At 38.3% G+C, this 288,358-nt stretch overlaps 8 protein-coding genes across 21 annotated transcripts; 5 read left to right on the top strand and 3 right to left on the bottom strand.

The window, feature by feature from the left end:
• Window positions 1–30,810: 30,810 nt before the first annotated feature.
• LOC139749806 (procollagen-lysine,2-oxoglutarate 5-dioxygenase 2-like) lies at window positions 30,811–55,179 on the top strand. The gene is made up of 14 exons (XM_071664078.1): window positions 30,811–30,977; window positions 37,542–37,867; window positions 39,566–39,639; window positions 40,511–40,605; window positions 41,528–41,896; window positions 42,899–43,044; window positions 43,842–43,966; window positions 47,099–47,221; window positions 47,777–47,887; window positions 48,775–49,111; window positions 49,745–49,849; window positions 51,436–51,582; window positions 53,136–53,258; window positions 53,570–55,179. Exons 1-14 carry the CDS (start codon window positions 30,911–30,913, stop codon window positions 53,744–53,746), a joined length of 2,325 nt encoding a protein of 774 aa, XP_071520179.1. The 5' UTR covers window positions 30,811–30,910; the 3' UTR covers window positions 53,747–55,179.
• Window positions 55,180–56,462: 1,283 nt separating this feature from the next.
• On the bottom strand, window positions 56,463–80,346 carry Dph5 (diphthine methyl ester synthase). The gene is made up of 7 exons (XM_071664079.1): window positions 80,296–80,346; window positions 77,204–77,350; window positions 75,466–75,648; window positions 72,691–72,862; window positions 71,228–71,482; window positions 69,742–69,927; window positions 56,463–65,916 (listed from the first exon to the last, which is right to left on the bottom strand). Exons 2-7 carry the CDS (start codon window positions 77,339–77,341, stop codon window positions 65,138–65,140), a joined length of 1,713 nt encoding a protein of 570 aa, XP_071520180.1. The 5' UTR covers window positions 77,342–77,350; window positions 80,296–80,346; the 3' UTR covers window positions 56,463–65,137.
• A 4,855-nt stretch (window positions 80,347–85,201) lies between these two features.
• LOC139749805 (cyclin-dependent kinases regulatory subunit-like) lies at window positions 85,202–98,579 on the top strand. Its single transcript, XM_071664077.1, has 3 exons — window positions 85,202–85,396; window positions 89,488–89,615; window positions 92,245–98,579. Exons 1-3 carry the CDS (start codon window positions 85,338–85,340, stop codon window positions 92,316–92,318), a joined length of 261 nt encoding a protein of 86 aa, XP_071520178.1. The 5' UTR covers window positions 85,202–85,337; the 3' UTR covers window positions 92,319–98,579.
• A 2,761-nt stretch (window positions 98,580–101,340) lies between these two features.
• On the top strand, window positions 101,341–127,759 carry LOC139749804 (enoyl-CoA delta isomerase 2-like). 2 transcript variants are annotated; one of them, XM_071664074.1, is made up of 9 exons: window positions 101,341–101,847; window positions 105,013–105,155; window positions 105,420–105,613; window positions 112,158–112,283; window positions 112,471–112,649; window positions 115,813–115,930; window positions 118,451–118,570; window positions 121,381–121,551; window positions 125,845–127,759. In XM_071664074.1, exons 1-9 carry the CDS (start codon window positions 101,804–101,806, stop codon window positions 125,935–125,937), a joined length of 1,188 nt encoding a protein of 395 aa, XP_071520175.1. In that variant the 5' UTR covers window positions 101,341–101,803; the 3' UTR covers window positions 125,938–127,759. The 2 variants fall into 2 exon arrangements, with proteins under 2 accessions (XP_071520175.1, XP_071520176.1); XM_071664075.1 differs by having other exon boundaries at window positions 101,664–101,847; window positions 105,477–105,613.
• Window positions 127,760–133,162: 5,403 nt separating this feature from the next.
• LOC139749803 (uncharacterized) lies at window positions 133,163–142,012 on the bottom strand. Of its 2 annotated transcripts, none has more exons than XM_071664072.1 (5): window positions 140,624–142,012; window positions 138,603–138,852; window positions 137,242–137,362; window positions 136,255–136,374; window positions 133,163–134,880 (listed from the first exon to the last, which is right to left on the bottom strand). In XM_071664072.1, exons 1-5 carry the CDS (start codon window positions 140,724–140,726, stop codon window positions 134,539–134,541), a joined length of 936 nt encoding a protein of 311 aa, XP_071520173.1. In that variant the 5' UTR covers window positions 140,727–142,012; the 3' UTR covers window positions 133,163–134,538. The 2 variants fall into 2 exon arrangements, with proteins under 2 accessions (XP_071520173.1, XP_071520174.1); XM_071664073.1 differs by lacking the exon at window positions 140,624–142,012 and adding an exon at window positions 139,019–139,157.
• Window positions 142,013–148,621: 6,609 nt separating this feature from the next.
• LOC139749802 (enoyl-CoA delta isomerase 2-like) lies at window positions 148,622–180,028 on the top strand. Of its 4 annotated transcripts, none has more exons than XM_071664070.1 (8): window positions 148,622–148,678; window positions 151,278–151,380; window positions 154,063–154,321; window positions 157,758–157,915; window positions 160,926–161,043; window positions 172,302–172,421; window positions 172,614–172,784; window positions 176,522–180,028. In XM_071664070.1, exons 2-8 carry the CDS (start codon window positions 151,331–151,333, stop codon window positions 176,621–176,623), a joined length of 978 nt encoding a protein of 325 aa, XP_071520171.1. In that variant the 5' UTR covers window positions 148,622–148,678; window positions 151,278–151,330; the 3' UTR covers window positions 176,624–180,028. The 4 variants fall into 4 exon arrangements, with proteins under 4 accessions (XP_071520171.1, XP_071520172.1, XP_071520169.1 ...); XM_071664071.1 differs by having other exon boundaries at window positions 148,675–148,724; XM_071664068.1 differs by lacking the exon at window positions 148,622–148,678 and adding an exon at window positions 148,711–148,787.
• A 2,714-nt stretch (window positions 180,029–182,742) lies between these two features.
• On the top strand, window positions 182,743–257,590 carry Smyd5 (SET and MYND domain containing, class 5). 5 transcript variants are annotated; one of them, XM_071664060.1, is made up of 11 exons: window positions 182,743–182,852; window positions 186,374–186,488; window positions 191,295–191,422; window positions 196,142–196,262; window positions 199,633–199,754; window positions 210,987–211,064; window positions 212,337–212,574; window positions 216,478–216,655; window positions 221,339–221,561; window positions 247,032–247,143; window positions 256,094–257,590. In XM_071664060.1, the coding sequence occupies exons 2-10, from the start codon at window positions 186,420–186,422 to the stop codon at window positions 247,132–247,134; spliced, it is 1,260 nt and encodes a 419-aa protein (XP_071520161.1). In that variant the 5' UTR covers window positions 182,743–182,852; window positions 186,374–186,419; the 3' UTR covers window positions 247,135–247,143; window positions 256,094–257,590. The 5 variants fall into 5 exon arrangements, with proteins under 5 accessions (XP_071520161.1, XP_071520164.1, XP_071520163.1 ...); XM_071664062.1 differs by having other exon boundaries at window positions 182,744–182,852; window positions 186,378–186,488; XM_071664061.1 differs by lacking the exon at window positions 182,743–182,852 and adding an exon at window positions 182,863–183,146.
• Window positions 257,591–261,660: 4,070 nt separating this feature from the next.
• Window positions 261,661–282,616, bottom strand: LOC139749801 (uncharacterized). 5 transcript variants are annotated; one of them, XM_071664065.1, is made up of 4 exons: window positions 281,849–282,616; window positions 273,668–273,903; window positions 266,633–266,713; window positions 261,661–261,870 (listed from the first exon to the last, which is right to left on the bottom strand). In XM_071664065.1, exons 2-4 carry the CDS (start codon window positions 273,875–273,877, stop codon window positions 261,808–261,810), a joined length of 354 nt encoding a protein of 117 aa, XP_071520166.1. In that variant the 5' UTR covers window positions 273,878–273,903; window positions 281,849–282,616; the 3' UTR covers window positions 261,661–261,807. The 5 variants fall into 5 exon arrangements, 1 of the variants encoding a protein (XP_071520166.1); XR_011713038.1 differs by lacking the exon at window positions 261,661–261,870 and having other exon boundaries at window positions 263,961–266,713; window positions 281,849–281,953; window positions 282,397–282,616; XR_011713040.1 differs by lacking the exon at window positions 273,668–273,903.
• Window positions 282,617–288,358: the final 5,742 nt, after the last annotated feature.

The raw sequence follows: 288,358 nt of genomic DNA, 5'->3' as shown, positions 1-288,358 counted from the left end.
TCTTCCCTTGAAATCTGTGCCACACGCAGCTCTCGAAGCAAAGCCTTCGTCCAGACAATGGACACGTGTGTACGTGTGTCTCTCAATCGTCCAAGTCAAAATGCCCAAAACGACGTCGAGCGAGACTCGTCCCTCTCTGATGTGCACGTCGCAGTCACTACTCGCTGTTACCATCTGGTCATTCTGTGCAGAGTTCTTGCATCAGTCCACATCATCAGGCGAGGACCACACCAGGCAGGTTCCTCTAGTGTAACTCCCTTCTGGACAATATCTCCAGTTTCAAAGTTGTCACCTCGACTGAGTAAACGTAGGAATTACAGCACACCATATCTATCTCCCTATCTATCTATCTATCTATCTATCTATCTATCTAGCTATCTATCTATCTATATATATATATATATATATATATATATATATATATATATATATATATATATATATCGTCGCCTATGCTAGGTATCAAATTCATCGACTAACTCTTGAGGAAGGATGAACAGCTGGCTTCACTTTGGACCGACTGTAACAACCAGCATTCGAACCTTTGCCCTCAAACACAGGCAGGCCCGGGGATGCACCACAGTCGGTGACGCTAACCACAACGCTGAGGAGGTCCCATAACTTCATCTCTTAAAGTCTCACACCACCATACTGTTGTACTACGGGGGAGGGCCTCCCACTGTGTGTCTTGCAGGAGGGCCGTTCTCGTTCGGTAAAGAAAGATAATCCCGCAGGTGTCTCGGTGGCCTGGGGGCAGAGGGCTCAAGCGTCGTGGTGCAGGGGTCGTGAATGACCGAGTTGTGAAGGTACTCGACCCTCGGCTTCGGGACACAGTACAACCACAGTGGTGTCAAGACGATAGGTAGAGAGAGAGACCCCTCAGGGTGGACTTAACACATTTTCTCTTTTTTCCTCTTCTTTGAATTTTCTTCGACAGGTCTTTATTTGTTTGTCACTGTTAACGTTCGTAAACAGTAGTAGTTTGTTTGTTTGTTTGTTTGTTTGTTTCTTTTAACCTTTTAAACCCTTGTTCCCCTTCCCCACGTTCGCGAGGTGGCGCCAGGAACAGACGAAGAATGGCCTGCATCCGCTCACACCCATTCTCTCGCTGTCATGTGCAACACAGCGAAACCCCAGTTCCCTATCCACAACCAGGCCCCCTCTGACATTTCCCTGGAGGGATTAGCTCGCAAGGTTCAGGGGATAAGGGGAAAGGAAAAGGACCTCCTTTCACTGCACATGAAAGGCCAGCAGGTACTGGAGTAGCCGGTATTGTAGGCGAGACCAGAGACTGTAGTGGAAGTAACAGGAAAACAGAGCGACTGAAGCCTTACTGCCACCCCGTCCGTGTCTGACTCTATTCCTCCTTGTCAGAGTCAGGTACTTACGATCCTCCATACCCAAGGATATATATATATATATTTATCTATATATATATATATATCTATATATTTATATATATATTTATTTATATATATATATCTATATATATATATATTTATTTATATATATATATTTATATACATATTTATATATATTTATATATATATATATATATATATATATAAATATATATATATATATATATATATATATATATATATATATATATATATATATATATATATATATATATATATATATATGATGTCGCAAGAGCACCGCCCCTTCCAGTAAATGTATATATAAAGACATTTTAGAAATCGAGGAATTGTTCAACAAAGAACTGATGACGTGGCAGACAGTGCAGCAGCGTCGGCAGAAGGTCACTACTGACCAGTATCAGATATTAACAAGGGGAACGACTCTAGCTGTACCAGGGGAGGAGAGGGTGCTGAGCCCCCTTGGGGAAAGGGGGAGGAATATGTGAGGAGGTAGGAAGGTCACACGGGTGTTGTAGCCGGAGGGGAAGGTAAGAACCAAGTCTTATGCAACGCTTCGTGTGGTTGCTCGGAGGAGCGGGACGACACTGCGACAGATCCCTCCCCCAAACTCTTGGTAAGTCCTCGCTGATAACCCGGCTTGGAAAGTCACACTGCAGCGAACGCGGTGCTTTGCAGGGGAAAAGCAATAGAACATATTCGTCATTTCTCTCCCAACAAGGATATTCTTTTCAGAGAATAAAGAACTTTTATTTGTGAATCAATAAGGATTAGCTCTTCTGGGAAAAACCTATGGTGATACAAATGACACCGCAACCAATACACGATCGGATTATACTCGTAATGATATACGATACCAACAAAAGACAACCTTGTAAAAAGGACACTGCGTTTGATTAGTGGCTCCGCGTTCTCATGCCTCTGCCTGCAACGCTCACCGACCCGCTAAGGCTGGCTGACCTCCGGGTCAGACGGACTCAGGACCGTACTCGTCAGCAGAAACTGTCACCCTCTGACCTCACCATCTCGACATCACACACCAACAATATGCACATAATCCATGCGGGTTCAGAGCAGCTCTGGCGCTACCCCTCGCAAATCCCCTTGCTCTCTCTCGTCTGCCTGACCGGCTGACAGCGATCCACTGACAACGTCTCCGAGGGACGGCATTACACAACCCTGGAGAACACCTTCTGTCTTGTTAAGATGACAGCCCAGACTCACACACGGGTCGTCCCACAGAGAGAGAGACAAAAACAATGTCACCTCGTCCATCTGCCGCACTAACTCCGTCACTACGGCTGTAGGAGCCTTGGATAATGACGGCCTGGCCTTTGACTTGACCTCAGAGGATCGAGTCAAAGGACACGCCATTATGACCAGGGGTCACACCGTCGTGTTAATGGGAGACAATCCAGCAAAAAAGGTTCCCTTGTGAGTGCCAACAAAGTTTCTCTATCCCGACCGACGTCGATGAGTGTGTAGTAAGGATGAGGAGAGTATAAGGTATAAGACGCCTCTAATACCATCAGAACCACTATTTAGCCTAAGAGACTAAGATTAGAATTCTTACTCGATTTTCCTCGCATAACCAACACTTAAAACGTAATTCTGGTGGAGATCTAACAGAATACACCCTCACAGCTGACGTGTGTTCCAGAGATACATTCTACAGACGTTCTTGGTTGATTACCCGTAAAACCGAGATAAGCGATATCTATCAAGTACCTTGGTCACCAGTGTGTGTGTGTGTGTGTGGGTGGGTGGAGGTAAGGCTCGAACTGCGCATGATAGTCGACGAGGAATGCACTTCCAACAGTCACCACGTTCGTCAACATTTCGTTTTGGCTCGTGTCCACAGAGAACGCTGACGGAAGCTCTCGTTGAATCTCTTTACTACGGCTTGCTGAAGTCATGAGAAATACATTAGAGATGGTTCTCTTTGAGTACATTCCCATTTTCTTCGCAAGGGAGTTCTTGAAGGCGAAGATTATAATGGGGAAAGGCTCGAGCGCGCATAAGTTCGACGTACCGGTTAAATGTCATTTTCAGTGAGTCATTTCTTTACACCACCACACAGCCAGCCCGTGTCCCCCTCTAGTGGTTTACTGGTCCTTCCTGCACAGTTCTGGGAACGCGAAGCTTCAGTACATTTTGTCGACCCGTCGGTCAACAGTCGCTTCCCACAAGGACTCTGAAACAAATCGATGAAACACACACACACACACACACACACACACACACACACACACACACACACACACACACACACACATCTACCTTCTTTCAAACTCTCTCTCTCTCTCTCTCTCTCTCTCTCTCTCTCTCTCTCTCTCTCTCTCTCTCTCTCTCTCTCTCTCTCTCTCTCTCTCTCTCTCTCTCTCTTCTTGACGGGCCAACTAATCTAGGATTAACACCACTTTTCATCATCTTACTTGATACAAGGGAGACCCGAAGAAATCTGGAGGAGAAGACCTCCACGGAAATACATATTTTCTAACGCACATCCCCAAGACCCCTCCTGACACAGATGTGGTACCAGGGTGATAGATCCATAGGAGGATCCATTTAAGGGTTAAGGGAGCTTCTAGGCTGCGCTGCATTCGGTAACAGGGAAAGCACGGATTTCCCTTTAGGCGAGAAGTCCCTTGACCAGACGGTAACCTTCGCCAACTGACCACGTCAAAGCCTCGCCAAAGATGACGCGAAATCATTTACACAGCATTTTCAAGTGTAAAGTTTAACAGTTGCGCCCATGACGCACGGCAATAACCACCCAATTTCACAAGCCATTTTTCTTTTATTCTCTCATGTTGTCTTTCCGTCTTAGCACCTCATTTCCTCTGAGTTCAAACAACTCCACCACCTGAGACTATTTCCTCTGTAACACCTTCCTCGAAATCTACTCGGTCTGGTCCCTTCATTTGCATCTCCAAAGCATCCATTTAAGTTACGTCACCAGTCCTCTCTATAATGACCGGTGGAGTCGCCCAGAACCCACCGGGGAGAGAGAGAGAGAGAGAGAGAGAGAGAGAGAGAGAGAGAGAGAGAGAGAGAGAGAGAGAGAGAAGAGAGAGAGAGAAGAACGCCCTGGAGTATCCGATGGAAGGCGCCCAAGTCTAACCAGAACTGAAGTGAAGGGAGCGGGAGGCGGATTTCCTAACCTACCCTAACTTATAATCTAAGACTTTCTTGGGTGTCTTCCGATGCTATTTATTCCCCCTTCCTCCTCTCTCCCTCCCGTAACTACAGTTTCCTCCTCAGGCTGCTGGCTGTGCTGCACCCGGCTTGACATTTCCCGCCCAAAGAGCCGTTTTCTCATAGGATGAACTAAAACTCTGATCAAATTACTCCAGTGTGGACGTCCAGGTGTGGAAGGAAAAAAAAAAGATCGCTACAATCTGTACAAGTAACGAGTCACGAGCAACACGCTTCGAGAGAGAGAGAGAGAGAGAGAGAGAGAGAGAGAGAGAGAGAGAGAGAGAGAGAGAGAGAGAGAGAGAGAGAGAGAGAGAGAGAGAGATTTCGGAGTCCAAAAATTCTATTTGCAAGGCTGCTGATAACCATAATGGAGCGTTAGGCCTCTACCAACAGGAAGCTGAGTGGACGTTCTTAGGTCGACTGTGTTGCTGAGGTCTGCAGGATACACACACACACACACACACACTCACACACACACACACACACACACACACACACACACACACACACACACACACACACACTCACACACACACACACACACACACACACACACACACACACAGACAACAGAGGGTGGAAACGGGCACCAGCTGTGGTGACCACGAGACACCGAATGGCGACACTGACGGTGAAATGGTGGTGACATAGGCAACGAATGATGACGCAAGTAATCGTGAATACGGTGTCACAGACAACGGATGGTGACACAGATACTAAAGGGAAGAGAGAGAGAGAGAGAGAGAGAGAGAGAGAGAGAGAGAGAGAGAGAGAGAGAGAGAGAGAGAGAGAGGTTAATGTGTGTGTGTGTGTGTGTGTGTGTGTGTGTGTGTGTGTGTGTGTGAGTGTAAGCCCCAAACATAAACCATTCCCCTAGGATCGGGTTAACGGCAATAGGTCATCACTCGTTTAAAGTCTACAGGTCTGCCCTCCTCGGTACCAACTGTGTAGGGTTGGGCGTCGGCAGCAGGAGTGTCCACCAGCACAAATCAACACCACGAACCGAAGAGTTCAAGTGACTGGGAAGGTGATAAATCAGTAAACATCAACGAGAGCGAGTCATTACAGCAGGACTTGGTCACTGGCTTGATATAGGAGTTCCCGAGACGTGAGTAGTTTACTGTAGTGGCGGAGGAGGAGGATAAAGGCACACGTGTGGGTGTGGCTCATCCAATCTTATATAATCTCATGATATATTCACATCAAGAAATGAATAATTTCTACAGTTCTTAAGATTCTTATATATATATATATATATATATATATATATATATATATATATATATATATATATATATATATATATATATATATATATATATATACACATATATATATATACACACACACACACACACACACACACACATATATATATATATATATATATATATATATATATATACATATATATATATTTATATATATATTTTTTTTTTTTTTTTTTTTTGCTTTGTCGCTGTCTCCCGCGTTTGCGAGGTAGCGCAAGGAAACAGACGAAAGAAATGGCCCAACCCACCCCCATACACATGTATATACATACATCCACACACGCAAATATACATACCTACACAGCTTTCCATGGTTTACCCCAGACGCTTCACATGCCTTGATTCAATCCACTGACAGCACGTCAACCCCGGTATACCATATCGCTCCAATTCACTCTATTCCTTGCCCTCCTTTCACCCTCCTGCATGTTCAGGCCCCGATCACACAAAATCTTTTTCACTCCATCTTTCCACCTCCAATTTGGTCTCCCTCTTCTCCTCGTTCCCTCCACCTCCGACACATATATCCTCTTGGTCAATCTTTCCTCACTCATTCTCTCCATGTGCCCAAACCATTTCAAAACACCCTCTTCTGCTCTCTCAACCACGCTCTTTTTATTTCCACACATCTCTCTTACCCTTTTTGCTTTGTCGCTCACATACTTAGTAGCTCCTTCGTCCCTTACAATCTGATATTTACCAAAGTTATTCTAACTTTATTCATCAGTTGCAAAACTTCTTCAGGAACACATCGGCGGAATCTCTTCAGGGAAGTGGAATCATACACGCCCTGTCCTTCATCACTGAAGACTTGTGTTAATCATCAGTTTTCTGCCACGGTGGATGGGTTGGCTGTTTGGGCTTTAAGACCCAATCAGCGACCAGGCTCGTTAAGGCCATCAGCCACCAAGAGAAACATTCTTTAACATCTTCATCGTTTTAAGAATGAATTTAAGGTTGATTAACATGTAACTCTTACAGTGAATGTGGCCCATCTTGCTCACATGCACTTCTGAACTGCTATGTCTCATTTCCCATCGCCACGTATTTTCTAATCACGCATACGTTTCGTATTTCCATTCCGTACTTCATTCTCCCGTTGATCGCGCTCCAATCAGTCAAGGTCTATATCATCCTTTATCTTCAGTGACGTCTGCATATCAGCCAGTCCCTCCTCCAGCAGTCCCAGCCGTACACTCGTAGCCACATTATGTAGGCGGGAGGGAGGGAGTAACACAGAAGCCCGGAGGAGATTTCTGATGTAAATCCTGACAGATCTGGAGCAAAGGTTCGAACATTTGCATCACGCTGGTCTGAGCCGAAGCATCGCACAACACGGGATATCGGTACATCGAAGGACCAAAAACATGTGATTATCTGTAACGAATTTTTTTTGTCCCCTGTTCAACTTCCCTCAAATAAACACCCATTTATGACAGGCTGTTATCAAAGCCATTAAAACTATTTTTCAAAAGTTGTTATAACGTCATAGCGTTCTTTTTTTATGTTATATTTGCATTTTCAAAATTAGAATCTCGATTATCTTATAGAATTACAATGATGCCCAGGGAATTGCAGAGAACCTGCCGTACTTTGAGAGCCTGTGAGGACCAGAATATTAGACCACCTTCTCTCGACCCCTGCCCACGGTAATCCTTACCCTACCATCTTCCAAATCCTTTTTCCAGATCTAAACCCCAAATGCTTTTATATAAATAATCGATTGTTTATCATATATGTGGGGAAAAATTATTTGATATCTGCAATGTAGGATAAAGAATCACGCACACATACACAAAAGGAGGGAGGGAGTGTGTGTGGTGCGTTCCGTGGCAGAGCCACCGTGACACTGGAGGTGCGGGCTGGGAGACCCTCCCTTCTAGTGAAGTTTAGGTCCTTCCCTCCTCCCACACAGGCATCCTCTAACGCAAGCCACGTCTGCCCAACAAACTCATGCGGCACAGCGGGAAGGCAGCGCTCCGCACTCGGTGAACAGATAACCTGCAAATTTGCTGTCTTTGTCCTCGCGAATGATGATGCAATCTTCTTCAGCTACAACTAACATGGCTGGGTTGGTGAGGCGAGAAAGAAAAAGGGGAGGTGACCCTTACAGAGTCGGAGAGCCATACGTCTCCTCAGTATGACCTGTGCTGCGTGTTATCCTCCATAGCTTTCGTTTCGTTGAGCCAAACTGACACATGTAGGAACGTTATCTCGATCAGTATTCGAAGGCACGTCCCATGAGAGCGGATTTACGTACTTATTGCTGTTGCTACACTCTCTAGGAGCGTATTTCAGCGGCTAATAGTTCATATTGTAAACTAATTTCCCTTGAAAAATGGACGATCCAATTCCAGTATGTGACCACGAGATATTCGAGAACCGTCCAGAAACTTTTTTCGTGGACTTGAATCATATCTCCTCTCAATCTTCTGTCCTTTAGGGTTCGAGTCCCTAAATATTTACATCTTTATATTCTAAATCAGCGATCTCTGGAACCAGTTTAGTATCTATACGTTGAATCTTTATAAAGAATCTCTTTCATGATCTACATTATTTTCTCTAATTCTTCTTAGGCGTTATTGATTTGAAATTAGTTGCGTAACCATGTTCACTTTCGAATCATTATTGTGAATTATACACAAAGGAATACAGACAGCAACAAACCGCTGGGTCCTCTCGGCACACTCGATCTATATTCCTTCTCGAGCAATTACGCCAGTCACCCAGAGCGTCGGCCCACTCTCTCGTACATGTAACCATCAGGCTGGCTAATTACCTTGTCTTGTGTGAGACGACGACATCACGCGATATGGCGTCTTGTCTGATATCTTAACTACCCCGGCGGCTGTTGGTGCGACACATTTATCTTCGGTGGGGGCATCGAATGTCCTACGACCTTTGAATGGGGTGCACAGGCTGTCAGGAACTGCGCCCCTGAGGCATTCCTTCAGGTGTTCCACTGTCGGTATGGACAAGCAATACTTAAAATTCACGTGTCCTCATTGGTAGCAACACTAATCCTGACAAATGATAATGATACTACTACTACTACTACTACTACTACTACTACTACTACTACTAATAATAATAATAATAATAATAATAATAATAATAATAATAATGATAATAATAATAATATAATGATAACAATGATAATGATAATAATTATCATTATCATTAATATAATAATAATAATAATAATAAAGATAATGATAATAATGATAATAATAATTGTGTGGTGGATAAGGAAAAGGACCAGGCGTGGGAGGAACGCGTGAGTTTGGGAAGACTGGAAGTCGTGTTGTTGGTGTGACTTAGTGCAGGGAGTTCAGGCGTCGCAAGTTGACGAAGAATGTGGCGTTTGATGATGGTGTTTGTTATTGACTTGTTCCCTCAAGCTTACGTTCGTCACCAAAAGTGACCCCTCCAAGAAACTCGTTGGACTTCACAGCCTGAAGGAGTTTTTCATAGAAACTTTCTGATGTATCAGATGGGCTATTTGTTATATGATGATGATCGTCGGAATGAAAGCTATTTGATCTTTATAATTTTTCTTCAACGGTGCGGAGGGAGACTTTGTATCGTGCGTCTGGCATCCAGCTCCGAGACCATCACAGATACAGTAAGGGGTCTGACTCCCGCCTACCGTGGCTCACTCATTTAATCAACCTTACAGTCTCCTCCATTCTTAGATTTTTTGCAAAAGTGCCTTGTTTGTTACTTTGTATTTACCCGTAAGCTTTCTACAGCTTACATTCTTTTTGTAATAATTATACTTCCATATACACGCTTTTTTTGACGAAAGGGAAGTTCTCTTTCTTGCAGTCTTTTTTTCTTTTCAATTTATACCTTTTAGGATTTAAGAGGTAAGTCGATAAAGTTTTCACAGAGGGAAGTTTTGATCTGTCAGTCTGTTTTTCTTAAAAACAGTTTTTCTTCTCAGCAGAACCTTGTTCGAATATATTGTTCTGGGGACTTTATATTATGACTTTCAAAAGGAAGTTGATAAATTGGATGAAAATAGATTTTTTCCTTTTTCTTTCTCAAATGGTTCGTAAAACACGTGCTGAAGCACCTCTCTCCAAATGCTGGCGGTACTGCTGGGTATCTGGGTTAGAAAAAAAAAAAGGTATATTTCTATAAATAAGAACATTACGAATTCTTCCTTCAATTCAGAGCTTGTTGTTCCTCCTCTAGAATATACAAGATGATATATTCTTCCGGGCCGAACATTCCCTCTCTGCTCTACAGAGTTAGAGCGACGCACAGGTTTTTCTCGTGGCTTTAGTTACTTGGAACTCTTCCTGGTCCTAATTAGCCAAGCCACGCTGTGGTTCAGCTGGTTGCAATCAAGTAAAGTTAACCGCCGGTAGAGTTGGAAAGTTTTTTTTTTTCACTTCTCAAGATACAACTCTACCGGCCAGACCCGACGGTGTAGTGTTGCGAAGTACATAACGTCTCGTGGTCTCGGGGTGACATTCATTACTCTTGCTCCTCCTCCTACGGTCTCCAACCGAAGGCCTCTTCAGTAACCAGGACCAATGTGAAGAGACAAAGCTCATGCTGTCATTCCAGACTTCAGAGCACAGAAAAGAGTTTTTAAGCCTCTGGTTTGGTTCCAAGATTCCAAAGGCCACACACCATTTTTTTTTTTTTCATATATCAGTTCTCAAGAGAGAGAGAGAGAGAGAGAGAGAGAGAGAGAGAGAGAGAGAGAGAGAGAGAGAGAGAGAGAGAGAGAGAGAGAGAGGCGTGCAACATTTCTGAAGTGCTTGGAAAGATTCTCTATCTTCCTAATTCCCTTGAGGTAGAGAAAGGAGCCACATCTAAATGGCTGTACAGTTCTCAGGATACGCATCTGCATGTCTCACTCCAACGACGATTTAGGAAACATTTTACGTTTCCCGTCGAGGGAAAAAGCGTTTGTCTTCGCATGCCTTCTGGTCCTTCTCCAATTTCATCTGTTCATATAATGGGACAAATCACAAGGAAATGGGATAAGCACAGAGTACCTATCTAACATCTGTATGGACGATACTATTGTTCCTATCTGGGTAGAGAAAATGTACGTATCACCCTTTGTATACAAAATTTTGTCAGAAAACTGGTCCAATCAGATGGATGTAGAGTGGAAGTGTGGGCTTCGCGAGTCTTTCTCTGGGCATCACGCAGAGGGCACAGACGATTGGGGTTTGAACACGTGAATGGCTAGCATGTGCCTTTCTGTTTGATAAGGGAGAGAGAATCATTGGCAGGATTCGAACAATCTTGTGGTATCAACCCTTTCTTTTGGAAAGTTTACAGTGGCTTAAATTAATCTCGTATCAAATTGCTGGACTTCACTTTTTAAGTTCGGGATATCTTAATTCTCCTGCTGATCTTCTTATGTACTTAGTCGGATCTGCTCTTCGTTGCTTCTTCACTGCCAGCAAACTCTCCTTCACTCTTCCTTAAGCTCATAACAACAATGTTGGGATGTATAGCTTCAACCTCACTTTGTGCGGGGAATCCGTGATCCTCTTTGGCAATGTTGTTATCGTTTTGAACTTAGAACTGAAAGACGGTCAACGAGCCAACCAGGGTCTCACTCTCGAGAAGTGAAAGGCGGTCAACGAGCTGCTCAGTTGCTTCACTCCCAAGAGTTTAGAGACATTCAGCGAGCTACTTAGTGCTTCACTCCAACCGAGAACTGAAAGGACGTTCAACGAGCCGCTCAGCGCTTCACTTCCGAGAACTGAGAAGTTCAACGAGCCTCTCAGTGTTCCGCTCCGGTTTTTGAATCGGTCGGTACAGTTGTAAGTTCAACAAGATCTTCTTCCTCTGCCCCTCTCCACTGGGACAGATTCTTAGACGATTTTTACGATACGGAACTTGTTTCACCGTACGACCGGTGCATCCTTGAGGGTGCAGGACGACAGACAGACTCTCCTGGATATCCTAAAAGAATGGATGCTTGACCATCGGCAACCTAACACGTTGTTGTCCACTGAAGTCTCATAGTCAGTTTCTTTGCAACCAGAGATATACACCAACTCCCCGTTTTTGTTCCTACCTTTCCAGACCCTGTAGCGACAGAGGTACAACATAGATTGGAATATGTAGGGAGTTTATCGTATTCTTCCTTACTTACCTTCGACTCGAACTACCTTCAAGTTCCATCTTTAACCATGGTCGTAGTATCAGAAATGCTTTATATAAAGGGTTTTCTACCATAAAGAGTTCTCGAAAGAATTCCCAGTCCCTCCCTCATCTCAGAAGTCTACCAGGTAATTCTCAGTCGCCCCAGGGACTATGAAATTATACGTTTGGGTAATTTCATCACGTTTGTTCGAGACGCTGGATTTTCGGAACGTGGCGTGTTTATATAATCCCAAAGGCTCAACTTCGAGAAAAATCTGAATTAATTTCGGGCAGAATCGACGAGAATGTTAAGTGTATGTCGCAACGAGTCCCCCAGAAGTAACAGGGACACTGTTTGCAGTGTTTCTCTTCGTTCTCTTCGTTTTCAATATTTCCAGGAGAAAGTCTCGTACACTTTCAGAATATTGAGTCACTCTTGGACTCTTCCTCTAATTATCCTGAACGTGACGATTCAGTAGCTTCAGATCTCCGTGTCGGGGAAGAAAGACCTCAACTCAAAACCTTCCAGTTAAGAGATAAGCCTTTCCTGGATGGTCCCTCCCTCCGTGGTTCCCGAAGCTTCCTTCTCTTCGAATTCCTTCTTCCTCGTCTTCTTTTTTTTTCATCCTCATTCTTTCTCTTCCCCTCTCTTTTCTACAATATTTCCTTCAATTCTCCCTTCGCATCATCTCTCTTCCTTTTTCCTCTTTTTCTCAAGTTCTCCCTTCTCTACACTCCTTCCTTCCTTCCTCCGCCACCTCTTCCCTCCTTTCTTCCTCCTTCCCCCCACACCGCCTCGCTGGTCACATGCCCAGAAAGTAACAGAGGCATGGATTTTGTGGTGTATACAGTCTTTGACGAGAAAGGCTGCTGCTACGGCCCTTGTTGCCAGGCTGCACGGCTCGGTGAGAGAGAGAGAGAGAGAGAGAGAGAGAGAGAGAGAGAGAGAGAGAGAGAGAGAGAGAGAGAGAGAGAGAGAGAGCCTCTGCGTCCCTCTACACACTCGCAGACCACTTCTCCATCACTAAGGGTCATCAAAGAGAACCACACCCACTCCCTCCTCCCTTCCCTCAGGTGGGTCGGGACGCTGGCGAGGCAGGTAACACACTTCAAAATAAACTTTTTGGCTTCTGGGAAATAAACAGAAAATGTACGTCTCTGGCTCAGTATGTGAAGCGGGTCTGGACGTGTGTGTGTGTGTGTGAGAGAGAGAGAGAGAGAGAGAGAGAGAGAGAGAGAGAGAGAGAGAGAGAGAGAGAGAGAGAGAGAGAGAGAGAGAGAGAGATCGCGATAGAATGATTAGTCGTAGTGGGACTTTGATGATGTCAAATTCACACGACCATATATTAAGAAATTGCATATGTTATGTAACTCAGCCCCCCATATATATATATATATATATATATATATATATATATATATATATATATATATATATATATATATATATACTTACTGGCCGCAGGAGTCCCCTCTATCCTCATCAGACCCTTGCAGGAATCTTCTCGGCCTCCCCTCTTATAGCTAGGCATGGCGTTCGCCCTTCTCCACTCCCTTGGCACTCTGACTTTATCCGGCGGCATATTGAGCAGTATTTCAAGGGGATAATCTAGCGCATCTGCGCACATATGGTGAAATTTTATCGGGACCATAAGTCCTGTTATGAGTCAACCTTCTGACTATTTTCTTAACGTCTTTCCCCGATACCTTACCGCTTTCTGAAACCTTCTTCCCACTGCATCTCACTGGCGGTGGGGCTGTGGGTTCTTCCACTGTGAAAACACTTTTGGACTAGGTATTCAGTTCCTTTCACATATCCTTACAGCATCATCCTCTGTAGTTCTTCCCTCTGATATCTCGTAGACTGAGAAGCTGCTCTGTGATTTAACTGCGAATTTACTCCCTCAATTCCCCCGATGAATGAAGGTAAAATTTCTGGATTATCACCCGCCTTGTTCATAATCATCTTTCCACATTTTCTTCAAGAGGACTGTTATGTTGGGCATCGTGGAGAAACCTTTAACGATGGTTTTAGTTTGTATATTGTCTTATTTACTGGTGTTTACTTTACCTTATAAGTCATAATAATATCTTTTTTTAACCTAGGTAGTTGTATCGACCCCTAGGCATAGGGTAGTGGGGAAAAAAATTTACTTAGGTTTCTCTTGTGAATCGGTATGATAAAATGTCACCTTGTGTGCACAGTATCTCACTATCGCCGCTGCCAGACATACCTTACGCTGTTGCCAGACGTACGATACCTTAGCTTTCGTAGCCACACAGTACACTGGCGAGGTTTACGACCTACGATTTATGCATTCATTCCAGTCTTGGCCAGGTCCCTCGCCAGCTAATAGTCTCGTAAGGGTCCTTAGGGCCGCCTAACGACGTAGTTCTCCCACCCTTCGTAAAACCTTTTGAGTCTTATGATGCTTATATAAGTAAAACGTTCCTGCCTGAGTGAATTTACTTTTTTATTTTCCCTTGTCTCTCCACTAGTTTTCGCCTCGATTCATAATACTATACATACTTGTTTAATATCTTTGTCTTGGAATACTAGAATTTCATCCTTAGTTGCATAATAGTAAGGCACATACGTCTAGTAACATAAATCATTTCCATTATCGTCATCTACCTGTCTTTCTCTCTTTTGGGAAATGAAATTAGGATTAGATGATAAAGAAACGAGTTAATGACGGAGGAACCCTTAGAAAATATAGACACAGAATGGTAACTATTGTTCCCACGATTAAACCTCGTATTCTAACAACTGATGTTGATAATGAGGTCAGAGAATGTTACTTCCTTTGATGTTTAAGACCACACTCTTCCATCAGTGCTCTGTCGTGTTTCTTCTTTTATATTCGTCTTCCTCCTTATTTTCAGCATGGTATCACCCCTCCCAGGAGTGTGGCAGCGACCCGCGGTCACCATCCAATATTGCCGCCTTGGTTGCTCCACATCAGCCATACATAGATAGACCTTCCTCCTGCCTCAGTCCTCTCTCGTTCCCAACCTCACTCCTCCTTCCTCTCTTTCCTTTCCCTTAAGTTTCCCTCATCTGCCCTCTCATTTCCTTTCCTTCCTGCCTCACCTATCTCATTTGTAGCATCTCTTCCTCGTTCCTTTCCCTTCAGTTTTCCTTACTTACCCCTCTCATTTCCTCTGCTATTCTCTCACACTTTTCAGCTCTCCAATCCACTCCTAGGCATTCTCACCCCGCTCCTGCCTCTGCCGCGGGCAACCACTAACTTTTCTTCCCCTCCTGTATACCTTTACTCCCATACGTTCCTCCTTTTCCCTCTCCACCCAGCTCCCACCTCTTGCCCCCCTCGTCCTTCCTCACTCTTCTCCGGTCCCCCGTCCCCTCCTCCGCTGCTTCCTCCCACACCCCCTCCTCCCGTCCCTGCTCTCCCCGCGACCTGTCTCACTTAAATAATGACATCCGCCAAATTACCCTCAGCTTCCCACCCCTCTTCCTCCACCGCTCACTCACTCCCCTACTCTCTCTCTCTCTCTCTCTCTCTCTCTCTCTCTCTCTCTCTCTCTCTCTCTCTCTCTCTCTCTCTCTTTGGACCCTTCACAGGCGAGACAAATGGTCCCTCATAATCACTGTGTCTTGATACGCGTGGCGCTGTGGTGTCGGCAATTGTCATTTTTTTTTTTTTCCACGACGAGGAACCTGTGGTTCGTCTCCTCCTTCAAAATCACTCAGTGTGACGCGCGTGGTTGGTTCGCTGGTATAGGTATTGAACTATCGTAATGGAAAAAAAAAAAAATGAGACAGCCTTGGTTCGTCTCTCTTCACAGGCAAGTCGTCGGCTTGATGGTCTCGGCGCTGATGTACGGGGACAAGGGAGACTCTCCTAGTCGACTCCTCTTGACTCTAGTCGACCATCAACAAGGGACGGTCTCTCTCTCTCTCTCTCTCTCTCTCTCTCTCTCTCTCTCTCTCTCTCTCTCTCTCTCTCTCTCTCTCTCTCTCTCTCTCTCTCTCTCTCTCCCAACACCAACAAGGTGTCTGGATATCAGGCTAACGTTACAGAGGTGTCGTTGAAGGGAACCCTTCCCCTTCACGCCCTGATGCTGGACGAGTCGCCCTCCTAACCCCTGACCCTCAATGGGTGTGTCACCCGACCCCTGGCTGTGGACGGGAGTGGCCTCTGAACTACTCATTAATCAGCCTGGACTTGTTAATGGCCGACCAGGACTCTGATGGCCAGGGAGTTCCCGTCTTAAAGTGGGTGTGGGGAGCAGACTCGGGCCTGCCTGACTGATTTTTGGCTAACCTTTGCTTTCATTATTTTCAAATCATGACGTAAATTTGAGAGACTTTGTAGATATGTTTTGGAACTGACTCCTCAGGTAAATCTTTACTGAATCTGGACTCTTACCTGTTTTCTCAGACCTTAAGCTCACGTGGCTATGCCTCATATAGAATACACATACAACTGCACCTGCACACAGTAAGAAACTACACAAGACGATCTATCATCCAGATGACGACCACTCTTATCATACGCTGTTCACTCCTGGCCACCACACTTTACTAGCGACGAAGGAAACTAGAACGAATACAAAGATACCAGCAAAACCAATTCTGTCACTAAAGAAATAAACTTTAGGAAGAAAGACTCAGATATCTAAAATTATATATATAATCTCAGATATATAATTTCTGCACTTCAAAAATGAATCTTACGGCCAGAAATAACGACACGAAGTTAAAGGGAAGGAGATGTGATGATATAAACATGGGCACAATCATTTTTCATAAGTTATGGATAACACTGGAATTAAGCGCCACCAAATAACACGGCATAGAATATCAATACACTTAAAATCACCACAGCTTGACGAATACGTCAGTGATATATATTCATTCCCGTTAAGCAAGCCTTCTCAGGAATGAGAGTAAAACATGCACGTAATTCAATGATTCTTCTGTACGGGTTAGGGGCTTAGCTAACGTACATCCCTCCCGCCAGGTCTGTCCTACAGCTGAAGTTACATCGGAATATACATCAGTCATGTAATGATACACATCACCAATCTTCAGTATCAGACTATCAGGGATAAGGGCTGCTGTGGCGCGATGAAGGAGCAATACCTCCTTCGTCAGTGATAAGGAGCAATATCCTCATAGCTTGTAAGGAGCAATATCTTTATACCTTATAAGGAGCAATATCCTCATAGCTTATAAGGCGCAATATCTTTATACCTTATAAGGCGCAATATCCTCATACCTTACAAGGAGCAATATCTTTATACCTTATAAGGCGCAATATCCTCATACCTTACAAGGAGCAATATCTTTATACCTTATAAGGCGCAATATCCTCATACCTTACAAGGAGCAGTATCTTTATACCTTATAAGGCGCAATATCCTCATACCTTACAAGGAGCAATATCCTCATAGCTTATAAGGCGCAATATCTTTATACCTTATAAGGAGCAATATCCTCATAGCTTATAAGGAGCATATCTTCATCGGTCATTAGGAGCAATACCCTCATAGCTTAAGAGGAGCAATATCCTCATCGGTCATAGGGAGCAATACCCTCATAGCTTATAAGGAGCAATTTCCTCTTGGCTTATAAGGAGCAATAGCCTCATCGATCATGAGGAGAAATACCCTCATCAGTTAACAGCTTGCTGGTAAGAACTCAGCACCTCATCGTAAGACAATTCAGCCTGGATGATAAATGTCCAGGCAACAGATCTATACACATTATATCTGTCTCGCTAGCTTGATATATCTTTGCACTCGAAGACCAGCACAATCACCAGAGACACTGGGAAGTAACTTTTTCATGTCCGCCCTTAAAAGTCCACATGCAAGACAGACCTTTACTGAAACATACGAAAGGATCGAGGAAGAAGAAGAAGAAGAAGAAGAAGAAGAAGAAGAAGAAGAAGAAGAAGAAGAAGAAGAACAACAACAACAACAACAACAACAACAACAACAACAACAACTACAATAGGGGAAGAAGAATAATCTAACCGCTTTTTGAAGGAGGTGGAAACCCTGCCGTACGTGACAAAGAGCGTGTCAAGGCACAGACGCCTTGACGGTCTTGTGTTAAGTGCGAAACGTAGCGAGGCTTGGGGTTAAAAGAATTCGAAATCGAGTATATGAGTGGGAAATAAAATGTTCGAGGACTACATGTAGTGTGAGGAGGGGTGATCGGGAGCGAAATGACAGGGTGAGATGGGTGTGGTATTAAGAGAAGTGTGACTGAGAGCTGAAGAGGGTGTGCTGAAATGGAATGGACACATGGAGAGGGTGAGTGAGGAGAGGTTGACCATGAGGGTATATATGTCAGAAGTGGAGGTAAACAAGAGGGGGAAGACTAAATTTGAGATGGAAGGATGAAGTGAAAGATGCATTCAGTGATCGGTACCTAAAGAAGCAGGAGGGTGCGAGGCTTGCTCTGCACCGGATAAAGCGATTTAGATTGATGTTGTATACCGAGGGCGACGTATTGTCAAAGGAGTGAATATGGGCGTATGAAGCGGTCAGGCAAACCACAGGATTATATATATATATATATATACATATATATATATATATATATATATATATATATATATATATATATATATATATATATATATATATATATATATATATACGATTAAAGTGTATATGAACTTTGTATGATATATATATATATATATATATATATATATATATATATATATATATATATATATATATATATATATACTATATCTGCAGTAACAGATCAAATTTATTCACATCTGTAGCATGAGATGATCGATTCTCGCAAGCGCTCATCGGTGGCAAGGAAACGAAGTACACGCGTGATGCGACTGGCTCTTCCAATGGCAGAGCCACACAAACACACACACACACACACACACACACACACACACAAACACCAGCGCCTGCCGAGTAACTGTGGCTGCTGCTGCTTGACACCAACAACAAAGAATTCATGAACAAGCTCTTCCCTCACTGGCAACGAAGAACTCATAACTGTTAAGAAGCTTTTTTTATCGTTTACCCTTCCAAACTTTCTTACAAAGTTCCCACAGCAACAGAGTTCCTTCACATTGCATGGTGTTTCTTCTCATGCCGGCAGTTGAGCCGGAATGAGAGGTGCGCGTGGAGTGGGGGGTCTACACTCGCGTCTTACTGTCCTGCTGCCACCACACCTACAGATAACCTCGTCATGGACCATCAGCAGGTCTCCGGTTATCTGTCATTCCAATATACTCCCGCATACACCTCTGCAGTGGACCACTGATGTTCGTCGCCACGCGGAACCATTTCATACAAGATCAAAGCTCTCTGTGTACTTTTAAGAACCATTCCCATCCACTGAGATGAGGTACCTGAAGAGAGAAAGGTAGTACATGTACACACGTCTCACTGTTGTCCACGTCGCGCGGCGGGAGGCCCACGTATATACCGAAGTCTTGGCAGGAGAAAGAAGGATGTCCTAACATTCTGCCTCCACAAGCGTGGAAGGTGAGGCCCAGGCCCACACAACACCACACTCTCTCCCTTAATGACGAGGGAGTCACGTACAGAGCCAGACGTGACTCAGAAGCAACATTGGAACACACGAGCAAGATGCTTTACCTTGACGTCTTGTGTTACCCGGGCGATGGTGGCGCCTCTAGCGGGCGAGCGTGGTCCTCAGGTGGTGAAAGGTTGGAAATTTTCCCCTCCCTCTCAGGCATAAGGATACTACTCAGTGAAGTTACCACTACAATATCTACTTGATATATATTCTACATATATATTGTTTAAAGTACTGAACCTGGAAATGGTTTATCATATAAGAAAAGACAATCCATGTGGACAGCCGTGGTCTAGTGGTTAGCGTTCTTAACCATATCATAATAAGCCCAGTGTCGAGCACAAAGGCTCGAATCCTGGTTGCGGCAGTCCGTCCACATTCAACCCAGCTGTTCATCCACCCCTAAGGGGTTGGTCTATAAAATGGCCTTAATTGGAACCTCAGTTGACCTTGCCATCTCAGCTAACATAAAACACCGCACATTCTAAATCCATTTCCTATTGCGATTCTAAGATGCTTTCCAAAAATCTGTTGATGTTCTTCATCTACGGTTGGCTTTTGCCTATTGTATTAAACGTAGAGGAGAACAAAGCTCCCAGTTTCTCTCTTAAGCTACAGGAATCTCTTTTCTCTAGCAGATATATGTAAAGGAATGCTGTAAAATAGTTTAAGTCGATGTTCACATAACCTTTAGTCGGAAAGTCGGAGACAAAAAATACACGACAGGTATGGAAAATACCAACGAAAAGAAATATTCTCATCTGTCGTCATACATTTGCTATTCCTGAGAGATGTCCAAAAAGCTTAACCTCACACTCAATGGACTGTAAAGCTTTTGTGGGGGGGGGGGGGGGGCAGCCAAAGAGGCTGAATGTTCATTCTTCTCTCGAGTCCACTCCGATATCTGTCATCAACAAATAACAACTAACTCTACTCCCCGGGACCCACGCCCGCACACAATACAAGAATACTTATCCATCGCGTATATTCCCAGTCCATCTATAACTGTCAAATGAATTTCTTTTGACATTCCATCCTCCATATCTAGAGAATCACTTTCGTAGATCGTCTTCAAAAATACATTGTGCGTCTGGCAGCGGTGTGCGTCTGGCAGCGCTGCCAGGCAAGCCACAACGATCACCTCCCGAGGTCGGACAGACAGACGAAGGCAACGTTGTTCTCACCAAACACTCGCCAGAGACGTGGGAGCATTACTATTCGTATTAAATATCCTCTGATACTGCTATGGACAGTTATGGTGCCACCCTCGACGCACTCCACGATGAGAATCTAACCTCCTGCAGTCGACGTTTAAGGGCCTTACGTCTGAATATCGCGGCGGAACTGCACCTTAAATATTCTCACAACGCTGCCATAGGGAGTGTAAACTCTAACACCAGCAATTACTATAAAGAACGCGGTCATTATGTATACTTAATACTCTGCATTAAGTATCAGACTTTGCGTATATTCATGCGTTATTATTACATTCCACAACACTAGAAACCCTTCTCTAAGGCATCCTGCAGCTCGAAGACTGCATTGCAGTCAGTAGCAGAGATAGAGAAATGATGCATTCTTGGGGAGCGAGTTCTCAGGCGAAATTGCAATACGACACAACCTCGTCAAGGGTGACTTTTCACTGGTAGTGTAGTAGCACCCAGGCACAGCACGGCAACACCATTCATGCAGCATATATATATATATATATATATATATATATATATATATATATATATATATATATATATATATATATATATATATATATATATATGTATATATATATATATATATATATATATATATATTTTTTTTTTTTTCATACGATTCGCCATTTCCCGCATTTGCGAGGTAGCGTTAAGAACAGAGGACTGGGCCTTAGAGGGAAAATCCTCACCTGGCCCCCTTCTCTGTTCCTTCTTTTGGAAAATTAAAAAAAAAAACGAGAGGGGAGGATTTCCAGCCACCCGCTCCCTCCCCTTTTAGTCGCCTTCTACGACACGCAGGGAATACGTGGGAAGTATTCTTTCTCCCCTATCCCCAGGGATATATATATACATATATATATATATATATATATATATATATATATATATATATATATACCCTATGACCAATTTCAAGGGGTTCCTGCAGCTCAGAGGAAGCATTGCAGGCAGAAGCAGGGAAATTATGAACTCCTTTGGAACGAGAAGCTCCTCAATGAGACTGTATTCCTTTTCCGTGCATTGACGATGGTACAGCCTTTCTGAAAGTGCGGTATTTCCCCCTGCCTGGGTGTCGGGAATAGTGACACCGGCTCTGGAGGCAAACTGGAACTCACTCCACAAACACAGGCTTTCTATTTCTTATAGAAACACTTGACAACACGTAATTCACACGCGGTTCTTCGACCGAATTCACAATTGTCCTTTATCCCTGGGAACAGAAGAGTTAGAAAACTACCCACGTATCTCCTGTGTGTTGAGAGAGGCAATTAACAAAGGCTGAAGCGGGGACGTGGAAAAACCGCTCCTTGCATTATTATCATTTCCCAAAAATAAGAATGGAAGAAATCAGTGAATTTTTGTTCTCGAAAGCTCATTTGGGGTGTTTGAATTTGCGTGGATGTAACAGTGACGAAAAGAAAGGTGAGACAAATCGTATGTTCCAACTACTACCTCGCTAAGACAGGAAGAGCAATGAAAATTTGTTTCACCTTTGGCAGGATTAATGTCATCTTCCGGTGTAAAAAATCAACACCAACTTAAGACGTTCTTAAACTCTGGTCCAACCCTTTTGCCAAGCCAAGTCCTGCAGCTCTGATTCTACGACCTCCATATTTCGCCGTTCATGAACTGAACCTTACCGCTCCAGATTTTGGTAAACCTTCAAGAGAATCGTCGATATACTTCCCAAATCGTTCGTTCGGTCTCTGACTGCACATTAATCATTATGTCCTTTCGTTTCACTGTCCCCAGCTCTCTGATCCCTGACATGAATCAACACCCTTTGTTTCTGACGCTCCTCCCCAGTATGTGTGTGCGTGTGTGTACAGAACTTCATCCCAAACGATTAAACCAAGACTCCTCATCCGCGTAACTGCACCACAATGGGCACTGTTCAGTCATAGTGATCTGCAGATGGCAACATTGCCTGCGTCGCTCCGCCCTCCGGCTCTCCACTCACGCCGAGACAACCCAAATACTGGTCAGTAAAACTTTTCATGTAATTTCTAAAGTTCCTGTACTTTTATATCCTAGAGTTTTACAAATAATTGTACTGGACGCTGGCCTGGCCCCATGAGGTCTAACTTTAAAGCCAAGTTCAAAACTGCGAGACTCAAGTTCGTATTATACCCTGTCAGGAACAGTCTGGAAAGATGGAAACAATATTATTCTGAAGAAATTTCGACGTCACGGCTTGCACTGCATAACTCTCCTTTGGTCCCCGTTGCAATTAAGACATTCTAATCTCTTAGAACATGTTTTATTACCAGTTTAGGAAATAGCGTAGTTATAACTGAAGGCGATGAACGTACAGAACTCTCTCTCTCTCTCTCTCTCTCTCTCTCTCTCTCTCTCTCTCTCTCTCTCTCTCTCTCTCTCTCTCTCTCTCTACTAATACACACACACACATACACACACACACACACACACATGTAGACGAACAGAGCCAGAGAACGTTGACGAAATTACATATCAATACCACATGCGGCTCCTATCCAGACACTCCTATGGTTGTATCTCGTCAAACTCAGATGGTGGTGTAAATTGACAACGCTGTCAAGCATCTACGCCGAGACCGATGACCCGAGCCGAGAACATCCATAACGCTAGACAGGCGATGTTGAAGCTGACACATCAGCTCGGCTTGTGTTAAAGGGTGAACGCCAGAGAGTAGGTTTGGTGGAGTAATTGCTTTTGTTCTCTCGTCAACACGAAACTGCTTAAGGAAAAGTCAGCAACAGTAGAGAAAATATTTGATAAAAAACAATAGTTTTATTGAGATAATAATAATAATAATAATAATAGTAATAAGAATGATAATAATAATAATAATGATGATAATAATAATATGTTAAAGTAGAAATCCAGTCCACAGCATAAACATCACATCGACGAACCCACCTCTCCGTCCCTTTGTGTTCCACTTGAACTACTTAGCTAACTTCAAAGCTCCTCGATATGATTGTCAGACGAAAGGATTCATTACATATTGATTGACATTTGGAGAAATGCCGACAGCGGTGTAATAGATAAGTCCTCGTTTAAAGTGTGAGTGAAATACGATATCTAATTAACAACTTTATATATATCCATTTGAGTAGCTTTAGAAATACGTGAATCATAAAAATATTCAGGTTCACATTTTTCAATTTTTGTGACAAAAAAAACACGCTCCTTGATACTTCTTATGGCGTTTACGTGTTCACGAGAAGTTTCTCCCAACTGTTGCCCTCAAATGGCAAAAAGAATTTGGTACTAGCAGCCTCGCCGACATAATGCTCTCAAAGTAGTCCTCTTCAACTTAAGCCTACTTACTGAGTGGCCTTGATTTTTTTTTTCTTCTTAACCTAATGATCATCCTTAAAAAAAACTGGCTTTTATTTACGTTTGCCCCTTACCATTTCAAGGAACGCTTACTTAGTGGTGCCCCATTCACCTAAAACTAGTATCCTCGCTGAGTGGCTTCGTAAAGCTTAATTTCTCCCGTAATGCTCTCTGAGTGGCTGTGTCTAGGCATAGCTTGCCGAGTCCTATTTGTCGCGGGAACATCCAGTCAGCGCTGCTTGGTGTTGATGGTCACCTCCATAAACTAATAATTGCGCGCCATTAGCACGCTCTACTGCCAGTTTCCTTAGTTGTAGACCCAATACGTAAGAATCATTCATTCCTTATAGAATTCCTGTCTTTTGCATTCATTGAAGTAAAGAGGTAAATGGCCAGTCATTAAAGAAGGATTGTGAAAGAAGGCTGAGTGGTGATGCTACGAAGCGGAGAAGTGACAGAGGGAAAATTAATGATATCTAGGAAGAATAATAATCACAATATTGAGACGGAGGAACTAGAGACAAGTAGATATTGAAATGCAGATAGAATATTCTTCAAACTAGGCTAGGTTTGTGTTATTGTGTGTCGTCGTCGGATAAATCAGACATTACCTAAGCCATTGTTGGTCCTTCAGATTAATATAGCTATCCTAACAAGCAACTTCTTCCCTTAAATAATGATACTCTATCACATTTTTAGAGCGTAAATATAAGTCGAACGTCTCGGGAAAGACAATCTTATCATTCTTATATGAATCTAAGTCGATCTTTGATGATGGTGTGAGAATCATTAGTTTTGCCTTCCTAGCGTTGACAATGAGTGTTGAGTAAATGGCACGTCCAGTGCCTCGCCGCACCCACCAGAACGTTCTTCAGCAGTGTGCAGGAGGTCCACAAGTGTGAAACAGTGCTAAGACTCTCCATTTCTCTCTCCAACCCTACGGTGTAACGACGTGAAGCGTCTTAGCCTCTCAGGAACTCACGTGAGTGACCATGTAACAACAGCTAATGGGTAGAGAAAACAATTTGAAAATAAGGACAGATAGATGGTAAGAGAAAAGTATAGATGTGAGAAAAGTGGAATGTAAGAAGATGGGGAGGACGACGAAAAAGTACAAAAAGAGAAGAGGAATCAGGATACGGTGTGGCGAGGTCGTGGTGTGCGGGTGGAGGAAGCTGGTCACCTACACGGGTTTGGTAGTGGTGTGAGGGAGGAGAGACATCAAGGGGATATGATGGTGGATACTAAAGTAAATCACTGTACAGGGAGGAGCCACATTGCCCGAACATCGGGAGGTCTACGACGAGGCTACCTTTTGAAGGGCAGTACCAGTATCCTACACTCCTGTTTACATGGAGACTTGAGGTCGTGTATCAGATGGCTCTTCCCCCACCCACTACTCACTCCGACTTATCAGCCAGCGGGAAAATGGTTAGGAAGGAACACTATGTATAACAGAGAGAATGTTGATATGAACATTCCACAGTAGAGAATGAATGTTTAAACGCATTCTTGCGTAATTTAAGCCACCGATTACGCTAGATAAAAGGGACTATGACTAGAAAGAATGCAATGCGAGCATAATACAATGTCATTCTTGGAAGAAAAAGAAATAAGAATATATTCCCTGGTAATAAATATCATTAAAGTATGTGTCCAGCAATGTTTTATGTGTGCTAATAAACTGTCGTACTTACGTTCTATAACGGTATTTTACCCCAGTGTTTTGTGAATTTGTTGCTGACGAAACTTATGCCCGCGTTCGTCATCATCATTCCAAGGACTTTTTATTCCCCATCTTTCAGATAATGGCTTACAAATATATCACATTCGAGCTAAATGTAAAATGTATTACCTTGAATCTCTCTACATTTAAGTCCCATTACCCATGACCTTCACCACTTCAACAGAATTTCTGAATCTCTTTGTATCATTATAAATTCATTCTTTGTTTGGGTTTTAATCCCTTAATTCCGTGTCGTCGGGAAATGGTGAGATGTTAGTGGTGACTAAATAATCAAAGGCATGCATGCAGCCTGGAGCTGAGGACTAGGGTATTCTCCGATGCTCTCTGTTTATTAATACCAGATCGCCAGATCCTCATCCGTGCTCAATTCATTATGACGCATGAGTTAAACTGTCAACGATTATCACATAATCCTTTTAAGGGATGTGTGGATACTGGACGACAAGTTATGTGGAGTTAAATGTTTACATACGGCGACGCAACCTGACTCGCCACGTTCAACGTAATACAACGCAACCTGACTCGCCACGTTCAACGTAATACAACGCAACCTGACTCGCCACGTTCAACGTAACACAACGCAACCTGACTCGCCACGTTCAATGCAACGAGTGCTCTCCCAGGTGGTAAAACTAGGTCCTCTTCGCTTTTCAGTGCCACCGGTTATTGACTTCTCTGTAAGAATACTTTCCATAAAATCTTCCTGAAACGACGCAGCAGTTAATCAATGGCATCACAACACAGAGTTGTGATCATAGCAAGTAATGTGACGAGAAGAGAGAGAGAAAAAAAACCATAACCTTTGCAACTGACATTCTATCTAGGGCTATAAGTAATACAGCTTCTTATGTGTTCTAAGCCATCACAATCACGTCGAAATCAACGATGCAGTATTCAGGAGTCTGTGTACAGCCTATTAAGTTCCACATGTCATGGAAGAATAAATCGGAAAGCTTTGAAAGCGTATTATCACGACAGTGGACACAAATCGAAGTTTCCCCTATATCAGCGAACGAACGTTTTCTGAACCTTTATGAAACAACGATCGTTTCCAATGCCTTCCCCAACAAAAAAAAAAAGTTCGTTTTCTATATATCTTTTACCAAACAATGAAAATATACTTTGATTTCCTTGAAAAATCCCAGCCTGTAATTTTGAAATATACGAAACATATATATGTGAAATTGATATCGGAAAGGGTTGGACTCGACTCTGATGGACCATTGTTTGCGTTTTGTCAGTTCTATAAAGGCTCTTTGTTGCGTTTGACAGAGAGATAATTGAATAGTATTAATTTTACCTGTGGACGCCAGAGTTGATTTTTGCTCCGCCAGCGATCGTATGGGGGGGGAGGGAAAAGAGAGGACAACTCTCCCTACACATTGCATTTCTCTCTCTCTCTCTCTCTCTCTCTCTCTCTCTCTCTCTCTCTCTCTCTCTCTCTCTCTCTCTCTCTCTCTCTCTCTCTCTCTCGTAAACTTTTTTCCACTCTCCTTCCCATACATCGTCCTCCCAACTCTCCCTTCCTCTTCCTTACAAGGAATGACCAGGAAGTTATCAGGTACGCTAATGGCCCCCTTTAATCTTAAGGACCGTCGGCACCTGTGCACCGATGGAATCACCACTACCGCCGTCAGCACCTGAACACCACTGGAACCACCCATACAGTCAGCAACACTACCACTTGGAATCATAGCAATTCCAGGGAGTATTTCTCTCCCCACCCCCTACCCCGAATTATCATACAGCCAGGTATCTATAGTTTCTAATGCTTGCAAAAAAAAATGGAAATTAATTTACAGGAGGAAAGCGAGACAGAGATGGTGTGTGATAGAGAAAAGGAGAGTAAGGCTAGTGAGTGGAGAGAAAGAAGAGTGGGTGAGGGATATGAATGAGGAACAGATGAGAAGAAGCTAGGGAAGATACAGAGAGAGAGAGAGAGAGAGAGAGAGAGAGAGAGAGAGAGAGAGAGAGAGAGAGAGAGAGAGAGAGAGAGAGAGTTAAGAGTATGGGGAGAAGAGAGTGAGGGGAAACAAAATGGAAGGGGAAGGAAGGGAGAAAAATGAAAAAAGAATGTAAAGGAGACAAGAGGGTAAAGGGAAAGGTTATTTAAGTAGTGGAGGAGTGCAGGAAGAGACCGGGAGAGTAAAGGAAGAGGCCGAGAAGGCCAGGAGAGTATATGAAGAGGCCGAGAGGACACACAAGGAGGTAGCAAGAGCATAGCAAAGGCTGAGAGAGAAGGAGAGGCCGGGAAAGTAGAGGGAGAGTCTGTGAGAGCAAAGAGGTGACCTGGAGAGTAAAAAGAGATGTCAAGAAAGTAGGGAGAGAAGGAGAATGGAGGAAGAGTATTGGAAAAGGCCGGGAGAGTGAAGGGAGAGGCCAAAAGAGCACATGAAGAGGTCGAAAGAGAAGAGCAGATGCTGGAAGAGTTGAGGGAGAGGGCGGGAAAGTACTACAAGAAGTGGCCAGGAGACTTTAGAGGAAAGAGCCGGGAGAGTTGAGGGAGAGGCTGGGAGTGTACAGGGTGGGGTTGGGAGAATAGAAGTGGGAAAGTGTGGGGAGAGTTTTACTCTTTTGTCCCCCCTACAATTGCTAGCAGAGCAAAAGTCAGCTCCAGTGTCCGAGCAAAATCAAAACTATTCATTTCTTTGTTGTCAAACACACAACAAAGAACTTTTAAAAATTCTTTCAAATATCAGTTTCATGTTTAAAACACTAGCTAAGATCTCCAAAAACAAAACACATATATTCACACTGGTTAAATACAGATATATAAAACGATCAGTAGTTAAAAGAAAAAAAATTCGGGAACGGTCATTGGTATATATATATATATATATATATATATATATATATATATACAGAAAACGATGACCAATAAATAAACGCATGTAAAACGAATCATTGATTAACAGAGATATATTAAACGATTAATAATTGGTTAAAATAAAACGGAGAACGATAATGATTAGCCTATACAGAAATCAAGAGTATGAATTTAAAAAAAAAAAAAATAATGGATCGAAACAAATAAATGTTATTAGATAAACACGAACAGAAAACTAGCAGTTACTGGAAACAAGGAGAATTTCGAATAAACAAAACAAATGTTAACAAATCAAAGAAAATTACGGGCACAAACAGCCATAAAAAAGTTAATTCGAACACATAAATACGGAAAATTGCACCAGGTGCACCCCATAAAAAAAATCCAGGCACCTAATGCACTCCATAAAAAAGCCATGTCCGTTTTTTTTTTCCACAAAATTAAGCGTATGATGTTTCATGAACGTTAAACCCTTACAGAAAAATGCCATCTGTAAAAAATTCTTTCGCGATGTAATGAAATCATTTTGATGTACATCAACGCTATACCCACATATGAAAATGAAATGGAAAGCGTAAAATACTAGTTTTTCTTGTATTGGTTTACGCGCCACTTTTTATTATTAAATGATTTTGTGATGTATTTTTCTTGACATTATAACACTGTGTTGTTAAATTCGGTCGTTCGTTTGGTAAAAGCCGAACTACGTACGGGCTTGCCCTGAGTTAAGGCTGTGTTCAGACTCGGACGTGAGTTATGGACTAAATGTAGTTTCCGAATCAAAGATCATCTTTCATTGAAGAGGTGACGTGTGAAGTAAAGACAAATATTGGTTCACCTTTAGTTCTGAATTGCTGGCAATGTCAGTTTTTTTTTTCTAATCAGATGAGCCCCTTGATTCGCTTGGCTTTGTCATATGGATGTATTGCAACAACACTTGTATTCTTGCTTCTATCCATTTACCGGCGCGAGCTTTGATTAGCGTCTAACTTTGAATCAAGGGTGAGTTCTGATGGCGTTTGCTCTGAATTAGAAGTGAGCAATGAGTCAGCTTTAAACCAAAGGAGAACTGATCAAAAGTTAGGCGAGATCCACACTCTATTTTGAATTAGAAGTGGGTGCTGCTTTACGCTTTACGTGAGCGGTTTGCTTTGACTTAGAACTGAGTTATAGTTTAGATCCAGTTTGAACTGTGAGTGAGTGAGCTTTGAGTTACAAGTGAGTGCTTTCTGAGGGTGAGTTTTTCACAGGAAGTTCGTTCTGAATCATGATTAAATCTTAATAAATACCCCTCTGATCAAAGAAGACTTTTCGTTTGGAGATGATTCTTGCACCGATCACCAGCTGAAAGAGTTTTTGAGGAGAAAAAAAAATGGTGACCTTGCATACTAAATGTACTTTCACTGGTTATGAATGACCAAAATCAAATCTGAGTCGGTTCTCAGATGTGTTCAGTAGTGTATTCAGCAGTCCGTGAGGGACGACGGGTGAGAGTGACTGTGGGTGAGTAAGCTAGGCTTGTGTTTATGGCTGGCGAGGTAGTCGCGCCCCGAGGCGTGACGGATTGCGTCGGCTGCTGAGGTGGCGCCTGGTTTTTGTCTCCTTTTCCTCTTCCTCCGCTGCTGCTGCAGTGACGTCAGCTTGGAATGAAAGGTGCGATTTTTGTCTCGCCACAAATTCTAATGGCATTTTACGCGGCCACGATGGGCGGAAAAGAATTTTCTTTATTGTTGAAACCCGCATAACACAGTCTCGTGAATTGTGGGTTTAAATTATACTCCGTTTGATATGTCGACAACACAGTAAATCGTTCTCAAAAGACATAATATATTAATCCTGTCATCAAATAACAGAAATTTAGTGAATGTTCAACACTGTTTTACTATGTATATATGATAACAGGATTCGCCCGGCAAATGTTCGTTTCTCTAAAGAATATTTGCGCAAAATGAGCATAGGATTCTGTTTACGATCCGCTTTCATTCAGTCTCAGGATGATATATCTGATGCTCTGATAAGATCACTTTTGACCAAAAACAAAAAAAAAAGTTAAATTAAATGAACATAAAACCCAATCAGTTATAATATCACACATGCCAAAATACCGGAAAATAACATCAGGAAAACTTGGAAATAATCTCGCGGACACCGTGCACTGCACCAGCTGACGTTTCAGTTGCACGGCGCACACTCCTGCTGTGTTGGCGCTGTGTGGTGGTGGTGGGCGTCCGGCGGGAAAACAGTGTGTGGTCACAACGGTGAGGGGGAAATGATGAAGGCGATGTGGGTGTTGTTACTGTGGGTGGCGACGGCTGCTGGTGACATCCTGATGTCAGGTGAGTTGAGTGATAGGGGTCTGTTTAGCGGGGGCTGGTTTCGTGCGCTCTCTCTCTCTCTCTCTCTCTCTCTCTCTCTCTCTCTCTCTCTCTCTCTCTCTCTCTCTCTCTCTCTCTCTCTCTCTCTCTCTCATACATAGACACAACATGGAAAATCACCCTCAACATGATTCGCGAGACTCGTTCTCTCGTAACTCCGTATCTTCCTGAGGTGGATGGGTGAAGCACTACGCACTAACCCCCCCCCCCCCCCTCCCTGCCTTTCGACAAAATGCCGTCGTAAGCACTCCCTCATCCCCCTCCACATCGTCCCAATTCATTTCATCTCAACCATTTCATTCTTCCTCCGCATGGATAATACCTCATAACGCATAAAACCACACGAACATGGCCCCCTTCTCTGTTCATTCTTTTGGAAAAATTAAAACGCGAGGGGAGGATTTCCAGCCCCCCCCCCCCCCATATGATAAACTCTACTAATGTGCAATTATGCATTTTCACTACACTACCCACCCATCATGACTGAGGTTTGTATCATCCTACCAATATCATAAACTCCACTAATGTGCAATTGTGCATCTTCACTACACTACCCACCCATCATGACTGAGGTTTGTATCATCCTACTAATATCATAAACTCCACTAATGTGCAGTTGCGTATCTTCACTACACTACCCACCCATCATGACTGAGGTTTGTATCATCCTACCAATATCATAAGCTCCACTAATGTGCAATTGTGTATCTTCACTACACTACCCACCCATCATAACTGCGGTTTGTATCATCCTACCAATATCATAAACTCCACTAATGTGCAATTGTGCATCTTCACTACACTACCCACCCATCATGACTGAGGTTTGTATCATCCTACCAATATCATAAACTCCACTAATGTGCAATTGTGCATCTTCACTACACTACCCACCCATCATGACTGAGGTTTGTATCATCCTACCAATATCATAACCTTCACTAATGTGCAGTTGTGTATCTTCACTACACTACCCACCCATCATGACTGAGGTTTGTATCATCCTACCAATATCATAACCTTCACTAATGTGCAGTTGTGTATCTTCACTACACTACCCACCCATCATGACTGAGGTTTGTATCATCCTACCAATATCATAACCTTCACTAATGTGCAGTTGCGTATCTTCACTACACTACCCACCCATCTTCATTTCCACTCTTTCTAACCGCCTTTGTACGCTATCTGTCTACCTGAATTATTCAGCACCACCATGGGTTTGTAACCTTCCACCCAGTCTGCCCGTCTGCATTATATGCATTTAGATGACTGTCTTCATCATGCGCCCTCATACACTGTTGTAGTCATTAAAAACCCTAACTACTCTCTTACCCCTTAGTCATTAAGAAACCTAGCTACTCTATAACCTTGTGCTCATTAAGAACCTTAACTACTCTGTTACCCGGTAGTTATCAAAAACCCTAACTACTCTCCTACCCCATAGTCATTAAGAAACCTAACTACTCGGTTCTACTGAGTAATTAAGAACCTTAACTACTCTTGTTACCTCGTAGTCATTAAAAACCCTCACTACTCTGTTAGCCCAAAGTCATTAAAAATCATAACTACTCTGTTACCCAGTAATCATTAAGAACCCTAACTACTCTGTTACCTCGCAGTCATTAAAAACCCTAACTACTCTGGTAGCCCAAAGTCACTAAAAAAACCCTAACGACTCATTCCGTAGTCATTAAAAACCCTAACTACTCCTTAGCCCGCAGTTATTAAGAGCCCTAACTACTCCTTACCCCGTAGTAACTGAGAAACCATAACTGCTCAGTTACCCCATAGTTATTCAAAACACTAACCACTCTCTTACCCCTTAGTCATTAAGAAGCCCTAACTACTCTTTGACCCCTAAGTCATTAAGAAACCCTCGCTACTCAGCCTGAAGTCATTAACAACCCTAACTACTCTGTCAGCCCCTTATATACACTTACACTACATTGCATAACAGTACTCTATTCCTGCTCATATACCCTGCAGCATCGTGGATCACGCCATGACTAACTTTACTCTTATTATCTGTTAGTATCTGATCTATTTATCACAACAACTCTGTAGAATGACATGTGCATAAGTAAGTTGTGAACAAGAAACCGACCCCAAGATGAATACTACCATGTCTACTCCAATCAAGAAGAGGAAACTCGGGATTCAGGGCGAAGGAAATACCGTACAAGGGATAGTGGCCAAGCGAGCAAGACTAGACTAATGTCAACATAGTGAAGCGCTGACTCAAGGACCTTCCAACCTCTTATATCAAGGCAGATAAGAGGAACATCACCTCGTTGAGATGTTCAGACCAGGAAAACAGGGGATCTCTATGGGACAATAGAAACGTTAGCGTGAAGAAGAATATTAGCTGGTTCACATGTGCAAACGACAAAGACTAGGGATGTTTATGGCGCAATTGAAATGTTAACGTGAAGCAGTAGATCACCAGGTTGAGATGCATACGAGGCAAAACCTGGGAATGCTTGGGGGTAAATGTAAACGTAAGCTTGAAGAACAATATGACCAGCTTCACATGTGCAAACGACTAAGACTGGGGATGTTTATGCCGTAATAGAAATGTTAAAGTGAAGTAGATCACCAGGTTGAGATGCATACGAGGCAAAACCTGGGAATGCTTGGGGGTAAATGTAAACGTAAGCTTGAAGAACAATATGACCAGCTTCACATGTGCAAACGACTAAGACTGGGGATGTTTATGCCGTAATAGAAATGTTAAAGTGAAGTAGATCACCAGGTTGAGATGCATACGAGGCAAAACCTGGGAATGTCTAGGGGTGAATATAAACGTAAGCTTGAAGAACAATATGACCAGCTTCACATGTGCAAACGACAAAGACTAGGGATGTTTATGGCGCAATAGAAATGTTAACGTGAAGCAGAAGATCACCAAGTTGAGATGCATACGAGGCAAAACCTGGGAATGCTTAGGGGTAAATGTAAACGTTAGCTTGAAGAGTAACATCACCAGCTTCAGATGAATAAGAGGTAAAAACTGGCAATGACTATGGATGAATCTAACAGGGAAGAGAGAATACTTCAGCACGGGTTTGTGAATCCACCAGTAGTGAGGGGTGATTTAGGAACAAATGACGTCGCCTCTGATGAAGACATACTGCATTTCTCAGAACCTTTCTTAAGTGAGTCTTAGTCAGAAGAAATTACACCTGTGCAATCATAGAGAGTCAGTGGATAATATCCATATCACATGACCATATTTCCCGACGAAGAATCTGAAACCTGCCAGTCCAACTCTGACGAATCTGTAACATCTTGCGACTCTTCATCTGACGATGAATCTTCTGACGATGATGACTCTTCTAACTATGAATCGTCTGACGATGAATCGTCTGACGAAGAATCGTCTGACGATGAATCGTCTGACGAAGAATCGTCTGACGATGAATCGTCTGACGAAGAATAGTCTGACGATGAATCGTCTGACGAAGAATAGTCTGACGATGAATCGTCTGACGAAGAATCGTCTGACGATGAATCGTCTGACGAAGAATCGTCTGACGATGAATCGTCTGACGAAGAATCGTCTGACGATGAATCGTCTGACGATGAATCGTCTGACGATGACTCTTGTCAGTATTCTGAGGTAGAGGGTATTGGCAGACGCTGTAGTAGGAATCCATGGGACACAAGTCGGTCATCTGAAGATTGTTCGTCAGAGAAGATTAATGATTCTTCTTATGAATCCTCCGACTCCAACGTCGACAACTCTCATTTTCAGGGACTTGGGGACGATGATGACATTTCACACACTGATGGTGTACCTTCTTCCTTTCTAAACTGTGGACCACCACTCCATATGATGGGAGGTTCAGTTCATCTCCAGTCACAGCAATACGGAAGAGCTTACACTGTAACACGGTATGATCCAATAAGAAAAATAGTGTAGAAACAGCAGGTATTGTAGGGTATGACTGTGAGAAGAGTACAGATGAATATCAACGGTGCTATGCACACAATGTAGATTGCACATCGTGTTGAGGGTGGAAACTGCAAAACTATCCGTTTGCCACGTCACTTGCACTCGCCAGACAACTCCTCCACGACAAATCATCGTTTCCCGTGAAGGGACAGGAGGCATTACTGGCCGGAGGAGCGGCTGAGTCGTGAACATAATAGGTGGGCAATCTGAGGGATTTTAGTGATAACATGCATATGAACTGGATCTTCTAGTGATAGGAGATCGAATTTCTGTATTATATATATACAAAAAATATAAGTTTTTCTTCGAAATTATAACATAAGGAAATGCCTTTGTACTTGAAATAATCAAGGATAATATTTCACAATGCTCTCTCCCATGCCGACAGATTCTCAATAGATACAAAACGGAAAATCACAAAATATTTTCATAATGTAAGCAATAAATTTACTGGGCATAATGTCCCCAAATAATATTTGATTAGGGCAGATTCGTCGTACTGAACATGGAACATAGTCCTTATACTGTTTTCAAACAGATCTGTATTACCCTCAAAAGAATACCGAAAAAAAAATTGCAGGTAATAATAGTTCAGGGTATTTTTTTCAGCCCCCTTGAAAAAAAAAAAACTTTTTGTTCAAAAAAATTGAATTTAACAATGAAACGTTTCTATACCTGAAATACCCATTGGGAAATGTCTCTTACTGCTGCCCCCTAGCCGCAAGATACACAATGAATATGTAATATGTAATGATTTACTTATAACGCTTAATATCCCCATAGAATATTTCAATCCCAAATTCTTATTCAACATTGAATAATCAATATTCCTCATACTGAGGTTTACAAGCAAATCTATCTATTACCCTGGGGAAAAATACCGAAAAATAATTGCAAGTTATAGTTCAGGTTATTACTTAGCCCAAAAGATCCTCTCGCTGTAAAACTGTAATATAACATAATGGAACGCTAACTTTGTTACTCCATCCTTCCAAACTTTTGGTCCTTGTACCGCCGTCTCATTCTCTCCACCGACGCACACCCTCGCTTGGATACACCCTCGCTTGGATACACCCTCGCTTGGATACACCCTCGCTTGGATACACCCTCGCTTGGATACACCCTCGCTTGGATACACCCTCGCTTGGATACACCCTCGCTTGGATACACCCTTGCTTGGATACACCCTCGCTTGGATACACCCTTGCTTGGATACACCCTTGCTTGGATACACCCTTGCTTGGATACACCTTCGCTTGGTTCCTTTTGCTCTTCCTACTGTAAGAAAAGGATGGATACCGAAGGCAAGGATTTCCTAGTCCCCTGCTCTCGCCCAACTTATGTCGCACAAGATACATGGATAGTATTCGTTCTCCCTTGTCCCTCGGGATAATAATATTAATAATAATTATAATAATGATAATTATTATTATCATTATTATTATCAATTATTATTATTATTATTATTATTATCATTATTATTATCATTATTATTATCATTACTATTATTATCAATATTGATAATGTGATCATCATCATCATTTGTAGTAATAATAGTAGAAATAATAATATTATAAAGATGTGATGTGATGTGATGATGAACCTTGCAGTTGTGTGGGTGTTCTTGAGTTCACGAAGAACGAAGAGACGAGATAGGTGGGTTTGATGACGGTCCTAACATGTTCTTTCCAGCTTAGTTTGTCTTTCTTTTTTTTCATACTATTCGCTATCTCCCTGCGTCAGCGAGGTAGCGTTAAGAACAGAGGACTGAGCCTTTGAGGGAAATCCTCACTTGGCCCCCTTCTCTTGTGAACAATTAACTAAGGAAGCAGAAGAGTGTAAGGATTTAGGGCAACAATGTTTGAGTGTGTGCGTAAAGTGTGTGGGGTGTGAATGTAAAATGTGATGCATGTTAGAGTGTAAGTAAGCAGAGTCTAGTTTCCGTGCGTCATACACTGAGACCCAGACAGAAAATGTGTGCAAATGAGGCCGTAATTCTTCTCTTCCTGACGCTATCTAGCGAAGGCAGGAGAGGCAATTAGGAAGAACAAGCAAATGTATATACATACATTCATTTACCAGTCCATTTAGTTGGTGATTTTTGCAGAGACTTGACTGGTGGTTCTTAATCTAAGCTCTCAAAAATAAACACTTGTTTTGTTTGAAAAAAGTTAGTAAGACGCCGTCGCTAACTCTGTGAGTTTAGCTAGGCTATGGGGACAGTATAGTGCGGGTATCATACACATAAATTCGATTACTGAAGAGAGTGACGATGAAGATCTATTTCTAAAAATGGAAACAAAAGATAGCACACCGTAAAGTGAGCCGGTTTGGTAGTCGCAGTGAGTCACAGGAAGGGCGACCTCAATGTAAAAGACCCGAGATATTTCATAGGTTGCGCGCCACACTCCCCTACACCACAGACATATAAACTCGGTCTCGTCGCCAGGATGGAGCCGCAACTTGCACCGTCTTAATGACCCTGGTCGCCTTATCCGGCATTACGACTCATCTAACTGTAGGAACGAGAGGGAAATTGCTGCCATATGTCAGATTCTCTTCGACAGACAACGCAGCGGAAGGTGAAGATAAGGTAAACGTGAAGGGAGAAGCCATCTTGGGCGAAGAAAGCTATCGTGTCGGCGAGGAAGTAACTGAGGCAGCGAGAGGCACGGGAGATGATAGCCGCCTCGGCGAGGGAGCTAAGGAACCTGGAGGATGGGAGGAAGAAGACCTAGATACGAAGAGCAATGGTGGAGATGGAGGAGAGGAGGGAGACGGACGAGCCGTGAGGGTCCAGGTGGTGGTGGGCGTGGAGGCCGGCTGGGCGCGGGGTAGGGTAGAGGAGGAGCAACTCCTGGCCTCCGCCCACGCCTTCGACTACAACATCCAGGTGAGTCTACGACCGTATACATGATAGCTACGATATTCCAGGGTGGTCCTACACGAGTGGCTACAACGTCCATTGATTCTACACTATAATCTACAATCTACGGTGACTTGGTAAGTCTACAGAAGTGTCCTTTATATCTTACGATATCCAGGTGAGTTTAAATAAGTTTTTAGAAGAGCTTTAGTTATATATGCGACATATAACATCCTTCTGATGACCGTGCGACAGTCTTCAACCCTGTCTACAACTGACCGTTACCCACAGGGGCCACAACATCCATATACGGCTACAACACTAGCTCTATCTCTAGTTGTGAGATGTAAAATCAAACGAACTCCAATCGTTCCTACAGCAAATATAACCTCCATTTCAGTTTGCAATCCTCCCCTCCCCTCCCCAAAAATAATTACAACCTATATATATATATATATATATATATATATATATATATATATATATATATATATATATATATATATCTTTTCTTTCTTTTAAACTATTCGCCATTTCCCGCGTTAGCGAGGTAGCGTTAAGAACAGAGGACTGAGCCTTTTTAGGAATATCCTCACCTGGCCCCCTCTGTTCCTTCTTTTGGAAAATTGAAAAAAAAAAAAAAAAAAAACGAGAGGGGAGGATTTCCAGCCACCCGCTCCCTCCCCTTTTAGTCGCCTTCTACGACACGCAGGGAATACGTGGGAAGTATTCTTAATCCCCTATCCCCAGGGATAGTATATATATATGGCAGCTACACCAGTGACGAACGATACGAGGAAGAAATCATAAAAAGCTTCTTGCATTCTTGTGTCGAGAAACAGTTCGAAAATAGATGGACAGTCCGTCTCTTGAAATCTATATTATAACTTAGTGATGCTAAGGAGGTAGCAGCCCCTCGAACATATACGACCCAGCTTGGCTCATCGTTCCAAGACGAGGTACGTCAAGCGCCTGATTCGAGTCGGCTAGACCGGACGAACATGAGCTACTGTTGCTGTGTGGTACAGTACATGAGCTACTGTTGCTGTGTGGTACAGTACATGAGCTACTGTTGCTGTGTGGTACAGTACATGAGCTACTGTTGCTGTGTGGTACAGTACATGAGCTACTGTTGCTGTGTGGTACAGTACATGAGCTACTGTTGCTGTGTGGTACAGTACATGAGCTACTGTTGCTGTGTGGTACAGTACATGAGCTACTGTTGCTGTGTGGTACAGTACATGAGCTACTGTTGCTGTGTGGTACAGTACCCCCATTTCGTCAGAGTGCCACAATTATGAATCCCATAGTGACAGTGCCACAGTTACTGATCCTATATTGACAGTGCCACAGTTACCAAGACCATACTGACATACTGCCACAGTTACCAACCCCATATAGACATACTGCCACAGTTATCAACCCCATATTGACATAGTGCCACAGTTATTAACCCCATAACGTCAGTGTCACTTATTTATCCCATATTGAGAGTGCCACAGTTATTAACCCCATAACGTCAGTGTCACTTTTATCAACCCCATACTGAGAGAGTGCCACAGTAATTAACTCCATAACGTTAAAGTGTCCCTGTTATTAACCCCATATTGAGTGCCACAGTTATTAACCTCATAACGACAGAGTGCCACTATATCTGCCACAATAATGATAACACCCCCATGAGGCCAGAGTGCTGTGTTGCTGACATCTCATCCCCCACCTCAGGTACAACAGAAGGAGGAAGGACCCAGCTGCGGAGAAGATGAGAAAGACGACCACATACTCGTATTTCTCCCCAGGTGAGAATCATTCCCACCTCCCATTCCCTCACCATTTTCCCCTCTTCTCTGTCTTCCTCGCGCCTTCTGGAACTGTTTGAGAAGAACCCCCCCAAGTTCCCGGCGCTTGTTTTCGGTCTTCGTTGCTAACTTTAACCGTATAGGGTAAGTGTTTGTGAAGAGAGGGGCCAGACTGGTGGACACAAGCATATTTACTGAATATATTCAGTGACTAGTATTAAGGGGCTCCGCTTGCAAGTGGTTAACAATGCGAGTGAGAAATAGCCTTGAGCAAGGCCTCATCTTCATCTGTGGAGGGGAAGGATCTTAACTAAGTCTCATCGGGCACACCTTCTCGTTCCAAAGGAGCCTGCTCCTGAATGGAGTGCAGTCCCAACTGGTCCAGAAGCCCAGTGAAATGTGTCGAGTGGTTTAATGATAATACCATCATAGGTCTATTTATTGCGTGGATGAACAATAAATTCACGTGACAAAGAGAATGACATCAGTGTTATGAAAAACACCTCTTTTTTTATCCTAAAAATCTAATACCATTGTAAAGAATATATGAAGATAGTGTATGGTGGATACGCTTCTATGTATGAATCTGATGAGGTTATTCATCATAAAAACCTGTAACTTGTTCGCCAGTACCGTGTTATACGCGTAGTTCGGCGAAGAGCCGTTCTAAACTGCATTGAATAGCCCATTTAAAAACACATGTTCAAATCACGTTTAAGAAAACGAGTTTATTTCATTTTATAGGATACTTAGAGGGAAAGCATGACTCCCCTCCCCCCATGTTCATTTAGACGTACTTATCCCCTCCCTTCTGCAGCCCCCTATTTATCTTCCACTCCCCACTCTACTAACCTCCTCCCACCCCACTCAGGGCGGAGGGCTTGCTGCAGGCAGAGGGGAGCGCCGTAGCTGCAGCCCTGCGGGACGTGGGAGCAGACATTCTCCTCCCGGACCACCGCCTCACAGGTACAGTGCCTCTCTCTCTCTCTCTCTCTCTCTCTCTCTCTCTCTCTCTCTCTCTCTCTCTCTCCCCATCCACCACTCTCGGCACACCGGTTCGTTCCTAACCCATTAAAAGGTGCTCGAGCTTTGTTACTTAAGGTGTTTCATTTTGGGTTAGCTCAACCTTGTGTCCTGATGTGTCACGTTTCACCGTGGTGTAATACTGTGTTGGGTGAGAGGTCTAGTTTGGTCTGTCGTATGAGTTCGCGCGAGTGTGTTGTGTTTCTAGAGGTGTTTTCGTTGCAGGATTCGTTCTTATCTAGTGATGCTAAGTTGGATGTGCGTGAGCTGGTAGGGGTAGGTGTCGGTGTAGGGTGCATGTGCACGGACAGTAGTGGAAATGGGAGGTATGGTGGACCGGGGTGGAAAAGGTGGTGTTAATGGCGCAGAGGGGGGAAGCATCCACAGGTACAAAATCTATGATATTTCATTTGTGAGAGGCTGGAGTACTGTAGTGCAGGTGTACATGTACATGACATACGTGTGAGTCTGGGTTAGCGTCTGTGTTCCCAGTCGGGAGTAGCGGTGGTGACTGGCACGTCATAACACACAAGAGGAATAACGGATCATCTTCTATTCTTTGCAAGCCAAAGTTCATACCATATATCCAATATGTACGTCCAGGGTAACTTGGAATGCATGCTAGGATGCAGACGCTGGGAGCTGTTGTGACTTAATCTTGCGCCACCTGTTACTGTTCAGTCCGTTAGAGGAAGGTTTTAAAGTATTCCGTTGATAATTCGGTGAGCGTTACATCGAACTGTTCTAGAATCTTCGGTGTACGTGATGACCCTTATGTATCAACGATGTATATTTTTGCTAATGATATTCTTACCCGGGTCTTTGAGGTCACACTCAAACACCTTGTGACTCATCCCTCCACCAGCCTTGGCAGGGTGGGCGCGGACGGTGCGGGAGGCTACGCGGGACGCAGGCGCGACGTCCTTGGCGCAGCTGGCCGAACGACTGCGCCGGGATGACGAACTGCGCCAACGACACCGCGCCCAGTTGGACACCGAGAGCCGCGCGTTCCTCGTCCTGGACGACACGTCCAGCGTGGGTGAGGACGAAGGACGACTGCTCCTCAGCGTGGCGGACGGGGGACGGTACGAGCTGCAGGTGGACGGCCGCGCCCCTCCTATTCTCCTGGCTGGGCCTTCCAGCGCCCACGGCCGCGCCCTTCTCCTGGCCCTCTCTGACTACCTGACGGGGGCCCACCACCCCGAGCACGGCTGCGTCTCCTGCATCACACCCGGTCAGTGCTAGATCCTCTCACTCAGTGTAGAGAGAGAGAGAGAGAGAGAGAGAGAGAGAGAGAGAGAGAGAGAGCCTGGTGGGTCTCTACTTAACAAGGACATTTAGTCGCCATCTCTGTGTCTCTGAATGTCTTTCCTGAGCTTGTGTCTTAATATGATCCATCTGTCTTTATAAGTCATGCCTGTGTGTGTCATCCCTGTGTGTCCCGTGTTTTCATTATTCCTCCATCTCTCCTTAGCTGTCACTCTCTAGCCTTTGACTATCCTTCTTTAGAAGAGTAGGATGCCGTTCCTATATTCTTTACCTATCCTTTCCAAAATCTTTGGCTGTCATGCCTATAACCTAACCCATCCTTCCTGTAGTAGCCCAGTTTAACTGTTGCTGTCTTTTGCTAACTTCTCTCTAATCTCTAGCTGTCTACCTACAGCCTGTAGTTATCCCTACATCCCTATAGTCTTTGCCAATCTTTCCTTTATCTTCCATTTCCTGTTTCCAAATTCAATCATATCTTTCTCGTTGTCATTTATGCCATCTCTTTTTGACTTGAGCAGCTCATTGATGAATTTTCAACCTTTGCCTCTCCTGTGTATCTGAGTTGCATATGAGAAGTAAAAACAGATGAAAATGATATAATTCCGGTTAATCTAAAGTAACGCTTCCAAACTCCAAGGATTCACAATAATGTATCGCAAAGATTCGAAACTCCTGGGACTCACAACAATAACGTAACCAAAAACTTCGAAACTCCTGGGAGTCACAATAATAATTCATCACAAAGCTTCGAAGTTCCTGGAATTCACAACAACACTATCCTAAAGCTTACAAAACTTCTGGGACCTACAACACTAATCGCTCCTCTGATTTACAGTTAAATTCACGAGCTTCTATTTATCAAAACGATGCCCAATTATCCTTCATATCCATCAAGATGTTCATGTGGATACAGTAGAGCTAGTTTCTTTCACGAGGACCGTACCCGACCCTCTCTTGCTCGCCGCAGACGACCAGACCGTGCTGAACGTGACGCATGAGGTGGTGGTGGGGGTGTTCGTCCTCAGACCACAGCCGTTCCTGAACGAAAGCCTGACCTCCCTCCTGCTCCACGGCCTCCATCCCAACCGCACGCACTTCTTCCTCTACAACCAGGTCAGTCCGCTTCGAGCGAGTCGCTCCTGTTTCCCCCCACCCCACACACACACACACACACTCGCCCTCCACAGCCAAGTTCATTCCAACACCCTCAGCCGCTTCGAGAATCTCAGGCCCATAAGCTATGGCCTGTCCCACCCCACAACAACCATACAATCCTACTCCCAGTCAACCCCACTCCCACAACCTGTTCAGTTCTATTCCCGCAACCTAGGCAGCAGACCCACTCCCACAAACTGGTCATTCCCATTCCTATACAACCTGGTCAGCCCCTATCCCACAAACTGGTTAGACCCATTCCCACAACCTGACGAGTCTCACTCCCACAACCTGGGCAGACCCACTCCCACAACCTTAACAGCCCCACTCCCACATCCTGAACAGCCCCACTCCCACATCCTGAACAGCCCCCCTTCCACAACCTGACCAGCCCCACTCCTACAACCCGATCAGCCCCACTCCCACGACCTGACCAGCCCCTCTTCCACAATCTGACCAATCCCACTCTCATAATCTTGTTATCTCCACTCCCACAACCAGTCCCACTCCTACAACTTGGCTAGCTCTTCTCCCACTAGCGAGTCCTCTCCCACACTGAGGCTTGTCCTCCTTCAGTCTTGAGTGTTTCTTTTACCAAATTTCTTTTATTCTCTCGGCAACACTTGGTCCTACAAAGTACTTTTAATGAACTGATCCCCACAGGATGATGAAATGTAAGGCCAGCAGCGCATGCCATACAGGTAAGCATGTACCAGTAACCGAGTAAATCAAAGGTCTCCCCTCCCATCACCCAGGTGGAGCAATACAGCGGGGTGGTGGAGGATTTCGCGTCGCGCCTGCGTCAGACAGCGAGAAAAGTCACTCTCCTCCAGCCTACAGGGGATATAAAGGATGAGGCCGACGCCAAGAACATGATCCTGTGAGTGTACACGTCGCAGTGGCATATACATGCCATGTATCATGTTGATCACTTCCACTACTACTACTACTGCTACTACTCACTTCAAAGGAGTCCAACGTTTCCCTGCTACTGGAAGCTGCGGGACATGAAAGGAGCAGGAACCCCATAACAGTTGGGTCCTTGGGTTTACATATGGCATATGTGTCTGCCACACTGTCTTCCAAGTAATTCTTTAAAATACCTTTATAGAAACATCCTTACACAATGGAAAGCGCAGTGCTTTTAAAACCAGATTTATCTCTTAAGGAAACTTACCCCATAATGAATATGTAAATGGAGAAACTGGCTCCCACGTCTCGTTGCTTTCAAAATCTTTTTACGATTCTTTCAAGATAAGTTGAAAACTGAATAAGTCTTTCGCCCTCCAGAAGAATGATTCTCTCATCACAGAATTTTTCTGACTGTCATATACTATTTAACTCACAAAGAGTATCTTAATACTTATGTAAATCAGTTACCATTTGATTGAATAGCGTGACTTGACTCATTGTTCGGGATAATATCAATTTAACTTCTGACTCAAAATTGTTGACAAGTGGGTTTAGTCAAACATGTCTGTCTTTCAATGTGTTCATTTGTCCTTTATTTAATCACATTGTGAGGAGACTTTACCTTAACTGTGTTAGATTTTCTTTATCTCGGAACAATTCGAAATATCTTTAAACTCATAATTTTAGGCATAAGCTTATGCTAATAATGAGAATTCTCTTAAGAAAAAGATACTTTAGGTAGCCACCATGAGGTATCAAAATCTATAAATATATATCAAAAGTGTTTCAAAGTTAAGCAAAAAAAAATTATACATTTATCATTTACTGTTCACGGTGTGATTCGCTCTAAACACTAGTCAGATAAAAAGAACGAATATTAACATAATTATTCTGAAAACGGACAGAAAAAAAAGTATTGCTATCACGAAAAGACATGCACACCAACAGTCATTTTCGATTTACGCAAAACATCAAACTGAACATCATCATCGCTGACCCACCTCTAAACTTAACCAAGATAATCCAATTTGACCTCAATACACTCGGCGGAGCTGAGGTAGCTCAAGACCAACTCCCTTAACAAGTTTAAGCCTGCTGAAAGTATCCATCCCTGTCGCATGATTCTGTAAAGACATACAGACAAACAACGGAACCTTTAACCGAGGCGTCGCGGAGGTGTCATAATGCCTCCCATTCAGCCACTGAGGACCTTATATTCCAGAGCCAACAAGAGTAAACTTAAACATTAATTGGCGCAGGTCCCAGACTGCTTGGCTCCTACCTACCTCCTCAGTGATACTGAGTCTCGATATGCTGGCGCCAAACATGTCCACATCTTTCGTTCTAAAATGTGTAGTAAATGAAACTAATACTTTTTCCTTTCATCACACTGATACTGAGCAGCTCATCTAAAGTTTCTTTCGATATATATATATATATATATATATATATATATATATATATATATATATATATATATATATATATATATTCCTATGAGTCCACGGGAATAAATGAAACACGACTCAGGAATGTCGTGATCACGCGTAAAATTGTGATCCTTTCCAATATATATATATATATATATATATATATATATATATATATATATATATATATATATATATATATATATATATATAAAGAATCACGGTGATAAAGATATTATCTAACATTCATATCTAGAATTGTACAGTTTATACATATACAGAAAACAAATATTCACCCGTACTGTCCATACTATAATCACATTCAAAGCATAGATACAGACATGAGGATAAGTCAGCGATAGCGTCAAACAGTCCAATTATTTCAACGAGAAACTACTTACCTTATCAAGGTCATCTAACATTCTCAGCGTGACTTCTTTATCCATACGGATTACGCTGATTTATTTCAAATGCTTTATCAAAAGTGGCGATCGCTTGGGATCCTTATCAACAACTGATTGTTTACAGTTGTTTTTTTGATATATTTACAACACATCGAGATACTTAAGAAGTATCAACCACTGCTATCTTACTAGCTTTTACTTGTTTACAGTTTTCTAAAGTAACCGTGACGTAACACTGCCAAAAATGGCTTATAACAGTTGCACAAACACACGCTTGTTACACCTTCAGGCGATGGTGGTGAGTGAGCAAAACAAAGTTGGAACAAGAAGACTGTAATTAGCAAGTGTAATTATCCTCGAGTACTTGTATTTTAGAAGAGATGTCATTAGTGCCATGTAGAGGAAGTTAAAACTTAGCTAACTCGTGACATATCACGGAAAATTTACATAGAGGATCAAGGATTTGTCCAATTTTGATAACTGTTTGAAGAAGTATGTAAAAGACTTCTAAAAGCTACTGTGACCATAATCTCTTCACCTTTTGGAATCTTCTGGAAATCCGTGGAACTTCAGATGATTACGATTCTATATTTGTTTTCAGTAGACTAAGCAGGTCTTCCATCCACGTGGACCTATGTCTTCATATGTGCCACCAACTTCTTATGCCGAAATAATCAGGTCAATGTGTCATTAGAGCAGACGCCATGTACACAATAGCCGTTTGTTTTGGCGCAGTCTAACCACTAAGGTAGAAATTGAAATAGATTAATTGCCTCATTAATCACACTCTGAGTAAAGAGAGCTATATAAGTCATACGATTGTCAAATAAAGATGGGAAAACTACGATAAGGACTAGCCAACGAGAGCACGTACACTATATAACCTCACATATTTAGGAACATGAACTTCAGTGCAAAATGTTAGTACTGAACATTTGTTGATGAAATCGATCTCAGTCAGCATTTCAAATGTTATATTTACATTACCACATCATTTGTGATAGTCGGGCTGTACAACTTCTGCAGCACGATAGAAGTGGACCATTGATTAATGTATTTGAAAATGATGTTAAAGGTACGGATGTGAACGAGGTAGGAAATGAACATCGATTTGAAAACCAATACGTTACTGTAACTCGAACAAATTTTGACCTGAATATCTCATCTCATAATCATTCTTATCGTTATCTCGACAATCATTATGTTATCATTACTGTGATGTGACTAACATTATATCATTATCATTACTGTTATATCCACGAGCAGGAAAGAATGTATGCGGCTCGGGTGTAAATGGTTCCTCCACATCGACTCTGACGTCTTCCTCAACCCTGAGATCCCTGCCCTCCTGCTGAGCCTGGGACATCCCGTCCTGGCTCCCGCGCTCAGGTAACCCTCTATCAGTATATTATCATCATTAATGCCTCTAGGATTGATTTACCTTGAGGGTAAACATTCAACTTTTCCTCTTGGGCCTTGCCCATTATTATGAGCTAACCTTGGGTAGCATAAGTCAGACACCAGCGTACTGCGACCATTCAGCACTCAAGGCCTTTAAGATATTGAGTACGGTGTCATCAAAGCCAGATCTTTGAACGTTGAACCTTGGTAAGTGTACAAAACCACTCTGAAGTATCGAAACCTGACAATATTATATTGTATTGGGATGTTTCTTTGAAGTTTATTCTGTATAGAATATCATCACTATTTATAGATGTTATCATCATTTACTTAATAAATGTATTTTCTTTAAAAAGAATTTCTCAGCTGCAAACTTTATGGACATCCTTTAGTTTTCAGAGGCTGGATACCATTGTCTGTGAAAACTATCGATTGATATAAAGTTAAGCTTTTTTTCCTTTGTTTTTGTCCACAATACACAAGTATTGAAAGATTCCCCCCTCCCTCCCCTCACCAAAGTGAGTTTCATCGCGTATTCCTCAGAATCCAAAAAGGGACCGAAGCATCCTTCTGGCGAGACATTGACCCAACGACCTTGAACCCCACCCACTCCTGGGACCACGCCCACCTCTTAAGTGGACAGCATAGTGCAAGGTCAGTAACACAAATACACACAGTGAAGGTCATCTGATTACTTTCCTTTCACTGGTAAGTAAGAAAAGCATATCACTTTGAAATGGAACAGAGTATCTTATCTAGTTCGATGTATGCCTTACAGGTCAAAAAATCTGCAGTGTACGCAAAAAAATACCTTGTCCACCTCCCAGTACATTTTCAAAGGCGATGTCACACTATATTTCAGTGCTTTGTTATCTCCCCTTGGCCTTAGTTACCATCTACAGACGTCCAGGCATAGAATTGGCAAGGTTCCTGAAGGATTCAACATCCATAGAGTCTTGATCTAAACAAGGTGAGCACTTTTCAGGTGTTGCAGGAAGCAGATGCCTGATCGTGCATTCTGAGCAATCAGTGCCCCAAGAAATTACACGAGCCCACATTTTCTTGCTTCCAGGTGAGAATTCAGCCTTTCTTCCCCTTAGAATGGTAAAGCCAACCATCCTGAATTACTGGTGGAAGAATTACAGCACCCAGAAGTAAAATTTCCACAATGAAGTGGCAGCCAAGGAAGAGTAAATTAAGAACACTAACCAATCAAGACACACTAAGGCAGGTTGCTGATACTCAGGCTGCGAGAAACACTAGTCTCTGCAATCAGATCAATGATAACTTCATTCAGAAATTGTCATATGCTTGTACGTGCAAGAAACCTTACATGCATATCATCTTTGAAAATAATGGGAGGCAGAAAATGTGTTTAGTAGTCTCTGTATAATAAGGATATATAAATCTTTGTTGCAAGGTAATGTTATATCATTGTGTATTGCTGTTTGAAGGAAAACATGCTGGGAATACAAGGGTATCATTCTTTCTCCTATATCCTAAAAGATATATATATGATATATGCATGTTTCTCATGACAGAGGATATTGGCATGCCTCCTGTGTGTGCGGTGTGTATGCCATCCGACATGACATTTTGGCGCAGCTCACTTCACCCTATACCTACACTCCGCCCAGGACCCATCAACACCTTGACCCTACTGACATGGCCTTCTGTGGTGCTCTTTGGGATGCCGGTGTGCCCATGGTGGTGACGACAGCCACACCCAACCTTGGAGTCATGTTGAACACCACCCATTATGACCTCAGTACCCCTGACTTAACCTCTTACTTTTCCAACCCCTTCCTGTGGAACCTCATGTACCTCACATCTACCTGGAATGATGTCATGCATGGCCAATTTTCCAAGGTTATAAGGGTGAGTAATAAGGACATCAGTAAATTATGAGTGATACTTTTGCTAGGGTTGAAGCAGATGTCAGAGAAAGACTATGAGTGGGATGTTGTGGGTGACGTGGTTATAAGGAAGAAACCCTGACTGTATCAGGGTTTCTACTAACCTATGCTGTGAGTGGATATCAGGAAAGGAAACTTACATGTGTCTGGTTTTCTCCTGTTCTGTGAGGTGGTATGCATATCAAGAAGAAGCTGTGAATTAGTGGTGTTCTACCAAAGAGAATGAGTGAGATGAGTGTGGAGGAGGCACCATCAGTGAGCAAGATTTTCTCCATTTTTGAGATTTACTTGATTATGGATGGGCTGTATTGAGGAAAACTCTTTAAGGCTTTTTAAAAATTCCTAGTTTACTCCATATATTACCTTGATGCTATCTCTAGCAGGGCTATTTCAACAAATAGACAGCCATTCTTTCAAGCAGGTCGGTGGTGTAACACAGCAAAGCTTGGTATGATCTACACAGAATAGATGAAAGTATTGTTCTTGGTCCATAGATGATTTCAAAGGTTGAACTACAGTTTATCTGCTAATAATAGTATACAACTGACTAAATATGGCAGTTAGCAAACGTGTATAATGTGTGCTGTTCTGACAGCCTTGTGATGAGGTGTACCAGTACCCAACCTTCACCCCACGCTTCGCCCAAGACCTCCTCCGCCTGGCCTACCAGCATGACCAGTGGTCCCCTGCTCTGCCCCAGGTGAGTACAGTACCTCCTTGCTCGGCCTGTGATGCTGGCAAGCTTCTATGCCCAGGCCGTCACATCTACTTCATGTAAGGTTTGTACATTTTCAGTTCAAACTGAGAATTCTCAGTGAACATCACTGGGAATTAGGAAATATTTGCAGTGTTTCTACTCTCCTATGCCAGTCTTGCTGTCCTTTCCTATGTAAGGCTATCACATTACAGGAACTTTTGTCAGCCACGTGAACAGCTGACAGTCAGTCATGATGCTATAAAGTCTTCTCGAGTCCTCCCATAAGCCTCTGACACTCCTCCTATCCCTTCATTATATCATTGGATTCAAGATCGTTCAAATCCACATTCAGAATAACATGTTTTAGAAAAGGAAAGTTCATAATTATAGTTAAAATTCCCTAAATGAATGCTAGTCAGTCATAGAAGGGAATGTGTATAATCGTTTTAGGGAATAAGTTAGTTGCCAATGATCTTCATGTGTTTGTAAATGATTTTTAATCCTTTTATGCTTGTGCTCACCTCTCTAATATTAGTTTTTAGTCATTATGAAATTATTCTGTTTTGAATCTAGTGCAACTGTAAGTTCATACTCTTTGTTATTCTTTACTCTGTGCCTTTAATAATTTTTTATGTATCAAGAGACCACATTGGAAATAGATTTGTTCGATCCATGTTAATATATTTAAAAAGGTTCACTATTTATGAATTATGCCAAACTTAATGAATCATTTTACTTATACCATCCTTCTGCCTCTCACTCCTGATGCCACACGAGATGGCAACCATGAGAAAATGATTTGAAAACAGGATTCCCAGCCATATTTGCTGCTCCTACTCACTAAGTTTGAGCCCTATGTGTCAGGGTAGCAATAGGTGTCTTTTAAGAGTTCTTTTTTTTTTCCTATCCTTCATACTGTGTGGGTTGGACTTGTTATTCTGTAGGTCTTCCTCTATATGGCATCAAGATACACTGAACTGTAGCTACACTTGTTTACTTACACCATCAGTGTATGTAGCCAGCAAATATGGCTGGGACACATGCTTTTAATTAAAGCATTTCTCACGTTCACCAGTTCAAGTGTAGCATCAGGATCAAGAGGTAGGAGTAGCAAGATGATGGTATAGGTAAGCATCAATAATTGAATGATTGCATTTATTTTGGGAAAATACATAGTAAACATATTTACATATCGTACTAAGTATACAACATGAATTATCAACAAATTCTAATTTCCATGACTGTAGGCAAGTTGGGTATCTTTAGATAGTGCAAATAGATTTTCAATTTTCCTTTTTTAACTCTGTTTCTCTGTGGATTCCTTGTTAGTTTTTAATCGATTCTTTGTTTTATTATGCATCAGTTTGAATTCATTATCTTTGCAGAATCCTTTTTCTTTATTCAAATTAATCTCTTATTAATCTGACTCTGGGCCTAAATAAAAGAGGAAATGAACAAGCCACCCCTACAGCAGCCCCCACTACATAATCCTAAGCATCATACAAATACACACACTTACACCATGCCACACACCCTACAACCTCATCCTATCCCCTTAACACTCATCACTTCTTTGGACCTCCTGACAGGACAAGAGGAAGTTGGTGACAGGGATGGAAGCAGTGCCTACTGTGGACCAGTGGACCTCTCAGCTGGGGTTGGACCACCTGATGGACACCATCTTCAATGAGGTCCTCAAGAACCAGCAGCTTATTGCCTTCCCATACTCTCTGCCAGTAAGTTACCTGCCACTGGTAGTCTATCAAAGGTGTGTAATTACATTTTTGTACAGAACAGAGAGGAAGTTCTTCACTCACAAGGCTACAAAACTTCAAATATATAAACTGTCCATAATCACAATTTTACCACTTAGTTTATTCCTTTCATCAATCACACATACAAGAAAGTTACTTCTTCATATTTAACAAGCTTTTTGCTTTATATCAGGTTATGGCCTATGTTTGTTCTAATTTTGCATCTTTTGAAGTGTGTGTCACTTCACATTGTCAAAATTGACTAAAACTTAAAAGTTTAAGATCATGTTACCTCTTACTCTCCTTCCTTCTGTGTTGGAAAAATTTAGTGCTGTTAACCTCTCATCATAACTCAGCTCTTTCAATTCTTGTATCATCTTTGTACCCTCCTTTGGGCCTTCTCCAGAAGTTCTTTGTGCTTCATGAAGTGCAGTGACCAAATTTGAAAATTGTACTCCAGTTCTGGCCTTTCAGTCTTGATTCTTGTAAATTTTCCCCAGTATGATGGTGGCAATTTAGTCTGCTTACTCCCTTTCTCATCTTCAATAGTTCATATTTCCTGTGCTTAAACTTCACTGGACAGATTCTAACCACTGCTGCATTTTTTGTTTTCTTTGCCTTTCATATGATTTTCTGCTCTTTGTGAAACTGGTTCATACATTTTAATCTTATGATAAGGTCTCCACTTATTCTTCTCTTTTCTGTAAAGGGCAGTTTTACAGCCTTTAACTCAGTTTACATCAGATACTAAGTTGCCTCCTCAGAACCTTTTCTGTTAAATCTTCATGTTTCTTTAAAAGCAAAGTCACCAAGCTTGAGATACATGTCTCACTCAAGTCTATCATATATAGTTTAAGGAACATCTTATCTGTTTACATAAATGCGATTCTATTATCAGTCAGTACTCACTTTGCCTCCCTAACAATTCTTGTAACATGGTGGTCTGACAAGAGGTTGGATACAATATCAACCCCCATGTCCCTTTCACACAGATTCATGCAGCATGTTTCCTACAAGATTAAAACCATGTCAAGGTTTACTTCCACCATGTCTCATCTTCTTAACAATACATTCCCCTGTTTGAACTTAACTACGGTGTATCAGACCATCTCTGAAATTCATAAGTTGATGGAATCCTTGTCTTCCTTACATCTCCCATGGTCTTAGCATCATCTGCAGATATATTCAGGTATGAATCCTTTCTCTATGGGAGGTTATTTACAAAGATTAAGAATAGCACTGGTCTCAAGAACCAGCCCTGCAGCACAACACCTGAAAGAGAAAAGGCTCTTCTTATGTATCACCTCTGTTCCCTTCATCTAAAGTAATTTCAAATCCACCAAAGGTATCTCTCTTAAACCTATCTGAAAGGCCCGCTTTTGCCTCATATAAGGGACAGTGTCAAATACTTTCAGTGTGAATGAATGTGGCCTTTTTTGTGTTTTCCTGGCACTACCTCACGAATGCAGGGGATGGTGATGCTGTTTCCTGTGGGGCATCACAAAGGTTCAAATCCAGGCTCTTTTGCCTTGCAGGATGAAGTGGTGCACTCCATAGTGGCTCGGTTTCATCCTGATGAGGTGGCAGGCATGCCCAACCACCATGATGCTTCCACCATCTCCTTCCACATTCACCTCACACCCACTAAACACTATCAGGTACAGACGGCTATGGTATTATGTGAGTTGCACCAGTATTTTTGAACAATTAAAACGAATATTGACATACATTGCTGCTGCAAGTCAGAGACATTTATTTGCATAGCACTTTTCAAGGTTAATTTCTCTAGTCAAGACCAGATGTTTAGGCAAGTCCTTGAATGAACTATAAACAAGAGCAAAACAGAGAAAAAAGAAGAATCTTAGTTAAGAAAAATGTGGACACAAACAATGCATATAACAGCATAAACATAAAACTGGAACTACCTTGTTAAAAGAAGCACAGTATTTTGACCAATGTATCTCCACAGGGTGGTGAGTTGGAATTCCCCAAACAGAAGTGCCTTTTGAAGCCAGAGATGGGTGACGTCGTGGTATTCCCTGGACGTCTCACCCATCCAAAAGTCCTGCACAATGTCACCAGTGGTATCCTTCACAAAATGATTATTCACATTGATGCAACTGAAATTACACATAGACATTACTGATCAACATTTTGAGGCTTCATGAAGTTTATACTACCAATAACCAATGATAGCTTATGAGTTATAATTTTTTAAGTTTCTTGACTAAGATGTCTTCGCTTCCATCTTGAGGTTCTGGCACATGTCAAGTTTTGCTAATGGGAATGCAGATACATACCTGATGTTTGAAGTCTTTAATAGGATTCTGCAAACGATTACTACCTAATAACGATTACTACCTAATTTACCCCATATTGTTAAGTGTTGGGATCAAATTTTGCTTGCAGTGCTGGTTTTAGCAATATTTTCACTATTTCTGTTCTGGGTGATGTTTTTCCTCTATTAGTAACTATCCATAAGTTATAAGTTGTCCTAAGAAGGAAATGCCAGCATTCTTGCTTGGAATCATGAAAATAAATCTAAAAGCAAGATTTCAAAATGTACTGGCAGGACCAAGTTTGCCATTAGGATACCTTATTTCTTCTTTCCTTCCAACATCATTACTCCCACAAAGCTGGATCTGGTCATCTTGAAAAGACTAGTATGGCAACTGATAATGTGATGAAGCATGAGATGCTGAAAAACCTATCCCTAGCAAATAACAGCTAAGCAAAGATGAATGAGGTAACATCATGAGCAGGAAATTATGGGAACAGGTTATTGAGCAATTACTGATTAGTTTTTGTATACAAATTCACACACAACTCTCAAGACACGTTCTGTGTGCAGTTATATTTATCATACAGCCCAAGAGCACTTCCATGGGGTTTCCTGCAGCTTCAATATACTACAATCAGTAGCAGGGAAATGGTGAACTCCTCTTGGGTGAGATCTTTGGCAAGACTACACTCTTTTTCATCCACTGACGATTATACATCATTGCTGAAGGTGACTTTTTGCTCATGGCACAGTGTTATGCTGTTGGAGTCCAGTAATATACGGGCATTTAAAATTAAATCTGGCATTGTCATGAGCTCATCTGCCTTGCTGACTACATTAAATGGATTAGCTGGTCATCTTCATGATACAAATAGACACAACAGATGAGCTCAAAAATTATTGTAAAAAATAATGAACAATAAGATACATGATAAGATTGTGATCGGTAAGTTCAGAGGTGAAGAATAAGGTTGATTTAGGAAGAGAAAAAGGAGTGAGTAAAATGTGTACAAGATTTTCACACTTATACATACAGGTAGGGAAAACAGTTCTAGAGAAAAAGAGGACAAGCAACATTTATGAATTCAGAAAACACATATAGCATGAAAGCTATCTGAAAATTTTTATGGTGTTCAGAGGACACTTCTGAGTAATGTGAGGAGTACCTGTATGTCACTTGTATATCAGTAAAGAAACATGAATGTAACAAGAAACATGAATGTAAAGAAACATGAATGTAACAGAAACATGAATGTAAAGAAACATGAATGTAACAGTGCACTAAAACTATAACATCATGGTTGTTTAATATTTTCGCTGATGGGGAATTGAAAGAAGAATGAGGTCAGGTAACAGCAATCTACTGCTGAACCATAGTGGAACAAATTTGATTTTACTACAGTTGTATGCAGATAGTACAGTTCTCTCAATCAGAAGAGAAGTTGGACAGATTGATAGGTCACTCTTATGATGTGTTTAGTAAATAATGAGAATAAAATCAATATTGTTCTGAATGGTGAGAACCTGAATGCTGTGGTCGAATTTAGGTTTTTGGAAGTGAGATCAGTAGTGAATGTAATGGGAAAGCTGAGGGCGAGGGCACAGTCTTGGAAGGGAGATAAATTAGAGATGAAGTGAAAGTTCTGATGAATAGCAAGAATTTAATGTAGGATGCACAGGAAGCCTGCTTGATGGAATTCTTGTGCCAACTCTGATGTATGGATGTGAAACTATAGTTTCCATAATCAGGATGAATAAAAAGTAAGAGCAGTAGAAAATGATAACTTACATGATATACTTAGATATGGATAAACAGTATACACAAACCGATATCGAGTTAAAAATCATTAGAAGGGCAAATGGATCAACATCTTTCAAGAAAATATAGTAATGCAAAGTATGTGCTAGTTAAAACATGGGTTAAGGATATAAAAAGAAGTATGACAGGGTAAATGGAGAAAGGGTATACCAGAGAAAGGATTCACATGAGGTTGGCAAAGGAATAATTTTGTGGGTGAAGGTGGATGTATGAACAGAGACTTTGATCTCATATGATGAATTAAGGAAACAGAATAAAAAAAAAATGCTTCAGTTAGAATTGATGTTTGCATATTATTTCATTCCAGCACTCTTGACACATGATGAGAATGTACATGAGTAAACTGAGAGGCTATATGGTACTGATCCATCCTATTTGAATAGGGGTAAAGATAAGTGATTAAAAGTTACCTAAACTGATAGATATTCAATTCAATTTCAATATGGCAAACAGAAAATGGAACAAGCAGTGCCAAATTTACTTCAACATGGCAAACAGAAAATGGAACAAGCAGTGTAACTAACAATAATGCACATTTATTTTTTTCACTTGTATTCAACACAATTAAAAGCTATCAAAAATGTGTAATTAAATTATGCAAAAAATATGCAGTAACTGGAGCATCTTAAGATTCCAGTTGGAAAAAGTGATTCTCAAAATCCTGACTAGAAGATTTATTGTGCTGTGATTAGTATAACAAAGGACAACTTGACATGACCAAATAAAAAAAAAGGAAAAAGGTTACCTACAATAATAAATTCCTTTCTTTAAACCATATATTTCTTTGCATTTGAGAAGGTTATGTATAAAACATTTACAAAATGGACTTTCATTCTCAATTTGAGAAATTTCCTACAATGAAATGTTCAAAAACATTCATTTAAATATTCCCTGAACTCCAAACATAAATTTTCAATTACATTCTAACTAATTCCTCTTTCAAAAATATATTTCACACATGCACACTTTACATAATCTATGGAATGCGATACTGAATATCACATGTAAAACCTTAATCCAAGAATTCTATCATAAACTCTATCCCATTTACCTACAATAAAATGATACCAAAAAGGAGAGCAAATAAGGATATACAAAAGACGGGATATGGGGTAAATAATCAAAAAGTATATTCAAGCACAACTGAGATGAACTACCATTCATCTCAGAGGAATTACAGGGAACAATAAAAAAAAGATAAAGAAAAGGTTAACATGTGGACCTATCTACTGACAAAACACTACAGGATTATTGCACACAAAAGTCTTTCATAGAGCAGACAAAAGGACTAAGGAATAGCTTCATGAAATAACAACTTTTGTTAGTACTGCACCTTAATACAGATCTTTAATGTTACTCCACAAGAAAAATTTTCTTGTGGCTGGATATGCTACATACAATGTCTTAACCAAAAAAATGCTACATCTCTATATTTAGAGTCTTTTACAAAATACTATCAAACTACTACAATTACATACATCTCAAGCAACCATTTTTGAAAGGCAAAGCTTATCATAAATTAGTAAAATTGACTTTTTTTTTTTAGTAAAATAACAAATAATATAACAATAAAAAATAGAGGAGTAACAACTCAATAATCCCACTTTTGCTTATCATACAATGCACAATGTACTTTACAGTAATAAAACACTGAAAAAGTGTTTACATCAAAATGAAATGAATGGATGCCCCAGTGAGCAATTCTTGGAAAAAAACTCCAGTACATACATATGAACATCCATAAGCAAAGTCTTCAAGCATCAGTCAAGCAGTGATGAAATAAGTAGTTTAGCAAACTTGATCAATTTCATAACTAACAGACAGTAGCTGTGAATGGAAAGTGGAGTCTAGAAGATATGTATTACCAAGTGTATGAATACATTATCCACCTTTGCCATTGAATCTAAGTACTCTCATGTCTAATAAATAAACAATGAAATATTCTAATTCTAGGAATCATACAAATGAACAAAAGTAACATAATATACATGCACTTATGAAATGGGAAGAAACAAATAACTGAATTCTGTGTGATAGGGGACATGTTCAACTAACAGTAAATATAATAAAATCTTTAAATAAGCTACATCTAATCAAAATATTACCAAACATTCTAATGTACTGATAATCCAATATGGAAAATTGTTTGGCATCAATAAAATCAATATTACTTTCTGGAAGGCAAACACTACATATTAAGCAGGATGACATATTCTACAGGCTAGCATACTCCTGATGCATGAAATCATTTAATCAACCTGATTTATCAAAATGTCTATAATGTATTTTAATTCAAGAAGCTGAAAAAGGTACTTCCAATCAACAGAAATCTATTTTTTGCACTGATGAATAAAACATCATTACAATACACAGAAAGTGTGTTGGCTGTACTTTAAGCTGCTGCTTAAGAACCACCTTGAAGAAGTTTTCTAACCTCATAATATCAAAATTTTTACAGTAATAAAGACCTTCATGTCTAAGAAAAAGTTGAAAATGTATCAGGTCAAGCTACAGCTTAATTCACTGCAATAAAGCTGGAGTCAATAAATTCTTGTGCAATGCATACATTATCATGATGGATCAAAATACTGTCTAGCCTTTCAAGACATACTAATTTTACTGTTATTCTAAAATACATCATTCTAATCATTTTGAAGAATCATTACAGTCTGTTCTTACTAAAGCTTAAACAAATTAGTGGACTCTTGAAAGGCATTTCATTACTTAGGTATAAGATCCAACCATATAAGCACTTTGACCAGTTAAATAGCATTCTTTCTGAACTTAAATAGATTATAAACTATATTGACATTAACCTTGCTAACTTTCATAATGGCACTTGGATGCTTTTCTTGAAGAAAAAAATATACATTCGGCTAATCCTTCTATTTCACATGGAAACTCCCTCTAACCATTCCCTGGTTACATCAGTCTACACTAGAATCAAAAGGAGGTATGAAAAAAATATCTTACAAGTAAATAAGCTATTGTCAAACAAGACATATGAAGCACAGGATCTTATGACATGTAAATACACTATCATCTGTATTCATCAATTACCATACAATTCCATTAATACTTTGAGAACTAAAGAATCCTCATAATCATTCAATTCAAACATTAAATTTCTCTCAAAGACCTTCATAACACAAAGTCCAAGTCCTTGAATTCAACCTCTTCAAACTTAAACAGCTCAATTCTCCAGACAGTTTTGTGCAATCAAAAACTGAATATTTTCACTTTTAAAGTTTATTTTTCATTGCCTTACCCAAATGAGGACATCAGTCCACAACTAAAGCCTTTGATAAGATTCAACTTTGCATTATCAAGCCCACATATCTTTCCAGTATGTCCAGGTGGCTTATAAGTGCATCTTCATGTCCTTTCATCTGTAAAAGACATTCAGTCTGTCAGTACCATTGTGGTACTATCATTCAACCAACCCTGACTAACATGAGAGAATCATAGATAGATAAAAGCCTATTTTGCCAAACTAACTTCCTCTCTACCTGGCTTATGGGTTCAGGATATGTATTAGTGACACTTCAGAAACTGTATATACTTGATCCAATACTTGGACTGGGAATGGAGCTAGTGATGATATATGGATAAGACTGCTTCTCTTGGCTGCTACTCCTTTATTTAGTTTTAAATGTGAGGTTCATCAGCAAGAAGTTTAATCTTCTTTTCAGTGTTTCTGTAGCCAATCCACGCATGCTTCTTTCTCCTATTACTATAATGAATAACCTTTCAAGCTTATTTGAAAGATATCTTTCTTACCACATTCCCAGGAAATCCTCCTAATTCATCATTCTGAATCTTCCTCACCGAAACTACTCTTCTTTTTTCTAAAGTCCAAAGCTCAAGCTCTTTCAGCATCCCACAGTACTTCATATGCTCTTGTAGTAGCGTGCGCAGTGTGCACCTTTTATGATGATATGTAAGGATGACTGGCATGTGATCTTTTCCAGCAATGGTGGGAGAATGTCCATGACATCTAGGGGTAAGTGGTGATATCAAACAGTTAAAATTTCAAATAAGGGCAGGAGTACTGAGGATAGCACAATTTTTTTCCTTGCCTTCCAGGAGATGAATGGTTACTAATGGTACAACAAATTAGCTGGATATCTTAAGAGGCAACAGAAAACCAGTCAAAGCTTCTCTAGCTGTTAACCAAGTTAATGAACAAATGTCAATCTAAATTTTTGCAAAGAAGAGGTCAAATTCTAGTCCATAAACTCCTCTTAACAGTTCTGATAGTCAAACTAGTTTCAATAGCCAAACAACATTCAGCATGGTATGAATCAGATACATACTGAAAACCAAGTGAAGCTTCAACAGAGCACTGAAAATGAATACTACTCTGTGACAAAGTTAACAAATCTTATGCTGACTCAGTAATGAAAAGAAGCCAAAGAATACTGAAATTATACATGAAATGCAAGTTCATTCAAAACTGTTTTACCCTCCACAGCCTTTCCATTACAGTTCTTTCACATGAAAATTCTCAATCTCACATTCCACTAATGTCATAGTCTATCATGCATCTGACTTTCAAGCTCCAAAATAGTTGTCTTCCATAATAATTATGCCGTTAAGCAGGTCTGTGAATAGGTCAAATCTGAAAAGCAATGGGTAAGGAGTCTAAAGCTTCATGAGATGCCAAGTAATACAAGTAACATTTGTCATTAAGCTCTGGTATTCTTGTTTCTTACAGTTCAACTGATATTTTCAAACTCTTCAATATAGAGCTCTGGGCAACTCAATAATTGAAAACATGAATTCATTCTCACTTTGTTTTGAAAGTTTGGCTTCTGCCTGAAAAGGTTTCCAAGATGCATTTACCATGAACAGTTAAAAGGACAGTAATGTCGTGTTTCAAATCTCAAGTAAAAAATCAAAGCAATTTTGCCTTAATGAATAATAACTGCACCAATGAATAATTTCATAACAAACTTGTACACCATAACTAGAAAGGAGGTAGGATATCACTCTGAATATATCATCAATAGTTATGAACTGAATTACATCTCATAACCTCCAAACTGCAAACCTTACTTCTCACAATCATGATATTCAAATAATGAGACAAAACACAAAGAACAACTATAAACTTATACTACAGAAAAAATAATAAAAACTCAAGCTTCTAAAATTTGCAGTTTTCCAAAAGCCATGGTTCAGCAACTTAACGTTTACCACTAACCTGCAGCATACCTGGCTGCTGTGTTTACCATGAGCCAGCATAACCCACACAACTACTTGATCATTGTGCTCTCTCTGAATGCATGGCAGTATAGCTCTGTGCTTTTCTTGCATATGGTTATTCTAATACATTCTGCCCTTAAAATGACATCTAAAAAACATTCATGTGATAGTGTTGAGTGTCATATTGCAAAGTCAAAGCAGTGGAGTTAATATTATGCCAAAAATGTGGGAATCTTACAAAAGTAAGATGACCAGGCATCAGTATGTTACAAGAGTTAGTGTACTTTATACAATATAAAATATCAAGTGGCAGTATGAAAAAAAACCCTCAAAGCCTGCACTGAAAGTGAAAACCTAATCACAAATCAATGTATGAGGCTAGATCATCCAACCATAGTAGGCTTGTGTGTAAGTGGTTTATACAATAGCACAATGAAGGTGTGCCTATCCCTGGGCCACTTTTATGTGAAAAAGTGAAATAGCATTAGGAATTACAAATAAATGAGTCATGTGACTTTACAGCCAAATGAATGCGATTTTAAGTCACATGCAAAAAGCTATACGAGAAACTCTCAGCTGACAAACAGGCCATGGAAAAGTATATTGGTAAGTTTTCAATTACTGAAAAATGAAACCTCACTCCAGAACAGATTTATGATTAACAATACAGATGAGACCCAATCCTTCTGTTACCACTTTCGAAGAAACAAATCTGCTGCAGTAGGTGAACGTTCAGTGTCTGGCATGAAGGAAATGGAGGAGAGTGACAGGCATGAGTGTTGCCTATGAATTACAGATATTATATATGAGCTTGGATCACTAATCAACTGACCATTGAGTGGTTTGAAAATTATTCTAAGGTAAAGGCTCAGCAACCCTGTCATAAGATTGGGCTGCCTCAGGACTGCAGTACATACTGTCTTCCTTCAATTCATCTGCTGGTGTGCTTGAAACATTCAGGATAAAGCACCAAAAATAGCGATCACATACTTGCATGAGCATGGAAGACCACAGACACAGACAACACAGTAAAATGCATGACAAGTTTGTATATAATACAATATGACAGTACTTATAATTTACAAGTAATCATTTTTGAAAATACATAAGACACCAAACAAATACCAGCACAGGTATTTGTAAGACTCTCCTGCCAAAAAAGACCAAATGTGCTTGACCCACATTCTCTTAAGCATGGACTCACGAAGAAACAACTTCACACTGTTTAACAGACTATGGGCCAAAATTTTATCACTCAGGTCAAGCACTTCATAGGAAAAGAAAGCGAATATACATGTTGGAGGCCAATACGGGAGAAAATGAACCAACAGTTTGAGACTTATAGATGTTCTACAACGTCTTATGTATCATTGTCAGCAACCTATTTTCACACACACTCCACCTAGTGTGAATGATCTTGCACACTTCATCCTGTGTATAGGGAAAGCATGAGAAGTTGTGCATCACATTTGGTAAGTCAGAGCACCAAACGCTGTATAGCACTTTCTCTTTAATGTCTTTCCAGCTTTTCTCAATATTGTTAAGGTATAACTGGTCAACAGCTACCTCATCACTCTCACTAAGTAAGGTTCAGCAATGGTAGAAGAGGAAGATGAATAGAAAGTCACAAAAGCTCCTCAGCAGCTTACAGTTATACAGTTGGGTGAAATATTGAGGAAAGTAAGTGAAGCCCAGAGTTTGCTACAGAGGCAGGTGCATGTCTGGAACACAGGCTTAAGCTTAGAGATGCATAGATAAATTCCTAGCTTACCTTTATGTAGCTATATCAACTGAAGCAATAATCTACAGACAACCTACAATCGCCAGCTTCTCTAAGTCTGCCCAAGCCACCACAACTGCCACTACCACAAACACAACAGCAATAAGCTCCAACACCATGTTTTTTATCACTGTTGCTGCTGTGGCTTACACCATTATCACCACCTTCAATGCATGCCAAAGCCCTTTCTCCCTTATCCTCCATCAAAGAAATGTCAGACATTGAGATTATGGACTAAAAGGCAACACCATTCCTGCAACAAAAGCAAGGTCAGGGGTATGTACACCCAGCCTCTGGACACAAAGTGTTGAAGATGGATGATTGGCCAAATAGTGAGGACTTGACATTATTCATTAGTTCTAAAGTACATTCCTAGGGAGGTGTTTACTTGATTAATGTCAACAGTTTTCAAAAAATCTGTTTACTGGCCTTAAAAATGTATATCTAATTGTCCCTAAGGAAGTTGATTTCCCTTTAGAGATATTTTTGGCAGAAGAATACCCTACACATATGAAGTGTTTACTTATTAAAGCAAAAGCCAGATGTCTGCTGTCAGTATGGTGTCACAGTCTAGCTACATCATGTGAAGGTACGGTTTTTAGATTTATATGAAAGATAATCAAAACGTTTGGGTCAGCTGTACATATCTAGTCCTGATAAGCCAACTACAACTGGTGTAGTATTTGGCTGATGGCTCAGAAAATAATCACATGGGCTTGAGATAACCAACTAATTATGTCGAATTTGTAAAGCACTAGAACCTAATGATTGATCAGTGTTTTTCAATACAAAAAAGATATCTAAAAACTTTGAACTAGTTACAATTACATGTTTTGGCCTCCCATGAAAGATATCTAAAACCTTAAAACTGTTTATAATCAATTTTTGGCTTCCTTCAAAAAATTCATCAGTCTGCTTACATTCAAATTACTGTTTAAAATTTCTCCAATACTCAAATTCCCTCCATTGTTATCTTACAACTCATTTATGACTCTGAGGCTCCTATATTCCAGATATTCATAAGTAAATGTTCAACAGTAACACTGCAGTTGCACGTAGCATACATTGGGGCAGGTCTCCTCTTCATTTAGTGATCATGGGTCAAAACTGTATGAGCAAACCTCAGTTTACAACTGCATGAACTATCCATGGTATATGAAGACCTGTCTCATAATGGTGATTCTTGGAGAAGGAGGGATGCTGTACTTCAACACCTTTCTTTATCCTTTTAAGATTCCAAGTTCCATCTTGCATGCCACATACATCTAACACAATTATTCATTTTCCTCAGAAAATCACTGTAAAACATAAATATAGGTGCTTTAGCCTAAGCATCTGCTATATCCTTATGGTTTATACCAGCATGTCCATGATACCAACAGAATTCTACTCCTATTTATGAGTGGATTCTTATAATCCAATCTTAGGATTTCTGATCGGAGCATACATACATACATCTAACATAATTATTCATTTTCCTTATAAAATCATTGTAAGATATAATCCTCATGTACAGATTGCTTGATACGGATACTTTAGCCAAAGCATCTGATATTTCGTCACTGCTGATACCATCATGTCTATGTCACCATGAGAATTCTAATCTTATGCTGTGAAAGGATTCTTATGATCCAATCTTGGTCTTTCTGATTGGATTATAGTAAAATGACTTCAAATGCACACTGGAAACTGGAGTGGATTGTATACATTTCCATTTTGCAAACTGCTCAATTAATCTAAGTGCAGCCTGAGTACCAATGAGTTCTGCAGTGAACATGGATTGCATAAAAGTTGCACACTAACCTAAATCATCCCCGTGGGCATTCTGAGTGGTTATGTTCACTTAATCTGGTTCCTGTGAATAAACATCAGGTAATATGCCAGAGTGTAAGCCAGGAACTCAAAAACCCCTAACTGCTTAATCTCTTCTCTTATGACTGACTAACCTATGAATAACAGCTGACTGTAAGTCAGAGATACTCTGTTAAGGTAGTTGGACTTTTTATGTCAAGGCTAAGCTGCTTTTATTGAATACGAGTGCCTAACATACATCCCTCAAACTCCAACAAGTGATGAAAGAGGCTTCATGTCCTTGAACTAACAGAAAATTCTAACCTGCACCCATGCATAAGACAGGCTTCACATCTAGGCAAAGAGAAGTAGCTTTTTGACTTAAACATAGGTCACAATGAAGCTTCATGCCTATCACCCTAAACAATGGCACAAATTACTCCCTCATTCCCTGAGCATGAATAGCACACAAATTCTGAATAAGGGCAATATATAGAATCCATGCTCTGGTCACAGACAGAGTAGCTCCATTCCCTGTCCAAGAAACCTAGTACAGTAGTTTATTGATCCTGTACACATGCTAGATTTACATGAGAATTAGAGGCTAATTCTTTCAGTACAATAATCTTTACATTTGAACATACATAAAAGGCAGTTTCTATGACCTGTACATGTCGATAAACTCATCTTCTATAGGGTGTGTTTCTCCAACTACCACTAATGAATGTAAGGGGTCACCGAGGTTGACCTCAACCATCTCTTCCAATGTACAAGCTTTCAACTGCTGAGTGTTTGTGCCAACCCTTGCCATTCCGATTACCAACTGATCTGGAGTTACAGGGGTTGGCCTCCCTTGCGCTGCTCTATTTTTTATGATTTCTAATATCTGTGTAGCAGCCTGTGCTGCAGTCATGAATCTTGGGGGTTCATATATCTTACGACCTTTAACTAAGTTTTCCACACTTTGTTCCTTTACCTTAATGTCTAGTAAGCACAAGGTATGCCAGCCATTCTCCATGTTACTGCAAATTTTGTCATAGTAACTGTCTGGGTGCCATCCATCTTGCCAGAAAGGTATGGACACTGCTTCCCCAAAAGAATATAACTGGAGCCCACAACAGCCTACAGCATTCAAAATAGATGCATTGTGAATAATATTAACAGGAATATTTTCATCTAAGGCACGAACAATCAGATCTGTGTGAGTAGTTGCACTAAACGGATCCCCAATGACCAAGAATGCAACGTCTCCATCTCTAGTATACTGTAGAATCTCCTCTGATTTCTGCTCTACTAATTCTCTATCTGCCACAAAAATTTCCCTGCCATACTGTGCTTCCATGGCCTCAACACCACCAGTCATGAGAGATGTGTAACCCTCAAGGAAAATCCGTGAAGACTTTCTGATGACATCAAGACCTTTCACTGTCACATCACCTGGTAATACAAAAACATTTGAAGATGTAAGATCAAATATAAAATATCTATCATTCAAATATATAAGCAAGGAATACATTTCTTCTCTATGAAAGGACAGGTTCTGAACTTGAAAAGTTTTTCTTCCTACAAAGGAGACAAGTGAGCAAGGAAGATGAGACACCTCCACTCTCTGAGAATTACCAGTATGCAGCATTATCCTACACTTCTGTGGGTAAACACACATTCTGTCCCTTCCAAAAAACAAGATACCCGTAACAGGTATTATTATCCTCAGTTAAAAGTCATAAACCTTAAGTAACTGATTTCTTCTAATAACAATCATTCTGCTTTAAGTCAAGTGGTTGTTCTTCATTCTGATCAAGTTAGAAAGTTTAGTTAGTAAGTGAGCCAAGCAGGTCAAAACTGTCAAACAGAAGTGGTTGTGGAGGTCAAAAATTTTATGATTTTATGCAAGCTGATATCTATGTCCTACAATTTAACTGTATTAACTGTACTCTTTCCAAGCTCATTAGTACTAGTAATACTGTGCATTTTCTAGCACTCCTACCAATGCAAATATACTGATTTTGAAAATTAGTGCTTCCTTGTAATATGTGTTACATCTCCATGTGGTGCATCCTTTATTTGATTCAGCTTCTTGGCATGGTTTTGTCCACAACCATCTGCACTAGTAGGTTTTACTAAGAATATTTTCCAGCTGCAGGACCCTTTAACTGTCTGTGATGTTAGAAACCTTGCAACTAAGTTGCTACTTAGTATTTTTATAGTGTGCATGCAAGTATATTCTTCTCTTCATCTTGCATTTTCCATAAACTACAAATATTTTTCTCCCGTTTCCATAGCCTTGGAATGCTTGAATGTACCATTTACCCTGAGATCGATATTTACAATTCTCTTGGTTACTAGTTCATGGGACATAAACCGTCTCGATAACTATTACAGTGCCAGACTGCTTACTTAACTTTGGTGAAATGAAAAGTGGGATCACTATTTCCTGATTTATAATGAGGGTTAGGTCCTAGAAATCCTGTTGCAAGTCAGGTTGTCATAAATCAATCCAATGAAAGTTATAATTATAAGCTGTGTTACATTCCTGAGCAAAACCTTTCTGTATCTACCTTTAAAACATCGAATACACATATGAAGCAGCTTATGAACACGAAACCAAATTCTCTAATAATTTATTTCAGACAATATTTAACGCTTTCATCTTGGAAGAATATGTTAAATCAAACCAAATAACAACCATTCAAATATACTAAATGTAGGCACATGTTACATCTAATCAGAAAATGCACTAAATCTTGATGCAAGAGTTGGAGATAGGCGCCTTTCTTTAGTACTTTGTTACCTAAGTTTTCAAAAAACAATCACCTAGAAATTCACAAAATAGACACAGAAAAAAGGTGATAGAAATCAAACTGCCATCTAATGCAGAAATGCTAATGAGCACAAGAAAGCTTATGGTAAACTGTATTTTCTATTGATTTTTTACACAGTTCTCTTCAGTAGGCTATTACCTAACTCATTAACCAATTACTAGTAATCATCCAAGGAATAACCAATTACTAGTAATCATCCAAAGAATAGAAACTGTTCTTTGGATGATTACAAGTTATTGGTTAATGAGTTTTTATGTCTAAAGAGTCCTGCAGCCCAAGGATTCACAATTTACAGTGGCATGGAAAAGTAATTTCCTTTGATGTAAGATCTTTAACAAGACTGTACTCCCAAAGATGCAACTATGCTAAAGGTAACTTTTTATGCATGGTGTAACCTCCAGCAGGCAGAGTCCGGTAGTACTGGAACTTATTTGTATATTCACAAAAAAATGAAAATTATGTGTTGTAGAGATCAAAAAACTATCAAGCATAGAAATATTAGCAAGCCCAGTAAAGCCAGCATCCAAAGGAATATGTTCAATAACTGGTACACAATACATTAAACTGCATTTCTTATATATTTTCTAAACGCTGCTCTTCTATAGGTTTTAACCCATATCATGGACTAATAATAATTCATATATTCAGAAAACAGCTGAAAAAATGGGTGGCAGAGATCAAATGCCGATTAAATGAAGGAATGCTTATGATCCCAGGGATGCTACAACTAGCAACAAAACATTCAACTGATACTCGGTAATATTCTTCTTATTTTTTCATTTCATACAATTACAAGGTAACACCAGGAATGGATGAAGAACGGCCTCAATTGCACACTTTCACCTGCTAGCTGTTATGCATAATGCACCAAAATAAGACCCTCCATCCACTGGGTTTTTACCTAAATCATGAACTAACAACTATTTAGATCTTCACAAACATATTTAAGAAAATGGGTGTTAGAGATCAAGCAGCCATCAAGAGCTAGAACAGTTATAATTGCTATCTATCTATATCTCTAATGTCTGTTCCAATTGGAACACCCTCAAGGGGGTGGCTGCGGCAATAGAGGCTCTATAACTAGTGAACTCCAGTGCATAATGCAAGCAGGCATGAGAAAGCTAGTAACCATAACAAATTGCTCAAAATAAACTCATTAAATAATAGAGTAAAATGTATCTCATGTAATAATTCTCTTCAGTAAGTTGTTACCTACATCATAAACTAATAATTCTTCAGACATTCATAAAAATAACAGAGAAAATGGAGGAAAAACAAACTAATACAGCAAGATGCCTCCCATCTGCCATGCATTTAAAGAAATAATGCTGTCAGATCTATATGACTCAAAATGTTGATGAAAATTTCATAGAAAATGAGGAATAGATGGCCTGAAGTGGTGGGGGAGTGAGACTGGGTGGAATAAGGCCCACATGGAAGAGATAGAGAGGCACCAGGCTTGTCAACCCCGAATTGTCTGATTCAGCAACATTGGCAGATCACAGGCAAAGCAGACTTTACATAACCCTGGGATTTTATGAATTAAAAGCTAACAAGGGCTTAAGTTCGGTATCTCCCTCAGCATCCCCCCCCCCCCCACATATAAATGCTAACACTTTCTGTACTTTTCCTTTTTCAGTATATGTAATGTACAAGCAAGTGCACATGAGAAATGAAATGTAGCTTATGTAGTTATGCTTGCCAAACAAGAATAAAAAATCGTAATAACTGACTAGTAAGGGATCGCCAAACAGCGGGTTAATTCTCTCTGCCATCACTAGCTGGTACTACAACTGAGCTCGATGTCAGCTGCACCATTAAAAGTGAGAAACTATGTACATCATAATAACAGTCTAAGAATGATACTAAAGGTAAAAAAGAAAAAAATCACAAAAACCATCTGTTGCATTACTGCATGAAACCAACAGGAACATAAGACAAATTTCACAACTTATAAAAAACCCTAAAGCAAGTGGGTCCCTCACATGTATAACACCCTAACTGAAGCAAATATTCTTCCCATACACATCCAACACAAAAATGAAATAACAAAAGAATATAAATCCTGTCCACAGAGCTAGTCTGATGAAGGTCATAAAGGAAAATAAAATGTATGCAATGAGGCTAGATACTCATGTAATCATAGAGCAAAAAGTGAAGTTGTGTTTGTTCCTGTGCATTTCAATATGAACTCATGGCATCACCTTAGGGACAGAAGAGGGTCTTTGCAACAAAATAGTATGGGATAATGCTACATAATTCTTAGTGAAAGTGGGGCTCTCATCTCCCATGCTCACTGGCCAACTCTTGTTAGGAATAACTTTCCTAAGGTTGGCTATACTATCAACGCAAAAGAAAATACGGTAACTTTATCAAACAACAGACAAATGTGTCAAGATTTATCAAGAATTAGCAACTAAAAAGTACTTTCATAACTAACCTGGCTGACCAAGACCAAGGCCAACTATGTGAAAAACACCTCGTTTGCTGATACAGTTTTGGGAATCATTTTGCTGTCCATTAAAATATACTGCCAGCTTAGTTAGGGCTTCCTCTTCCATGGGGTGACATTCCCCACATACAATTAAAGAATGAAGTGGTTCACCAAGGTTAGATTCTGCTAGTTCTGTAATGAAATAATGATGAAAAACAGAATAAGGTGTGCCACAAAAAGGTATATGTATCTAAGAAAATATATGTTTTACAAAGAAACCCATTTCTAACAGGAAAGAGATATTTACATCTTGCATGACCAACTAACTCTCAAATCAGACCATGTATTTTAGGAATACCCTACAAAATATCAATAGAAAGGTTAGCAAACTTACAATATAATCATACGATAGTTGTTAGCAACTAACTCCTGACATGTCAAACAAGCACTGAATGCCTCCAGCAGTTGTCTGTGAGTGTGCCACATACAGTCTTGGGCATTTAAAAATCCCAAATATGGTACTCAAGACAGTGAGTAAGGAAGCAACTTCTAATAACTCAGACAATGTTTCCACATCCTTCACTCTTATTTTTTCATCTCAATTGGTCAATAACAGTAAATATCCCACGTGGCACTGCAAATAATTTTTGCATTAACCAGACTGCAAAGAAAAATAAATACTCATTTATTGAAATAATAATATTACATAAATAATGTTATCCCTGGGAATAGGGGAAAAAGAATACTTTCCATGTATTCCCAGCATGTCATAAAAGGCGACTAAAAGGGAAGGGAGTGGGGAGCTGGATATCATCACCTCCCAATTTTTTAATTTTCCTACAGAAGGAACAGAGAAGGAGGCCAAGTGAGGATATTCCTGTAAGGCTCAGTCCTCTGTTCTTAACGCTACCTCGCTAATGCAGGAAATGGTGAATGTGTATGGAAATGAAATGAAAAGAAAATAAATAAAGTATATTTATGTACATAATTCAAGGAACACTTATTACTGACATTCTTTATAAACTACGTTCAACCAAAATTGTCCCAGATGCATGAGGAACATTCCATATAAGGATATATGCTTTGTATAATCAGAACAACTGTTCAGAAGAGGATTTTCGAGCACCTGAATGAGATGCTCAGTTTCTTTGAGGCAGACTTAGCCATTTTGTGTCATCTGGGATGCCTACAACATATCAGATGATACTGCTAAATATGTTCAACGAATACAGAATTTACTGTGGCATGAAGAAAATGTGAGAAGTTCTAGATTAAGACAGAGGAAGAAACCTGGTTTTAAAGGCAATAAATTCAACCAGGATGATCTATACAAATGAGATATCTATTCAAATGAGGGCTTAAAGAGAATCTGTGATGAGACAGATTTATCAAGAAAAGATAAGGCAGATTTGAAATACATATGGAAATGCAGTGTCATCAGTATAAATTTACATTAGGAATGTGTAATTGTAAATCAACGTTACTTTCCTACCTTTCAGCTTTCCCCTCTTAATCTGTTGTGAACTTGTCCCAACTCTTGCAATGCCCACACACTGTGTGTCCTCTGTCAAAAGCCACTCACTGTTGACCTCTGGACCCCTACTACTGTCTGGCTGGCTTGCATTATGTCTCTGGAGAACAGTCAAGAGCTGTTGGGCTGCTTGATGGACAGGCATGTAACGTGGTGGATCAAAAATTTTCCTTCCCCTCAAAAGATTTTCTAAACTCTGTTCTTTCACTTTAATATCTGAAAAAAAAAATCAGGTCTTATGTCACACACTTTCTTCAGATTCTTCAACAATATAGGGATATATCTCAGGAATGAAATACTTCACCTATTTTAGCACTTTCACGCTAAAGATAAATTATCTATGTAACCAAAAACAATTAGTAATTATTTTTCATACATGCTCACCATGTATGTATGTATATGTTCATATGTATATGTATGTATATGTATATCCCTGGGGATAGGGGAGAAAGAATACTTCCCACATACTCCCTGCGTGTCGTAGAAGGCAACTAAAAGGAGAGGGAGTGGGGCTGGAAATCCTTCCCTCTCATTCTTTAATTTTCTGTTCTTTACATTATCTTGCTAACACAGGAAATGGCGAATAATGTGAAAAAAATATATGTATGTATATGTGTGTATGGAGGGTGGATGTTGGAAATGAGATGTTTGAGGAAAATATATGGTGTGAGGTGGTTTGATCGAGTAAGTAATGAAAGGGTAAGAGAGATGTGCGGTAATAAAAAGAGCATGGTTGAGAGAGCAGAAGAGGGTGTTTTGAACTGGTTTGGTCTCATGGAGAGAATGAGTGAGGAAAGATTGACAAAGAGGATATAAGTGTCAGAGGTGGAGGGAACGAGGAGAAGTGAGAGACCAAACTGGAGGTGGAAGGATGGAGCGAAAAAGATTTTGAGCGATCAGGGCTTGAACATGCAGTAGGGTGAAAGGCATGCAAGGAACAGAGTGAACTGGAACAATGTGGTATACGGTCGATATGCTGTCAATGGATTGAACCAGGGCATGTGAAGCATCTGGGGTAAACCATGGAAAGTTTTGTGGGGCCTGGATGTGGTTTCGGTGCATTATTACATGACAGCAAGAGACTAAATGTGAACAAATGGGGCCTTTGTTGTCTTTTCCACGCACACATGAGGGGGGAGGGGGTTGTTATTCCATGTGTGGCGAGGTGGAGATGGAAATAAATAAAGGCAGACAGTATGAATTATGTACATGTGTATGTATATGTGTGTGTGTGTATATATATGTATACATTGAGATGTATAGGTTGTATAGTATGTATATTTGCGTGTGTGGACGTGTATGTATATACATGTGTATGTGGGTGGGTTGGGCCATTCTTTCGTCTGTTTCCTTGCACTACCTTACTAACACGGAAGACAGCGATGAAGCAAAATAGATAAATAAAAATATAATTATTTACATACCTAATAAGCAGAGGGTGTGCAGTTTCTTTCGCAGGTTTCGATTAATCTTATCACAGAAACTAACTGGTTCCCAACCATCTTGCCAAAATGGAATAGATACAGTTTCTCCAAAGTGATACAGCTGCAGTCCAGAGCAACCTACTGCATTCATAATGGAAGCATTACTCAATACCTGAAAAATCATTATGATATTTAAACAATTATATTAAAAAAGTTTTAAAGTCAAATTAAGACTTCTTTCTATACTTGCAAAGAGTAGCAGAGACATTAGTCTTTAACTTATCTTGATAATGACAGCAAGGATACTATCAAACTATTAGTCATACACTGTAATTACCTTCTAACTAGCCTTCCATCAACTGCAAGCTCAGATGACTTGCATTTTTAAATACTGTACTGGCATGACTTGAAAATAATGAACTTCAACCCCCTATATGTCTCCACAAGTCTTACATTCCTTAGATATACACATTCAACTTCAATACTGGTACAACACAGACAGGAGCCTATAATCACTCTGGAAACCAGTCTTTATAAGTAAACAAATTTGTATCACTCTTCAAGCACTATGTCCTGGATATCAAAATGAAAACCATATAAAAATTAAACATACATTCAAACATATCCCAGTTCTGAGATGAGAAAAATGGCCAAAATAATACCTGTAATGAGAAAGAGAAACAATTTCACAGCAGACAGAAGGGGACAGAAGGTGAAAGGTGTTGGCAGGAATGTTAATAAGGCAGAAGGTTTCTCATATGTTTGTTTGTGAAGTTTCCAAATATTATGCAGAATATGAATATACCTAACATGTTAAAGGTACTGCATGGAAGTACTTTATTGCTTTGAAATTCAACAGTTTGAAATAAATGTTTTAAATAGACATTTTGTACAGCTGAATTTACCCAAGTTAATGCTCCTCATTCTAAGACTCTGAACAGGTTGAAGAGAACATATATGTTTAATGCAAGAAAAAGAAAAAGCATTGGTTTGAGGATAGGAGTGAAATGAGTTGGCATTAAAGCGAGTGGGATTAGAGTGAAGAAAAAAATGATCATGCAGAGAAGAAAGAGATTGGGAAATAGGACAAAACCCTAAGGGACACTACTGCTGACTGGTTACGAACAAGTTGCTTCATCAACAACCACAACAATGAAACAAATGAATAAGAAATATACATTACAGATACAAGCAAAATAGAGAAGGGGAAACTCTTTCATTTCTTTTTTCAGAAAATGAAATGCATTCGTATGCTGATTACTCAACACTGCATTCCTCCACATCCTTCAAATCTGCTCCCTCTTCTCTCACTCAATATGCATCTTATCTCAACACATCCTCAATAAATTCAAACTTAAACAGGATATTTCATTGGGGTATATGAAATTTGATTAAGTTAAATAAGTCCAAGACCCAATTTCAGCCCATCTCTATCTAAAATTCCCCAAAACTTTCCTATTTCCTTTGACAGATCTATAAATCCACCTTTTGACTCAATAACCATATTTGGTACACCTGTAACATCTAGACTATCTTGGAAACCTCACATTATGAAAAAAGCTAAGTTTGCCTCTATGAAACTGGCAGTCCTGTTTAAGCATCAAAATTTCTTGTTCTCCAAACAGTTGCTCCAATTATACAAAGGACTGATCTTCCCTTGTATGGAGTACTGCTCTAATCTCTAGGGTGGTTCTACCTCTAAATCTTACTTGACAGAGTTGAGCAAAAGCAGTACGACTTATCAATTCTCTCACGCTAATTTCAAAACGTAACCCACTTGTCCTACGCCAAAATGTTGGTTCACTTTTCCTCTTCTACAGGCATTTCTTTGGATTTTGCTCCTATGAGCTGGCTGCTTTTGTGCCCCATCATAAGCTGGACCATTCAATACTCAGCAAGCTGCTATATCAAGTGAATAATAAGCTGCTGTTAACAACTCATGGGTGGGCCATTTTGATAGCTGTTCTTTCCCTATACTTCGAAGATTTGGGACTCTCTAACCTCCCATGTCTTTCCCAATAACTAATGGCACTTCTGAAAAGACAGATTTTTCACTTCATACTGAATTTGTAAATACTTTTCTTTGTCCCTTCATTTCCCCCATCACTAACCTATTCATATTTCAACTAAGGCACACCCTAATGTAGACTTTTGTCCATGAGTGGAGCCTCCAATGGGGTGAAAATAAAAAGGCAAACACTGTGGAGATGCTGAGGGCCATGAAAAAAGATCTAACAAAATCCCAGAAAGATGAGAACCTGAAGTGGGTCTCATAGGACAGAAGAGTACCAGTAATCCTTTCACCACAAATGCCATAATGATGATCTAAAGAAAGGGAAAAAGATTCAATATGTATAAATAATAACTTATGGAGAGCTTCAAAGACAGCATACAAAGCATTAGCAAGATTAATGGGGCAATAGTTAGAAGGGGTTAGAACAGTTTTCTTTCTTAGGGATGGATTGAACAAAGGCATATTTCCAATGAGAAAGAAAGATTTAGGATTTTATTTACACAAAGACAAAGTAGATGAGGAAAGATTAGACCTAGCTCACAGACACTTCTTTATTATACAAGGAGTTATGCTATCTAGTCCATACCCCTTACCCACTTACATCTGGAAGAGAATGTAGAAGACAATGCACAAGGGAAATACATTAAGAGGGCACAAGTTCACCAGAAGGAGGCAGGACAGAGGATAGATGTGCAATCATTATCATTACCATGTATGTGGCATGATTCTGGTACAAATTCAAAAAAACATTTAGGCCTTACCTCAAACGGAATGCCTAACTGGTGTGCACGAAGCATAAGGTCAGTGTGCGTGGTAGCCCCAAGAGGATCTCCAACAACAAGAAGGGCTACATCAACTGACCCTGCACCCACAAACAAGTCATCTGATGCCTGCTCTACTTGCTCTCGATCTGCTAAAATTACTTGACGACCATAAAACTTTTCCTGAAATTTGTAATGGGATAATTTGACAACTATTATGTTATCTATTCATTCTGTTTATTGATTCATATTCTATTAAGATGGTTGCCACAGCTAAAAATATAAAAGCAAACGCCAAATCTTCTCCATATGCCCTCTAACATGGTACAGTCACTGACTAAAGTCTTGAAATTCCACTAGCAAGCTCATAACTCAGGTAAGAAAAGTACCCCAAGTCTAAATGAGGATGTTAAATCTTCTCTCCAAAGTAAAATGATGACTATACACAAACACTTCTAATGTTTGATAATTGTACTGAGTGAAGGCCCTACATGGCCCTACATTTGGAATTTATGAGTAAACTGCTTCATACACCTCCATATTCATATGCACTATCAAGAGGGATGGAAAGGGGCAAGTTACTATGCTAATATTCTCCATGCCTTCATTCATGCAAACACAATATGGCATCAATTAGTATAACATACAAGCAACAAAAATAAAAATCTTAAAACTAAGGATTGTAATCACTAACATATCATACAATTTGGCATTTCACATTGTCATGAGAACCTCATGACTCAATGAACTGTTTCCTGTTGATGAGAAAGATGTTTGCAAATCTGTGTAACAGGAGCAAGCAAAATAACAGCTATAATCTGATCCATCCTTAATGGATTAAGTATTACAGTATGAAAAAAGATGCAATATAAGAATTGGTATACCACAAAAATAGCAAAGCTATGAAATATCTTTAATTTCTGTTATGAGGGAAGGTATCCACCTCATCAACGGAATCTTCATCTCATACTCTACTTATTTGGTTGATATGTTAGGTTTCTAAGGTCTATATTCCTTATTCTTACCTAAAATTTTCTCTTGGCATCATTGCCCTTCTAACTTTGCTCATACGTAATCAACCATGAGTAAACACTGTTTTATTCCTAAGTATTCTGGAAAAATGAATAATTCCACTGATATGATTATCATTCATTTCCATAGGTTATATTTACCATGTTGCTAAAGTTAACATTTTACTCAAATAACTACAGGTGTAATATTGTTTAAAACTTATCTGAACTTACATTTTTTTCATACCTACTTGCCTTCACTTTTACGAAATGTATTTTTGTTTCATATATTTCAAGTAGCTGCACACTGTTGCATACAAGTAATACCAAGCCTATATGCATACTTCAACATACATTTTGAGCATGGTTGTTGAGTTTCTGATGCAAATAGAACAGCACAGTAATCAAATGTTTGCTAGGTTTGCTACAGATTCTGAATGCATTTGTTGTTAACTAAAATCAAACATAGTGCATCCAATATACAAAGGAAAAGAAGTTATGAGTAAAAGAAAAACTGAAGTACGAGACAAAATTGTAGGAAATCAGGGTGTTCACATCCTTTAATGTGTGAACAATCCTACAATAGACACAAAAGTAATCAAAAATGAACACAAAGATCATTTCAATTTAGCTACAATATTAAGCTTGTTTTCAGAACACCACTCTGTTTAATCCAATCGCATTATATTCTAATAATTCAAGCTAATATGAAACAACTCATAACGTACCAATCCTTCCTTTCCACCACTTATAACTGATGTGTATGCCTCCAAATAAACCCGTTCACACTTCTTGATAACTTCCAGCCCTCGTACAGTCACATCCCGAGGGTCACCCAGCCCCAGACCAACAAGGTAAAACACCATACCTGCTACCTGTAAAACCAAGGGGGATAATACTAACTAAGTTTGTAAGAGAATATTTGAATTTAATAAACTAGGTAAACACATTAACATGTCAATGTGATATCATTATACCTTAGGTATATCTGATATCAAGATCATTGCAGCTCTTACTGGCATTTACACCAGAGCAAGATTCTGATCAAAACACATCGTAATATATCAGTTTCTCTGACACTCTATTATATCAAAAATCTCTTACAGTAGTTTCATCCATCATGAAACAGTATTACATAGTAACTGCAAAACATATGGAAATCAAGTCCTTTTTCCTCAACAGTGTAATGCTTTCAGTAACAAATATCTGTAACTTGTTTTAAGAGCATGACAGTCCAGCATTTAGAATTTTCTTAATCATCAGCAAACCTCAGACCTTATCATGATATCAGTGTTGTACAAATTAAGGTGCATCATGTGTGATTCTGAAATTAATTCAGTCTAAAAGCAATGTATAGTACATCAAAAAACTAACCTACATTCTAAAAATTTATAATCATTGTCAAAAACAACTGAAAGATAAAAAACACAGCAGAAGATATATGGAACTACCCAACTATAATAAAATCCTGAGGTTTATCTTGTAAAATTACCTAAGCAGTTATCATATTTTAACAAAAGCACCATTTGACAGCAGTTTGGACAACAAAGATTACTGCGTTACTGTGTACACTTTTCTTTTTTCAAGGATAATATCAGCATCAATAAAATTCTGTATACTATGTTATTAAAATGCCAATATGTTAACAGTCTTATAAACACACCTACATCTTGATGTATGATAGTGTAGCATCCACTGAATGACTTTTCACCTCAACAAGGATATAAAATTATTCAAACCAAATGTGGCCAAAGTCATGCAACAATTTGAAGCAAATCAAAAGACTGCCTTTAATGCCACCAGTGGCTCTCTTCTAGCAGCTCACAGTGCAGCATACACTCTCAAGCTCTAATTCACCCTTCTGGCATTACCATTTCCTGATTTCACTGTCTAATGTTTTCCCTTATTCCTAATTTACCAAGCTTCTCTTCTACAATTTTTCCTGTTTATACTACCTGTTGTCATTTCACTTTTATTTTTGATTTTATTCTAATTTGCTTAAACCTTAAAGGGTGATCTACATCAATTACTGTACTCCAAGAAAACAGTAGCGAAAAATAATTCTGGTGCTGACTTTACCTGCTTCAGGTTAAACTTACAATTGACTTAATATACCAGTATCAAACCTAATTAGGTCTCTTCCACTGCTGAGCAGATACAGCAAAAAATTCTGCTATTCTAAGTAATCACACAACCATTATTAAAAGTGCACAGGCATCCACCAGAAGATGATATCTGCATCGTGACTTCACAGAAAATAAATAAAATAGATAAAAAAAAAACATGTGCTATCTAGCACAATCCTGAAAGAAGTGCTGCCAGTAAATTCATGTTCATGTAAGATATTGTGCAACAATTAACACAAATCTTCTCTATATGTAATCCCATGAGCTATCTAGCATAATCATGAAAGAAGTGCTGCCAGTAAATTCATGCTTGTGTAAGATATTATGTAATAATTAACACTAATTTTCTCTTTATATGAAATCCCAGGATAATGGAGGACTTTGGCAATAGATGATACATGCAAAAGTAGAAAATTTTCAAAAGAAACACATCCAATATCCTCCACATATGTGCCAACCACTTGATTTCTTCACACTCATATGTAGCAAAGATGTAATATTTCTAAATATATTCAGTTACTAACCATGAATAATTTTTATGTATAATGAATAAAAGTATGTATGAAATAACAGTATGTACTGAGTAAAACTAGAGTTTTCAATATTACATAAATACTTTAACATCTTCACACCAGCCAGTCACTTTCCTTCACACTAATTTTAGTGCAACATATTTCTAAATATGTTCACACTAATCACAACTAATGTTGTTCCTGTACACAACTAAACTCCCTAAAATTTGAGTACCGTTGAATACCACCAAAACTCAAGAGGATCACAGTAGAGTTACTGAGATACATCTATAATACTGTAGGGCACCCAGTCAGGATATGAAAATTATGTTTATATCAACAGATCATAACTTTCTGAATATTTCTGGTATTCAGTGATCATTATGAAAACCTTCATTGTAGCCATTTCATCAAATTTCATAAGGAAAATATTTAATTCTACAAACCAGGTTGCATGTCTACACCATTCTTACTAAGTATATATAAGGTGTCCAGCGAAAAACATTCAAATCCACATGGTACTTTTGTGGTGCCCCTAAACTTAAACTTTAGTGGTTAAAAAGGTTCGGGTGTGAACACGATATCATTTACAACAATTGAGCTTATCTAAAAATCGGAGTGAACTCAAGTCAAAAGAAAAGTTGGTGCCACAGGCAGACAAATTCTTCTACTGTCAACCATGTCTGGTGATTAAAAGTTACCTGATCCCTACATAAATAAAATCTTCCAAAAACTAATGAGAAAAATATAAAAGTATGTGACTCATTTCACTAGTGACTCAGTAAATAATCACTTCCTTCTGATTATTAATATCTAATATCTTCCTTGGTAACATGTCTCGCATTTTAACAGAAATGCGAGAATTTAACTGTCAAAAGCAATATATACTGTGCTATGTTAGATACTTTTTAATAATCTTCAACGTCTACATGAGTGCATGAGTATTTCTGAAATAAAATAAAATTCAGAGGCATATATCACCAGGGGTTCAATAATCCCACACAGTAATGTTCCATGGACAGGATGGTACCCTTCACTTGTACACGCTTGATATCTTTCCTATTTCCTCTTTTGCCGAAGGAAAAATTCACTATAAAATTCAGCTAAAAATAAACTTCATTATTTCCTCTATATATCATCATGTGAAACACATAATGTCAACCTAAATGACGAGTGTAGTACCGTAATTATGAAATTGGATCGGTTCCACAACACAAGCAGCGTTCTCTCTCGCCCGCGGGTATAAACATTACCTGACCGTGGACACAAGACGTACGTTTAAGAATTATATATGTCAAATATTGACAAAATAGATATGAAAGTATGAAAGTTATTTATAAACAATATAATAGAAATAATAATGAATACCTTAGATGATGAACCAGTTGATTATTGTGATTTTTCACTACATTTATTTATTCCAATCAAATGCATTAAAAGAACATACTATTTCTAGAAAAACATCATCACATTTCAAGGTTATATCTTTTGTTGATACAGATGAGATGCAGATGGCTGCTACAGAATACTACTATATAAGCGAAAAAATACTTAAACTGCTGATGGACGTGTGTATATACGCATGGTATGTAAAGGAAAAGATGTGTTCAATTTTGATCAGTATGGGTGGATGTTGCTGTAGTAAAAGAATATAGAGGTACAAATAAAGGTGCGCTTCGAACATTAATCCGGATCACGATAGTAGAGTCCTCAAAAAAATATATATGTATATAAGATTTAAATTCCATCACAAACAAATAAAAGTGGGTAAAATAATTTGCATACCACTTAGATGAGACCTGATTGAATTTCTAAATTAGTGTGATGATATCGACAATGAAGAGCCCTTCGCTTCGAGGCGCGCACCGGACAACCTGAGGCTGCAGACAGAATTCAAAAGTTTGAAACATTCAGAAAGTAGTAGAAAAGTACTGTTAGATATAATATCTAGATGTGTGGATGAATGGAAAAGCAAAGTGCTGGAAATGCGAATATTCACGGCATGCAAAAATTTAAAAGTGTGTGACAGTAGAGAAAGTTCAAAACATGACAAAACCCCAAGATGTGCCGTCATTCGGTGAAATACACCAGAACTTCAAGTCTATAACATTTAGATTGCTATGCTTAAATGAGGTGATCGAAATATATTGAAATCTATTTATAATAGTGTAACCGCGCTGGAGGCAAGAAACGGGCTATCTAATGCTTTTAGAATATTGAAGCTTCTCGAACAGTGCAGCTGAAATGGTAAGGAAACTGACAAGTAGTGATCTGGTCAAAGTTAATTTGACGAATCAAGTTGCAGATCATCTGGAATTAAAAACGTTCCATTCATATAATTTTGAGGTTTCCACTCCGGTGACTATGAATTCATGCAGAGGGGAAATCTTGTGTCTTGATGTCATGGACGTGAGTAAGGACGATATTGTGAAGGCACTTGCAGACGAGGAAGTGATCGCGACTTGATTTATCACCAAAATTATCAACGGCGAGCGACGCAGAGCTCCCGTCCCCCATCATTCTAACATTTGGAAAATCGAGATTTCCGAAAGATATTGCCATAGGTTATTCTTAGGTATCTGTAAGACCCTATATAACAAACCCTTTGCGACGTTTTAATGGAAAGTCTGCCAGCGAGGACCATTGTTGCTTTGCGTTACCTGTGGGGGTAACCACCCAAGCTTGTACCGAGAATGTCCTCGGTACAAGTTTGAGAAGGAAGTCTGCGCAGTTAAGGCAAAAGAAAAATAAAAGAACATTTCAAATGGTGAAGCAAGGAAGAGGGGCGAAGGATGCACACGAGACTCCCGTACCCAATGAATCTTATGCTTCGCCACTGACGCTGGCTCTTACGTTACTCCCAACAGATGTTTGTGCTCCAAAGCCACCAAAAAGGCGAAAGGGGACGAGATTGAATAAACAAAACCAACAAAAGATACTAGGTGGCACGTCGTCGTTCTTGTGGTTCCAATGAAGGAAGCTACTCTAACCAAGTCTTCCTCAGTGGAGTCTGTGTAAACAGTGGGCAATAATACCGTCGTCCCTTCCAAGGGCCGATCCCGTTTCCCTGAGGACTCGCCAAGTCCATAAAAGAAAAAAAAAAGCCTCACAAGGCTGGTCGGCTGAATAAATCTTAAAACAAAGCACTTGATATCATTCAGTGAAACTGTAAAGTCTTAGGAATGAGCAAGCACAACTTTCACTGTTGCTTCCAATGTATATAGACCATCTGTTATTTGTCTACAAGAGACTAATCTAAACAGCGTGGTGGAAGGCAGTGTTATTTTGAATAATCACCCGTGCAGAAGAAATTCGCTGGAGAGTGAGGTACGCCAGCTATTTCGTAGGTTCATTATAGACCATTTGTCATATGTACTCTTCTACACAGATGGCTCCAAGGCAGATGAATATGCAGGTGCAAGCGTGTGGTCGAATAAATATTCTCTGAGCTACAGTTAATGGGCGTAAATATTTGCCATTGATAAAGCCATAGATTATATAATTGATTCAATTTATCTCAAATTAGTAATTTTTACCGATTCGTTATCAGTTCTGAAAGTTACTGACTGGTTACAGACTCAAATGAAATTCAGGGCCTGGTCATTGCAACATTCATGGCAATGAACAGGCTGACCGGTTGGCTATGTCTTGGGAAAGTCGTTCCGATCCCTCGTGAGCTGAGGTCCAGAGGGAGCCTATCTCTCGTGGGAGATGGTTGGGATACCTAGCCCTAACCCCCTAAGCCCTGTGCTTAGTTCCCTCTCCTCCAGCTGGCCGCCCGTAAACATAGGGCCCGCACCTCCTGAGTTGTAGGGAAGTATAATCTCAACAGCCGAGGTCTCCTGCCTTTCCTTGGGAAAAAGATCAATACTTTTGTGGTAGAATTAGGAAATACAAGCCGGAAGTAGCTGACTGGCCAACCCCATACAGGAGGAATAGAAGAGATGAAGTCGTGCTAGCCCTTTCACGTTTCAAGTGCACATAGTGAACCCATTTTATGGTCATACATCAGAAATTTTCCATATAGATGTCCAGTATGTTCAACCATTCTAACAATAGACCATATAGTTATTCAGTGCAATAGATATAACGAACCAAGAAAAAAAATTAGAAAATTATTATTATTATTATTATTATTATTATTATTATTATTATTATCGCAGGGGCTACGAGAGAAAGAATACTACCCACATATCTCATCTTTTAGGCAACTAAAATATGCTGAAGCGAGTGGCAAGGAAATCCTCTCCTTCTGTTTTATCAGTTGCTAAAAAGTCAGAGCAGAGGATGGAGTTGAGAGAGGATTTTTCAGGAAAGAATAAGAGTTGACGAAGTCCCTTTCTCCTGGAGAGAGGAGCAGCTGACAAAGTGCTGTGGCTGTGGTTTGGAAAGAGGGAGTCGCTGCCGTAGACTCACGGTTGTGCAGTACAGGTGCGAGAACACAGTGTTGCTGGGGTCCCGTGACTGTTTTGCAGATACCTGGAGGTATTGCCAAGGTTCAGTGGCTGTGCCGCAGAAAGAGGAAGTTGTCGAAGTCCTGTGGTGGTGGAACTGCCTGAGGAAGGAGACTGTCGATTTCCTTTGTTGGCGCTGCTTCTGAAGGGAAGTGCTGTTGTTGGAGCATTAAGGCCTAGCTGGGGCCACACTGCTTATCATATTTTGTGGCGTTTTTATTTTTTGAATCCTGAAGCCGATTAGCTGACCGACTGTCACTAGGAGCCGTAGCTAGGCTTTAAATAAAGACCCACAGAACAATGCTTGTGATCCAAGGCCACCAAGAGCCTAAGGGATAGTATTTACCCCCCACCCCACCCCCCAAAAAAAAATACGGTAAGACGGCAACAAATAATAGTATCTATAAACGTTTATGTTTATTACTTAGGTATTCTGTAATTCAATCTGTTGTTTTATTTATATTGTTAGACCATCTCCAGTCTTCCAGACCCTCTAGAGGATCGGTCCCCGGGGATTTTACCCCGGTATCCCAGTCCTCCCGTTGAACCTCAGGTGTGACATTCACAATGGAATGTGAATCATGAGTGCAGGCAAAAGAGACATAAAAGCGACGCATCACTTGGGTGTGAATTATAACTGCGGACAAGAACGGCTTTATAATGACACGGGGAAATAGAGGCTTCTTTTAATATGCTAACTGGACATTTGTCCTAATGGAACCTATTGCCTCTCCAGCGCTGAAAGGAAAATCTTCAAATGCACCCCCAATGGACAATGATAAACTGATCCCTGTCCCAAAGTCTTAGGAATTTAAGTGGACTATGAATACGGACGAGAAGCGACGCAGGGGTTAATATATATTACATAAATGAGAAAAAAAGTCAATGCATTCAGGATGTAGATATTTTCCTTCATACACTTCATCAAAGTGCAGATGCTTTTCTTAGAGTAGAACTTGTTGCGAGCAGAGTTTTAGTATACAGTACCGAAATTTGAGCTGATAACAGTTATGTGTATTGAGACTAGACTCACTTCAAAGTATAACTAAAACTGACAGGGAGTATCGCCATCCAATTTTGCGTATACGTTCTGTGGTTACATAACGCCTAATGCTCTGCGTTACAAATTATTTTACAGGCAGAGTTCCTTTTACAAGTAACAAAACAATCATTCCCTTAAGACAACTGTACTTCGTTGTATAATACATAGACGAAGTGATACAAATCAAGACTTATTGCCCAGGATATAAAGAAATTGCATAAACATCTTGAATCCTTGGGATGTCCTTGCTCCTTTCTCGATCAAGTCTGTCCTCCTCCTCCAGATTTAACGCGCTATATGATGACGGTGGTTAACGAAGAAAAATGAGAGTGAATAGTATAGTAGCCCAAGATTTAAGGACGTTTCAGAGCCTTGTGCTACATTTGAGCACAAGTGAATATGATGATCTCAACAGCGTCACATCAGTAATTGTTTCAGGATGGGAAAATATGACGTCACGTTTTCTTTATATGAAAATGCAGGACTTTTCTGTGGTTTATCTTGTTTAGGGAAAACAGAGTTGTTATTTAAGAAGTTCAATTTTTTCTCAGAAGTATTTTTAGAAGGTTATGCAACCCACAGTTTATTAGATAAGTTAGGAGGACGGGATGTTTCGTTCCTGAATCAACACCTGCAAGGACTCTGGTAGCCAATCAGGTGGCAGAAGACGGATAGACATTTTAGTGGTACAATTTTCAAGTGACACGGTGACCCAGCTTACCCGAATCATGAAAACGGATCAGATTCAGTACTCGGAGAAATACAACGACGACAAGTATGAGTACAGGTGAGCTTGATTATATGTAGAATCTGTGCCTTTAAATGATTGGCTTTGTGACGTGAGCAAACAAACGCACATGGTGGATGTAAATAAACAAGGGCTCACAAAGCCCGGGTGCCTTTCCGATTTTCCCCATCTTGGTTCTGTGATTCATAATGCATTATCTGACAATATTCACATTATATCATGTATCGTTGACCCTCATGCTGAATTGCGAGAGATTAGATTATCATCAGTATGAAAAACTTGAAGTTTTGAGGTTAGGTTGGTATGAGTTTTTTATTATTATTGTTAATATTATTATTATTATTATTATTATTATTATTATTATTATTATTGATTCTTGACCTTGTGAAATAGGAAAACTAGAAGTACTGATTCATTATTAGAATTTAAGTATAGGTATTGAGGTGCATAAATGTGAATTTCTGATTCTTTATCATAGAGGCGAGGTGATTAGAAGTCTTACTTAGCTACCGGTATATGTTGAATCATATACCCTTGGCATGAGAAAATGTATGCTACTGCCTCCCTTTAGTTTATTATTACCCTCAGGGGCAGGGAGGGGAGGAATGTTTGCACAACATTTGAGGCACTAGCTGCAAGGTCAGTTGACCTAACCTGTCTCCTTATTATAATACTAGAGTAACATAACTTTAGATAATCATTGTAGCTAAAGTCTACCTCATCAAGGTTCCATATGCCTCATGATTCAAGATATGCTACTCTTTTTAATGATTACAGTAATTGCTTTTTTGTATCACAGCAGCATGACTGAGTTAGCTTCTAGTGGCTAAGCAGTATTGTCTATTTCTTGACGTTGTGTAATAGATAAGTGATTTAGCTATGTGGTGCAAGTATCCTTGGATTCTGAATGATTTTGTCTTTCAGTGGTAGTGTTTAGAGAATAAGATATGACTGGCAAGCATGATTAGGAGCATTTCCTGTTCTGTGATACTGAGTAAGGCAATAGTGATGAGTGTTATGGAGCATAGTAAATTTTGGTGTTGATTAACGTGCAAGTATTGGAAAAACAAGTATTGAAAAATCGACAGAACCTAATGTAACCTTGTGTAACCTCCCATGGCACTACTTCTGTAGCCAGAAAGCAATTTTTTTTGTAAGGACCATTGCTACTCAAAAGAGAAATGTAGTTACTGTAGAAATTACTATAGAAATGCTTATGTAGAAGCCAGCATTCCATGAATTTATCCATGATAAATTTTACAATTCATACTCAATTTAAGCAGTGCAACGTGGTTCAGTAATTTTTCTTTTTTTAACAATACTGAGACATGAAGTTAGGGGACACTGTGTAATTTGTCTTATAAACCATCCCAGGCTAACTTCCAAACTTGACCCCCTTGCCCTGTACCGCAATGTTGGTTCACTTACCCTCTTCTGTAGGTATTACCTTGGTTTTTGCTCCTGAGAACTGGCTGCTTGTGTGCCTACACCGCTATCTAGACCTCGCAATACTCGGTAAACTGCTGTGTCACATGATTATTGTGTGGCCATCAGCAACTCAAGGGTGGGCCATTTTGATGCCTGCTTCTTTCCCTATACATTGAAGCTTTGGAACTCTCAACCATCTCGTATCTTTCCCTATAACTATAACCTGGCACATTTCAAAAGACAGGTTTTTCTATTTCTCAAAAATTAGTAAATGCTTTCCCTTGTCTTTTCTTTTTCCATTTCATAATTCTCCCTATATTTCAATGAGGGCCTGGCCTTGAAGTTGACTTTTGTTCGTGACCGGAGCCTTTAACGTAAAAATACTATTACTGGGCATAATGATGTGTATTTCAATCATTCTTTACTGTAGGTGTACAGCAGCTAGAGTACTGGGTGAAGATCTTTTTAGGAGAGACAAAGGCCATTCTTTGATCTTCCAGACTGCTTTTTTTGTATGGAGAATTTTCTGGCTAATCTTGAGATATTCAAGGGTGCTGACAACATAGAATCCATCCTTAAGTGACATAAAATTTTTATAGTCCCTTTTTTGTGAATGAAAATGCTCATTCTGTCTCGAACCTTATCCAGAGCAGCTCCATACATGAAGGATAAGCCTGTCATATGAATTCTCTTCCTTCCTGCTGATCATTGTGGAAATCTCAACCTCTTTGCAGCTAATTTTGTTCTTCGTGAATTGTGTCCCTCCCTGTTTGATCATTCATATAACTTCTTGTTTGAGCTGCATTACTTCTAGCTAAAATTGCACATCCTTCATAACAATGCAATGTATTTACACATCACGGTATGCAGTCATTATTGTGTGCAATAGTATGTGTTCCATTATTTATGTACATCTTTATACATTATTTATGTAAATCTACGGCCATATAATCGATGAAAATGGCATGGACGTAGCTTGGAAAAGCTTCACAGAAAACCTTAAAGCAGCAGAGGGAGTATATATATCAGTGCGCAGTAGATGGTCTATTTCTAAAACAAAACCAAGGTGGAGGAACAGTGAAAGAAAAAAATTGCCTGTTGTCTGAGAAAGTAGCCTATAAGAAACTCAGAGAATTCAGTAACCAGCATGATGGAGTAAGATATATAAATTTGTAAAGAGAAAGTAAGAGTCATATGACAAAGTAAATGTCACTATGAAGTGCATATTGCTGAAACTAGCTGAAGAAACTCTAAGAAATTTTGTAAATACTTTCATTTTTTTAATTTGTTTATGGATTGGGTTATTAGGGAGGTGATTGCAAGAGTTTTGGAGAGAGGGGCAAGTATGCAGTCTGTTGTGGGTGAGAGGGCTTGGGAAGTGAGTCTGTTGTTGTTTGCTGATGATATAGTGCTGGTGGCTGATTCAGGTGAGAAACTGCGGAAGCTGGTGACTGAGTTTGGTAGAGTGTGTGAAAGAAGAAATCTGAGAGTAAATGTGAATAAGAGCAAGGTAATTAGATACAGTAGGGTTGAGGGACAAGTCAATTGGGAGGTAAGTTTGAATGGAGAAAAACTGGAGGAAGTAAATTGTTTTAGATATCTGGGAGTGGATTTGGCAGTGGATGGAACCATGGAAGTGGAAGTGAGTCACAGGGTGGGGGAGGGGGTGAAGGTTCTTGGAGCATTGAAGAATATGTGGAAGGCGAGAATGTTATCTCGGAGAGCAAAAATGGGTACGTTTGAAGGAATAGTGGTTCCAACAGTGTTATATGGTTGCAAGGCATTGGCTATAGATAGGGTTACGCGGAGGGTGGATGTGTTGGAAATAAGATGTTTGAGGACAGTATGTGGTGTGAGGTGGTTTGATCGAGTAAGTGATGAAAGGGTAAGAGAGATGTGTGGTAATAAAAAGAGTGTGGTTAAGAGAGCAGAAGAGGGTGAATTCTAATGGTTTGGTCATGTGTAGAGAATGAGTGAGGAAAGATTGACGAAGAGGATATGTGTGTCAGAGGTGGGGGGAACGAGGAGAAGTGGGTGATGAAATTGGAAGTGGAAGGATAGAGTGAAAAAGATTTTGAGCGATCTGGGCCTAAACATGCTGGAGGATGAAAGGTGTGCCAGGAATAGAGTGAATTGGAATGATGTGGTATACCGAGGTCGACGTGCTGTCAATGGATTGAACCTGGGCATGTGAAGCATCTGGGGTAAACCATGGAAAGTTTTATGGAGCCTGGATGTGGAAAGGAAGCTGTGGTTTCGGTGTAGTGTACATGACAGCTAGGACTGAGTGTGAATGCATGTGGCCTTTGTTGTCTTTTACTAGCGCTACCTTGCGTACATGCAGGGGAGGGGGTGTCATTTCATGTGTGGCAGGGTGGTGACGGGAGTGAGTAAGGGCAGCAAGTATGAATTATGTACATGTGTATATATGTAAATGTCAGTGTATGTTGAAATGTATAGGTATGTATATGTGCGTGTGTGGACGTGTATGTATATACATGTGTATGTGGGTGGGTTGGGCCATTCTTTTATCTGTTTCCTTGCGCTGCCTCGCTAATGCGGGAGACAGCGACAAAGTATAGTAAATAAAGAATAACTTTCCTTTGTCTCTTCTTTTTCTCTTTCATAATCCCCTGTATATTTTGAATAAGACACCGTCTTGGTGTACTGGGTCATTTTGTGATTGCTACGTCTCCTTATAGACATGTGACTCTACCAAGTGACGTGGCAAAGTTAGTGCCTAAAACTCATTTGATGACGGAATCAGAATGGCGCAACCTTGGAGTACAGCAATCTCCTGGTTGGGTCCACTACCTTGTTCATAGCCCAGGTATGTTTCTCTGTTATTATTGTTTAACTCTTCTGTAAATTCTTCTTTATGTGTATGGGTAGGGAGCTTTATGCTCATAGGTACCCACAATGTATTCTTGGTTTTCATTTGATAGGCCTTGAGATTTCTGTTGCTGTTCAGTTTTACTTCCTTTTTGCTTATCTTGATCCATGGTTACTATGTTGCTAAAGAAATGCTTCTTTCCTGCAATTCCATACTTTTGCCTAACTTCCAAATAACCCTCATGTTCTGACCCAAGAGAACTGTTCTCTGTTGATACTATTATGGCTTTACACATAATTATCTATTTGCACAGGATGAGAATAGAGTTCTGTACTTGTAAGCCCCATGTAATGAACTTCTCTTTACTTGTAATAACATTCTGCCATTAGGCACAGCAATCACATATATATTTGTTATAACCATAACCTGTTGTGCATTTGAAAATGGAGATTTATCCTCAACAATTAGGTTTTTGCATATTCCAGTGCTATTCATATTTACTTCCTCTTTGTTTTGCATGCTTCAGATGTCACGATTCAGTTCCTTAAGAAATTCTTCCATATACATCCCTACACACTTTACCTGTATTACTTCCACTTATGTTTACCAATACTCTGGAAGGAGATATAGTAAATTTCACGCGAATTCCCAACACAAAAGCTTCACTTATGTTGTAAATATTTTAGGCAGTTTCTGTTGAACCACGTATCTACAATTCATGCCTCCTAGTATAAAGTCCTATTATACCTGTGTTCTGACTCCTTCACAGTAGACTTCTCAGAACTTTTTTGTTTTTTGCATTGATCTATATTCTTGTTGTGGAACTACCTTTTCCCATTCTTTACTATCAAAGAACTTGATCTCTATATAGTTGCTTTGATTGTATTTCCTCTTATGGTCCTTTGCTCACTGATCCCCCTCCATCTTGTTTCCTACACCAGTCAAAAAAAAGCACTACAGGACCACTTTTTCAAGAAGTGCATTGTATTCACTTTCTTTTGTTTCTGTGCAATTTTGAGTAAAGAAAAGCAAAGCAGAGACAGTGCATCATTTCCCTAGATCTTATGTGCTCCATGGTTTGCTGATAAAGGAAGTTCTTTATACATTCAAGAAACTTTTGTCTTTAGGACAATCTGAAGTTTTCCCCAGGCTATTTCCCTTTAACTGAAATCCCCTCATATCAATACTTTATTATCTTTTAGGAGGGAGTTTGTCATTGCATCTTTCACTATCCTGATTTATTCCTTCATTTGTTTTCAGTTTACATCTCTGGGTCACTGCAGTTCCTGAAGAGTTGTAGACTAACAACACCACTATACACTTCCTTCCCACCATAATTTTACCCATTGTGTGTTGTTTGAAGGTTCTAGCTATTGATACTTATTAGAATTTGATATTGTCTTATATTGATATGATCTTTATCTCCACTGTCCCTACCTGACATTGTGAACACTCTAAGGCAGATGAGCTTAAACCTTAGTTATTTTATTATATTTGTCTCCACTCATACAATACTGGTATTGCTTTCTTAGATGTGGTCTTTGAATTGCAGTTCCTTGCCATTTACCACCAGCCCTCTTGGACTTACTTGTTTATAGAACCATTAGCTTTAGCTTAATGCATTTGGTACCAGTTAGTTCTAGCCCCCTTGAGCTAGAATTGGAATTGTTGTTCCTCCCTCTGACCTGATCCATCTCTCTCTCTCTCTCTCTCTCTCTCTCTCTCTCTCTCTCTCTCTCTCTCTCTCTGATTTGTAACTTTTGAATGATATTCCTTTGATCCCCTCTTTTTGGGCACTTTATTTGCTTATGCAAATTTTGAAATAAATAAGGGGATGTATTAAAGATGTGGTATGGCTGGGAATGCACAGGGAATGAGTGGTAGAGTGGGTGAAATATAATACTTTGAGGTGGTTTATTCATGTGGAAAGAATGCAAGATGGGGAATTTACAAGGAGAGTGTATGACCACATGATTAAAGGGGTTGGTGTGACGGGAAGACCACCGATGACATGGGAAATGTATTAGAGTGGGAGAGTACTGGAGGAAGAGAAATGTTGGAAGAATGTGTGGAATGGTGTATGCGATGGAGGTATGTAAGGACTAGGATAAATGGAGACTCTTGCTGTGGCCACCCCCTTGATCGAAGTTCCCACAGGGAACAGGCATCAGATATATAGATAGATAGCAAATATTGAATGTTACTCTTAGTGGCCCTCTTCTAGTGTCTTGCCTGTATTTTCCCATTATCTTTATTACTTTTATGTGACTTGTATTTATCAAGTCCACCATACAAATAGCATTTTGACATGCTTCCCATCTTTGGCTTTCTTTCCATCTTGTTTAGATGGTCTTCATCCATTGTAAAGATCGCCACAGACTTACACTTGAGAAGCTTCTTCTACACAACTTCCCTCATTTGTGCAATACCTTCTTTTCTGATATTGCCTATAGTTTTCCTATGCCCTCTTTACTTTTTATCTGAAATCATCAATCATCCATGCATTCTCTTACCTCCTTGCTGTTGTGCTTTCTTTTGTTTATCATATAACGACTGGTTGACTTTGCAGGTACCACTATTTATTTATTACGTGCACTTAGTCATAACTTGATATGTTTACCAACAGAGCCTCACATCTTACTGTTCAGGCGACCCCGTACAGATGTGGAAAAAGTGCAGAAGACTGAAAAGATGTCATAATATCGTGGATCTTGTTTTCAAAGGAGTTATTTTTTTGCGGAGTATTTCTTACAAATCTTCACCATGATAAGTCCTTTAGTCAAGACTCAATAGAGTCACCTGAAGCACTAGGTGAAAAATATTCTGTCAGCTTTAGGTTTTCATACAGGTAGAGTAGTTTATATCTTTAACGTGTTACTTTCCTCAGTTACTCTTTATGCTGAGATTTCATTTGTTCACTTATTTTTGGAAAGAGCCTGTGTTAAAAGGAAATATTCAGCAGGAACAAGAATGTATTAAATGTTTGAAAATAAGACCTTTCAATTGATAAGGTTAATGAATAGTACAAATAATTTTTGTCCTTTCTATTTAGAGAAATGCTAAACTGTTCTTCTGTATGTTATAAGATTTATATGTTTCTGTTATCAGATTCAGAATGAAAAAATTTATGAGTGGATATAAGATGTTTATTTTTGTATAGATTAGGATATTAAGTAAAAGATTGTTGTTCCTACATAGAGCTAACCCTATGAGCAGTTTTGTAATGAAATTTCTTCTTGATTTCTGCTGAAGTATTATGTAAGACCATATGCTAAATAAATTCTTATTATTGAAGAGCAAATGTAACAGTTGTAAGATATTGGTTTTACATTGCAACAACTGAAAGCTCCCAGGTCTCGCATGCTTGTGGACTGGAAGCGATTTTTTTAATTGAGAATTTGGTAACCCAGGGCTGTGATTCAGATGCACAGAGTTTTGATATGGTTGCCCCAAATTCTAGTCAGGTACTGCTTGCAGTTTAATAAGTTCCTGCATATTATTTATGTTTTACTGTAAACCTTTTAATAGTTTATTGTCAGCATCATTCAAAAGATATACAGATTTTTTCACATCTTTCCAAAGAACATCATTAAGTTAAGTTGTCATTATTAGAAACAGCTATTGCAGTTAAAAAGTTTTTCAAAAGAAAGATCCTTAAGAGTTTTGAGGTTGATGAAGAGCATAAACATCTTACGATTTTTATTAAAATCACTTACAATAAATGAGGCATGATGGCATGTCTTTGGGGCAACCCTTTTGATCTGTCTTGATTATTAGTCTCATTTTAGCAGTTCTATATGGTCATACTTACATAAAGACAGATACGCTACAACAGTATTCATCTTGTCTGGGCCTTATGTAAAAGAATGATTAACCTTCCATGCTTAGAAAAGGAGAGTCAGTGTTATGTTTTCATTCTGAGCTTCTTTGGCCTTTAAGTAAAGTTAGAAAGAGCATTGCAGTAAAATTTCCTTTTCTTTTCTTGATTTTCAAAACTATAACAGATAACCTGAAAATTTGGGCCTTGGAAAATACAAAAGAATTTCTGTATTTCTGGTACTACCAAACCCATTGAACATCATGGCTTCAAGCATTCCAGCTTAGCAATGCAAACACTGTGTGTACTGAAATGTAACTTCAGGTTCTGTAAACAGTTATTGTGCTGGATTAATGTCATAAGCTTGCAGATCTAAGCTGCTTTGTTTTCCAAAAAAATGACCAAGGTTCCTGATCAGAATATGCTAGGAAGCTTGTTATGCTTCATTCTCTAGGTGGCCTAGCTGGTACAGACACTCAGCACCAAAATAATGATACAAAGGTTCTCACAGTACAGATTTCACCTTATTATGGAACTCAGTTTGTTGCAATGGCACTACACATTTCTCATCCAAACCACTCCAACCACCAAGCCCCAAGTAGAAATATAAAGCTATCCCTTGCCTCACACTTCAACAACCTGTACACACACACACACACACACACACACAATAATGACAAAACATAAAAAGTGAATTGGTCTTACAGCTGCCTTCCCAGCAACTCTTAATCTTCATCCCACCAGACTTACACCCATACAAAACTACACTCCTGAGACATTAAACTGGGATATTTCTTCTGCTTTTTGAACACCACCCATTCCTGCAGCATTGTATATAAATGGCAGTTCAACATATCACATGACCTTTCATGCCTGAGATGCAGCTTCCATAGAGAAGATGCTGCACACTAACTTCTGAATTGTGTTGTACCCACCTCGTACTGACATGCACACGTCACTTCACTCCTTGAACTGTGGTAATGCTTGATGGACATAGTTGGCTTCCTAAGCACTGCAGGAGCCATGTAGAAGGAGTTCCTTGGGCAAGATGGGAAATGTAAAGTTTGCCCACTTTTCCAAGAATTTTATTTTTGTTTTCTTCTGAGCAAACCCCTTAGCTCCTCCAGATATAGATATATACAAGGTAAACAACTCATGTAAGTGTAATACTTCACATCAGTATTCATTTCTGTTTCATAGCCACTCACTGAACATGTGTGTTTGCTGTGTTAATGGTGCATGATAATGTCATACCAATTGGTCAGCCTCTAACCATACCAAAGACAGCACATTCCCATGAATTTTCTTGAAAAGAAATTCCATGGCTTTAGGAAGCCATGATGCATTCATGGGCCTTCCAGGGTGGAGTACATACGTTCAAATCCTGGTTGCGGCAGTCACTTCACAGTCCACCCAGCTGTTCTTTTACCCTTAGGTGTTGGTTAATAAGATGGGTACTTCGCTCAGGTTAGGGTATATATTTGAATATATATAGCGTTAATGGGACAGCCTTGATTAGGGCCTCAGCTGTGGGTGCCATCTCAGCTAACAGAACATAAATAAAAGATATAGAGTACCAGACAGATGATCCTAAATTACTTGAAGATCTGGCTTCAGGTTGCTTAGAGAATGTTTTCATGAACACTGACCTCTCCATGTAGTGCTTTGTGCTTACAGAATTACAAAACTTGTACAGTATAAGTTGAGTGACTAGTGGACAAAATATATTTCTAAAGTAATCATTTCAATATCATATGAATTTTTTTTAATTTGTATGGTGGAATACATCTTTTACAACCTGAAAAACATTTAATTCTCAGGGTTTGAAAGGAAACCTAACTGAGGTAAGGAGTTATTCCCCCTTGCCTTTATATAAGGGCACTATACATGTTCTTTGCTAATTTCCAGGCACTATACATGTTCTTTGCTAGTTTTCAGGCACTGTACCTTGGGCCAAACAAACTTTGAATAGGTGATCAGATTAAAATGTGTTTGCAGTTAGGAAGGGAGGAAGCTGAATGGTTCTAAGCAAAGGTGCATCTGTTCCAAGAATGTTTTATGTCACCATGTTTGTTTATTTTGTTTTTGGACAGGGTGGTATGGAAGGTAAATGCAAGGGTATTAGAGTGAGGGTTGGGTCTATGGGAGATGAATTGTTTACTTTTTTGTAGATGATAAATCTCTTGTGGCAGACTCCAGAGAGAAGCCTCCAGTAGCTGATGATAGAGTTGGGGAGTTTGTGTGAAAGTAAGTTGAGAGTAAATGTGAAAAAAAGTAAGATAATGAGGAACAGCAGGGCAGCAAGACAGAATGTTTAAAGTGTAAGTTGGAATGGAAAGGACTTGGAGCACCTTAGGCACCTGGGAGTGGATGTGTGATAGTGGTTGGAATAATAGGGTGGGAATGACCCATAATGTGGAAGTGCAGGTGAAGGTCCTGGGTACATAAAGGAGTGTGTGGCAAAGATGATAATATTTGAGTGTAAGGCCATGAATCCAAAAGAAACAAAATGGATGAATGTGACCGGAATGAAATAGCACAAGGTAATATGCATTATGAGGTGAAGTGATCATGTATGGAATTATAGTGAAAGAAAGAGGTGTGATATTAAGTGTAGTATGAATGAAAGCAGATCAGAATGTGCTGGAATTGTTCAGAAATTTGTAGAGGATTCATGATGAAAGATTGACCAAGAGGATCTACATCTATGAAGTGTAGGGAGCAAGGGGAGAGAGGGAAGGGATGGAAGAATGCAGTGAAGAAAGTATGGAATAGTAGGGGTTGAACATACAGTTGGGTGTGAGACAATAAATTGGATCGTTGCAATATATGGAGGTGTGTCTTGCCATTGGGCTGAATGAATATGAAGTAGTCAAGATGATGTACTCTGTGGGGTTATGGATTGTAGGTTTTGGTTTTGGTATATCTTATGACTGCTAGGGTGTGGATGTTTGTAACTGTCTGTTTTTTTATGTTCACGATGCTACCTCAATAAGACTGGAAAAGTAAATAAATATCAGAAATATTATTATTATTTTTTCATATGTGTCCACCATTTACTGCATTAGCAAGGTAGCATCAAGAACAAGCAAAGAAATTGCTTAATTCACTCACATCCTCTCTCTAGTGGTCATGTATGATGCACTGAAGCCAGAGCTCCCACTCCGCAATTTGGTTCCACAGACCTTACTATTGTCATTATTATTATTTTCTTTTTAATCCATACACAGTTACTATTTCCTGTGTGAGCAAGGTAGCATCCAGAGCCAAAGAGGAAAAAAGATCCTCATCTGACTCTTTATTCTGTACCTTCTTTTGGAAAGTAACACAAGAAGGGAGGATTTCCAGCCCCCTGCTCTCACCCTTCTTAATCACCTTCTGCAACACACAAGAGATGAGTAGGCAGTATTCTTTTGCCCCCATTATTTTTGTTATTATGATCCATATTATTATTATTATTGTATTTAATATTATCAGTTTTATTACTCATATGATACCTGGGTGCTTTAATGTTGAAACAGTCACTCTAGAATGCTTGAGCCCATGTACATCAGTATTGTGTACTATCTAGCTATACCTTCCTCTTTAGGTATTAAAGTTTTCCCCAAAGCAACATGTGTAAAGGTTGCTGATCACTTTATGTTATTTTTGTAATTCAAAATTTACCTGTTTGACACATGTAAAGGTTGTTTATCACTATTTTACTCTTGTAATTTAAAATTTACTCATCACTTTTAAATCAGTAAATGAATATGCTTTAGTTATTAAAGCAGTGTAAAGAAGTTAGAAAATCAGAGTTAATTTGGCCTTGGTTGATTGATTTAACACTGCATAGGTAATATGTTATTACATGAATGTTAATAATATACCATCCATCCATGGCCTTTTCTAACACAAAAGGTAATCAAATTCTTTGTTAATTTATTTACATGGAATAAGAATTCTCATATATACCCCCTTGTATGAACTTAGCATATGTATACCAATGAAACAATCCAAGTAGTTTTTTTATATTTCCTCATTGATGTTTCTGGCAAATCCAAAAGTTGTCCACTTCATGCACATGGATAATTATTTGAGGATGCAGATTATTATTCTCATCACCAGTTAATGAAATGTACAGCACAGCTTTTTGGATCAGAATCTTTATAATTTCAAAACTGATTAGGGTTTTGGATGATGAGCGATGTACTTTTATAGATTCTGTGAGCAGGGCTGCATCTGCATTTAGGGATCAGAGTCATCAGATTGCTCGAGAGAGACAATGCCACAGAGGGACAGTATCTTATTTTTGATTAAATAAAAATTTTGTCTTCTGTGAAGCTGACTTTATGCTTAGATATGAACGAAGAAAAGTAGTAGTATTAATATTCATATTCCTGGTGTTTTCTTCATCCTGTTTTATGAGGAAAATTTGATCATTGATTTTTATTACATAGATACACATTCAGTTGGTAAAATGTTACATTTTAAGTATAGAAGTTTGGTTCATATGTTAGAACTAGGCACTGACATATTTTCTTTGCTATATGGAGCTGATGATTTTATCTTTTCCCTGCAAGGATCTTGGTAGCTGGGTAAGAAATGTTTCAGTTTCAGTTAAATGCAAATTTTTATCTTATACGAAGCTGACTGAAGTAGCTTGGATAGCCATTTGTATGGTGTTATTATTTGATTAGTAGAAATAGGTAACTGTTTTCTGTTTTTAAGAGGTATGTAATAGTACATTTTAAATTCAGAAGCCACGTTTATTTGTTTAGGCATCACTGTTCTTTCATGGATGTGTGGAGATTATCGTTTCATTATTTATCCTAGCAGGGTCTGAGTAAGTCTAATCAGAGTAATAATTCCCTTGTTCAGTTAGATTGATGATTTTTTGGATTGTCCTATTTTGAGGAAAGTTTATGTATATTCCATATAAGATTAAGGTTCAATAATTCCCATTAGGTGTATTTTCCTATTACCTGTACTATTCATTAATTTGTGTGAAGAAGCTGTTATCTGTATCTTGACTACCACAGGCTTTGGTATTTTTTATTCTACCCATTTTATATTACTAGTACTGCCTTTTGTCCTATGTAAACAAATTAGGAACAGGATATTTTTTACTTTTGTAACTTGGCTAATTAAAATTGAAGATGTGATGTATTGTTTAGTACCTACTTCACTTTTTTTTTTTGTTCCTTCTTTTGGAAAAAAAGTATTACAGTGAGTCTTCTTTTACAACATGCAGGGAATACATATGCAATATTCTCTCACTCATCCCATGCTTGCTATTTCCATGCGAGTGAGGTAATGTCCAGAACAAAAGACTGAGCCTTAAAGGATAAAAGATCTTCATTTGGCTTTTTCCTCTGTTGTTTATTTTGGAAAGTAACACTGGAAGGGTAAGATTTCTGTCCCCCCCTACAACTGCTCCTCTTAGTTGCCTTCTATGACAAGCAGGAGGTTTATGTGTGGAAAGAGAGAGCTATCTTGGAGAGCAAAAATGGGTACATTTGAAGGAATAGTAGCTCCACAATATATGGTTGCGAGGCATAGGCTATAGATAGGGTTGTACAGAGAAGGGTGGATGTGTTGGAAATGAAATGTTTGAGGACAATGTCTGGTGTAAGGTGGTTTGATTAAGTAATGAAAGGGTAAGAGATGTGTAGTATAAAAAGAGTGTGGTTGAGAAAGCAGAAGAGGATGTGTTGAAATGGTTTGGACATATGGAAAGAATGAATGAGGAAAGTTTGACAAAGAGGATATATTTGTCAGAGGTGGAGGGAACAAGGAAAAGTGGGAGATGAAATTGGAGGTGGAAGGATGGGGTGAAAAAGATTTTGAGTGATTGGGGAGAGGCTTGCAAGGAATAGAGTGAATTGGAACGATGTGGTATACTGAAGTTGACGTGCTGTCAATGGACTGAACCAGGGCACGTGATACCTCTGGGGTAAACCATGGAAAGGTCTGTGAGGCCTAGATGTGGATAGGGAGCTGTGGTTTCAGTTCATTACACATGACAGCTACAGACTGACTGTGAATGAATGTATGTATATGATTTTTGTTGGTTACATCCTGTTTTAGGAAGGTTTGTGCTGGGAACAGATGAAGAAAAGGCCTCATTTGCTTATGTCCATTCTCTACCTGTCATGTGTAGTGCACCAAAACCACAGCTTACGTTTTACAGCCTGGCCCCACAAACCTTTCCATGGTTACTCCCAGCTGCTTCATATGCCCAGATTCAGTCCATCAAAAGCATGTAGTCTTTTTACACTGCAGTCACTCTAATGCATGCCTTTCATCCTCTTATATGTTTAGGCCCCAACCACTCAAAATGTTTTTCACTCCATTCTTCCATTTCCAAATTGGTCCCCCCTTCCCTTCTATTTATCCCCTCCACTTTTGACATCTCTCTCTCTCTCTCTGTCCATGTCCAAATCTTTTCAGCTCTGTCAACCATACTCTTCTTATTACCATACCTGTCTTACTCTATCATTATTTACTCCATCAACATCCCTCATACCTTTATTGCCCTCATACATTTCATATCCAACACATCCAGCTTTTTCTATTCATTCTCATATATATCACCTAACTCGCATCTAAACAATATTATTGGGAGTACCATACCTTCAAACATGCCCATTTTTGCTATACCAGATAGTGACCCCCAAACATTCCTCATTGCTCCCAGAACCTTTGTCCCTTCACCCACCCTTTGACTCACCTTTAAAGTGGTTCTATTCCTTGCCATGTCCACTTCCAGGTACTTACCTTACAATGTTTCTCTTCAAAGTTACAACCCCCCCCCCCCCCCCCCCGAAAAGAAAAAAACTGCTAAACCTCGTAACTTTGCTTTTATTCATGTTTACTCCCAACTTCCTGTTTTTTTTCACACTCCCAAACTAACACCAAGTTCGTATATATATGCACCTGACCTAGACAAGTGATGAGAAGCGTGTTTTGAGAGTAGAAGAGTGTGTGTGCCAGTAGTTTTGATGCAAGATTCCGGATGTTGGTGATGAATGGTAAAATGCGTGAGTCATGTGGCATTGAGGGTATAATTAGGGGATACAATGAACATAGGAATAAACATTTTGGGCTACAATGAAAATAGCTGTACAAATCACGAACAAGGTCTGCCATCTCTCTAGCTTGTAAACTTGCATAGGATGCACCAAATGCGAAAGAGTGACATATGCCTTTCAAAATAAACAGTCCTGGTCTATTATTTTTAAACAAGACAGACAATGAATTGTGTGACTCTGTCATTACATTTACCCCAGCTGCTGCAAACCCCATCATGTCATCCTTGTATGGAACTTCATGGTCGTTAAAGAATTTCACGAGTGAATTATGCAATGTGGCATCTTGCAAGGAAATAGGCCAAGAAAGCAATCTTTTACCTCATCATTCACAAGCATCCAAGCAATCATGCACAGGTGTTTAATGCATCCTTTTTGTCTTTGCTTTCATTTACGATCAGTGAAAGTCTAATTTTGTAGCCGTTTTACCAAACGATCGAAACTGCAGAGTCCTGTTACTTTTGTGCATTCGAATTTCATATGCTTAGCAATATCTAAATGAGTACAATGATTGGACTTGGTCAGGCATGTGTATTGCAACCCTAATAAGCAAATCATGCTCGTGAACAAAAACAGCTAATCTAATCTCACCTTTTTTTTTTTGACGGCATCATTAACGTCATTATTATGATTGTTTCCTTTTTAAGAGTATTTCTTGAGGATTTCTGAGTAGCGGCAGCAAAATCTTGTAGATTAACATTGAAAATTACAAAATGTTATGTATTTCTGTGTATTCATTGAAAATCCAATAGAAATAAAGAAATGTCGGTAGATCTGGCATCACTGGGTTCATAAGAGGATAGGGTTCGAATGACACATGAACGACTAAAATTTCGACTCTGTTGCCTGATCACGTATGAGATCGATTAATAGTTTTGGTGTCATTAAAAAATCTTGCATAGTACAAAACCATTACACCAATGTTGTAACATCCTTGTAATGAGTTCAGGGCATTTAAAATGAGGGCCATTGATTGTTTTCTTTGCACATATCATCACAAAAGCTATGATTTTTGTATTTTTTTTTGTGTGTAAATCCTCAGGGAAATGATGAAGATGAGGAGGGTAGTAGTATACCACCCCGTCCTTTTGATGTTAAATATGTCAAAATAATAATTTCCATGAATAGTTTCGAACGCCGCTCATTTCTACTGACTCGAAACTTTGGTTCATTTAACCGGTTGGCATTGGTACTAGATACAGGACTCCGGCGATTTGGGAAAAGATCATCTGCGACTTAGGCCACAGAAGAATCTCTCAACCTAAGTTAATTAGTGACTAACATAGAAGAGGAAGGAGATGGCTGGTGTGAACTTCTTAGCCAAATTTGCAGGTGCTTACAGGTTAGTGTGAATTCAGTTTTAACTTAAAGGGAGTGAGTTTGCTTTTATACTGTAGCCTGCTGATATATTTAAGTCATTTAAGTCACATGATTTTTAAAGGTAGTAGTATCCAATAAGCAGTCACAGATTTGTTAATGTATATAACGGATCAGTTGAGTTTAAGGTTGCGGGGTAAAGAATCATTTTAATCTGATTTCATCATTCACTTGTCACACCCCTGTATAAAGTACGAGTTCTTGTAAGGTTTTTAATGTAATGATAAAATCTTATGGAATGATAGAATTTGCAAGGGCTCATCAGATGCTGTAGTGGGAGTGTGGTTGGGATAATTTTGTTGTGTATTTTGGTAGTGGGGAGGACCATGAAGACCTGGGAAATATAGGGTTAAGAATTTTTAAAGTAGGTATAATTTATTTACATATCGATAGCACTTTGGAAATTGATATGAAGTCTCATACTATCGTGAGATTATCTTAGTTTTCAGTGTTAAGAGAAATCACCTAGATACATTGTGACCTGCGATGAACAAAGTAACCAAAAATATCGTAATTTCTCAGTTTACAGATGCGTCTATTCTAGTGAACGGATATTGACGAAATTGGTTTCAGTGGTTACCTTATCCACTGTAGAGTTGATATTAAGTGTTGATTTTTAGCCCAAAATACATTTACTTCCCCAAGGTCAAGTCCCGTAAAGTGGGCAGGGCTTTGTAGTAGAGGGAAATCGTGGAGTCAAAGTGCCTTATATCTACCGTACAGTTGAAGGAATCCGTTGGTATCACTAACAAAATCTTGTAACTTATCTATGAACATGAAGGATGCCTATGGCATCTAAAACTAATTTACCCAAACACATCACTTGGCCTGTATGACAAGCATTCACTTTGTGTTTGGCTATGAATCTGTAGACTTTATTCAGTTTCTAAATCAGATTACAAAACGAATGTAGCTCTTTAGAATCTGAACAAGCACCAGATTGAATGGCATCTCTCCTGAAGCTGGCACAATGCACCTTACACCAAAAAACAAGTAAATCATATCACTTACTGTCGGTTGTGCAATCTTCTTGCTCATTAGAGGAATTGGTGAAGGTGCTCCTTTTGCTGGAAGTTGCACCCTTTGAATAATAAATCCTCAAAAGATACACATTCATACCCCTTCTCTAGTTCTTGTGGGAGTGAAGATTCGGGAGAAGTGGAAGTATGGTGTAAGGAAGAATGGAGAGGGAAAAGCGTTGTCAGGCGAGATGAGTCAGAAAGAATGCAGAGTATGGAAGGAGGGTGACTGAAAGCTATGATGGAAGTTCAGTAAATGTACGAATGCCATCATGTGTGAATAAGGTGTTTAAAATGTTTGGATGAGGACTGTTAAAGGTTGAAGAATTAGTAGTTAGATTCAAGGTTATGAGATGTAGGAACAAAAGGGAATTGCATTGTGGATGAATGAGATTAGGAATGCTGCGAAGAGAAGAAAAGTCATGTGGTAGATTGCATGAAAGGTTTGTACCAGTGGAAGTTCAGCAAAAGAGGGCAGAAAGTAAGATGTGTAAGTGGAGTGTTAAGAAGCTGATAGAAGAAAGCAAAAAGACAGCAGTTTTGGAAGAAAGTTGAGCGAAAAATTTAAGGAAAATGAAATATTGTACTGGAGGGAGGTGAATGTAAGAGTGGAAATGTTAATGTGAGGAGTAAGGAAGGAGAACTGCTGAATCAAAAGGAGGAAGTGAAAGGGAGATAGAATGAGTATTTTGAAGAACTGATGAATGTGGGAGAAGGTGAGGCAGCAGTTGTTACATGCATGGATTTAGAGGATGGAAGGGGATACAAGTGCAAGGGCCTGCAGCAAGAGCAGAGATGAAAATGGTGATGATAAAGCTAAAGGTAGGAAAGGCACCTGGAGTGGATGGGATCATGGCTGAAATGCTGAGGTGTGAAGGAGAAAGTGTGATAGAGTAGATGCTTTTGATGTGATTTAGCATGGAAACAGAGGGTTGTGCCAAAGGATTGTTTGAAAGCTATTATTGTTCATTTATTCAAAGGAAAAGGTGTTAAGAACGTATTTGGCAATTATTGTGGAATAAGTCTGTTAAGTATACCAGGGAAAGTTTATGCAAGAGTGATGGACTGAGTGATGGAAGTGACGACGCAGAATAAGTGAGTAGCAAGGGAAATTTAGGATAGGAAATATGTGGATCAGATTTTTGTTAAAAATGACTGGAAAATGATTTAGTGAAAATTAAGAAGTTGTATGCAGCTTTTATGCATCTAGAAGAAGCATATGATAGTGTTGAGTGGACACAAGTTGCAGGAGGGGTGGCTGTTGGATGGTGTGGAAGCCTTCTACAGAGTAGCAAATGCATGTTTTACAGTGGATGGGAGTTGAGTAAAAATGATGGTATACATATGGGTGTGAGGCAGTGCTGTGTGATGTCACCATGGCTTTTTAACATGTATATGGATGGATTGATGAGATAGGTGAAAACAAAATTAGAGAAAGGAGATGGAGTGTAGCAGAGAAATGGTGGCTACTGACAAGCCTGTTTGTGGATGATACTGTGTTTGCAGAGAGGGAAAGGAGTTGCTGGAGGTTGTCAGTAAGCGTAGGCAGCTGAAGGTAAATGCATGTAAAGTAATGGTGTTTGAAAGGAAACTCAGTGAAATTATAGATTGTGCCCTATAGAATGAAAGAAGAAAGTGTACTGAACAGTGTTATAGATATGGGGGAGAAAGACTGGTAGAGGTGAAAGAATTTAAGTATTTAGGAGCTGTCCTTGGTAAGTTTGGTGAGATTGAATGAGAGATAAGGGAGAGAGCAGTACATGATTGAAGAGTCACTGGGTCCCTTAATAGAATCATGAAGTAATCGTGTAAGTATGAAAGTTAAGAAGGGATTAAGGGACAGCACAATTCTGGTAGTTGAATTTACAGGTTTAAAAGCTATTATCAGTGATGTTAACTTTTATTTGGACAGAATTCAGTGTTGTGCTTTATCTTTATCTTTCAGAATATACACTTATCTCCAAAGAGCAAGTGAACAATGTATCTGATTTTGCAGGATTACAACTCATTCTAGAAAGTTGCATAATGAATGTAGAGCTCTTCCGAGTGTGCATAATTATTTTTATACTAAATTTAGTAAGGAAGCGATACATAGTATAGTCTTCCTTCAGGCATGGCATTCGTGCTGTTGTGGGAACACCCTGCCAGCATATCCCGCCATGGGCTGGAGGAACTCGTGTGCGGTTCATGAGTGCCCTTAGTTCACAGTTTGAAGAGGCCAAAGTACGGCTTGGAGCCCTAAAGGAAGATCCTGGTAGGTGTTGTGTAATGCTCCTCTCCAAGTTGGGTATTTGATGTACTAACATTGATATACATATATATATATATATATATATATATATATATATATATATATATATGATGGGATGATTTGCAGGATTGACAGATGCAGTTTAGTATTTAGAGGGTTTTACTGTACATTAGTAGCTTTTGCTATATATGGCTGTTGTGTTTTAGTAGTTTAATGCACCTGCAAATGTTATAAACCCTGCCTTATTAGAGAGTAATATCTCTACAGGTAATGATGTCAAATTGAAGATTTATGCTCTGTTTAAACAATCGACTTCTGGGGCAGTGACAAGCAAGCGTCCAGGGATGATGGACTTTGTGGGTCGTGCCAAGTGGGATGCTTGGAATGCTCTTGGCAGTATGAGTCAGGAAGATGCCCAGAAAGCCTACATTGACTTAGTCAAGTCACTTGCTGGAGAAGAGGTAATTGATGTACTCTGCATGAAATACAGTATTTATTTATGTGCCAGATGCTAGGAAATTCTGAAGTAAAGTAATAATTGGGGAGTTTTGGCATGTAATATGTCAAGATTTTGAGCATTGTACTCTATACCAGAATGTTAGGTTAACATTTTGATTTTTGCCATGCGACAGTATACCACTTTGAAGTACACCTGATGGTAGCCTCAAGGACAGATGACTGAGCCTTAGAGGGAAAAATCCTCACTTAGCCCACTCATCTTTTCCTCCTTGTGGAAAACTAAAACAGGAGGGGAGGATTTCCAGCTGCCCACTCCCAACCCTTTAAGTCACCTACATCATGCAGGGAATATGTAGGAAGTATTCTTTCTACCCTATCCCCGGGGTTAATATGTATATTTTGATATGTATATACATTTATACATTATACTTGATTGCCATTCCTGCATCAGCAAGGTAACACCAGGAAATACACGTATTCCCACGTATTCCCTGTGTGTCATAGAAGGCGACTAAAAGGGGAGGGAGTGGGTGGCTGGAAATCCTCCCCTCTCGTTTTTTTTTAATTTTCCAAAAGAAGGAACAGAGAAAGGGGCCAGGTGAGGATATTCCCTCAAAGCCCAGTCCTCTGTTCTTAATACTACCTCGCTAACGCAGGAAATGGCGAATAGTATGAAAGAAAATATATATATACACAGACACCCATACATGCATATGTACACACATATACATACACATGCACAGACATATTTACACATGTACATATTCATAGTTGCTTGCCTTCATCCATTAATGGTGCTACCCCACCCCACAGGAAACAGGATCACTACCCCCTGCTTCAGTGAGGTAGCGCCAGGAAAACACAGACACAAAAAAAAAAAGGCCACATTCATTCACACTCAGTCTCCAACTCACATGTGTAATGCACCAAAACCACAGTTCCCTATCCACATCCAGGCCCCACAGACCTTTCCATGGTTTACCCCAGATGTTTGACATACCCAGGTTCAGTCCATTGACAGCACGTCAACCCTGGTATACCACATCATTCCCATTCACTCTATTCCTTGCACACCTCTCACTTTCTTGTCTGTTTAGACCCCAATTGCTCAAAATCTTTTTCAGTTTATCCATCCATGTCCAATTGATCTGCTTCTTGTTACCTCCACCTCTGACTTATACATCCTCTTTGGATCAAGAGAAACCATATGATATGGTTGATAGAGATGCTTTGTGGAAGGTCTTAAGAATATATGATGTAGGAAGAAAGCTGCTAGAAGCAGTGGGAAGTTTTTATCAAGGGTGTAAAGCATTTGTATGAGTAGGAAGAGAGTGATTGGTTCCCAGTGAATGTTGGTCTGCAGCAGGGGTGTATGATGTTCCATGGTTATTTAATTTGTTTATGGATGGGGTGGTTAGGGAGGTAAATGAAAGGGTTTTGGGGAGAGGGGCAAGTGTGCAGTCTTTTGGGGATGAGAGGGCTTGGGAAGTGAGTCAGTTGCTGTTTGCCGATGACACAGCTCTGTTGGCTGATTCGAGTGAGAAACTGCAGAAGTTGGTGCCTGAGTTTAGAAAAGTGTGAAAGGGAAAAGTGTGAAAGGAGAAAGTTGAGAGTAAATGTTAAGAGCAAGGTTATTAGGTTCAGTAGGGTTGAGGGACAAAGTAATTGGGATGTAAGTTTGAATAGAGAAAAATTGGAGAAACTGAAGTGTTTTAGATATCTGGGAGTGGACTTAAAAGTGGATGGAACCATGGAAGCGGAAGTGAATCACTGGGTGGGGGAGGGGGTGAAGGTTCTGGGAGTGGTGAAGAATATGTGGAAAGTGAGAATGTTATCTCGGAGAGCAAAAATGGATATGTTTGAAGGAATAGCAGTTCCAACAATGTTAAATGGTTGCGAGGCATGGGCTACAGTTAGGGTTGTATGGAGGAGGGTGGATGTGTTTTAAATGAAATGTTTGAGGACAGTATATGGTGTGAGGTGGTTTGATTAAGTAATGAAAGGGTAAGAGAGATGTGTGGTAATAGAGAGAATGTGGTTGAAAGAGGAGAAGAGGGTGTGTTGAAATGTTTTGGACACATGGAGAGAATGAGTGAGGAAATATTGACAAAGAGGCTATATGTGTCAGAGATGGAGGGAACAATGAGAAGCAGGAGACCGAATTGGAGGTGGAAGGATGGAGTAAAAAAGATTTTTAGTGATCAGGGCCTGAACATACAGGGTGGTGAAAGGAATAGAGTGAATTGGAATGACATGATATCCTGGGGTTGATGTGCTGTCAATGGATTGAACTAGGGCATGTGAGGCATCTGGGGTAAACCATGGGAAGGTCTGTGGAGCCTGGATGTAGAAAGGGAGCAGTGGTTTCGGTGCACTACACATGACAGCTACAGACTGTGAACAGCTGTAGCCTTTCGTCTTTTCCTGGCACTACCTTGCTGGAAGGGGGGATGCTATTTCATGTGTGGTGGGGTGGCAACAGGAATGGATGAAGGCAGCAAGTGTAAGTATGTACATATATATATATATATATATATATATATATATATATATATATATATATATTTCTTTCTTTCATTCAAACTATTCGCCATTTCCCACATTAGCAAGGTAGCGTTAAGAACCTCGCTAATGCGGGAAATGGCGAATAGTTTGAATGAAAGAAAGAAATATATATATATATATATATATATATATATATATTTTTTTTTAATTTTTTATTATACTTTGTCGCTGTCTCCTGCGTTTGCGAGGTAGCGCAAGGAAACAGACGAAAGAAATGGCCCAACCCCCCCCCCCATACACATGTATATACATACGTCCACACACGCAAATATACATACCTACACAGCTTTCCATGGTTTACCCCAGACGCTTCACATGCCTTGATACAATCCACTGACAGCACATCAACCCCGGTATACCACATCGCTCCAATTCACTCTATTCCTTGCCCTCCTTTCACCCTCCTGCATGTTCAGGCCCCGATCACACAAAATCTTTTTCACTCCATCTTTCCACCTCCAATTTGGTCTCCCTCTTCTCCTTGTTCCCTCCACCTCCGACACATATATCCTCTTGGTCAATCTTTCCTCACTCATCCTCTCCATGTGCCCAAACCACTTCAAAACACCCTCTTCTGCTCTCTCAACCACGCTCTTTTTATTTCCACACATCTCTCTTACCCTTACGTTACTCACTCGATCAAACCACCTCACACCACACATTGTCCTCAAACATCTCATTTCCAGCACATTTCCATCCTCCTGCGCACAACTCTATCCATAGCCCACGCCTCGCAACCATACAACATTGTTGGAACCACTATTCCTTCAAACATACCCATTTTTGCTTTCTGAGATAATGTTCTCGACTTCCACACATTCTTCAAGGCCCCCAGGATTTTCGCCCCCTCCCCCACCCTATGATCCACTTCCGCTTCCATGGTTCCATCCGCTGCCAGATCCACTCCCAGATATTTAAAACACTTCACTTCCTCCAGTTTTTCTCCATTCAAACTCACCTCCCAATTGACTTGACCCTCAACCCTACTGTACCTAATAACCTTGCTCTTATTCACATTTACTCTTAACTTTCTTCTTCCACACACTTTTCCAAACTCAGTCACCAGCTTCTGCAGTTTCTCACATGAATCAGCCACCAGCGCTGTATCATCAGCGAACAACAACTGACTCACTTCCCAAGCTCTCTCATCCCCAACAGACTTCATACTTGCCCCTCTTTCCAAAACTCTTGCATTTACCTCCCTAACAACCCCATCCATAAACAAATTAAACAACCATGGAGACATCACACACCCCTACCGCAAACCTACATTCACTGAGAACCAATCACTTTCCTCTCTTCCTACACGTACACATGCCTTACATCCTCGATAAAAACTTTTCACTGCTTCTAACAACTTTCCTCCCACACCATATATTCTTAATACCTTCCACAGAGCATCTCTATCAACTCTATCATATGCCTTCTCCAGATCCATAAATGCTACATACAACTCCATTTGCTTTTCTAAGTATTTCTCACATACATTCTTCAAAGCAAACACCTGATCCACACATCCTCTACCACTTCTGAAACCACACTGCTCTTCCCCAATCTGATGCTCTGTACATGCCTTCACCCTCTCAATCAATACCCTCCCATATAATTTACCAGGAATACTCAACAAACTTATACCTCTGTAATTTGAGCACTCACTCTTATCCCCTTTGCCTTTGTACAATGGCACTATGCACGCATTCCGCCAATCCTCAGGCACCTCACCATGAGTCATACATACATTAAATAACCTTACCAACCAGTCAACTATACAGTCACCCCCTTTTTTAATAAATTCCACTGCAATACCATCCAAACCTGCTGCCTTGCCGGCTTTCATCTTCTGCAAAGCTTTCACTACCTCTTCTCTGTTTACCAAATCATTTTCCCTAACCCTCTCACTTTGCACACCACCTCGACCAAAACACCCTATATCTGCCACTCTATCATCAAACACATTCAAGAAACCTTCAAAATATATATATATATATATATATATATATATATATATATACATATATATATATATATATGTATATATATATATATATATATATATATATATATATATATATACACACACACATGTACATACTTACACTTGCTGCCTTCATCCATTCCTGTTGCCACCCCACCACACATGAAGAAGAAGGATATATGTGTCGGAGGTGGAGGGAACGAGGAGAAGTGGGAGACTAAATTGAAGGTGGAAAGATGGAGTGCTCATCCTCCTCGAAGGCTCCAACTGGGGTGTCTAAATGTGTGTGGATGTAACCAAGATGTGAAAAAAGGAGAGATAGGTAGTATGTTTGAGGAAAGGAACCTGGATGTTTTGGCTCTGAGTGAAACGAAGCTCAAGGGTAAAGGGGAAGAGTGGTTTGGGAATGTCTTGGGAGTAAAGTCAGGGGTTAGTGAGAGGACAAGAGCAAGGGAAGAAGTAGCAGTACTCCTGAAACAGGAGTTGTGGAAGTATGTGATAGAATGTAAGAAAGTAAATTCTCGATTAATATGGGTAAAACTGAAAGTTGATGGAGAGAGATGGGTGATTATTGGTGCATATGCACCTGGGCATGTGAAGAAAGATCATGAGAGGCAAGTGTTTTGGGAGCAGCTGAGTGAGTGTGTTAGTGGTTTTGATGCACGAGACCGGGTTATAGTGTTGGGTGATTTGAATGCAAAGGTGAGTAATGTGGCAGTTGAGGGAATAATTGGTATACATGGGGTGTTCAGTGTTGTAAATGGAAATGGTGAAGAGCTTGTAGATTTATGTGCTGAAAAAGGACTGGTGATTGGGAATACCTGGTTTAAAAGACGAAAGAAATGGCCCAACCCACCCCCATACACATGTATATACATACGTCCACACACGCAAATATACATACCTACACAGCTTTCCATGGTTTACCCCAAACGCTTCACATGCCCTGATTCAATCCACTGACAGCACGTCAACCCCGGTATACCACATCGATCCAATTCACTCTATTCCTTGCCCTCCTATCACCCTCCTCCATGTTCAGGCCCCGATCACACAAAATCTTTTTCACTCCATCTTTCCACCTTCAATTTAGTCTCCCACTTCTCCTCGTTCCCTCCACCTCCGACACATATATCCTCTTGGTCAATCTTTCCTCACTCATTCTCTCCATGTGCCCAAACCATTTCAAAACACCCTCTTCTGCTCTCTCAACCACGCTCTTTTTATTTCCACACATCTCTCTTACCCTTACGTTACTTACTCGATCAAACCACCTCACACCACACATTGTCCTCAAACATCTCATTTCCAGCACATCCACCCTCCTGCGCACAACTCTATCCATAGCCCACGCCTCGCAACCATACAACATTGTTGGAACCACTATTCCTTCAAACATACCCATTTTTGCTTTCCGAGATAATGTTCTCGACTTCCACACATTCTTCAAGGCTCCCGATTTTCGCCCCCTCCCCCACCCTATGATTCACTTCCGCTTCCATGGTTCCATCCGCTGCCAGATCCACTCCCAGATATCTAAAACACTTTACTTCCTCCAGTTTTTCTCCATTCAAACTTACCTCCCAATTGACTTGACCCTCAACCCTACTGTACCTAATAACCTTGCTCTTATTCACATTTACTCTTAACTTTCTTCTTTCACACTTTTTACCAAACTCAGTCACCAGCTTCTGCAGTTTCTCACATGAATCAGCCACCAGCGCTGTATCATCAGCGAACAACAACTGACTCACTTCCCAAGCTCTCTCATCCACAACAGACTTCATACTTCATATATATATGTCTGTGTATGTATATATATATGAATACATTGAAATGTGTATGTATGTATTTGGGCATTTATGTATATACATGTGTATGTGGGTGGGTTGGGCCATTCCTTGTTTGTTTCCTTGCGCTACTTCGATGCGGGAGACGCCGATTAAGTATAATGATAATAATAAAGGAAATATTTATTTATTTATTAAGACTGTATGTATTTTCAGGAAGCAAAAGAAGCAGCCCAGGCAGAATCCGGTCAGAAGTATAAAACTCTCTTAGTAACCTGTAAGAATGGCCTTCGAACAATCACCCTGAATCGCCCGACAAAAATGAATGCCATTAATATAGATGTAAGCCATATCACTTTTTTAGTGAGGAGGAATCCTTTTTGAGTATTAATTTGCTTGCAATATTTAGGTGTTCCATAAGATCAGTAATGTTTAATTTGTTATTTACCAAATTGATTATTATTATTTATGAAAGTTCCCCCTTATTCTCTATCTTTAGTTTTGATTATACAGAAATACATGGTTACAGATGTATAATGAATGGATTGAAGCACTCAAGGAAGCAGCAGAAGATCCCAGCACAGTTGTCACTGCAATCACTGGGTCTGGAAACTACTATTGCTCTGGAAATGATCTTTCTAATTTTACCAACATTAATCCAGACAATATGCATGAGTATGCAAAAGATGCTGGATTGCTATTGAAGAGGTAAATGCATTCATTACTCTCCTTATAACATGGAATTCCTATTATGAAAATGTTGTATTTTGACAGGTTTGCTTGAAAAATTAAACTTATGTTTTTGAATTGAGGATGCTTTGTACAAAACATACCTCTAGGTGAGTTTGAATGGAGAAAAACTGGAGGAAGTGAAGTGTTTTAGATATCTGGGAGTGGATCTGGCAGCGGATGGAACCATGGAAGCGGAAGTGGATCATAGGGTGGGGGAGGGGGCGAAAATTCTGGGAGCCTTGAAGAATGTGTGGAATTCGAGAACATTATCTCGGAAAGCAAAAATGGGTATGTTTGAAGGAATAGTGGTTCCAACAATGTTGTATGGTTGCAAGGCGTGGGCTATGGATAGAGTTGTGTGCAGGAGGATGGATGTGCTGGAAATGAGATGTTTGAGGACAATGTGTGGTGTGAGGTGGTTTGATCGAGTAAGTAACGTAAGGGTAAGAGAGATGTGTGGAAATAAAAAGAGCGTGGTTGAGAGAGCAGAAGAGGGTATTTTGAAATGGTTTGGGCACATGGAGAGAATGAGTGAGGAAAGATTGACCAATAGGATATATGTGTCGGAGGTGGAGGGAACAAGGAGAAGAGGGAGACCAAATTGGAGGTGGAAAGATGGAGTGAAAAAGATTTTGTGTGATCGGGGCCTGAACATGCAGGAGGGTGAAAGGAGGGCAAGGAATAGAGTGAATTGGAGCGATGTGGTATACCGGGGTTGATGTGCTGTCAGTGGATTGTATCAAGGCATGTGAAGCGTCTGGGGTAAACCATGGAAAGCTGTGTAGGTATGTATATTTGCGTGTGTGGACGTATGTATATACATGTGTATGGGGGTGGGTTGGGCCATTTCTTTCGTCTGTTTCCTTACGCTACCTCGCAAACGCGGGAGACAGCGACAAAAAAAAAAAAAAAAAGTTAAAAACCATTTACTATTGCTAGTGGAATAGAAAAGATAGATGTATGGGATTTATTTACAGGGAAGGAGTGCAAGTGCTTGGAGATGAACAGGAGAAAGCAGCAAAAGGTCAAAAGGGATGTGCATGGGTTGTAAAAGAGGGCAAATGAGAGTTGGGTGAGTGAGTATCAGCATACTGCAGGGAGACTAAGGAAATGTTTTGGGAGGAAGGTAATAATGTGAGAAAAACAAGAGAACAAATGGAAACATTGGCAAAGGAGGTAAATGGTTCCGTGGTAAATGGCAGAGGTGAGGTGAAAAGGAGGTGGAGCTAGAACTTTGAAGGATTATTGATTGTGTTTGGTGGTCAGATGGAAGTTGCAAGTTGTTTGGGTCAGAGAGGTATGCAAAGTGAGGGAGTCATGGCAATTGGAACAGTGAAAAGAGAGGAGGTGGTGAAAGCCATGTGTAAGATGAAATGTGGCAAGGTGGCTGGATTGGATGGTATTGAAATTTTATTTCTTAAAAAATGTGTTGACTTTGTTATTGATTGGTTAAGTTTGTCATTGTATGTATAGATCATCACAAGTTGAACAGGCAAGAGATAACTACCATGTAATTGTTAAATTCAGATTTTCAGGACCATGTTTTAGGTCTCTGTGGTTGGATTTGGAAAGATAGATATATTGCAGTGGCTTAAGCTTGCTGTTTTGGTGTGCAGATGTTTTAATAGATAAGAAAATGTGACAGGTTTCCTGTGAATCCATTTGAACTTCAAAGTCAGTATCTGTTATGTAGGAATGTGATTTTGAAATTATTTCTCATCTCCATTATCTCTGAAATACCCTTTATCTTTTCACTTCTGTTATATTCAACAAATTTCAGTTTTATCATATAGTGAATTTCCTATTTTTGACTTATTTGATAAGCATCTTTGATGCATTTCAGTGCACTAACGACAGTTATGTAATTCGGACTTGCTTTTGACTGTTACTTCATTAAATTTTTCTTATCCATTTGCCGCTCTTCTTTGTGATTACCATTCATTTGTACAATATTGTCTTTCTGTGTGAAATGGTCAATTTACTTAAACTTTCAATAAGGGTCTTACCTCATCTTGATCACATGTTGAAGGATGTTCTGCAGTGGGAATCTTTTTCTAATTGAAATATTTGTTGACACTGTTATAATAATGCTGTTTCCTGTGAGGTAGGTTGGTGCTGGAAATGGATGAAGGCAGGCAAGTATGTGTGTATGTGTATGTATATTTGGGGCCCGGATGTGGATAGGGAGCTGTGGTTTTGGTGCATTACACACAGCTAGAGACTGAGTGTGAACAAATGTGGCCTTTTTTGTCTTCTTTCCTGGCACTACCTCACTGAAGTAAGGGGTAATGATGCTGTTTCCTGTGGGGCGGGGTAGCACCAGGAATGGATAAAGGCAAGCAAATATGAATATGTATGTGTATATGTATATGTGTGTGTGTGTGTGTGTGTACGTGAGTGGATGGGCCATTCTTTATGTTTCCTGGTGCTACCTTGCTGATGCCAGAAACAGCGATTAAGTACATATAGATATGTTCGTGTATGGGCTTTTATGTATATATATATATATATATGTGGATATCCCTGGGGATAGGGGAGAAAGAATACTTCCCACGTATTCCCTGCGTGTCGTAGAAGGCGACTAAAAGGGGAGGGAGTGGGTGGCTGGAAATCCTCCCCTCTTTTTTTTTTTTTTTTTATTTTCTGAAAGAAGGAACAGAGAAGGGGGCCAGGTGAAGATATTCCCTTAAAGGCCCAGTCCTCTGTTCTTAACGCTACCTCACTAACGCGGGAAATGGCAAATAGTATGAAAAAAAAAAGTGTGGATGGACCATTCTTCGTCTGTTTCCTGGCGCTACCTCGCTGACACAGGAAATGGCGGTCAGATATGATCAAATAATAATGAATGATATGTATATGTTGATATTTATATGTATGTGTATATATGTATATGTGTGTATGTGAGTGGATGGGTCTTTCTTCATCTGTTTCCTGGTGTTACCTTGCTGATGCAGGAAACGGCAATCAACTATAATGACAAAGATTATTATAATGTTTGGAGATAATGATTTATGTTTTTACATATGTTTGTGTCCACTCTTCTGTTACAAACACAGCAAAGTCACCATGTATTGTATCTTTCTTTAATTTGCTGTTCATTTCATTACTCATTGTAGAATAACTATTGAAAAATTTTCAGATTTGTAAATGCTTTCATCGATTTCCCAAAGCCATTGATAGCAGTTGTGAATGGTCATGCTATTGGAGTGTCTGTTACAGTGATGGGACTATTTGATGGTGTTTATGCCACAGACAAGGTTAGTTTTCTCCATAGTTGTTTTAATATTACTTGAGTACAAAATATGTTTTCTAGTCAGTAAGACTTGGTGACTGTTATAGAATGATGTTTGTAGCTCCTGCATCTATTGCTGATGATTTTCTTCATTGTTTTAAGGCATATATTACAGCATGCTGAAGTATTACTGATGTAGTGTCTCTTTACCTAAAGTGTTGTACAAGAAACTTAAGGAATTTTTACAAAAGTTGAAGGTCAATTTTGGCTAGTTTGAGTTGAAACCTGGTCACAGCAATGCTGATTTCTTTCCTTTAGTGGGTACCTGACGTTTGGTTTTGTTATTCATTTTCAAAACCATTAATTCAATTTTTGTAAGAGAAAAATGTGATCATGTTGTCTGATCTTGCAAAGCAGTGGCTCATTTTTTTTTTGTATTAGCCATTTCCTATGTTGAATGAAGAACAAAGAACAACCTCATTCACAAAGATCCACTCTGTCATGTGCAGTTCACAGAAACCATGGATATACTTAGACTAGAGATAGGCATTATAGAGGAAGGGAGAAGAGCAGCAATGCAGCAATGAAATAGAAAATCTTGAGAATGACATAGGGAGGGAGTAAATGAAACATGGGGAGTGAGTTTATTTAGGTAAGCAGTGCCTACACAAGTGGCTGAAGTGTGTTGCATGTGAATGTGCTAAGAGAGGTAGCAGATTGGATGTATGATCACATGGAGGAGAATGTGAATGTTTGCATTGGTTTTAGGAACAGTAGAAATGTGTGAAAATGAGTAAGCTTGGAAGAGGCATGTGTGTAGAGATATCTAGAAAGATTGAGTGAAGAATGACATATAGAGAGATTAAATGAAACTTGGGGTGAATTTATTAGGTAAGCAGTATGCACATGTGGCTTAAATGTATTGCATGTGCTAGGTGGGATGTGGGCATAAGTGAAAGGATAGTGAGTGTTGATAGGAGGGAGTTGAAACTCTTAGGAAAGAATGAAGAGGGGCATATGGACAGTATCTGCAGTGGAGTCTATGTGATGGAGGAGTATAATAGAAAGTATCATAAGGTCAAGAGAAGAGAGGATTACAAGAGGGCAGATAGAGAGTGGAGTATGAAAGTACAGGTATACTTCAGAGAGAATATGGAAATGTTTTGGAAAGAATAGAATATGTGAGAAGAATGAAAGATTAAATTGGAGTGATGCTGAGGGGAGCTGATGTGGAAGTGGTAACAGGCAAAGAAGAGGTGAAAAGAAAATGACTGTACTTTGAAGACTGCCAGATGTATTGAATGATAGGATGGGGGTTATTGTGTATTTTGGCTGAGGAGATGCAGAGTGAGAGTCCTGGTGTATGGCAAGATGAAAAGAGGAGTTTGTGAAACCCTTTCTTAAGATAAAGTGTGGCAGAGTGGCTGGAGTGGATGGAATTGCATTTAAGTTTCTCAAGAAAGTGGATGACATTGTGATGCATTAGATAGTCGGGCTATTCAGCATTAGTATGGCCTAATGGTGAGTTCATGAGGATTGGCAGAATTCTTGTATAGTGCCCTTGAGTAAGGTTTTATAAAGTGGTAAGAACCTGAATTTCAAATTGATTAAGCTTGTTTCCATTTACCCTATTGGGAATTCTTGCTGAAATCATATTTTAAAGGTGCTTTGTGATGTGCATAATGTATATTGAGTAAGAGAACATTGAGCAATTGAAAAAAATGGAAGACTGCAGTGTGAAGTCATTAGCTATATTTACTTTGAAAATCCTAGCAGGCCAATAAGCAACACTTAAGCATCATTCTTTAGAAATCTAACTGCAATTCTATCAACTCCAGCCAATTTGCCTCATTTTATTCTTTCATTTCTATTGTATTTTCCATTTTGAGAGCTATTATGCATGCTCACTGACAGCCTCAGACTTACAATAAGACCTAGCATAAAGATCAACAAGTAGTATTCAAAAGTTTATTCTCAGTAGAACAGGGACCGTAGCCATAATCTGGTGAGGTGCCAGAACTACAGGTTAGTATGTAGTATTGCACTCTTGATATAAAATTTTTGCTATAGCATCTTTAGATGACTTTGATTTTCATGTGGAACCACTGTTTGATGAGAAATTGAAATGTTCCAGAAAATTCTCATTTTAATGTATTACCCACACAGTCGACATGAAGTATGAAGACATTTTTTTTTTCTTTTTTGCCCCATAATTGATGAAAAACACCCATATACTTAAGAAGCCAGCCTCTGATATTTTGGTGCTCTTTTCGACTGAACCTAATATTTTTCAGCGTTAGAGATGAAAGTCCTATTTTGCACTCTGATGATATTGTGAGAATTAATTTGAATTGTAAAATATTTGCCTTTTGTTATTTTTTATGTTGGTTGTAAATATCCCTCTTGAATTGATTTACACAGACAGGTAGACAGAAGAATAATGCCTCAATCATTTGTTGTCTCTTTCCATGGTACATAGATATATATATTCTGTGTTAATGATATTTCCTGTGCTGTAAATTGATTCTCACCCATTTTCCATTAGGCGACCTTCCATACACCATTCAGTGCTCTTGGTCAGTCTCCTGAGGGCTGTTCTTCATATACTTTCCCAATGATTATGGGACCTGGTAAAGCCAGTGAGATGCTCCTCTTCAATAAGAAGGTCAGTTTTCCAAGTGTCATATACACACACAGGTATGCATTTTTGAAAAAAAAAATTCATGTAAACATACCGTTACATAACAACTGACAATTGTAAATTGATTCAAGATAGTGTAATGGGTTGTGAAGTTGTGACCAGTTCATTTAGTAATTAGTCATCTGTCATGCTCAAGATGTATTTACCGGTTCATGTAATAATTAGTCATCTGTCATGCTCAAGATGTATTTACCTGTTTTGATGTTTTTAAACCTAGCTTCTTTTACTGCCATAGCATGTTAGAATCAAGATCAGATGAAAATTGGCCTCAGTTATAAAATGCTTTCCTTGGCTGTTGTATGTAATTCCCTGAAATCAGAGACTAGCATCCATAACCACATTCCACAGACTAACTCCATGGTTTGCCTTAACCACTTTCTCAACTCATTGACAGCAAGTCACCACCCCAGATACCACATTGTTCCAATTCATTCTGTCCAGCTCTTATCACTTGCTCTTCTGTTTGTTCAGGTCTGGATACCTCAAGGCCTCCTTCATTCCATCATTCCATTTTTGTATGGTATCCTCCTCTTGCTCCATTCACTTTTGACATAAAACTTCTTAGTCATGAGCTGTATCTTCAGTTTTGATTACAAATGCAAAAAAAATCATTTAAAATCTTTGCCATGGCTTCATGAACCAAATCACCTTTTTCAGTTGTTAATAGACCATTCGATTCGGTAATGACTCTCGTGCTTCAAATATACCCATAAAACTCCTTCAGGTTTCCTTTGCTATTCTCAGCAATATACTCTTCATACTGACGTGTACTTTGATGCTTAAATATCTTAGTTTGTCTTCACAGACTTAATAATTCGCTTTATCAAGCAAGCGATTGATCTCTTGGAGCTTCTCACATGTTACTTACACAAGACACTTCATGTCATCATTCCACTGTTTCAACTTTGCATTGGAAAAAGACCTACTAAGCTTTGGCACAAATGTTCCCTCTCCTGTGTTGAATGTTTTAGTGAAACTTTCCCAAGCCACTTCCATATTGCTTTCATTTATGGTATCATCCCAAATTTACTGGTCATGAATAATGCTAGATCCTTAAGATTTGTAGGTCTTAAGATATGGCATATTTTTGTGACTAATGTTGACCAGCACCACATGCAAAGTTGAAAGTTTACTCAAAAGTAATTTGCTGGTAATCACTTGCACCAAATTTTTCTCCATCTTCAGCATTGTTAACAAGATACTCATTTGTAGTTAGAACTATTTATTTATTTATTTATTTATTTATTATACTTTGTCGCTGTCTCCCGCGTTTGCGAGGTAGCGCAAGGAAACAGAAGAAAGAAATGGCCCCCCCCCCATACACATGTATATACATACGTCCACACACGCAAATGTACATACCTACACAATTTTCCATGGTTTACCCCAGACGCTTCACATGCCCTGCTTCAATCCACTGACAGCACGTCAACCCCGGTATACCACATCGCTCCAATTTACTCTATTCCTTGCCCTCCTTTCACCCTCCTGCATGTTCAGGCCCTGATCACACAAAATCTTTTTCACTCCATCTTTCCACCTCCAATTTGGTCTCCCTCTTCTCCTCGTTCCCTCCACCTCCGACACATATATCCTCTGGGTCAATCTTTCCTCACTCATCCTCTCCATGTGCCCAAACCACTTCAAAACACCCTCTTCTGCTCTCTCAACCACGCTCTTTTTATTTCCACACATCTCTCTTACCCTTACGTTACTCACTCGATCAAACCACCTCACACCACACATTGTCCTCAAACATCTCATTTCCAGCACATCCATCCTCCTGTGCACAACTCTATCCATAGCCCACGCCTCGCAACCATACAACATTGTTGGAACCACTATTCCTTCAAGCATACCCATTTTTGCTTTCCGAGATAATGTTCTCGACTTCCACACATTCTTCAAGGCCCCCAGGATTTTCGCCCCCTCCCCCACCCTATGATCCACTTCCGCTTCCATGGTTCCATCCGCTGCCAGATCCACTCCCAGATATTTAAAACACTTCACTTCCTCCAGTTTTTCTCCATTCAAACTCACCTCCCAATTGACTTGACCCTCAACCCTACTGTACCTAATAACCTTGCTCTTATTCACATTTACTCTTAACTTTCTTCTTTCACACACTTTTCCAAACTCAGTCACCAGCTTCTGCAGTTTCTCACATGAATCAGCCACCAGCGCTGTATCATCAGTGAACAACAACTGACTCACTTCCCAAGCTCTCTCATCCCCAACAGACTTCATACTTGCCCCTCTTTCCAAAACTCTTGCATTTACCTCCCTAACAACCCCATCCATAAACAAATTAAACAACCATGGAGACATCACACACCCCTGCCGCAAACCTACATTCACTGAGAACCAATCACTTTCCTCTCTTCCTACACGTACACATGCCTTACATCCTCGATAAAAACTTTTCACTGCTTCTAACAACTTTCCTCCCACACCATATATTCTTAATACCTTCCACAGAGCATCTCTATCAACTCTATCATATGCCTTCTCCAGATCCATAAATGCTACATACAAAAGTTAGAACTAGACCTAATATATTCTTGTTGAACATAGGTTTATCAACTAACTGTAGTAGGGTACTATCAAGCAGACTTAGGTAAAGCCCATTCCTCGTTATACTGGAAAGAGATACTCCCCACCTAGATAATGGTATGCTAAAATCTCCAGCTTTTGAAAAGTGCATGGGCTACCCTCCCATTTGGCTGCATTGCACATTACTAGTTTATTTGATTAATGGCACTTAAAATCAACAGATTACAGCACAAGAAGCCTGTGACCTGGGTTTTGTGACATGTGTGTTCCCTGATGGGAGCTTCCAGCAAGAAGTGTGGCCCAAATTGGAAGCATATGCAAAACTTCCTGCCAAATCCCTTATTTACTCAAAAGCTCTCACACGGGACTTGGAAAAGGATCTTCTTCACAAGGCAAGTTTCTTAGATAATGCATTTTTTTACCTTCATATTCAGTTCAAATATAAGTAGAACTGCCATTTGATTTCACATATACTCATAATGCAAGTTTTTTTTGCATATTTTTGTAGTAGGTAACGTAGTGATTAGTACATAGAGTAAGCGATTTTAGGATCTGGTCTATTGCACATTGTTACTATAAGGTAGTTATATAGTAGAGATTTCTTTTCTCTAAAGGAAATTTTTAGTAGTGCATCAAGAATTTTTCACTGCTGATGGATATTTTGAGAACAGAAACCAAGAATGAACTAAAGGATCATGGGAATATTCTTAAAATGCTTACATACTTGAATAATTTTTGCTCATTCTCTAGTTAACCCCTCATGTTCCCATAACTTTTTTATCATTTTTATGGTAACTGTTCCTTTGTTTACTGTTTCTCAGTCAGGTGTGACCTGATCAGGAATCTTTCCTTGAGGTTATTGCATTACTTTGGATGACCACCCATGAGGCCATTTTATCAGACAGAGGAACATGTCAGATTAAAAGCTCATAACTACTACATTATGGCCATGTTTATTCATGCGAATAAGTGACTCTTTCTCTGGATAATCAAAAGTTGCACTGATGAGCAAATCTAATTAATAATTTCTGGCAAGTCATAAACCTCAAATGATCATTATACATACAGTGCCAGTACCTGTAAAATGTACATTTATTATTGTCATTAGCAATTATTGGAATAATAGGAATTTATATGAATAGAGGAATCTACCGTGAACTCATCATGAAATATACCGTTTGGCTTTCAGTGAAGAAATAATGATTGAGGTTGATATTGATTTTTAATGAACAGAAAGAAAGATCAGAGACAAGAAATCTTTAAGAGGTCATGATGGCTGTTCAGAAAGGTAAATACATGTATATCTCAGATATATCAGTTCAGATAACTCGTGTAATTAGACAGCAAATGGTACTCTATGTAAATTTAACATTAAATATGCATATGGCTGTGAGCTGGTTGCCCTGTATGGGATTTGGACCCTGACCCTTAAGACTGATGGGTCACAGTGCTATTTGTTGGACTACTGAGACTCGTTGTATGATTACATGTTTGCAGTTATCTCTTAAATTTCTTTTGCCTTTGCTGAGATTTTGCCATTAGGCAGGAAGATTTAGTGAAGAGATACAGGTTGGTTAAAGGGTGAGGTAGAATGAAGAAAACATGGAGGAAGTGGGATGTTTTAGATTCCTAAGATTGGGCATGGCAGCAAATGGAACTTTGGAGCTGATGTGAGCCGTAGGGTGGGTGAGGGGTTTTAGGTCCTGGACTCATGTGGTAAGTGAGGTCATTGTAGATGAGGGCAAAGATAAGTATGCTTGATGGTACTCCCATCCCTTGCTTTATATGGGACTACTATATGCGATTTTGCTTTGTTGCAAAGAGCCTTCTTTTTATGTCAAAATTTGCTACAATGCTGGTGTTTGCAGTAGAAAGTGTCAGAACCTCATTGAGGGTTGGGTGGTGGAGTAAGCATGGGTCCTTTGTTGGAGCATGCCAAGTTCCTGCTAGTAGGTCAGTCTTGCATTTACCACCATTGTGTGCAGATCTGTGCTACTTGTGCGATTTACATTTATCTGCTATTGTGATTTTTCCTGCTGCCCATTGTTTGTGTGCTTTCTAGTATGGCATCTAAATTTCCAGCAACATGTCTTACCCTAGAAATGGCAGTTGAACAGAACACCTCCCTGATTTATTTAAAGGACATTTCTGTTAGCCTTTGTGTTCATTCCTTTTGTATTAATATGATGAAAATATGATTGAAACACATTTGGAACATTATGTCTTGCACACAGCTCAATTTTCTCCATATATTTATTCTATCTATCTGTCCATCTATCTATATTTCTGATCCCCATTCTCTCCTGGAACTACCTCAAGGGGATGGCCACAGCAAAAGTCTTCATAATTGGTGTTAAGTGCCTCTTCTTACCCTATAGTGCCTCACTCTAAACTGGCCACTGGCAGAAGTTACTCTAGTGCAGTGTTTCCAGAGGCTCATACTTAGTGTTCCTATGGACTACTACTACTTGTCTACCTAATGTTTCTGCCAAATGTTCGAACCTACTACTTCTACATATTGCTCTTGCCTAATGTTCTTACCCAGTACTTCTGCCAATTTTCTTTTTCAGTTGTTAGTATGAGATGACGGAACTAACTACTTTGAGGGGGGGGGGGATACTAACTACATGTAGATAGTGAACCAAGTTAATCAGAGATGTGTACGTCATCAAGAGGAAGGCAACAGATCAGACTGCAGACAGCATTGGCAGAAGTGAGAAGAGAATATTGACAGTTTGGAAAAGTGGTTCAATACCTCCTTGCCTCCTGAACATCAGAAGAGTGCCCCAACACTGCACACCATCCAGTGTGGCCTGACGGACAGGAGTAGCAGGCTTGCCCTGCTGAAGTGTCTACTTTCCCACCGTGTCAAACTGCTGTTGGGAACTGGTAGCCTTGGGGGCACGACCAGATCCAGCCCCCACAAACGCACAAAAGGGACGCCATCCATGCTGGCCCAAGGGCCGACACCAGGTGTTACAGGCAGGCTGACCAACCTTAACCTGTGCTTTTGGACCACATCCTGTAAAGGGAATGTGTCCAGGTTAGGGCCTTCATGGAGCACACCTTGAGGTCCCAGTATGAAAGCCCTAACCCTCTGAGAGTACTTGCACTCTCTTGACACCGTGCATCTACGTAATGCTCCTGCCTGATGTTCCTACCTACTATTTCTATCTATTACTACTACCATTTTGCCAAAAGGCAGGTTAGAGCAAAGCACTCAGTGCAGGAAAATCTAGAGGTACAGAGATTAAGTTGTGTGAGTTAAGTGTTATCAGGTTTTATGTGGGAAATAGAGGTTGTTTTTGTGAACGGAATGTCTACAGTCCACATGTGGGTGAGGCAGAAAGAAAAAACAGCTACCTGGTCAGAGGAGTGCGCTTTGACAATTACTAAAGTGCTGTCTAACTATGAAGCTGTCACTAATATTCCAATACCCAGGCAGGTAGTAACATTAATATACCTTTCTGGTCGTTGGCTGCCTACCACCCTCTACCTATTACTACCTGTGTGTTTATTGGTTACTATTTTCAGTTTCTCTCTGTGCAGTGATTTCTCAAGACATAATCCCTGCATAATGGGAGGGATGGGTGTATAGTAGTTCTAAAGTTGTATGGATATGAGACACATTCTCTCGGTGCTAAAGTATGGAAGAGGATTGATGTGTTGAAAATGAAATGTGGTGAGGGAGGAGGGTTGATTATATTAGAAATGATGGGTAAGAGAGAGGTGTGGTAGTAAGAGGAGTATGAAAAAGCTGAAATGGATGTGCTGAAAAGTTTTGGACACATTGAGAGGATAAGAGAAGAGAATGACTAAGAGGGTATACATGTTGGAAGTGGAAGGAACGGGGAAATTGGAGAAACCAGAGAGAAGCTGGAGGGCCTGAACTTTCAAGGGACAGAATGAATTGGCTTGATGTGGTAATTAGGGGTTGATGTGCTGTCAGTGGGCTGAACCAGGGCATATAGAGCAGTTAGAGGAAACCACAGAAAGGTTGGACCTGGTTGTGGATAGGGATTCTGGTTTTGATGCATTATCCATGACAGCTAGAGAGTAGATGTGAGTAATTGAGGCCATTTATTCATCCATTCCTAGTGCTGCTTCACTGATGCAGGGAATGATGAACAAATATGAAAAAAGATTGTTAAACCAAAAGTCATTCAGTCGTCATTACTGCTTGGCTTGTGCTCTCTGAAAACTACGATATTTGATCAGTTTTTAGATTTGCTAGTTCAGCAGTACCAGAATATTTTAATAATGCAATTATTTTAAAAGGGAAAGCATTACTGATTTTATATTTATAATCAAGGGGCTGAGAGGTGTGCCTGGAATAGATTGAATTAGATTGATGCAGTATTTGGGGATGATGTGCTTGTTAGCAGTTAGTTTAACCAAGGTACATGAAGTGGTCAAAGGAAATCATGCTTGCTAGCAGTTAGTTAAACCAAGGTATATGAAGTGGTCAAAGGAAATCATGGAGTGGTCTGTGGGGCTTGATTGTTGAGGGTAGGTGCTGGTTTTAGGATATTACTAGATACTTTGCCACAAGAGAGTGGATGTATGCAAATGAGACCATCATTCATTTGTTCCTAATTCTACTCCACATGAGGTGGGAGAGGTAGTTACATGTGAAAAAAAAATTATATCTATTTCATATTCTTTATACAGTTTTCCTTTTCCAGGTGAATGATGCTGAATGTGAACGTCTCGTTGAGCGCTGGACATCAGAAGACTGCATCAATGCTATTGCAAATTTCTTCAGCCGCAAGAAATAGGGGACCTGTTACCAGTTTCTGTGATGCTGATAAAGGCAACCAAGGGAAATAGGTTTTTCAGTAGACAAAACATGAAATAGGTATACCTCTGAGAGTAAGGGGCAACATGGACTTGAACCTGCACCCACATAGATCAGGTAACAGCTGGTCTGACCTAGCAAGCTGCCAAATCCAGCTCCAGATTAGCATGTAGAGCTATTCAATCCCACATCTGTGAATGGGCTCCTAAGAGTCTGTGCAGTGACTTCATAACTTTAGAAGGTTAGACTTCAAGGCTGCAGTGTGTGCACAGACTTCCTTCCTTCTCTCTCTCTCTCTCTCTCTCTCTCTCTCTCTCTCTCTCTCTCTCTCTCTCTCTCTCTCTCTCTCTCTCTCTATTTGAAGTTTTGTGTGTGTGTGTGTAAGATTGGCTGAAAATAAAGGTGATTGAAAATAAATGCATTATTAAGAAAAGAGAAATGAGTAAATGTGAATATTGGTTTTAAAGGAGTTACATATGCAGCTTTAACTTTGTCTATGATTGTACAAATGCTCTTTGGCCCTCGAGTTTTGCTACATACTAGGATGAAAAAAAGTATATACATGAGTGAAATAGTCAGTCTTCTGAAAACATAGGCTACTACAAAGTGAAGCAGTGTAATTGTATTTACATTGTTGTCTCTTCAGTGCCTTATTAATGCAAAGTATAAAAGACTCCTATCTTAGAGTGTAATTAGTTTATATTTGAATACATTTATTCACTGAGGTATATAACATTCATTTCAGATTATTTCATGGCAGTACCATATTTGTATTGTTGTGTCGGAGGTTTACAAAATGTTCTTCAGTGAGACACGTGTATATTGCTTTTGAGACGACCATTAAGAGAGCATAGTTTTTGTATGAGTACAAACAGTTTGAAATAGATTTTCTCGTAAAACAATATTGTGTTGTTAGAATGTTATGGTAATGTTGAACTAACAGTCTTTAATTGATGAAACAAAGCAGTTTACAGAAAGAACAGGATTATTAGTAATAAAAGCTGTTACTTTCTTTCATTGCTTAATATAATTAGGATTATAATTTTTGTAAAGACTTTATGATCCATTATAAAAATTTTGATGAGTGCACACACACACACACACACACACACACACACACACACACACACACACAGGCCTTTGTAGTGCACTGGATAGCATTGTGATCTACCAGTCTTACAGTCAAATGTTCAAACCATAGACAGCAGCCTCTGTACAAAAATCTCTGTTGGTAACCCTCCTGTGTAGCAAATGTTGGGTGTGTGTGTATATGTACATATACGTGGTGTATGTATAAAGTTGAGAGGGGGCAACACAGGTAAACCTCTCTCCCCATGATACACAAGTAGTAATTGGAAACATTTATCTCACACACACACACTCTGCAAAGCTAGATAATGATTAGGTAAATATCAGACTTCAGTGTCAGAAAGTCAGCTATGTTTAATACAGATATTATAAGAAAATTGATAGTTTCTTCTATTTGCCAAAAAAAATTCAGTTTCAGAATTGTGGATTGTTTAGCTTTCCTATGTTAGCAAGTTATCATCAGGAACAAAGGATTGATGGTCTCATTTACACACTGCCAAATTTAATAGTCCTGAAATTTATCTTTTTTTAAGAAAAATATAGTACATCATAATTAGATGTGTTCTGACTCATTTTGATATACATATTTATGTCGTTTTTTAATGTATGTCAGTTTTTTATTGTATGGAAGGGAAGGGTGCTGGCAACTTTTATCAATGCAATTAGTTTTAATGGCAAATGTAAAGTATGCTTAATAAATATTTTGGATACTGTGTTTTGTATTTCTATGATGTGTGCATTGTAGTAAATAGTTGCCTTCATCATTACTGCTCAGGCCACTGGAGGTTTTCCCAGTATGGGTTTGAAGCCTGATGTAACAGTCCACCTGCACTGAACCCAGGAGTTCATCCTCCCCTTGAGTCTGGTAGATAAATTGGGTGCTCAACTTAAGCTGTGTATATACATGAGATGGCCTTTATTAGAGCATTCAGTTACTTGTGCAGTCCCAGAATAGCTAGGAACAAAAAAATGACATCTAGAGTATAAATGGGCATGAATAAGTGTTTTTTTTATTGGGTTTCAAAAAATGTTCAGTATTTAGATCCCTAACTTTAAAGAAACAATTTTTTTTTTTTTACAAATATTCAGGTATTTTTAAATCTCTCTAATTACATTTAAGTAAATAATAGTTTTTTGGTGTGAGGGATGGCATTGTTTTACTTGTATAAATACTGGAACTTTATCACTTGGCACAGGGCATCTAATAAAGTGTATTACAATTCGGTAAAGAATTCCATGATAATGAATGCTTGACTAACTTAAAATGTACAGTTGTTGCATTTTTAAGTATGTTTAGAATTGCTGTTAGGTGGTGATATTGCAGGATGGCAGTAAGCAGATCATTACTCCTTGAGAAACCACTTAATCAGTCATTTAACTGCTTCAGCTTATTCAATTAGACAGTTTGCTACTTGACACGCCATAATGTAAACGCTATCAGTCGGTGTTAAATTGCATTTCACCTGCTTGGTACTTATACGATGCCTTAATATTACTGGATATTTCTGTGATTGCTGTGAACTTACATTTGTCTGTGATTCACTTAACTAGAAGACCCAAAACAACCATTCACAAAAGATTTCCCCCATTCATCATTTCCTGCATTTGCGAGGTAGCGTTAAGACCAGAGGACTGGGACTTTGAGGGAATATCCTCACTTGGCCCCCATTTCTATTTCCCTATACAGATAAAAAAATAGACCATTCAATCCTCATATGGATAAAAGAAAAAAAAGAACAAGGGCACCATTCAGTATTTCGTTCAGTTACTCAAGATCATTTGTACAGAGGTTGCTTAATTTTACTAAATTCATGAAATTTAGAAATGATTAATAAAATACTTCCACCAAGATCCAATAACTCACTAGCAACACATACCATTTAGGATATGTACTGTATTCTTCCCCAAACCACTTTTCACGTTAATAGATGCATTACAGATATAACATTTATAAATTAATCGCTCAAAAACTCTATAATACTGTAAAACCTCCGTTACCCACAATTGGAGACAACTAATAGTTCTAATCAGAGTAAGTCAGTTTTGATTGACAACCTCCCAATATAATTTTTTTTTAAATTGTGCAGCAACTTTCTGCACTGATTAGTATACTTAATGCCTGGTGCTATGTGTTGCTGGTGATTGTTTACCATCTCCCATGTGCCTTTTGGCACAGTGTTGTGTGTCGGCCTTGCAAATTTGCAGTTTTTGTGCACTGGTTACTATTGTAGACGGTGGCCCCTTTCTAGCGTCATGTGCAATTGCCTGACAGCTCCTTGAAGCTGTTCACACCTTGCACAAAGCCTTGAAAAGATGGGGTTTTGCTGACCCAAGGTAGTTCACTGTCGGTCTGACAACTATTTATGACATCATGGAAACAGCAGAAGATGTAAGCCTACTGATATAATGCTTGTTGATATTAATTGTATGTCTTGAACTGGGTTTCACATTTTGTTTAGATCCACACATTAGCAAAAGAGAAAAAAATATCCAGGGATTCTTAAATAATCTTTTTAGTTACTTTAAAGAAAATAATGAAATACAAATGGCTTTGTGTTTAAGGTTAGATACGTATGGTGAAACATTTCTTGTCGCAAGGCACTGAATATTTCTCTGCTTCCTCTTATCTCACCCTCACTTGATGCTCTGCTATAACCAAAGCAGGGAAAATGGCTTCTTTAGAAAAGGAAGTCCTTCACAAGATTTGGCTGGGGGAAAAAATGGGCCACGTCACTTCAGAGCTCATTTCTGATTGGCTAACGTCCTGTTAGTAGTACGCCATTTTTCCCACCAGATTAGACACCGAAACAAGGAACCTTGGCTTGATCCTTGAGGATGCAGACATCACCAACGCCTGCAGAATTCCCCTGCCGGATTGCCGGCAACGCAGACATAAGGTAACCAGTTGAGGTAAGAAGTGGGTTTTAACCTGGAGCTGGATCTTAATCATGTATTGGAGCAGCTTGGGAGCCTGTCATTTACTTTTAGTCTCCCTGAGTTTGTGGACGAAATAGGGCTATTTGTAAAGTTCGCTCTGGGAGTCGGTGGAACGACCTCGTTCGAAGCAGCTTATCTTTTAAGGCGCCTCTGTAACCTTCCACTTATTTTCCTTGTCTGGTGTACTCTGGAAAAACAGGCGTTTTCCTCAACGCCCATTGTTGTCTCCTGACTTCTTTTCTTTCTGCGATCATTCTGACGAGCACCAGTGTTTGGTCAAACGATTTCCCTCTTTGCTCAGACGATGAATCAAGAATCAAATCTTCATAGTTCACGTCCATCTCCTGTTGATCCTATCCTGATATGAATTCAAATCATTCTCGACCACCAGATTCGAATCCTGCGCTCTAGATATTGTAAGTGCTCACATCCTCACTCATCCGTGGTTGGCTTGGTTGGAACTCTGAGAATTTCGTTATATTTAGTTCTGTGGGTTTCCAAGAAGTAAGAAAGTCATACGTAGAATTTTACCACGTTACCAGGAATATAATGTACAGACCAACAATATTTTTAGTTTTCTGGTGAAAAACCATATTATCATTTTGAGTAACGGTAGTTATTTATTTAATACGCCGTAAGTGTAAATAATATTCAGTAGCGGCGGACATAACTATAAAAATGTTATGCTCCATGGGTGTGTTGATGGGCACATTAGATTAGACCTTTTCTTAATACGGAAGCTTTACATAACGATACGTAAGATTGGTAACATTTAAAGGCATCTTTAACATTAGTTCTATTTAAGTAACAACAAGGAAAATCAGGAAATACTCTAGTACAAAAAAAAAAAAAAATTAAAGGTGAATCATTTTCAGACAAAGTAGGTTTAAGCCTCAGCGCCCTTGTCCCGCCCCTTATAGTTTGTCCATTGTTCGTGATTAGAGTGTGTTTGGCAGCAAGTTATTTTTGTTTAGCAGGATACACGTACTGTTGCTTGTGCAGTTTTGTTAAATGGGTAGAAATCAAGATTGCATATACTAAATGTACAAACAGAACTTGAACCTTATCATCGTAAGTATAGTTCATTTAGTTCTTTTTAAAATGTAAAGGTACTTTAGGGCTGTTTGGTCCACTCCACAGACGCCATATCGATTACTGGAGTGTATTTATATTTTCAACTGAATCTGCCACGGAATAAAACCAGGATCCTTTTAGATAGGGCTCCTTTGGTAATCATGAATATGCAAAGGAATATAACTGGATTTTAACGTCGATCATCTGGTATATTCAAGCTAGAATTCTTACTGCGCACGGTAGATATATTATTATGATCTGCGGGTGTAACAGATTCTCTGTATAAGAGACTGATGCTCCAGGAAAATGATTTGTAACGAGAATTTTGGATGCTCCTTGGCAAATAGTATAATACTATGAACTATGCCAATGACACAGTGCTGTCTCTCAACGAGTCAAACATGTGTCAGGCGTCTGGAGCTGAGCAGGATATTTAGAATTTGAGTAAAACAATGTGAGTGGGAATTCCTCTTGATAAATCTAAAGTTGGGTATGTTGAGTCTGATGACGGATGGATCGCATGATTACTGTCTTAGAGGTGATGATAGAAAGGAGCAGCTTAGGAAATTATTGGTATATGTAATACTACATTAGGAAAGGGTAATTTAGAGAAATTTTTCAAAATCATTGTATATCCCTTATTCTCGCGTAGTCAAACAGAATCTGATAGAATGACGATCGTCAACATTCATGACAGCGGACCCGGTGTCGACAAATATATGCCCCAATTGATTTCATGAGCAAATATGAAAAAAAATAATCGTGTTTCACAGGCGTATGCAGACCTGACTTAAAGATATAATGGTTGTGGAAAGAAGGGGACGTTCTCGAGGTTCTTATGACTGTACAGCAGGATGGATAGATGTAACCGTGTTCCCAAGGTGCTGATCCGCGCCTGGAGCCGCTTTCAGGCGGTGTGTACGAGTTGAAGTTTGTAACCAGTGGATTGGCTGACGATATTGCGGCGGCGTGATACCCTTATATTACGCAAGGCACCTTGTCATTAACGCCATCTGGGGTGTGAATTATATAACTGGGCTAGATGTCCTTTGCCGTGAACCTAACCTTGTGCAAAACGTTATTCACAATGGGTTGTGAGCTGTGACTATTGGCAACAGAGGCTGTGGAACATTACATGGAGTGAGCTTCCGCGAGGCACCTGCTGGTGGTCCTTCACCCCAGCTTGTCATCGCCAGAGTTGTTACGGGAAACCCACCGGGACTATGGCTGCGGGAAAGAAGGGTTTTAGAGCGACGCATTGAGTATATGGCGCACAGGTGTTAAGTTCACATGTGAAAACATTTCAGCTCATATCAAATTACAAATATTACCGAGATTAAGAATAATCCAACCTCAAACAACAGTTTACGAGGTGGAGCTAACAATTAAGGAGGCAGTGGAGGACTTTGTACATGTATAACTCCATTAAATACTTAACATGAGACTTTGACACATTAGGAATGCAGAGGATATATTCTGTGAATGGGAATCAAACTAAATAGAAAAGATGATCATTGGATCATTTCAATGAACTCCACATAGCTCAAACGATAATTTCATTAGTCTGTGTCCATAGTTCTACGAAATCTGTAACGGAAAGTATTTTTATGTGTGCTTTTCGGTGATGTGAACTTTCGGTATAAACCGGAATATTAGGGCACAAGATAGAGTGAAGCTTAAGTTACGGCTTACTGACAGATAGAGACTTTTACTTGTATCCAAACTGAAACCCTGCATATATGTCAGGAAACTCTGAGTTGTACACCGATTACTAGATTTTCGGAATAGTTTAAAGAAAACTTCGATAGTTTCAACTAAGACGGTTCAAATCTTTGAACTCTGTCTAGGCAGACAATGGGGAGATCTACTTCTTTTTTCAACCAGAGATACTAATAGTAGATATCAGCACATAAGCCTGAAGCCATAAGAGGATGTATAAATATCTGTGAAATTTGTGTTAGGAGATAGTTTCTCACTCGTGTTGCCCCGATTCAAACCAGAGCCTTTGGATGGGTGGGTTGCAACGCTAATCAACACTCTTAGGAGGTTTGCGAGGCTTGTGCAAACCTGGGTTAAAAGTTTTACAAGGTCATAAAAACACTAAAGACATTATCATACATAGAATTTAGTAAAGAGTATAATAGATAACATAGCAATCACCCTTGTATTTGCAATCTCTAAAAATTCAAGAAAGGGATGATGTATTTATAAATTATAGAAAAATGGCATACTAGGAAAGATTTGAGTGCATAATGGAAAAAGGTGAGAGCAAATGATGTAAGGGGGGTGTGGGAGGAATGGGATGTATTTAGGGAAGCAGTGATGGCTTGCACAAAAGATGCCTGTGGCATGAGAAAGGTGGGAGGTGGGCAGATTAGAAAGGGTGGGGAGAGCCTGTCGGGACGGCGGTGGAGGACAGGACATTTGGACGAAATTTTAAAAAGATTCCGTCGGGGGAAGACATTTGGAACGCGCGCCTTAAAATTCACTTACATGGAAACGTATCCTGGAAAATATTTTTACTTGCATGGCCCACGAGAGCTGAGGGTAGCGCCACACGCTACAGTGACACAGACGTGAGGGGACTCTCCCGCTCCTGTGGTGAGCAATGTCTACAGTAACAAGTGGATCAGGTACTACAAGCAAACAGGCCGGTACTTATTTTGGAATTACGCAGATCTGGGGTTCCTCACCCCATCTTGATAAATATACATGGACAAATACTGGGTAACTTGCGTAACCCTTTCTTTATCAACAGAGAGTCTGCAAAACTGGCTGAAGACTTGATGAGATGCAAAGGAATGGAAATAATGATCAATAATAATAATAATAATATGATTATTATTAGTTAATATCACTGTTATAGTAATACTTAAAAACAAACATTCATATCTAGAGCAGAATTGAGTTTCAGTGTGACATAAAACTCAAAACAGAACCAAGTGCAACACTTTTTCGGTAATACTGTAAATTATATCGCACGGGACCAATGTGAATCATGAGAACTATTCATCACCAGATATACATCTAAGTGAAATACTCAACGTTAGATACACTGCTAACAGAAATATGCATGGCCAAATTTACGTCTCGCAGGAATATTGCAATCTCATACAACTGTAACCTTTCAATGTTAAGTGAGAAGCTGAGAAAATCAGTGATGTTAGAAGGCGTAGTTAGGTAAATATGGAGGCAGTTCAAGAATGCATCGTTCGAGGCTGCTAGGGAGGCGTATGGCGCTCTTTTGCAACTTCTGGAAATTTAACTGATCTCTGTTGACAGTGTAGACCCAATCCTTGGTATAAAGCCAGTTTCAAACGAACAGGTAGTGATGATCTAACCCGCTGTCAAGAGGACCCAATGGTCTGTTGGCATTTGCTTTTCTTCTGAAATCCTTTGTATAACTTCGACGACTGTAGTCGTGTGGGGTTTATGAAAATGTTGTTCATTTCCAAGTGGCTGTTGGGAGCGGTATCCTAGCTTACAGCTGTGTCCCCACGAGGTCTGTACTGACGGCTGTGGTGGATGGGGTGGTAGGCTGGCCGCAGTGAGGCAAGCAAGGCATCGTCAGGTGCAGCACGGCCCGTCGGTAATGCGGATTCAGACCGACAAAGAGCAAAGGTTCAATGATGAGGTGGAAGTTGAAGACCGTGTGCATGATAGGCAGAGCTATGTACTTGTCTTCGAGCAGGTGGATGGCGATGTGTGGGCCGTCCAGCAACAGGTTGGCGAAGAGGACGACCCGGATGGTGAAGGAGACGTGTTCGCCGGTGGTTGGGGCAGACTCGTTGCGCTTTTTCAGCTTGTGGCGTTGGAGAGCCATCTGAAGAGCAGAAACAGAATGTCATAATTTTAGTTCGGGTTATGGATCTGCCTTATTTGAAGATATTCTGTTTTGCTCTGAGTTCTGATCTTCAGATAGGTTAAGTCGTGTCACATTACATTTTTTGTGTGTGTCTGTGCATAATGGAGGGATAGAATTGGATTATAAGCAAGGTTCAAGTATCGGGCGCCAGATGTCATGTTACCATGGAATCTTCCTTTGTGTTTCCTCGTCTGATACCAAACTTAAATGCTATCCTCAATTAGGTATAGGTATAGTAGTACCAAGTGTTGTATGGAAGCGAGGCGTGGACTCTAGATGAGAATGTATGGAAGAGAGTCAGTGTTGGAAATGACAGTGGTAAGACGTACAAGAAGTATGGTTGAGACAGCTGAAGAGAATGTGCTTGTAAAGGTTTGGAAATGTGGACAGATAAGCGAGGAGTTAACACAATATGTGTGAGTCAGAAGTCGAGGTAACAAGAAGTGGGAAACCGGGCTAGAGATGGAAGGATGGAATGAAAAAGACTTAGAGTGCGCGGGGGTCTGAACATGCAGGAGGGTGTAAGGCGTGCGCGGATAATGATTTGGAGCGATGTGGTGGTACCAATGGGCTGTAATGGTGTCAATGGACTGAAACTGGTCGCGGAAAGGGGGCTGTGGTTTCGGTATATTACACATGACAGCAAATGATGTCACTGTCTAATCCACGCGCTATCCTGCTAACGCGAGGAAATTGCGAACAAGGATGAACAAAGATATAGTCATTTGAGAGAGAGAGAGAGAGAGAGAGAGAGAGAGAGAGAGAGAGAGAGAGAGAGAGAGAGAGAGAGAGAGAGAGAGAGAGAGAGAGAGATTCGTGGCAAATGAGTGGTGCTTTTCCAAAAGGAAGCCAAAATGTTGGAATGAAAGCGACTCAAGAAACTCAGCTTGATACATGATGTAAATTTATGCACAGAAACTAGGGGGCATAATCGTTCAAGTAAATGCTTGCATTTGGCAAATATTGCTTGAATGTATCAGAAGAAACCCTAAGGAGTTTTATGGTTATATGAGAAGCATGAGAATCATAACCAAGTCAACTGGTCCATTAGTTACGGAAATCAGTCGCTTGATTCAGGACAACGAAGTCATTTGAAATAGATACATATTTTTTTCTCTGTATTTACGAATGAAGACACAACTCAAGTCCCGAACCTTGTTTCATCGCTAAGGGAGAAAACCGCTCTGTAACGTATTAGCATATAGTCTTAAGATGTATCATCAGCTGTGGATGGAAGGAAAAAAGTAAATAAAGTTGCAGGCCCACATATGTCTTATCCGAGGACAATGTAAGAGGCGGAAAAATAATGAGACGGCGCCCGCGGCAACTTACAGAAACCATCATGAAGAAGTAGGCGAAGATCGTCAACCCAAACGGTAGGAGAAGATTGAAGTTTCTCCAGCCTGACAAGATGTACCTCTGAGACTCTTCGTCGTCGATGGTTTCGGTCGCCTGAAAAAGAAAGGAGATGCTGACGAAATTACATCATGGGTCAGTCCTCGTTGCAGCAGTTACACTAGATGTGTTCACGCTCAACCAGCCTCCTTTCAAGTCGGTCATTCTGCTCGGAGATATTAACTCCCCAACTTCAGTCGAACCCTTAACTCAGATTTATGTATCACCTAAACATTCTCATCCTCTGATGCATCCTTTACCCTTACGTGAATTACTAAATGGATCAATGACTACCAGATGAGTATGCTAGTTTCAGGTACTATCTTATCTGTTAAAAAGACTCCCATTCCTTTGTCACGTCAATCCAACTTTCTTAACCACAGCCTTGTAACTTTCAACCAAGCTCGTAATCATCATCTGAATCTCTACGACTAACCCCTAACTAAATTTCTAGTCCCCAGCCAGTGTATCTTAACCATTCCCTCATCCTTTAAAGAAACGTATTTCTGAGTAAAATTCCTTAACCGAGGTATATTTCTCAGTACATTTACACTTCGAAAGAGATAATAAGAAAATAAGGTATTCACACGAATCTAGATTTCTGCCAGCCGTCTAATCCACAGCCAAACTCTCTACCGTCACTTTAACTCCTAACTCCTAGGTGAGAATAATCCTACCAACGCTCAGGTCTTACTTTTAACCTCTCCTGACCTATAGGCACTTGGATTGCACATTCGTACATCATATATGCGTTAAGTACTCCCTCACAGGAGCTACTTCCACACTCTGTACCCCAGTGAAAAAGTCAACACACTCGAGAATTGAGGCGTCGTCCTGCAATGGTTATACTACAGACTGAGTACCAGAGACATTCACAACAATATACAACTCAGTCTACACCAACATGAGCCATACTGCTCTTACCACGAACACCACAAGGGGCCAGGACGCGAGGGAGTAAGCGAGGAAGAATACCACCACGATCACCACTACGGAAACTTTGGCCGTCTTCTGGTACAGCTGAGGCTTCCACACGGCCAAGAGTCTGAGGACCAAAGGGCAGATTGATCATTTAAAAAGAGATATTAACCTCATTCTAATTAATACAGTCAGATAAAACAAAGTCTTGGGTAAATTGGTATTAGTAACCGTGATTAGTAACAGATAATTGACTTGCCCTGTGTGTGGTGCATCCCAGTAAAATCAGTTTCAGAGCGAACAATTTTGTACGGCTAGAATTAATGACGGGTCGTGTTATAACTCGGTAATTCAAATACAGTGGTTTCATAATTCGATCTGTTGTGATTGTCAGGTCTATAGAAGTTATCATATTCATTCATACATTATCTTTATATATCTTTTCGAAGCAAAAGTGAAAAAAATGGAATATTTCTAGGTGGATATGATGAACAAATTAAGCCAAATTTAGAAAAATTAAAAAAAAAAGATGCTTTTTGGACATTGCTTCTTCCGCCTCATTGAGGTAGCGTCTGGAATAACGGCCTGACTTAACAACCTTAATTCACAGGAGAAAAAGAGGAGTACTTCATGCATGATGTTGGCGTAGATGACACTAAGGGTATATATACTTCACCTGCCTCCAGATAATGATGATATAAAAATCTAACATTTGGTGAGACGATGTCACTTATATACTATTTGTGTAATCTGGTGATTCTTTCTTCTTTTTTTTTTTTTTTAATTCGTTGAGACCTCTTTACTTGTTAGACATTCTTCTTACTGCAGTAGTTGTAGCTTGTGGGGTTTCTTTAGGTCATACATTTATTTTTGTACTGCATATCATAAATACTGATGTGGTACAGATAATATACTAACAAGACCATCACTTTTGTATATATTTTTTTCTACTCTGAGGATGCTATCTCATTTGAGTCCTGTAACTGCGTTGTGTTAATTATTCAAGCCTATGTATTTCTGTATTATGGGCCTTTGCGTATCAATTTCTCATAATGCTAAATTTATTTTCAAAACTTCACATCATCTAGATTTTTTCCTGAGCATTGAGGATTAGATTTCGTATTTATCTTCATGAACTCGTATTATAAACATCCTGAACCCAAATATACTCACGTTAAACGTCATCAATCAATCTCTTACCAAGTTCCCACACCCATCAATAATCAAGTTATCTCAAGCATTCCAGACTTTCATTTCTACCATTTTGATTCATTCTAAACATCGCAATCTAAACTCTTAAAGCTAAATGTCAGAACCCATCTCTAAAACTGTCTCAGTTCTGACTCGCTCTCCATCAAGGAACTAACCTGGTGACGGCGATGAAGGAGAAGACTATCCTCTCCATCTGGAAGAGAACAGAGTGGACGGTGAGGCAGGTCATCTGGAGTTTGTTTGGCAAGTCGCCGGCGCGGTAGTCGCTGAAATTTATGGCGATGATGCCCGGGAGAGTGAGTGTGCTGATGGTCAGCAGGATACCGAAGACGATCATCAGCTGGACCCGAGTGGCCAAGTTGATGCGCCGACACTTCGCCAGACACCACAGGCTGGCGCTGTTACCTGTTGGAGATGAGGTAAGTGATGGATCACATACCTGACGAAGAGTACAGAGGGTACGTAGCGCACACACACACACACACACACACACACACACACACATGCAAGCAAACACATGCAAGTACGTATAACATAGAAACTGTATTTGTACTTATACATCAAAAATTACCAAAAGGACATAGAAGACGCATCCAAGATGCCTCTTGCAATTGGGTTAGAGCAATCAGTGATGTCCTGCAGGGCTCAGTCTTCATGATTCGTCTTCATGACTCGCCAGAAGGACATGAGTCACGTATGTGGATGACGTCAAAGAAATAAGAGAGGTAAGAGATAGCAAGTCTGCAACAACCCACAAAGCGTCCTGAACACTCTCCAACTTCAGTTAGAGAATGGTAAACAGGGATCGACTTTTTGGAGGAACAAAAGGATTGGAATGGTTTGTCGTCACACGAACACATTTGGAGAGCCATTGTTGAATTTCTATCGAAGCACAGTGCATGGATACACGATATTAGGATGTATGTTCATAGCATATATTAGACAAGTCAGGGTTTCAGGCACCTGTTTTGTTACCTTGGTAGAAGAGACATGAAGATTTGAAAACAGAAATCCAGTGCAGGAGGACAAAGACTGTACCTACAAGTAAGACAACGGAACCACAGGGATAGAACAACAGCCTACTTCAAAGGGAAGAAGAGAGGAAGACACGGTGATAAATTTCAAGTTTCTAAAGTCACTTTGATTAGAATAGGATCAGCAGATTTGGTCACCCTGCCTGGAATAATATGCAAAGATGCTAAAGAGTGTTCAAAGGTGGTGGAAGCACATACTACCTGACCTGATGTCTCTCTAGTGCAGGAAGAGATGACTAACAATTCCTAAATTCCTCTTTTCGACGAGTTCCTATGTACCAGTTCTTTGAAGAAGGGAGAAACGCTCTTACAGGAGAGAATCGAAAGAATAATCAAGAATTAGGAAGGTGTGACAAACTACCCATCAACCACGGGACTTGTGAAAAGAGCAATGCAAAGGAAGAGGAGACAAACAGTGTGGCTTAGGTGAAGAAGAACATGTCTAAAGACAGACACGCGCCCACACAGTCAAGAAATACACACAAGAAACAAAAACAGGAAATGATCACTGGACACCTTGTCCACCTGAACAACACTGTCGACATACTTCACTAACACCAACACCACGGACACACCCCTTCCTCACCAACGCCACGGACACACCCCATCCTCACCAACACCACGGACACACCCCATCCTCACCGACACCACGGACACACCCCATCCTCACCAACACCACGGACACACCCCTTCATCACCAACACCACAGACACACCCCTTCCTCACCAACACCACAGACACACCCCTTCCTCACCAACACCACGAACACACCCCATCCTCACCAACACCACAGACGCACCCCTCCCTCATCAACACCACAGATACATTCCTCCCTCACCAACACTATAGACACACTTTATTTACATTAGCACCATAGACACATTCCTTACCTATCCAACACCACACGCAACTTCCTCACTCACCAACACAGTGGACACATTCGAGCTTAACCAACACCGTAGACGCTTTCCTCCCTCACCAACACCACAGACACATTCCTCTCTCACCAACACCACAGACACCACAGAAACCCACACCACAGCAAGAAGCTCGTCTCCAGCACCACAGACAGGTGAACAGTGACCCATGACACCACAGATGTCCACTGACACCGTCCTGTGACACCGGCGCGACACACTTACACAGGAACCCACAGACACAGATGACACAGGAGATGATGGTCATGGACACGGACACGTCGATCCAGCCTGTCAGGGCGTTCATGGCGACCACGTCCAAAATCATGTTGCCTGCTGCTCCTGGGTCACCTGCTGCTCCTAGGTCACCTGCTGCTCCTGGGTCACCTGCTGCTCCTGGGTCACCTGCTGCTGCTAGGTCACCTGCTGCTGCTGCTAGGTCACCTGCTGCTCCTGGGTCACCTGCTGCTCCTGGGTCACCTGCTGCTGCTAGGTCACCTGCTGCTGCTGCTAGGTCACCTGCTGCTCCTGGGTCACCTGCTGCTCCTGGGTCACCTGCTGCTCCTGGGTCACCTGCTGCTGCTAGGTCACCTGCTGCTCCTGGGTCACCTGCTGCTCCTAGGTCACCTTCTGCTCCTAGGTCGCCTGCTGCTGCTAGGTCACCTGCTGCTCCTGGGTCACCTGCTGCTGCTAGGTCACCTGCTGCTGCTGCTAGGTCACCTGCTGCTCCTGGGTCACCTGCTGCTCCTAGGTCACCTGCTGCTGCTGCTAGGTCACCTGCTGCTCCTGGGTCACCTGCTGCTCCTAGGTCACCTGCTGCTGCTGCTAGGTCACCTGCTGCTCCTGGGTCACCTGCTGCTCCTAGGTCACCTGCTGCTGCTGCTAGGTCACCTGCTGCTCCTGGGTCACCTGCTGCTGCTAGGTCACCTGCTGCTGCTGCTAGGTCACCTGCTGCTCCTGGGTCACCTGCTGCTCCTAGGTCACCTGCTGCTGCTGCTAGGTCACCTGCTGCTCCTGGGTCACCTGCTGCTGCTAGGTCACCTGCTGCTGCTGCTAGGTCACCTGCTACTCCTGGGTCACCTGCTGCTCCTAGGTCACCTGCTGCTGCTGCTAGGTCACCTGCTGCTGCTAGGTCACCTGCTGCTGCTAGGTCACCTGCTGCTCCTGGGTCACCTGCTGCTGCTGCTAGGTCACCTGCTGCTGCTAGGTCACCTGCTGCTGCTGCTAGGTCACCTGCTGCTGCTAGGTCACCTGCTGCTGCAAGGTCACCTGCTGCTGCTGCTAGGTCACCTGCTGCTCCTGGGTCACCTGCTGCTGCTCCTAGGTCACCTGCTACTCCTGGGTCACCTCCTGCTGCTGCTAGGTCACCTCCTGCTGCTGGATCACCTGCTGCTCACTTGCCTAGTAGTTCCACACAGGTCCTACTGCTCGTGGTTCACCTGCTGCCCACTTACTTGCTGGTCCCACACGGGTCCTGCTACTGCTGGGTCACCTACTGTTCCTTGGTTACCTACTGCCCACTTGCCTGCTGGCCACACACACACACACACACACACAAGCTCTGCTTCCTCCTGCGATAGCTGTTGCCGCTCTGCTACTTGCAGGATGGTCTAGGCTGTAGTTATCAGGGACGGCCTGGGTTTCCTGTACGCTTGCGCGGCACGTGACCCCCCCCTCCTCTCGACCCCAACCACGATAAAAGAACATTGGGGTGTTTAAGGGAGAGGGACGGGGGGGGGGGGGGGGGTTGCACGAGCGCTTACCCCCCTCCCCCCTCCCCAGCCAGCTGGCCGATGACATTTTGAACGAAGGCTTCATTCATGTCTTCCAAGATTTTCTTTTCGTCCTAACATGCTGTAGTACTCTCTCTCTCTCTCTCTCTCTCTCTCTCTCTCTCTCTCTCTCTCTCTCTCTCTCTCTCTCTCTCTCTCTCTCTGTGATATACGACTATATGCATCAGCTGTACTAAAGAGCAGAAAGTGCTAGCGATCACTAATAGTATGGAACTCGGCAAAACACTGTTCGGATACCCCAAAGGGACAACTAAAAGAAAATAGAGCATTGATGGATAAAGCCTTTGATTCAGTCAGTGCCTACGAAAGACAACTCACGATTGTGCCATAACCGTATAACTCTTTCTTTTTTCTAAGGCTTAGACGAGGTTCTGCACACAGTAAAAGAAATTCAGATAAGACTACATTATGTAAACATTACGTTGCCGAGGTATATGCGACCATTCCTCGAAAAGCAGATAGTTTTAGAGTTCACGGTATGACACTTTGATTACAAAACCACGCACACACACACACACACACCAACCCTCTAGTGCCGTAGAAATAACTTTATTAATTCTTTATAAATTTTGTCCGCACGGTGACTGCACACCACTTTCACCTGGTAGCACAGTGTCCTGGGTGACGACGAGCTGACGCTGGCCACAACGAAGCCAGTCAGTCCGCTCACCGGAATTCAGCGTCGCGTCGGTCCTTCACCTTGTGTCTAGTATGACGCTTCACGAATACTGGGACAACCTTAGCGACTTACAAGTAAGATATATATATATATATATATATATATATATATATATATATATATATATATATATATATATATATATATATATATATATATTCCTATGAGTCCTCGGGGAAAAATGAAAGACGAAAACTCACAGGAATATCTTGATCACGCGCAAAATTGTGATCCTTTCCAATATATATATATATATATATATATATATATATATATATATATATATATATATATATATATATATATATTGTGATTTGAAAACGTTTTCATCCTTAACACATCTATCCTCTTTACGAAATAATCAAGCGATTCTGGATTCACTTTACCCATTATTAGTGAAATTCATTTACCGTACAAGGCTCACTAGGAACCTAAATAAAAAAAAAAAAAACTGTACGCAGAAAGAAATTGAATGTTTGAAGACAGTATGTGGTGTGAGAAGAGTTGATCGTGTAAGACATGTGTAGTAGTAAGCCGAGTATGACTGAGTGAACTGATCAGAATGCGCTGAAGCGGTTTGGACGCATAGTGAGGATGAGTGAAGAGAGACTGACTTAGATCTCTGATATATGTTTCAAGAATGGAGTTGGAGAAGGGGGAGACCGAGAGGGAATTGAAGTGAGAAAGACTTTGAGTTATCGTGGCCAGAACGTGGAGTAGGGTGAGAGGTGTACACGGGATAGAGCAAATTGGAGTAAAATGGTGTACAGGGGGCGTGGGCGACATGGTCTCAAAAGACTGAACCAGGACATATGAGGCGGTCAGGCGACACTCCGCTGAGGTATGTGGGGGCTTGGATGTGAATAGGGGGCTTTGGTTTCATTGCATTATACATGTCAATTGGATCAGATGAGAGCAAATGAGGCAAGTCTCTTTATGTACCTGGCGCTACCTTGCTATGCACTGAAAACGGTGAATTAGTATGAAAACAAAATCGTCAAAGAAAGCAAAAAATGGGTTGCCACTGCCAGGGTTGGATGGTTGTCATTCTCAGAATTACATTCTTTTCTTTTATTCCATTTCATTTCATGCATCGTCTACTTTTATAATTGGAGTGGTCGTTTGATTGTGTTTTAGCATTATACTGTGTGATGCAATTCTGTGCGGTCTAGGTCCCCAATGAGCCTTGTTTAATACATGCGGTTCACTGCTGATGACTAGGTCGAATCCCAAAACCTTTGAATGTTTTGCAAAAACTCAGGATAAGACAAAGATTATACTTCCATAGTCATCTCTCCTTTGATCTAGAAGTTACATCCGTTCTTCTCTGTGTGTGTGTGTGTGTGTGTGTGTGTGTGTGTGTCCATATATATATATATATATATATATATATATATATATATATATATATATATATATATATATATAAACTACTTTGTAGTTAGTGGGTCATCTTAAAAACGGGCATAAATGCATATCTTTGCTACTTTGATTAACCACGTTATACAGCAGTGTTAAGTGTTTCTCAGTAGCCACTTTACACGGTTGGGGGGTGAGGTTAGTGTATTCAGGGTTGACCTCGTTAGTGTTCGTTATTGGGCAGTGGTAAGGCGGATCGTTGCCAGGAACTCCCTCCCTCCCCCCACCCGGTGACAAACTATGTAAGGAAATTGGCCAACCTAAGCTCTGTTTACGTGTATATCACAGGATCATTCTCCTTAACTAACAAGCAATAATATCGCTACACATACACACCCACAGTCTGCCGGGAGTATATAAACAAGGCACCGAAAATACGTACGGATATACAGCAAACCACCGCAGCACTTCAGTAAAAGCTATACCATTGCATTTATATACTCTATAATTATCTTCTCGATTGTGTATTCATCTGACCAACCTCCTTTTTCGTTCCTCTTAACTAATCAGTTAAAGACTGCTGCTTTCTTTCTGTGAGGTTGGTGTGGATCCTAGGTTAGTCCTTTTTCATCAATCTTGTCTTAGGTTAGTCCTTTTTCATCAATCTTGTCTTAGGTTAGTCCTTTTTCATCAATCTTGCCTTAGTTTAGTTCTTTTTCATCAATCTTGTCCAAGGTTAGTCCTTTTTCATCAATCTTGTCTTAGGTTAGTCCTTTTTCATCTATCTTGTCTTAGGTTAGCCCTTTTTCATCTATCTTGTCTTAGGTTAGTCCTTTCCCACCAATCTAACTTTAAAATATTCGATCTAGCCATCCATGTTCGTGAGCTTTAATTGCTGTCATCTGTTCCTCTGACTTGTCTAACACTCCTGCAACTAGCTAACGTGAACTTCGCTACAGTGTGGGTCGAGGACCATCCTAGCTGCTCTTGTTGCAATGGGTAGGCCGACATAGAAGTTACTACATCTAGGCACCTTCACCAATATCCTCTTTATTTTGGTTTGTTTCAGGACTAGCTTTGAGTGGCGATCCTCTGACGTATTGGAATTTTTGTTTGTTTTTAATATTCAATGCTCCAGTCACGGACAAAAGTCTACATCGAGGCTGGGTCTAATTACCATATAGAGAAGATTATGACACGGGAAACGAAGGGCCAAGTAAAGTATTTATAAATTTTGGAGGAAGTGAAAAAAACTGTCCTTTGAAATGTGCTAAGTCATAGTTATTAGGAAAGACATGAAGAGGTAGAGAGTTTCAAAGCTTCAAGGTATAGTGAAAGAAAATGATCAAAACGTCCTGTCCTTGATTGGCAATGGCCACACTGTAATCGTGTGACGCAGGACCTTGCAGAATAATAATGTGGTCTAGCAAGTGGTAGGGGCACACAAGCAGCCAGCTCTTTGGAGCAAAAACCAAAGTAATGCCAATAGGAGAAGGTAAGTGAAAGTGAACGTTATTGGCTCCTGTTTTTGTTTTTCCTAAAACTGAAAATGAGATGAGGTAGTGGGTCCTTAAGGGTCTGCCTTTGGTCCTCTGTTCTTCATAAGTAACTATGATTACCTGGATATAGGAATTAGAAAGGTTAAAGAATGTCATCAACGGGGCAAATTTACACACGAAAGGTCGCTCAGTACGCGTAAACGTTTGGACTCAAGCATAAAGTGTAGCGGATATGACGCACATGACATTTTTCTTCCTGTCCGAATTATCGTCATGTTACCCATCCTGTTTTTAATCTCGACTGGAGACGATCTAGTTATCATTACAATCTTATATCATCATCTCATGTTTTAGCAGTTTCAATGCCCAGTCATTAGGATTTTTCTGAATCCCACGGATGTATATCTCTGGTCCTATTATGAAAACGACGAGGCAGTACTGCATCGACTTTTCAATCAAAATTTATATCACTCATTATGAATCAGTTGGTGGAGTACCTTCCTTACCCAGCCTGCGTCGGCAAAGTTCTTGAAAAAAAAAAATGAAAATATAGCGAGCATGGCAGCCAAGTAAAGCTTGCTGACAAGAGGAATGCAAACAGCAATAGATTCATGGGTTCTTTCGAAGATGGCTGTGATAGCAGAATGAATCGGAAAGCATTTAGATTAGCGTGGGAAGAGCGATAAAAAAGGACATACATAAATCAAGTGATACCAAAACCTGACACCGTTTGTAATTGCGGTGGGGGTACAAATGACAACCGTTCTGGACTTGACCCAAGCTGTTATTCAAGTCCATTTTTAAGCATTTAGGATTTTGCTTTCACATGTATCTTTAAGTTGGTCATTCCATATTTCAACATATCCTTCTGGAGAGAATGTAATTCGTTTTATTTGAAGTAAAGCGGTCACCCTTCAGCGTGTATCAGTTACTCCGGATGTAATTGGATTGATTAAGTCTCATTTGGCTTAGGGAAATATTATCGTGGTCTTTCGTGGTTTTGAATACCTGTAGTAAATGTGCAATGAACCTTATTCTTTTTTTTAGGTTATATGATTTAAGTGTGACTACATGACCCTCAAGAAGAATTGGAGTCCTCTTGGTTGTTCGCCGCGGTAATCAGCTTTAAAAGTATTTTCATTTTTCACTTTTTTGTCTGCATTAGGGCGACCAAAACTAAATATAATATCCAAGGTGGAGACACACCGGTGAATTGTCTAGGTCAGAGTACTCAACATGCGCAGAGGACTTGGTATACCCAACACTGAGGACAGAATACTTGAAATTAATCCCATGACATGACTGAAGTTTGTGCTTGGCGATTCAGATAATGTTTAAAGGATTGTTAACCACACACGTCTTTAGCACAAGTGAATCTGAATGGATTCAAATAAAAGCCAGTCACATGACAGTGTTCGGAATACATGTTATGTAAAATTGATAGGCAAAAGCTTTTCCCATTTTCCTGCCAAATCGCTCCCTTTGACCTCATCATTCATACTTATCCATTTACTTAGAGACGTCGAGCAATCCTGGCTACAGGCTTCGTTTATAGTGAGTCTACACATCATGTTATATTGTGCCTGCGAAAAAGTGGGCCATGTTTGCTAATTGGACAGCGAATTGGTGATTAATAGGTCAAAAGGGAAATTTTTTGATAAGGAAAAAAGACAGACAAATAGAAGTGACTTGCATATATTTTACTTATGAAAGTAAAACTATTGATTGGTAGTGCAGTATCTTCCAGCAAGACATGCCTGTTAATGCTCCCGGGTTTACAAATTGGCAAATACCCTACGAGGAAGATTGGAAAGTGGATGTCTGCGTCATCCAAAATCAAAACCAAACTGAAATAGAGGGAGGAAGTCTCCCCTGTGTTGTATGTAAACGCAAAAAAAGCAACACACCCAGAGGATGTATTTCATAGATTCCCACGGAAGAAAGGTAAGCATCTCATGGCGTTTATATTCATGTATGACCCGTATCAGGTAATGGTAGTCAGAGAAAATATAAGCTGACTTGGCAGGGATTTACCTATTAGTGCATCGTTTTGCAGTTCAAGAAAGATACTAATGATTTTTCCATGTGAATAAATATGCCATAGATATTCCTTTTAAGTGATGCAGAATAGATAACATAAGCAAGGCAGTATTCAAACATTTACCTATCCTTTTCTGCACTACAGTATTCTCATTATTTATAAGTGCCTGGGATGGAAGGAAGAAATAAATCATCGAACAAATGTCAAAGAAAATTCACTCAAAATTTGAATCCGCCTAACAACCTAACCTAACCAAACTATGATTATTTTAATTGCTCTAATTTATAGATTTAATCTTCTAATGGAAAGAAGTAAAGTACATGACAGCAGTGGTATGTATGATTTTTTTTCATACTTATTTTTCAGTTTAATATGCACTGGATCAAAGAATATATGGTTTTATCTTGTGATGATTTTACTCTTTATTACCTGCATGGATATTACTGCCTTTGCTTCATTCTGTGAGGAGCTTAATTCTTTGACATCAATATGTGTTCACTATGGATCCTGAAACTTTTTCATGTTGTAAATGTGTGGCTTAGTTTGCCAAATAGCATGCAGCCTGAGTTGAGGCCTTCAGCCACACTGATTAAGTGTCTGTTGCATGTAATTCACTTATTTTATGTATGATATTTGAAAACTGTTTTTTTTTTTTATATATTTTTTGTGTCTGTGTGTGAGTTTGTCCAGCTTTTCTTCCTTTGTGGTATAATACAATGCATGCATTAATTACAACAAAAAAAAAGAGTAGACCAGGGATTTTAATGTCAGAGAGGAAAGAATTCTGGGATTTAAATACTGTAATAATAAATATTTTAAGTCACATAATACCTAACAGGTGGCGCTCATGTTAGATAGGGTAAGACCCATCGCGTGAGGCATTGGCCTGTACAACCCCAGCTGACAAAGGTAAACAAACCGGTGGAAATGGCTGACACAGCAACACAGTTACCGGGTCGAATAACCTGTTACTGACTTAATGATTGCCAGAACTTTTTTTTTCCTTTACGAAGTTATTGTCAGTATCTTTAGAGATAAGATTGAAATATCTTCTGGGTAGGGATAGAGTATGTACAAAGCCACAGAGAAGTATCCTGTGATATGTTGGTGAACGCTCGAGCCAGAGGCTGCAGATTGGTTGGGTTTAATAGGTATCAGGACTGGGCGAAGCCACGTCCGAGGCTCAGAAGTGATTAAACCAGGAGTCTGGCACCAGGGGTGATCCTGCAGGTGACGTAGCATTCACGTTCATGAGAATTGAGGATCAGTGGAATAAATAGTCCCATGATGAGTTAGATGTTCTAGCTAAGCATTCTAAACCTCAAGGTGCATATGGCCAAGGAGCTTCTGAAGCAGCAGCAACTATTCTTAAAGTTGTTTGCTGTTGTTCCAACATCACCAAAGGAACCTGCTGACATTTTTGAACCCCCCAAGGCACGGATGGTTATTAAATTTTCTAAGTGGCAAATAAGATGTTAGTGTTCATTAGTAGGACTGTTAGCAGTAAAACTCATAGAGTATTATTTCATCTTTATCTTGCGATGGTGAGACCACATATGGATAATGCAGTACGGTTTTGGACTCCATACTATGCAGTTGATATAGATTGTTTAGAGTACAAAGGTGAATGACAAAAATGATCCCAGGAATTAGAATCTCACTTATGAAGAAAGGTTGAAAAGACTGAATTTACACTCACTTAAGAGGAGGAGGGCTAGAGGGGATTTGATTGAAGTTTTAGAATGAGTGAAAAGCATTAATTAAGGTAACATGAATAAAGTTCTTAGAATGGTGCCACCAGATAGGACAAGAAATAATGGATTTAGATCAGAAAAAAATACATTCAGGTAGGGTGTGGGTAAGTATTGGTTTGGGAATAGGATAGTAGATTTATGGAATAAGCTGCGAAGTACAGTAGTGGAAGTGGAAGCTAGGTCTTTAGGTAGATTTAAACGAAGGTTGGATGCGTTTATGAGTTCACGCGGTTTGTTGTAGGATGGACAGACTCAGGACCTGCCTAGCATGGTCCTAATAGCCCTCTTGCAGTGTCCTCACTTCGTATGTTCTTATGACCCAATCAAGTATTGGGTGTCCATGCAGGCATTCTACCAATGTTTTGGAAATACCTCTGTGACCCAGCAACAAAGTTTAACAGGCAGTTGGAGTATTTTCCTGGGAAAGCTTGTAAGGCCATTGAATGCTATGCAGTGAGGAGTCCTGAAGTAGGCTATCCTAAAGCATGGGAACTTCTGAAGAATAAATTTAGTTCCAGATACATAATAATGAAATTATGGACTGGTAATGTTATTAGAAGTCTTGATTTAAGATCTGCAGATCATGAAGGATAATGTGACCTTTTAGTTGTGCAAAATTGTGTTGAGATGCTGCAAACCATACAGATTCTTCAAGAAGTGAACATCAAATCTACCATGACTAAGAGGCAGTAAATGTTCAGGAAGGATACTCAAGTATCACATGTTTGGCAGAATTTGTTAAGCAAGTTTCTAATAATGTGCATTTGGCTGACCAAGATTAGAACTTGACTTTGCTGCCAACCTGATGCAGTTGTAAACAGCATCAGGTTGGCAGCTAAGTCAAGTTTTAATTTCAGTCAGCCAGTTGTAGATTATTAGAAGCTTCAGGCCTGGGAGCTGACACTTTTTTTGGAGAGTGTACCTGTCTGTGATATAAAAAGTAAGATCTTTCTTCACTTATTTTCTCCATATGTCCAAACCATTTCAGTGCATCCTCTTCTGCTCTCTCTCAACCTCACTCTTTTTATTTCCACACATCTCTCTCTTACCCTTTCATTACTTAATCAAACCACCTCACACCACATATTGTCCTCAAGCTTTCATTTCCAATGCATCCACCCTCATCTACATACATATACACTTAAACACCTATACATGCACATATACATAGATATACATATACATATCAACATATACACATATACATATGCATACACAGATGTATACATATATACACTTGTACTTATTCATACTTGCTTGCCTTCATCCATTCATGGTGCTACCCCAGCCTGCAGGAAACAGCATTGCTACCCCCTGCTTCAGCAAGGTAGCGCCAGGGAAACAGACAAAAGGCCACATTCGTTCACACTCAGTCTTTATCTGTCATGTGTAATGCACTAAAACTGCAGCACCCTGTCCACATCCATTTTATTTATTTATTTATTTATTTATCTATTATATCCCTGGGGATAGGGGAGAAAGAATTCTTCCCACGTATTCCCTGCGTGTCGTAGAAGGCGACTAAAAGGGGAGGGAGCGGGGGGCTGGAAATCCTCCCCTCTCGTTTTTTTTCAATTTTCCAAAAGAAGGAACAGAGAAGGGGGCCAGGTGAGGATATTCCCTCAAGGGCCCAGTCCTCTGTTCTTAACGCTACCTCGCTAACGCGGGAAATGGCGAATAGTACGAAAAAAAAAAGATCATCTATATAATACATTTAGAATAAGATTCCTCTAATTTATATCCTTTCATCACAGATAGAGTCTGTGACCTCATCCCTCAACACAATACAAAGATACTGTGACTTCATATGCTGATTAACAATATGTATACTGCTCGCTCTCTGTTCAATCTCCATAGGTAAGTTTTATCAGTTTTTGATGTGTAGTTGATTTTTTTTATTTCAGCCCATGAAAAAGCAAAAATTTGATAAAAGTTATTTTCCTTTGGTTTATTTGTGCACTTAAAAGCCTACTGGTTGCATTTTTTCACCATGGTGCCGACTGTACTTTGCTGGATATGAACATGTTGATATATTACCATTGCTGACGTAGTTCTGGTTTAGGAATAAAGGGGCATCACAAAATTGAGGTATGGATTTGAATGAAAATGATATTACTTGACTCTATACTCATATGTGATTTAGTTTAGGGGAGCGTGCTTTGTTACATTATTTTTCCTGTGAAAAGTGAGGTAAGGGGTATGGTATATCAAGAGAGATGTGTGGTAAAATTCAGTGAAACACAGGTGTAAATGAACAGAATCTATGAAGACCTTGCCTGATCTCATGTAGAGGATGAGATTTACCTTATTATTCAGCACATTATTGTACTCAATATATTTCAAATATATTGTTGTCATCTTCCTTTCACCAAATTGATTGGGTAGCATGCATTTTTAGTGAGAAAGCACTCAGCAGACATTACATACACTTAGCAAAGAAACTTCCCCTCAACTTATTGGGAATGATACCACAACTGACATTTTTTTTTTAACATTGAAAATATTGTAAACATAAATTTCAGGGAATGGCAAGAGAGATTTGTATAGCTTCTCTTGATTTCTAGAAGAATTTCCTTCACTTTTACTTCATGTTGTTCCAGATCATCATAACTCCCATTATCATCACCTATCATTGTAACATAAAATGTGGTGCTTCAAATCATGCTCCTCCTGTTATAATAATTTCTTCAGAGAGCAAAAAGGGTTTGTTTGAAGGAATAGTAGTTCTAACAATATTATATGGTTGCAAGGCATGGGCTATAGATAGGGTTGTACAGAGGAGGGTGGATGTTTTAGAAGTGAAATGTTTGAGGACAGTATGTGGTGTGAGGTGGTTTGATCGAGTAAGTAATGAAAGGGTAAGAGAGATGTGTGGAAATAAAATGTGTGGTTGAGAGAGCATTAGAGGGTATGTTGAAATGGTTTGGACATATTGAGAAAATGAGTGAGGAAAGATTGACAAAGAGGATATATGTGTCAAAGGTGGAGGTAACAAGAAGTGGGAGACCAAATTGGAGGTGGAAAGATGGAGTGAAAAAGATTTTGAGTGTTCGGGGCCTGAGCATACAGGAGGGTGAAAGGTGTGTAAGGAATAGAGTGAAATGGAATGATGTGGTATACCTGGGTTGACATGCTGTCAGTGGACTGAACTAAGGTGAAATGTCTGGGGTAAACCATGGAAAGGTCTATGGGGCCTGGATGTGGATAGGAAGCTGTGCATTACACATGACAGCTAGAGACTGAGTGTGAATGAATGTGGCCATGACAGCTAGAGACTGAGTGTGAAGGAATGTGGCTTTTTTTTTTTTCTTCTTTTTTGTCGGTTTTCCTGGTGCTACCTTGCTGAAGCAGGGGGTAATGATGCTGTTTCCTGTGGGGTGGTGTAGTGCCAAGATGGATGAAGGCAAGCAGTATGAATATGTATGTGTATATATGTATGTGTCTGTCTGTGTGTATGTATATGTGTATATTTTGATATGTATATGTGTGTATACGTGGATGTATGGGCATTTATGTATATATGTGTGTATGGTGAGTGGATGAGCCATTCTTTCTTCGTTTGTTTCCTGGCGCTACCTCGCTAACACGGAAAATGAGCTCACTTAGTAATATCATTGATTTCAATTTGCAAGGATAGTATGCTATAGAGTAAAACAAAGCTGTAGAAGCATGAAAAGGATGAATAATTTTAATCCTGAGATAAGAAATAAGTTGAGATTGGAAAGAGCTGTGAAACAGAGATCACTAACTAACTATTTGGTGCCCTACTGACTTTCTCTGGCAGCCACTATTTGACATAATTTCCAATGTATTAATTTTGATGTCATTTATTGCATCCTGCCACCTGGTGAAGAATGATCATCTACTGAAAGAGGTTGTGTTGTCCAGATGAGGTTGTTTTCCATTGTCTTTCTATGTTTCTTCAATTTGTGCTGTGTTCCTTCAGCTCACACAACCCAAAAGAATATTTTTTCTTTGTTTTTACTTATTTTATAGCATTTTTCAAATCCACAATATGATATATAATGAACAGAACACTTAGAACAGCACAAAAGATGTTTGAAAAGATTTCAGTGTACCACAGTAAAAACAATATAAAAGTTGTTAAATCTGATCTGGATTCTTGAGATACAGCAGCACACACTGGCACATCTTTCCTTATGTAAGAATGGTGCCGTTATCTGGTTGGAGTCCTTATTAGTAACAGGATTGTTTTCACTTGTAATTGATTTTGTACAGTGGGATATGATTCCCTAACAGAATTATATATCTTACTTGTTATCAGATTAAGTGATGGATGCATTTACAGAGACACCATTTTTTTGTTTTGGATTTCTAATAATTTCATAAGTAAATCTTAGTGTAAAATCCTGTTTAATATACAGTATATTAAAGTGGATATTTTTGCTGAAGGTTTGATGACTAACTTAGATAGATGCATAGTTTTTGACTTAAGGTTTAGAATTATAGCTATGTCCCTATACTGTAAAATTAGTGTTCCTAGTTGTGATATAAAGTTGACACCTTTTTCTTGTGCAGGTGTGTTGGAGTAGGATGTCTTAAGAATTTCTCAGGAGGATTGCCTTGGAGTCCCACAGTAAAAAAATTGGAATATCCATCATTGTTGTCAAGGAGCAGTGAGTCTCCTTCCATGGGACATAAATTTCCTTGGAGTGTTACATCTAGATTGATGAGTACAAACACTCTCCAATATGAACACCTCATTGTCAGTGTTCAGCATGGAGTGCGGACCATCTCTTTTAATAGACCTGGCAAAAAAAATGCTATTAATGAAAAGGTATGTTTTAAGATTTGATAACTTCTGAATTTGGTTTATTATCTTAGATGGCATGTATTAGATGTACATCATTAGCAGTCATAAGTGGTAAACCTGTTGTAGTTGGTTATCCATTAACTTGAGAAACAGTTAGCGATTGCCCTCTCTCTCTCAATGATAGTTCGTCTCCTTGTTAGCCCTTTCTTTCCTCATCATGTGGACAGTCAAATCTCAGTATGTTAAACATTATGAACTTGAATTTCTGTTTCTACTCAGTTGGCTTTGCACAGGGATTAAATGATAAGTGTAACCAAGAGTACTTAGAAAAAAGTTGAAATATGAATAGAAGAGTGCATCTGTACTAAAGAATACCTTCATTGAAAGACTTATGGCTAACTATAAGTCATGTGATTGAATTTTGGACATAATTTTTAATGAAGCTTGACATATTTTGATATGAAGTATAGATCTGTGTTAGAATATGTGCTTGCTTTTATAACTGTTGAAAATTTTTGATGCTGATTATTTAGGACCTAAATGTGTGCTTTGCAATCTGGCCACACCTTAAACTCATCAAATTTTAGATCGATGAAAAGAAGTTATCTTTTGATTTCAGTGATAGCAAACCTGTTCAAAGCAAGGGTAAGGCTCTCAGAATATTTAATTGCACCATCTTTGGATGAGAAAAGGATAGTCCATTTGGAAAACAGAATTATAAGTGGTTTACATGAATGTAGCAGTTCATGTATAGGAACTAGGTTTAAAGGATATAATTGGGAAAATCAGACTACAGGTAGATGTTATTAGAATTGAGAGAAGCTGAACTCATGGGTAAAACTACACTTACTCTTTCCTAGAAGCATAGGTAGACATAGGTAGACATATGGTAGAAGTACTTGGTAGGATCATTAGGTAGGAGTCTCAGCAAACACTGCACTAGAGTTGCCCTATGCCAGTGGCCTGTTAAGGGTGAGGCACTAAAGGCTAAGAAGCAGCACTGGAGTTCATTAGTTATGGAGACTCTATTGCTGTGGCCACCCCTTTGAGGGAGCTCCAGGCGAGAACAGGTGTCAGAGATACTATGCCAGGTTTAAAAGCTACATCAGCATATTAGAATATAATTACCCATTGCTACAGGTATGGTGAGGGAGTGTTACTGTCACTGCATCCCATCTTTTAAACATTCTCGTCTATCGATGAGAGATTATTTAATGCATCAGAAACATAAAGGGAAGAAAGAAAGGATGAGCAAGATCCACACATTTTGCAATAGACATGAGTTTCAGAACAATATCAAACCTTCTAAGTGCCTCAGGTTTATCCTCATACTTGATAACCTCAGATCCTGTAACCCTGTGAGTATCTTTACAATTCCTACCAGACATATTGAAATACCTACTTTTATAGTGTTTGCAATGAATAATGGGGTAGCAGTGAACAAAGAATAATGTATTTCTATCAGCTCATGGCATACAAATTGAATGGCATTTTGCTGGGACATCATTTAAAAAGGTACACAAATAACTCAAATTGTGGTGATGGACTATTTTGATATTTTTCTTTTTTACGAAAGTATGTTGCAATTTTAAACAGTGTCATAAGGATAGGAAGGATGGTTATCCTCATTTGTCAAGGTGGATGATGAACACTGTCATGAATTGATATCCTAATTCTTAAGTGTCTTAAGTCTGTAGTGTTGCAACACAAAACATAACATCTTGAGGCTTTGTTATATCCCTTATTGGCAAAATTTTTTCTTGAAACATACTGTTCATTTTGACTTTTAATTGCTTTTTACTTTTCTTGAAATTATAGATTCAACTCTTTTCTCTGGAAATTAGGCTTGGTTCAAAAACTAACCAGTACACAAGCTTTTATAGATTTACCGTGGAAATTTAAAGTATTCATGAGGGCAAGTCAGAAAGTATTTGCAATGTTTGATTTTTTAGTATGTACAGCTTACAGCTATGGAACAGATATCATATTTCCAAATAATCACATTGCATTTCAGTCCACTTGGTCCATCATTATGCAGCCTTTTGAATACCATCAGCAAAAAAAGGTTTTTAATTGCACATGAAGCCATGCATGCACTGTCCCCTTTACTTCATCATCAGTGGCAAATCAGCAGCTTCCAAAACTTTGTTAAGGGACCAGACAGATGATGATCTAATGGAACAAGGTCAGGGTTGTATGATGTTAGATCAAGAACCTTAAACTTCAACTGTTAGAGGATTATGAATGGTGTGAGGGAAAGTGTCTTCAACCAGCTAAAAAAACCCTGCTGACGGCCTTTCTGTTTTACCTTATTTGCTGGCTTTAGATGATTCCACAGCATGTTGGTATGCCCTGCACCAGTTACAGTGCTTGATAATGTTCAAGAATTAGAATTTGAGAATCTCCGGACACATTAAGCATAACTTTACCTGCTGATGATGACTGAGTTTTGAACTTTGAAGGAAGAGGCAGTGTGTGTTTCCATTGCATACTTTGGCATATACTTCCTGGTTTATAATGATGGATCCAAGTTTGGCCTGAGTGGTGTATATGTTGTTAACTGATGTTCTTCATCACCATACCAGTCCAGAGGTTGGGTACAGATTTTCAAATGCTTGCACTTATTCTTTTCTATTATTTGCATGGATTATTACACAGGCAGAACCTTGATATACTTCATGATGTTTTGTGGCTGATAATTGTTACTCCCCTTTTGTTGAGAACTATTTCATGAGCTTGGTTGATCTTGCTGTTGGTGGTTCATGTGGATGATTACTCTGAATATTCTGTTTTGTCATCAGTTGTATCACCAGTTTTAAACATTTCAGTCCATTCAAATGTGCTCTGAGTTGGCTAGACATGATCACTATCCTGTGAATTTCTGATAGTCTTTTTTACTTTGAAATCACAAAAATTGAATAACGGCACTCTTTTCATCTTTGGTGTGAGTTGACAAGGGTGTGACCTTGTTTATGGCATGACTACAACTGATCAAACTGAATGTAAAGGCCTCATTATTTGTGGTATTGACCATTATGGGTAGTGCTTGCAGGACACCAACAACAGCAGTGTAGCCAATTCTGGAAATGAATGATAAACAGTTGCACATACTTTTGCCTTGCCCACACATTCCAGAGATGAATTTCTGAGTGTCTTTGATCTATATGCTCCAGCTTAGATTATTTTTGTTTGTTTCCTTTAAATGTTTTAAGGAAAAACCCAGAAATTTTGAGTTGATGTGCATGAAACATTGTATGTAACCTTGTTAAATATTCTCTATCCAATGTTTTTTTTTTATCAAAATTAGTCATTTAATATCATCCATCACATATTTTCTCTCTGTGTACTACAGCCCATATAACTAAATGATGATGGACATGAATTTCTTTAAATATTCAATTTATCAGAAGCATCCTCAGGATTTTTGCAATTACTAACAGGACATTTTGCTCTAATCCAGATGTTTGATGAGATTGTAGCAGCCCTTCAGGAGGCTGCCAATGACCCTGAAACTATCATCACAGCTACAACAGGGGTTGGCACTGTTTACTGTGCTGGCAATGATAAAAACAACTTTACAGATATCACCATGACTGAGATCCGAGATCTTTTGACCAGGTCAGCTTTAAAGAAAGTTAAAGTGATAAGGGAATGACTAATGTTATACACAAACACATTCACATAATAAAGCTAACCTATTCTTTTAGATGGGTAAATGATACCAAGGAGGGACAGAGAAATATAGAAGGAGAGGTATTGGTCCTCTTTATAATGAGCACCATTAAATTCCAAAATTTTTTAGTATATGACACCTACAAACAGCACATAATGAGTAAGACTGTGGGGACTAGCAGTAGCAGAGGACCATCAGATGAAATACAGTTGAGTAAAATATGTAGACTTGATTAGGTTTTTTGGGAGTGTAGATTGGGTAAAGGAGTTCTATATCAAGAATAAGGACCATTGCTATACTTTTTAGGGTTCCCTCAAATCTATTTCTGTACAGAATAGAAAAAACATGGATACCATGGGTCACTGACAAAGGAGGAGGGGTGAAGAGTGTGTAGTTCAACTTAAAGTACCAAAAAGGGACAGTTCTGCGATGTACTGTGGAGGAGTTATAAGCATAATTTCAGCTGGCAAGTTTTTGAATAGAGCAAAAGAATGATTACTGCAAGGTAAAAAAGGGAGGTACAGAGAGGTAAGTGTTTTCACAATGAAGGATAATACAACACCAGCATTAGAAAGGTGGGAGAGGAAAGAAGTCTTTGGATGTATAAAGATTAATAGAAATTATATAATCATCTTGTTAACAAAATAACTTATATAAGGTTCATGTACCTGATGAAGTCTCCCCATGTGCTGAAAGGTGTGTTTTTTAATGTTGAAGGCCCCAGTCATGGACAGAAGTCCACATCAAGGCCGGGCCTTAATTGAAATATAGAGAGCACTATGAAACGGAAAAAGAAAAGGCAAGGGAAAGTATTTATAAATTTTTGAGGATGTGAAAGACCTGTCTTTTGAAATGTGCCAGGTCTTAGTTATTGGGAAAGTTTAGAGGGTAGAGAGTTCCAAAGCTTCAACGTGTATGGAAAGAAGCAGGTATCAGAACAGCTCACCCTTGAGTTGCTGATGGCCACACAATAATCATGTGATGCAGCAGCTTGCCGAGTATTGTATGGTCTAGCTAGTGGTGGGGGCATTCAAGCAGCCAACTCTCGGGAGCAAAAACCAAAGTAATACATATAGAAGAGGGAAAATGAATCATCATTGTGGCATAGGGCAAGTAGGTCAAGTTTGAAAGTTAGCCTGACTCTGTCAAGTAAGGATATAGAAATGACGAATCAATCCCTTGTATAAACAGAGCAACTGTTCAGAAAAGTAGTTTCACTATATAAACAGGACACCCAGTTTCTTAGAGGCAAACTTAGCTATTCCTGTAATGTGGGGTTTCCAAGAAATAGTGGAAGTTACAGTAATACCAAATATGTTCATTGAGTCAAGAGGTGAAATTACAGAACCGTCAAAGGAGAAACGAGAGTTGTGAGGAGTTTTCATTAGAAAGATGGGTAGAAATGGGTCATGGAGGCATTAAACTTAATGCTTCTTGAAGTACTGTCCATTTGGATACTGCTGAAAGGAGTAATTCCAAGGATGTGGAAGAGGGCAAATGTTGTGGCTATAAATAAGAATGGAGTTTGGGAAATTGCTCTGAACTACAGGCCAGTTTCTCTGTTGAGTGTAATCGGTAAAGCACTGGAAAAGATAAGAAAACAAATGAACTACTACATAGCCCACTTGAATCTGTAATTAACAGGAAGAAAGACAGACAAGTGGAAACATCAAAAGAGAGTAAAGGGAAGAACAGTCCTGGTACCTCAGAGAAGTCAAGAATGTCAAGTGATCAGAATGTCTGATTGAAAATATATACAAATGTAGATGGAGTAGTAGTGAATGGGAAAGAGCTGGATTTCAAGAACTGAGTGAAGGAAAACAAACCTGATAATGTTAGAGTTGTGGAGACAAATCTTTCAAAAGAGATGAGATCGAACTTAATCTGGTCAAAGGGATATGTGAATCTTAAAAATATGGCAGTAGCCTGGATAAGTTGAGTGCACTGTGTACTTCCACCATGGTTTGTGCTGGGTAACTGAGCCTGGTAGATATTTCTGTTTGCTAATTGAAGCTCAGGGTTACATCTGGCATCTATACATGGCTTTTGGCAGTAAACGAACCACTGGTTCCTTCAAATGTGGATAGGAAAATTAGGACTGCCTTTTATGAAAATATTCCAGTAGATTTAGAAGAACATTACCTATTTCTTTATTTTAGTCAAAAGCCACACGGATGATGGATGAATGCAAATGTATGAGTACTTTTATACTTCTTATATTGCTTCAAAGCTGTATAAACCTTATATAATAACCCATATAAACAATGAAATATTATTTTATTGTTGGAGTGTCAGGTGGATATATGCTATTCACTCCAGCTTGCATGAAATTGTTAATGCAAAAGCATGAGTACCAGGATTGTTAGTCAGAGCTGGAATTAGAATTCAGTGACTGGTAATCATTCTTAGCTACTCCATTCATTGAATAAGGAATCAAATGAAAATTATTTTTGATGTATGAATGTATTTGGAAAATACGTAAGAAAAATCACAGTTGCTGTGTATCATTTAAGTTTGCATAGGCTGTCACACTCATATGGTAGCACACTTCTCTTTTGCTGTTTCTCATACCAGGTTTATACATAGTGTCACAGTCCATGTAGACTAGATAGGAATTATGAAAATGATGCATGAAATAAAGATTTTATCTTGATAAAATCCAGACAAGATATTTTGGATATCTGAAGTTTCCTGAGTTCTGTTTATAGATTTTTGATATTATAATTATGCTGCATTAGTAACATTCTTATACACTTCTTTTAAGTAAATATAAAAAGTGAATTACTTAATTTTAACTGGATGCTTTTATATTTTACTTCATTGTCCAAAAAGTACAGATTTATATATAAAAAAAATCCAATATAATATAAAATTAGCACTCTTGATATATGTTCCCCATTTACTGTCTTAACTTTTGAGATGTTTTCATTTAAAAATATATGTTACCACTTACAGACATATGGCAGCATTCATTGATTTCCCAAAGCCCTTGGTTGCAGTGGTGAATGGTGCAGCTGTTGGAGTGGGCAGCACACTTTTACCATTGTATGATGCCGTCTTTGCTACTGAAAAGGTACATACAGTACAGTTCACCTGCAAGTACTTGCCTTTTATTTCATATTTCATAAATATGTATTTCTCTCCTTTCCCTAGGGATAGGGCAACTAAAGGTGATGGGAGTGGGGGGCTAGAAACCCTCCCTTCCTTATATTTTAACTTTCTAAAAGGGGAAACAGAAGATGGAGTCATGCAGGGAGTGCTCATCCTCCTCGAAGGCTCAGATTGGGGTGTCTAAATGTGTGTGGATGTAACCAAGATGAGAATTTTTTTTTTTCTTTTTTTTTTTTCTTTGTCGCTGTCTCCCGCGTTTGCGAGGTAGCGCAAGGAAACAGACGAAAGAAATGGCCCAACCCACCCCCATACACATGTATATACATACGTCCACACACGCAAATATACATACCTACACAGCTTTCCATGGTTTACCCCAAACGCTTCACATGCCCTGATTCAATCCACTGACAGCACGTCAACCCCGGTATACCACATCGATCCAATTCACTCTATTCCTTGCCCTCCTTTCACCCTCCTGCATGTTCAGGCCCCGATCACACAAAATCTTTTTCACTCCATCTTTCCACCTCCAATTTGGTCTACCACTTCTCCTCGTTCCCTCCACCTCCGACACATATATCCTCTTGGTCAATCTTTCCTCACTCATTCTCTCCATGTGCCCAAACCATTTCAAAACACCCTCTTCTGCTCTCTCAACCATGCTCTTTTTATTTCCACACATCTCTCTTACCCTTACGTTACTTACTTGATCAAACCACCTCACACCACACATTGTCCTCAAACATCTCATTGTCCTCAAACATCTCATTTCCAGCACATCCATCCTCCTGCGCACAACTCTATCCATAGCCCACGCCTCGCAACCATACAACATTGTTGGAACCACTATTCCTTCAAACATACCCATTTTTGTTTTCTGAGATAATGTTCTCGACTTCCACACATTCTTCAAGGCTCCCAGGATTTTCGCCCCCTCCCCCACCCTATGATCCACTTCCGCTTCCATGGTTCCATCCGCTGCCAGATCCACTCCCAGATATCTAAAACACTTTACTTCCTCCAGTTTTTCTCCATTCAAACTTACCTCCCAATTGACTTGACCCTCAACCCTACTGTACCTAATTACCTTGCTCTTATTCACATTTACTCTTAACTTTCTTCTTTCACACACTTTACCAAACTCAGTCACCACCCTTTATATACAACATTAAAAGTATTTAACATGGTAATGCATTGGTCTCTGATCTCTAAGCTTCCCTCTCACTTTTGCTTTTAAAATCAATTTCCTCTCTGGCTGGTCTATCTAATTGCCGATGGATCAAGTTCTCCCTTTTTACTGATAAACAGTTATGCCCCTCAGAGTTCTGTACTCTTACTTATTGCCTTCCTCTTTTTCATCTGATTTTCCTTTTCCAGCAAATAATTAAAAAAATTAACGACTGTATGTAGTAGTTGGTAGGCAGCCAACAACCAGGGAGGTATATTACCAGTACTACATACCTGGGGGTCAGGAGGGTTAATGACATCTGTTTAAGAGAGTCAGCACTTTAGTGGTTGTCAAGTTGCACTCCTCTGAATCATATAGCTGTCTTTTCTTTCTGTCTCACTAACATGTAGACTACTGGGATTCTGTATGCATTCTGTCCACAAACATAAATCTCTCATTGTCATATGTAACACTTGACAACACTTAACCCATGCAATTCATTCTTCATAACTCTGGATTATCCTGCCTTTTGGCAAAATGGTAGGAGCAGTTGATAGTAGTAGGTAAAACCATTAGGTAAAAGTAGTAGGTAGGAGTATTAGATAATAGCAGTCAATATGAACATTTGGTAGGAGCCTCTGCAAACACTGCGCTAGACTTGCCCTCTGTCAATGGCCTGTTATGGGTGAAGCACTAAAGGCTGAGAAGTGGCACTGGATTCTTTAGTTAAGGAGACTCTGTTGCTGTGATCACCCCTTTCAGGGAGTTCCAATTGGAACAGGCATCAGAGATATAGGTAGATAGAAAGAAGTAATGACTTCACACTGCAGTCTTCCATTTTTTTCATTTGCTCAATGTTCTCTTACTCAATATACATTATGCTCATCACAAAGCACCTTTAAAATGTGATTTCAGCAAGAGTTCCCAATAGGGTAAATGGAACCAAGCTTAATTAATTTGAAATTCAGGTTCTTACCACTTTATAAAACCTTACTCAAGGGCACTATACAAGAATTCTGCCAATCCTCATGAACCTCACCATTAGGCCATACTAATGCTGAATAGCCCGACTATCTAATGCATCACACTGTCATCCGCTTTCTTGAGGAACTTAAATGCAATTCCATCCACTCCAGCCACTCTGCCACACTTTATCTTAAGAAAGGGTTTCACTAACTCCTCTTTTCATCTTGCCATACACCAGGACTCTCACTCTGCATCTCCTCAGCCAAAATACACAATAACACCATCATATCATTCAATACATCTGGCAGTCTTCAAAGTACAGTCATTTTCTTTTCACCTCTTCTTTGCCTGTTACCACTTTCACATCAGATCCCCTCAGCATCACTCCAATTTAATCTTTCATTCTTCCCACATACTCTATTCTTTCCAAAACATTTCCATATTCTCTCTGAAGTATACTTGTCCTTTCATACTCCACTCTCTATCTGCCCTCTTGTAATCCTCTCTTCTCTTGACCTTATGATACTTTCTATTATACTCCTCCATCACATAGACTCCTTCACTGCAGATACTGTCCATACGCCCCTCTTCATTCTTTCATAAGAGTTTCAACTCCCTCCTATCGACACTCACTATCCTTTCACTTATGCCCACCTCCCACCTAGCACATGCAATACATTTAAGCCACATGTGCATACTGCTTACCTAATAAATTCACCTCAGTTTCACTTAATCTCTCTATATGTCATTCTTCACTCAATCTTTCTAGATATATCTACACACATGCCTCTTCCAAGCTTACTCATTTTCACACATTTCTACTGTTCCTAAAACCAATGCAAACACTCACATTCTCCTCCATGTGATCATACATCCAATCTGCTACCTCTCTTAGCACATTCACATGCAACACACTTCAGCCACTTGTGTAGGCACTGCTTACCTAAATAAAATCACTCCCCATGTTTCATTTACTCCCTCCCTATGTCATTCCCAAGATTTTCTATTTTATTGCTGCTCTTCTCCCTTCCTTTATAATGCCTATCTCTAGTCTAAGTGTATCCATGGTTTCTGTGAACTGCACATGACAGAGTGGATCTTTGTGAATGAGGTTGTTCTTTGTTCTTCATTCAACATAGGAAATGGCTAAGACAAAAAAAAATGAGCCACTGCTTTGCAAGATCAGACCACATGATCACATTTTTCTCTTACAAAAATTGAATTAATGGTTTTGAAAATGAATAACAAAACCAAACTTCAGGCACCCACTAAAGTAAAGAAATCACCATTGCTGTGACCAGGTTTCAACTCAAACTAGCCAAAATTGACCTTCAACTTTTGTAAAAATTCTTTAAGTTTCTTATACAACACTTAAGGTAAAGAGGCACTACATCAGTAATACTTCAGCATGCTGTAATATATGCCTTAAAACAATGAAGAAAAGATCATCAGCAATAGATGCAGGAGCTACAAAAATCATTCTATAACAGTCACCAAGTCTTACTGACTAGAAAACATATTTTGTACTCAAGGAATATTAAAACAACTATGGAGAAAACTAACCCTGTCTGTGGCATAAACACCATCAAATAGTCCCATCACTGTAACAGACACTCCAATAGCATGACCATTCACAACTGCTATTAATGGCTTTGGGAAATCGATGAAAGCATTTACAAATCTGAAAATTTTTCAATAGTTATTCTACATTGAGTAATGAAATGAACAGCAAATTAAAGAAAGATACAATACATGGTGGCTTTGCTATGTTTGTAACAGAAGAGTGGACACAAACATATGTAAAAACGTAAATCATTATCTCCAAACATTATAATAATCTTGGTCATTATAGTTGATTGCCGTTTCCTGCGTCAGCAAAGTAACACCACTCACATACACACATATACATATATGCACATACACATACATATACATATCAACATATACATATTATTCATTATTATATATATATATATATATATATATATATATATATATATATATATATATATATATATATATATATATATATTATTATATATATTATACTTTGTCGCTGTCTCCCGCGTTTGCGAGGTAGCGCAAGGAAACAGACGAAAGAAATGGCCCAACCCACCCCCATACACATGTATATACATACGTCCACACATGCAAATATACATACCTACACAGCTTTCCGTGGTTTACCCCAGACGCTTCACATGCCTTGATTCAATCCACTGACAGCACATCAACCCCGGTATACCACATCGAATCAATTCACTCTATTCCTTGCCCTCCTTTCACCCTCCTGCATGTTCAGACCCCAATCACACAAAATCTTTTTCACTCCATCTTTCCACCTCCAATTTGGTCTCCCACTTCTCCTCGTTCCCTCCACCTCCGACACATATATCCTCTTGGTCAATCTTTCCTCACTCATTCTCTCCATGTGCCCAAACCATTTCAAAACACCCTCTACTGCTCTCTCAACCACGCTCTTTTTATTTCCACACCTCTCTCTTACCCTTACGTTACTTACTCGATCAAACCACCTCACACCACACATTGTCCTCAAACATCTCATTTCCAGCACATTAATCCTCCTGCGCACAACTCTATCCATAGCCCACGCCTCGCAACCATACAACATTGTTGGAACCACTATTCCTTCAAACATACCCTTTTTTGCTTTCCGAGATAATGTTCTCGACTTCCACATATATATATATATATATATTTTTTTTTTTTTGTTTTTTTGCTTTGTCGCTGTCTCCCGCATTTGCGAGGTAGCGCAAGGAAACAGACGAAAGAAATGGCCCAACCCACCCCTATACACATGTATATACATACGTCCACACATGCAAATATACATACCTACACAGCTTTCCGTGGTTTACCCCAGACGCTTCACATGCCCTGATTCAATCCACTGACAGCATGTCAACCCTGGTATACCACATCGCTCCAATTCACTCTATTCCTTGCCCTCCTTTCACCCTCCTGCATGTTCAGGCCCCGATCACACAAAATCTTTTTCACTCCATCTTTCCACCTCCAATTTGGTCTCCCTCTTCTCCTCGTTCCCTCCACCTCCGACACATATATCCTCTTGGTCAATCTTTCCTCACTCATTCTCTCCATGTGACCAAACCATTTCAAAACACCCTCTTCTGCTCTCTCAACCACGCTCTTTTTATTTCCACACATCTCTCTTACCCTTACGTTACTTACTCGATCAAACCACCTCACACCACACATTGTCCTCAAACATCTCATTTCCAGCACATCCATCCTCCTGCGCACAACTCTATCCATAGTCCACGCCTCGCAACCATACAACATTGTTGGAACCACTATTCCTTCAAACATACCCATTTTTGCTTTCCGAGACAATGTTCTCGACTTCCACACATTCTTCAAGGCTCCCAGAATTTTCGCCCCCTCCCCCACCCTATGATCCACTTCCACTTCCATGTTTCCATCCGCTGCCAGATCCACTCCCAGATATCTAAAACACTTCACTTCCTCCAGTTTTTCTCCATTCAAACTCACCTCCCAATTGACTTGACCCTCAACCCTACTGTACCTAATAACCTTGCTCTTATTCACATTTACTCTTAACTTTCTTCTTTCACACACTTTACCAAACTCAGTCACCAGCTTCTGCAGTTTCTCACATGAATCAGCCACCAGCGCTGTATCATCAGCGAACAACAACTGACTCACTTCCCAAGCTCTCTCATCCCCAACAGACTTCATACTTGCCCCTCTTTCCAAAACTCTTGCATTCACCTCCCTAACAACCCCATCCATAAACAAATTAAACAACCATGGAGACATCACACACCCCTGCCGCAAACCTACATTCACTGAGAACCAATCACTTTCCTCTCTTCCTACACGTACACATGCCTTACATCTTCGATAAAAACTTTTCACTGCTTCTAACAACTTGCCTCCCACACCATATATTCTTAATACCTTCCACAGAGCATCTCTATCAACTCTATCATATGCCTTCTCCAGATCCATAAATGATACATACAAATCCATTTGCTTTTCTAAGTATTTCTCACATACATTCTTCAAAGCAAACACCTGATCCACACATCCTCTTCCACTTCTGAAACCACACTGCTCTTCCCCAATCTGATGCTCTGTACATGCCTTCACCCTCTCAATCTATACCCTCCCATATAATTTACCAGGAATACTCAACAAACTTATACCTCTGTAATTTGAGCACTCACTCTTATCCCCTTAGCCTTTGTACAATGGCACTATGCACGCATTCCGCCAATCCTCAGGCACCTCACCATGAGTCATACATACATTAAATAACCTTACCAACCAGTCAATAATACAGTCACCCCCTTTTTTAATAAGTTCCTCTGCAATACCATCCAAACCTGCTGCCTTGCCGGCTTTCATCTTCCGCAAAGCTTTTACTACCTCTTCTCTGTTTACCAAAAAAAATAAGAAAAAATATTGTTAGAACTAATATTTCTTCAAACATACCCATTTTTGCTCTCTGGGATGACATTCTCTTTTTCCAGACATTCTTCATCACTCCCAGAACCATTGCCCCCTTCCCCCACCCTTTCCTCTCAACTTTCTTCTTTCACACACTCTTCCATACTCAATCACCAACTTCTGCATATTCTCACTCGAATCAACCACCAGTGCTGTATCATTGGTGAACAACAACTGACTCACTTCCCAGGCCCTCTCATCCTCAACAGACTACATACTTGCTACTCTCTCCAAAACTCTTACATTTACCTGCCTCACCACCACATCCATAAACAAATTAAACAACCATGGTGACATCACACACTTCTTTTGTACTTGTTTGCTGTTTCTTGAGTTAACTGGGTAGTGCAAGGAATAGATGAAGAAAGGCTGTATCTGCTCATATCCTTTCTCTAGCTGTTATTGCAATGCACCAAAATCACAGCCTCCTATCCTCAACCAGACCCTACAGACTTTTCCATGGTTTCTCCCAGCCAATCAGATGCCCTGATTCAGTCCATTGACAGCACTTTGCCCCTCTATATCACTTCATTCATCATTCCAGTTCACTCCATCCCGTGCACACCTTTCACCCTCCTGCGTGTTCAGGCCCCAAGCACTCAAAATCTTTTCTCACTTCATCCTTCCATCTCCAATTTCATCTCCCTCTTCTAGTCCCCTCCACTTCTTACACATATATCATCTTTGTCAACTTTTCAGCACACCCTCCTCTTTACATCTTCATTTGTTGCCTATTCTTCAAAGTCTTACAACATCATTTGGACTATCATATCTTCAAACATGCCCATTTTTTCCCTTCCAGATGATGAACTATCTTTCCACACACTCCTCAGTGCTCTGAGAATCTTCACTTCCCCCTTATCCTATGAGTCACTTCCACTTTCATTATCCCATTTGCTGCCATACCCACTTCCAGGTATCTCAAACACTTCATTTCTTAGAAATTTTTTCTTTTCAAATTCACACCCCTTAGAAATTTTCTTTCAAACTCACACCCCAACTAATCAGTCCACCTGCCTTTGCTTTTATTCACGTTTATTCTCAACCGCACACACTCTCCCAATCTTAGTCACCAACTTTTGCAGTTTCTCACCCAAATTTGCTAATCTGTGTCATCAGCAAAATCAACTTACCCATTCCCAGGTCCCCTCACTCTCTACAGACTGCATACTCTCCCTTCTCATTAAGGCCCTTGTGTTTACCTCCCTCACCACCCCTCCATAAGAAGATTAGACAGCCATAGTGACATCACACATCCCAACCACAACTCAACCATCACCTGGAACCACTTACTCATCTCTCTTCCTATTCAACCACATGCCTGCTATTTTTGATAAAAAAACCTTGTACTTTGTAGTAGCTTTCCTCCCACAGTATATATTTGTTAAACCTTCCACATGGCATCTCCATCAACCCTATCTTATGCCTTTTCCAGATCCAAAAATGCTACATACAGATCCTTCCGTTGCTCTTAGTATTTCTCATATACATTTTTTTAAGGAAACACTCGATCCACACATTCTATACCACTCCTGAAACCACATTGTTCCTCCCCAATCTGATTCTTTGTATATGCCTTAACCCTTTCAATCACCACTCAGCCATAGAGTGTACCAAGTATACTGCTCATCAAAACTGCTGACTCAGTCAGCTCCTACTATAACATTTGTCTCTCTTCCTTAGTCCTCTCATTTCCAGGTATATAAGCACTTGGAATTACAAACTTCTCATAATACCATTATATTTTTACCCCATCAGTCTGCAGCTCACTTCTTGACACTTTCCCATGACTTCTTTGGCAGCAGTGCTACCTCCATCCATAGCTCTCTCCCTCACATTAACCAATGACTTTACCCCAAAGACATTCCCAAATTATATTCCACTTTCCCCTCTGTTTTGTATTTCCCAGAGCTAGGACATCCTGGTGCCTATCTTCAAACATAATGTGCTACCTGTCTCTGTATTTTATCATCTTGGTTACATTCATACACATTTTGACATCCCAGCCTGAGCCATCAAGTTGGTCAGATGAGCTCTCTGTAATTCTGTGCCCTTTCTGAGTTATACCCTATCTTGCTCACAGTATTTTTTTGTAGTTTGCTTTTTGTCCTGGTGTACTCATTTCTTACTCTCTTATACCTTGCAAATATTGACATGTTCCTTTTACATCAATGCCATGTTTCATCCTTAAATTCTTTTGTTTTTTGTCATTTTTTTATTGAATAATAACAATTTCCTCCTAACCATCTCCATTTATTTGCAGGTAAAGATGCCTATGTTCTAACTCTTTCATTGTAGATTTCATAAGATTGTCCATATCATTTATGTGCATTCTGTCTATGGAACTCCATATCCCAGTTTATTATCTAAGAAATTGTTTTACTCCTCGTTTCCTCAGCTCCTCTTTGAGTCTAGTTTTATTGCTGATCTTTGTATGACCTTATTTACCACATATTCGGACTCAAGAAGTATGTGATCACTTTCCCATTAGTGTATCGTAAGGTATGTAGTAGTTGGTAGGCAGCTACTGACCAGAAAGGTATTTTAATGGCACTACCCGCCTGGGTATCGGGGGAGTTAGTGACAGCTGTGTAGTGAACCAGCACTTCAGTGGTTGTCAAGTTGCATTTTTTTGTCCCAGGTAGCTGACTTTTTTTCTCAGCCTCACCCACACTTGGACTGCTAGTTTTCTGATCAACATGAATATACTCCTTGTCACACTTAACACTTGACAACACTTAACTTAGACATTTCATTCTTTATAACTAGCTTTTTCTGCAGTAAGTGCTGAGCACTAGCCCAGCATTTTGGCAAAGTGGTAGGAGCAATAGATGGAAGTAGTAGATAGGAATATTAGAAAAGAGCATTAGGTAGAAGTAGTAAGTAGGAACATTTTGGTGGGAGCATTTGTTAGAAATAGTTAGATTGCAACATTAGGTAGAAGTAGTTAGTAGGAACATTTGGAAAGAGCCTCAGAAAACAGAGTTGTAATAGAGTTGCCCTCTGTCAGTGACCTGTTAAGGGTGGGGCACCAAAAGCTAAGAAGAGGCACTAGAGTTCACCATTTTATGAAGTCTTTTGCTGTAACCACTCCCTTGAGGGAGTTTCCAAAGGGAATGGGCATAAGAAATATAGGTAGATAGTATCATATGTAATATTTTCAGTTTTCATGGTATTAAGTGTTAAGACAAAAGTTATAAGCAGTGGTGAGTCAATCCCTTTAATCTTAATGTGCTCAGTGACGTACTGATACTGGAAATTTGCTTGTATACACTGAGAATATGTATCTGCATTACTACCCATTTCCATTGGAATCCAAACTCTTAGTTTTTTTTTTATATTTGAAAGCCTCCAGTATTATAACTTAACTGTCTGAGGAATGTGTTTCTCAGTGTTTTGTGCATCATCATGATTCTTCATTGTTTTCACTCAGAATTTGAAGCCCTTCAACTCCTTACTTACTACCAGAATGGATTTAGAAAAAATCCACATCTACTCTTTGACTTGCCTCCATTAGCAGTATCTGTGAAGTGTGAAATAACTACAAATCCATTCTTGCTATATTGTTGAACCCATCAAAACCATTTGATACCAATATTCTTAACATTCATGTGACAAAGGATGAATACTTTGGTATTCATGAAACTTTGCTATGGTGGTATGACACTTAGAAACTGGAAACAATTTATGTTTACATACTAATACTGGGAAATCATATGGGAGGGTATTGATTGAGAAGGTAAAATAATTTACAGAGAATCAGATTGGGGAAGAGCAGTGTGGTTTCAGAAGTGGTAGAGGATGTGTGGATCAAGTGTTTGCTTTGAAAATTGTGTGAGAGATACTTGGAAAAACAGATGGATTTGTATGTAGCATTTACGGATCTGGAAAAGGCATGTGATAGGGTTGATAGAGATGCTTTGTGGAAGGTTTTAGAGTATATGGTGTGGGAGGTAAGTTGCTAGAAGCAGTGAAATGTTTTTACCAGGGATATAAGGCATGTGTACAAGTTGGAAGAGAGGGGAGTGATTGGTTCCCAGTGAATGTCAATTTGCAACAGGTTGCGTGATGTCCCCATGGTTATTTGATTTGTTTATGGATGGGGTGGTTAGGGAGGTGAATGCAAGAGTTTTGGAGAGGGGGGGGTAAGTCTGCAGTCTGTTGTGAATGAGAGGGCCTGGGAAGTGAGTCAGTTGTTGACTGATGATACAGTGCTGGTGGCTGATTTTGGTAAGAAACTGCTGAGGTTGGTGACTAAGTTTGGTAAATTGTATAAAAAGAGAAAGTTGAAAATAAATGTGAATAAGAGCAAGGTAGGGTTGAGGGACAAGTTGATTGGAAGGTAAGTTTGAATGGAGAAAAACTGGAGGAAGTGAAGTGTTTTAAATATCTGGAAGTGAACTTAGCAGCAGGTGGAACCATGGAAGCATTCATTATTGTCCTTTATTCTCCCTGCAAGCATTTTTCTTCACATCATTTTCTGATCTGAGGATAAAAGCCTAAGGTTGTTCTTTCTCACATTCCCTTGATACAGATGCATAAAACATTTTCCTTTGTCCTCCTTACAGGCAGTTTTCTTCACACCATTTTCTGCTCTAAGTATTACAGCTGAAGGTTGCTCCTCCTTCACTTACCATCGTCTAATGGGGCGTGGTAAAGCTGCAGGAATGCTTCTGTTTAATGAGAAGGTAACTGAATTTGACAGTATTTTGTTATTTTTGTTAGTAATGCTGTTTTGAAATACATTAGGAAAAGTAGCAAAAAAGACTAAGCAGCACTGACTAACCCATGTTTTAATGCTGTTATGAAATACATTAGGAAAAGTAGTAAAAAAGACTAAGCAGCACTGACTAACCCATGTTTTCCCCTTCATGTATTAGGTTACGGCAACAGAAGCATGTAAGTGTGGCCTTGTGACTGAGGTATTCCCGGATGCTACTTTCCAAGATGAAGTGTGGGCCAGGCTCCATGCCATGGCCAGACTGCCTATAAAATCCCTCATATACTCAAAAGCTCTCATTCGTGACTTGTACAAAGATGTTCTTCATCAGGTAAGACCTTGGTTTGTTGGGTGAATATTTTGATATAATGAGTCTTATTGTTAAATAGGGCTGTGCCGTGGGATGAACATTAGTAACATTAATGCCAAGAAGTGTGACTGCATGAAGGAAAATCACCGAGATTTAGACCCAATGAGTAACAGGGATTATTGAGAAGTTTTTAATATTATGTAATTCTAATGTAGAATTTGACCCCTAGAAAGTGACACTTGCATTTTTTGCAACAGATCTTAAAAGCCAGAATGAAGAGATTGTTAGTGACTGAATTCACCAAATAACAGACAATTTGGTACATAAAACATTTGCCAAAGTTGCACAAAACATTTTAAAATCATACAAGAATAATCAGGACTTTAGACTTTGCTGCAGTCTTTGCCAGCCACAAAACTACTGGAATACAGTATTACATATGGAAGCTTTGGTCCTACAGTTTCAGAATACACAAAATTTGAGATGGTAAGCTGTAATGTATGTATGCAGTAAGTCCATGGGAAAATGTGGACGTAGTGAAATTGCTAGCTATTTTATTTTTATTTTTCATTGTGGACAGTGATGTGAACACTTTGGTCATTTTTTTGTGATAACTGTGGAGGACAAAATGAGAACATCAGAATGGTTTCTGCCTGTCAGCAGAAAATCCATTACTGCAGATTTGGTAAAATTAAACATAATTTCTTGGCACCTGGCCATTTTGTCTACCCTTTGATAGGAATTTTGGCCATATTGAAAAAATTGGAAGGGACACAGAAATGTATTCCCAAGACCACTCTGCAGTCCTAATTTGAAGAACAAGACCTTTCATGGTAGTCCAGATGAACAGGTCATTGTTCTTTGACATTTCCATCCTTTAATAGATCACAGACAGGAAGACAACAGGATCAAGTCTTTTTTTTCCCCAACACTTTCAAGCAGGGCTATGCTCTTAAGTGCACTTATGACAGATCAGCTTCCTTTGAAATACAGCTGCAGCAGGGAAGACTGAGGTCATATAACCAAACTCTTTGACCCATCAAAAAAAAAAAAAGATTCTGCCTGAAGTTTCATGAAATGCAGGTGTCAGTTATGTATGTTCCAACACATCATAAACAGTTTTTAGTGGAACTGATTGCTCAGCAAGAGAGTGGTAATGACATGGCTACAGTTGACCAAAAGGTATCTCATGATGATAATATGGTGGAGTACTAATCACCTATATTCATCCCATCTCATCAAACAAGCAGAAGAGCATCAGCAGCCAATTTAAGTATTGTGCAACTATTATCAATTATTTTAGAATGATATTAATATACTTATAGTAATTACTTTAAGTTCATGATAACTTTTCTGTTTGTTAATTACTATTATTATTTTGAACCCATTATACTTTCTTCTTTCATCATTTCTATAATCTGCAACAAAACACTTTCAAAATGAAACCAAATTCATCAAAATCTATCATTTTTTTCAAACTTTGAAAAATTCTTGTAATTTGAATTGGGAACATGTCACTGCCTCATATTACATTACCTCTTCTCCTTTAGTTTATGCAGTCCCAGCTTCATATTGGGTTTAGGACAGATCAAGAGGACACGTTCAAGGCAAGACTTTACATGTACTCCTTTAACACAAAAGTTAGAGGGCATTCTTGAACACTGCATAGTGGCAGATATACTGCTTAACCTACCCACTGGCACTGTGTGATGTAGAAGGCCCAAGAAAATAAGGGGATTTAAATTAATATAGAATACCCTCCCAATGTAATTCAGTGTTATTTCTTAGTACTCGGACATCCTTTAATGATCCTTTCCTGTGGTGTATGCTGCCAACCTTCTTGTTTGCAGTAGCTGATAACATTTAGGTCAAGTACTACCATAGTGGCACTCTCCTGTTTGATTTAATATTGAAAATATAGCATTCTACAAATTGAGTTTGGTGAAAGCTAGAAGCCATTTTCAGGCTTCCTGTCTAGTTATTAACAACAGTCATGGTAACATAACAGAGAATTCTTATTGTAAATTTGAAGCATTATAATATTTTCAGTGGACATGGCAACTGAAAATCCCAAACAATCTCGTAACTTCATCAGGAGCCAGTTGTCAGTTAAGGAACAGCTAATCAGGCTAAGGTCTTCAAAGGGAAAAATTGCATGGGATGATGTAAGGATATGTGAGGAGCTGAATAGCAAGTTCAGAAGTGTTTTCTCAGTGGAAAACACTATAGCTTCAACTCCAGTGAGATGGAATGGGTAGGGGCGTTTGGAAATCATTGACATATCTAGAAATGATATTAACAGACTGCTAAAAGGGCTTGACCCATACAAGGCACATGATCCTGATGAAATTTCATCATGTGCTAAAGAGATGCGCAGATAGATTGATAGATCATGTGAATCACTGTTCAAGATGTTACTAGAGAAGCATAGTGCCAAGGGAATGGAAAAGGGCAAACGTCATACCTACACATATAACAATGAAGATTGGGAATAGGCATTGAACTACAGACTGGTCTAACGAGTAAGTGTGATGTATAAGGTTTTAGAAGAGATAATTAGCAAGCAAGTGGATGACTTTCTGTGGAGAAGAAATTTCCAGAATGAGAGACAGCATGATTTTACGGAAAGAAGGTCATATGTAACTAACATTTTAAGTTTAATGAGAGAGTGAGATCAGGAAGGTTGGGTAGATTGCTTGTACCTAGACTACCATTTAACACTGCACCATATAGGAGCCTGAATAAGAAGCTGGATCACCAAGCAGGAATAAAGGGGAAACTCCTTGGTTGGATAGAAGATTATCTCAAAGGGAAGGAACAAAGGACACATATCACAGAAGCCTTTTCAAATGGGTTGAGGTGACCAGTGAAGTGCCACAGGGTTCAGTTCTGGAACCATTACTCATCTTGAGTTGTATTAATGATTTGCCTGAAGGTATGGAATCCTACCTGAATGTGTTTGAAGATGACTCAAAGGTCATGAGGGAGGTGAAAAGCAAGAAAGTTTGGTCAGTGCACTTAAGAAACACAGGGAACTCATGGAGAGTGTAGCAAAGATGTTTCCAGAATCAAGAAAGCTAAGTTGCAAGAGAAGGTTGAAGGTTTTAATATTACTACCCAGCATGGAAGAGAGAAGATTAAGGGGTGACCTAATTGCAACTTTTAAGTTTTTAAAAGAGTGATGATGTGGATGGCGGAAAGTCATTTGAGAAATGTAGTGATAGAGAAACTAGAGGACATAACATGAAAATAAGGAAGAAAATTGTAAGAAAGGGTGTAGAGATACTTTCATAGTGTAAGAATGGTAGATGAATGGAACAAAATGCCTGAGGACATGTTTAATGCAGACAGCATACATAAATTCACAAGGTTGCATGATAAGAGAGTCTTCAAGAGATGGGCCCCCTACAAGTGTAAAACTCCCTTCCTTACAGTACACATAGGTCATAGGTAATTAACTGGAATTTTCGTCCTTGCCTCCTGTGTCTCTTTTCTGTGCTCTCAATTGTCCCTGAATTACGGTACTAAAGGAGTTAAAGTCTACTTCATGGCCACCCTTTCCCTACAAGATATATGGGTGTTTGGTATGGTAGGGTCTTTTAAACTGAAAGTTAATTGTAACTTTGTTTTGTCTTATTTATTCAGACCATGGAAACTTTAACCATCACATTTCCAAGATACTAGAAGAACATGTCATAAAACCATGATATTAGTAGATTTAATCACTCATCCTACAATGTAGGTTCTCTGTCTTACAGGTGAACATTGAGGAGTGTAAACGAGTGACTGAGTGCTTTGGAAGACTAGCTGACCCAGAGAAAAAGGATTACCAGGAGTTCATTCGTACCAATTGGCAATAATAAAATTTTCAAGACATGGCATTGTAGTGAACTTCATTCAACTACAGAATTTTGGAGAGGTTTATATCTACTTGCAACGGCACCTGCTTTGCTCATTGAATGTTTAGGCTGCTGATAGGAAGTTATTCTCTTCCTTTTACAGCATTAGAGTGAAATACAGGAAGATCTTCATGCACTTCTATGATGTTTGCATGGTCTCTACTGTTTTATTATTGCATTTCAGGGGAAGTGGTCATATGTCCACTAACTAACTTATATTCTATCTCCAAGAATATTGTACCTGTTCATGTTCATCAGCTGAGGTCTGATCATACATTGTTTTACTGATAGGTTGAACATTTTCTTTTCTAGGGTATTCTTTTTTGCATACTGAAATGTTTTACTTTACAGTTAAATTGGAAAGTTCAAATAGTAGAAAGCATATTTATGAATATTACTCTTTTGATATGTATAGTAATCTGGTGACTGAATTTGGAAAAGTGTGTGAAAGGAGAAAGTTGGGGGTAAATGTGAGTAAGAGCAATGATATTAGGTTACACAGGGTTGAGGGACAAGTTAGTTGGGGTGTAAGTTTGAATGGAGTAAAATTGGAGGAAGTGAAAGGTTTTAGATGTCCGGGAATTGGACATAGCAGCAAATGGAACTATGGAAGTGGGGGAGGGGGCAAAGGTTCTGGGAGCAATGAAGAATGTGTGGAGAGAATGTTGTCTTAGAGAGCAAAATTGGGTATGTTTGAAGGAATAGTAGTTCCAACAATATTATATGATTATGAGGCATGGGCCATAGATAGGGTTGTATGAATGAGGCTGAATGTGTTGGAAATTAGATGTTTGAGGACAATATGTGGTGTGAGGTGGTTTGATCAAGTAAGTAATGAAATGGTAAGAGAGATGTGGTAATAAAAAGTGTGGTAGAGAGAGCAAAAGAGGGTGTGTTGAAATGGCTTGGACACATGGAGAGAATGAGTGAGGAAAGGGTAACAAAGAGGATATATGTGTCAGAGGTGGAAGGAACAAGAAGAGGAAGGAGACCAAATTGGAGATGGAGGGATGGAATGAAAAAGATGTTGAACGATCTGGGCCTGAACATACAGGAGGGTGAGAAGTGTGCAAGGAAGAGAGTGAATTGGAATGATGTGGTATAGTGGGGTAAACCATGGAAAGGTCTGTGGGGCTTGGATGTGGATAAGAAGCTGGTGTTTTCGGTGCATTACACATGTCAGCTCAAGACTGAGTGTGAATAAATATGGCCTTTTTTGTCCGTTTTCCTGGCACTACCTTACTGTTATTTTCTTTTTTCCATACCTGATTGCTGTTTGTTGCGTTAAGAACAGACGAGGAAAGGCCACATCTGCTTGCATTAATTCTTTAGCTGTCATGTGTAATGCATTGAAAAACAGCTTCTTATCCACAACCAGGCCCCACATACCTTTCAGTGGTATACCCCAGATGTTTCACATAACCTGGTGTAATCCATCGACTGCTGCATACCACATTGTTCCAGTTCACTCTTTCCTGTGCTCTCTTTTCATCATCCTGCATGTTCAGGCTCTGATTACTCAAAATCTTTTTCACTCCATCCTTCCATCTCCAGTTTTGTCTCTGTTCTCCTTATTCACTCCACTTCTTATACATCTATCCTCTTTGGCAATCTTTCCTCACTTGTTTTCTCTTTATATGTACAAATCATTTCAGTACACCCTCTTCAGCTCTCTCAACCACACTCTTTTTATCACCACACCTTTCCCCTACCCTTCCATTACTTACTCGATCAAACAAAGAACCTTAGGAATCAAAGGATCTCCCCTTAACCCTTCTGTGTATGAGATCACCACCTTCCTCAACCCTTCCAGATATGTGACCATCACCTACCCCTAGTGAGTTCCAACAGGTTATCCACAATAGCATACAGCCTGTTGGCTCAGTTAGTAACCCTAAACACCATACTGATGAGAGCATCTTTGAATTCCAGTGACAGTAATGACAAAAATAGGAATCATTTTCGTAATTTGCTTTCTATGATAGCTGAGACAGCACAGCAAGTGAACATCCATATCAAGGCCATCTGTTAATGCAACACTTACACACACAGTATGAATATGTGGTAAAGAGGACATTAAAAGAGCATAGGTGAGACAGTAAATAAAGAGATGTAATCATGGAAATTACACAAACTCGGTAATTTCTATGGTAATGTAAATTGGGAATTCAGTACATAGGCTTCCTAAAGAAACATGCTTTTGTAGCGTATACAATTATATATGTATAATATTAGATGGTTATCAATTGTGAAAACACACTTAAAAAGGGTAAAAAATTACACTAGTATCACTGTTGAAATCAGAGAATACCAATTTTAAGGATAATATATCACACACTTTCAAAGATTTCTTTCATAAACAAAGGTAATGTGTAGGAAACGCTCTAGAGGGATCATGTTTTGCAGACACAGAAAGAGGATGTGAAGTATCAGCAGCAGGTGGATGCAGAGGTGTACTTGCATGAGAAGTAGAAGAATGCTAGGTCTAAGAATGACCATGGGATCAGGGGACACACTTATTAAGGCCTCTTCAGTGCTTGAATTATACAAAATATTTCACTCTTGACCATATGTTGTGAGGCTGGTGCAATTTTTGCTAACTTTGCATCTTTTACGTAAGTCATGAATAAATGATACAATGGATCCTCCTATCCTCAAGTATTTCCCCTGCAGGTACTCTCTCCCGGGATCTCTGTGAACAGAACAATTTATATAGGTTTCCTTCTTTGAAGTATTTGGGACACTGTCCTCTCGATTCAGGGTATTCAGGCGCCTATTTGAAATTAAAGCAGAAATGTTGATAAAGTGTTAAAGCAGCTTGTGTTCTTCATAACTATTTGAGGACACATGTTGTATCAAGATAATGCATATGATTAAATCAAACCAATGCTGGACAATCAACTGGTACCATTAAACCACTGTACATCTATATTTACCGCTAATACCTTTCAAGTGAAAGAGCAGTTCACATTACACTTCAGTTCAGCGAGAAGGCTGTTATGGCAAAAGTTTTACAAGGAAAATGTTATAAAGTAAGAATACAGGAAATAGGGGATAGGGGAGAAAGAATACTTCCCACGTATTCCCTGTGTGTCGTAGAAGGTGACTAAAAGGGGAGGGAGTGGGGGGCTGGAAATCCTCTCCTCTCGTTTTTAATTTTCCAAAAGAAGGAATGGAGAAGGGGGCCAGGTGAGGATGTTCCTTCTAAGGCTCAGTTCTCTGCTCTTGAAGCAATCTCACTAATGCGGGAAATGGTGAATATGTATGAACAACTTTTTATACATATGTAATGTATAGTAAAATCTGATATTTTGTACAGAACAGCCCTATTATTATTGAATACATTAAATTTTTGTAATCCCAAAAGTTAGTTTAATTACATACATTTTCTTAATATTCATTCCCACAATCAACAATATTTGCCACTCATCGTCTTTATTCTGCAAAGCCTCAACTATCTGGACCCATATATCATCCTTCAACTTCCCTACGAACCGGATGACTAGTGTCATACAGCTTTTTTTATTTTTTCCACGTCGGACCATCTCTATAAACTCTGTGGACACCATTGCAATGATCATCAGGTGCACGCGAGCCTTACTTGTGAGCAGAAGATTATAAGTTCCAACGCTTGTGCCTTGTAGCCTGACAAGCTTACGGCTACACTGTCCCAATGTACGCACCCTTATTTGAAATATGCAGATTTCTGCACTACCCTGTGCTGGTCTCAAAGTGCACCTAGGCTTGCAGCTGCTACTCGTGACAAGATAAAGACTAGCTTATATAGTCTTTGGTGACAGGCGGAGGCAATGTTCCAAGCAAGACCTGCCAAAAGCAAAAGTGGACGTCGGAGAATGGGGACCACAAGGAATCTTGCCAGGAAGATACGTCAGGAGTCACGTCGGGACATCTACCGAGGGCAGAGGTGCCCTATGGGCGGCTTGAGTCTCGATTGGCAAGGCCCAAGACTTCGGGTACCGGAGTGGTACACTTGTCTAGAGTCAGTCAAGTTCCTGATTGTCTTGCTGCGGTGATGCCCCTGGTATATAAGAGGTAGGGAGGTCAGGTCATGAAGGCGGTCTGGGAGAAATTCTCAAAGGGAATTGGAGACGTCGCAGTCACCTGTATCAAGCTCTGACCTCTCTCCATGCTGTTGGACTGAAGATAGGTTCGTAAGAGCGGCTCTTCTCGCGGAAAGGGTGAGTTTATCTATCTGATGTAATAATTACAGCGGCAGCGTTTAACCTGCCACCGCCAAACATGAATATGGATGTCATGGAATAATATTACAAGTGCAGCCGTAGGTTAGGCCTCGAAACATATTTCTCTGGGAATTATTAGGTCAGGTGAGGTCAAACGCCATGACCTACTAAGTAATGGCGCAGTCAATAAGGCGATAATTTGTGGAGCGACAGCAGCCTCACCCCACACCATAAATGAGTTTATTTTCCCACTCAAAGGGAGTAAGGGACGGTTGGGCCTCAGTAGCTACTTCTGTGATAACCCGAAAGGCGCAGTCGCCTTAACTATAGTTATTTCCTCATCACTACTTCACCCACCTAGATCCCGCCGCCATCAAGCCTAAACACGAGAATCCTACCAAAATCGAGACATCCTTACTCCCAGCTTGTCAAAGTGATTTCCACCTGTTTACACTTAAAATCCACCCTTCCCCTGAGACAGAAATACATACATGATTCAGTTACAGTAATAATCTCCTAAAGTGTAGGATAAAATATTTGTTTCTTCCCCACCGCCCCCTACAAGTCTACCAAACTAGAATGTAACACTCCCGCCAATGGCCACGTGACGTTTGAAAACTGGTGGCGTCCTAAGGTGAAGGCTTTTATAAACATTATAAAAAAAGCGGTTATGTTAGGGGATTAACCATGCGATCTTTTTGGAATGTGACAGGATTGACAGAGAGGTACAGAAAAATGAGTAATGCAATGTGTTGGTATGTATGGGAAAATGCAGCTCACAGGAGAGCTGCTACTGCTGATGCTGGTAATAGGAAAATGAAGAAGGAGTCCTGAGGTACTGCTGCAAGATGAGTCGTTTCATGGTCTCGCGGTAAAGTCATTCTCGAGTTCTTGAGGACGTGTTGCAGGAGGGAAGAGGTACCGTCGGAATAGTGTTGCAGCTTTAGGTAGTACAAGGGCTGCCAAGGTCACATTGCTTGATGCGTTTTTAGGCAAGAGGCCTACACAATATATCTGTAGACAGTTGACTCATCTCAAATGTCATGTTACAGAGCTTACAAGATCTATTGTACCGAATACCCTGTGGGACGTGAATTATGAGCGCTTGTAAGTAGGGGTTGTGGAATAACGTCATTTTACATCACACTTCGTGTGAATTAGAACTGCAGCTATAAAAGATTCTTTTTACCATATTGTCTTATGGCATATGTGACAAAATCTCTAAATGTTCGGAAATCAAGACGAATGAGCCAGTTTCTTTGCACAAAGCTTTCAATTTAGCCCAAAGACAGGTGGATGCTTATCGGAAATCCGACCAAGCAACGCCATTAATTCGCCACGGAGAGCAAAGGAGGCGACTCTATCGTATTAGTATCGAAATAGTTGCTAACTAACCAGAAAATTATTTTCGTTCTTCCTCAATTTTGTAAATTAATATACGGAAGGATTTACAAATTCACCTCAAGGTCACTCTTCATTGTCTTTTATTTTTGGCACCTGGCAGCTCGCTGCTGCTGGGCCCATGGCTTTTGCTTTAGGTCGGCACTAGTTATAGTCCATGAATGTAAGGATGTTTTACGGAAACAAAGTCTTATTATTATTATTATTGTCATTATTATTATTATTATTATTATTATTATTATTATTATTATTATTATTATTATTATTATACTTATTGTTATCATAACCATTATCACAAAAATTATGGTGGGAAAGGTGAGATTGGAAAGATATTCTTTTACACCTAAATGTATCGGACAAGTCATTTATAGTCATTCAACTCATTAAGGGAAATATATTGAGATATTCACTATATTCTAGTAAACGATGTAACTAAAGTGGAAAAAATATTAATAAGTCTGTACTTCGTTATAATAGCTGACGCTCATGCAGCGCAAGTTCTATTTACATGCTGGACTTCTAATCGTATTTCTCGGTGCCCTGGATATCTGAAGAGAATATTTCGGATATATCATGTAACAAACATAGTATGTCTATCATTCTTTTATGCTGAACACTGGAAAGAGGCTGTCGTTTTCTAATTTCAGCGAATTGTTTTTTGCCAAGTTATGGAACGGCGTCTGCGGACGCTCCGCGACAGAAGTGGGAGCAAAAAACACCTGTGTTTATACCAGGACTGTGACAGTCAGCTCCTCTTCGTCTTATTCAGCCGATCCTTAGAACAATTCGTGTAGTAGATACTATGTACACATAGTTATATACATTACCGATTTTGGAAGCAGTGCAAAATACTCGCACCTCGCGGTCCATCGATCTCATTGGTGAGCGAATTAGAGTATCGTGAATTATTATACTGTCAGGATTGGATGCAGCATACATTTCAGAAGTCACCGTAAAAGATCACACTTTGCGGTTATTGATCACATGTAATGAGAACAAGTAACTAGTTTTGGGGCTGGAAATTAAGACTGGAAAGTTATTTTCGCCGTTTTTCAGTGGTAGTTTTCAGGAAAAAGAATGTATTAGGACCTGCAAGAAGTATTTTCTACTTTATTCCAGTGGTACATCAATGAAAAAAGTGTCTGGGAGTGGGAAGGGCTATGAAGATCAGGGAAAGTGTGAGGGTAAAGAATATGTAATGGTTATTTTTCCAGCACATTATCAATGAGGGGTATGTTGGTAGAATGCCAGAGTATTGATGTGTGTTACATGATTATTGATTTTTATGGCATCCTATAGTAGAGAGGGAAGTATTGAAAATAAACCTGTTGCTTGAGAAAAAATTGCTTTGCCTGAGTGGTTAGGACGAGTGGGTCACATAATATTTTGTCGGTACGAGTGGGTCACATAATATTTTGTCTTAGTTTAATTTCTTTTATTTTCTCATTTTTGCTGAATATATTGACTTTTTCAAAGGAAAAAGTTTTCTTAGATATTGAGGTTGATACAAATATTATCATGAGGGATAAGGTCATTCATGATTGCAGTTAGACTGCTGTGGGTGAGGACTCTTACTCTATTAAGGGATTTTTTGTTTTTTGGTTTTTATTAACATTTTGTCAGCATATTGTATGGTAATCGCTTTATTTCATTTTTTATGTAAGATTAGTTATGTTCGTTACTTTTCTTTCCCTTGCACATGAGGCATTGCTTCCATGGTTTATAGGAAACCATGCTTAGCTTCCCCAGTCAACCAACATTTACCTTCTTTGTGATGTAAACTGTAAGAAACAGATTATTTTGGTCTCTTGTTCCAAGCTGGTTGTTATAAGGTTTGGTCATTTTATGAGTTCATTCCATAAGGATTGCTTCAGCTAAGCAGGAAGAATGTGAGGTTGATTATTTCAAAAGTATCATAGATGAAACACTTCTAAAAATCACAGATCTTATGAAAATCTCGTAACTTTCCCTAGTTGTCAAATACCACCCAATTTTTGGTGTTGCATGGAAAATTGGGTTCTTATAAACTCGTTTGATTTAGTTTTTGAGAAGTTTCTTCGCTGAGTTCATACATAAACAAACCAAGTGCAGTGCACTTTTTTTTTTTTACCATGTGGAAGAATATTGCATAGAATATTGTTGTTCATGTATTTCACCTTTAAACAGAAATTTAAGATAAATCTCCACAGCCAAGGGAAGTTAGATAAAATTTTCATTGGTTCTTCTGGTTTCTTGGCGTTGTTTCTGTGATCCATCTCCATATGAAAAAAGAATATTATTATTTATTATTATACTTTGTCGCTGTCTCCCGCGTTTGCGAGGTAGCGCAAGGAAACAGACGAAAGAAATGGCCCAACCCCTCCCCATACACATGTATATACATACGTCCACACACGCAAATATACATACCTACGCAGCTTTCCATGGTTTACCCCAGACGCTTCACATGCCTTGATTCAATCCACTGACAGTACGTCAACCCCGGTATACCACATCGCTCCAATTCACTCTATTCCTTGCCCTCCTTTCACCCTCCTGCATGTTCAGGCCCCGATCACACAAAATCTTTTTCACTCCATCTTTCCACCTCCAATTTGGTCTCCCTCTTCTCTTCGTTCCCTCCACCTCCGACACATATATCCTCTTGGTCAATCTTTCCTCACTCATTCTCTCCATGTGCCCAAACCACTTCAAAACACCCTCTTCTGCTCTCTCAACCACGCTCTTTTTATTTCCAGACATCTCTCTTACCCTTACGTTACTCACTCGATCAAACCACCTCACACCACACATTGTCCTCAAACATCTCATTTCCAGCACATCCATCCTCCTGCGCACAACTCTATCCATAGCCCACGCCTCGCAACCATACAACATTGTTGGAACCACTATTCCTTCAAACATACCCATTTTTGCTTTCCGAGATAATGTTCTCGACTTCCACACATTCTTCAAGGCCCCCAGAATTTTCGCCCCCTCCCCCACCCTATGATCCACTTCTGCTTCCATGGTTCCATCCGCTGCCAGATCCACTCCCAGATATCTAAAACACTTCACTTCCTCCAGTTTTTCTCCATTCAAACTCACCTCCCAATTTACTTGACCCTCAACCCTACTGTACCTAATAACCTTGCTCTTATTCACATTTACTCTTAATTTTCTTCTTCCACACACTTTACCAAACTCAGTCACCAGCTTCTGCAGTTTCTCACATGAATCAGCCACCAGTGCTGTATCATCAGCGAACAACAACTGACTCACTTCCCAAGCTCTCTCATCCCCAACAGACTTCATACTTGCCCCTCTTTCCAAAACTCTTGCATTTACCTCCCTAACAACCCCATCCATAAACAAATTAAACAACCATGGAGACATCACACACCCCTGCCACAAACCTACATTCACTGAGAACCAATCACTTTCCTCTCTTCCTACACGTACACATGCCTTACATCCTCAATAAAAACTTTTCACTGCTTCTAACAACTTTCCTCCCACACCATATATTCTTAATACCTTCCACAGAGCATCTCTATCAACTCTATCATATGCCTTCTCCAGATCCATAAATGCTACATGGAAAAAAGAATATCCATACATATTCCTGAGCTCTGATTAATTTCTTCATTCTCTTTCTAACCCTATTTTTCTTTTACTGGAGATGGCCATGATAGGAGTAATTTTTGCCCACACTTTGTTGAGCATAAGAAATGAAATAATGATATTGTTTACTTTCATCTTGCACTATCATATTATTGGAATTCTTGACCTTTCTTGTTGAAGGAAACTTTTTTGCTTTTGTTGAGATTCTTATATAGGCACATCACTGTTTTGTGGATGGGGTACCTTTTCTCTTGAAAATAAACTATTTGAAAGTGTAATTGAAATTTTAAGGTACATGGTTAACTGTATAGATTGTTCTATCATATGAAAGTAAGATTTATGGAATAGAATTTTGAAGGTTGGAGTCTTTAATGAGAGGCTGTAATTAAATGCCAAGACTTTTTTATTTAGCAAGACCTTCAGAGTAATGATCATCTGACCTTATGTTTTATATGTAAGGGCCCCAGTCAGTTTCCATCATGTTAAATACTGTGATTATTTCCAGCTAGGTGTTCATGGTTCCTGGAGAAAATTGGGTCTAATTTGTAAAGATGGCAACACAAGAAACAGCTGAACATGATGACTCTGGGGTTGAAGTTCGCATAATTGGGGATCCAGTTGTAAGTATTCTCGTGACATGTATGATTTCCCTTTTACATTCTCAAGTTTTTGTTGAAAAGATTAAAGGAGGGTAGTAGATAACATTAGACATCTTTAAGGTGAACAGAATGTTGCCTGAATTTTTGCTACAGGTAATTATAAACTATGCTTCATTTTTGAAGATGAATAAAGATAAGATTTTCACTGATGTGTATGGAATTGGTCCATTGATTAAACTTATATTTTTTCATTAAGATTTTTTTCTTGAAATCTTGTAAACATATTATGAATGATTTTGTCTACTAGAAGTACTTTTTGTATTTTTAAACTGAAATTATTACTTGTGTGACTCAAGAAGGAAGAGGGCTGCTGTATATGACTGGGTCAGTTTGTTGATCTACTGCACTTGTAGTTAAAGGTATTGCAGTACACTGGAGTATTATTCACTGAAAAGTCCAACTATGTTTTATACACTTGTGCAGTGTAGCATGGTGGTTAATCATGTAAAATTTACAGTTCACCTTTAAATGCGTTTATCCAAACCAACATTGTCTTAGTATGTGCTTTATTAGACACACCCTTTTGAGGAATGATTTTTGTATTTTTCAATAAACTGGAGACATGCTTTTTGACCTAATCAGGCAGTAGGCAGCAGATACCTCATAGAATGGGAGGTCAGACTTTAATCTGTGAAGGCAGTAGGTAGCAGACACCCCATAAAATGGACAGCTAGACTGTCTGAATTAATGGCTATCTCCTGAACGTCGTTGAAGTCTACCAATCTTGAGCTGACTTTAATTGTACCCATGAATCTATGTACAAGATAGCATTGCTAAGTTGCTAATCCTTTCCCTGGCAATTGCATTCCTCTTACAGAACACACTAGCCATCCTTTCCATATGACGTTTGAGTTTGATCCATCTGTCCTGTGATTTACTATCATAATCATAAAGAAAGTGTTGCTGGACTCTTTTCTGTGAAAAGTCTATTCAAGGAACTTCTTTGCCAAAGGAATCCGCATTTCCTTGCTACTGGGATTAGGGCAGCCTTAGGCTACAGGAGCCTTTGGAATGGGTTATTGCTATAAGAAGTGAGGAAAATATCTTTGGGCACATAGAATTACCATGATGTATGTATGTGGTCACTCAGGATTACCATGATATATGTTTAAGGCATGTTTATAAAAACCTGACTATAACCTGAGTGATTATATATGAAAATGAATTTTCCCTTCAGGTGCATTCCTAAGAAAATTCTGTCCCTAAACCTACTGAATTAACACTTTTCAATTGAAAGATATTTTCATACGTATACATGGAGAATGATAAATAGACAGGTAATCAGAAACCAATAATTCACTAATCAGAACCTGTGGTTTACATCCTTTGAGATAACGTTGTGGTGTATTGTTGAAGAAGGTTGAAGGTTAGAGAGGGAAAAGTAGGAGCATTTGACTTCCCTCGTTGGTTATCATCATCATTATCTTCCTGAGGATCTCTACATGAAAATTAGATAATAAGCCTTAGGAGTCTTGAGATGATAAGTCTTAGGAGTTTTGAATGATCATTAGCTTTGTGGGTGTTAAGATGCACCTCTCCTTTTCATGGCACATTTTTATGAAGGATGATGGGTTTTTCTCACTTCCTATCTAATGGGAATGGTACATGACTGCTACCTTACCACAACTGAGCTGCTCTGCTGGCATATTATTGGTGGCAGATAGATTATCTTTTTGAGATGGAGCAAAAGAAACAGTTATCAAAATGGCCTACCCTTGAGTTGCCTATGGCCACAGTAATTGTGTGTGGGGGCACACAAGAAGTAAGCTCTCAGTAGCTAAATCCAAAATGATACCTATGATACTTATAGAAGAGGGAAAGTGAATCAACATTGCAGTGGGTCAAGTTTCGAAGTTAGCTTAGGACCGATTACAGCTCAACTATATCAAGTAAGGATGCAGAGCAAGAACCACCCTAGACGTGGGGGCAGTTTTCTATACAACAATGGAAAAAATTCCAAAATCTAAACAGGACTCCCAGTTTCCTAGAGGCAGACTTATCTAATTCCATGATATAGGGTTTCTAAGATAGTGTGGATATTGCTGTTCATTGAGTCAAGAGTAGGGATTACAGACCTGTTGAAGGAGAGAGGAAAGTGTTGAGGAATTTTCAATAGAGATATGGGCAGAAACTGGATCCTGGAGGCATTAAACTTAACCAGAGTTTATTGAGGAAGTTGCGTCAAGATGAGAAGCAGAATGAGTGAGAAAAGATGGAGCAGAATTGAAGGATATGGAGGATGCAGTGTTGAGTCATCAGGGTATGAGTGCATAAGTTTTTTTTTGGAAGAAAGGGAACCATTGCTAAAAAAGGAGAAAAAGTGTAGGCTGCAGGACAGAACCTTGAGGGACTCCGCTGTTGATAGAGAAAGGGGTAGAGGCTGAACCATCAAGAACTACAATTTTTGTGAGGGATTGTAGATGTGCTTGAAAAATCAGTATAAGGACTATTTTTCATGCTGAATTTGAATCTGAGGTTGAAATATAGCTTGGAGGGCATTAAGGTCTTTAAGTAAATAATAAATTGTTACTCTTATAAGATTCTGTGTTTATTCATTTTGTAATTATTAGGTATCTGCTGGTATACAATGGTACTATGCATGCATTCTGCCAATCCTTTAGCACTTTGCCATGATCGATACGTACTTTGAATAGTCTTTCCAACCAGTCAACAACACAGTCATCCCTATCTTAATATATTCTACTCCAAACCTGCTGCCTTGCTGGATTTCATCTTCTGGAAAGCTTTCACTACCTCTTCTCTCTTAACCAAACCATTCTCCCTAAACCCCTCACTGTGCACACCATCCCGGCCAAAACACCCTATATCTGCCACTCGTATCATCAAACACATTCAACAACCCTTCAAAATACTCACTCCATCTCCTTCTCACTTCATCACTACCTGTTATTACTTTCCCACTTGCCCCTTCACCAGTGTTCCCATTTGTTCCCTTGTCTTACACACATTATTTACCTCCTTCAAAAACATCTTTTTATTTTCCCTAAAGTTTAATGATACTCTCACCCCATCTCTCATTTGCCCTCTTTTTGAACCCTTGCACGTTTCTCTTGACCTCCTGGCGCTTTTGTTTATACATCTCCCAATAATTTGCTCTCCTTACTTGCAAGTATCATCCAAATGCCTCTCTTTTTTCTTTCACTATCAACTTTACTTCTTCATCTCACCACTCACTACCTTTTCTAATCTGCCCACCACCCACCTTTCTCATGCCACATACATCTTTTGCGTATGCCATCACTGCTTCCCTAAATACATCCCTTTTCTCACCCACTCCCCTCACATCATTTGCTCTCACCTTTTGCCATTCTACACTCAGTCTCTCCTGGTACTTCCTCGCACAAATCTCCTTTCTACGCTCACTTACTCTCACCACTCTCTTCTCCCCAACATTCTTCTTTTTTGAAAACCTCTACAAATCTTTATCCGACATCCCTCGAGCATTTTCATACTTGTTTGCCTTCATCCATTCCCAGTGCCAACACGCCCCACAGGCAGCAGCATCACTTTTCCCCACTTCAGTGAGGTAGCGCCAGGAAAACAGACAAAAAAGGCAACATTCATTCACACTCAGTCTCTAGCTGTCTTGTGTAATGCACGGAAAACACAGCTCCCTATCCACATCCAGGCCCCACTGACCTTTCCATGGTTTACCCCATTTCACACGCCCTGGTTTAGATATATACTGATCACTGATCATCATCATTATCATCATCATCGCCATGTGCATGTGTGGCTCTGCCGCTAGTGGGAGGAAGGGTTCAGTTAGTACAATAATGACCCCTCTCGTAACCCCTGCCAATTTATGGTATACTCTTCTGACTATACTTTCTTGTGTGACTCTGTTACCAGTGAGAGGGAGGGTTTAGGTGGTAGTAGTATTGATCCCTCCCAGTACCCCAGCTTACTTGAGGAATATCCCATCTCCTACCCTTGGAGGAAGGAGACTTTTTCCAAGCCTGATATGCAGGAATGGTTAAACCATGGATTGGAAGAAGAGGTAGTCATTGAGGAAGAAGGGACAAATGCTTCCATTCCCACAATGATAACCTCTGCTATGTGTTTAGTGGAGACAGAAGCATCACCATATGAGAGATAGTGATTTATCTAAGGAATCAGAAAATTTTTTCAGAAATTATTGAAGTCAGCTCCATTAAGGTGCCAATACTACATCTAGAGGGGCTTGCTGGAGGGAAAGTTGCCATTAATATGAATTCATTAATGAAAGTGCACCCACCTCTTCATTAAAATGCTAAAACAAAAGCATACATGGCCTGCTTGGTTAGCTCATCATACGTAAAGTCCTGTCAGCTCAGCATGTTATTGTTTGATGGAAGGTGTTTTAAGAAGAGAAACCACTCATCTGTGTAGCTGGGCATTCTGTTTTATGGTGTTTTTGCTTTCTGAAGCCAAGACAGATCTTAGGTATGTGTCTCTATAGACAGGAAGACAAGTATTGTCTGTGAGTGAGGCAAAGGGAGGAAGAAATAGGAAACAGAAAGTGAGATAGAAAGAAAAGAATAAAGAGCATATTTAAGAGAGGTAAGAAGAATGTATGTAGGGACAAGAGTATGTAGGAGGGATTTTGTGCTGTATGGGAAATCCTGGGGAAAGTAAGACACTTTATTGAATATATATTGATAGTGTCAGTATTTGAGAAACTGAAAGTAGGTCTTAGATATTCACAAATTGAAATAAAAGAGTCATGTTCTGTAGTAAGAGAGTTGAATGATTTACTGTTTGCAGGGTAAAGGGCTATTTGCAACACGAGACTTCACAGCAGGAGAAGTTATTTTTGAAGAAAGACCTCTGGTATCCTGTCAGTTCTTATGGAATGCTGCATATGGGTACCTAGCATGTGACTTTTGTATGAGGTAAGATGAACTGTAAGTCACACTCTATTGAGAGTAATTGTATATTAATAGCTTAAGAATATAATGAAAACCATTAGTCAGTAAAGGAGCATTTTATGAAAATTACGAGAAAAAATATGATGTGCATTGCCTGTTCCATTACTTTTTTCAATTTAGAAGTGACCAGAAAACTTTGTGCATGAATACATTAGATACAAATTCCTGAATACTCAGTATTAGAAAAAGGTAGAAGTAAGGGGAATATATGTGTCTTTAAATTAATTACTCAATCCTCAAAACTGTATTAGAAAAAGGTAGAGGTAAGGGGAATGAATATATGTCTTTAAACTAATTGCTCAGTCCTCTAAACTGTATTAGAAAAAGGTAGAGGTAAGGGGAATGAATATATGTCTTTAAATTAATTACTCAATCCTCAAAACTGTATTAGAAAAAGGTAGAAGTAAGGGGAATATATGTGTCTTTAAATTAATTACTCAATCCTCAAAACTGTATTAGAAAAAGGTAGAAGTAAGGGGAATATATGTGTCTTTAAATTAATTACTCAATCCTCAAAACTGTATTAGAAAAAGGTAGAAGTAAGGGGAATATATGTGTCTTTAAATTAATTACTCAATCCTCAAAACTGTATTAGAAAAAGGTAGAAGTAAGGGGAATATATGTGTCTTTAAATTAATTACTCAATCCTCAAAACTGTATTAGAAAAAGGTAGAAGTAAGGGGAATATATGTGTCTTTAAATTAATTACTCAATCCTCAAAACTGTATTAGAAAAAGGTAGAAGTAAGGGGAATATATGTGTCTTTAAATTAATTACTCAATCCTCAAAACTGTATTAGAAAAAGGTAGAAGTAAGGGGAATATATGTGTCTTTAAATTAATTACTCAATCCTCAAAACTGTATTAGAAAAAGGTAGAAGTAAGGGGAATATATGTGTCTTTAAATTAATTACTCAATCCTCAAAACTGTATTAGAAAAAGGTAGAAGTAAGGGGAATATATGTGTCTTTAAATTAATTACTCAATCCTCAAAACTGTATTAGAAAAAGGTAGAAGTAAGGGGAATATATGTGTCTTTAAATTAATTACTCAATCCTCAAAACTGTATTAGAAAAAGGTAGAAGTAAGGGGAATATATGTGTCTTTAAATTAATTACTCAATCCTCAAAACTGTATTAGAAAAAGGTAGAAGTAAGGGGAATATATGTGTCTTTAAATTAATTACTCAATCCTCAAAACTGTATTAGAAAAAGGTAGAAGTAAGGGGAATATATGTGTCTTTAAATTAATTACTCAATCCTCAAAACTGTATTAGAAAAAGGTAGAAGTAAGGGGAATATATGTGTCTTTAAATTAATTACTCAATCCTCAAAACTGTATTAGAAAAAGGTAGAAGTAAGGGGAATATATGTGTCTTTAAATTAATTACTCAATCCTCAAAACTGTATTAGAAAAAGGTAGAAGTAAGGGGAATATATGTGTCTTTAAATTAATTACTCAATCCTCAAAACTGTATTAGAAAAAGGTAGAAGTAAGGGGAATATATGTGTCTTTAAATTAATTACTCAATCCTCAAAACTGTATTAGAAAAAGGTAGAAGTAAGGGGAATATATGTGTCTTTAAATTAATTACTCAATCCTCAAAACTGTATTAGAAAAAGGTAGAAGTAAGGGGAATATATGTGTCTTTAAATTAATTACTCAATCCTCAAAACTGTATTAGAAAAAGGTAGAAGTAAGGGGAATATATGTGTCTTTAAATTAATTACTCAATCCTCAAAACTGTATTAGAAAAAGGTAGAAGTAAGGGGAATATATGTGTCTTTAAATTAATTACTCAATCCTCAAAACTGTATTAGAAAAAGGTAGAAGTAAGGGGAATATATGTGTCTTTAAATTAATTACTCAATCCTCAAAACTGTATTAGAAAAAGGTAGAAGTAAGGGGAATATATGTGTCTTTAAATTAATTACTCAATCCTCAAAACTGTATTAGAAAAAGGTAGAAGTAAGGGGAATATATGTGTCTTTAAATTAATTACTCAATCCTCAAAACTGTATTAGAAAAAGGTAGAAGTAAGGGGAATATATGTGTCTTTAAATTAATTACTCAATCCTCAAAACTGTATTAGAAAAAGGTAGAAGTAAGGGGAATATATGTGTCTTTAAATTAATTACTCAATCCTCAAAACTGTATTAGAAAAAGGTAGAAGTAAGGGGAATATATGTGTCTTTAAATTAATTACTCAATCCTCAAAACTGTATTAGAAAAAGGTAGAAGTAAGGGGAATATATGTGTCTTTAAATTAATTACTCAATCCTCAAAACTGTATTAGAAAAAGGTAGAAGTAAGGGGAATATATGTGTCTTTAAATTAATTACTCAATCCTCAAAACTGTATTAGAAAAAGGTAGAAGTAAGGGGAATATATGTGTCTTTAAATTAATTACTCAATCCTCAAAACTGTATTAGAAAAAGGTAGAAGTAAGGGGAATATATGTGTCTTTAAATTAATTACTCAATCCTCAAAACTGTATTAGAAAAAGGTAGAAGTAAGGGGAATATATGTGTCTTTAAATTAATTACTCAATCCTCAAAACTGTATTAGAAAAAGGTAGAAGTAAGGGGAATATATGTGTCTTTAAATTAATTACTCAATCCTCAAAACTGTATTAGAAAAAGGTAGAAGTAAGGGGAATATATGTGTCTTTAAATTAATTACTCAATCCTCAAAACTGTATTAGAAAAAGGTAGAAGTAAGGGGAATATATGTGTCTTTAAATTAATTACTCAATCCTCAAAACTGTATTAGAAAAAGGTAGAAGTAAGGGGAATATATGTGTCTTTAAATTAATTACTCAATCCTCAAAACTGTATTAGAAAAAGGTAGAAGTAAGGGGAATATATGTGTCTTTAAATTAATTACTCAATCCTCAAAACTGTATTAGAAAAAGGTAGAAGTAAGGGGAATATATGTGTCTTTAAATTAATTACTCAATCCTCAAAACTGTATTAGAAAAAGGTAGAAGTAAGGGGAATATATGTGTCTTTAAATTAATTACTCAATCCTCAAAACTGTATTAGAAAAAGGTAGAAGTAAGGGGAATATATGTGTCTTTAAATTAATTACTCAATCCTCAAAACTGTATTAGAAAAAGGTAGAAGTAAGGGGAATATATGTGTCTTTAAATTAATTACTCAATCCTCAAAACTGTATTAGAAAAAGGTAGAAGTAAGGGGAATATATGTGTCTTTAAATTAATTACTCAATCCTCAAAACTGTATTAGAAAAAGGTAGAAGTAAGGGGAATATATGTGTCTTTAAATTAATTACTCAATCCTCAAAACTGTATTAGAAAAAGGTAGAAGTAAGGGGAATATATGTGTCTTTAAATTAATTACTCAATCCTCAAAACTGTATTAGAAAAAGGTAGAAGTAAGGGGAATATATGTGTCTTTAAATTAATTACTCAATCCTCAAAACTGTATTAGAAAAAGGTAGAAGTAAGGGGAATATATGTGTCTTTAAATTAATTACTCAATCCTCAAAACTGTATTAGAAAAAGGTAGAAGTAAGGGGAATATATGTGTCTTTAAATTAATTACTCAATCCTCAAAACTGTATTAGAAAAAGGTAGAAGTAAGGGGAATATATGTGTCTTTAAATTAATTACTCAATCCTCAAAACTGTATTAGAAAAAGGTAGAAGTAAGGGGAATATATGTGTCTTTAAATTAATTACTCAATCCTCAAAACTGTATTAGAAAAAGGTAGAAGTAAGGGGAATATATGTGTCTTTAAATTAATTACTCAATCCTCAAAACTGTATTAGAAAAAGGTAGAAGTAAGGGGAATATATGTGTCTTTAAATTAATTACTCAATCCTCAAAACTGTATTAGAAAAAGGTAGAAGTAAGGGGAATATATGTGTCTTTAAATTAATTACTCAATCCTCAAAACTGTATTAGAAAAAGGTAGAAGTAAGGGGAATATATGTGTCTTTAAATTAATTACTCAATCCTCAAAACTGTATTAGAAAAAGGTAGAAGTAAGGGGAATATATGTGTCTTTAAATTAATTACTCAATCCTCAAAACTGTATTAGAAAAAGGTAGAAGAAAGAGATAGGAATGAAGAAACGCAAAATATGTATAGATTTGAGAAAAGAGCATATGCTGTATGAGTTGAGCTGTAGTACTCCTGGTGAAGAGTATTAAAAGAGGATAGAACATGGGAGTCATCCCTGGGGATAGGGGAGAAAGAATACTTCCCACGTGTTCCCTGCGTGTTGTAGGAGGTAACTAAAAGGGGAGGGACTGAGGGGCTGGAAATCGTCCCCTCCATTTTTTTTCTTACTTTTCCAAAAGAAGGAACATTTTCCCTCTTAGGCTCAGTCCTTTGTTCTTAATGCTACCTCTTTAATGTGGGGAATGGTGAATATTTATGAAAAAAACAACATGGTAGTGTATTTAGGAGGCAAAAAAATATGGGTTGTGGGAATTGTTATTGTTAAGATTAAACAAACTATTTTGATGTTAGCATGTAATTACATATCAGTTTTTAATTCTTTTGGTTAGGATTCATACTTATTTATTGCTTCCTCTTCCTCTTGGTATAAGAGGTTTTCAAATGAATGTTTTGTTTTTGTGTGCCATTTTCCCTTTTGATTCATGATTTTCTTGATTAACAAGAATCATGTCTGTGAGACTGTTATTATATTCACAGGCCTCTTGAAACAGCAGAAGAAAATGCTTGCAGGTTGGCTCAGAATTCTCAGTTGACTCTGCCATACCCTGATTGCTGTGACACAAAGAAGGATGAGTTAGTAGAATGCCCTTCTTGTGATGTAAGTTGTACTTAATGTTATTTAATGATTTTGTACATTTTTGTTGCACTCAGGTTTCTTGCCATCAATAAGAAAATCTTAAATGATTACAGCTCTTTATCCTGTCTGTTATCATTAACTCCATTCCCCATACCTTTGGGTCGATTAGGTGTGTACAACTTTCATATCATGCAAACATTTTCAAGTCCAGTATGCTAAAGTGAAACATTAGCTTCCACCCCATTATATGCATTTCAATACACCCTCTTCTGCTCTCTCAACCACACTCTTTTTATTTCCATGCATCTCTCTCACCCTTTCATTACTTACATGATCAAACCAACTCACACCACATATTGTCCTCAAACATCTCATTTCCAATACATCCTCCCGTCTCTGTGCAACCCTATCTATATCCCATGTCTCGCAATAGAATATTGCTGGAACTACTATTCCTTCAAACATACCCATTCATTCTCTTCAAGATAACATTCTCTCTTTCCACATATTCTTCATCACTCCCAGAACCTTAGCCCCCTCCTCAATCCAGTGAATCACTTCCATGGTTCCATTTGCTCCCAAGTCCACTTCCAGATATCTAAAACACTTCACTTCCTCCAATTTTTCTCCATTCAAACTTCAACCCCAACTAACTTGTCTCTCAACCCTGTTGAACCTAATAACCTTGCTCGTATTGTATCATTTACTCTTAACCTTCTCCTTTCACACACTTTCCCAAATTAAGTCACCTTCCCAAACTAAGTCACCAACTTCTGCAGTTTCTCACTTGAATCAGCCACCAGTGCTGCATCGTCGGTGAACAACAACTGATTCATTACCCAGGCCCTCTCATCCCCAACAGACTGCATATTTGCACATCTCCAAAACTCTTGCATTTACCTCCCTGACCACCCCATCCATAAACATATTTAACAACCTTGGGGACATCACACACCCCTGCCGCAGACTGACTTTTACTGGAACCAATCACTCTCCTTGCTTCCTACTTAAACACATGCCTTACATCCTTGATAAAAACATTTCACTGCCTCTAGCAGCTTACCTCCCACACCATATATTCTTAAGACCTTCCACAAAGAATCTCTAGCAACCCCATCATATGCCTTCTCCAGATCCATAAATGCTACATACAAATCCATCTTTTTTCTAAGTATTTCTCACATGCATTCTTCAGAGCAGACACCTGATCCACACATCCTCTACCACTTCTGAAATCACACTGCTCTTTCCCAATCTGATGCCCTGTACATGCCTTCATGTGTGGGTGAGGCAGAAAGGAAGGCCAGTTACTTGGATTAGAGGAGTGCAACTTGACATCTACTGAAGTGCTGGCTCACTGTGCAACTGTCACTGACCCCTCTGATACCCAGGCAGGTAGTACTAGTAATATACCTCCCTGGTTGTTGGTTGCCTTCCATATTGTACCTACCAAACTTGACCAATATGCTGTAATATATTGGGGACAGGGCTGACTCAAGGAATCTAAAGGTAAAAAGAATTGAAAATATTGCTGGAATAACAAAAGAATCTCAACGTATTTGATAAAGCATGGAACTTATTATTAATCACTTAAAATGATATTGAACCCCTTATTGATGAGGTGCAAAAAAGATTTAGCTTGGAAGAAGGTCTACAGGCAAAGGGGAATGAATGAATATGGTTAAGTGTGAGGATGAGTGTTTTGGGAGGAGTAGCACTGTTGTTGAAGGAAGGGTTGTGGGAATGTGTGAAAGCGTGTAAGGAAGTGAGCCACTGACTAATGTGGGTAAAATTGAAAGTGAATTATGTCAGATGGAAATGAGAGGACCAAGGAAGAGAAGCAAATATTTTTAGAGGAGCAATTTAAGGGTTTCATCAGTTTTATGTAGGGGATTGAATGTTAGTGGTGGGTGATTTGAATGCAAGAGCAGGAAATGTGGCAGTAGTGGATATAATTTTAGGGCATGGGATTCCTGGTGTTGTGAATAAGAATAGCGAAAGGCTTTTGGCATTGTGTGATGACAAAGGTCTCGTTATTGGAAATACCTGGTTTAAACAGGGGACATGCAAAAGTAAACATAGATGAGTAAGACAGATGGTAAGGGGGCATTAAGTACCAATTGATAAGCATGCAAAGGAGAGACTACTGGATGTGAATGTGCTGAGAGAAGCAGCTTACTTTCCTCCCAAGAACCTCCACCCCTGCCTGACTCTAGGCCTACCCATTTTCACTTCCTTCATCACTCCATCCATAAACAGGTTTGATAGTCATGGTGATATCACATCCTTACCTTAAACCCACCTTCACCTGGAATAACTCACCCTTCTCTCTACTTGCACATGTTCTTTACTTTTTTAATGAAATCTCCTCACTGCTTCTGGTAGCTTTCCTCCCACATCATATATTTGTAATCTTTTATAAAGCATCTTTGTCAATGCTATTGCATGCTTTTTCCAGATCCATAAATGCCACATACAGATTCTTTTATTTCTGTTAGTATTTCTTCCACTCATTCCTCTCAACAAGCACTTGATTCATACATCCTTTACCACTCCTAAAACCATATCCTCCCCAAGCTGATGCACAGTGTATACCACCAACCTCTCAATCACCACTCTTCCATACAACTTACCAGGTAAGCTCATGAAACTTACACCTATGTACCTACATGATTGAAACATTCACTGTTATCCCCCTTGTCTTTATACATTGGGACTATACAGGCATTCCACCAATCCTTAGGCATCTCACCATGATCCATATAAACACTGAAAATCCAAACTAACCTATTAGTATTAGAGTCATCCCCTTTCTAAAGAACACTATCCACTCCATCCACCTTTCCACCTCTAATATTTTTTTTTTAACCAAACTACTTGCCATGATTCTCTTACTTTGGGTACCTCCCTGACCTAAGCAGCCCACATCTACCACATTCAACAGTCTTTCAAAATACTCACTCCTCTTCACATCATCTTTGCCTGTTACCACCTCCCCATTTGTCCCTTTCGCTGATGTTTCTATTTGTTCTCTTGTTCTTCTTACACTGTTGATTTCCTTCCAAAACATTTTCTTATCCTCCCAGAAGTTTGCTGATACTCACTCATTCTGTCTCCTCTTTTTCAACCCCATGTGCCTTCCTCTGTACATCCTACCACTTTGCGATAGTAAACACTATAGGTAGTGAGGAGAATTTTGCTTTTTTTTTTTTTATCATGCTGAAGGTAAGGGTTCATGTGACATGACTCTATAGCTGTGAAGTTTGATCCACTTTAGTGGAATGATCTTTGAGTTAATAAAGTTATCACTTTTCTGTAGTATATGATGTTTAGCTGTTTTTTATATTGTTAACTTTGTTATGTAGGAAGACTGAGTTTTATTGTCTTGCAGGTATCGTATTGCAGCAGAGAATGTAGAGACGGCGCCTGGAATCAGTACCATGAGACTCTTTGTCTAAGATCATTCATGCCAGATCCCTCTCATCCTCTTGTAATGCTGCAGGAAGCTTGGAAGTATGTTATACATATTTACTGGTTTTTTAACAAATTGTTGTGACTGCAGTGTTTATGAGTGTTTTGTTTTTGTTATGAATTTCAAAAATATGTACATTAGAAGTTTATAATTATTATCATTGCTTAATCGTTATTAAAGTTTTGGCCTAAATAATGATACTAATTTTTTTCTTTTTAATGAGCTTCTAGTGTAGAGTTCTTTGTAACACAGGAAAACCGAATTTTCACTTAGCTCCAAAGTGTACAAGTTTGGGCTATCTGGACTCCCTTTTGGTAAGATTAAAGGAAAATTGCCTGCCACAGCTGTTAAGAAATTATATATTGTCACATGATTAGCCCTATCCTCCCAGTAGATTGATGAAAACCCCACTGGGACCAATACTTTTTCTCTTGTTTGTTTTTGTAGCATCTCCACACACATGGAGAAGCTGTGATCTTAGAAGTTTTAAGACAGTGCCCCTGGACTTTGTGTACATAGAATAGGTCAAGTGCCATATATAGCATGTGCTCTCATTTTCTTATGTTAAGACCTTCATACCATCTTTAAAGACCCCTTGGATTGTTTTCTCTGACCATTGTAGAATGCATAATGTATCTGCCCTCAAAGGCTTGGACCTTGGGCATGCATTTGCTGCTGCCTTTCACAGTTAATGTGTTAAGTCCAACCACTGGAGGTTTAACTGTTATGATACTTCCTTTTTCCTTTAAACAGCAAACCTGGAAATTTTTTCTCCTTTTTATCTTTCCCTCTTCTTATAACCTTTCTTCCTTTAAGAGTCAGGTCTACAAACATCTGTGGATCATTGATTCATATCTACTTTCTTTTTCAGATACTCCTTCTTTCATCCAAGATGGCCTTGATAGGGGCATGTTTTGCCCATGCCATTTTGGTCACTATAAAAAGAAATGTGATAAGTGAGGCAACAAAAACATGTGAAGCTCCCACTGAACTTACTTACTTTGCTACTATAGCTGAGACTGAGAAAAAATGTGGAATGACAGCACGTCAACCCCGGTATACCACATCACTCCAATTCACTCTATTCCTTGTCCTCCTTTCACCCTCCTGCATGTTCAGGCCCCGATCACACAAAATCTTTTTCACTCCATCTTTCCACCTCCAATTTGGTCTCCCTCTTCTCCTCGTTCCCTCCACCTCCGACACATATATCCTCTTGGTCAACCTTTCCTCACTCATTCTTTCCATGTGCCCAAACCATTTCAAAACACCCTCTTCTGCTCTCTCAACCACGCTCTTTTTATTTCCACACATCTCTCTTACCCTTACGTTACTTACTCGATCAAACCACCTCACACCACACATTGTCCTCAAACATCTCATTTCCAGCACATCCATCCTCCTGCGCACAACTCTATCCATAGCCCATGCCTCGCAACCATACAACATTGTTGGCACCACTATTCCTTCAAACATACCCATTTTTGCTTTGCGAGATAATGTTCTCGACTTCCACACATTCTTCAAGGCTCCCAGAATTTTCGCCCCCTCCCCCACCCTATGATCCACTTCCGCTTCCATGGTTCCATCCGCTGCCAGATCCACTCCCAGATATCTAAAACACTTCACTTCCTCCAGTTTTTCTCCATTCAAACTCACCTCCCAATTGACTTGACCCTCAACCCTACTGTACCTAATAACCTTGCTCTTATTCACATTTACTCTTAACTTTCTTCTTTCACACACTTTACCAAACTCAGTCACTAGCTTCTGCAGTTTCTCACATGAATCAGCCACCAGCGCTGTATCATCAGCGAACAACAACTGACTCACTTCCCAAGCTCTCTCATCCCCAACAGACTTCATACTTGCCCCTCTTTCCAAAACTCTTGCATTCACCTCCCTAACAACCCCATCCATAAACAAATTAAACAACCATGGAGACATCACACACCCCTGCCGCAAACCTACATTCACTGAGAACCAATCACTTTCCTCTCTTCCTACACGTACACATGCCTTACATCCTCGATAAAAACTTTTCACTGCTTCTTTTTCACTGCTTTTTTTTATACTAAATAAATTATTGTGATGGAATATACAGTATGCTAAAAAGGGAGAACATATGTGATCATGAAAGGCTGCATTAGTTTTCTGTGAGCCCTCTCAGAGACTGAATTAATGACATTAAATATTTTTGTCTTTGAATGAAAGATTACATTGAGAAAGCCATACAAAAATCTAGATGTGCATAATTGAAGCTCCATGGGATCTTGAATGTGGGAATTTGCCTTAAGGCAGGCAGTATTCCTGGGGATGGTGAGGGTTGCCAGCTGCCATCCTGCAGCTGCAAAGGTCTTATTTTCTATGCAATAATTGAGATATGTTTTCTCCAGAGGACAATTTAAGACCCATATGATGTTTTACAGTCATAAATGATAGCCTCATTTCTTGATACAAGCAAGAAGTGAGGAAACTTGAAACAGGAATCTACTTCTGCAGCCCATCCCAAGGAAGTGCATAAGTATGCATTTATAGCCTCATAGGGCAAAAGGCAGTGAACCTTTCTTTAGAGATGGAGAAACTGTAGAATGTTTTTAGGATTCCTCCATGTTAAAGAAGTAACCATTAGGATTTTTGCCATGGTATATATAGATAAATGCATCTCAGTACTATTATATCTTTGAGGAAGACTTAAGTACCTATAGATCTTGATGTTAATGATTAGAATCATTTAAAAGAGGATACTCAAGTAAAAATGTTGAAAATAATTTTAACTGTCATTTGTTATACAATTTGAAAGATTATTTGGTGTTGCTATGTATCAAATAGAGCTATTACTTCTTGAGGAAAGGAAGATTTTGAGTTTCCAAGATTGGTATTGTTATAATAAATATACCATAATGTTAGATCTCATAAAGCTGAAAATTCAAGAAAATCCCTCAAAAAACACTGATCAGAATGATATTTTTACTCCTTATATGGAGGTAAAAGCAGCAAAGTATATATCTGATTTAGGCCCTTAAACCCAGAATATTGTTATTGCTAAGATTATCAGGTTATCATCTTTAATTTGAAAATTTAAGTAAAGGTTACTAAACAGTGTAATGATAAAACACAAAAATAAAATGTTGTTAGCACAGCCACTTACTGAGTCCTAATTAGATGTATAGTGCTTCTTGCATATTAGGGTACATAACAGGAGATTTATTATTTTGTCATTTTTTTTACTTCTCTCTGAAAGTAGTGTTTCATAGACCTCACCTCATATCTCATCAGTTTTGAGTCATCCCTTTCTTAACAAGTCTGCATGAACACTGATTTATTACAAACATTCCTGTTGGCACAAAACATTTTTTTTAAATACATGTTATTGTATGACACAGTACTGTTAATTGAGAATGTGGATTTTTTCATAGTGAAATGATGGGAAACCATATTTAACTTACTAATGGAAAACCATATTTAACTTAAAGAAAAGAGGCTTATTCTAAAAGCATGCTATGTGAACATTTATTTGGTAATATAGCTTATGGATTTAGTTATAAGATAGATGGGAGACATTTTAGCTTGCCCTTAATGTAGAGCCTTACTTTAACCCTCTCACGGTGGCACTCTCAGTATCTACGGACTGTCATGTGGGATATTCTTAGATCATCTATGAAAAGTCTTTAGTTTACTACGATTAACTAGAATGTAGTTTTCTAAATGAAATGATATACAACTTAACATGGTAAAATATACTGTTCACATCTGCTGTCTGTCCTTTATCTTAAGGTTCTCTTCTATTATGTGTGTGAGGTCCTACAGGGATATTTTTGGGCAAATACAGTGAGATGTGAGGTATTCATGTAAGTTCTTTTGGCACAAACAAATATTACTAAGGGTTTTCACCAGTATTGTTGTAAGAGTGATTTTTTTTTTTTTTTTTTTTTTGCTATGTCGCTGTCTCCTGCGTTTGCGAGGTTGTGCAAGGAAACAGACGAAAGAAATGGCCCAACCCACCCCCATACACATGTATATACATACGTCCACACACGCAGATATACATACCTACACAGCTTTCCATGGTTTACCCCAGACGCTTCACATGCCCTGATTCAATCCACTGACAGCATGTCAACCCCGGTATACCACATCGATCCAATTCACTCTATTCCTTGCCCTCCTTTCACCCTCCTGCATGTTCAGGTCCCGATCACACAAAATCTTTTTCACTCCATCTTTCCACCTCCAATTTGGTCTCCCACTTCTCCTCGTTCCCTCCACCTCCGACACATATATCCTCTTGGTCAATCTTTCCTCACTCATTCTCTCCATGTGCCCAAACCATTTCAAAACACCCTCTTCTGCTCTCTCAACCACGCTCTTTTTATTTCCACACATCTCTCTTACCCTTACGTTACTTACTCGATTAAACCACCTCACACCACACATTGTCCTTAAACATCTCATTTCCAGCACATCAATCCTCCTGCGCACAACTCTATCCATAGCCCACGCCTCGCAACCATACAACATTGTTGGAACCACTATTCCTTCAAACATACCCATTTTTGCTTTGCGAGATAATGTTCTCGACTTCCACACATTCTTCAAGGCTCCCAGAATTTTCGCCCCCTCCCCCACCCTATGATCCACTTCCGCTTCCATGGTTCCATACAGCTTCAAAAATTTTAATGTAATATGATGGTGTATATCTTGTACAGGTTTCCTTAATATCTCAACATGTGCTGACCAAAGTATGATAAGAATTGGCTTTAGTGTCCAGAAACAATGCATGGCATACCATGACAAGTATTGATGGTTGTATATATACACCTCAGCTGTAGTGAAGAGAAAAAATTACCAAAGCAAAGTCATCCTAGCAGTAGTGAACAAAAAGAAATTTCTCAGGCATGTATGCCCCACATGTAGTTGAGGGTTATTGCTCACTTCTCTTCAAGAGAACCCCCCTTTTTTCTCAGGCCTTGTCCTTTCTTTTTCCCAAAAATATTGATTCCAGTTTGCTGTTTCTTCCATAGTGAGGTAGCTTCAGGAACAAAGAAAGGCCTCATTTGATCACATCCTCTCTTTAGTTGTGATGCATACTGCACTGAGACCAGAATGCTCTATTCTCAGTCAAAGTCCACAAATCTTTCTATGGTTTCCTATGGCCACTTTATATGCCCTAGTTCAGCATTTACACATCATGTTACTCTCTGAATACCATTTTGCTCCAGTTTGTTTTATTCTCTCTCTCCTAAATGTTCAAGCCATGATAACTCAAACCTCTTTCATTTCATCCTTGCATCTCATAGGTGGTGTCCCAGCTCACTTCCCCTCCACCATTTCTGACACATATATCCTATTGGATAGTCTCTGTTTACTCATCCTTTCCCTGTGACCAGACTCTTTCAGAATGCCCTATTCAGCTTTGTCACTCAGATGCAGTGAACTGCTACACCTCCATCTTGCACTATCTTTCTTTACATGATCAATTCCCCTCACTTCACAAATTGTTCTCAAGCATTTTACTTCCAGCACATCCACTCTCTTCCATTCTTTTCTCTTAAGAGCCCACATCCTGTGCCCATTTAGCACCATTGGGACAACCATACCACCAAACACCCATAAACTTATTTTGGGACCTTTGTGGAAAACCTTTCCGTTCAAACTTCTCTTTTTGTGTCCAGTTTAATCTTGAAGAATTCTTTAGTTTCACAGAAAATTGAAAGGGAAAATGCATGTCTATTTGTCCAGAGTATTTTAAGCCTTCATTGGCAAAGACAACATCATGTTAAATCAAGAATTTGGTAATTATTTCCCAACCAGGACTAATTGGTAAAGCCCATGATATAAGGAAAGTGGTTAGTAAGGGTTGGGTTCTTTGTAAGTTTTTTCTTAATGTGTGACCACCTTCTAATGGTTATATTTCCTTATGCTGAGGGGCATTTTCCGTATAGGTTTTAGGTCTTGAAATAAGGAAAACCATATTGTTATTGGATGCAGAACCCTATGAGTATCCATTTCTTTTTCCCAGTGCTTCCTTTCCTTTTGTCCTTTAAAAAAAAAATGAATCGGGCTCTTTCAGAGTAGGTCTGAGATACAGACTTTAGTTTGCAGTGAGTAATAAAGTTTGATAGCAGTAGGTGCCACATGCACTGTTTTTCATTGATGTTATTGTCCAGGATGGGTTGCTGATAATTTGTTGGGTCCCTATGAGCAAGCTAGCCAGCCTCTTTGGTATTATGGTGGTTAAAGAGGATGAAAACCTTTGGATACATCTTAGAAGGGTGTAAAATGGTGTCTTAATATCCCTCCTCCCATGCCATTTATCTAGTAGTCTCTCTGATTTCCATAGGGCCCTACCTCTTGCAAAAAATTACTTTTTTGAATTCAAATTTACATTTTTCATGTAGCTATAACTCTAATTTGTTCATATAAATCCTTTTGAATCACATTATGAGTTTGGTTATGAATCAACTTTAGAGAAAGGTCAAAGAGCATATAGAGATGTACTTATATTTCTCATTCAGAGGGAAAAGTAATCTAGCTTCGTAATGGTTTGATATATCTTATTTTAAGTTTTAAGGTGCAAAAAGAATAAAATGCTTTAAGTACATGACTGATCTTCATTCTTGAAAAACATGTAAGGTGAGAACAGGATTTTAGGACTAAGGGAATTTTGTCTTACTGTTTGTTATTCTGTGAACTAAGTCAGATCCATTATGATGAAGATGTATGAAAGAAAACCTTCAGGGAAAAAGAAAGGTCTTAAAATTTTTATAAGAAACCCTAAAACATGATAACCTTTGCCACCAATTCTTTTAGATCTGAAAACCTTCAGGGAAATAGAAAGGTCTTAAAATTTTTATAAGAAACCCTGAAACATGATAACCTTTGCCACCAATTCTTTTAGATCTGACAGGGATTATTTCTCCTTGATGGCTAAATAAACTTGCCCCTGATGATATCTTTACTTTAGTTTTTCTCTTCTAAACATATGATCTTTGATTTTATTGTTAAGAGCTGTGGCAAAATGAAACAGGAAAGCGTGATTACTCTGACAATATTTAGTAGGAGGCAAGGTTTTATACCTACACTAAGGTTTTCTTTACTGGGGAATGAGAATTACATTTAGGGCAAGGGTATTTTTTGAAGCTATGTCCTGGAAATGGCTTAAAGAAAGATTTTGAATTGAAGGATGAATTTGAATGATCTTGTCAGAAACTTACCCCTTGATAAGAGGACCAAACTTCTCAACATTATGCAGCAGTACATGCAGCATTAACAAAAGATGATCTAGATTATTTTTCTAGATAGTGTATTAAGGTGATGTAAAATGGAAAAGATTTCCCTTTATTTCTTTAGAGATAATAGATGAACACATAAGTAGAGATTTTAGAATGTATTCACGGAACAGTATCTTCCCAGTGAATTTATGGAAGTTTATTATTGTGCTTTGGAAAAACACACTCATTGGAAACAGTGAGAGATTGAATAAACTAATTTATTGATTGGGGATTATTTGAATAGTTTTTCTCAAAGATGAGCCTTTAAATAGGATATCATGTTGGGAGAAGGAAGCAATGACCATCATACATACTTCTGAAGGGACATCCAATTGTATCGCCTGAAGGGACTCCCTGTGGTCATTCATACTTCTGAAGGGACATCCAATTGTATCACCTGAAGGGACTCCCTATGGTCATTCATACTTCTAAAGGGACATCCAATTGTATCACCTGAAGGGACTCCCTGTTGTCATTCATACTTCTGAAGGGACATCCAATTGTATCACCTGAAGGGACTCCCTGTGGTATCACTTTTGTAATTTGAGAGCAGCAAACTAAGCACAACAAAAAAATCTATATTAAGATTTAATTTTGGGATATGAAGGATATCTCCATGTTAGCTTATAAAGGGCAGGAGTAAGGTTATTTGATGAAGAGTAATGTGAATAGAATTTTCAGTTAGTATGATAATATGATATAAATTCTACTGGCATAGCAGAGGAAAACTCATTAACTACATCATTATCAAAGTCCTCCTCATCCATGGTTTTACAAGGAAGATCCATATTAAACGGAGACATAAAAAGATGTAACAAACTAATGCTGTAAAGGCTGAGCTTTCAAGACTGGAACAGTATATGGAACCTTGTGAAGAAACTGAGAAGAGTAATGTTTGTGGGAGAATTGATGCTAATGAGCCTTGGATAGCATCTTATGCAGCTAATAACAGTAGAATCTTTGAGGTGCGTGAGGGAGTGTAGTGTAAAACAATACTATTATTTTCATTTCTTAAAGCAGACAGCTTAAGATGAAAAAGTAAGTCTTATAAGAAGCAGATAGTATGAAATGCATAGTATAGCAGTACAAGCACCAGGAAATAAGAACTGGTTGTCAATGTGAAATATGGTAAGGACTGCATGAGGTTTCTTCATATATCTCTGTGCATCTCTGTAAATAACTGAGAATGATTATTTGTTGTCTTGCTGACATGAATGTGGGAGGCTTATCAGACTTCCTTGTGTGTGTTCACATGTGCAAGACCAGTAGACCAAATAGGTCTTTTGATATTTGGCCTCCTGAATGAAGGGAAATCAAGAGTTCATCTCTCTAATCAAGAATTACATTGCCACAGACAACATCATTCAAAATGTTGCATTAGTCAATACATTTTCTCAAGGAGGAGAGTGGCATACTGAATACACATCAGTGTGTAGTTTGGCATCCCAGATTTGTGGGTACACAGGAAATGAATTAACAAATGAGGATGAAAATATACTTTGATATAACAGTGATGAGAGAGAGTAATTGATAAAAGAACTGTAACAGATGCTGGGGATACTATGAATGACCATGGACTGTCTTAACTTGTGATATTTCCATTGACTTAGAGAGACTTGGCATCATTGGTTAAATCTGTCATGTATTGGTCTTACTAATTGTTTATCAGTGTATTGCTGTAATGAATGATGGTAAAAATGCTTTATTCAGAATAATATTCCTCCACCCCTGGAGTTTGTCTCATGGACATTGAGTGAGCATTTCAGAAAATATTGTTAGCAGATCAGCTATTTCTGGGGAAAATATGCCCCCTTTATCCCCTAGAGCAGGGTTACTCAATTGGCAGACCATGTTCTGGATCTAGACCATGAGAGCTTTTGTATATACCCAGCTTCTTCCCCCACTGTACAGTAACTTGCTCAAAAGGAAGTAAGACAGAAAAGATTTAGGATTTTTTTTACAGTACTTATGTAACTGGTAGCATTTTATGAAATTACCTCTTGTATTAACTTAGAATAATTTTTCTCGTTATTTTGAGAACCCACATCAGCCTGAAATGAATCATAATGCATGGTTTTATATATTTCTATATTACCTTAATTTAAATGAAGCCTTTCATCCAGCCCTTTGCCACCTAGGAAGTGTGTGACTGGACCCTCACTAACAGTAATTACATAGCCCAACGTAGAGGTTAAGGAAATGCCACCCCTAACTTAGGTTTTACCCAGACTAGTTTTGGCCTTGACTTCCCACCCACATCCAACTTTTTCAGTAAGATGGTTTTAGGCTCCTCTGGGTATTTGAATTTCTGTTTCTTTTCAACAAAGTCTAACAAGGGTAATGAATTTGTATAGTGCTTATTTTAGTGTCTTTTTTTAGTACTGTACTTTAAGTAATAACCTACATTTTATCATTTTATTCATGGGAACTCAGTGGTTGTTTACCCTCCCCCCATTGTTTATTTGTTTCCTGTATGATTTTGTTTTTAATGAAAACTTTACTGGTAAATGCATATTTACCTGATTGATTTTAGGAGGTCACTTAGGTTAGCATTTCTGACCATGACACATTCATGGACCACTCAGGGTGGAGCGCATAGGTTTGAATCTTGGTTGTGGCAGTTGGTCCACAGTCAATCTAGCTCTTCATCTATCTGCAGGGGTTGGTCAATAAAACGGGTAACTGACTCTGGGTAGGGCGTGTGGATCAGGTATTTGCTTTGAAGAATGTTTGAGAAATATTTGGAAAAACAGAAGGATTTGTATGTAGCATTTATGGATCTGGAAAAGGTATATGATAGGGTTGATAGAGATGCATTGTGGAAGGTCTTAAGAGTATGTGGTGTGGGAGGTAAGCTGCTAGAAGCAGTGAAAAGTTTTTATCAACACTGTAAGGCATGTGTATGAATAGGAAGAGATGAAGTGATTGGTTCCCAGTGAAGGTCAGTCTTTGGCAGGCGTGTGTGATGTCCCCATGGTTGTTTAATTTTATGGATGGGGTGGTAAGGGAGGTAAATGCAGGAATTTTGGAAAGAGGGATGAGTATGCAGTCTGTTGGGGATCAGAGGGCCTGGGAGGTAAGTCAGTTGTTGTTCACCGATGATACAGCATTGGTGGCTGATTTTAGTGAGAAACTGCAGAAGTTGGTGACTAAGTCTGGAAAAGTATGTGAAAGGAGAAAGTTGAGAGTAAATGTGAATAAGAGCAAGGTTATTACATTTAGAGACATATAATGGAGTGCAACCATTTTATCTTCAACTCTGACTTAAATGTAACTTCAGATAAGTCTGTCACTTCAAAAATTGGATATGCATAACTTGGTATTGATATGTTTAATTACCTATTAAGTTCTCATGCTTCACTTCCAAATGGCAAGTCTTTGAGAGAAGTCCTAGTTTGCAATTTGGTATACAGAAACACAAAATTTTTTCATATCTTTTATTTTTCTATCTCTTATTTGCCTTCTGCACACTGTTTCCACATATTTTTACTGGGGTTGCCCCACCTTTCAATTACCAACTCTTTCTGCACACACTTTAATTTCTTCACATCAGTTAATGTATGCAGATGATAGCTGCTTTTGTCATGTTATATGAATGGCAAAATCTTTGTGAAATGTTTTTAGTAATATTATTTTGGTAATGGCAGTAGAATGTATGAAAGTGCATCGCATTTGAGTTTTTTGGCAAGAATTTTGAATGTATCCTCTCAATTAAAAGATGAATATAGTGTATCAGTTAGTTAAGGGGTTCTCTGGTACTGTGGTAATGCCATGTACTCACAGTCCAAAATACTTCTTTTTGCTCAGGGGTTATTAGGGAATTATTTCCATGTAATGTGCAGATCTGGTCACTGTCATTTTAAGTCACCAGCTGAACAATTTTTCTTGCCTCGAAAGATGCCAAACTCTGCTAAATATAGTGGGAGGTGTTTTAAACTGTTTTTTTGAATTATTGCATATATAGGTGTTTATGTTAACATATTTTTTTCATGCCAAAAGGTGGTGGGGATTGCAGCCTGATTCTTTTCACTGCCAGGGGTCTACGAGTCAAAAGAGAATAAGGACTACTGAGATAGAGTATGGGTATTACTGTAATGTCTTACAGTTGACATCTGGCTGCTTGGTTTATAACAATGCTTTTAAAGATTTTGGTACAAGGGAGTTTTCACATGACACGTTATCAAGTACCTGCATCCCCCCACTTCCAGGTTAACAATACCTTGTTTCCATACCTTTTTCTAACCTTAGCTCTGGTTTTAAGACCCTGTAAAAGCAAGATTTAACCATTAACTGAGAGACGTTTGCTTGAAATAATGGCAGCGGGAGAATGATAATTGTATGTACTTGTAGTGCTACATTACTAAACACTACCCTTCATGCTAATTGTAATGATGCAAAGGATGCAATACCTATTCTTTGTTTTGGATGTTGTAGATATAATTAGTCATCTATAGTATTTCTGATAGCTGTATATGTTTGTTATTCACAGAATTTTTTGTTGATATAGCTAGTTAGAATTATCCATAGGATTATAGATCTAAAGGTTTTGATCATTCAGTTATGCAAAACTCAGTTATGTGAAAAGGTCAGCATACTTTCATCCAGTGAGCTCCTTCATATTATATGTGATATATTACTTATTGTAATTGGATCAGAATATTGTCTTATGCACTTGAGTAAGTTTTTAAAAAGATAAGTACTGTATTGTGTTTTCTGCTTATAATATTTTCCATCAATTTTGTCAGCTCCATTTGAACAAGTATAAGGTTACCCAACTTTGTTCCATCTGAGACCAAAATGAGCAGCAAAGTCTCAAGAACAGAGCAATTCAAGTATTGACAGTGCACAATAGTTTTACCAATTTCATTGCGACAATATATACTTATGAAAAAAACCTATGTTCCTTTTTTTCATTATTATTATCATTATTTTATTTTCTTAACACAGCAACATATTCATGGGTTGGAGCTTAACTGCTGAAAGGGCATATGGCCTGCAGGCTGCAAAGTGGACAGTATTGATAGTGCACAAAACCTTACCAATTTTATTGCGACAAAATATACTTAAGAAAAAACCCATGTTCCTTTTTTTCTTTATTATTATTATTATTTGATTTTCTTAATACAGAAACATAGTAATGGGTTGGAGCTTAACTGCTTGATGGGCATATGGCCTGCAGGCTGCAAATTTGACAGCCTTTTTCTGTGGGAGGAAAATGGGAAACTGCTCCTGCAGTATTGTTGAGAACTGAAAGAGTACAGACTCATATTAATTTGTGCTACAATTTTGGTTTGCCTTCTTTTTATATGATAGTGAAGCAATTTAATGTTAGATTATTAATTACTCCAGACAGATGCACTACCCTCCAGAAACAGCTTGTATTATGCTCCTAGCACGGATCATTGCTACAGTACGGCAAGCCTCTGACAAAGAAGGAGCAACAGCCTTGTTTATGCAGTTCTGTCATCGTACTGTCAATGAGGAAGAAGAGATTGCACACAAACTTCTTGGGGCAGAGTTCCATGACCAGCTGGAGGCACTGCGAGTTTTAATGGAAAAAAGTTTAGGGGCACCAGAGGTTCAGCATGTGAGTATTACTTTTCTTAGTAAACTCTTTTCATAAGAATTAATGTATATCATTAGTTTACTTCTTTATCTTAGTACTTTTATCCATATCCTTGCATATGAATGTACTAGTAGTAAAGACAGCAGTTAGCATTGCATAGAAGTGATAAAAATGTTTTTATATATGAGACTGAAAGAGAGGATAAAGTTGGTCTCGTATGATATGCCCTATTATATCCTAATTGCAAGTAAGGAAATTATTCAGGATCTTACAGTATGGCTGTATATTGTAATTCAGTATTTAAGGGTGAAGAAATTGAATAGGAATAGCTTGCTGAGTATTGCCTGTTATAGCTAGTGCTGGGACACATAAGTAGCCAGCTCACAAGAAAAAACAAATTAATACCCGTAGAAGAGGGAAAGTGTACCAACATTTTGGCATTTGGCAAATGGATCAAGTTTTGAGCTTAGCCTGGGAGAGTTGATAAGTCAACCCACTTCAGCTCAACTCTGTCAAGTAAGGATGCAGAGCTAGAAGTACCCAAGTTGTGAGAGCAGTACTCTGTACAAGGACGAATCATTTCTTTATATAAGTAGAGCAACTGTTTGAAAGAGGAGAAGTTTTGAGATCTAAACAGGACACCCAGCTTCTTAAAGGCAGACTTAGCTCTTCCCATAATGTGAGGTTTCCATGATAGCGTGGATGTTGCAGTAATACCAACAATGTTCATCGAGTCAAGAGGTGGAATCACAGATCTGTCAAAGTGTGAGGAATTTTTGATAAGAGATTGGCAGAAACTGGGTCTTGGAGGCATTCATCTTAACCAGATTTCATCTACCCCACTGAGATATCCTTTCTGAGTTTATTTAAGTTGTTGTGAGAAGTGATGCAGATTTAATGAAAGAAGAAGGAGCAGATTTGAAGGATGTGAAGAAATGCAGTGCTTAATCATCAGCATATAGGTACATTTGATTATTTGTAGAAGGAAAGGTATAGTTGGTAAAAAGGAGAAAAAAGTGTAGGAGCCAGGACAGAGCTTTGAGGAACAATGCTGTTGATGGAGAAACGGGAAAAGGCTGGTCCCTCAACAACCATGGAGATAAGATCAGCTAGAGAGGAAGCTATAAATGAGGGAGGGAAGCCAAAATAGGGGAGCTTAGAGTGAGACCCTGATGCCACATCCTGTCAAAAGTTTTGGATATATGAAAGGCAACCTTATAGAATTCTCCATAATCTTTTAGAGATGATGAAGGAAAGGATATTACTACTGGATCTCACCATACAGAAGCCATACTGGTGATCAGTTCCAAGGTGTCTGAGAGTATGGAAGTTAAGGTAGGATTCACAGACTTTGGAATGAAACAGTTAAAGAGTTTAGAATGGTCACCCTTCTTAGGAATGGGGTGTACCAATGCATGTTTCCAAGAAGAAGAACAATTTCTGGCTTTTAAGTAGAAGCAGAACAGACAAACAAGAACAGGTGCAGGTTCAGAGGAAGTCTCTTTCATTTCATGGGAATTATGCCATTAGGTCCATAAGGCTTGCTTGTGTCCAGCAAGTGAAGCACTTTTTGGACAGTTTAAAAAGAGATTACAGGGAGGGGCATTGGATTAGTAAGAGGAGCATTGGGAGGTGAAGGAATGTTAGAGTCATCCAAAGTAGATTCAAAGGGGAAACAAGAACCAAAGAGTCACTTTGTCCATGGGAGAGACAGCCATAGTACCATCAACATGAGAAGTGAAGAAAAGGTAGAGTGATAGAAGGTGTTAGCAATGCCTTTAGCTAAAGACCATCAGTGGATGAAGGAAGGTTACTGCACTTCTTTGGAGTAAAGGAACACTTTGCCTCATGGATAATGTACTTGCAGTGCTTACAGGCAGTGGTAATTACTGTGTAGGAGTCAGGGTAAGGCAAGTTTTTCCAAGCCTAATATGCCTGATCCCTTTCCTGAATGGCCTCAGAACAGGAACAGTTAAACAATGAATTGGAAGAGGTAGTTTTGGAGGAAGAGTGGGATACATTCTTTTGTACCCACATCAGTAACTTCTGTTATGCATTTAACAGAGACAGAAGCATCACTACATGAGAGAAAGTAATCTACCCAAGAAAAGTAAAGAAAATATTTTTGTAAGATATTTGGCTACAAAGGTCAAAGGGAATGTTATCGAATTTTGTAAGTAGCCATGAGAAGTGGGAATTCTGAGCTTGAGATATTTTGTTTCCCTCATGATTTATGTATTGCATTTACTCTGCAAGGTATATGAATTCTCTTTTGTTTGTCTGTCTGTATGTCTGTGATGACCTCTATATACTGTACAGGAGAGGGAGTTTTATGCTCTTGGGGCCTCATCTCTCTGATATTCTCTACTGTCATGAAGTTTCTTTTATTTATGTATTAATTCTGCATTGACTGTGTTCTCAGCCATTCTTTTCCGTTCATTCACCACCCTTATACTTAAAAATGACTTCTTTATGTCTTTTCTTAAGAAGTTTCTTAATTTCCTGTTATGTCTTTTAGCCATTCTGCCCCTATATCTCTCAAAGAACTCTTCACTGAACCATGTCATCGATCTGTTTTCAAAATTTAAGGGCTGTGATCAGGTCACTCTAACTCTTTTCTCCTCTAAAGTGTGCAAGTTTAAAGCCTCTTATTCTAGTATCATATTTTTTACTCTCTCCTGGATCTTTCCTATTAGTTATTTGTACTTTTTTAAGTGAGATGGCCATTACTTGAGAAGCATATTCAGGTTTAGCCTTCGATAAGATATGAATAGCTTGCTAAATGTTTCCTTAGCTTTGTGTTTGAAAGCTATTTTAATATTTGCCTGCTGATAGGTTAGGGATAATGTCAGCTCCCAAGTCTTTCATGTACACAGAATCCTGAAGCATATTTCCTGCTAGATAAAAATCATAATGATGCTTCCTTACAAGGACCTTAAGTACCCAAACTTTGATGTTATGTAGCTCAAGGTATGTCTCCCAACTACTACACTTTTCTTCTGTTTCACCTGTTGCTCTTCTAATTCTATGAATTTTGTATCTTTCTCCTACTATATAAACTCCTGCCATGAGACTGTAATAGCCTCTTACCCACAAGCCAAGATCCTATACCTGGGGAATTTCATTGTTCCCTATCGGGAATGGTTGAATTCCTCCCATACAGATGGTAGAGGGATTAAAGCCCTCACCTACACCATTCTTAATGATTTAGAGCTAATTATCTGCTGCCCTACCCATTTTCCTGACAATCATGACCAGTCTCTAATGTTCTGGATCTGTTTTTCTCCTCTGGTCATCTTTCTGAGTACACAGTCTCTCTCCAGTTGTTTCATCTAATCACACTCTCATAAATGTATGTATTCAAATGGCAGCTCACCATTCAGCAGTCCCTTCTAAGTATATATAGTGGGACCTCAACAAAGCTGACTGGAATAACTTATGTAACTTCTTTTCTGAGTTTCCTTTAGTAAATTACTATCTCCTATGTGGTGATGCCTCTGTCTATGCCAAATGCATAGCAGAGGTTATTCTTATGGGAATGGAAGTATTTATCCCCTCCTCCTCCATGACAACCTTCTTCAACTGCCAGGATTGAACCCGAGACCCCTGCAAAGCAGACAAATGTCATTGACAAATTTTTCATTTTATGTAACCCAGATTTTTGCTTACTTGGTATAGATAGAACCACTGAGTTTCCTGAGTAAGTTAGCATTTGCCATGATGCAAAGAATTTAATTAGTTGTATGTTATCTTCATAATTTTTTGAGGAAAAGGTTACTTTACTAGTGCAGGTGTTACTTGAGGAAAGTGTGATAGGTTTTGCATGCAGTTGGGTAAATGATGATGTAAGGTATTGTAGTCAGGTTAGGATCTAAACTGCCAAAATTGATTATCAAAAACTAATGGAAGTTTAACTTGTTTCAGTGGCTTACTCCTGAGGGCTTCAGATCTCTGGTTGCATTAGTAGGTACTAACGGACAAGGTATTGGCACCAGCCCTTTGAGTCGATGGGTGCGCAATTGTGATGCACTAGAAATGGCTTCTGGTGAGAGAGAGAAGTTAGATCGGTTAGTTGACGACATATATGAACAGTTAGAGAAAGGTAAATTTATTTTGGGGTATTTGTTGTATTTATTGTTAAATCCACATTATCATTTATACCTTGTATAGAAATCAGACATTGTGCATAATAACTACCTGGACTTTTTTCTTTCCATCTTCTTTTGCCATATTCCTAAAGATGCATTTTCTAACAAGATTTGTTCAGAAAGCGAGAGAAGTGAAAACCCTGTTCCCCTTTTGGATAATAATGGCAATATCCCAATAGTATCTAAAAAAGGATCACCTTTCATGAGTCATTCCCTCTTGAACCAATGATTGCCTATGTCTTCAGTGTTGCTGATTGGTCACATCTTGAATTTGAATCTGTAATGTAACCATGCAAATGTCTACTGCTCTTCCTTCTCCACTCTTCATTTTTCCAAACATATACATTTTTATTGCTTGTTGCTTTTGTGCTTCCAGCTGTGACAATTGTTGGACTTTTTTGTGTAGAAATGATATCCTTTTATTTGTGCTTATTGTGGTTGATAGAATGGGAACATTGGGAGGATATGTTTCCTTCACTGAAAGTGTTCTGCATGTGATGAACCACCATTTGTTGGTAGTAGTTGGCATGCAGCCACTGACCAGGGAGGTGTCATACTGGTACTGCTTACTTGTATATCAGGAGGGTTAATGATGGCTATGTAATGAGCCAGCACTTCAGTGGTTGTCAAGTTGCCCTCCTCTGACCCAAGCAGCTGTCTTTTCTTTCTGCCTCACCCACACATGGACTACAGGAATTCTGTCCACAAACATACAATCTCTCCTTGTCGTATATAACACTTGACAACACTTAACTCACATAATTCATTCTTCATAACTCTAGATTTTCTTGTGGTGAGCACTATGATAGGAGCATTAGATATAGAATTAGTAGGTAGGAATAATAGGTGGAAGTAGTCAGTAGGAACATTAGGTAGGAACCTATGCAAGCACTGTGTCAGACTTGCCCTCTGGCAGTGGCCTGTTAAGGATGAGACACTAAAGGCTAAGAAGAGGCAGTGGAGTTCATTAGCTATGGAGGGTCTGTTGCTTCTTGAGGGCGTTCCAGAATGGAACTGGCATCAGAGATAGATATAGAAAGGAAAAGAGGGACCCTTTGGGTCTTTGAGACTCACATCCACAAGATCCTCAGTGAATATCCATCAAATCCTACCTTATGTTTTTATTCAGACCTGAGGGTTAAGAAATGAGTAATACAGGATTAGTGTGGAAGGTAGACCAAGTTAAGATAACCATCTTGGAAAAATTCCTGGCAATCAACAATAAATGTCCTTCCAGTGGGTGTGAAAGAGCTGTTTTCAGATCTCTATGTATTCTGAGAAACCATCATGCACACACTTTTCATTGAGTCTGCTTGATCATCTCATCAGCATGCTATTCATGATCCTTGTCAGGTGCTATTTGCCTTCAGTTGCTGTTTGCAGTCTTGCACTACAGGGTTCGTCATGCACTTCAGCAGGTTCACTATCTTCATCAGGCACACACTTTTTGTAACAGCTTTCAATCCCAGATGAATGTTGATAGGTGGAATTTTTCTGCAGTCAGAAACTCAATACAACATGCTGATTTATGATAGTGGATAGGAAGTTTGTGTTTTTATCATCTAACTTTGGGAAATATGAGTAGCATAGTTTTATGCCACATTATATAACAAGAATTGTCTGTGATTGCATGTCTGAGGCTGGTCCTTTTGAAATCTCAGCAAGCTTTTGTTTTATATCATGTGTAAACTCATAATCCATGTTTTTGGCAGGATGTTATAGGTATTTCTTTAGGATGTCTTTTCAGTAAGGTTGGAACCTTTTGATAGACTTTTTTTGCTTTGAAAGTTTTAAGTAACCATAGGAGAGCTGCATGGATTTACTTGAAGTTTACATGAAAAAGACAGACAACAGGAGGCCTGATTGGCCCATGACTGGTTTGTCTGAAAGAAAAAGAAAGAAATATGTTATAACTTAAAAAAATGTAAATCTGCTTAGTAGTTTTTTAAGCTTTCACCGACTCTCCACTGCTGCACATTAGCTTTCTAGTATCCCTGTTACCAGTGTCATTTATATGTTTATTTCTGGCATTTTTCTCAGGGTATACCTGAATTTATATAATATTTGTCTAAACGACTTTTGAAGGTATTGCTAGTTTTAGCATTCACCATGTCTTACTGTAACTTCCCGGATGCTCAACACACCTATAAGAAAAGAAGCTTTTTTACATCTGTACTACATCTTTTAGCTTTGAGCTGTATTCCCTTTGTCCTAGTAACCACATTTTCTTGTATTGCAAAAAGATGCTGTGGTTTACTTTATTGAACTTGTTCAGAATTTTTAACACTTGGATTAAGTCGCTGTGAAGTCTACATTTTTTAAGGGAGAAGAAATCTAATCATTTTAGCCTTTCTTCATATGTTAGATTTCTAAGGGATGGGATAGATTTTGTCATGCATCTTTGTACTTGCTTTGATTTTTCTTCATCTTTTTTGTAGTTTAGGGACCAATATTGGAATGCATATTCAAGGTGTGGCCTTACTGGAGAATTATAAAGTGTGAGAATTGTTTCTAGTGTCTTGTAATCTATGTTCCTGGCTATGAAACCCAACATTTGGTTGCCCTTTTTACTTGCTTCTTGACACTGTATAGTGTATTTCAAATTGTGGCTAATGACAATTCCAAGGTCCTTCTCCTCATTTATTTCAGTGAGAGTTTCCGAAGTTTGTAGTCGTAACATATATTCTTGTCTCCAAAGTGCATAACTTTACACTTGTCTACAATAAACTTCATTTGCTGTCTGTCTGACCTTTCTGCTAGTAAGTTAAGAGCTCTTTGAATCATTTTGCAGTCCCACCTTTTAACAGCTCTCCCTCCTAGTTTAGTATCATCAGCAAATTTGGAGATCTTGGAGATGAGACCAAGTTCCAGGTTATTAATGTATATTATGAAAAGAATTGGGCCTGGGACTGATCCCTGTGACTCACAGCTTGGGATTTTAGTTTGTTCTCAAGATTTGAGGCGAAGAGAACTTAGAAATAATTTTTCCTTCAGGGACTATTACAATTGATAACTGAACTTATAATGCCAATCTCACACATAGTAGAATATACAGTTTAGTAAAACAAAATTGTTTTTTCTTGAAATCTCATTGTATGATTGGAGATTTTGTGTGTTTTGTGAAAGAATTTTAACCAAAGGCTTAATAAAAGTGAACTTACATTCTTAAACAAACTGGTTTGGTTACATGGAGAGAATGAGTGAGGAAAGACTGACAAAGAGGATATATGTGTCATAGGTGGAGGGAACAAGGAGAAGTGGGAGACCAAATTGGAGGTGGAAAGATGGAGCGAAAAAGATTTTGAGCTATCGGGGCCTGAACATGCAGGAGGGTGAGAGGCGTGCAAGGAATAGAATGAATTGGAACAATGTGGTATATCAGAGTTGACGTGCTGTCATTGGATTGAAGCAGGGCATGTGAAGTATCTGGGGTAAACCATGGAAAGTTTTGTGGGTCCTAGATGTGGAAAGGAAGCTGTGGTTTTGGTGCATTACACATGACAGCTAGAGACTGAGTGTGAACGAATGTGGCCTTTGTTGTCATTTCCTAGTGCTACCTCGCTCGTAGAGGGAGGGGAGGTGCCATTTCATGTGTGGCGGGGTAGCGACGGAAATGGATGAGGGCAGCAAGTATGAGTATGTACACATGTGTATATGTATATGTCTATATATGTATATGTCTGTATGTATACATTGAAATGTATAGGTATGTATATGTACGAGTGTGGGCGTTTATGTACATACATGTGTATGTGGTTGGGTTGGGCCATTCTTATGTCTGTTTCCTTGCGCTACCTCGCTGATGTGGGAAACAGCTACAAAGTATGATAAACATAAATGAATAACTTTGGTAATGATTTGATGAAATGTATTAAGATGGCAAATGTAAAACTTAATAAAGCAAAATGAATATGATAATCTTGATAATTTTAGCATTTGTTAGAACAAAGTATTTATCAGCACATTAGGCTGAATCTGGTGTTCAATCTAGACTCTTCAAATTTTCCATGTTTCTGTTACATTACTCTGTTAATGAGTCATGTCTGCAGTGCATGAATGTGTATAGGCTTGGGACCTTGCTTTAATTTTGTCTTTGAAAGCAACTTATTACCTTTCACTAAATGCCTTTCCACAGCCATCTTCAAAAAAATTTGATCCACACATCCCCTAACTTTACCTAAAACCTCCCTGCTCCTCACTTATTCTGCATTCAGTTACTTCCATCACTCTATCAGTCAGCATTCTTATATACACTTATTCTGATTTACTGAACAGATTTATTCCCCCATATTTGGTACATACATCCTTAGCACCTTTTCCTCTGAGTAAAGGAACAGTAATAGATTTTTGATACTGAATTCTTTCAGTCATTTGATAATGCTAGTACTGATATGGATTGTATAGGTATTAATGACATTAACTGTAAAATGAAGAGATTGTATTGAGCTAGAATTACAAGTACTGACAAGAGTACGTGACATGATGAGCATTATAGGGAGAAATGATATGACTGAATCCACCTCGTTTAGTTAATGCATTTTAATGCTTCTAAATGCAGATTATTGTAATAATTTTTGAAACTGATATTTTCTATACATTTGTGAACTTCAGCATATTTTTTCTTCTTTTAACATCAGAGGCTGGAGGATTTCTCAACAATGAGGGATCAGGGCTGTATCCATTGCAGAGCTCTTGCAACCATAGTTGTGATCCCAATGCTATGCCTACCTTCCCCTACAATAACGTCCAGCTTGTGATGACAGCAGTGAAGGATATTGCAGCTGGGGATGAGATATGTGTCAGTTACCTTGATGAATGTAATCTGAACCGAAGTCGTCACTCTCGAATTGCAATTCTCAGGTTTGAAAATATACATTTGTGTCATATTCTTTTGAGTGGCTTTTACCATTTCTTTCAGAATTTATGGACTATAAATGTAGTTATTACGTGTTAATTGACAGGCATGCGAAAGAGAGACTTTTGGATGTTAATGTGCTGAGAGGTGAAACTGGAGGGATGTCTGATCATTATCTTGTGGAGGCTAAGGTAAAGATTTGTATGGGTTTTCAGAAAAGAAGAGTGAATGTTGGGGTGAAGAGGGTGGTGAGAGTAAGTGAGCTTGGGAAGGAGACTTGTGTGAGGAAATACCAGGAGAGACTGAGTACAGAATGGAAAAAGGTGAGAACAATGGAAGTAAGGGGAGTGGGGGAGGAATGGGATGTATTTAGGGAATCAGTGATGGATTGCGCAAAAGATGCTTGTGGCATGAGAAGAGTGGGAGGTGGGTTGATTAGAAAGGGTAGTGAGTGGTGGGATGAAGAAGTAAGATTATTAGTGAAAGAGAAGAAAGAGGCATTTGGACGATTTTTGCAGGGAAAAAACGCAATTGAGTGGGAGATGTATAAAAGAAAGAGACAGGAGGTCAAGAGAAAGGTGCAAGAGGTGAAAAAAAGGGCAAATGAGAGTTGGGGTGAGAGAGTATCATTAAATTTTAGGGAGAATAAAAAGATGTTCTGGAAGGAGGTAAATAAAGTGCATAAGGCAAGGGAGCAAATGGGAACTTCAGTGAAGGGTGCAAATGGGGAGGTGATAACAAGTAGTGGTGATGTGAGAAGGAGATGGAGTGAGTATTTTGAAGGTTTGTTGAATGTGTATGATGATAGAGTGGCAGATATAGGGTGTTTTGGTCGAGGTGGTGTGCAAAGTGAGAGGGTTAGGGAAAATGATTTGGTAAACAGAGAAGAGGTAGTAAAAGCTTTGCAGAAGATGAAAGCCGGCAAGGCAGCAGGTTTGGATGGTATTGCAGTGGAATTTATTAAAAAAGGGGGTGACTGTATTGTTGACTGGTTGGTAAGGTTATTTAATGTATGTATGACTCATGGTGAGGTGCCTGAGGATTGGCAGAATGCGTGCATAGTGCCATTGTACAAAGGCAAAGGGGATAAGAGTGAGTGCTCAAATTACAGAGGTATAAGTTTGTTGAGTATTCCTGGTAAATTATATGGGAGGGTATTGATTGAGAGGGTGAAGGCATGTACAGAGCATCAGATAGGGGAAGAGCAATGTGGTTTCAGAAGTGGTAGAGGATGTGTGGATCAGGTGTTTGCTTTGAAGAATGTATGTGAGAAATACTTAGAAGAGCAAATGGATTTGTATGTAGCATTTGGATCTGGAGAAGGCATATGATAGAGTTGATAGAGATGCTCTGTGGAAGGTATTAAGAATATATGGTGTGAGAGGCAAGTTGTTAGAAGCAGTGAAAAGTTTTTATCGAGGATGTAAGGCATGTGTACGTGTAGGAAGAGAGGAAAGTGATTGGTTCTCAGTGAATATAGGTTTGCGGCAGGGGTGTGTGATGTCTCCATGGTTGTTTAATTTGTTTATGGATGGGGTTGTTAGGGAGGTGAATGCAAGAGTTTTGGAAAGAGGGGCAAGTATGAAGTCTGTTGTGGATGAGAGAGCTTGGGAAGTGAGTCAGTTGTTGTTCGCTGATGATACAGCGCTGGTGGCTGATTCATGTGAGAAACTGCAGAAGCTGGTGACTGAGTTTGGTAAAGTGTGTGAAAGAAGAAAGTTAAGAGTAAATATGAATAAGAGCAAGGTTATTAGGTACAGTAGGGTTGAGGGTCAAGTCAGTTGGGAGGTAAGTTTGAATGGAGAAAAACTGGAGGAAGTAAAGTGTTTTAGATATCTGGGAGTGGATCTGGCAGCGGATGGAACCATGGAAGCGGAAGTGAATCATAGGGTGGGGGAGGGGGCTAAAATCCTGGGAGCCTTGAAGAATGTTCGGAAGTCGAGAACATTATCTTGGAAAGCAAAAATGGGTATGTTTGAAGGAATAGTGGTTCCAACAATGTTGTATGGTTGCGAGGCATGGGCTATGGATAGAGTTGTGCGCAGGAGGGTGGATGTGCTGGAAATGAGATGTTTGAGGACAATGTGTAGTGTGAGGTGGTTTGATCGAGTAAGTAATGTAAGGGTAAGAGAGATGTGTGGAAATAAAAAGAGCGTGATTGAGAGAGCAGAAGAGGGTGTTTTAAAATGGTTTGGGCACATGGAGAGAATGAGTGAGGAAAGATTGACCAAGAGGATATATGTGTCGGAGGTGGAGGGAACGAGGAGAAGTGGGAGACCAAATTAGAGGTGGAAAGATGGAGTGAAAAAGATTTTGTGGGATCGGGGCCTGAACATGCAGGAGGGTGAAAGGAGGGCAAGGAATAGAGTGAATTGGATCGATGTGGTATACCGGGGTTGACGTGCTGTCAGTGGATTGAATCAGGGCATGTGAAGCGTCTGGGGTAAACCATGGAAAGTTGTGTGGGGCCTGGATGTGGAAAGGGAGCTGTGGTTTCGGGCATTATTGCATGACAGCTAGAGACTGAGTGTGAACGAATGGGGCCTTTGTTGTCTTTTCCTAGTGCTACCTCGCGCACATGAGGGGGAAGGGGGATGGTATTCCATGTGTGGCAAGGTGGTGATGGGAATGAATAAAGGCAGACAGTGTGAATTGTGTGCATGGGTATATATGTATGTGTCTGTGTGTGTATATATATGTGTACATTGAGATGTATAGGTATGTATATTTGCGTGTGTGGACGTGTATGTATATACATTGTGTGGGGGTGGGTTGGGCCATTTCTTTTGTCTGTTTCCTTGCGCTACCTCGCAGACGCGGGAGACAGCGACAAAGCAAAATAAATAAATAAATAAAATGTAGTTTACTTGGTAATGGCCCCCCGAAATATTGCAACCTTAGATTGCATTCAGAATTGAAAATAAGCCATACATTGAGTAGTAAAAGCAAGTGTATTTTATGAAAGAATATCAAAGAATGTAGGTGATAAGGATTAGTTGAGGGCATTTTGGGGGCTAAAAACCTATTTTTTCAAAATTGGAATATAACACAATGAAAGATTTTTATATAGCAATCGATAATGTAAAATATTTCATAATGTCACCTCTGTCTGGAATATGCTAAAAATTATGAGGCAAATAATCATGATACATTTTAAAGTTTTGTTTCAAAATTGAAATGTAATATAAAGTCATCTATACCAGAAATGATGATGTAAAGTATATCATAGTGTTTTCTTAGCCTACAGATACCGAGTAAACATGAAGCTAATTCTACTGAAATTTTTGAATTTTGTAATCATTTAGATGATTAATTACAGAATTTAATGACTCCCACGGTATTTTTGGGACCAAAAACTTTTTGTTTTATAATTGAAATATATCATAATGAAAGTCATTCATACTTGAAATGATAATGTTAAAAAATATCAATGCTTACTCTGGCTGACATATACCTAATAAATATAAAATGAATTTTCATGAAATCTCTTAATCCTGTAATGATTTGATTGCTCAGTTACATGATTTGTTATCCATGAAATCAATATTTCAACATCGGAATCACATTCAGCATGAAAAATATGCTCTCTGCTGAAGGTTTTGAAGCAAATTTATTTTCAAAGAAATATCTATGTTGCTTGTTCCCTTTGGGAACTCCCTCATGGAGGTAACCGCAGCAAAAGAGTCTCCATAACTGATGACCTCCAGTGCCATGTCTTATCCTTTTAGTACCTCACTCTTAACAGGCCACTGGCAGAAGGCAACTCTGTTGCAGTGTTTTCAGAGGCTCCTACCAAATGTTCCAATCATCTACTGCCTAATGTTTATGCCTAATGTTCCAACCTACTGCTTCTACCTAATTCTATATAGCTATAATTACATCTATCAAGCTCTCTGATACCTATTTTCTCCTGGAACTATCCCAAGAGTGTGGCCATAGCAATAGAGTCTCCACAACTAGTGAATTTCATTGCTACTCCTAAGCCTTTAGTGCCTAACACTTAACAGTCCATTGGGGTTAAGATTTATGTTAGGAAACATTAAGGCCTGTATATGATTTAATAATATTTAGTTTTATAGAAGATTCAGTGATTATTTGTTTCATATTTAATGGGTATCTGTCAGCATTAGGAGATATTTTCCATAATTCCTTCAAGTACTGAAGCATTTTGGAATTTTTGTGAGCATAATAGATTTGCTTGAAAACCTTATTATAAGAATTGTTTATGATACTGAAGTCAAATCTTGGGTTGAAAAATAAGTTGAGGGATATTAAGGCTTGTAAATGAATAATTAATTTTTCCTCTTTTAGAGGATTCTGTGATAAATTGGTTCGTATTTATTGAGTATTTGTTGGCTTTGGGAATCATTATGATATAATTTCTGTGATTATATCAAGTACAGAAGTGTTTCATTTTGATATATTAGAATTCAGAAAAAAATGTTTTTTGGGTCAAGAAACTCCCTAATTGTAACAGGCAATTTTTAGTATTGTTATCAGAGTGATAGATTTGCTTGAAAATTCATTACAAGTAATGTTTTTCATGCTCATTTCGAATCTGGTGATGAAATATATGTTGGGGGACACTAAGGCCTGTAATTAAGTAATAAATTGTTAATCTTTTACAAGACTCTGTAGTTCTTCGGTTCATATTTTTCTTATATCTTTTGGCTTAGGGAAGTATTTTATGAGATATTTTATGTGATTACTTCACATATAGAAGCATTTCACTATGTTATATTTCAATTTTAAAACAAAAAGGTTTTGGGGCTAAAAAATTCCCTGAATTTTTAGTAGTTTTATGAGGGCAGTAGATTTCCATGAAAATCTCGCTATGAGGACTATTATTCATGGTGAATGGGAATTTAAGGTTGAAAGATATGTTGGGGATATTAAGGCTTTTTGATTGGTAATTAATTGTTACCAGTTTAAGTCTGCAATTATTCAGTTGGTATTTATTGGATATTTATTAGCTTTGGGAAGCATTATGAGATATTCCCTTTCAGTATTTCAAATGTGGTTGTGTTTCATTACGTGATACTTCAGTTTTAAAATGAAAAATTTTTTGGGTATAAAATATCCTTGCAATACTTGATATTTTTGTGAGCTTAATAGATTTGCTTGAAAACCTCAGTATAAGAATTACTTTTGGTACTGAATTCAAATTTGGGGTTGAAATATAAGTTGAGGGATATTAAGGTTTATAAATGAGTTCTCTTTAAGAAGAAAATTTTTGTGAGGAAAATAGATTTGCTTCAAAACTTCAGTACAAGGATTATTTTTCATTCTGAATTCAAATCTGGAGTTGAAATGTATGTTGGGGGGCATTAAGTGCTGTAATTAAGTAATTAATGGTAAATCTTTTTCAATATTCTGTAATTCTTCAGTTCATTTTTTGTATATCTTATCGTATAATTTTCGTCATTTTACTGCATCTGTATCAGTAACTGAGAGCTTTATGATATATTTTCCATAATTAGTTTAAGTACAGAAGTGTATGAATATCTTATGTTTTGATTTTAAAACAAAAATTTTTTTGAGCTAAAAACTACCCTGAACCTTGAATTTTTGGCATTTTTCTCAGAAAAATGGATTTCCTTTAAAAGTTGATTATAAGAAGTATTTTTCATGCTTAATGCAAATCTGGTGTTAAAATGTCGTTTAATCCTGTGTATGACACTAATTTAAGCTGTTTTGAAATATTTTTTGCACCTTTGCATCGTATTTACTGGGTCTGTATCGGTAACTGAGAGCCTTATGATATATTTTCCATAATTACTTTAAGTACAGAAGTGTTTGAATATCTTATCTTTTAATTTTAAAACAAAAATTTTTTTGAGCTAAAAAGTACCCTGAACTGTTACCTTGAATTTTTGGCATTTTTCTCGGAAAAATGGATTTCCTTTAAAAGTTGATTATAAGAAGTATTTTTCATGGTGAATGCAAATATGGTGTTAAAATGTCGTTTAATCCAGTGTATGACACTAATTTAAGCTGTTAAATGAAGTCAGTTTTGAAATATTTTTTGCTCCTTTGCATCGTATTTACTGGGTCTGTATCAGTAACTGAGAGCCTTATGATATATTTTCCACAATTAGTTCAAGTACAGAAGTGTTTGAATATCTTATCGTATAATTTTGAAACAAAAATTTTTTTCAGCTAAAAAGTACCCTGAATTTTTTGCATTTTTCTCACAAAAATGGATTTCCTTTAAAAGTTGATTATAAGAAGCATTTTTCATGCTGAATGCAAATCTGGTGTAAAAATGTCGTTTAATCCAGTGTATGACACTAATTTAAGCTGTTAAATGAAGTCAGTTTTGAAATATTTTTTGCCCATTTGCGTCATTTTACTGGATCTGTATCGGTAACTGAGAGCCTTATGATATATTTTCCATAATTACTTTAAGTACAGAAGTGTTATGTTTTAATTTTAAAACAAAAATTTTTTTGAGCTAAAAAGTACCTTGAATTTTTGGCATTTTTCTCAGAAAAATGGATTTCCTTTAAAATTGATTATAAGAAGTATTTTTCATGCTGAATGCAAATCTGGTGTTAAAATGTCGTTTGATCCTGTGTATGACACTACTTTAAGCTGTTAAATGAAGTCAGTTTTGAAATATTTTTTGCTCCTTTGCATGGTATTTACTGGGTCTGTATCAGTAACTGAGAGCCTTATGATATATTTTCCACAATTAGTTCAAGTACAGAAGTGTTTGAATATCTTATCGTATAATTTTGAAACAAAAATCTTTTTCAGCTAAAAAGTACCCTGAACTATTACCTTGAATTTTTGGCATTTTTCTCACAAAAATGGATTTCCTTTAAAAGTTGATTATAAGAAGTATTTTTCATGCTGAATGCAAATCTGGTGTTAAAATGTCGTTTAATCCAGTGTATGACGCTAATTTAAGCTGTTAGATGAAGTCAGTTTTGAAATATTTTTTGCCCCTCTGTATCGTATTTACAAGGTCTGTATCAGTAACTGAGAGCCTTATGTTATATTTTCCACAGTTAGTTCAAGTACATAAGTGTTTGAATATCTTATCGTTTAATTTTCAAACAAAAATTTTTTTGAGCAAAAAAGTACCCTGAACTTGAATTTTTTTTCATTTTTCTAAGAAAAATAGATATCCTTTAAAACTCGTTATAAGAAGTATTTTTCATGATGAATACAAATCTGGTGTTAAAAGATTGTTTAATCGTGTTTGTGACACTAATGTAAGCTGTTAAATGAAATCAGTTTTCAAATAGTTTTTTCTCCTTTGCATCGTATTTCCTGGGTCTGTATCGGTAACTGAGAGCATTATGATGTACTTTCCATGATTATTTCAATTCCAAAAGTGTTTGAACATATTTTCTATTAATTTTAAAACAAAAATTTTTTTGAGCTAAAAAGTACCCTGAACTATTACCTTGAATTTTTGGCATTTTTCTAAGAAAAATAGATATCCTTTAAAAACTTTATAAGAAGTATTTTTCATGCTGAATAAAAATCTGGTGTTAAAATGTCGTTTAATCGTGTTTATGACACTAATGTATGGTGTTAAATGAAGTCAGTTTTGAAATATTTTTTGCCACGTTACGTCATTTTACTGGATCTGTATCGGTAACTGAGAGCCTTATGATATATTTTCCATAATTAGTTTAAGTACAGAAGTGTTTGAATATCTTATGTTTTGATTTTAAAACAAAAATTTTTTTGAGCTAAAAAGTACCCTGAACCTTGAATTTTTGACATTTTTCTCAGAAAAATGGATTTCCTTTAAAAGTTGATTATAAGAAGTATTTTTCATGCTGAATGCAAATCTGGTGTTAAAATGTCGTTTGATCCTCTGTATGACACTAATTTAAGCTGTTAAATGAAGTCAGTTTTGAAATATTTTTTGCTCCTTTGCATTGTATTTACTGGGTCTGTATCAGTAACTGAGAGCCTTATGATATATTTTCCACAATTAGTTCAAGTACAGAAGTGTTTGAATATCTTATCGTATAATTTTGAAACAAAAATTTTTTTCAGCTAAAAAGTACCTTGAATTTTTGGCATTTTTCTCACAGAAATGGATTTCCTTTAAAAGTTGATTATAAGAAGTATTTTTCATGCTGAATGCAAATCTGGTGTTAAAATGTCGTTTAATTGTGTTTATGACACTAATTTAAGCTGTTAAATGAAGTCAGTTTTGAAATATTTTTTGCTCCTTTGCATTGTATTTACTGGGTCTGTATCAGTAACTGAGAGCCTTATGATATATTTTCCACAATTACTTCAAGTACAGAAGTGTTTGAATATCTTATCGTTTAATTTTGAAAAAAAAAATTTTTTTGAGCTAAAAAGTACCCTGAACTATTGCTTTGAATTTTTTTCATTTTTCTAAGAAAAATAGATATCCTTTAAAAACCCCTTATAAGAAGTATTTTTCATGTTGAATACAAATCTGGTGTTAAAAGATTGTTTAATCGTGTTTGTGACATTAATGTAAGCTGTTAAATGAAGTCAGTTTTCAAATAGTTTTTTCTCCTTTGCATCGTATTTACTGGGTCTGTATCGGTAACTGAGAGCATTATGATATACTTTCCATGATTATTTCATGTCCAAGAGTGTTTGAACATATTTTCTATTAATTTTAAAACAAAAATTTTTTTGAGCTAAAAAGTATCCTGAACTATTACCTTGAATTGTTTGCATTTTTCTAAGAAAATTAGATATCCTTTAAAAACTCTTTATAAGAAGTATTTTTCATGCTGAATACAAATCTGGTGTTAAAATGTCGTTTAATCGTGTTTATGACACTAATGTATGGTGTTAAATGAAGTCAGTTTTGAAATATTTTTTGCCCCTTTACGTCATTTAACTGGATCTGTATCGGTAACTGAGAGCCTTATGATATATTTTCCATAATTAGTTTAAGTACAGAAGTGTTTGAATATCTTATGTTTTAATTTTAAAATAAAAATTTTTTTGAGCTAAAAAGTACCCTGAACTATTACCTTGAATTTTTGGCATTTTTCTCAGAAAAATGGATTTCCTTTAAAAGTTGATTATAAGAAGTATTTTTCATGCCGAATGCAAATCTGGTGTTAAAATGTCGTTTAATCCAGTGTATGACACTAAGCTGTTAAATGAAGTCAGTTTTGAAATATTTTTTGCTCCTTTGCATCGTATTTACTGGGTCTGTATCAGTAACTGAGAGCCTTATGATATATTTTCCACAATTAGTTGAAGTACAGAAGTGTTTCAATATCTTATCGTTTAATTTTGAAACAAAATTTTTTTGAGCAAAAAAGTACCCTGAACTATTACCTTGAATTTTTTTTCATTTTTCTAAGAAAAATAGATATCCTTTAAAAACTCGTTATAAGAAGTATTTTTCATGTTGAATACAAATCTGATGTTAAAAGATTGTTTAATCGTGTTTGTGACACTAATATAAGCTGTTAAATGAAGTCAGTTTTCAAATAGTTTTCTCTCCTTTGCATCGTATTTACTGGGTTTTTATCGGTAACTGAGAGCATTATGATATACTTTCCATGATTATTTCAAGTCCAAAAGTGTTTGAACATCTTTTCTATTAATTTTAAAAAAAAATTTTTTGAGGTAAAAAGTACCCTGATCCTTAAATTTTTTTTCATTTTTCTAAGAAAAATAGATATCCTTTAAAAACTCTTTATAAGAAGTATTTTTCATGCTGAATACAAATCTGGTGTTAAAATGTCGTTTAATCGTGTTTATGACACTAATTTAAGCTGTTAAATGAAGTCAGTTTTGAAATATTTTTTGCCCCTTTGCGTCATTTTTCTGGATCTGTATCGGTAACTGAGAGCTTTATGATATATTTTCCATAATTAGTTTAAGTACAGAAGTGTTTGAATATCTTATGTTTTAATTTTAAAACAAAATTTTTTTGAGCTAAAAAGTACCCTGAACCTGGAATTTTTGGTATTTTTCTCAGAAAAATGGATTTCCTTTAAAAGTTGATTATAAGAAGTATTTTTCATGCTGAATGCAGATCTGGTGTTAAGATGTCGTTAAATCCTGTGTATGACACTAATTTAAGCTGTTAAATGAAGTCAGTTTTGAAATATTTTTTGCTCCTTTGCATCGTATTTATTGTGTCTGTATCAGTAACTGAGAGCCTTATGATATATTTTCCATAGTTAGTTCAAGTACAGAAGTGTTTGAATATCTTATCGTATAATTTTGAAACAAAAATTTTTTTCAGCTAAAAAGTACCCTGAACTATTACCTTGAATTTTTGGCATTTTTCTCAGAAAAATGGATTTCCTTTAAAAGTTGATTATAAGAAGTATTTTTCATGCTGAATGCAAATCTGGTGTTAAAATGTCGTTTAATTGTGTTTATGACACTAATTTAAGCTGTTAAATGAAGTCAGTTTTGAAATATTTTTTTCTTTGCATTGTATTTACTGGGTCTGTATCAGTAACTGAGAGCCTTATGATATATTTTCCACAATTCAAGTACAGAAGTGTTTGAATATCTTATTGTTTAATTTTGAAACAGAATTTTTTTGAGCTAAGAAGTACCCTGAACTATTACCTTGAATTTTTTTCATTTTTCTAAGAAAAATAGATATCCTTGAAAAACCCCTTATAAGAAGTATTTTTCATGTTGAATACAAATCTGGTGTTAAAAGATTGTTTAATCGTGTTTGTGACACTAATGTAAGCTGTTAAATGTAGTCAGTTTTCAAATAGTTTTTTCTCCTTTGCATCGTATTTACTGGGTCTTTATCGGTAACTGAGAGCATTATGATATACTTTCCATGATTATTTCAAGTCCAAAAGTGTTTTAACATATTTTCTATTAATTTGAAAATTAAAATTTTTTTGAGTTAAAAAGTACCCTGAACTATTACCTTGATTTTTCTAAGAAAAATATAAATCCTTTAAAAACTCTTTATAAGTATTTTTCATGCTGAATACAAATCTGGTGTTGAAATGTCGTTTAATCGTGTTTATGACACTAATTTAAGCTGTTAAATGAAGTCAGTTTTGAAATATTTTTTGCCCCTTTGCGTCATTTTACTGCATCTGTATCAGTAACTGAAAGCTTTATGATATATTTTCCATAATTAGTTTAAGTACAGAAGTGTTTGAATATCTTGTGTTTTAATTTTAAAACAAAAATTTTTTTGAGCTAAAAAGTACCCCGAACTATTACCTTGAATTTTTGGCATTTTTCTCAGAAAAATGGATTTCCTTTAAAAGTTGATTATAAGAAGTATTTTTCATGCTGAATGCAAATCTGGTGTTAAAATGTCGTTTAATCCTGTGTATGACACTAATTTAAGCTGTTAAATGAAGTCAGTTTTGAAATATTTTTTGCCCCTTTGTATCGTATTTACTGGGTCTGTATCAGGTAACTGAGAGCCTTATGATATATTTTCCATAATTAGTTTAAGTACAGAAGTGTTTGAATATCTTATGTTTAATTTTAAAACAAAAATTTTTTTGAGCTAAAAAGTACCCCGAACTATTACCTTGAATTTTTGGCATTTTTCTCAGAAAAATGGATTTCCTTTAAAAGTTGATTATAAGAAGTATTTTTCATGCTGAATGCAAATCTGGTGTTAAAATGTCGTTTAATCCAGTGTATGACACTAATTTAAGCTGTTAAATGAAGTCAGTTTTGAAATATTTTTTGCCCCTTTGCATCGTATTTACTGTCTTATCAGTAACGAAGCTTATGATATATTTTCCACAATTTCAAGTCAGAAGTTTTGAATATCTTATCGTTTAATTTTGAAAAATTTTTTTTGAAAATTTTTAAAAAATACTTAAAACTCTTTAGAATTTCTGCTGATACATCTGGTGTAAAGTTTAATGGTTACCATTACTTAAATGAGTCATTGAATTTTGCCTGCTCTTTGATTGTTCGAACAGCTATATATTTCATATAGTAGTAGATTTGAATCTTGTTTATTAACAAATTTTTGCAAATACCGAATTCTAGTTTCTCAAAATGATTTCCTTAAAGTGATTAAATTTTCATTATGCAATGGTTAAATGTTTAATTTATGAACTTTAAGTGTAAAATCATTAAATATTTTGCCCTTTGCTGTATTTATGGTCTGTATCGATGAGAGCCTTATGATATTTCAATTATAAGTCAAGTTGAATTTTTATATTAAAAATTTTGAGTAAATACGAATACTTGAATTTGTATTTTAAAAGTTCTTAATTTAAATATTTTTGAATGCAAATTTAATTTAATTACTATATAAGATATTTAATATTTTTATTTACGGTCTGTATCGTATAGCTAGTATTCCATATACAGAGTTTGAATATTATTATTTTAACAATTTTTACAAATACTAATATATTGAATTTCTTTTTCTAAAAAATTCTTAATATAATTTTCATATAATTGTTAATGTTATTTAACTATAGTTAATAGTCATTAAATATTTCTTGATCTATTTATCTTGATGACTATGAAATTCAATAGCAATTAATTTTCTATTGAAAATTTTTTTGAAAAATACTAATTATTTTTATTTAAAAATACCTTAAAAACCTATAATTTTCTGAAAAATGTTTAATTTAATGTTTTAACTATAGCTGTAATATCATTAATATTTTCTTGCGTTTTCTATCGTAATGAGCAGATATTCCAATTATAATGTTGAATTTTTATTAAAATTTTTAGCTAAAACCGAACCTTGATTTTCATTTCGAAATGTCTTTAAATAAAAGTATTTCAGGAATCAATCGTGTAAAGTCGTTAATCTTAACACAATGTTAATGATCATTAAATTTTGCCTTCTCTTCGCTTGGTACTAAGCCTTATTTTCCATATTATTATAAATTAATTTTTCAGAAAATGGATTTCCTTTAAAAGTTGATTATAAGAAGTATTTTTCATGTGAATGCAAATCTGGTGTTAAAATGTCGTTTAATTGTTTTATGACACTAATTTAAGCTGTTAAATGAAGTCAGTTTGAAATTTTTTTTCTTTGCATTGTATTTACTGGTCTGTATCAGTAACTGAGAGCCTTATGATATATTTTCCACAATTCAAGTACAGAAGTGTTTGATATCTTATTGTTTAATTTTGAAACAGAATTTTTTTGAGTAGAAGTACCCTGAATATTACTTGATTTTTTCATTTTAAAAAAATAGATATCTTGAAAAACCCTATAAGAATATTTTTCATGTTGAATACAAATCTGGTGTTAAAAGATTGTTTAATCGTGTTTGTGACACTAATGTAAGCTGTTAAATGTAGTCAGTTTTCAAATAGTTTTTTCTCCTTTGCATCGTATTTACTGGGTCTTTATCGGTAACTGAGAGCATTATGATATACTTTCCATGATTATTTCAAGTCCAAAAGTGTTTTAACATATTTTCTATTAATTTGAAAATAAAAATTTTTTTGAGTTAAAAAGTACCCTGAACTATTACCTTCAATTTTTTGCATTTTTCTAAGAAAAATATAAATCCTTTAAAAACTCTTTATAAGAAGTATTTTTCATGCTGAATACAAATCTGGTGTTGAAATGTCGTTTAATCGTGTTTATGACACTAATTTAAGCTGTTAAATGAAGTCATTTTTGAAATATTTTTTGCCCCTTTGCGTCATTTTACTGCATCTGTATCAGTAACTGAAAGCTTTATGATATATTTTCCATAATTAGTTTAAGTACAGAAGTGTTTGAATATCTTATGTTTTAATTTTAAAATAAAAATTTTTTTGAGCTAAAAACTACCCTGAACTACCTTGAATTTTTGGCATTTTTCTCAGAAAAATGGATTTCCTTTAAAAGTTGATTATAAGAAGTATTTTTCATGCTGAATGCAAATCTGGTGTTAAAATGTCGTTTAATCCTGTGTATGACACTAATTCAAGCTGTTAAATGAAGTCAGTTTTGAAATATTTTTTGCACCTTTGCATCGTATTTACTGGGTCTGTATCGGTAACTGAGAGCCTTATGATATATTTTCCATAATTACTTTAAGTACAGAAGTATTTGAATATCTTATCGTATAATTTTAAAACAAAAATTTTTTGAGCTAAAAAGTACCGTGAACTATTACCTTGAATTTTTGGCATTTTTCTCACAAAAATGGATTTCCTTTAAAAGTTGATTATAAGAAATATTTTTCATGCTGAATGCAAATCTGGTGTTAAAATGTCGTTTAATCCAGTGTATGACACTAATTTACGCTGTTAAATGAAGTCAGTTTTGAAATATTTTTTGCCCCTTTGTATCGTATTTACAGGGTCTGTATCAGTAACTGAGAGCCTTATGATATATTTTCCATAATTAGTTTAAGTACAGAGGTGGTTGAATATCTTATGTTTTAATTTTAAAACAAAAATTTTTTTGAGCTAAAAAGTACCCTGAACTATTACCTTGAATTTTTGGCATTTTTCTCAGAAAAATGGATTTCCTTTAAAAGTTGATTATAAGAAGTATTTTTCATGCTGAATGCAAATCTGGTGTTAAAATGTCGTTTAATCCAGTGTATGACACTAATTTAAGCTGTTAAATGAAGTCAGTTTTGAAATATTTTTTGCCCCTTTGCATCGTATTTACTGGGTCTGTATCAGTAACTGAGAGCCTTATGATATATTTTCCACAATTAGTTCAAGTGCAGAAGGGTTTGAATATCTTATCGTTTAATTTTGAAACAAAAATTTTTTTGAGCAAAAAAGTACCCTGAACTATTACCTTGAATTTTTTTTCATTTTTCTAAGAAAAATAGATATCCTTTAAAAACTCGTTATAAGAAGTATTTTTCATGTTGAATACAAATCTGATGTTATAAGATTGTTTAATCGTGTTTGTGACACTAATGTAAGCTGTTAAATGAAGTCAGTTTTCAAATAGTTTTCTCTCCTTTGCATCGTATTTACTGGGTCTTTATCGGTAACTGAGAGCATTATGATATACTTTCCATGATTATTTCAAGTCCAAAAGTGTTTGAACATATTTTCTATTAATTTTAAAACAAAAATTTTTTGAGCTAAAAAGTACCCTGAACTATTACCTTGAATTTTTTTCATTTTTCGAAGAAAAATAGATATCCTTTAAAAACTCTTTATAAGAAGTATTTTTCATGCTGAATACAAATCTGGTGTTAAAATGTCGTTTAATCGTGTTTATCACACTAATTTAAGCTCTTAAATGAAGTCAGTTTTGAAATATTTTTTGCCCCTTTGCGTCATTTTTCTGGATCTGTATCGGTAACTGAGAGCCTTGTGATATATTTTCCATAATTAGTTTAAGTATAGAAGTGTTTGAATATCTTGTGTTTTAATTTTAAAACAAAAATTTTTTTGAGCTAAAAAGTACCCCGAACTATTACCTTGAATTTTTGGCATTTTTCTCAGAAAAATGGATTTCCTTTAAAAGTTGATTATAAGAAGTATTTTTCATGCTGAATGCAAATCTGGTGTTAAAATGTCGTTTAATCCTGTGTATGACACTAATTTAAGCTGTTAAATGAAGTCATTTTTGAAATATTTTTTGCTCCTTTGCATCGTATTTATTGGGTCTGTATCAGTAACTGAGAGCCTTATGATATATTTTCCACAATTAGTTCAAGTACAGAAGTGTTTGAATATCTTATCGTATAATTTTGAAACAAAAATTTTTTTGAGCTAAAAAGTACCCTGAACTATTACCTTGAATTTTTGGTATTTTTCTCAGAAAAATGGATTTCCTTTAAAAGTTGATTATAAGAAGTATTTTTCATGCTGAATGCAAATCTGGTGTTAAAATGTCGTTTAATTGTGTTTATGACACTAATTCAAGCTGTTAAATGAAGTCAGTTTTGAAATATTTTTTGCACCTTTGCATCGTATTTACTGGGTCTGTATCGGTAACTGAGAGCCTTATGATATATTTTCCATAATTACTTTAAGCACAGAAGTATTTGAATATCTTATCGTATAATTTTAAAGCAAAAATTTTTTGAGCTAAAAAGTACCGTGAACTATTACCTTGAATTTTTGGCATTTTTCTCACAAAAATGGATTTCCTTTAAAAGTTGATTATAAGAAGTATTTTTCATGCTGAATGCAAATCTGGTGTTGAAATGTCATTTAATCCAGTGTATGACACTAATTTACGCTGTTAAATGAAGTCAGTTTTGAAATATTTTTTGCCCCTTTGTATCGTATTTACAGGGTCTGTATCAGTAACTGAGAGCCTTATGATATATTTTCCACAATTACTTCAAGTACATAAGTGTTTGAATATCTTATCGTTTAATTTTGAAAGAAATTTTTTTGAGCTAAAAAGTACCCTGAACTTGAATTTTTTTCATTTTTCTAAGAAAGATAGATATCCTTTAAAAACTCGTTATAAGAAGTATTTTTCATGTAGAATACAAATCTGGTGTTAAAAGATTGTTTAATCGTGTTTGTGACACTAATGTAAGCTGGTAAATGAAATCAGTTTTCAAATAGTTTTTTCTCCTTTGCATCGTATTTCCTGGGTCTGTATCGGTAACTGAGAGCATTATGATGTACTTTCCATGATTATTTCAATTCCAAAAGTGTTTGAACATATTTTCTATTAATTTTAAAACAAAAATTTTTTTGAGCTAAAAAGTACCCTGAACCTTGAATTTTTTTCATTTTTCTAAGAAAAATAGATATCATTTAAAAACTTTATAAGAAGTATTTTTCATGCTGAATACAAATCTGGTGTTAAAATGTCGTTTAATCGTGTTTATGACACTAATGTATGGTGTTAAATGAAGTCAGTTTTGAAATATTTTTTGCCCCTTTACGTCATTTGACTGGATCTGTATCGGTAACTGAGAGCCTTATGATATATTTTCCATAATTAGTTTAAGTACAGAAGTGGTTGAATATCTTATGTTTTAATTTTAAAACAAAAATTTTTTTGAGCTAAAAAGTACCGTGAACCTTGAATTTTTGGCATTTTTCTCAGAAAAATGGATTTCCTTTAAAAGTTGATTATAAGAAGTATTTTTCATGCTGAATGCAAATCTGGTGTTAAAATGTCGTTTAATCCAGTGTATGACACTAATTTAAGCTGTTAAATGAAGTCAGTTTTGAAATATTTTTTGCTCCTTTGCATCGTATTTACTGGGTCTGTATCAGTAACTGAGAGCCTTATGATATATTTTCCACAATTAGTTCAAGTACAGAAGGGTTTGAATATCTTATCGTTTAATTTTGAAACAAAAATTTTTTTGAGCAAAAAAGTACCCTGAACTATTACCTTGAATTTTTGGTATTTTTCTCAGAAAAATGGATTTCCTTTAAAAGTTGATTATAAGAAGTATTTTTCATGCTGAATGCAAATCTGGTGTTAAAATGTCGTTTAATCCAGTGTATGACACTAATTTACGCTGTTAAATGAAGTCAGTTTTGAAATATTTTTTGCTCCTTTGCATTGTATTTACTGGGTCTGTATCAGTAACTGAGAGCCTTATGATATATTTTCCACAATTACTTCAAGTACAGAAGTGTTTGAATATCTTATCGTTTAATTTTGAAAAAAAAAATTTTTTTGAGCTAAAAAGTACCCTGAACTATTGCTTTGAATTTTTTTTCATTTTTCTAAGAAAAATAGATATCCTTTAAAAACCCCTTATAAAAAGTATTTTTCATGTTGAATACAAATCTGATGTTAAAAGATTGTTTAATCGTGTTTGTGACATTAATGTAAGCTGTTAAATGAAGTCAGTTTTCAAATAGTTTTTTCTCCTTTGCATCGTATTTACTGGGTCTGTATCGGTAACTGAGAGCATTATGATATACTTTCCATGATTATTTCATGTCCAAAAGTGTTTGAACATATTTTCTATTAATTTTAAAACAAAAATTTTTTTGAGCTAAAAAGTATCCTGAACTATTACCTTGAATTGTTTGCATTTTTCTAAGAAAATTAGATATCCTTTAAAAACTCTTTATAAGAAGTATTTTTCATGCTGAATACAAATCTGGTGTTAAAATGTCGTTTAATCGTGTTTATGACACTAATTTAAGCTGTTAAATGAAGTCAGTTTTGAAATATTTTTTGCCCCTTTGCGTCATTTTACAGGATCTGTATCGGTAACTGAGAGCCTTATGATATATTTTCCATAATTACTTTAAGTACAGAAGTGTTTGAATATCTTATGTTTTAATTTTAAAACAAAAAATTTTTTGAGCTAAAAAGTACCCTGAATTTTTGGCATTTTTCTGAGAAAAATGGATTTCCTTTAAAAGTTGATTATAAGAAGTATTTTTCATGCTGAATACAAATCTGGTGTTAAAATGTTTAATCCTGTGTATGACACTAATTTAAACTGTTAAATGAAGTCAGTTTTGAAATATTTTTTGCTCCTTTGCATCGTATTTTCTGGGTCTGTATCAGTAACTGAGAGCCTTATGATATATTTTCCACAATTAGTTCAAGTACAGAAGTGTTTGAATATCTTATCGTATAATTTTGAAACAAAAATTTTTTTGAGCTAAAAATTTTTTTCATTTTTCTAACAAAAATAGATATCCTTTAAAAACTCTTCATAAGAAGTATTTTTCATGTTGAATACAAATCTGGAGTCAAATGATTGTTAATCGTGTTTGTGACACTAATGTAAGCTGATAAATGAAGTCAGTTTTCAAGTTGTTTTTGCTCCTTTGCATCGTATTTAGTGGGTCTTTATCGGTAACTGAGAGCATTATGATACACTTTCCATGATTATTTCAAGTCCAAAAGAATTTGAACATATTTTCTATTAATTTTAAAACAAATTTTTTTGAGCTAAAAAGTACCCTTGATTTTTTTTCATTTTTCTAAGAAAAATAAATATCCTTTAAAAACTCTTTATAAGAAGTATTTTTCATGGTGAATACAAATCTGGTGCTAGGATCTCGTTTAATCGTGTTTATGACACTTATTTAAGCTGTTAAATTAAGTCAGTTTTGAAATGTTTTTTGCTCCTTTGCATCATTTTACTGGATCTGTATCGGTGACTGAGAGCCTTATGATAAATTTTCCATAATTACTTAAGTATAGAAGTGTTTCAATATCTTATCTTTTAATTTGAAAAAAAAAATGTTGAGCTAAAAAGTAGCCTCAACTATTACCTGAATTTTTTCCATTTTTCTAAGAAAAATAGATATCCTTTAAAAACTCGTTAGAAGTATATTTCATGTCGAATACAAATCTGGTGTTAAAAGATCGTTTAATCTTGTTTGTGACACTAATGTAAGCTGTTGAATGAAGTCTGTTTTGAAATATTTTTTGCTCTTTTGCATCGTATTTACTGGGCCTTTATCGGTAACTGAGAGCACTATGATATACTTTCCATGATTATTTCAAGTCCAAAAGTGTTTGAACATATTTTCTATTAATTTTAAAAGAAAAAGTTTTTTGAGCTAAAAAGTGCCCTGAACTATTACCTTGAATTTTTTGCCTTTTCCTGAGAAAAATAGATGTCCTTTAAAAGCTCGTTATAAGAAGTATTTTTCGTGTTCAATACAAATCTTGTGTTGAAAGATCGTTTAATCGTGTTTGTGACACTAGTGTAAGCTGTTAAATGAAGTCAGTTTTCAAATATTTTTTGCTCCTTTGCATCGTATTTACTGGGTCTCTATCGGTGACTGAGAGAATTATGATATATTTCCCATAATTATTTCAAGTGTAGAAGAATTTGAATATCTTATCTTTTAAATTTGAAACAAAAAGTTTTTTAAGCTAAAAAATATCATGAGCTATTACCTTGAATTTTTGGCATTTTTCTCAGAAAAATAGATATCCTTTAAAATCTCATTATAAGAAGCATTTTTCATACTTAATACAAATCTGGTGTTAAAATATCGTTTAATCCTGTTTGTGCAGGAATCTAAGCTGTTAAATGAAGTCAGTTTTGAAATATTTTTTCTCCTTTGCATCGTATTTAGTGGGTCTGTATCAGTAACTGAGAGCATTATGATATATTTTCCATAATTATTTCAAGTATAGAAGTATATCTTTTCTCTTGATTTTGAAACAAAAAGGTTTTTGAGCTAAAAATTGCCTGAACTATTACCTTGGATTTTTGGCATTTTTCTCAGAAAAATAGATATCTTTAGAAATTAATCATAAGAAGTATTTTTCATGCTTAATACAAATATGGTGTTAAAATATCGTTTAATCGTTTTCATAACACTAATTTAAGCTGTTAAATGAAGTCAGTTTTGAAATATATTTTGCTCCTTTGCATCGTACTTACTGGGTCTGTATTGGTAACCGAGAGAATCATGGCATATTTTCCATCATTATTTCAAGTATAGAAGTTTTTCAGTATATTTTAATTTTAAAACAAAATTTTTTTGAGCTAAAAAGTACCCCGAACTATTACCTTGAATTTTTGGCATTTTTCTCAGAAAAATGGATTTCCTTTAAAAGTTGATTATAAGAAGTATTTCTCATGCTGAATGCAAATCTGGTGTTAAAATGTCGTTTAATCCTGTGTATGACACTAATTTAAGCTGTTATATGAAGTCAGTTTTGAAATATTTTTTGCTCCTTTGCATCGAATTTACTGGCTCTGGATCGATAACTGAGAGCCTTATGATATATTTTCCACAATTACTTCAAGTACAGAAGTGTTTGAATATCTTATCGTTTAATTTTGAAACAAATTTTTTTTTGAGCTAAAAAGTACCCTGAACTATTACCTTGAATTTTTGGCATTTTTCTAAGAAAAATAGATATCCTTTAAAATCTCGTTATAAGAAGTATTTTTCATGTTGAATACAAATCTGGTGTTAAAAGATTGTTTAATAGTGTTTGTGACACTAATGTAAGCTGTTAAATGAAGTCAGTTTTCAAACAGTTTTTTCTCCTTTGCATCGTATTTACTGGGTCTTTATCGTTAACTGAGAGCATTATGATATACCTTCCATGATTATTTCGAGTCCAAAAGTGTTTGAAAATATTTTCTATTAATTTTAAAACAAAGGGTTTTTTGAGCTCATAAATACTCTGAATTTTTTTCATTTTTCTTAGAAAAATGGATTTCCTTTAAAAAGTAATTATAAGAGGTATTTTGCATGCTCACTACAAATCTGGTGTTAAAATATCGTTTAATCGTGTTTATGGCAGTAATCTAAGCTGTTAAATGAAGTCAATTTTAAAATATGTTTAGCTCCTATGCATCATATTTACTGGGTTACTATCGGTAACTGAGAGCATTATGATATATTTTCCATAATTATTTCAAGTATAGAAGTTTTTCAATATCTTATCTTTTAATTTTGAAACAAAAAGTTTTTTGAGGTAAATAATACTCTGAGCTGTTACCTTGAATGTTTCGCATTTTTCTCAGAAAAATGGATATCCTTTAAAAATCTATTATAAGAAGTATTCTTCTTGCAGAGTACAAATCTGGTGTTAAAATGTCGTTTAATCATCTTTATGACACTAATTTAAGCTGTGAAATGAAGTCAGTTTTCAATTTTTTTTTGCTCCTTTGCATGGTCTTTACTGGGTCTGTATAGGTAACTGAGAGTATTTTGATATATTTTCCGTAATTATTTCAAGTACAGAGGAATTTGAATGTTATTCTTTAATTTTAAAACAAAGTTTTTTGGAGCCAAAAAATACCCTGAACTATTACCTTGAATTTTTGGCATTTTTCTCAGAAAAATAGATATCCTTTAAAAACTCATTATAAGAAGCATTTTTCATGCTTAATACAGTTCTTAATACAATTATTTCAAGTATAGAAGAGTTTGAATATCTTATCTTTTAATTTTGAAACAAAAAGTTTTTTGAGCTAAAAATTACCCTGAACTATTACCTTGATTTTTTGGCATTTTTCTTAGAACAGATATCCTTTAGAAATTAATTATAAGAAGTATTTCTCATGCTCAGTACAAATCTGGTGTTAAAATATCGTTTAATCGTGTTTATAACACTAATTTAAGCTGTTAAGTGAAGTCAGTTTTGAAATATATTTTGCTCCTTTGCATCATATTTACTGGGTCTGTATCGGTATCTGAGAGCCTTATGATATATTTTCCATAATTACTTTAAGTATAGATTTGTTTGAATATCTTATCTTTTAATTTTAAAACAATTTTTTGAGCCAAAAAATACCAAAAACTCGTTATAAGAAGTATTTTTCATGTTGAATACAAATCCGCGGTAAAAGATCGTTTAATCGTGTTTGCGACACTAATGTAAGCTGTTGAATGAAGTCAGTTTTCAAATATTTTTTGCTCTTTTGCATTGTATTTACTTTGTGTTTATCGGTAACTGAGAGCATTATGATATACTTTCCATGATTGTTTCAAGTCGAAAAGTGTTTGAACATATTTTCTATTAATTTTAAAACAAAAAGTTTTTTGAGCTGAAAAATACTGAATTTTTTTCATTTTTCTTAGAAAAATGGATTTCTTTTAGAAAGTAATTATAAGAAGTATTTTTCATGCTTAATAAAAATCTGTTGTTAAAATATCGTTTAATCCTGTTTATGCACTAATCTAAGCTGTTAAATGAAGTCAGTTTTCAAATATTTTTTGCTCCTTTGCATCGTATTTAGTGGGTCTGTATCGGTAACCGAGACCATTATGATATATTTTCCATAATTATTTCAAGTATAGAAGAGTTTGTGTATCTTATCTTTTAATTTTGAAACAAAAAGTTTTTTGAGCTAAAAATTACTCTGAAGTATTACCTTGAATCTTTGGCATTTTTCTCAGAAAAATAGATATCCTTTAAAAAGTAATTATAAGTATTTTTCATGCTTAATACAAATCTGGTGTTAAAATATCGTTGAATCGTGTTTATAACACTTAAGCTGTTAAATGAAGTCAGCTTTCAAATATATTTTGCTCCCTTGCATCGTACTTTCTGGGTCTGTATCGGTAACTGAGAGAATCATGACATTTTCTATAATTATTTCAAGTATAGATGTTTTTCAATATCTTATCTTTTAATTTTAAAACAAAAAGTTTTTTGAGCTAAAAGATACTCTGAACTATTTATTACCTTGAATTTTTGGCATCTCAGAAAAATGGATTTCCTTTAAAAGTTGTTTATAAGGATTTTTCATGCTGAATACAAATCTGGGTTAAAATGTCGTTTAATCCTGTTGATGACACTAATTTAAGCTGTTAAATGAAGTCAGTTTTGAAATATTTTTTGCTCCTTTGCATCATATTTACTGGGTCTGTATCGGTATCTGAGAGACTTATGATATATTTTCCATAATTACTTTAAGTACGGAAGTGTTTGAATATCTTATCTTTTAATTTAAAAAAAAAATTTTGAGCTAAAAAATACCCTAGAATTTTTTGCATTTTTCCGAGAAAAATAGATATCCTTTAAAAACTCATTATAAGAAGTATTTTTCATTAAGATATATTACAATTATAAAACCAAAAGGTTTTTGGCCTAAAAAATTCCCTGAATTTTTGGCATGTTTGTGAAAAAAATAGATTTGCTTCAAAACCGGTACACAGATTATTTTTCATGCTGAATTTGAATCTAGAATTGAAATATATGCTGGTGGACTTTAAGGTCCATAAGTAAGCATTTAATGGTTAATGTTTTAAAGTATTCTGTAATTCTTCATCTTTTTTTTTTACATGTTGGTTTGAGGAAGCATTATGGCATATTTTCTTTTATCACTTCACATATAGAATCATTTTATTATGTTATATTTCAGTTTTGATACAAAAAGTTTTTTGGCCTAAAATTTTTCCTGTAATTTTTGGTCTTTTAGTGAGGAAAATAGATTTTCTTTATAACTTTGGTGCAAGGATTATTTTTCATTGTGAATTCGAGTCTGGAGTTGAAATGTATGTTGCAGGGCAGTAAGTCCATGAATTATGTAATTAATGGTAAATATTTTTCAGTATTCTGTAATTTGTCGGTTCATTTTTCTTATACATGTTGGCGTGAGGAAGCATTTTGGGATATTTTCTGTGATCACTTCACATATAGGAGCATTTCATTAAGTTATAATTCAATTTTTAAACCAAAAGGTTTTTGGCCTAAAAAATTCCCTGAACCTGTTATTTTTGGCATTTTTGTGATGAAAATAGATTTGCTTCAAAACTTCAGTACAAGGATTATTTTTCATTCTGAATTCAAATCTGGAGTTGAAATGTACGTTGGGGGGTATTAAGTCCAGTAATTAAGTAATTAATGGTTAATCTTTTTCAAAATTCTGTAATTCTTCGGTTAATTTTTTGTTATACATATTCACTTGAGGAAGCATTATGGGATATTTTTTGTGATCACTTCACATATAGAAGCATTTCATTAAGTTATATTTCACTTTTAAAACCAAAAGGTTTTTGGCCTAAAAAATTCCCTAAACTTTTACCTGTAATTTTTGGCATTTTTGTGAAAATAGATTTGCTTCAAAAATTCAGTACAAGGATTATTTTTCATGCTGAATTTGAAATATATGTCAGGGACATTAAGGCTTATAATCAAGTAATTAATGGTTAATGTTTTACAATATTCTGTAATTCTTCGGTTCATCCTTTTGTTATACCTGTTGGCCTGAGGAAGCATTATGAGATATTTTCTATGATTACATATTGAAGCATTTTACAATGTTATATTTCAAGTTTAAAACAAAAAGGGGTTTGGCCTAAAAACATTTCCTGTAATTTTTGTGAAGAAAACAGACTTGCTTCAAAACTTTGGTAGGATTATTTTTCATGCCGAATTCAAATCTGGAGTTGAAATGTATGTTGGGGGACATTAAGGTCATAATCGTATAACTACTGGTTAGTCTTTAACAATATTCTGTAATTCTTTGGTTCGTCTGTTTGTTATACCTGTTGACTTTAGGAAGCATTTCGAGATATCTTCTGTGATCACTTCACATATCAAAGCATTTTACTAAGTTATATTTCAATTTTAAAAGAAATAGGTTTTTGGCAAAAAAAAAAAAAAAAAAAAAAAAATTCGTAATTTTTGGTATTTTTCTGAAGAAAATAGATTCATTTCAAAACTTCAGTATATGGATTAGTTTTCATTCTGAATTTGAATCTGGAGTTGAAATGTATGTTGGGGAACATTAAGGCCCATAATTAATTAATGGTTAATCTTTTACACTATTCTGTAATTTTTCAGTTCATTTTTTGTTATAATTGTTGGCTTGAGTAAGCATTATGAGATATTTTCTATGATCACTTCACATAGAGAACCATTTCAATGTATTATATTCCAATTTTAAAGGAAAAAGGTTTTTGACCTAAAAATCTCTCTGAACTATTATTACTACCTGCAATTTTTGTGAAGATAATAGATTTGCTTCAAACTTTAGTACAAGGATTATTTTCAATGATGAATTTGGATCTGGATTTGAAATATATGTTGGAGGACATTAAGGCCCATAAGTACGTAATTAATGAGTAATCTTTCACAATATTCAGCAATTCTTTGGTTCATCTTTTTGTTATACCTGTTGGCTTGAGGAAAACTAAAGGGGTGTACTTTTTTGTTTTATCCTAATACTTTCATGTAACATTTTCAGGGAAAATTATCTTTTTACCTGTCGCTGTAGTAAATGTGAGGAGCAAGCAGGTGATCCAGATGTCACAAGTGAAGAGGAAATGGATGAAGATGAAGAAGATTAATGAAGCAAGGTATGTAAATCAGTAAATGTTTCAGTGCTTCTACATCCATAAAAAACATTTATACATATGAATATACATATATGTCTTTTTTATACAATTGTTTCTCCTGCCTTAGTGAGGTATTTATTAGGAATGGACTGACTATAGCTTCACTTGCATACTGCCACCTTCTGATTTGTCATGCATAATGTACTAAAAACAGAACCAATAATCCACAGCCAAGCCTTATCGACTGTTTCACATTTTACCTTGACTACTTTGTATGTCCTAGTTCAGCCACTTGGCATAAGCACCCCATATACCACACTGATTCACTTCATTCAATCCCGTGCCTGCCTTTCAATCTCCTGATACCTCATATCCTCTTACACTCTAATATCCTTTCATCTCCATCTTGATCTCCTCCTCTCCCAATCCTCTTTCCACTTGTCACATGTACTTCTTATTAGTCATTCTTTCTTCATTCATCTATATATATCTGACTCATTTTGGCACTCCCTGGTTAGCTGTCTCTGTTTTACTATGCATACTAACACACCTCCTTCTTACAATGTTATTCCTAGCATGATCAGCCACACCTTATACTACATACTATCCATAGGCATTCATTTTCAACTTATCCTCCCTTTTTCATTCTTTTGTAGTTATGGATCAAAACTCACATCCATACAACATTATAAATATTATACCTTCAGACTTACCATCTTTGACCTAACAGACATTGAATTCTCTTTCCACACACTTCTTTCTGCATCCACAATCTTAGCCCCTTTACTGCCTCATGACTTGCTTCAATCCCTGTGGTTCCATTTGCCACTGTTCCATTCCCAAATATCAAAGCAGGTGATGCACTTTCCATGATCCCCCATCCCTGATATGATGTGGACCTGCCTCATGCTCTACGACCAAGGCATTCACCTCTCTCACCAACCTGTTCATAGAAACATTAAACAACAGTGGCAACATCACAGTTCCTTGTTGAAAACCCACTTTCATGGTAAACCATTCACCCTCCTTCATTCTCAAATACATTTTGTACCCTTGTGGTAAAAACCTCCTTTTTTGGTTAATTATTTTCTGTTTATCCAATAAATTCTTAGCAATTTACAGAAGTACTCTCTGCCATTACATATTTGTACAGTACAGGGAGGGAGTTTTACACTTGTGGGGCCCCATCTTTTTTTATGTTAGCTGAGAGAGCATGGGCAACTGAGGCCCTAATCAAGGCCATTCTATTAATGCTATATATATATATTTTTATTTATTATTTATTTTACTTTGTCGCAGTCTCCCGCATTAGCGAGGTAGCGCAAGGAAACAGATGAAAGAATGGCCCAACCCACCCACATACACATGTATGTACATACACGTCCACACACGCAAATATACATACCTATACATCTCAACGTATACATATATATACACACACAGACATATGCATATATACACATGTACCTAATTCATACTGTCTGCCCTTATTCATTCCCATCGCCACCCCGCCACACATGAAATAACAACCACCTCCCCCCGCATGTGCGCGAGGTAGCACTGGGCAAAGACAACACAGGCCACATTCGTTCACACTCAGTCTCTAGCTGTCATGTATAATGCACCAAAACCACAGCTCCCTTTCCACATCCAGGCCCCACAGAACTTTCCATTATTTACCCCAGACGCTTCACATGCCCTAGTTCAATCCATTGACAGCACGTTGACCCCGGTATAGCACATCATTCCAATTCACTCTATTCCTTGAACGCCTTTCACCCTCCTCCATGTTCAGGCCCCGATCACTCAAAATCTTTTTCACTCCATCTTTCCACCTCCAATTTGGTCTCCCACTTCTCCTCATTCCCTCCACCTCTGACACATATATCCTCTTTGTCAATCTTTCCTCACTCATTCTATCCATTTAACCAAACCATTTTAAAACACCCTCTTCTGCTCTCTCAATCACACTCTTTTTATTACCACACATCTCTCTTACCCTATTATTACTCACTCGATCAAACCACCTCACACCACGTATTGTCCTCACATCCACACTCCTCTGCACAACTCTATCTGTAGCCCACGTCTTGCAACCATATAACATTGTTTGAACCACTATTCCTTCAAACATACCCATTTTTGCTTTCCGAGATAATGTTCTCGACCTCTACACATTCTTCAATGCTCCCAGAACTTTTGCCCCCTACCCCACCCTATGATTCACTTCCGCTTCCATGGTTCCATCCGCTGCCAGATCCACTCCCAGATATCTAAAACACTTTACTTCCTCCAGTTTTTCTCCATTCAAACTTACCTCCCAATTGACTTGACCCTCAACCCTACTGTACCTAATAACCTTGCTCTTATTCACATTTACTCTTAACTTTCTTCTTTCACACACTTTACCAAACTCAGTCACCAGCTTCTGCAGTTTCTCACATGAATCAGCCACCAGCGCTGTATCATCAGCGAACAACAACTGACTCACTTCCCAAGCTCTCTCATCTACAACAGACTTCATGCTTGCCCCTCTTTCCAAAACTCTTGCATTCACCTCCCTAACAACCCCATCCATAAACAAATTAAACAACCATGGAGACATCACACACCCCTGCCGCAAACCTACATTCACTGAGAACCAATCACTTTCCTCTCTTCCTACACGTACACATGCCTTACATCCTCGATAAAAACTTTTCACTGCTTCTAACAACTTGCCTCCCGCACCATATATTCTTAATACCTTCCACAGAGCGTCTCTATCAACTCTATCATATGCCTTCTCCAGATCCATAAATGCTACATACAAATCCTTTTGCTTTTCTAAGTATTTCTCACATACATTCTTCAAAGCAAACACCTGATCTACACATCCTCTATCACTTCTGAAACCACACTGCTCTTCCCCAATCTGATGCTCTGTACATGCCTTCACCCTCTCAATCAATACCCTCCCATATAATTTACCAGGAATACTCAACAAACTTACACCTCTGTAATTTGAGCACTCACTCTTATCCCCTTTGCCTTTGTACAATGGCACTATGCACGCATTCCGCCAATCCTCAGGCACCTCACCATGAGTCATACATACATTAAATAACCTTACCAACCAGTCAACAATACAGTCACCCCCTTTTTTAATAGATTCCACTGCAATACCATCCAAACCTGCTGCCTTGCTGGCTTTCATCCTCCGCAAAGCTTTTACCACCTCTTCTCTGTTTACCAAATCATTTTCCCTAACCCTCTCACTTTGCACACCACCTCGACCAAAATACCCTCTATCTGCCACTCTATCATCAAACACATTCAACAAACCTTCAAAATACTCACTCCATCTCCTTCTCACATCACCACTACTTGTTATCACCTCCCCATTAGCGCCCTTCACTGAAGTTCCCATTTGCTCCCTTGTCTTACGCACTGTATTTACCTCCTTCCAGAACATCTTTTTATTCTCCCTAAAATTTAATGATACTCTCTCACCCCAACTCTCATTTGCCCTCTTTTTCACCTCTTGCACCTTTCTCTTGACCTCCTGTCTCTTTCTTTTATACATCTCCCACTCAATTGCATTTTTTCCCTGCAAAAATCGTCCAAATGCCTCTCTCTTCTCTTTCACTAATAATCTTACTTCTTCATCCCACCACTCCCTACCCTTTCTAATCAACCCACCTCCCACACTTCTCATGCCACAAGCATCTTTTGCGCAATCCACCACTTTTGGATGTAAATGTGCTGAGAGGTGCAACTGGAGGGATGTCTGATCATTATCTTGTGGAGGCTAAGGTGCAGATTTGTATGGGTTTTCAGAAAAGAAGAGTGAATGTTGGGGTGAAGAAGGTGGTGAGAGTAAGTGAGCTTGGGAAGGAGACTTGTGTGAGGAAGTACCAGGAGAGACTGAGTACAGAATGGAAAAAGGTGAGAACAATGGAAGTAAGGGGAGTGGGGGAGGAATGGGATGTATTTAGGGAATCAGTGATGGATTGCGCAAAAGATGCTTGTGGCATGAGAAGCGTGGGAGGTGGGTTAATTAGAAAGGGTAGTGAGTGGTGGGATGAAGAGGTAAATTTATTAGTGAAAGAGAAGAAAGAGGCATTTGGACGATTTTTGCAGGGAAAAAATTAAATTGAGTGGGAGATGTATAAAAGAAAGAGACAGGAGGTCAAGCGAAAGGTGCAAGAGGTGAAAAAGAGGGCAAATGAGAGTTGGGGTGAGAGAGTATCATTAAATTTTAGGGAGAATAAAAAGATGTTCTGGAAGGAGGTAAATACAGTGCGTAAGACAAGGGAGCAAATGGGAACTTCAGTGAAGGGCGCTAATGGGGAGGTGATAACAAGTAGTGGTGATGTGGGAAGGAGATGGAGTGAGTATTTTGAAGGTTTGTTGAATGTGTTTGATGATAGAGTGGCAGATATAGGGTGTCTTGGTCGAGGTGGTGTGCAAAGTGAGAGGGTTGGGGAAAATGATTTGGTAAACAGAGAAGAGGTAGTAAAAGCTTTGCGGAAGATGAAAGCCGGCAAGGCAGCAGGTTTGGATGGTATTGCAGTGGAATTTATTAAAAAAGGGGGTGACTGTATTGTTGACTGGTTGGTAAGGTTATTTAATGTATGTATGACTCATGGTGAGGTGCCTGAGGATTGGCGGAATGCGTGCATAGTGCCATTGTACAAAGGCAAAGGGGATAAGAGTGAGTGCTCAAATTACAGAGGTATAAGTTTGTTAAGTATTCCTGGTAAATTATATGGGAGGGTATTGATTGAGAGGGTGAAGGCATGTACAGAGCATCAGATTGGGGAAGAGAAGTGTGGTTTCAGAAGTGGTAGAGGATGTGTTGATCAGGTGTTTGCTTTGAAGAATGTATGTGAGAAATACTTAGAAAAGCAAATGGATTTGTATGTAGCATTTATGGATCTGGAGAAGGCATATGATAGAGTTGATACAGATGCTCTGTGGAAGGTATTAAGAATATATGGTGTGGGTGGCAAGTTGTTAGAAGCAGTGAAAAGTTTTTATCGAGGATGTAAGGCATGTGTACGTGTAGGAAGAGAGGAAAGTGATTGGTTCTCAGTGAATGTAGGTTTGCGGCAGGGGTGTGTGATGTCTCCATGGTTGTTTAATTTGTTTATGGATGGGGTTGTTAGGGAGGTGAATGCAAGAGTTTTGGAAAGAGGGGCAAGAATGAAGTCTGTTGTGGATGAGAGAGCTTGGGAAGTGAGTCAGTTGTTGTTCGCTGATGATACAGCGCTGGTGGCTGATTCATGTGAGAAACTGCAGAAGCTGGTGACTGAGTTTGGTAAAGTGTGTGAAAGAAGAAAGTTAAGAGTAAATGTGAATAAGAGCAAGGTTATTAGGTACAGTAGGGTTGAGGGTCAAGTCAATTGGGAGGTTAGTTTGAATGGAGAAAAATTGGAGGAAGTAAAGTGTTTTAGATATCTGGGAGTGGATCTGGCAGCGGATGGAACCATGGAAGCGGAAGTGAATCACAGGTTGGGGGAGGGGGCGAAAATCCTGGGAGCCTTGAAGAATGTGTGGAAGTCGAGAACATTATCTCGGAAAGCAAAAATGGGTATGTTTGAAGGAATAGTGGTTCCAACAATGTTGTATGGCTGCGAGGCGTGGGCTATGAATAGAGTTGTGCGCAGGAGGGTGGATGTGCTGGAAACGAGATGTTTGAGGACAATGTGTGGTGTGAGGTGGTTTGATCGAGTAAGTAATGTAAGGGTAAGAGAGATGTGTGGAAATAAAAAGAGCCTGGTTGAGAGAGCAGAAGAGGGTGTTTTGAAATGGTTTGGGCACATGGAGAGAATGAGTGAGGAAAGATTGACCAAGAGGATATATGTGTTGGAGGTGGAGGGAACGAGGAGAAGTGGGAGACCAAATTGGAGGTGGAAAGATGGAGTGAAAAAGATTTTGAGTGATCGGGGCCTGAACATGCAAGAGGGTGAAAGTCGGGCAAGGAATAGAGTGAATTGGATCGATGTGGTATACCGGGGTTGACGTGCTGTCAGTGGATTGAATCAGGGCATGTGAAGCGTCTGGGGTAAACCATGGAAAGCTGTGTGGGGCCCGGATGTGGAAAGGGAGCTGTGGTTTCGGGCATTATTGCATGACAGCTAGAGACTGAGTGTGAACGAATGAGGCCTTTGTTGTCTTTTCCTAGCGCTACCCCGCACACATGAGGGGGGAGGGGGATGGTATTCCATGTGTGGTGAGGTGGCGATGGGAATGAATAAAGGCAGACAGTGTGAATTGTGTGCATGGGTATATATGTATGTGTCTGTGTGTGTATATATATGTGTACATTGAGATGTATAGGTATGTATATTTGCGTGTGTGGACGTGTGTGCATATACATGTGTATGGGGGTGGGTTGGGCCATTTCTTTCGTCTGTTTCCTTGCGCTACCTCGCAAACGTGGGAGACAGCGACAAAGCAAAATAAATAAATAAATATATATATATATATATATATATATATATATATATATATATATATATATATATATTATCACCTGAGAGTAGGTTAACTTTTATATAAATCACCAGTCATGTATTGAAATTATATCTTAAATGCTTGACCCAGTTTACATTGTGGTAAAACAGGAAAATACTATAGAAGGTAGATGAAACATCAGTGGTCTCCTAACATGAAACTGTTTTTAAGTTGTCTTTAAGACTTGTGATAATTTTAAGTAAAAGAGAGGATGTGGTGACCTGTATGATGGGATAAATTCAGAGGGACTGATAAACAATCTATTATCAGGTGTAACACACTCCATTACATGTACAAAGTTTGATAAGCATATTTTAAAGGCCTTAGAACTTTTGAGATGGAGTGACATGATTAAATGCAAAAACAGGAAATATATATGCTTGAAGAAAGGAAATAGAATACAGCATATAGAATTTGAAGGTTTCATGTAATAATCTAAAAGAGAACAGTAGAATACTGCGCATTTCAGAATCAAGACCTCATCACAAATGAGTTCATGAATGTAGTATGGCTAATTACTAAAGACTAAATATTGCTTTTAAGGATTAAACATAGAGATCCTTGCTATCATAAGTAGGTGCAGCATTAGAAATTCAGAATGTTTGTATATTGCTGAATTTCTTAGTCCTCCAAAATTCTGAGTGTTTTTGAAGAAATACATTAAAAAATAATCTAACTTGCTATTCATCAAGCAAGTGGGCTAGGCTGCCTCATCAGTGTGATAGCATATTTTTCTCATACTAGGTATATGCATGATGTCACAATACTTAATGGGAATTATAAAAGCAGTGCACAAAATCAAACATTTCATTGACAAATCTCAAAAAAATTCATTTTTCTGAAGTTTCCAGAATTCTGAAGTCTGGACTGTTCGTGTTTACATGTACTAGAATGAGGGAACTAGAAATCTTTGCAAGAGATCACCTTTTTTTGTTATAAATGTCCCTGGGGATAGGGGAGAAAGAATACTTCCCACGTATTCCCTGCGTGTCGTAGAAGGCGACTAAAAGGGGAGGGAGCGGGGGGCTGGAAATCCTCCCCTCTCGTTTTTTTCAATTTTCCAAAAGAAGGAACAGAGAAGGGGGCCAGGTGAGGATATTCCCTCAAAGGCCCAGTCCTCTGTTCTTAACGCTACCTCGCTAACGCGGGAAATGGCGAATAGTACGAAAGAAAGAAAAGATATATATATATATATATATATATATATATATATATATATATATATATATATATATATATACAGACATATACATATATACACATGTACATAATTCATACTTGATGCCTTTATTCATTCCCGTCACCACCCCGCAACACATGAAATGACACCCCCCTCATGCGCGTGAGGTAGTGCTAGGAAAAGACAACAAAGGCCACATTCGTTCACACTCAGTCTCTAGCTGTCATATATAATGCACCGAAACCACAGCTCCATTTCCACATCCAGGCCCCACAAAACTTTCCATGTTTCACATGCCCTGGTTCAATCCATTGACAGCACGTTGACCCCAGTATGCCACATCATTCGAATTTACTCTATTCCTTGCATGCCTTTCCCCCTTGTGCATGCTCAGGCCTCGATTGCTCAAAATCTTTTTCACTCCATCCTTCCATCTCCACTTTGGTCACCTGGTTTTCCTTGTTCCCACCTCATCTGACACACATCCTCTCTGTCAACGTTTCCATCTCTCATATGTTCAGCAATTTCAACACACTCTTTTCTGCTCTCTCAACCACACTCTTTTTATTTCCACACATCTCATTTAGCCTTTCATGACTTACTAGATGAAACCACATATCATTCTCCATGCAACCCTATCTATCATATAATTCTGTATGAATAGTGAAAGTTTTTAGATATCTTTTTCATGCCAAAAAGTGCAGAATAACTACTTGTTTCATGTACTTTACAAATTCTATAAAATTTGTTAGGTTGAACCTTTTAGAGCTGTCAACAACTTTTTCAGTAGCATGAGACTACTCATTGTTGTATTATTAGCTATAAGTTGATAGTAAACTTGGTACACTGGCACCTAAGACCATGAATGGGGCTTTTGTTATACTTCAACCCCTCACACAGAGAGAATATAGCTTAATGTGGTTTTAAGACTAAAGGTTGTAAGGATGAAAATGACTCTGGTTAGTGAACAGATATCGGTGGAAGTGGATTTCCCATAGTAATATACACATTTTTCTTTGTGAGATAATTATTAGTCATTGGTGGTGTATTAAACAGATACAATAATAGAATATATAGAAAACTGTGCATACTGTTACTTATGGTAATGGTAACACAATAGTAACATAATCTTGATTGTTGGAAAAAATTAAGGCCAAAATCCATTATAGAAGGTGCAATATTTCAGTAAAATATTTGTAAAGAGAGATAGTAGCTAGTACGTTAAAGTCGTAATGTACTTAAAGTGTGATATAGATGAGATAATTGGTATATATTTTTCTTTTATTGTAGGGTTACACTGTGTAATGGAATCCTCAGAGTACCTCGATATTTTTGATGGACTAAGTTCGTGTTACAGACAAGGAATTACACAACATGAGGCTGTTGTGCTGATGGGTCCCCAGTGTGTAATTCAAGCATAGGCTTTTCTATTACTTCTCAAAGGCACCAAGGAAAGGATTGCTGTATCACAATGTCCATGTAAACAGGATTGTCCACATAATTCACTATTTTCTTTTGAACTGATATGTATTTATTGAGAGTGTTAATTACTTCGTGCATATTTAGTGCAATGTCTCTAGTTAGAAGGGAATGATTCCCTCTAATCCTAAATAAATTTATTTGATGTTGTACTGATATGCTGGAATATTATGAAGTGAAAGAGAAGAACTTAGAATGTTACTGACAGTATAGAACACAGTACTAGGGATGCTTTGATACTTGGAAAATAATTCAAACCTGCAAATTGATATAAAATTACAACAATTCATTTAACAATATTTAACAAAATAGAGAGGTTTATACAAGCTGATGTCAAGCCGAGGAGCATCTAGTGACTTCTCTGCATAGTTAGAAGATACAGACTCTCTAATGAATGTCTGATAGTCAAAAAGCTCAAAAACAAATATATTAATGTTGAATCTGAAGACATAAGCATTGGCCATTAATACATAATAAAAAATGTGGCTTATACAGTGCAAGAAAAGTGATGGTGTTGTTTTAAGGTAGAAAGTCAAGGCAGAAAAGAGTAGTGAGAATGATAAGAGACATGACAGTGATAGCATAAACCTTAGTTCATTTTTGCTAAGAAAGTTATCTGTATAGAGAAAGGATTGTGAACAAATTTGTACTAATGAGGTAAATACTAGAAATAGTATTAATGGCTAAATTTTCTAAGTACCAGTGATGACAATAATGTCTTGAATTGTGGAGGGCTGTGTTGGGGCTGTGGTTAGAGTAAGCAGGTGATATAAAATGTACTTTGGATTAGGTTACTGTGTAGTTGTAAAATATAATTGAATACCAGATTGTAAACTTGAATTATGTATCAGATAGTTCACTGCCCATCTTTATATTTTTCACATTTTTTTCCTAAAGCAGGAGACTATATAATCTAATATCTTTTACATTTCTATTTTCTAAATCAGTTGACTCTACATTTTATGATTATAACGTACAGATGGAATGAGAGGGGTATAGTTTTTTTGATTGATAATCCATAATTCTTCTTTTTGAATTGATAAATTTAAAGGTCTTGGATGAAGGATGTAGTACTGTATATTGCTATGGAACACAAGAATCAACTGATCATCAAGAGTGCTAAAGACTGCTGTGTTAGAAACTTGTAAACAAGGAACTGAATTCCACTTGGGCACAGATCAGTTACTATATACCCTGGATGTTAACCATGTAATGAAGAATAAAATCATATATTGTACATCAAAAATGTGGAAGATATATCTGTAAAATTCAAACTGATTAACTGTGAATGAAAAACATTTCTATATATGTACGTGTGTATTTACCTATTTGTAATTACCCAGCTGTATGCTATGGATAAGGAGTTGTACTCTTGTGGGCCCCCATCTCTTAAATTTTATTATACAGCATTTACATGTTCTTTATAATGTCTTTATTGATACACATCGCTTAGCTTATTTCAGTCATCCACCGCTTTGTCAGCGTAGAAGTTCTTTTTTACATCTATTTGAATGTATTTCTTGCTATATCATTGTCCTTTTCATGCTAATTTAAAAGAAGTTTTCTCTTGAAATTTTCATTTTGATTCAGGAGCTTAAATGTTTTATTCATGTCTCCCTTCATTTTTTCCTTTCTTTGTAATCAAATGTATAGCAACTTAGCACTTCCTCTCTCTCAATTTCCATATTTGAGGTACCATTTTTGTTGCCCTCCTCTTGACTTTTTTGTTAAATAAGATTCCTCAATTGGGATGAACAGATTTAAGTTGCAGTCTAATTTCAGTCTGGTATATATTTTAAACAGCATTGTGAACATTTGCATTGTTGGATGGAGAGTTGAGTGAAAGTTTTGGGATATATGTATGTGTGAGTCAGGGCTGTGTGATGTCACCGTGGCTTTTTAATATACATAAGGATGTTTATGGATGGGGTTGTTAGGGAGGTGAATGCAGGAGTTTTGGAAAGAGGGGCAAGTATGAACTCTGTTGTGGATGAGAGAGCTTGGGAAGTGAGTCAGTTGTTGTTCGGTGATGATACAGCGCTGGTGGCTGATTCATGTGAGAAACTGCAGAAGCTGGTGACTGAGTTTGGTAGAGTGTGTGAAAGAAGAAAGTTAAGAGTAAATGTGAATAAGAGCAAGGTTATTAGGTACAGTAGGGTTGAGGGTCAAGTCAATTGGGAGGTAAGTTTGAATGGAGAAAAACTGGAGGAAGTAAAGTGTTTTAGATATCTGGGAGTGGATCTGGCAGCGGATGGAACCATGGAAGCGGAAGTTAATCATAGGGTGGGGGAGGGGGCAAAAATCTTGGGAGCCTTGAAGAATGTGTGGAAGTCGAGGACATTATCTCGGAAAGCAAAAATGGGTATGTTTGAAGGAATAGTGGTTCCAACAATGTTGTATGGTTGCGAGGCGTGGGCTATGGATAGAGTTGTGCGCAGGAGGGTGGATGTGCTGGAAATGAGACGTTTGAGGACAATGTGTGGTGTGAGGTGGTTTGATCGAGTAAGTAATGTAAGGGTAAGAGAGATGTGTGGAAATAAAAAGAGCATGGTTGAGAGAGCAGAAGAGGGTGTTTTGAAATGGTTTGGGCACATGGAGAGAATGAGTGAGGAAAGATTGACCAAGAGGATATATGTGTCGGAGGTGGAGGGAACGAGGAGAAGTGGGAGACCAAATTGGAGGTGGAAAGATGGAGTGAAAAAGATTTTGTGTGATCGGGGCCTGAACATGCAGGAGGGTGAAAGGAGGGCAAGGAATAGAGTGAATTGGATCGATGTGGTATACCGGGGTTGACGTGCTGTCAGTGGGTCTGGGGTAACCCATGGAAAGTTGTGTGGGGCCTGGATGTGGAAAGGGAGCTGTGGTTTCGGGCATTATTGCATGACAGCTAGAGACTGAGTGTGAACGAATGGGGCCTTTGTTGTCTTTTCCTAGTGCTACCTCGCACACATGAGGGGGGAGGGGGATGGTATTCCATGTGTGGCGAGGTGGCGGTGGGAATGAATAAAGGCAGACAGTGTGAATTGTGTGCATGGGTATTTATGTATGTGTCTGTGTGTGTATATATATGTGTACATTGAGATGTATAGGTATGTATATTTGCGTGTGTGGACGTGTATGTATATACATTGTGTATGGGGGTGGGATGGGCCATTTCTTTCGTCTGTTTCCTTGCGCTACCTCGCAAACGCGGGAGACAGCGACAAAGCAAAATAATATGGATTGAGTGATACGAGAGATGAATGCAAAACTAGGGAAAAGGTGGGCAGAGATGAAGTGTGACAATTTGTGGATAGTGAAGGTTGCAAGTGTGTTTTATGATTGAAGGTAATTGCAAGTAAAGTAATGGTGTTTGAAAGGATACAGAGTGAAAGTACAGATTTTTGGTAAAACCATATAGAATAAAAGAAGAGTGTACTAAATTTTTAGTGCTGTGGATACGAGGAGGAAAAGACTGAAAGAAGTGAGGGAATTTAAGTATCTGGGAGCTGTCTTGGGTAAGTGTGGTGATATGGAAGTAGAGTTAAGGGAGAGAGCAGTACAGAGTAGAAGAGTCATTGGGTCCCTTAATAGAATAATGAAGGGTAGAGTTGTAAGTATGGAAATGAAGAGGGAATTAAGGGACAGCATAGTCCTCCCAATGCTGCCCTATGCAGCCAAAACATGAACATGGAATTTAGGCACAGAAGTCAAAAATCCATGCTATGGAAATGAGCTATTTGAGAAGATTATGTGGTATGACTAGATGGGATGAAGAAAGAAATTAAACCACATACCACATCTGTATGACAGATGTGGTATGGTATGATTGCAAAGGGAGTGAATTGTGGAGTGGAAGAAGGGTGAAACATAATACTTTGAGGTGGTTTGGGCATGTGGAAAGAATACAAGACTGGGAGTTTATAAGGAGAGTGTATGATAGTACAATTAAAGGGGCTGGCGTGAGTGGAAGACCACCTGTGACATGGGCAAATAGGGTGGAAGATTACTGAAGGTAGAGAAATAGTAGAAGAATGCCTGGAGTGGTGTATCCAAGGGAGGCATGTAAGGACCGGAATTAATGGAGACTCTATTGCTGTGGCCACCCCTTGATGGGAGTTTCCAGAGGGAACAGGCATCAGAGATACAGATTGATAGAATACATTTGAAAGCTGTTCCTGTATATTTGGATTTAAACTTGTGACATGAACCTTTTGTATGGATGTCCTTTTCTTTATGGGCAAGGGGGTGGGTTTACCCAGACATTATGGTATTACTGTTATTCTCAAAGAGAGTGGAGCTCTCTTATCTCCCTTACTCTATGTAATCATTATCCCAGATGTAGATGGATGTAAAGGAGAGTATTTGCAGATGACATGAAAGGCAGCCAAGACATTAGGAGGAAAAAAAAGAAAAGGATATCATCAACTAATGGGCAGCAGAGTACTTAATGGAATTTGATAAAGAGAACCACTAGGAACTTAGCACTTCTCTGGAATGTCCAACAGGGAAAGAAAATAAAGTGCATTGACAAGATGGTACTTTCAAGCCAAATAAGCAATAGTATGAAAATGAGAATTTTCACAAGAAACTGAAAGCCAATGACAAAAATGACATGAATAAGAAGCGGAATTAAATACTGGTACTTTACGTGGTTACCAGTTAAGCTGATGAAAACAGATAAGCTGGGAAGAAGAAAGAAGACATAAATACTTTGCAAGTAAAATTGGTGGTGTAGAGTATGTGACTTATCATGAAAGGTGGAAAGAGCTTAAATTTTTGTCTAGAAAGAGGAGAGCCATGCATAATAATATATACATGGCAGTAAATAGAAGGTGTATAGAGAAATATTTTGAGTCTGCATTCATCTCGGCAAGGAAGATACCTTCATTATCATCAAGTCGGGAACAACAACTGGGAATGCATCAAAACGAAATCAGATGAAAGTGAATGGGTGTCCTGAAAAAAAAAAAAGAAACGAGATTTATTCAAAGCAATACCAAGAGAAAAAAGAAACTTGTATGGAAATACATAAATACTTTGCAAGTAAAATTGGTGGTGTAGAGTATGTGACTTATCATGAAAGGTTGAAAGAACTTAAACTTTTGTCTAGAAAGAGGAGAGACATACATGATAATATATACATGGCAGTAAATAGAAGGCGTATAGAGAAATATTTTGAGTCTGCATTCATCTCGGCAAGGAAGATACCTTCATTATCAACAAGTCGGGAACAACAACTGGGAATGCATCAAAACGAAATCAGATGAAAGTGAATGGGTGTCCTGAAAAAAAAAAAAGAAACGAGATTTATTCAAAGCAATACCAAGAGAAAAAAGAAACTTGTATGGAAATACATAAATACTTTGCAAGTAAAATTGGTGGTGTAGAGTATGTGACTTATCATGAAAGGTTGAAAGAACTTAAATTTTTGTCTAGAAAGAGGAGAGACATTCATGATAATATATACATGGCAGTAAATAGAAGGCGTATAGAGAAATATTTTAAGTGCATTCATCTCGGCAAGGAAGATACCTTCATTATCATCAAGTTGGGAACAACAACTGGGAATGCATCAAAACGAAATCAGATGAAAGTGAATGGGTGTCCTGAAAAAAAAAAAGAAACGAGATTTATTCAAAGCAATACCAAGAGAAAAAAGAAACTTTTATGGAAAGATTCCAGAAACATCAAAGAAAAATAGACATGGTTAAAGTCAGTCAAAATGAACCTTAAACTGAAAATTACATAAGAGAAATAGTATAATTCAGCAAGCAAGACATGCAAGCCTTGCCATCTGGCAAATTTTTGTTGCATCTGACAAATTTTTATTCTAGGTACTTAAGTAGGTACTCACTGATTGATTCCTTTTTAGAAGAAATAGATTATGACCCTTAATCCAGACAATTAGACTTCAGTTAAGAAGGAAAATTTGTATCTTCATGATTTTTCTTCATAATGATGAAATAAACTAGAGAAGACCAGTACTGATTCATAAATCTTATGGCTCTAAAAGAAAAAAAACCTGTACACAAGGCAAACTGTAATTTTTCCTCACTTGGTTGTATCAGAAGATGTGAGCATTGCTTACTCTGACATAACTAGTTGGAATTATTGAGAGGTTTCTAGCATTTCACTTGACAATTTTTTTCTATCTCTTGCTCCCACAAAAGTGGTTAGGTATACATTTTCATCTGAATGACAATCTGGTAGTAAGCAAATGTGAAAAAGCCTTGTTAAGGGATGTGAATTTTATGTTCTGCTCTAGTTTACTTCTTGGTAGTTATTAGCATCTGTAGGAGCAAAGAATAGGTTTAGAAACCCGCAGAAATTGTGTTCCCACAATTTTTCCAGAGGTTTAGCAGGGTAACTCCATTTCATATTTCAGTTTTTGCACTTATGAAAGTTGAAAATGGTTCAGTATTTCTTTGAATATCAACACTTCTCATGTAAAAGAATGATTTAGCTCAAATTGACCAAGAATGTATTATGACAGCTGCAGGCAATGACAAAGTACAAGATTTTCATACCATTAGTCCTGATGAATCTTCATTACAAAACTCTGCCTTTGGAAGATAATTCACAAAGGCTGAGGAACATGTCAATCCATACACTCATTTCTAAGAACTTGTAACTGGTTTTTAAAAGGACCAGTTTAATTCAGTTTTAGAAATGACAGCAGTACTCTAATTTGGTATACAGACTCATTTTCTTATGTTGAAAAGTAGAATTATCAATATCCTTTCAAACAACTACTATAGTCTGGGCAGACTATGCGTAATGTTGTAATGAATGTAACAATGTAGAAGTGTTTCTTTTTTACTCTGTTTTTGGTGCGTCTTGCAATAGAGAAGAACATCAGTCTCACCATCTTGAGTTTTTATTCCTGATTCAGTTAGGGTTGTTTTGGACATTTCTTATGGTATCAGCATGTTGCAGTTTCTTTTGGTGGTTGTACCATCCAAATTTATTTGTAGGAAAGCTAAAGAGCTGCTCTCGTCCCTTACTTTCCTGCCAATCCATGTTCTCTACTATTTTGAGAAAGCCAGGAAATTAATTCCAATCTGCTGAACTTGAGTGATATAGTAGAATAGGTGATATTTTATTTCACTCATTTATCAAGCTTTCACCCTCATTTTTGGATTCTTTATTGTCTCTACTGATGTTCTAAAGGCATTTCCATTATCTTTTTATGGCTCACTGCTTTCCCTGATTTTGTGAAGTAGCATAAGAAACACACACACATGCAATCTCCAGCTGTCATGTATAATCTACTGAAACCAGAGCCATTAATGTGATTAAAAACTCACAGACATTTATTTTGCTGAACAATGTATGATCACCTGGCAAGATCTATTGAAAATGTTTGGATGCTTTGAGGGTTACAAAATCATGAATTTTGATTGTTAAAGTACATACTTCATAAATTTTCATTTAGTAGAATATAGATGAAATTTTCATAAATTTTCATTTAGTAGAATATAGATGAAGGTACTGTTTGTTACTGCATAATCCTGATATAAATGACATCCCTGTTTTACTTCATTATAAGTAATCTATGATTTACAAATTTTCTGCATTTCTTTAGATCATTTTTTTTTTTTTTCATTACATCCCTAGTGCGAAAACTAAATATTTTCCATAGCGGTCACCAGGAAATCTTGAGAGACCAAAGACTTGATGTAAATGTGCTGATTGCCAATAGAGAATTTCTCTCTCAAACCGTAACTTGGTCTTCTATTTACCCATAGGCAGATGTAATGATGATATCTGTTCTCTTTCTAGAGTTAGTACGGGGACCGATCAATAAATGTACCAATTAAGCAACATGGATGACAGATAAACCATGGAAAAGATGTACACATGTATAAAGAGTATCAATTAGGGCTAGGGATATTTCTGATCAGGATACAAGAGAAATTATTTGGAATCAAATGGTAACATTTTGTGTTGAGATGTGTAGTGAACTGAGACATTGGTCTCGAATGAATTTAGCGTGCAAAGTTGAAATAATAAGAAACACTTCTACTGATATGGAAGTTCTTGTTTCATTGTAATGCACCAGGCATGAGTTGCAAATGTGTGTGAGAGCTTTGAGACGCTCTTTGCACCTGATCCATCCCATGGAGTTAGGTGTGGATTTAATTTTCTTTTCTTATTTTAAAGGATATGTCTATGAATGATAATAGGTTTATGTAAACTTTGCAATCTTAACCTTATCAATGAGTATAGGACAACCATGTTTTCTCTCATTTCTTCGCACTTACATGTGGATAGTTAAAATGAGGATTCCCACTTTCAAAAATTTCATGTAAGGTGTTGGAATCTTCTATATCCTGTCATTCACTAGATCATACAAGTTTCCCTTCTTTTGTTTAGTTATCCTCAAGATGGAGAGAGTAATATGAAATCACCTTACAACATGAATTTTTTTTCCTTCAAAATTCCTTTATTTTTTCCTTTAAAATTCCTTTAACATGAACATTGGCATACTCTTCTGTATTAGAATAACTACAGTAGCAACAAAAAATGCATTAACATATACTTCTGTTAGCTCAAAGACTCTGACGTCATCTAATCTTTCAGTAGTGGTACATACAACTGCATCCAAACATATTTTATATTTTTGTATCAGGGATAAGTACTCTATTCACTGCCTTATCCAAATATGGGAAATGTCTTTTGAATTTCCCAAAATCTGCCACTGAGATGGGTGTTAAGTCATAGGCCTTCTGCTGTGAAAGGATCAAAGTTTTCAATTTGACAATCCTAATGAGTTGTTACTAGGACCTAGAAGAGAAATATAGGTCTTCTTATGGACTGCTGGTGAGTTACTGGATAAAGTTCCTTGAAGTAAGGTTCATACTCATTTCATGTGTGACCCAACACCTCTTCAGCTACTAGATGAAAAGTGCTACACATCTAAACTTGTGAGATCTGCATGTCAGATAAAAAGTTTAGTGTATCCATTTCCAAACTGCAGAACATGGCAGTATCGAAAGCAGTTGAAGATATATTCTTAAATCTGCAAAATGTAGAGAATCTTCACGTATACAATTTAGAGGTCGTATTTCTTGCTTTCCAGTTGAACATGGTGTGTTTAAACAGGCCCTGATGTACTTAGCATAAGCGCCATTGATTCTGTTCAGTATCTTAGTGTCTAGATGAAAGTCCATATTATGATTAACAAGTCATCAAGATGATATGAGGCTTCAATACTTGTAAATTTTAATTTTCTTATATAGAAAATCTATTTTGAGGTATGAGAGACTTATGTGAGGAACATTCATACCAAGGAGACAGCTGCCAACAAGACCATTGCTGTTGCCAGCTGCTTGGCTCTTGAAATAAGCATGTCCTGCTGAAAAGCTGACTTCTTTTTCACTGGTAACAAGATATCACTTGCAAATGTGAAGTTAAATACATTTTATCAGAGACTGTGTGAAGTGGATTCAATTCAGCTTAGCTTATGATTGCTAAGTCCAAGTAGCACATTATTTGGGAAAATAAGTGTTGCAGTTGATTGTTTTATTTCTTGATACAATCTGTGCCGCTTATCACTTAGGTTGAAGGTGGGGAAAGTCTTCAAACTACTTATGTTGTTTAAGGACTGAAAGTCTCCTGTTTTTATTCTAAAAACAAGATTTTTCATGTGATTTAAGTCTACATATCTCAAAGAACTGATCATACGCAAAAGCTGTATTAGTAAACTGACATATTCTCTCGTTTTTTGTGTGATTGAAAGCCTCTTATAAACATTTGGTGAATGTTTTACAATAAGAACATCACAAAGAATTTGTCAGCAAAATATAAAATTTAGGAGGATGAAACATGCAAATCCTTAACAACAGATACCCATTATTTTGTAAGGTGTATGCTGATTTCACAGATGTGGACAAACCCTTAAACTTTTAGTTAAGCTAGTTCCATAGCTTGTTTTTTGCTGCAGAGAGATGTCCAGTGAAATTACTTGGTGAAATTTCACCTTGGCACATCAAGTGCAACAGAATTTGAAGAACCATTTCATATTCATTTCTACAGGTCTTTAACTTCACCCAATTGAGAGCTTACAAAGAAAAGTTCATACATAACAAACTGCACAATTCATATGGTTATACTGGGATTCTTTAATCTCCCCAGTGTTACATAAGCCTGAAAAAGGTCATTTGATGTATGTTTGCTGTAGGAGGTAGTGAAATCCATATGACTTAGCCCGTGGCAGTACACTTAATATATTGTAACTATGATTAAGATAGCTTTGGCTCATACTCTAACTTTGTCATGATACATGCAAGGTTACATACCTTTGTAATTCCTAGGCCTTGGTTGGTTCATGATAGAATTTGTCAGAGGACTGTCCGGTTGACTAACCTGATCATGCTTGAAGTTTATGATTATAGTTGAAATACTGCGGTAGGGTATAACAAACAACATCAGTTTAAAGTTGGGAATCTGCAATGTAAAGATTTGCTTATCAGATATGCTAATAATAAATATTCAGTTTACTGTTACCTACTGGATAGTTATTAATTCACATTAATCATGAATGCATTATATAAAGAATGTCTAATAACTTGACCCATATTTCTCGTCATTATGTATCTAATTCTTTAAATGTTTTGAAAATATAACAACATATACCTCACATCATCTACATGCATGTTACCATTGCTTCTTGTTGCAAAGTGTACTTCTTGCTTTGCAATTGGTGCTGTAATTTCATATAGATAGGTATTTTTTACTACAGTGTTGTTTGTATTTTTAGAATAACATTGAGACTTTTGCTTTGTAATCCTGGATCTATTTACAATTACCAAATATATGGCAAAACGGCATGAAGGGTTTTATTATAAGCAATGGCAGTATCTGTCTTTAGAAGAAGGCCTTTCCTCATATATAACTTTTATATTCAAGATACGAAAGTGTGAGTACAATATCACACTCAAGGTAGCCTGATTGTGTTACTGGAAATTTGCAATGTTCATTTGCTTCAAGAGGTTCCTAACTATGTTCACAACCAAGGCATTTTATAGGTTGTCATATAAATAAAGGATTATTTTTATGTTCAAACGTTACATACTTTTGAAATCTTGCCCTTGAATAGTCCATACCTCTGTTTGTAATTTTTTTTTCTCATGCTCTGAATTTTTGACTACTACCCTCCTGATAACTGTATGTATATAAACAGAATTCATTGTACTTAATATTATCCACAATGCTTGACTGTGAACAGTAAATAATAAACTGCTGCTGCCGTAAGATCATTATTCATGAATGGCATTAGTCTTCTCATCATCTTGCCAGTTTTGATAATTGTGAATGAGTCTGAAATAAAACTTTTGTATGAATTAGAAGTGGTATTTTTATTTCAAGAACTTTCAGACATTAGTTGAAAGAAGCACTGGTGTTATTATCTTCACATTAACTTGAATTACGTAGGATTTCCCTGGAAATTAGTTTAGCTATTACAGAATTTTCATAAGAATTTATAATTTCTTTATGCTAAATGAAGTTGTCATCCTTCAAAGCTTTTGCTTCCTTATCAAATGGCATGATCAGTACCTGAGATATTTAGAATTATGCTTTTTATTATTCTGCACTATGTGGGAAGAAACATAGTACAGAAACATTTTGAGAAGTCTTATCCCTTGACTATTCATATGTTTTAAACATATTTTCCACTGCCCAACCTTTTAAATCTTATTTACTGCATCATACACTTAAACCTAACATTTTTTCATCTTTATTATTCCTCAGCTCTTAACTCTTGCACAATACTGATATTTTTATTCCAAGGTGAACCTCACTAGGGTCAAACATCCCTCTATTCAGAGCTGTTTTCTGTTTGGTATATTTCATTCATTGCCCTATAACACTAAGATTTCTGATCTTACTGCAATTTACCCCTACTGCATTGCTGCTGTTGTCATCTCTTCAAAAATACTACCCTATGTTCTATCCCTCACCAAATTACGTTTCTCTTGATCTCCTACTTTTAGCTTTGCACTTAAGTTGAGGACAACCATATTCCAAAGAGCACTATTTATGACTGAACATTCTTCCATTCATATCTGTTTTTCATTTGGTATCTAACATGTGGTTCATTCATTGTGGTTAGAAATGGTGTTCGTGATACACATCTGAATGTATTTCATACATCAGAAACTTGTCACTGTTTTCTATTACACATCATTTAATAGTATACTTTCTCCATCACTAATTCCTATGTTACCAGTAAGGCTATTTGAAAATACAAAGTTTTCTTTCTTTAGTGCCTCATTTGACATTAATAGACTCTATTATTATTATTTTTTATTATTTTGCTTTGTCACTGTCTCCCGTGTTTGCGAGGTAGCGCAAGGAAACAGATGAAAGAAATGGCCCAACCCACCCCCATACACATGTATATACATACACGTCCACACACGCAAATATACATACCCATACATCTCAATGTACACATATATATACACACACACAGACATACATATATATACACATGCACACAATTCACACTGTCTGCCTTTATTCATTCTCATCGCCACCTTGCCATACATGGAATAACATCCCCCTCCTCCCTCATGTGTGCGAGGTAGCACTAGGAAAAGACAACAAAGGCCCCATTTGTTCACACACAGTCTCTAGCTGTCATGCAATAATGCCCGAAACCACAGCTCCCTTTCCACATCCAGGCCCCACAGAACTTTCCATGTTTTACCCCAGACGCTTCACATGCCCTGATTCAATCCATTGACAGCACGTCGACCCCGGTATACCACATCGATCCAATTCACTCCATTCCTTGCCCGCCTTTCACCCTCCTGCATGTTCAGGCCCCGATCACTCAAAATCTTTTTCACTCCATTTTTCCAAACCTCCAATTTGGTCTCCCACTTCTCGTTCCCTCCACCTCCGACACATATATCCTCTTGGTCAATCTTTCCTCACTCATTCTCTCCATGTGCCCAAACCATTTCAAAACAACCTCTTCTGCTCTCTCAACCACGCTCTTTTCATTTCCACACATCTCTCTTACCCTTACATTACTTACTTGATCAAACCACCTCACACCATATATTGTCCTCAAACATCTCATTTCCAGCACATCCACCCTCCTGCGCACAACTCTATCCATAGCCCACGCCTCGCAACCATACAAAATTGTTGGAACCACTATTCCTTCAAACATACCCATTTTTGCTTTCCGAGATAATGTTCTCGACTTCCACACATTCTTCAAGGCTCCCAAGATTTTCGCCCCCTCCCCCACCCTATGATTCACTTCCGCTTCCATGGTTCCATCTGCTGCCACATCCACTCCCAGATATCTAAAACACTTTACTTCCTCCAGTTTTTCTCCATTCAAACTTACCTCCCAATTGACTTGACCCTCAACCCTACTGTACCTAATAACCTTGCTCTTATTCACATTTACTCTTAACTTTCTTCTTTCACACACTTTACCAAACTCAGTCCCCAGCTTCTGCAGTTTCTCACAAGAATCAGCCACCAGCGCTGTATCATCAGTGAACAACAACTTAATAGACTCATATTTATTTATTTATTTTGCTTTGTCGCTGTCTCCCGCGTTAGCGAGGTAGCGCAAGGAAACAGACGAAAGAATGGCCCAACCCACCCACATACACATGTATATACATACACGTCCACATACGCAAATATACATACCTGTACATCTCAATATACACATATATATATATACACACACACAGACATATACATACATACACATGTACATAATTCATACTGTCTGCCTTTATTTATTCCCATAGCCACCTCGCCACACAAGGAATAACAACCCCCTCCCCCCTCATGTGTGCGAGGCAGTGCTAGGAAAATACAACAAAGGCCCCATTCGTTCACACTCAGTCTCTAGCTGTCATGTAATAATGCACCGAAACCACAGCTCCCTGCCTGTATTACAAGGTGCATCCTTGTTATACTTCACTTGCTTCTAATTGTATATTCAGAAAAGACAATACAGAGCTGATGTTTTCTTGATAACCAAATTTGTTTTTCCTAATTTCCAATAAACTACTTTTGAATTTCATATAAGTAGCTTATTATGAACAGTCTCTGTTTTATCTACAAATACAAGTACCTCTAGCTTTACACAAGTTACATTCTTGAAAATGGCCACGGAAATAAAAAGAAATCAAATACTGTAAGTAATGGAGACCAGGGGGTTTCCTTATCAATAAGACAATACCAAATATCATACCACTGAAAAACTACATTACACATGTACCAGGAAATATAAAATGTGATATATGTAAATACTGTACACAACAAACAGAAAATAAACTTAATTCAAACATTTACATTTCCTGCTGTTCGTGAATTGCTTGCTGGTGCTGATGGACAGGAAGGAGGCAAGTAGAGGAGATACTTGGAAAGGAGGTCAATCTGGGTCAGATGATGTAGTTGTGGAAGGTAGAGGTGACAGTCAAAAAAGAGTTCAGCCACGAGATGATGGCAGGATCTCCTTACGAGTGTCCTTTTTCTTCAAAATAGAAATTTAGTGTTGTCTGCTTAGCCTTCATTGTCTTTTAATGGTGGATTTCTTTATAGCACCAGATGTCAACTAAGACATTTTGGGCTATATTTGAACTCTGTTCTGTGTTTGGGTCAGCCTCATCAAATATAGCAACAAGGTCAGTGTGGTGAAATGCTTTTGCTAACATATTGCTTGGGAAAGAATGCATTAGCTTGGCCTTCCCTTTCTCTGCTACCACCTCTTCCTAGTGTTCCTTCACCAACAGTAAATCTTCATTCAAGAGCTCTTCCTAATGTGATTTTAGAAACTCCTCCAAATCCTGCTCCATAAGTTCATCGAAGCCACTTTTTTCACTGTTTCCACTGTGTGTGCATGTGTTCTTTATACTTTCGTTCAACATCAAAAGTAATCCATGAACAAACTGAACTCAATACTTCTTCCACATTACATTCATACAAACAATGGAACTTTCTTTCCAGGCCTTAATTGATGATTAGGATGATATCCCTGATGATGAGGGACTTCCAGAATTCACTCACAGTCATCTGGCCATTCTCTGTGGCCTTCATGAGCTTTGCAAATATTCTCCATAAATAGTTCCCCTGGTCCAGTGGCTAGATTAGAGATGAAATGTTGGGTGGAAGAAAACCTACTTTGATGTTTTAAGATCCTGTAGTGAGGGTGGATGGCCAGGGGCATTACTGATAAGAAGAATCTTGAAACATATTCTCCTTCACACAGTACTCCAGCAGTATATGGAACTTTGCAGCAAAATAGTCACAGAAAACTTTGCCTGTTATCATCCCCTTCAGATTAGAACATTAACTGATAGGCAAGTACTTTTCCACACATCTCTTACGAGCCCTGGTATTTTCTGATTGGTAGACCATTAATAGTTGAAGCATTGCCCCTAAAAAACAGCATGAGGCAATCCTTAGCAGCTCTGAATCCTGATGTATTCTTTTCTTCAAGGAAAATGTACATTCCTACAGGCATTCTTCCAAAACAATTTGCTCTCATCGACATTAAAATCTGCTTAAAAGAAGAAATGTCTTCCTTGATAAGAGTCTTGAGGGTTTCCCTTAAACTTTTGGAGCAGCAAGGACATCAAAAGAAGCAGCCTCACAAGTTATACTTTTCAGGTAATTAAGGCATTTCCTAAAGTTTACAAACTTGCCAGGACGTGCTTGAAATGTCTTCATTGCTCCTTCTGCTGATAAGTTATCAAATATACAGTGGGCCTCTGCTTGTTTTACACGCTTTTCATGAGTATGGTGTACAATTGCTCAGCATAAGTTCCATTCTCTCCATAATCAAAATTTGAGAATACAAGGTCATACATGCACTGATTATGTTCCAATCTTGGCACTCTCCTTGATCTTTACTGCATCATCAAAAATAGTCTGTAAAGTATATTCACTAAGTCCAAGGGCATCTTAATATCAGCTGTTCATTCACCTCTCCCTTAATGTTTGAGCAAATCCATTATGATCTCAATGGTGATGGCCATATGCTCACATCACTAGTACCAGGATAACATAAAAGAAGCTTTGCTGGCAAGATGCAAAGGGCAAAAAATATGCAATATCCAGTATGTTGCAGCACAACATACTGTAGCAGTCCGTACAATAGATCATATCAAAGCCATGTGCACAGGTGCTTCTCACACAGTGCTGGCAGAAACCACAACACTGAACTGCCAGCCCAATGGTGATTGAAAAAAAAGAAAAAAGAAAAAAGTAAATGGCCCAAGTGCATTATTCAAAAATACTGTAAATTAAATAAGCATAAACTTAGAAGTCCCCGTACCTAATTTTGTAATCATTTTACAACTCTCCTGTTCTTTTATCATTCTCTTTGGTTTTATTAATCATATTTAAAGCCATATAACTTTTTCTTTGTTGAAATGCATTATGCAATCCCATAGCATGACATTTCTATGTACTGCCTGATTCTTTTTCTCAACTCCACACAGAGGTTTATGAACAGCAAACACACACTTCCACAGAAAATAAAGTATTCTTCAAACTTCAGGATTTATTCTACCATTTTTGTGGAAGCTGGGGATATGTTTGACCTGCTATTTCAATAAAATGTTTGCTACTGGTTACTGTGTGCCTGATGGGTTATGACCTATGGAGGCCCCATTGCTTACACATGTGAGACAAAGAATACTTAATTACAAGTACTTGAATAGTCATTTCACTATTATGGGCTCCATAAAAAAAAGGTTAGCGTACCCAATTTCACACAAATGGTAGCCCATGAATTCTACTGTCTGTAGAATATTGCATGTTCTATGGACAAGTGCATTTACTGTGCTATATTCGTTGAACATATACCTCCACATTTCACAGTAAGTTTGGTAAAATGTTAGCTACTGCACTGATACCTATAAAGTTAACTTCCATAATGATAATCCAATAACACCAATTTTTAAGTCTGATATTGATAATCCAATAATTTCAATACCTAGTTATAAGAAGTTAACAATAATCTGATAACGATAACTTTTTAATGAGATTTTAAAAAACAAAGAAAAAAGCTTCAAAACCCATAGAAAATGCTTATTTATGCTACATCCAAGAATAAGTAAGAATTTTCTACAATTGTTGTAACTTTTTTGCTTAATAATGTTTTAAAATTTTACTAAAAAATATAGTTTTGACACCCTTGTAACCAAACCAGTTATCAATTTACCAGAAGACTATTACAGTGTGAACTTAAAGATAGGTCTGAAAAAGTACATTCATTAAACTATGAAGCATACCATAAGGTACAATATGTATATACAAACTCAAGAATTAGCAATTAGACAACTCAAAATGTGTGACATGGCCTCTAAAAATTTTCTTGGTTGAGTGGCATTTTTGGCACTCAAAATAGAGTACCTCGTTGTTGTCCTTGTCCTGACAGCTGAGCTTTAAGTAGCGCTCCAGGAGGGGCCACAGGTTTTGGAAAGGTTTCTGATCCTGGCTGACGGAGACCTGGCCATCAGATGGCTGAGAAGTCTCTCCCACAGACAGAGAGTTAGGCTGAGACTCAGAAGTGCCTGACACAGAGGCAATCTCAATGTTGAGGACTTCATCTTGGTGTTCCATGGACCATGGTCTGTTGTAGTCTTGTGCTGTTGTAAGTTAACGTATAAACCAAAGTGTAAGAGAGAAGTTAGAGAACTGAACGCTGTTAAGCTGATGATAATACTGAAAAGTGTTACTGGCTACTGCCGATATGGCCGAATCCACAGTGTGTGTCAGGGTTAATAGGTCTGTCCTTTTAAAGACAATCTGTACTTTTCTTGATCTGGTTGTCCTATATATTTTGAGAAAAAGCGAACAGCTTATATCTGTCCTTTTTCAAGTATTTTATTTAGCTTTATACATAATCAAAAGTACATGAATCTTGATAAAATTCTTTCCCTGCCAAATAATTGGCAACTGTCAACCAACAAGGTCCATGGGCATATCCACTTCTGCTTGTAAACCTGCACTATACCTGTTCGCTATGGGAACAGTATAGGGGAGGAAAGGGAGGGGGACTGGTGGAGATAGAACCTAAGTCTAGGAGAGAGTCAGTAATGGCATGTTTGATGACTGAGCTATTACTAACATAAAATGTAAGTGAAGATTAATCTATTTTGAATGTTTGTTTTGTATTATTTTTTATTTATTTCATTTATTTAGCTTTGTCGCTGTCTCCCGCGTTAGCGAGGTAGCGTGAGGAAACAGACGAAAGAATGGCCCAACCCACCCATATACACATGTATATACATACACGTCCACACACGCAAATATACATACCTATACATCTTAACGTATACATATATATACACACACAGACATATACATATATACACATGTACATAATTCATACTGTCTGCCTTTATTCATTTCCATCACCACCTCGCCACACATGAAATAACAACCCCCTCCCCCCTCATGTGTGCGAGGTAGCGCCAGGAAAAGACAACAAAGGCCCCATTCGTTCACACTCAGTCTCTTGCTGTCATGTAATAATGCACCGAAACCACAGCTCCCTTTCCACATCCAGGCCCCACAGAACTTTCCATGGTTTACCCCAGACGCTTCACGTGCCCTGGTTTAATCCATTGACAGCACGTCGACCCCAGTATACCACATCGTTCCAATTCACTCCATTCCTTGCATGCCTTTCACCCTCATGTATGTTCAGGCCCCAATCACTTAAAATCTTTTTCACTCCATCTTTCCAAACCTCCAATTTGGTCTCCCACTTCTCCTTGTTCCTTCCACCTCTGACACATATATCCTCTTTGTCAATCTTTCCTCACTCATTCTCTCCATGTGACCAAACCATTTCAAAACACCATCTTCTGCTCTCTCAACCACACTCTTTTTATTACCACACATCTCTCTTACCCTATTATTACTTACTCAATCAAACCACCTCACACCACATATTGTCCTCAAACATCTCATTTCCAGCACATCCACCCTCCTCCACACTACTCTATCCATAGCCCATGCCTCGCAACCATATAACATTGTTGGAACCACTATTCCTTCAAACATACCCATTTTTGCTTTCCAAGATAATGTTCTCGACTTCCACACATTCTTCAACGCTCCCAGAATTTTCGTCCCCTCTCCCACCCTATGATTCACTTCTGCTTCCATGGTTCCATCCGCTGCCAAATCCACTCCCAGATATCTAAAACACTTCGCTTCCTCCAGTTTTTCTCCATTCAAACTTACCTCCCAATTGACATGACCCTCAACCCTACTGTACCTAATAACCTTGCTCTTATTCACATTTACTCTCAACTTTCTTCTTTCACACACTTTACCAAACTCCGTCACCAGCTTCTGCAGTTTCTCACACAAATCAGCCACCAGCGCTGTATCATCAGCGAACAACAACTGACTCACTTCTCAAGCTCTCATCCACAACAGACTGCATACTTGCCCCTCTTTCCAAAACTCTTGCATTTATCTCCCTGACAACCCCATCCATAAAGAAATTAAATAACCATGGAGACATCACACACCCCTTTCGCAAACCAAAATTCACTGTGAACCAATCACTTTCCTCTCTTCCTACACGTACACATGTCTTACATCCTCGATAAAAACTTTTCACTGCTTCTAACAACTTGCCTCTCACACCATATATTCTTAATACCTTCCACAGAGCATCTCTATCAACTCTATCATATGCCTTCTCTGATCCATAAATGCTACATACAAATCCATTTGTATTATTGACAAACTATATAATTTTCATCACTATACAGAAATAATAAAAAATTAATCACTGCATCTTTATGTTGGACATATGAAACAAATTAACAATATATCTGAACCATATATTCTACTTATATAACACATCAAATATTATCATATATACATGCAAATGACAACAAACAGAATGAACAACAAAGTATATAAAGTATACAACCAGTTATAGTTTAAATTTTCCTATTACAAAAAATAGAATTATCAACAAATGACAATTATACTGAAGAACCTAGATATACAAAGAAAACCACTAAAAATTTTATCGGACAAAAAAATCAGACATTGATGGACTACAAAACTTGAGTTATAGGAAGTTAACTGGTCCAATAATAACTATGGGAGTTAACATCCACTTATAGTCCGATAAAAATTAACTCCGATAATTATCTGTTATCGGATTACTGCTTTAGTGCCCAACTTTGAGCTACTGGTTACTGTAAGCCTTCTAGGATATGACCTGGAGACTTCCAGTAGGTCATGAATATGAGTAGGTCATGAATATGAGACCAGGGGTAATTGATATTTTTTCATAATGATCAACACGACAAGGGCAAAACATGCCTATATTAAGGACATCTTGGGTTAAAGGAAAAAGTACATGGAAAAGAAAGCAGAATTTAATCAAGGTTCCATGTGTCTGCAGACCTGATTCTTCAAGGAAGAAAGATCATGCAATAGGGAAAAGACAAACGAAGGAAGAGAATTCCATAGCTTAGCTCTTCAAGGGATGAAAGCATCGTAAAAGTTTATCCTTGAAGGCTGGTTTCCACACACAAATTGTGAGAAACAGCAGTCAAATGTGCCTTGGATTCAAACCTTGGGGGTAGAGGACACATGTAGCCAGCTCATGAGAACAATGGACATAATAATACCTACAGAATGCAGAGACAGCAACAAAATCACAGCATAAGAAACAGGAAGGCTAAAGAGAGGAGATGCTAAGAGAATTAATGAAATGGTGAAGAGCTTGTGGGTTTGTGTGCTAAAAAAAGACTGGTGATTGGGAACACCTGGTTTAAAAAGAGAGATATACACAAGTATACATATATGAATAGTAGAGGTGGTCATCGGGCATCATTAGATTAAGAATTGATAGGCATGTAAAAGAGAAACTTTTGGATGTAAATGTGCTGAAAGGGGCAACTGGTGGGAAGTCTGATGACTTGTGGATGTGAGGGTGAAGATTTAGAGAGGTTTTCAAAAAAGAGGAAACAATGTCAGGGAGAAGAGAATGATGAGAGTAAGTGAGCTTGGAAAGGAGACTTGTGTGAAGAAATACCAGGGGTGAGTATAGAAAGGCAAAAGGTGAGAGTAAATGAAGTGAGGGCACTGGGTGAGGAATGGGAGGTATTTAGGGAGGCACTGATGGCATGTGCATGAGATGCATGTGACATGCAAAAGGTGGGTGGTGGTCAGGTTAGAAAGGGTAGTGAGTGGTGGGATCAAGAAGTAAAGTTTCTAGTGAAAGAGAAAAGAGAGGTGTTTAGGTAGTACTTACAAGGAAGGAGTGTAAATGATAGGGAAATATAAAAGAGAAAGTGGCAGAAGGTCAAGAGGAAAGTGCAGGGGCTGAAAAAGAGGGCAAAGGAGAGTTGGGGTAAGAGAGTATCATTAAACTTTAAGGAGTATAAAAAGATGTTTTGGAAGGAGGTAAATAATGTGCGAAAGACAAGAGAGCAAATGGAAACATTGGTGAATGGGGTAAAAGGGGAAGTGATAACAGGTAAAGGTAAAGGTGATAAAGGCGAGTGTCTCAAACTAAAGAGGCATAAGTTTGTCAAGTATACCTGGTAAATTGTTTGCGAGGGTATAGACTGAGAGGGTGAAGCTATAAGCAGAGCATCAGATTGGGGAGGAGCAGTGTGGTTTCAGAAGTGGCAGAGGATGTGTGGATCACATGTTTGCTTTGAAGAATGTGTGTGAGAAATACTTAGAAAAACATATGGATTTGTAAGTGGCATTTATGGATCTGGAGAAGACATATAAGCTTGATAGAGATGCTTTGTGGAGGTAAGCTAATACAAGCCGTGAGTAGTTTTTGTCAAGGGTGTAAGGCATGCGTATGAATAAGAAGAGAGGAGAGTGAGTGGTTCCCGGTGAAGGCTGGTCTGTGACAGGGATGAGTGATGTTACCATGGTTGTTTAAGTTGTTTAAGGATGGGGTGATGTGGGAGGTAAATGCAAGAGTCTTGGAGAGAGGGCCAAGTATGTAGTCTGTTGGGATGACAGTGCCTGGGAAGTAAGTCAGGTGTTATTCGCTGATGATACAGCACTGGTGGCTGATTTGAGTGAGAAGTGGCAGAAGTTGGTGACTGAGTCTAGAAGAGTGTGCAAAAGGAGCAAGTTAAGGGTAAATGCAAATAAAAGCAAGGTTATTAGATTCAGCAGGGTTGAGGGACAAGTTAGCTGGGATGTAAGTCTGAATGGAAACATATTGGAGGAAGTGAAGTGTTTTAGTTATCTGGGAGTTGACTTGGCAGTGAATGGAACCTTGGAAGTGGAAGTGAGTCATAGGATGGGGGAGGGGGCAAAGGTTCTGGGAGCGATGAAGAATGTGTGAAGAGAACGTTATCTTGAAGAGCAAAAATGGGCATATTTGAAAGAATAGTAGTTCCAACAACATTATATGGTTGCAAAAGCATGGGCTTTTGTTAGGGTTACACAGAGGAGGGTGGATGTTTCGCAAATTAAATGTCTGAGGACAATATGTGGTGTGAGGGGGTTTGACTAAGTAATGAAAGGATAAGAGAGATGTGTGGAGATAAAAAGAGTATGGCTGAGAGAGTAGAAAAGGGTGTGTTGAATTGGTTTGGACATATGGAGACAATAAGTGAGGAAAGGTTGACTAAGAACATCTTATGTAATATCAACCCACTGGGATCTGACTAAGACCCTTTGTCGCCCCTGCAACCCCTTTTGCACTACCACTCACATGATGAGCATGGTGTGCAAAAAAAACATGCAGGGGACACCAGCACAAATCAGAAGATATATGTGATGGAAATGAAGGGAAAGAGGAGAAGGAGGAGACCAAATTGGAAAGGGAAGGATGAAGTGAAAAAGATCCAGAGCAACTGGGGCCTGAACATAAAGGTCAGTGAAAGGCATACATTGAACAGAGTGAACTGGAATGATGTGGTATACCGGGGCCAACATGCTGTGAATGTCCTGAACCAGGACAAGTGAAATGTCCAGGGTAAACCATGGAAAGGTCTGTGGGGATTGGATGTGGATAAGGAGCTGTGGTTTTGGTGCATTATACATAACAGCTAGAGAATAGGTGTGAGCAAATGAGGCCTTCTTTGTTTCCTGGTGCTACCTTGCTGAAACGGGGTGGCAATGCTGTTTTCCTTGGGATGGGGTGGCGCCATGAACGGATGAAGGCAATGCAAGTTAAATGTTATCAAAGGTTATGTATGAAAAGAAGAGATTGTATGTTTGTGGACAGAGTGCCTATAGTTCATATGTGGGTGAAGCGGAGAGAAAAGACAGCTACCTGGGTTAGAGGAATGCAACTCGAAAACCTCTAAAGTGCTGGCTCACTATGCAGACGTCACTAACACTCCTGAAATGATTAGTGTCGTCATAGTTTTTTGAATACTGTCAAACTGGGGAGTACATAGGTTTATTAACCTTCGGCCTTGTTCTAAAGGATCTACCCATATGTTCACTGATGCATTTGGAAAAATGATGTTGGGTCTTTCCAATTTAAGTTACCCTATAGGTGCGACTGGTATATATGTATACTTCAAATGAATGACTTTGTATTTAACTAAGTTACATATAGAGATAAATACTACCCTTAAATCAACAATTAAGTAATTAGCTCCGATAATGTGTCCAATTTAAGAGAAAAGCTAACAATCCTAGTTAGTTATTTCATATAGAATTTTTCTTTAGGTACAGTGACACTTGGAACTTTTTCATATAAAATATTATAAGATGTCTCTTAATATCACCTTTATGAACAGTAAGAGAATCCATTCTTTCTAAACATCTTTCTTTCTTTTAAACTATTCGCCATATCCCGCGTTAGCGAGGTAGCGTTAAGAACAGAGGACTGGGCCATTTTTGGAATATCCTCACCTGGCCCCCTCTGTTCCTTCTTTTGGAAAATTAAAAAAAAAAAAAAACGAGAGGGGAGGATTTCCAGCCCCCTGCTCCCTCCCCTTTTAGTTGCCTTCTACGACACGCAGGGAATACATGGAAAGTATTCTTAATCCCCTATCCCCAGGGCTAAACATATCTCATCAAATATCTAGCTCTTCTGCAAGAAAATGAGATGTCTTCAAAATCTTAAAGGTTTGATCATCCAATGTAAATATCATCTTAGCTTTAAATTTAGATGGAAAGAAACAATCAATCTTATCAAGATCCTGTATGTGCTGGTTTCCCATAAACTGATGCAGAGAAACTGTTTTTATTCTCTGAGAACATTAAGGCCAAAGAAAGTTTATTTTGATTTTCAACATCACAAATGAATTTCAAATTAGAGTGATCTGAATTTTAGATACACAGGAAAAGCTAAATCTGGTGTCTACTTTTGAACAACAAAAATGTGTTACAACACAACCATGATAGAATGAAGGCCTAAAACTAAAGGCAAACTTAGCTAATGACTTTTGCCTATAATGACACGAAAATGTTTGCTGCAGTAGGACATAATAGGCTACCCATGCCAACACCCACAATCTGTTAGTAAAGTGTACCATTACTAATGTGACATATTGAAACCTTTTACACAGGTTAAGGTTTTTGTATATTAAATAGACAATGATATCAGCAGTTTCCTTTAATATTAACATAATTTAACTATATCAAAATTAGTTGTGCAAAAGATCACTGGCATTTTTAATGTTCATCAGCGTTTTAACGAAAGAAAAGTTATCCCATAAAGAATAAGGATTCACACTTAAACTTTTAGAATAGGACAAAGCATTCTGATATGGATCACACTACCTATAGCTAACAGAATAACCCTTATAGTGCAATTTGATTTTTGCACCTTGGGGAGCACACATGAAACCTGTTTAGAAACATGCAAATGACGATGAATGACACCATCACCTTTTATTTTTGTTATTAATCTATTATCTTCTAATTTAGCAATCAGTGACATTCTTCATTTCAGTAAACTTATTATAAGACAAAATGGTTGTGATTTTATGCTCTTTCTTATCTAATAAAATTCCAACTTGCCCCTTGTCAGGTCTAGTTGTGAGGTGCTTATTTTCACTCATGTAGTATGTTCATATCATCTTTTGTAATGTTGCAATTTGTACCAGTTAAAGGAATGAAAGATCGGGAAAGCTAAGGTTTTCACATGCTGAAGGTTAATGGAATGGAACTTTACTGTGAAGTTTGTTTTTACAAATAAATCTTAATATTTTCTCGATAAAAAGAAATGAGTAAAATTAAGGTTTCAAGTGGGGCAGGGCACAATTCAGTCCCTTACTTAGCAAAGATTTCAAATTGTCTCACGCTACAAAATGCTAAAAAAAGACAAATTGACACTTTATTTGCATACAATTCCTAAGTCCTAACCTAAAATAGGGATATACAACTTTTACTGGTGTGTATCTAATTTTCTTAAGAGTGCTTTCTTTACTATACTAAGTATATAGCACTTACAATAGATATCAAACCAAGAAATCCTACTTTTCAACTCTTGGTATACATTGCTAACTACTTTGTGAACTAGTGATTAACTGATATTCACATCTAATTTCTACGTCTAAGAACCTTTGTTAATTTCAGTACATTCTGTGGAAAGGACAATAATTCTTTCTGCCATACCTTGAACTGCAAAAATGTTGTGAAGGTCTGTTTTGCTGACGAGTCTTCACAAAGTTTGGCTCCTACTTTGCCCTGATCACTTGGCAGGGAGTATCTTCAAACTGCCTAAGAAGAATGAGCACCGATTGTCCATTATTTCTTTTTTTTTTTTTTTTGAATAATAACACTGCTGGTTGAGCTTCCTAGGAAGCAGACATGTACCAGTCACAAATAACTCTTCCTACCTGAACTTCGAAGGTACCACCAATGACATGTTCCCGATTTGACCCAATCCATTACCACTGACCTGCTATGACTGTACAAAGTTCACGAGGAACCTAGTTGAAATGTCTTACACAAATTTAACAACATAACTAACTTAATTAGATAAGCTATTACCAACATAATGAATTGCAAATGAGGGGAACTATGCCTGGTTTTAACAATAATGTACAATTACACTGTGTGACTTAAAACTAAGATATACGACTGAAGACTACGATATATGACTTAAGACTACAATACATGCGACTTAAGAATAAGATATAGTTACAAGAATAAACTGTTACCTCTCACAACACGAAGCTAAAAACCTTCTGCAATTCCAATGAATTACCCATAAATAAACAACTGAGACATATGCTCATAACTGTTACATTAATGTACAATGGAATTACATGCCATCAATCTAAATTAGAATGATAAAGTACTAAAATCAAACAGGAACTGAGCCACTGGGTTACACTAGAAGGTATTTTGTAAAACCTCAGCCTAAACGTCAACATTGCACTGACGACCGAGAAGGACTCTCAGAAAACGAGGCTTGAGTTGTAGGGGTGACTAAGTTAACAGACTACAACGCCAACAAAATGAACTGGAAAGGAGTATGCGACTTGGGATAACAGTGGAAGATCAGGATACATTCAACTTACAAAACTTTCTAGAATGCACAAGTCAAATTCAAAATTATACTTCGGAATTTTGAAATCATCAAGAAGAAAGTGGTCATATTACAAAGAATGTCGTCTTATTGGGACTTAAGTTGAATGCAAAACCTCAGCATAACAAAACCTGACAAGAGACATGGTGTAGTTTTATGAGATGATGATTACGTTCATAAAATAAAAAAACCATTCTGTCTGAAATTCAATGAGATCAAAGGATGACTGCGTGGCTGAGAGAGGTTGTATTGGATGCTAAGAGTTGTGAGTGGAATCTTTTGGAGAGTCTGGCCATTTTGCAGTATAATACTTGTTGACGTGAGGATCATGGAGAAGTGGCGGTATGGTGTAGGGAAGAATGAAGAGGTAGAAGCATCGACAAGGTAGATGAATCAGAGAGAATGCAAGGAGGAATATGAAAGAAAGTGACGGAAAGTTCAAAGGAATTCAGCAAGTGTGGGAATGCAGTCATGCGTTGATTTAAAAAATATTTAGAGAAAGGCTGTTAAAGGTTTTAGAGTTAGCAGTTGAATACAAGTGGAATGCATGATAGACGGCTGTGATCAAAACTGCTGTGTAAGAGAAGAACGTAGACTGCTCAAACGGAATGTACCAGTGGAAGCTCAGCAAAGACTGGTTATAAGATGTATAAGGGGAATGTTAAGAAGCTGTTACAGGAAAACAAAGAAAGAGTAGATGAGAAATTTGGAGGAAAGATGAGTGAAGAGTGTAAGGAAAATAAGAAATTGTACTGGAAGGAGGTGAAGGAAATAAGTGGATGTAAGAGTGGAAATGTAAAGGTGAGAAACAAGGAAGGGGAGTTGCCGAATCAAAAGAAGAAAGTGAAAGGAAGACGGAATAAGTATTTTGAAAAACTGATGAATGTGGGAGAAGGTGAGACGGTAGTTTTTACATGCATGGGTAAAGGAAAAGGATACAAGAGCAGGGGCGTATAGTAAAGGGGTAGGTAAAAAGGGGCAATAATGAGGTTGATGGTAGGAAGGCAACTTAAGTGGATGGGATTATGACTGAAATGCTTATGCATGAAGAAGTGTGATAGAGTGGATGCATCTGATATGTAATACAGCATGGGCAAGGTAAATGCGAGTAAAAGTAAAGTTAAGGCATCTGAAAGGGAAACAGTGAAATTATAGACTTTAAGAATCCCAACAGAGTGAAAGTGTATTAAAACTGTTACAGATATGGGAGGAGAAAGAACGGAAGAGGTGAAAGACTTTACTTTGGAGGCTATCTTGGCTAAGTCTGGTGATAAGGAAGGAGATAAGGGTGAGAGCACTACAGGATAGATGTTACCGAGTCCCTCAACAGAGTCACGAAGAGGAGAGGTGTAGGTAAGGAGATGAAGAGAGGATTAAAAAGGACAACATAGTCTTCCTGATCCCGACCAATGCAACTGAAACGAACATGAGATGAGGTCAAGAATCCAGGCTATGGAAATGCTATTTGAGAGGAGCATGTGGTGTTACTAGATGGGTTGAAGACAGTATTAAAGGGGCTGTAACAGAGATGTAGTATGGCAGGGAATGCCAAGGGAATGAATTGTGGTGTGGTAGAGTGGTTGAAACGTAATACTTCGAGGGGGTTTGGGCATGTGGAAAGAACGCAAGACTGGGAGTTCACAAGGAGTGTATGATAGTACAATTAAAGGTGTTGATGCGAGAGGAAAACCAACTGTGACATGGGGAAACAGAATGGAAGAATACTATAGGGAGAGAAATGATGGTAGAAGAATGCATGGATTGGTGTATGTGAGGGAGGCATGTAAGGAAAGGGATAAGTGGAGACTTTTGCTGTGGCCACCCTCATCAGAGATAAAAGGGTTGTCTGCCACAAACTGCTAAATTAAGAGTTCCGTTGCACCCTAAGGCTAAGGTGTGTGTGTGTGTGTGTGTGTGTGTGTGTGTGTGTGTGTGTGTGTGTGTGTGTGTGTATACATAGGAGTAAAGACATTGTACATATGTTTGAGGTTAAGAGATGGGGCAACACAAGTGTAAAACTCTCCCCTTAAACACACAAATAGCAATCACAGCTCCTGTACTCATGTTGAAGTGATATCATTTCCTACAGCAGTCATCCACAAATTACATATCACAAACATCTGTTCAATCATACAGTTATCATCTTCCTATTTTCTACGAGAAAACGGAGTTCCTTCTTAAAGTCTAAATTACGAAGTGACCATCAACAACTGAGAGTCAAATCAATTCTTTGGTTAGCTGAAAAGATTAACATTTTCATTGTTGGATTCTATGCAACAAGAATATAGTGTGTTAAGTTGTAATATTCTCCATTCATTTTCACGATTGATCTCATACCTCGACTCGTCTTTTTTGAGGTAGGGGAGAAAATAATATATATATATATATATATATATATATATATATATATATATATATATATATATATATATATATATTATGTAAATTAAAAGAAAAGAAAAGAACTGGTGGCGCCCCATCCATAGACCCTGACAGCACCACGCGTCGACCTACTAAATTTCGCGACTTTTCGTTTCCATCGAAATTGACGAGATAAAAGCTTCATTGACTTCACCTGCAGCCATTGTCACTGGCTGTATGCTGCAGCGCCGGTAAGTTCAAAAGAGAACATTTTCTTCCTCTCTATTGTGTCATAGTTGATATAATTAACTAGTATTGTACAGGTAGAAAAAAAAGAAAAACAATAATGTAGGATATTACACAAAAGACGTGATTCAAGAGAGACGGTATAATCATAAAAAGCCTCTTCCAAATATTTAACATCATGGTAACGGTAAGCATGTCAACGTAATTCTTTATGCTCGCATTAAGCGCACAAGCCTTCTGTTTTGATACTGTTTTCTATGAACCATGTCGAGAATATTCTGAGGCAATTCTCGAGAATCTTTAGTTTTTTTCTCAGAAATGATATGCAAAATAACGTCAGTTCGATGACATCCTACTTTGCCAGGAGCTGGCACACACACACACGCATTTATATTGGAAAGGATCACAATTTTGCGCGTGATCAAGTATAATCCTATAAGTCCACGGGGAAAATGAAACACGATAAGTACCCAAATGCACTTTCGTGTAATAATCACATCATCAGGGGAGATACAAGAAAGAAATATAAGTCTGCTGATATACAACGAAGAGACGTAGCCAGGACGCCATTTGGTATACACGTGATTGTCTTGGATAATATATATATATATATATATATATATATATATATATATATATATATATATATATATATTTTTTTTTTTTTTTTCAAACTATTCGCCATTTCCCGCGTTAGCGAGGTAGCGTTAAGAACAGAGGACTGGGCCTTTTTTGGAATATCCTCACCTGGCCCCACTCTGTTTCTTCTTTTGGAAAATTAAAAAAAAAAAAACGAGAGGGGAGGATTTCCAGCCCCCCGCTCCCTCCCCTTTTAGTCGCCTTCTACGACACGCAGGGAATACGTGGGAAGTATTCTTAATCCCCTTTCCCCAGGGATAATATATATATATATATATATATATATATATATATATATATATATATATATATATATATATATATATATATATATATATATATATATATATTCCTATGAGTCCACAGGGAAAATGAAACACGATAAGTTCCCAAGTGCACTTTCGTGTAATAATCACATCATCAGGGGAGACACGAGAGAAATATGTCAGTTGATATATATATATATATATATATATATATATATATATATATATATATATATATATATATATATATATATATATATATATATCCCTAAACTCTTAAAAAGCTGGAAATGTGATGTTTCCCTCGCAACAGCAGCATCCAATGGTCAGAGAATTCAAAATCGTCACCGAGGCGTCCCCAACCACTCAGCTGGGATTACCAAGGCGACGACGATCCACGCGTTGATACCGTGGTACACTTATTCTGAGAGCCACTCGGTATACGAACTGACGGATGTAGGAATTACACACCAACGGTCATTATGCTCCAAAGGACATAAATGTCTCCTAGAAGGAATAGGAGGAGTGTGAGGTGCCGGATCCTGTGGCACTGCTCTCCAGATGGCGGAGAATTATGAACCGATCCTCCCGTCAGAGGGAGCGTCACCTCACGGTCTGGCACACGCTCGACAGCCTGAGTTAGTCGACTTGCCAGGATGACTGTTGTCAATTAACAGACCAGAGCAGTCCTCGAGATAATATATATATATATATATATATATATATATATATATATATATATATATATATATATATATATATATATATATACTATGCCATTTCCTCCGTTAGCGAGGTAGCGTTAAGAACACAAGACTGAGCCTTTGAGGGAATAACCTCACTTGGCCCCCTTCTCTGTTCATTCTTTTGGAAAATTAAAAACGAGAGGGGAGGACTTCCAGCCCCCCAGCTCCCTCCCCTTTTAGTCGCCTTCTATGACACGCAGGGAATACGTGGGAAGTATTCCTTCTCCCCTATCCCCCGGGATAATACATATATATATATATATATATATATATATATATATATATATATATATATATATATATATATATATATATATATAAAGGATATCTATGTAGCATATATGAATCTGGAGAAAGGGTATGACATGGCTGATAAAGATGATTTGTGGCATGTACTACGAATATATGGGTGTGCAAGGAAAGTTACTTGAATCAGTGAAGAGTTTTTATGAAGAGATTACAGCGTGTGTGCAACTAGGGAGAGAAGAGAGTTGTTCCGGCTGAATGTGGGTTTGCACCAAGAACGGATGATGATCACCATGGCTGTTTAATCTGTTCATGGATGCACGGGGTGAGGGAAGTTGATGCGAGGTGAGGAGGTTTGATCGAGTAAGAAATGACCGTTTAAGAGTGGTATTTTAGTATGAAGAGTTTGGTTTAGAGAACTGGCAAAGGTGTTGAAATGAGTTGGACATTTGGAGATGATCTATGAAGAGAGATTAAGAGGGTACTGGTGTCATGAGGGAACAAGGAAGATGGGAAGCCAAGGACGAGATGGAATGATGGAGTAAAAGATCCTTTGAGTTATCGAAGCCTCAATGCATGAGGGTGTGAGGCGTGCACTGCACAAAGCGAACTGCAGCAACGCAGTATACTGGGGGGCGACGTGCAATCATTAGGCTAAATTAGGGCATATGAGGCAGTCAGGGGAAACCATGGAGACTTTTGTTGATTGCTTAAATGTAGATTGGATAGCGAGCGTGTTTGTGGACTGAATGCCAGCGATGAAGCGTATGGAAAGCCCAAAGAAAAGATAGCGATGTGGGGCAGGAAGGGATACTTGGCTCACCTGCGCCAGGGCGCCTCCCCTAACCGTCCTCCAATGCCCAAGTGGGGAACACTACCCTTCCCTGATTGCCCGACGCCTACAGTACTTCTGTGAGGAAGCTGTGAGTCGGCTGCCGCGCTCAACCTCATCATCAGGGAACAGACAGGCGAGCGGAAAATGCTAAACTCGTTAACAAGATAGACTACGCTCAACCCCTCCCTCCCCGCTCTTTGTTTTCACGTAATACACACCATCATAAATTTTTCCCTGTGCGGGAGTTTGCTT

This window comes from Panulirus ornatus, chromosome 8 (assembly GCF_036320965.1).
Source record: "Panulirus ornatus isolate Po-2019 chromosome 8, ASM3632096v1, whole genome shotgun sequence".
NCBI classification, from domain to species: Eukaryota; Metazoa; Arthropoda; class Malacostraca; order Decapoda; family Palinuridae; genus Panulirus; species Panulirus ornatus.
Note: the sequence above shows the minus strand (reverse complement) of the source record. Positions and strands in the feature narration are given on the sequence as shown.

Bases quoted from the DNA above. Each gene is read 5' to 3' on its own strand.
- LOC139749806 (XM_071664078.1), top strand. From the start codon at position 30,911: ATGATGAAGGCGATGTGGGTGTTGTTACTGTGGGTGGCGACGGCTGCT. The intron at 41,897-42,898 runs GTCAGTGCTAGA...TGCTCGCCGCAG, and splicing joins CGTCTCCTGCATCACACCCG to ACGACCAGACCGTGCTGAAC. The intron at 43,045-43,841 runs GTCAGTCCGCTT...CCCATCACCCAG, and splicing joins ACTTCTTCCTCTACAACCAG to GTGGAGCAATACAGCGGGGT.
- Dph5 (XM_071664079.1), bottom strand. From the start codon at position 77,341: ATGGTGTTTTACCTTGTTGGTCTGGGGCTGGGTGACCCTCGGGATGTG. The intron at 75,649-77,203 runs GTACGTTATGAG...TACAAATTTCAG, and splicing joins GTGGTGGAAAGGAAGGATTG to GAAAAGTTTTATGGTCGTCA. The intron at 69,928-71,227 runs GTAGGAAAGTAA...ATTTCATTACAG, and splicing joins TAAGAGGGGAAAGCTGAAAG to AACTAGCAGAATCTAACCTT.
- LOC139749805 (XM_071664077.1), top strand. From the start codon at position 85,338: ATGAAAACGGATCAGATTCAGTACTCGGAGAAATACAACGACGACAAG. The intron at 85,397-89,487 runs GTGAGCTTGATT...GTCTCCTTATAG, and splicing joins GACGACAAGTATGAGTACAG to ACATGTGACTCTACCAAGTG. The intron at 89,616-92,244 runs GTATGTTTCTCT...GTTTACCAACAG, and splicing joins CTACCTTGTTCATAGCCCAG to AGCCTCACATCTTACTGTTC.
- LOC139749804 (XM_071664074.1), top strand. From the start codon at position 101,804: ATGGCTGGTGTGAACTTCTTAGCCAAATTTGCAGGTGCTTACAG. The intron at 105,156-105,419 runs GTAGGTGTTGTG...ATATCTCTACAG, and splicing joins AGCCCTAAAGGAAGATCCTG to GTAATGATGTCAAATTGAAG. The intron at 121,552-125,844 runs GCAAGTTTCTTA...TTCCTTTTCCAG, and splicing joins AAAAGGATCTTCTTCACAAG to GTGAATGATGCTGAATGTGA.
- LOC139749803 (XM_071664072.1), bottom strand. From the start codon at position 140,726: ATGATTTTGGACGTGGTCGCCATGAACGCCCTGACAGGCTGGATCGAC. The intron at 138,853-140,623 runs GTAAGTGTGTCG...CATCTCCAACAG, and splicing joins CTGTGTCTGTGGGTTCCTGT to GTAACAGCGCCAGCCTGTGG. The intron at 136,375-137,241 runs GTAAGAGCAGTA...TTTCTTTTTCAG, and splicing joins GGCCCCTTGTGGTGTTCGTG to GCGACCGAAACCATCGACGA.
- LOC139749802 (XM_071664070.1), top strand. From the start codon at position 151,331: ATGCTGATTAACAATATGTATACTGCTCGCTCTCTGTTCAATCTCCAT. The intron at 154,322-157,757 runs GTATGTTTTAAG...GCTCTAATCCAG, and splicing joins AAAATGCTATTAATGAAAAG to ATGTTTGATGAGATTGTAGC. The intron at 157,916-160,925 runs GTCAGCTTTAAA...TACCACTTACAG, and splicing joins ATCCGAGATCTTTTGACCAG to ACATATGGCAGCATTCATTG.
- Smyd5 (XM_071664060.1), top strand. From the start codon at position 186,420: ATGGCAACACAAGAAACAGCTGAACATGATGACTCTGGGGTTGAAGTT. The intron at 186,489-191,294 runs GTAAGTATTCTC...TACTGTTTGCAG, and splicing joins GCATAATTGGGGATCCAGTT to GGTAAAGGGCTATTTGCAAC. The intron at 196,263-199,632 runs GTAAGTTGTACT...ATTGTCTTGCAG, and splicing joins TAGAATGCCCTTCTTGTGAT to GTATCGTATTGCAGCAGAGA.
- LOC139749801 (XM_071664065.1), bottom strand. From the start codon at position 273,877: ATGGAACACCAAGATGAAGTCCTCAACATTGAGATTGCCTCTGTGTCA. The intron at 266,714-273,667 runs GTACTCTATTTT...TTTACATTGCAG, and splicing joins AGGACAAGGACAACAACGAG to ATTCCCAACTTTAAACTGAT. The intron at 261,871-266,632 runs GTTAGTCAACCG...TTTTTTTTTCAG, and splicing joins TAAACTTCAAGCATGATCAG to GACACCCATTCACTTTCATC.